Here is a 277002-nt window from a genome sequence, read left to right as displayed (position 1 = left end):
TGGGCCGGCACCGCGGCTCACTAGGCTAATCCTCCGCCTTGCGGCGCTGGCACACCGGGTTCTAGTCCCAGTTGGGGCACTGGATTCTGTCCTGGTTGCCCCTCTTCCAGGCCAGCTCTCTGCTGTGGCCAGGGAATGCAGTGGAGGATGGCCCAAGTACTTGGGCCCTGCACCCCATGGGAGACCAGGAGAAGCACCTGGCTTCTGCCATCGGATCAGCGCAGTGTGCCGGCTGCAGCGCGGTGGCCATTGGAGGGTGAACCAACGGCAAAGGAAGACCTTTCTCTCTGTCTCTCTCTCTCACTGTCCACTCTGCCTGTCAAAAAAAAAAAAAAAAATTAAGTAATTAGAAAAATAGACTCAAATTTTCTTTTAAAAAAAAAATATTTATTTATTTATTTGAAAGGCAGAGTTACAGAGAGGGAGAGACAGAGAAATCTTCTATCTGCTGGTTCACTCCCTAAATGGCTGTAACAGTCAGAGCTAAGCTGATCTAAAGTCAGGAGCCAGGAGTTTTCTTCCAGGTCTCCTATGTGAGTGCAGGGGCCCAATACTTGGTCCATCTTCTGCCGCTTTCCCAGGCCATAAGCAGAGAGCTGGGTTAGAAGAGGAGCAGCCAGGACATGAACCAGCACCCATATAGGATGCCTGCGCCATAGACAGAGGCTCAGCCTGCTATGCCACAGCATCAGCCCCAAAACTAATAAATTTAGAGTAAGGAAAATACAGAATTGATGAATCATTTAGAATCCAGTGCTTAAAAAAAAAAAAAAAAAAAAAAAGGCATGTAGAAGAAACGAAACTTTGGAAATCTAATCGAGAAGGGGCTCTTGTCCTGTGGTGCCAGCATCCCATATGAGCACCAGTTTGGCTTCTGGCTGTTCCACTTCCGATCCAGCTCCCTGCTAACGTGCATGGGAAGGCAGTGGAAGATGGCCCGAGTGTTTGGGCCCTGCACCCATGTGATGGAGTTCATATTCTTTACAGATAGAATAGGTTTTTAAATGGTAAACATAGCTAGCAACTGGAAAACCACTGCCATCAGTAAGAGAATAGTCATTTAGCCAGATACAAACGTGCACAAAACCTTGAAGGTTTGCCATGTGTTGGCAAGTAACTGTTGAGAAAAATGCTATGGGGTGCTGATGCTGTGACATAGTGGGTAAGGCCGCTGCCTGCAGTGCCAGCATCCCATATGGGTGCTATTTCGAGTCTCGGCTGCTCCAGTTCTGATCCAGCTCTTTGCTATGGCCTGGGAAGGAGCTCCTGGCTCCTGGCTTTGGATCGGCACAGCTCCAGCCTTGCGGCCAACTGGGGAGTGAACCAGCGGATGGAGGACCTCTTTGCCTCTCTGCCTCTCCTTCTCTCTCTAATTATGACTTTCAAGTAAATATTTTATTTTTTAAATTTATTTGAGAGAGTAATAGACAGTGAGAGAGACAGAGAGAAAGATCTTCCTTCCGTTGGTTCACCCCCCAAATGGCCACTACGGCCGGCACTGCGCCAATCCGAAGCCAAGAGCCAGGTGCTTCCTCCTGGTCTCCCATGCAGGTGCAAGGCCCAAGCACTTAGGCCATCCTCCACTGCCTTCCCGGGCCACAGCAGAGAGCTGGACCGGAAGAGGAGCAACCTGGACTAGAACCCGGCGTCCATATGGGATGCCGACGCCGCAGGCGGAGGATTAACCAAGTGAGCCACGGTGCCAGCCCTAAGTAAATAAATCTTAAAAAAAGAAAAGAAAAGAAAAGAAAAGAAAAATGCCATGGAAACATTCATCCACTCACACAGAAATGCCTGCACTCGGTGTAAGCCAGGATAATGGAAACCGTAGGCTAACGGAACCAGTGGGTGTGTCTCTGCTCCCTTTTGAGTCTGAAGCCAGTTGAGGGGATTTAGGAGGAGAGAGCAGGAGAAAAGCAGGCGGACAGACACGGGCAGACCAGACCATCACCTGGATGAGTGGTGAAGTCTGCAGAGGACCCATTTGTCCTGTTCCTCCTTGAACTTGGCAGATTTGACCCTCACCATAGCAGTGCTGGGGGGTGTGGGCCACCTGTGTAAAACGTGTCCCATGTGCCTGTGGGGAGGGGACGGGTCACAGCCACTCGTACCCAGTCAAATATCACCTCTCCCTGGGGCTCAGAGAGGGAGGTGAGACCTAAGGCACCCCTGCAATGGGAGGAGTTACTTTTTCTTAAAACTTCCTCCCTTGGCTGTCTGTACTGACAGCCCATAACCTTTGAAGGCCTTGGGGGCGTGGCTCCCCGCCAGGGCAGGGGCTCAGCTGTCAGTCAGCCCCCGCCCCCCTTCACTGCCCACACACTTCCTGTGGTGGGTCCTTCCAGCACACCTGGAGAGCAGAGCAGGTTCTCCCCACAGGCTCTCCTGGAATCAAAGTAGAACAATATTGCAGTTAACTCCCCAGCGACTCTGCACCCAAGTGAAAATTCACTCACATTTTCCAGCCCAAATCATGTTTCTTTTTCTTCTTTAAAAAAAAAAAAAGATTTATTTTTATTTGAAAGGAGAGAGAGGGAGAGACAGACAGACAGAAGAGATCTTCCATCTGCTACTTCACTCCACAAATGGCTGCGATAGCTGAGGCTGGGCCAAGTTGAAACCAGGAGCCTGGGACTCCATCCGGGTCTCCTACATGGATGGCAAGGGCCCAAGTAATTGGGCCATCTTCCGCTACTTTCCCAGACATATTAGCAGGGAGCTGGATTGGAAATGTAGCAGCTGGGATTTGAACTGTTGCCCATATGGGATTCAGGCATCATAGGCAAAGGCTTAACCCTGCTGTACCACAGTGCTGGCCCCTTCTTCATTTTCTTCAGAGAAGTTAATAAAGATTGAGAACAGGAACCCTCTTTGTCTCGCTGAGTGCTGTACTCAGCATTGACAAGTTTGTGATGCATAGTAAACATTCAGTAATTTAATGATCATTCTGGGATGATGCAATATGTATAGCAAAAAATTTATTTTCCTGATTTTATGGATTACAGATTAATAAGAAAAATGTAATAGTAAAAAATAAACAAGGAAAAAACAGGTGACAAAGTTGGGTAGAAAATAGTAAGAAATTTAGCTAACCAGTAAACATGCACAATAGCTTTGTCTTATTAAGGAAAGACTGGGGCTGGCACTATGGCGTAATGGGTAAAGCTTCTGCCTGCTATGCCGGCATCCCATATGGACACCAGTTCGAAACCTGGCTGCTCCACTTCTGGTCCAGCTCTCTGCTGTGGCCTAGGAAAGCAGTGGATGATGGCCCAAATCCTTGGGCCCTGCACCCACATGGGAGACCGGGAAGAAGCTCCTGGCTCTTGGCTTCAGATTGGTGCAGCTCCGGCTATTGTGGCCAATTGGGGAATGAACCAGTGGATGGAAGACCTCTCTCTCCTCTCTCTGCCTCTCCTCTCTCTCTGTGTAACTCTGACTTTCAAATAAATAAATAAATCTTAAAAACAGACAAAAAAAAGGAGAAACTAAGTGAGGGTCAGTGTTGTCTGTGATGTAGCAGATTAAGCCACCACCTGCGATGCCTGCATTCCATATGAACACTGGTTCGAGTCCATCCCTGGGGACTCTGGGCCCTGTCACCCACTTGGGAGACACGGATGGAGTTTCAGGCTCCTGGCCCAGCTCAGGCTCTTTTGGCCATTTAGGGAGTGAACCCACAGATGAAGATCTCCTTCTGTCCCTCCCTTTTTCTCTGTAACTCTGGCTTTCAAACAAACAAACACATAAATAAAAGGACAAACTAAGTGTCTCAATTAAAATGTAAATTGAAACAAAGCATTTTTTTTAAAGATTTTTTAAAAAAAATATTTATTTGAAAGGCAGAGTTACAGAGAGGCCGAGTGAGGAGAGAGAGAGAGAGAGGGAGAGAGGGAGGGAGGGAGGGAGGGAGAGAGAGGTCTTCACCTGCTGTTTTACTCCCAGATGGTTGCAATGGCCAGAGCTGTGCCAATCTGAAGCCAGGAGCCAGGAGCTTCCTCCGGGTCTCCCACATGGGTGCAGGGGCCAAGCACTTGGGCCATCTTCTACTGCTTTCCTAGGCCATAGCAGAAAGCTGGATTGAAAGTATAGCAGCCAAGACTTAAACTGATACCCATATGGGATGCCGGCACTGCAGGCAGTGGCATAACCCACGATACCACAGTGCCTGCGCCACAAAACATTTTAAATCTCTCAGATTGACAGGGATATTAACCACCAGTGTTGGTAAGGAAGCATACATTGGCACAGCCTTTATGAAGAATGATTTGTTGCTTATCAAAAACTTGAAACTGTATTTTTGGAAGTCATCCTTCAAGAACAGTTTAATCCTGACTGTGCTCAAGTGCCTATACAGACAGGTTCAGTGGGAGTATTCTGTCATGTCAAGGGGCAGGGGACAGTGCTATGGTGTAGGGGATAAAGCTGCCACCTGCAGTGCTGGCATACCATATGGGCACTGGTTCGAGTCCTGGCTACTCCATTTCCAATTCAGCTCTCTGCTGTGGCCTGGGAAAGCAGTGGAAGATGGCTCAAGTCCTTGGTCCCTGTCTCTACATGGGAGACCCAGAAAAAGCTCCAGGATCCTGGCTTTGGATTGGTGCAGCTCCAGCTCTTGCAACCATTTGGGAGGTGAACCAGTGAATGGAAGACCTCTCTCTGTCTCTCTGTCTCTCTCTACCTTCCTCTGTAACTTCACCTTTCAAATAAATAAATAAATCTTAAAAACACAACAACAAAAAACACCTGAGAACCACCTGAATGCCTACTGGTGGCATATTGGATAAGTGCATTATGAGTAATTGATGTAGCAGGATAATACAGAGTTTTTTGAAGAAAAACGTGAACTGACGTGGAAAGACATTGGTGGTTAACTCTATAGCAAGCAAGTGAGGTGTGGGGCAGCAGGTGTTAGAGGATGAATTGTGTCTCCCACAAGATACCTTGAAGCCCAGAGCCCTGTGAATGTGACTTTATTTTGGAATTAAGGCCTTTGCAGGTGTAATGAAGTTAAGAGGAGGTCAGTAAGGTGAGTAGCTAGCCCACGTGGCAGGTGGTGCCTAACAGGGGAGGAGCAGAGGGACTCAGAGGTTATGATGCCACTTTGGACACCACATCGGTATCTCAGTGCCTGGGTTCAGGCCCCAGCTCCTCATCTGATTCTGTGCTTCCTGGGACACAGCAGGTGATCGCTCAGGTACTTGGATCTCTACCACTTGCTGGGGAGATCCGACTTGAGTTCCCAGCTCCTGGCTTCTGCCTGGCCCAGCACCATCTGTTGCAGGCATTTGGGGAGTGAATCAGCAGATGGAAGATCTCTCTCACACAGAGACAGAACACCAGGGGGGATGGCCTTGTGATGACAGGCAGAGATGTGGGTGATGGAGCTGCAAGCCAAAAAATGCCAAGGCTTGCCTGCAGCCCCAGGAGCTGGGAAAAAGGCACGGAACAGAGGCTCCTTCAGCCCACAACACTTGCATTCACACTGCTGGCCTCCAGAGCTCTGAGAGAACACATTTCTGCTGGTTGAAGCCACCAGTTGTGGTCATTAGTTACGACAGCGCTCGGACACGAAAGGAGCAGGCGGACACGAATGGAGCAGGTGTGGCATTATCCCAGAGGACTTTCAGACTGCACCTGCCACTCTGCATGGCCAAGAGCTGCTTCAGTCCATTCCTGCCCTGCTGGGGGACAGCCTGGGGGGAGATGTTCATGTGTGTTTCGCCTTCCTCGCTGCCCTGGCCAGTCTTGTGTCCCTTCCCTTCCTCGTCCTTTGCATTCTGAGCACCCATCCTGAATGACTTGGTGTTCTCCAACCGTGCCTTGTCTTTGTGCTTCTGGCTTGTCCTGTGCACCAAGCCCTGTTCCTTCATAAAACCTTGTGTTGAAGACACCCCTTCCTGCAGGATTCTTCCTTCACCCCGGTCCTCACGTCTTGGGTTGGCACCCACGCTGGCTGGGTGATAATGCTGTAAAGCCCAGTGATGTGGACAGGCCAGAGAGCCTGTGGCGAGGAGGCCCGAGAGTTGAACCCTGCATTTTCCCTGGCTGGGCCTTAGTTTCCCCGTCTGCATAATGGAGACGGCAGCAGCCCAATCACGGGGTGGGTGTCAGCGTTAATAGGACAGAGTGGTTCAAGTGCTTGGCGCGGAGCCGGGCTCCAGCGTAAGCGGCCAGTAGGTGTTAGCTATTACTGTAATTACATGTTTACCCGTCTCACTCCCCCACTAAACGGAGATCCTTAAAGGCAGTAATTGTGTGTTTTTCTGTCTCCATTCCCACTGTCTTAGAGCGGACTTGGCACATGGGAGGCTCTAAATAAATGTTTGTGGAATTAATAATGATAATTAATGTAATTGCCTTCCAGGATCCCATCTTGGGCCTTGACCCTCTGCTAGTTCCACATCATGTAGGCTTCCTGTGGCCAAATCCCTGGGCTCCATAAAACCACCGTGAGGCAGCTCCCACTTCCTGAGCAGTGCTTGTCCTCAGAGAGCCTAGAATCTAGTGGGGAGGGCAGGATTGTCAGCCCTAGAAGTGTTAAACAATAGCACTGGGTTTGAATCCCCACTGGAGGGGAAAGTGGGGGTTCACAGTTCCTGTAGCACATTGCTATTTCACTTTTTCTTTGTTTTCCAAATTGGTTTGAGAAAGCTGCTTTTTGTTTGGTTTTTACATACTTAGCTTCATCTGCTGGAGAGATTTTCCATCTTCTGGTTCACTCGCCAAATGCCCACAGCAGCCGAGGCTGGGCCAAGCTGAAGCCAGGAACTTGGAGCTCCATCCAGGACTCCCATGTGGGTGCAGGGGCCACTACCTGCTGTCCCTCGGGGTGCAGGATGCATTAGCAGGAAGCTGGAGGAGGAGCAGAGATGCCAGGGCCTGAGCTGGCACTCTGGTCCAGGGTGTTGGCACCCAGAGCCCTGGCTTCCCCTGCGCACGATGCTCACTTTTCCCAGTCTTTTTTTTTTTTTTTTCCGACAGGCAGATTTAGACAGTGAGAGAGAGAGACAGAGAGAAAGGTCTTCCTTTTCCATTGGGTCACCCCCAAAGTGGCCGCTACGGCCGGCGTGTTGCAGCCTGCGTGCTGCGCTGATCCGAAGGCAGGAGCCAGGTGCTTTTCCTGGTCTCCCATGGGGTGCAGGGCCCAAGCACTTGGGCCATCCTCCACTGCACTCCCTGGCCACAGCAGAGAGCTGGCCTGGAAGAGGGGCAACCGGGACAGAATCCGGCGCCCCGCCCGGGACTAGAACCCGGTGTGCCGGCGCCGCAAGGCGGAGGATTAGCCTAGTGAGCCGTGGCGCCGGCCAGCCTCTCCCAGTCTTAATACTGAAAGTCAGATCTGGAGGCTTCATCAGGTTCAGGTTTTTGTCTTCTTCACATGTATGTGCCTTCGTAGACCCTGACATCAGGTTGTCTCCAAAATTAGCAGGCATCAGTAATCAGCGCTGGAGCCATTATTTCATTAAGGGTTTGTAGAATGCTGCTGTCCACTTATTAGCTGGAAACTTCTGTAAAGACACCCCTCCCCCACTAACTGTTCCATTACCCTGAGCTGTAGCTGCTTTAGAAAGGGAAACCAAGTGCTTGTTTCTTTGCTGGTTTTCAAAATAATCAGTTGGTTTTTAGCATTCTGTAGAGGTGACCGGTAAGCAGCTTGCTTTTTTATTTTTTTAAAGCATCATTGTGAGCTCATAGATTTTAAAAACTTTTAGGGGCCCCTCAAAAACTGTGTGTGGGCAGGGGGAGTGGAGCGGGTTAAGCCTTTGCGTGGGACATCTGTGTTTCGTATCAGAGTGCCTGGTTTGAGTCCGGACGACTCTGTGCGTCCCATGCTGCTTCATACTGATGTGGGAGGTTGTGGATGATGGCCGAGTGCTTGGGTTCCTGTTACCCACGTGGGAGACCTGGATGGCGTTCGTGGCTTCTGGCTTTGGCCTGGCCTAGCTGTTGTCGGCACTTGTAGGGGGAACTGGTATGGGACGTGGACTTCTTGGAAGCTATTTGAATTGCTGTAACATACACCTATGCCTCCAAAATTTTAAAATCTATACAGTTTTCTCTTTTTTTTAAGATTTATTTATTTATTTGAAAGCCGGAGTTACACAGAGAGGAGAGGCAGAGAGAGCGAAGTCTTCCATCTGCTGGCTCACTCCCCAACTGGCCACAACGGCTGGAGCTGCACTGATCTAAAGCCAGGAGCTTCCTCTGGGTCTCTCATGTGGGTGTAGGGGCCCAAGGACTTGGGCCATCTTCTACTGCTTTCCCAGGCCATAGCTGAGAGCTGGATGGAAAGAGGAGCAACCGGGGCTCAAACCGGCGCCCATATGGGATGCCGGCACTTCAGGTTAGGGCATTAACACGCTGCGCCACAGCGCCGGCCCCAACAGTTTTCTTTTTTCTTTCTTTTTTTTTCTTTTTTTTTTTTTTAATTTTTTTTTGACAGGCAGAGTGGACAGTGAGAGAGAGAGAGAGAGAGAAAGGTCTTCCTTTTGCCGTTGGTTCACCCTCCAATGGCCGCCGCCGCCGGCGTGCTGCGGCCGGCGCACCGCGCTGATCCGATGCCAGGAGCCAGGAGCCAGGTGCTTTTCCTGGTCTCCCATGGGGTGCAGGGCCCAAGCACCTGGGCCATCCTCCACTGCACTCCCTGGCCACAGCAGAGAGCTGGCCTGGAAGAGGGGCAACCGGGACAGAATCCGGCGCCCCGACCGGGACTAGAACCTGGTGTGCCGGCGCCGCTAGGCGGAGGATTAGCCTAGTGAGCCGCGGCGCCGGCCCAACAGTTTTCTTTTATAACATGCGTTTTCGTGAACTTCCTGAAGACCTCTTGGAGTCGATGCACTTACCTTTCATATGCTTCCTTTGGGCAGTGAGAGCCTGTGCTGGCCCCAAACCTTCTGGTGAGACCCTGCTAGCCTTTGCTTGTTTTCTTACCTGACATTGAAGCTCCATGATTCTCTTGCAGGGTTCCTACCTACAGTCAGCTACTGCTCCACAGAAACAGTAAACAATTTAAAAATACATATTGCTCGCTGAGGATAGTAGCTCTGGAGAAAAAATAATAACAAAAAATATGTATTTATTTGAAAGGCATAGTGACAGAGGGAGAAAGAGACCTATCTGTTTCCTGCTGGTTCACTCCCCTAATGTCTGCAGTAGCTGAAGCTAGGCCAGGCTGAAGCCAGGAGCCAGGACCTCCATCCCCGTTTCCCACTTGGGTGGCGGGGACCCGGTTATTTTGGCCATCATTCACTGCCTTCCCAGGCATATTAGCAGGGAGCTGGGTTGGAAGTGGCGTGCCTGGAACTGAACCGGCACCTTGATTAGGGATGCAGATATCGCTCATGGTGGTTACCCTGCTGGGCGCCAGCAAACTCAGGGCACAGTCTTTAGGATATCGGAGCAATATTATGAAACCACTTTTCAGAAGAGAATTACTATCATTTACACACCAGCGAAGGAGGAGGACTGTGGATCTTGGCCTTCATTTGAGGGACAGAAGGGCTCGTTCTGATGTGCGCGTCATAGATAACCAGCGCGGCTTAGATGACCAGCGCATTGGTGAGCTTTCGTGTATGTATGTTGCAAGCTCTTTGTTGTTTTGACCATGAATTTGAATGTTAACCGTCTTCGGATTAATCTGCGACTCGAATTACTGAGGCAGCCACCCCTCTTCCGTCATTTGCTGCAAATGAGTCTCCCAGTTTGTCATTTGCTGTTGCTAGTTGTTTGCAACTCCTGTTTTCTGTCCTCAGCATTTTCCCTCCTGGGGCCCAGCTTGCCAGGCCTCTCTTAGCAGTGTGTGTGTGTGTGTGTGTGTGTGTGTGGCGGGGGGGGGGCTCACGGGATCCGAAGTGAGGTGCTGTGGCTCTCTCCACATGATTCTGCGTGTGTGAGCGTCGCCGGGCCCTCTGCCCCGACCTGCAGTCTCTGTTCCTTTAGGCCTGACCCCTGCCTCATTCCAGCAGGATCTGGACCCATCTTCACCCGGACAGGCTTGCCATGGTTTGTGTGCATTTTGACCGAGAGAGAGACTGAGCGCCTGCTAATCCACACCTCCGTAGAACACCGGAGTTGGGGGGGTTGGGCAGAGAGGGAGGTGGATCATCGGAGGTTCCTGGGGCACTCAGCAGTTACCCTTTTAACTACAGAGCTTTGTGAACCTGGGCCCTGCTGGGCAGCAGAGGGCCAGAGCTAAAGACCTCGGGGTCTGTCCGGTGAGCACTCCTGCACCCAGGTGGCAGAGGCTGGGTGAGCGTGGCTGTGGGTGTGGCTGCACAGGGCCTGTGTGAGAGGTGTGACAGCCAAGGCGTGATGCTGGCTGGGAGGCCCTGGTTATAGAATGCAGTTCCTTAAGGAAAAAATCCTGAACGAAATAATGAGGGTAAATAAAGGCGCTGGTCCCAGATTCACTCTGGTGCCTTTCTCTGGGCCAGGCACCGTTCCAGACGTGCTACCTGCATTAACCTGTGAGTCCACGTTTCCGCACAGGCCTGTGAGGCTGATGACTGTTATTAGCACCATTTCACAGGTACAAAAACTCAGGTGCCAAAAGGGGAAACAAGTTGCCCAAGGTTATTATACTCTTTGGTAAGTGAGAGAATGGAATTTGGGTGTAGGCAGTTTGAGTCCAGTCTCTGAGCCCTGGATCCTGTCCCCACCCTTCCCGCACACCACATGCTGTGGCCCTAAGGGTGTGCAGCTCTTTAAGTCTCCCAGGAGGTGCAGAGGCCCTGCGGGATACATGACAGGTGCTACCAGCCTGTCTTTTTTTTTTTTTTTTTTTTTTAAATTAATATTGAGAGGCAGAGATACAAAAGGGGTAAGAGAGAGAGAGAGAGACCTTCCTTTGCTGCTTTACCCCCCAAATAATTGTAACAGCCAGGGCTGGATTAGGCTGAAGCTAGAGCCAGAAACTCCATCCGGGCCTCCCACGTGGTTGGCAGGAACCAAAGTACTCAGACCAGCATCTGCTGCCTCCCTGGCCTGTTAGCAGGGAGCTGGATCAGAAGCGGGGAGTAGTTTGGGCTTGAACCAATATGGGATGTGGGCATCCCAAACAGTGGCTTAACCCGCTGTGCCAGATGCCTGTCCCTGCTGGCCTGAGAGGTCTACACCCCAGGACGGGACAGTGCTCAGAGCTGAGTCTAGGATGCAGATCTGAGCGTGGCGGCCAAGCCAGAGTCTGGAGGGCGCCCAGACCTCGGGGTCTGGTGAACACAGGGGTGTTCATCTGGACTTTTCTGGACACAGTCATGTCCTGGTGTTGGCTCCCCAAGACAGGAGCCAGGGTGTGGGCCAACCCCGCGGGTCGCAGCGTCCGAGGCTGGGCCTGGCTTTTCTGGAAGCCGAGTGCCTTGTCCTTGCTTTTGCAGCAGCAGACTGAGTTCCCAGAGCAGCAGCGGCAAGAGTGCCGTGTCAGGGCTTCTGGAAAGGTGGAGTGGAAGTTGCGCTGTTGCCTTCTCGCTCCTGGCCTAATGGCTCGGGCCATTTTTAGATGTCAGGAAGTATAACAATATGGCCCATTTCTCTCGGTGAATAATGGATGAAGCCAGAGAAGGTGCAGTACTCTTCCTGGTGAATTATTTACCAGGAGCCTCTCACTTGAGGGCGTTCCATTATAAGTGCTCCGAATCTGGTGTAGACGGTGGACCCTCCCCTCTCCTCCCACCTCAGCTGCTCTCCCACCCAGTGACGCACGCCCTGACCCTGTGGCCGTGGACTGAGTCTGGAGGGTGAGGGGTGGGGAGCCGCAGGACAGACCTCCGAGTGAGTGGCCGTCAGTGGGGTGGGGAGGGGAGCCTGTGGGTGCACCTGTGTCTCTGTCTCTAGGACTCTGGTGTGTGTGTTTGTTTCTCTGCCTGTTGATACCCCCGCCCCCCGGCAGGGTCTAGGTCCCACTGTCTCTCTCTCAGCGTCTCTCTGCCCCCTCTCCTCCGCCCGTTCTCCCTGTCGTCGTCTGTCTGTCGCTCGGTCCGTGCAACCCTGCAGCTCCTTGTGAGACACGTGGGGACGGCCAGTTCCAGCTGTAAGTGAAGCCAGATCTCCGTGCCTCCCAGACCCTGCCTTAGAGATGGACGGAGCAGGCACGAAGTAAGCTTCGGGTCTTTGTCACTGTTTTGGCTGTTCAGTCCCGCGATTGCGTCAGCCGGTCAGGAGGGCTTTCTTCCCCAGCTGTCTGTGTGTGCCTCATGTTTTGTAATGTTTGCCCCCGGAGTAGATTAGCCCCAGGCTGGAGGCACCTGGAAATGAGCTGCACATTCAGTGTTGCTTTCAGAAATAACTTACAAGGCACTGCTTCTGACCCTGTTTCATTAGTTGTCTTTTTTTTTTTCTTCATCTGTTATGGATTTGGAGATTGAAAAACTTTTCTTGCTATCTTTAGCCAGAATGCTTTTTCTAAATAGCTGACTTTTCCAAAAGAATGGCTCTTTTGTGGCTGTTTTCTTGAGAAATAAAGGAACAAATCACTAGTAATGCAGTTAAGAGAGTCAATAAAAGAATGAAATCTGTCTTTGTCTCATGAGAAAGTGTATATTTTAAGCAGTAAAATGAGGTTTGTCCAAGGAGCCCAGGGACTGTCTGGGGAGCGTGGATGGTTTGCCTCTAATCCAGCCGCTGGCCTGCCTTCCCCTTCCGTCACTGTGCACCTACCCCAGGGCCCGACGCCTGTCTCCCTGCTGCCAGGCTGGCTGTGCAGGCCGGGGCTGGGCTCTGTTACCTCCCCGGAGTACTCGAGCGATGAGCATGGCTGCAGCTGGTGCCCACTACCAATACCTTCCCCTTCTCTCCTGTGCATCGTGATGGGCAGCGGGGAGCCGTGTCCCAGCTGCCGTGGCATCAGGGGTCCCAGCTAAGGGAGGGCTGATGGCAGGGCTAGGTCTGTCTGCTGACAGCCACAGTGGGCACTGCACAGTCCTGTCTCCCACACGCCTCTCCCATCCTGGAGCTGGGGGTCCGGGAACGTATGCACTTTCGCCTCCTCCAGCCAGTGACCCTCCCAGGCACCCTTCCACCTCCTCCCTTAGTCTGGATTCCTCTCCTTGTGTTCTGGGTTAGACCTAAAAGCTGGCCTTAGAGACCTGGATGGAGCAGCCCTTTCTGAGACCCGTCCCTAGAGAGAAGGGTCAGTTTGCAGAAGCAGTTGTTGGTGGACAGGTGGAGATTCTGCTCTGGCAGGAGGAGGGGCCTTGGAGAGACGTCGGTGGCCATGGCCTGGGAGGACGGCCCGGCTGCCAGGGGGTGCCCGGGCCTCCTGCACATGTGTTCCGTGTCCCCGCGTGTGCAGCAAATGTTGCCCGCCGCCGCAGGCGAGGGGCTCGTGCCTTCCACATCACGACATAGCAGAGTGATTTCCTCACATTCCCCGCTCTTGGCTGCTCCGGGAAGTGGTTTGCACAGCACTTCTAAATATAAAAGCGTGGGGCAGGCTGTGTGTCTCCTACCCCTCCTGCTACCCAGCCCAAGGCCAGCCTCTCCTTTTGTGCTGGGGTGGGGTGCGGGAAGAACAGGAGAAGCTGGGGTGTGTGTGGGAGTGTGTGTGTGTGTGTGTGTGTGTGTGAGAGAGAGAGAGAGAGAGAGAGAGAGAGAGAGGGTTTGTGTCAGTGTGTATGGGTGTTGTGTGTGTGTGTGCAACTCTGTGAGTGTATCAGTGTATACGAGTGTGAGTGTGTTTATATGTGTGTAAGAGTGTAGGTGGGGGCTGGCGCTGTGGCGCAGTAGGTTAAAGCTCCAGCCTGCAGTGCTGGCATCTTATATGGGTGCTGGTTTGAGTCCTGGCTGCTCCTCTTCCAACCCAGCTCTCTGCTATGGCCTGGGAAAGCAGTGAAAGATGGCCCAAGTCCTTGGGCCCCTGCACCTGTGTGGGAGACCAGGAAGAAGCTCCTGGCTTCAGATAAGCTCAACTCCAGTCATTGTGGCCATTTGGGGAGTCGCTGTCTGTGACCCCACTTCTCAAATAAATTAATAAAATCTTTTTTTAAACAAGAGTGTAGGTGTATGTGAAGGTTTGTGTCTGTGTGAGTATGTATATGCACAACTGTTGTGTGGGTGTGTGAGTATAGGTGGGTGTGAGGGGTTGTGTCTGGGTGTGGGTGAGAGTGTATGTGTGGAGGAGGGGTGGCACCAGGCTCAAGGATTCCCAGAGAGTGGAGGAAGTGTGGTGCTAGGGGCCCCCGGAGAGGAGGGTACAGACTTGGAGACTGCTTTTCAAACTGGACAGCTTGGTCCAAGCCACTTATTTCCTTAAAAAAAAAAGAATTCCCTTGCTGCCCACCCTACTGCCCAACAGTCCGTTCGTCTTTCTGGAGGATACAGGCAAAGACCGTGGGGGAGGCTCTTCAAAGCACAAAGAAGCCGGGCAGGCGGAGCTACAGTGTGAGACCACGCCCCTGGGTGAAACAGTAAGCAGGATCTCAGAGCATGCACCAGCAGAGGGATGGACGTTACACCCAGTGGAATGGCTGCGGGGAGAATGGGACAGAGGGCATCAGTAAGTGTCCTGCAAGTGGACACGTGGGTGGAATGCAGACTGAGGAGCCCACAGATCCCGGGCGGCCCCTGCCGCTGCCATCTGCTGACATGTTCTTCACTCTGCTTTCCCTCTCTGTAAACTGAGGCCTCTGACCACAAAATACAGCAGTTTCTTCTTTTTTTAAGCAAATATATGTAAAATTTTTATTTATTTATTCGGAAGTCACAGTTATAGAGAGAGAGGGACAGTTAGAGGGAGAGAGAGGTCTTCCATCCCCTGGTTCACTCCCCAGATGGCTGCAGTAGCTGGGGCTGGACCAGGCTGAAGTTAGGAGCCTGGAACTCCATCTGGGTCTCCCATGTTGGGGGGCAGGGACCCAAGTACTTGTGCCACCTCTGCTGCCTTCCCAGGCGTGTTGAGCAGGGAGCTGGGTCGCAGTGGAGCAGCTGAGACTTGAACTGGCACTCTGATAAGGGATGCCGGTGTTAACCCACTGTGCACAACACCAACCCCAGTGGTTTCCCCCTTATCTGCAAAGGATTGGTTCCAAGACCACTAAACCATGCCTGGAACTGTAGATAGTACTGAACCTGAGGAGAGTGGTTTTTCCTGTGTGTACATATCCATCATAAACTTTTAAAAAGATTTATTTGTTTATTTGAAAGAGAGGGAGAGATGGGGAGGAGAGAGATCTTCCATCTGCTGGTTCACTCCCCAATTGGCTGCAACAGCCGGAGCTGGGCCGATCTGAAGCCAGGAGCTAGGAGCTTCCTCTGGGTCTCCCACCTGGGTGCGGGGGCCCAAGCACTTGGGTCATCTTCCACTGCTTTCCTAGGCCATTTGCAGGGAGCTGGATCAAAAGTGGAGCAGCCAGGACTCAAACTGGCGCCCATATGGGATGCCAGCACTACAGGCCAGGGCTTTAACTCGCTATGCCACAGTGCCGGCCCCTGTATGCCTTTAAGTATGGTGGCTCCTGAGCACAACTTTACTCCCTTTAAATTCAGTTATGTTGTCCCATGTGGCTAGTGGCTCTCCTATTAGACAGAGCAGGTCTAAGGGGTATTTTATTTGCATGTTGGTTTTCGTTTGAGAGGAGGAGAGACAGAGTGAGCTCCCATCTGCTGGTTCATTCCCCCAAATGCCCACAACAGCCGAGGCTGGGCCAAGGCCAGGGCTGGGAGCCAGGGCTTCAGTGGCAGGGACCCAGCCACTTGGAGCCATCGTCCCTGTTTTCCAGGGTGTACATTAGCAGGACGCCACGCTCAGGAGTGGATCCGGGGTTGGCTGCAGGCGTCTTAACCGCTACACTAAATGCCTGCCGCGAGGGACAGTTTCACTTCATTTAAAGCCTGGGATGGTTTTCCTCATTGAGTGGAGTCCGGGCCACCCCCACCCCACTCCCTACCCCCAGGAGTTCAGTGTTGCTGGGGCCAGGCCTGGTCAAGGTCAGGGAGTCCCAGTCTGCCTGCCACAGAGCGCCAGGCTGAGCTGTGGGGCGTGGTGGTCAGGTGTGTAGCTGTGCCCATCTGCTGGGTTGGAGCCTCCCAGGAGGGAGACAGGGAGAGGAAGAGAGAGTTCGCAGGTGGGGCTCACGGAGTTTCCTGGGCCTGTCTTCAGCCTAAGGCTTGGTCCAGGTGGTGGTGCCCGGCCTGTCATGTTGTTTGTCCCCTGCCCTGTAGGAGAGACCGCAGGGCACTCCGGGCTCCACCCTGGCGCTGTCCCGAGTCCCTCCCTGGTCCCTGAGAGCTAGGGAGCACACCTGGGAGTGCCTGCAGCAGCTCCTGTGTCATCTTGAGTGATGAGGGCTGAACTCTTTCTCTCTCTCTTTTTTTTTTAATTAAAGAAGCTTGTTTAAAATATTTAGTTTTTTATTTGAAAGGCAGAGTTTACGTAGAAAAAGGGAGAGACCGAGAGAGAAAGCGAGAGAAAGAGCAAGCTTTTCCATCTGCTGGTTCACTCTAAGTGGCCACAGTGGCCAGGACTGGGCTGGGCTGAAGTCAGGAACCAGGAACTCCATACTGATCTCCCAGGTAGATGGCCAGGGCCCAGACACTTGGGCCATCTTCCGCTGCTTTCCCAGGTGCATTGCAGGGAGCTGGATTGGAAGTGGAGCAGCCGGGACTCCCAACTGATACCTGTATGGGATGCTGGTATCACAAGTGGCTGCTTAACCTGCTGGGTCGCTGTGGCCACTGAGGTCTTTCTGGGGCTGGGCCTGAGGCTCGTCTCCCAGGCTCGCACCCGTCAGCTGACAGGGGTGTTCTTTCTGCAGGCCCCACCCTCAGTGGCATCTCTGGCCAGCAGCTGGCTGCTGCATCTCTCCCTCTGTCTCTTCTGGCAGAGGATGGACACGTCCCCAGGCGGGGAGGACACCGTGGTTCCACTGGCAACTCTCTTCCAACTCCTGCCTGGCACTCGCCCTTGGAAGGGATTGCCTTAGTCCCAGGACATTTCCACCCAGCGTCCATCTTTCCCTGGAATTTGTGTCTTGTTTGTTTTTTAAGCTTCCTGAAAAACAGGTAGACTTCTGTGTATCTGCACGTAACCTGTGCATCATTTGAGTAACAGAGGGGTCTGCAGGCTGAGAGAGTCTCTGACATTGGTTGCCGGGCTGCCCACTTCCAGGTGAGAGGAAAGTTAAGTTGGATGAGGTTTTGGGTCAGATGGACGCTCGTGCGCCTCTGTTCCCCGACACGTGCTGGCGAGAAAGTGTCACTTTGGCACAACTCACCTGTCTGTGCCTTGAACTTGCCGTGCAGCTCAGGGGATAAGGCCCAGAGTCACAGCAGAGGCAGGAGTTGCGGGCGCTAAAGGCAGGGAGCTTTCGGCGCAAACCTGTACCGAGGCCGCGGGGGCACTCAGAGACAGAGGTGGGTCTGGGGAGACCGCGTGGGCCTGAGCCGTGGAGCGGGAGCAGTTTCAGAGCCAAGCTGTGTGCCTGTTTGCAGCCCCCACACACCTACCATGCATAGGGGCACTTTTTTTTTTTTTTTTTTTTTTTTTTTTTTTTTTAAAGATCTTATTTATTTGAAAGGCAGAGCGAGAGCTTCCATCTGCTGGTTCCCTCCCCAAATGGCTGCAATGGCCCAAGGCTGGGCTGGGCCAAAGCCAGCATCCAGGAATTCCATGCAGGTCTCCCACATGGGTCCAGGGGCCCAGAGACTCGGGCCATCTTCCGCTGCTTTCCCAGGTGCATTAGCAGGGAGCTGGGTCAGAAGTGGAGTGGCGGGGGCTGGAACCAGTGCTTACGTGGGATGCCCCCGTCAAGTGACGCTTCACCAGCTGCACTATAGCACTGGCACAAGGGACACCCACTCCTGCCCTGCCCTGGCCCTGCCTCTGGAGGCCGTGCAGGAGCTGTGGGGAGTGAGCCCTTTGTTCTGTAACTCACTGCTGCCGATGCAGTGTTGGCTCTCGGGGACCGGCCGCATATAGGCTCTCATGTCTCTGACTTTCCAGACGTAAAGCTGCGTGGGTGGGGCGGGGATTGGCCCACACCCCCTGCTTGCCAGTGGCTCTGTGAGGCCCAGAACCCCGGTCTCCCTTCCCCACGTCCTTCCCACCTGCTTCACTTGGGTGCCACATGATGTGGACCATGAGGCCCCTGCCCCCATGGTGGGCCCTGCAGAGTCCAGTTGTGGCTTTGGCCTGAGGTGGAGGCGCTGGCCTGTTCCTTTGCTTCTCCCCCCAGTCCCTGGTGATCTCATGTTTCTCTAATCCGGATGTGGGAAGCTCTCCAGATGTGCCGGTTAAATCCCAGGACAGGGAAACTCAGCAGGGCCCTGGCTCTGCTCCCTCCTGCCCTGTATCATTGGCAGAGGGCTCCTGTGTGTGAACCGGGCCCTTTGTAGACCCTTTGAGGACCAGGGTGGGCGTGGCTCTTGGATAGTGACCTCTGAACCCTCACATGCCCAGCTCACCATCAGACAGCCTGGGGTGCTGGTGGTCTGTGCATTGCAGAGCCCTGGGCTCGCAGCTACCCAGCAGCGTTTTGTGTTTCTGCTGACCTGGGTGGACTGGGAGGTGACTGGGCTTGCTGTTCATGCAAATGCCTTGTTCCTGTAGCCACTGGGCTTCGTGCCTTTGAAGCTACAGGTGTGAGCAGCTGCGGGCTGCCGTGGGGGATGTGGGGGCTCGAGAGCAGCGGGACGTGTGCCCGCTGAAGGCCAAGGATCTGCAGGGCCGGTGTTGTCCCCTGGGGAAGGAGGATGGGGCAGGCCGGGGGAGACTCCGGTTCCTCTCCCATGGTGGTCTTTTGAGTTTGCCGAAGGCACAGACTTGTGCACAGGGCTAACCTCCTAAGAGCTGGGGAGCTCGGTGGCTGCCGTCGACCCAGGAGCACCTGTGGTTCTCAGGGGTGGGCTGCTGTCCCTGGTGCTGTGATCTCTCCTCTGGGGGTTTGTGTGTGGTCCAGCAAGAGTCACCTAGGATTCAGGATGTTCCCCCAACCAGAGACCTGCACCCTGGAACCAGGGATTGAGTCCTCAGTAAGTCCTGGTGTGGGGTGAATTGGCTTCGGGCCGAGGAGAGGTCACATGACCCCCGCAGCACCATGCAAAATTCCCATCTTTCTGGGGGGCCTTTGGGCTGGCAGTGGCAGGCTCCTCCCCTGCTCCAGAGGCGCCTGTGCCGAGGATGGAGGGAGAAGTCGATAGAATCAGCCAGTTGTTTCGGGCAGGTTCCAGGCCTGTGCAGGTCCTGGGGGTGTTTTTCCTAGAACAAAGGGACCAGCCCCTGGGAGCTCACTGAGCGGACGTGGCCCAAATGACTTAGAACTGGAATACTTAGGGAAAACTTCCTGCTGCTGTCCACAACAATCGTGTTTATACCTGTGTATGTGTGCGTGCGCACACACACACACACACACACATACATGCGTGCATATGCACACATGGTTGGCTGGGCCTGGGGCCCAGAGAACAGGAGGGTGGGCACCAGATCAGGCGCGGGCAGGGCTCGGGGATGGGAGCTGGGCTGCTGCCCACGCAGCCCTCTCTCTAGGGGCTGGCGCTGGAGGCAGTCAGGGAGAGGGTCTGGGTATAGACGGCTGTTAGGGCGCCGCCGAGGAAATGGCTTGGAAGACCTCCTGACTGGGTTCTTGCAGCTCTGGCCTTGCTGGGGTTGCCCTGGTGTGGGAAGAGGGCCCTGCCCACTTATCGTTGCCGAGGGGCTTCATCGGGAAGCAGACCCTCTGTGAGCTCCTGGCTCCTGTCCAGGACCCACAGCCTGGCTGGTAGGGCTGGCGTCCCCATTTCACAGCCAGGAGAAGGCTGCAGCGGCCATGCTAAGGCAGCATCGCTCCCGAACGTTAGCACAGTTCCCGCGCCAAGAGCTACTCGTGGAGAGGATACGTGCTTGGGGATGGGGACCATGTGATGGGCAGCACATGAGAGAGGGACTAGTGTGCCTTCCCCACGTGACGGCCCTGGGCCCGGAAAGGGGGCCCCTAAGGAAATGCCGCCCCAGCCCCCCAAAGCCTTCCTCCTGCTGTGTCGCTGCTGCCCGCTGTTTCGTGCCCGTCAAGAGCCCCTCCCTCCTCTCCAGTGTCTGGCAGAGCTGCAGGGACTCCCCAGTGTGCCCGCGCCTCCTGCCTGACTCCCGCAAAGCGCGACAGCCCAGTGGCGGCTCCTCCCGGCCGCCGTGCCCAGGGCCCCAGCGAGCATCCTCAGAGCGGCTTCTGAGCCCGTGTGGGTGCCAGGCTCCCCGGGGGCGCAGCCTCACGGCCGGGGCTGGGAACTTGGAAAAGGCCTTTCCAGACATCTCAAGTCTGCCCCAGCCAAGCACTAACCAGGACCTGCTGTGAGCCGACGTCAGGACAGAGGCCCCCGCGGGGCTGGCTTTGATGTTCCCCAGGCCCTGTCGTGGGGGCACAGGGGGCTCTGAGTGGCAGTCTGGGAATGCAGCGTCTTTCACCACAGCTATGAAGCGGCCCAGCCCCCCCCGCGCCAGGAGCGGGTGCTGGAGCCTGGGGCTGGGCTGGGGTCCTTTCCCGCCGCCCCAAGGTATGCTGGCTCTTCCCCCAGCTTGGATTTGGATTGGACCACCTGGGGCAGGTGGTCTGCAGCCCAGGACCCCTCTCCCTCCATCCCACCCACCACCTGCTAATCCTCTTCAGACCTCTCCTTGCTGCCCGGGGCTGGGAGGAGTCCTGGACCTTGGCCACGCTGGAGCTTCTGAACGTTTGTAGAATTTGAGTCCCTGAGCAACAAGAGACAACATCCCGCCGGTCTCGGCTGCCTTTTACTGCCGGGGAGCATTGCATGCGGCGCTTCACCCATCAGCCACCTCTGCAACGCCTGCCAGCCCGTGAGCGGGCCCAGGAAGCTGAGGCCAACAGTCTGCGTTCGTGCCCGAGGCCAGACACCCCTGGGTGTGAGATCAGGATTTGAGCCCGACCTTTGTGATTCCAAACCCTCAACTGCTCCTCTCTGTGGGCGAGACTCCTGGCTCCCTCCCCCAGGGCTGCAGAGGCTGACCTGGGAAACGGGGTGGGAGGGGGGTTTGCCCACATTTTGAGGGCAGGCAATCTGTCTTTGGCCTTGACGAGCGTCCTGGACTTGGCTGTTGAGGGTCCCAGGGTTCTGGGGAGTCACAGGTGCAGGTCTGCTGGTCTGTGCCGTGAGCCTTGTGGGGAAGCGTGCCACACGCTGGTCCCGCCCCACACCCGCCTGCTCAGCCGTGTTCCCTGGGTGCCTTTGTGTGCCTGGCGTTGTCTCTCCTTCACTGCCTGGCTGTGGGCAGTGTGACTGCCCGCTGTCAGGTCAGATGCTTCCAGGTGTGGGGAGCAGCCCGGACTGGACTGAGTTACTGGAATTAAGACTTATTCTATGCATCTGCTCTCCCACAATATGGCGCTGGGAGAGAAGTAAACAGCTTCTGCACAGCTGCCTCCAGTTCAACCAATAAACTGTAGGACTTGCTCCTGATTGGAGAGCAACGTACTCGGCGTGTGGGCAGCCGAGTTAGGATTGGCAGAGGAGGACTATAAAGGAGGAGAGAGACGGCATGCACCAGGAACATCTAAGGGGAACATCTAAGGGGACCACCTGTGCAGCCCCCCGAGAAAGCCGGCCGGCGGTGTGCCGCTCCCCTGCGGAAGTGGGGAATGTGGCCAGGGGGAACTGCCCTTCCACGGAGGTGGAAGGGACAGTAGCCAACCCGGGAAGAACCAGCAGCAAACCCGGGGAGGGCCGAGCAGACGAAAGAACAGCGCAGGGTCCTGTGTCGTTCCCCCACGAAGACGGGGAGCGACATAATGGTGCCGTGACTCGGATATGAAGCCTAGGCAGGGTCCTGTGTTGCTCCTCCACGAAGAGGGGGAGCGACACCAGGGCTGTTTCTGGGTCCCTGGGTGGGGCTGGGAGTCGGCTCCTCTGGGCTCTGCTCCTGAACTTGGGCAGGTCCCTTCATACCTGTGGGGGCAGGGCCACGCCCCTTGGAACCCTTGGCAGAGTGTCTGGGTGTGTTTGGATCGTCATGTGCCCAGTGCTGCTTTGGTGGCCGCAGCTCAGCGAAGTGGGGAGTCGGCCTGCCCAGAGAACCATCAGTGCCCCTTGCAGAAGTAATGCCAGGAAGTTCCCTGTGTTTTAACTTTTATTTATTTTCACTATCTTTGAAAGGCAGAGAGAGTGATTGATTGATTGATTGATTTTCTCCCCTATCTTCTGTTTCACTTCCCAGTTAACCGCAACACCCAGGACTGGGCCGGACTGGGGCCACTTTCCCTCCATTCCACCCACCTGTTCTAGGAAGAACCCAAAACTCAATCCAAGTCTCCCACATGGGTAGCAGGGACCCAAGTATTAGGGCCATGGTGTGCTGCCTCCCAGTGCGCACATTAGCAGGAAGGTGGACAGGAAGTGGAGTTAACCAGGACTTGAGCCAGGCATTATGGTGTGGGATGCGAGTGTCCTAAGTGTCATGTTAACTCTGCACCAAACACCTGACCCTTGGACTGTTCCATGTTGGGAGACAGATCAACGCTGGGGCGGCCGCTCGTGTGGGTCCAGGCCTAGGGGACCCAAGACTTGTCTTGCCCTTGACTTCATGAGAAGACCAAGCCTAGTGCCCTAAAGATACATACCCCGGGCCGGCACTGTGGCGCAACAGGTAAAAACCTGCCGCCTGCAGCGCCCGCATCCTATATGGGCACTGGTTTGAAACCTGGCTGCTCTACTTCAGATCCTGCTGTCTGCTATGGCCTGAGAAAGCAGTGGAAGATGGTCCAAGTACTTGGGCCCCTGCACCTGCATGGGAGACCTGGATGAAGCTCCTTGGCTCCTTGGATGAAGCAAACCCTAGGCTGGAGCCTGGACAGGGGCTCTTTGGGCTGAAATCAGTCTCGGTGGTTTGGAAGGGGACAGGGAGGACCCGTTAGCCTCTCCTCGCTGCTCTGGCCCAGCCCACTTGGTCACAGGCAGAGCCTGCTTCTTCAGTCCCAGGTGGCATATTTCTTCTTCTGGGCGGGGAGAGTGTCCCTTTCCACGTTCAAGGCCAAGTGGCTCCAGGCCTCTCTCTGCAAGGTGCCTACATGGGCGGGAAACAAAGCCCAGTGTGTTACTCCCGCTGCCGCTGTAACCCTGCCACCCACCTGCCTGGCCCCACCCTCCGCCTCCCTAACCCATCTGCTCATCAGCACTGGCTTCTCACTCCCCTTGCTTCCCACTCGCTGTAGGCACACCTGTGCTTGCAGGTCCCCCTGGTCTGTTGAGTGTTCCCCTGGCCCAGCCAGGGGTGCAGGAAAAAACCGGGAACTACTTGGTTCACCTCTCGCCTTAGCAGAGAACAGTTGGCCTTGACCATGGATGGGTTCTTTGGACTTGGGGGTGGCCCTGGCATGTCTGTGGCCACAGCGTAGCTATGTAGAGAGTGTTGGCTTCCCCAGGGATGGAGTGGAGCCTAACCCTGGGCTGCACAGCGTCTGAGCTGCAGCTGCCTCTGTTACTGGCACCCTAGGGGTTGTCTTTCCGGGATGTTCTTTGGGTCCTGGACAGTGGGGAGGGTTGCCTGCTAGTTCCCTGATCCCTGGCCTGGCATCCAGGTCCAGGCTCTGTTCTTGGGGAGCCTCCTTGTACAGCCCACTGCCATGCTGCCCTGGGGGCTCCCCTCCCCCTCTGCGCCCACACCCTCCCTCTGGCATTTATGTGACCATAGCCCTGTCTTGGATAAATGTCCTTTGTGCCCCGAAGACTTGAGGCCCCTGAGGTGAGGGCTCAGCAGCTTTGTATCCAACAGAACACTTCATGCCATTGAGAACTTTTTCCATGGACTCTTATCAATGGCTGCATTGTGATCCTTCACACCTGCACTTACTGGATGCCTGCTGTGTACGCAGGCTCTTTCCTCCTCCTGTGCTTGGGATTTTGGCTTCTGTTAGGACAGGAGCTGCAGCCCCTCCTGACCCTGCCTCTTCTGCGTCTCCACTGCAGGTGCCCAGGCAGCCATCGTCTTCATCAAGGAGCCATCCTCCCAAGATGCACTGCAGGGACGCCGGGCACTGCTGCGCTGTGAGGTCGAGGCTCCGGCCCCAGTGCACGTGTACTGGCTGCTCAATGGGGCGCCCGTCCAGGACACCGAGCGGCGTTTCGTCCAGGACACCGAGCGGCGCTTCCCCCAGGTCAGCAGCCTGAGTTTCACTGCTGTGGACCGGCTGCAGGACTCCGGCGCCTTCCAGTGCGTGGCTCGTGATAATGTCACCGGCGAGGAAGCCCGCAGCGCCAACGCCTCCTTCAACATCAAATGTGAGAGCTGCTCCCTCCGCACCCTCCGCCGCTGACCCCTGGGGTCCCCTCCTTGGCCTCGGCTTCTCCCAGGTCCAGTCAACGGAGGCAGGCAGGGCGCGGTGGCTGCCAGCTCTTCTGCTTCCATGGATAAACGCAAGTTGGAAAGCCTTGCGTTTTCCAAAATTTGTTTCCCCTTTGAGTCTCGGGCCCATTTCTCTGCTGGATGTTTTTCTCAGGGGGAGGGACAGTGAGGGCCTTGACCACCTATCAGGCTTGATCCTCCAGGGCCCGGGGCCCGCGCCTGGGGTCTGGTTCCTGCAGCCCCCAGCCGCTGATTCAAGAGCACCCCTGTGTCTCTTGGGCCCCAAGCCTCAAGGTTCCACAATTTCCCATGTGTCCTCCTTGCCTTTTGCCTCCCCCCGCCCTGGCTCCACCCCTCACTGTACCTGCGGCCTCTCCTGCAGGGATCGAGGGGGGCCCTGTGGTCCTGAAGCAGCCGGCCTCTGAGGCCGAGATCCAGCCACAGACCCAGGTCACACTCCGCTGTCACGTCGATGGGCACCCTCGGTAAGGAGCCAGGCGGGTGGGGATGGAGAGGGTTCTTTGAGACAGCTGGAGAAATCTGCCCAGATCCTAGGCTGCTTTGTTCTGTAAACACCCCCGCCCACAAACGCTGGTGACCTGGCACCGGCCCAGCCCACAGCAAATGTGGGGTGATCCCCCGCTTCTGTGAGCTGAGCATTCTAGAATTGCAGTCCCATCTGCCCTGAATTGTTCTGTGCCCTTATGCAAGTCATTCCCTGTCCTCAAGCCTCAGTTTCTCCATTTGTAAATGGGTCTAACTCTGACCCTTGATTCTGTATCCTCTCCTGGCCACCGAGGACTCCCTGCCCCCTGGTGCTGACCTCCTCCCCCACGCAGGCCCACCTACCAGTGGTTCCGAGACGGGACGCCTCTCTCTGACGGTCAGAGCAACCACACGGTCAGCAGCAAGGAGCGGAACTTGACCCTCCGGCCGGCCACTCCTGAGCACAGCGGCGTCTACTCCTGCTGCGCCCACAATGCCTTTGGCCAGGCCTGCAGCAGCCAGAACTTCACCTTGAATATTGCAGGTGAACCTGGGGAGGGGATGGAGGAGGTGAGACAGGGCTGGGAGGGGCGTGACCACCCTGCCTGCTCACCACGCACCACGCTTCCCTGTGCCCCAGATGAGAGCTTTGCTAGGGTGGTGCTGGCACCCCAGGACCTGGTGGTGGCGAGGAACGAGGAGGCCATGTTCCATTGCCAGTTCTCAGCCCAGCCGGCCCCGAGCCTGCAGTGGGTCTTTGAGGATGACACTCCCATCTCTAACCGCAGTCGGTAAGCATCTGGCTGGGGGCCATCCAGGACTGTGGTACACAGGTTGTGTACTGTGCTCAACAGTGTAGAATTATGCATGCAGTGCCTCACATTTCCACCAGATGGCAGTAGACTGTTTCCCTGTTCCAAAGTGAGGCCAACAAAGGGAAGCGTCTCCTGGAAGGGCATCTTTTTCCAATTTGCACAAAGCTTAGTGTGTGAGCTGGGGGTGGCTGTGCTGCTCTCCCCACTTCCCTCTGCCCCATGAGGCTTCGGAGAAAGGGGAGGGGATATCCAGGGAAGAGAGGGACACGGGGGGCCTAGGTGGGCACCATCTGGATTGTTCCAGGGTAGCGAAGACGCCTTACACACACACACACACACACACACACACAGCTTTTGGAGGAAGCTGGGAGAGTCCAGCCCCGCTCTAGGGCCAGGTCTCCTAGCTTAGGCCCTAGGAGAGCAGCGAGCACCTTCCCCACGCCAGGCACGACCATAGCCCTTTAGCGTGTGGTGCCCTGGTCTCGGGCTTGGCTCACCCCTGGCCTTCACCTTGCTGTGGCCAATGGGCTCTGACCCCTGGAGCTGGGTGCCTGATCCGTGGGGAGGTGGCCAGGTTGCACACTGTGGCCCACTGCACTGCTGTCTGCCCCATACCACTAAGGCTGAGTCTCTCGTTGGAACACACAGCTGCACAGGAACAAGTCACACAAGCAAGAGCACATGCATCCTCACTCACGTGCACACACACACAGCACGTGCACCAGCTTCCTTCTCGCTGCTGCATTCCCGGCTAGTCCCTTCCCAGCTCCAGCCTTTGCAGGAAAGGGTTCCCGGGCACTCCCCGGAAGGGGGTCTGCAGGCCGCCCCTTTCCAAACAGCACTCTGTCCCGTCCACAGCCCCCAGCACCTCCGCAGAGCCACGGTGTTTGCCAACGGGTCTCTGCTGCTGACCCAGGTCCGGCCTCGCAACGCAGGGGTCTACCGCTGTATTGGCCAGGGCCAGAGGGGCCCACCTGTCATCCTGAAGGCCACGCTGCACCTGGCTGGTGGGTCCCCGGGTCTGGAGTGGGGTGAGGGGGTTGCCTTCGATGTTGGTGCACAGAGATTTAGGCTCCAGTTCCATGCACAGGGCAGGGGGAGGAAGCGGGGAGGGTTTGGTGCGCGGGAGGGCTTGGGCTGGCTGGGGGAGGATACCACGTTCCCTGAGGCCACAGCGGTCAGCCAGCTCCCCCCCTCACCCCCAGAGATTGAAGACATGCCGCCCTTCGAGCCCCGGGTGTTCACGGCCGGCAGCGAGGAGCGTGTGGCCTGCCCGCCCCCCCATGGTCTGCCGGAGCCCAGTGTGTGGTGGGAGCAGGCGGGGGTCCGGCTGCCCACCCACGGCAGGGTCTACCAGAAGGGCCACGAGCTGGTGTTCGCGGATACTGCCGAGAGCGACTCCGGCGTCTACACCTGCCATGCAGCCAACCTGGCTGGTCAGCGGCGACAGGATGTCAACATCACCGTGGCGAGTGAGCACCTCCGACCTGCGGGCTGAGGGGAGATGGGGGGGACCGCAATCCTGAGTGGTCTTGGCCTCTGGTTGTGACAGACAGAGGCTTTCCTGGTGCTGGCCTGGGGCCCGCGGGCGGGGGGCCCGGTCATCTGCGGGGAGGCACTGTTGGAGTAGCCGGTGGCAGCCAGGCCCAGGGTCGGGAAGGGGGTCAGGCCCTGTGGCAAAGCGGTGCCTGGGCTGCAGAGGACTGAGCACTGGACCTGGGTCCCACTGTATGCCCAGCCCCTGGAGTGACCGTGGGCGGCACGTCAGCTCCCTGGCCAGGGCCCACGCGTACCCTACAAGGTGCTTGCAGGAACCAAGTGAAATCCACGTTTGCTTTTTGGGGCGGAATGGTAGGCGTGTTACTTATGGAAAAGGGGGGTTGGAAAAGCAAAGCGATGACCTGCTACACCACAGCGCCGGCCCCTGCCTTTCAAATAAATAAACCTCAAGGACAAAAAGAAGGAGAGCAGTAGAGTGTGCATGGTTTCAGGTGAGAGTAGAGCCATGAAGAGTAAACTAGAGTAAACGGCAGAGGGAGGTGGGGGCAGCCTCTGCTGCAGGGGTGCTCACGTGAAGCGGGGGTCCAGCCCTGCAACAGGCCCTGAGACAGAAGGAGGCTTGCATGTTGGAGGGACGCAGTAGCCACGTGGCTTGTGGCTTGAGTAAGGGTGCGAGTAGAGCATGGGTTGTAGGGGCCTTGTGGGAACACAGCAAGGACCCCGGCGTATAATCGCATGTGTCTGTTGTCTCTTGTTGCATAAAAGCCATTCCCAGACGTACTCCTGTGAGACGGCAGCTGTTGATCTGCTCATGGTGCCGTGAGCAGGGTTCCAGTGGGACAGCCCATTAGCTCTGTGTGGTGTTTGCAGTTGGCAGGCAGCTGGCTGGTCCCTCATGGCCTCACTGGCATGTCTGACCACGGGCAGGGACTGTTGACCACGGGGCCTTGGTTCTCCATGTGGCTGATGAACTTGCAAGGCTGAAGTTAGCACGGGGGAGGCCAGGGGTTTTGAGAATCAGCCGTTCTTCTGGACTGGATGGGATCTGCATGCGGCTGAAATAAAGCGGGGATCTGAGGACAGCCTTGGCTCGGTATGGTGTGTGGAGTCCCGCAGGCCAGCATTTGAAGTCCTCTCCCTGTCATGCCTTCATCAGTCACCACTGGCTGTGCCATGGGCATAGGCGTGCCCACCTGCAGGTGTACTGTGACTACATTCAGGCCTTCGCTGGGCAGGACTGCTGTGGGTCTTCCCCGGTTCTGAACTCAACGAGGGGGCGTTCGAGTCCCTCGGGCTGGAGACATAATCAGTCTCCCCGGTTTTTCCAGCGGTGCCCACGTGGCTGGAGAAGCCCCAGGACAGCCAGCTGGAGGAGGGCAGGCCGGGCTATCTGCATTGCCTGACCCAGGCCACACCCAAGCCCACGGTCGTCTGGTACCGGAACCAGATGCTCATCTCCGAGGTGAGATGGGGCAGGGGATGGCTGGCAGTGGCGGGTGGGTGGGCCTGCCCCTGCCGGATTCCCTCCCTGCTGCCCCCTTTCCCCTGTAGCCACCCCCCTCCCGAGAGAAGCCGTAGTAGGGGGTGGCCTGAGGCTCTGACGTCACTTGTGGTGGCCTCTTGTGAGCTGCAGGACTCCCGGTTTGAGGTCTCCAAGAATGGGACCCTGCGCATCAACAGCGTGGAGGTCTATGACGGCACGTGGTACCGCTGTGTGAGCAGCACCCCAGCCGGCAGCATCGAGGCCCAGGCCCGCGTGCAAGTGCTGGGTGAGCCTGCATGGGTGGGGTGCGCCCCTGGCCTGGGTGGGCAGTGGCGCAAAGGGGGAGGAGCAGCGGGCCCAGCTCCGTCCAGCCTCTTTAGCAGCCGCCATTCTTCCTCTGCCGACACAGAGAAGCTCAAGTTCACACCACCACCACAGCCACAGCAGTGCATGGAGTTTGACAAGGAAGCCACGGTGCCCTGCTCGGCCACTGGCCGGGAGAAGCCTACTATTAAGTGGATACGGGCAGGTGGGTGCTACCTGGGCCTGGGGTGAGGCCAGGCACGTGTGGTGCCAACCAAGTGCCTGGCACCAGCTGGGAATGGTGGCAATACACGGGAAGATGGAGCCGACTGATAGGAAAAGAAGGGCTGGGCAGGTCAGGGGTCAGAGGTCAGCTGACAGCACTGGACAGCTCAGGCCCCAGTGACCGCGCTGATCTAGGGTGTTGTCCAGGGCTCCTTCACCCTTTTCACCATCTGAGAGCCTTCAGAAGTCTGGGGAACATCTGGCCCGATACAAAGCCAAGAGCCAGGAGCTGCTTCTGGGTCTGCACGTGGGGGCAGGGGCCAAGCACTTGGGCCATCTGCTGCTGCTTTCCCAGGCCATCTAAAGGAGCTGCATCAGAAGTGGAGCAGCCAAGACCCATATGGGATGCTGGCACTGCAGGCGGCGGCTTTACCCACTCCGCCACAGCGCCGGCCCTGTGTGTGTTCTTTTTTAACATAGCAGTTTCACTGTACAGAGTTTTCTTTCACTTATTAAACTTACACGAGATAGACACACGTATTATAGAAACAGAAAATGCAGATAACCGTATGTAGTCTTACGTCCGTTTTAATCTAATGCCATCAAGCGCTTCCCCTGGTGTTAGACATTCTGCATAAACACTGACTGGGTTTGATGATTGCAATAATATTCCAATGATTGGATTCACTGTAATTTATTAAAATATTTCCTAACGGTTGGAGATTAGGGTTATTAGCTATTCCTGCACTTTTATTGCTGTAATAACATCTTTAAGCCAGAGGGTTTTTTTTTTCTCCTTTTTTTGGATTTAGGTTTATTTCCTCTGGGAAACATTCCCAGAAATGGAATAATTATGTATAAGAGGGCATGGGCATTTTTATAGCCATTGACATGATTTGCCACGTTGTTTATTTTAGAAGGGCTGCACTGATCTTTAGCCCCACCAGCAGTGAGAGGGAGAAGGTAGGGTTGTAGGTGCTGCGGAGGTGGGTCCTCTGCTTGGGTCTGGGGGGAAGGGGGCTCCACGTGGATCTGAAGTCTGGGACGGCGGCAGAGAGCAGCCATGAGTTCTGGGGTGAGGAGCGGAGAACAAGGCCATCTTGGGGCCCCGTTGGAAGGCCACTCAGCAGATGAAATGTCACGTAGGGCAGTAGGAGGGGGCGAGACTGAAGATGGGGAGATGGGGTAAATAATGGGGTGGCGGGGAGGGGAAGCGCTCAGCATGGTCTCAGGAATCGGGCTTTGCTGGCCAGTGAGCCGGCAGGAGTGGCCCAGGACACTGCCAGTTTCCAGGGAGACTCTGCTCCGTGGCCTGATCCCTCTTCATTGCCCCTGCAGATGGGAGCAGCCTCCCAGAGTGGGTGACAGACAACGCGGGGACCCTGCACTTCGCCCGCGTGACCCGCGATGACGCTGGCAACTACACTTGCATTGCCTCCAACGGGCCGCAGGGCCAGATCCGTGCGCACGTGCAACTCACAGTGGCAGGTGCGAGTGTGGCGGGGCCCGGGGGGGTGGGGTGGGGGTGGGGGCACGGCCTGGACCCTGCCAGCCCCCATCGCTCACCTCTTGCTCGTCTTCTTCCCGCCCAGTCTTCATCACCTTCAAGGTCGAGCCAGAACGGACGACTGTGTACCAAGGCCACACAGCCCTTCTGCGGTGCGAGGCCCAGGGAGACCCCAAACCACTCATCCAGTGGAAAGGCAAAGACCGCATCCTGGACCCCTCCAAGCTGGGACCCAGGTGAGCCCCCTCCCCCGGCCCGCGCCTGCCGCAGCCCTGGCTCCGGGAGGCGGCCAGGTGGGCAGTGCCGCGGCTTCTCTCCGGGCAGGATGCACATCTTCCAAAACGGCTCCCTGGTGATCCACGACGTGGCCCCCGAGGACTCGGGCCGCTACACCTGCATCGCAGGCAACAGCTGCAACATCAAGCACACGGAGGCCCCCCTCTACGTCGTGGGTATGCCCTGCACCGAGGTGGGCTGGGAGGCTTCTTTCTCGGCCTGCTCTCCTGGGCCCCTCCATTTGTGTGGTGGGGCAGGTGTTCCGCTCTGCCCCCCATGTCACTGCAGTCTTAGATTCCTTGGCGGAGCTGGGCTGGCCGTTAATAACACCCCACGTGGGTGTCTGTGTATTGGGGGGGGGCTTCTCTTCCTGAAGTGCTTCCTCCTGCAGCAGCCACACAGTGGGTGGGTCCCTGGGGGTGGGGAGATCAGGCAGGGATGCAGCAGGACGAGGCCCCAGGGAGGAGGACCTGTGGGTTAAAGGCCCTGGCCTGGGCCTCCCCTCGGCACTGCGCCCCGGGAGGGTCCCTCTCCCCAGCCTGTCTGTGCATCCGTCTGCACGGGGCTGACTCCTGGGAACCCTCTGCCGCGCTGAGTTGCCGGCCATGACTGGGCTTTTGACCCATAAGTCCGCACCTGCTGCTGGCTCTACAGCAAGGCCAAGGCTCTACGAGAGCTTGTTGGGTGGGCGTTGTTGGTGACCCCACCCCAGACTTGAGGCACTTGAGGGAGGAGGGACATGCCCTGGTCAGACACGTCTGTGTGTCTCTCAGACAAGCCAACGCCAGAGGAGTCCGAGGGCCCCGGCAGCCCCCCGCCCTACAAGATGATCCAGACCATCGGGCTGTCGGTGGGCGCAGCTGTGGCCTACATCATTGCCGTGCTAGGCCTCATGTTTTACTGCAAGAAGCGCTGCAAAGCTAAGCGGCTGCAGAAGCAGCCCGATGGCGAGGAGCCAGAGATGGAGTGCCTCAACGGTGAGTCCCAGAGCCAGCAAGCCAGCGAGCTAGCGGGCGGGTGAGCAGGGCGGGAGGCGTGGCGGCGGCGGGTGCTGAGCGCCCTCCTGCGGCCACGGCGGGGACAGCCGCAGCGCTGCGGGCCACGGGAGGCCCCACCCCTCGCGGGAAGCCGAGAGTTGGCCGATTCCCAGCGCCTGGCCCAAGACTTCCTCGCCAGAGCCTCTTGGAGCAGTTGCCTTTGTTTCCCTGCCTACCCTCCCCGAGGAAGGGGGGACTAGACCACAGATCGAGTAGTGTAACCACCCGTGCATCTGTCCCACGTGGGCTCTCCCCCGTGAGTCTGGGCTTCCCCAAGGGCAGTCTGCCCTGTCTCTACTCCCCACCTGCCCCGAGCAGAGCTCTACCGGGCAGTGCTAGGTTTCCCGCATTCCCCTTGGTGCTCTGGGAAGTCTCCCTCCTCGTCACTTTCATTGTGTGTCTTTGGAGCGCTGTGCACCTGGGGCGCTCCTAGAAGGCAGGCACCCCCTGTAGAAGTGGTGGGGGGTGGGGGATTTGGGGTAGACCCCTGCAGCTTATCCCATCTCAGAGGCAGTGATCCGCTGCACCACCAAGTGGTCACACGGCAAAGGGTGACCTGGCCCTTCCCTGCCCCCAGCTCATCGCTGAGACTGGCCCTGAAGTGAGGTCCCCGTGGAGGCCAGTGTGTCCGTCCCTCACCCCGTGCCCCTTCTTCCCAGGTGGGCCTTTGCAGAACGGGCAGCCCTCAGCAGAGATCCAGGAGGAAGTAGCCCTGAGCAGCCTGGGCTCAGGCCCAGCGGCCACCAACAGGCACCACAGCATGAGTGACAAGATGCACTTCCCGAGGGCCAGCCTGCAGCCCATCACCACGCTAGGTGCGTTGTCCTGAGCCCCACTGCCCTGCTGGGTGACAGGCCGCCGGCTCGGGCTTGAGGCTGGGTTACGGGCACGGGGCTCGGAAGGGCCTGACCCTTTGGCTGCTAGCGATGGACGGGGACAGAGGCAGGGACCCCGTCTGGTGCCCCCAGTGCCCCCTGCAGATTTGGTGTACTACCTGCGGGGTAGCCTCTGAATGTTTTCTTTGACTCCTTCTTTTGTTTAAACTTCGTTCAAGAGGAAAAGTGGGGTGGGTTAGGGGTCTGTGCTAAATTTTTAACTAGCATACGTTGAAACGTGAACTATTAGGACCTGTTGATCCCGAACCCCCAAAATGCTCATGTGGACCACGTGAGAGCTGGAGAAGTGCCCTCTGTTTTTGTAACCCCTGCGTTGTTACCATTGGAGACTCTGAAGCCTGGGGGGGGTGAGGGGGGGTGAGGGGGGGTGAGGGGGGGGTGCAAAGGGGGTCCCGGGCAGCAGCGGGGCCCAGCCCGCCTGTGCCCTGTGTCTGCAGGGAAGAGTGAGTTTGGGGAGGTGTTCCTGGCAAAGGCTCAGGGCCTCGAGGAAGGTGTGGCGGAGACCCTGGTGCTCGTGAAGAGCCTGCAGAGCAAGGACGAGCAGCAGCAGCTGGACTTCCGCCGCGAGTTGGAGATGTTCGGGAAGCTGAACCACGCCAACGTGGTGCGGCTGCTGGGGCTGTGCCGGGAGGCCGAGCCCCATTACATGCTGCTGGAGTACGTGGACCTGGTACGCTGTCGGCAGGAGCCCTGGGGTGTCCCCGTGCAGGGTGGGAGCTGGCGGGTGGGTCCCACAGACACCTCCCCTGTTGCCGTCTGGAGGTGCTCCGCTTGCTGGGCCCCCAGACTTCAGACGTCTGCACCCACGTCTGCTGCGTGTGTCCGGGGTGCTCCCTGTGTTCTGCTGGAGCTTCTTGCTCTGCACGCAGCCTGCAAGCCCGCGGGGCCGTCTCCCCTCACTCTGGTTCTGCAAGACCCTGCTGGGGCTGAGGCTTGGGAGCCGGCAGCCGGGCTCTCACCTGACCGAGGGGCTTGGCTTTTCCCACAGGGAGACCTCAAACAGTTTCTGAGGATTTCCAAGAGCAAGGATGAGAAATTGAAGTCCCAGCCGCTGAGCACCAAGCAGAAGGTGAGCACGGGTTGGGAAGGAAGAAGGGGCAGCCGTGGTCACAGAGGCACCTGGGGGCCGGGCCCTCGGTGAGTCTCTTCCATGTGTTAGCTTCCTGTTTTAATTGTTTACTTGCCTGTTTCCACCTAATTGAGAGAGAGCGAGAGAGAGCGAGAGCTGCTGCTCTACTCCCCAGATGCCCGCAACAGTCAGGGCTGGGCCACGCTGAAGCCAGGAGCAGGGAACTCCATCCAAGGCTCGCGCATGGGTGGCAGCACCGAGCACCTGAGCCATCCTCTGCTGCCTTCCAGGATGGGTTAACAGGAAGCCTGACGGGAGGCGGGGACAACCAGGACCGGAATTGGCACTCTGACATGGGATGCCATCCCTGATGTGTTATTTAATTACCTCATTAGCTCCCGGAATTAAGTGTGAACTGTACCCCATTTTGTGGGGTACAAATGAAGAAATTGAGGCCGAGCGAGGTTAGGTGACTTGCCCGCAGGTCTCGTCGTGTGACAGTGGCTTTGCACTGCTGTGGCGGCAGCTTCTCATGGATGAGCTACTCAGGCCCTCCCTCTGGGGCAGGAGCCCCCACGCAAGCAGCAGGACCCCCTGCTTGCTTGTGGTGAGCGTGAGCTGGAGAAGCAGCGAGCAGTGCGCGTCCAGGGGCCTGCTGGGCTGGGCTGGGCGGGACCTGAGCCTCTTCCCCTTGGGCCCCTGCCGCCCTGGGGGGCAGGGCTGAGCTAGAGTGTGGCACGAGGGCCGCAGAGGTGCGGAGAGGCAGCGAGAGATGCTAAGGGACAAAGTCGTCTGCTTTCAAGGACAGGAAGCGGCTAAGTGACAAGGAGGCGGCGGTGTTGAGAGAGCAGTGTGGAGGAGGTGGGTTTTGCTGGCTTGGACAGGGACGTGGGCCGATAGGAAGTCCCTTGCCCCTGTCCTGTGACCTGAGGGCCTTGTCTGACCGATGGTTGTCACCACCTTTGCCGCACACCTCTCCTGTGCTTGTCTGCCATGAGGTCTTTGGTGCGGCGGGCTAGCGGCCGTAGGTTGGGTTCCACGCTCTCCACTGACGATTTTCTGCGTTAGATGGGGGATTGCTTTTAAAGATTCCTTCCTTCCTTTTTTATTTGAAAGGGAGAGAGAGAGAGGGAGGTCTTCCATCTGCTCTTCACTCCCCAGATGGCCACAACAGCCAGCACTGAGCCAGACAAATACCAGGAACTTCATCTGGGTCTCCCACATGGGTGCAGGGACCCAGGGACTTGGGCCATCTTCTACTGCTTTCCCAGGCCATTAGCAGGGAGCTGGATCAGAAGTGGAGCAGCTGGGACTCAAACCAGTGGCTGTATGGGATGTTGGTGTCACAGGTGGTGGCTTTACCCACTGTGCCACAGCACCAGCCCTGAAGTCTGGAAGGTTTTTTTTTTTTTTTTTTTTTTTTTGAACAGGTAGAGTTATAGACAGAGAGAGAGAGACAGAGAGAAAGGTCTTCCTTCTGTTGGTTCACCCCCTAAATGGCTGCTACAGCTGGAACTGCGCCAATCCAAAGCCAGGAGCCAGGAGCCTCCTCCTGGTCTCCCGTGCGGGTGCAGGGGCCCAAGTACTTGGGCCAAACTCCACTGCCTTCCCGGACCACAGCAGAGAGCTGGACTGGAAGAGGAGCAACCGGGACTAGAACCAGCGCCCATATGGGATGCCAGTGCAGAGGATTAACCTAGTGAGCCACGATGCCGGCCCCTGGAGTTTTTTAAATAAGTTTTCCAGCTATTTTAAGTTTATTTATTTTTTATTTATTTGGAAAGCAGAAAGAGAAATACTGTGCATCCACTGGTTCACTCCTTAGATACCTGCAACAGCCAGGATTGGTCCAGGCTGACTCCAGGAACTCCAGCTGGGCTTCCCTCAGGGGAAAGGACCCCAGTGTTTGAGCCATCACCTGCATGTCCTGGAGTGCATTAGCAGGAAGCAGAGGTGGGAGCCCACCCCAGGCACTCTGATGTGGGGGACAGGCATCCCGGCGGCAGTGTGTTCTGCTGCACCTTTTAAGGTCAGGGAGGGAGCAAAGGGACATGGAGTGCCCATCTGCTGGTTCGCTCCCAGATGCCTGTGGCTCCCAGGGTTGGGGAGGGGAGGAGGATAGAGCTGGGAGGGGGGAACTCAATCCAGGTCTCCCACAAGACTAGTAAGGACCCAACTACTTGAGCCCTCCCCACCACCTCCCAGGGTCTGCAGGAAGCTGGAGTGGGGCCAGGCACTCCACTGTGGGACACAAATGTCTGTACTGGCCCCTCTGACAGCGTTTCTTGGTTAGGATTCCCGATGGGAGGTGTTTTACTCTGGACTCAGCGGGGGTCCACGTACACACACACACACACACACACACACCTAAAATTAAACTTTGATGATCCTGTGTTTATGTACTTAACTTTTCCTGCTCTATTTTTTTTCTTTTTAAACTCACTAAATTAGATTTGAGACCCATATTGGTCTTTTTTTTTTTTTTTTTTTTTTTTTTTGACAGGTAGAGTGGACAGTGAGAGAGAGACAGAGAGAAAGGTCTTCCTTTGCTGTTGGTTCACCCTCCAATGGCCGCCGCGGCCGGCGCACCGCGCCGATCCGATGGCAGGAGCCAGGTACTTCTCCTGGTCTCCCATGGGGTGCAGGGCCCAAGCACTTGGGCCATCCTCCTACACTCCCGGGCCACAGCAGAGAGCTGGCCTGGAAGAGGGGCAACCGGGACAGAATCCGGCGCCCCGACCGGGACTAGAACCCGGTGTGCCGGCGCCGCAAGGTGGAGGATTAGCCTAGTGAGCCGCGGCGCCGGCCATGGGTCTTTTAAAAAAAGTTTTAATTTACTTGTTTAATTTAATTGAAAGGCAGAGAGAGAGGATGAGAGAGATCGATCCCTTCCGCTGGTTCACTTCTCAGATGCTACAGCATCAGAGGCTGGGTTAGGCTGAAGCCAGGAGCCAGGGACTCAGTCCAGGGACTCCACCTACTTGAGCCATCACTGCTGCCTCCCAGGGCTGTCATTAGCGGGAAGCTGGAAGCAGGAGCGGAGGCAACCTCAAAAGCTCTCTGACACGGGACGCAGGCCTCTCCAGTGCTGCACCGGACACCCCGGCCCTGTGTGAATCCTGCTGAACAGTTTGTAGAACGTTGCTTTTGGGTATTCCATAGAGATGAAGCTCCTTGGGAAAGGTGCTAAGACTTGTCGATAACTTCCTCGTGCTATGGTGTCGTGAGCTGTGTTGTCCCTTTATAGTCCTAGGGCTTGAGAAAACGGAAGGAGGAACAGTTTCCTTTGTAAAGGGAGGTGGCGTGTTGGGGCCGCTCCCCGGCCAGCTGGAGTTGGAATGAGGGTGCACCCTTGGTGGAGCGGGCAGAGGATTTCGGGAAGCAGTGGGCTGGTGCTAGAGGTGAGAGGCGGGAGCCCTGGGTGTTGGCAGTTGCTGGAGGTCTGTTAGAGTGGCCGACAAGATGATGTCATAGCCCTGTGACCTTTGACCTCTCTGCGGGTCACCTCTGAGCTGATGACAGCAAGGAGGACCGGGGCCTCAGTAGTGTCACAGGGGTTAGCCAGGACTTGGGCAGGCCCTTGGGGCGGAGAGGGATGGGTCAGCCGGTCTGCACCAGAGGACAGATCTTTAACAGAATTTGGAAAAGGAATCTAGTGGCCTTCCCGCCGCGTCTTGCCCAGCAGTGAGGAAGCGCTCGCTTGGCCTGGGTCTCACAGGGTTCCCTTTCACTGTCCTCACTTAGGCAGTATTTCCAGGAATGCTGCTCTCGGGAGAGAGAACACGTTAGTGCCCATGCCAAGGCCGGCCTCCTGTGTTTCCTTGACCAGGAGTAGGTTCTGCATGCAAGCCAGATCAGAGAGCAGGCTGCAGGGAGTCCCAGCCCTACCGGGTCACACCATCAAAGCTGCTGCCTGCCACTCACAGACGCTGCCCTGGGGTTTTGAAGCCTGGAGTAGAGTCAGCTCTGTTCATGGTGATCACTTCAAGGGACACCAGCGGCGCTTGGGGCATTCTGAGGATGGCAGCCCAGGGGTTGTTAAGAGTGGCCTCACTTTTCTGCGAGGAGACCCAGTGTGCACCTGTACCCAGCGGGGCCCAATGATCCTGGCAGCTTCACCCATCCGACTTCTTTTTTTTTTTTTTTTAAATAATTTATTTATTTGAAAGAGTTAGAGAGAGAGGTAGAGAGGTAGAGTCAGAGAGAGAGAGAAAGAGAGGTCTTGCATCCACTGGTTCACTCCCCAAATGACCGCAATGGCCAGAGCTGAGCTGATCAGAAGCCAAGAGCCAGAGCTTCTTCCAGGTCTCCACGCAGGTGTAGGGGCCCAAGCACTTGGGCCATCTTCCACTGCTTTCCCAGGCCATCACAGAGAGCTGGATCAGAAGTGGAGCAGCCGGGACTAGAACTGGCGCCCATCTGGGATGCCGGCACTGCAGGTGGAGGATTAACCCGCTGCGCCACTCGCTGGCCCCACTGCCCAGTTACTTTTCTCTCCGCAGTGGTTATTCTCTATGCGCCCAGCCCTGTGCTCTCGCTTTACTGAGTGCTTGCCAGTCCAGTCCTCGAGCACCCACCGCCGCCGTCCCGTTTGCAGGGAAGGGAACTTGCACGCTCTGCTGTGAGGCTTCCGAGCGGCCTCGCCGGCAGCAGGGCAACCCCACCAAGGGGTGTGTTGGGGGTGGTCCTGTTAACCCCTATCCTGGGCTACTCGGACAGGCTGCCTTCTCTCTGCAGGTGGCCTTGTGCACCCAGGTGGCCCTGGGCATGGAGCACTTGTCCAACAACCGCTTTGTGCACAAGGACTTGGCCGCTCGCAACTGCCTGGTCAGCGTCCAAAGACAGGTGAAGGTGTCGGCCCTGGGTCTCAGCAAGGATGTGTACAACAGGTAGGAGCGCACGGGGCTGGGGGTAGGGCCTGGGGGTGGGCACATGCAGTTTGGGGGTGTATGGGAAAGAGGTTAGGACATACTTGGTCCAGCACTGCAGAGCCCAGGAGGGAGTCGAGCCTTCTAGTCCTTTGTCCCAGGCAGGGAGCCGCAGGCCTTGACGGCTGCAAACTTTCCCTAGGGCTCAGAAGCCACCAACGTTTTCTTTTTAACAGCGAGGCAGATTTCACAGCAACAGAACTTAGCTGTTTGTGTGGTTTCTTCTGCAACTCCTTGCATTCGGTGATTATTGTTTTAAAAACTAAGACTGCGCTCAGTGCCTGCCCACGCAGTGGACACGTCCCCCTGAGGCCCGGCTCCGGGTCACCCCAGGTCGTCTGACTGCTGCTTTAGTCATGATACTTTGTCATTAGTAGAGCTCTTTCCATTAAACAGGTTCCCATTTATCAGCTGTTTAAAGCCAGTGTGGAAAGTATGCATGATTATTAATTTTCTGTTAATGTTTAGGCAGAGTTTGCTTCTTAACAGGATTAAACATTTTTTTAATTTATTTTTTATTTGAATGGCAGAGCAACAGAGAGTGAGGGAGGGATCTTCCTTCCATCTGCTGATTCACTCCCCAGTGCCCTATAACATCCAGGAACGGGCCAGGCCCGAGTTAAGAGCCTGGAACTCACTGCGTGTCTCCCCCAGGGGTGGCAGGGACCCTAGTACTCAAGCCATCACCTGCTGACTCTCAGGGTGTGCATTAGCAGGAAGCTGCATTGGAAGCAGAGCCCAGACTTGAACCCTGATATGGGATGCGGGCATCCCGAGATCCCGAGTGGTAACTTAACCACTGTGCAAATGCCCACCCACCCCTCTTTTTTTTTTTTTTTTTTTTTTTTGACAGGCAGAGTGGACAGTGAGAGAGAGACAGAGAGAAAGGTCTTCCTTTGCCATTGGTTCACCCTCCAATGGCCGCCGCGGCCAGCGCACCGCGCTGATCCGAAGCCAGGAGCCAGGTGCTTCTCCTGGTCTCCCATGGGGTGCAGGGCCCAAGTACCTGGGCCATCCTCCACTGCCTTCCCTGGCCACAGCAGAGAGCTGGCCTGGAAGAGGGGCAACCAGGACAGAATCCGGCGCCCCGACCGGGACTAGAACCCGGTGTGCCGGTGCCGCAAGGCGGAGGATTAGCCTAGTGAGCCGCGGCACCGGCCACCCACCCCCTTAATGGAATTTTTAAGCCATCAAACCCACATGGCTGCCTCCAGGTGTCATCCAGTGTTAGCCCTGTGCCCTACATACAAGCAGCCAAGTGCTCTGAATGCCTCGGTGTGGGAAGGCCGGGCCCCGGGCTGTGTGCACCACGCGCCGCCATCCCTTGGTGGCTTCTCTCTTGCAGTGAGTACTGCCACTTCCGCCAGGCCTGGGTGCCACTGCGCTGGATGTCCCCCGAGGCCATCCTGGAGGGTGACTTCTCCACCAAGTCTGACGTCTGGGCCTTCGGCGTGCTTATGTGGGAGGTCTTCACCCATGGAGAAATGCCCCATGGTGGGCAGGCAGATGATGAAGTGCTGGCAGGTAGGCAGCTGCCTTCCCAAGGGGTCATTCCAGACTGGTTCTGTCTCAGGGCTGATGCTTTGTCACTCCTCAGCCGCCACTGCTCAAGCCCTTTGAATAGTGAGCTGTTTTCATACTGGTTGGAAAATAACCCTGCCCTCCAGCACCCACGGCCTGCACTTGGATGCCCCCCACTTTAGCTCCCACAAGGACCTTTGCTGCATGGACCCCACCCCGCCAGCCAGAGGGAGCCAATGCCAGGAGGGTCAGCCCTTTGGGTTGCAAGATCCTCATCACAAGCTTGCTGAGCCAGCGCCTGCCACCCCTGCCCCAGTGTCGCCCTCACGCGGCTGCTTGCGCCACCTGCAGGCACAGGTTGTCGAGTGTCTTGACTGCACCTCCCTTCTTCCCACAGACTTGCAGGCCGGGAAGGCTCGGCTCCCGCAGCCGGAAGGCTGCCCAACCAAGCTCTACCGGCTGATGCAGCGCTGCTGGGCGCCCAGCCCCAAGGACCGGCCTTCTTTCAGCGAGATCGCCAATGCCCTGGGAGACAGCTCCGCCGACGGCAAGCCGTGAGCAGGGAGCCCGGCAGGCTGTGTCTTGGCGCGGCCTGGGCAGGGGGGTCGCTTCTGGAGGGGAGCCTTCAGCATGGTGGGCCTGGCCCCGTCCTCTTCGGCGCCGGGGCACCCACCCTGGCGCTGCAGGCATTGCGGCATCGGGGCTGGGCCGTGGGCTTTCCTCTTCCTCACCTCCAGCCCCCTGTGGAGGTAGATTTAGCCCCAGGCTGGGTGACCAGGGCCTTGGGCTGGGCAGCCTTCTCTGCCACCCTCCCCCCCCCCACCGGGGACAGTGTGGGTGCCTCAGGTAACCCTGGTTTCTGGCCTGCAGGCTTCTCCCCTTGACCAGGTCCAGCTCTGCCACTCACCTGACAACTTTGCCTGGGGGGTCAGGGGCGGGGGGCAGCGGGATGGCTGGGGACGAGCTGGGGACAAGCTGGGTTTGGGGGGGGATTCCTTCATGTACTCGAGTCCCAGACTAGTTCTGGGCACACAGGGCATGGGCCCCTCGTGGGTTCTAGGCCAGGACGCTGGAGGACCCAGCCAGTGAGTCCTTCCCGCCGTGGGCTTGTGCACGCTGACCCAGCCCCATGCCTCCCCCAGCCCTTCTCTCCTTTCCTCATCCTAAGTGCCTGGCAGATGAAGGAGTTTTCAGGAGCTTTTGACACTATATAACCCGCCCTTTTTGTATGCACCACGGGCGACTTTTGTATGTAATTGCAGCGTGGGGTGTGGGTGGGCATGGGAGGCAGGGGTGGGCCCTGGAGGAGACGGGGAGGGTGGCCAGCTCTGCCTCCCACTTTTGTTATTGTTGTTGTTTGTTTGTTTGTTTGTTTTTTGTTTTTTTTTTTTTTTTTTACACTCGCTGCTCTCAATAAAGAAGCCTTTTTTACAACCTGTTTCTGAGACTGATTCCCTGCTGTGGCCCAAAACCACGGTCCTGCTTCCTTCCCTGGTCCTGGCGTCTGTGCCTGCATGGAGACCCGTGGAGCTCAGACAGGGCTCACGGGCCAATCAATCCTGGCCCTTGGCTCCAGCTCGCAGCTCGGTTGAGACTGAGGGCTCATAGGTGGCGGGATCGCATCTGTCCACCTGGTCTGTGTTGCTGACTGCTGGCTGGCCTCTTCCTCGCCCGGGCTGGAGGAGTTTGAGACAGGCTCAGGTTTCTGAGCCCCTGTCAGATTCTAGGAGCTGGCAGGTGTTTGTCAGTTAAGACGTTGGTTAGGACTCTTGCATCTCACATCGAGTGCCTGGGTTCCAGTCCTGGCTCTGCTCTGGATTCCAGCTTCCTGCTGATGGGTACTCTTGCAGGGGCAGCGGATGATGGCTCAAGTAGTTGGGTCCCTGCCACCCGTGTGGGAGACCTGGGCTGAACTCCCTGCTCCTGGCTGTGTTCCCCAACCCGAGGCCGCTGTGGGCATTGGGGAAGTGAACTAGCAGATGGGACCTTGCTCTCTCTCTCTCTCTCTTTCTTTCACATAAACAAATACATAAACATTTAAGAAGACCCTAGCAGGGAGCTGAAGGAGGTAGAACAGTGGTGGTGGCTTCATGCCTCATGGCTGCAGGCCCTTTAGGCTTCAAATGATTTGATTCCAGCCTGTTCCTCACCTAGACCACAAGAAGTGAGTTCAGCAGTGTTCTGCCTGTTCCTCCCCAAACTTCTCAGTAATGAAGCTAACAGCTAATAGCTTCTGCAGACTAGCTCTGTTGTAAGCATGTTGCTAAGCTCTTAGTATGCATCATCTAACTTGATCTCCGTGGTTCCAGTGGTCCCTCCCCCACCCCGCTCACCGCCCTTACCCACAGCTCCACTGCCCAAGGTTTCAATTACTGATGGCCAGCCATGGTTCAAAAACATTAAGTCGGAAATTCCAGAAATAAACAGTTCATGTTTTAAATTACTTTTATTGCAGTCTGTTATAATTGTTATATTTTGTCATGTTGGTGGTGGTCTCTTACTTTGGCTAATTTATAAATTAAACTTTATCATAGGTGTATGTATTTTGGAAAAAGCTTAGTATATATGAGGCTGGAGCTTGGTGCTTTTCACAGTTTCAGGAATACACAGAATGCCCTAGAACAAGTCCCCCATGCATAAGGGGCAATGGTGGTCTTGGGTTACATATTACTTAGCTATTGCATGTTGGGATGGCATGCAATCCCTTACAACAAACATTTTGCTCAGGGATCTTCAGGTTCAGCAAGGTTTGGCTGATCTTGGCTAGACTTAAGCTGAGTTCAGCTGGGCTTGGCTTCAGGCTGTGGGTCTGGTGTGTGGACACCCAGACCGTGTTGTTCTGTAGTGGCAGAAGCACAAGTGGTCCCGCCAAACCATATGAGCACATTCTAAAAAAATCAATTAAGAATGTTTATTTTTTTGAGAGACAGAGATCTCTCATCTGTTAGTTCATTCTCCAGATGCCTGCAATAGCTGGGGCAGGGCCAGGCCGGGCCAGAAGCTAGGAATTTAATCCAAGTCTCTCATGTGAGTTGTAAGAACCCAGTTACTTGGGGCCGACACTGTGGCTCACTTGGTTAATCCTCCGCCTGCCGTGCCAACATCCCATATGGGCTCTGGGTTCTAGTCCCAGTTGCTCCTCTTCCAATCCAGCTCTCTGCTGTGGCCAGGGAAGGCAGTGGAGGATGGCCCAAGTACTTGGGCCCCTGCACCCACATGGGAGACCGGGAGGAGGCACCTGGTTCCTGGCTTTGGATCAGCGCAGTGCACCAGCCATGGCGGCCATTTGGGGGGTGAACCAGCAGAAGAAAGACCTTTGTCTCTTTCTCTCACTAACTTTATCTGTAAAAAAAAAAAAAAAAAAAAAAAAAAAAAAAAAAAACAGTTACTTGAGCCACCCCAGCTGTCTCCCAGGGTCTGCGTTAGTAGGAAGCTGGAGCTAGCTATTGAAGCTGCGGCACTCCAATATGGGATGCGGCATCTTCCTCGCGAGGTCAAATGCTCACCCAAGCGTGTTTAAAACCACAAGTTTGGGGCAGGTGCTTAGTGCAGTACTGAAGATGTTGCTCAGGACACCCCCGTGCCTGGATCTCTGCTCCCAGTGCCAGCCTCCTGTAATGCACACCCTGGGGCAACAGGTAATGGCTCAGGTGGATGGGTGACCCAGGCTGAGTTCTGAGCTCCTGGCTTCCTTCAGCCTGGCCCAACCCTGGCTGCTGTGGGCATTTTCTGTCTGTTTCTCTCTGCCTTTCAAGTTATGTGTATTTCACTATATATTTCAAATACACACACACACACACACACAAGTCCACAAGTCCATTAACATTTTATTGGTCAAAGCAGTCACATGGCAAGACCCAGCATTAACACCAATAGGAGGCACTGCAGAGCCACATGGCAAATATGTGGATGTATGGTTTGTCCCTCTGCATCCACGAGTTACTGGTTTTAGGACAGTCCCCTCATGGACACCAAAGTCCACGGGTGCTCAAGTCTCTTACATAAAAGAACAGTAGTGTTTGCAGATAACCTGTGCACATCCTCCTGTTTGCAGGCATCTCACCATATCTGTGGATTCTGCATCTGTGGATTTAACCAATGGCAAATTGAATACACATGGGAAACATAGTATACCTGTATTGAACACTTAAGACTTTATCATTGTTTTCTAAACAATAGAGTATTAGAACTATTCACATAGCCTTGACATTGCAATAGGTCTCTCTCTTTTTGACAGGCAGAGTGGACAGTGAGAGAGAGACAGAGAGAAAGGTCTTCCTTTGCTGTTGGTTCACCCTCCAATGGCTGCCGCTGGCCGGTGCACCATGCTGATCTGAAGCCAGGAGCCAGGTGCTTCTCCTGGTCTCCCATGGGGTGCATGGCCCAAGCACTTGGGCCATCCTCCACTGCACTCCCTGGCCACAGCAGAGAACTGGCCTGGAAGAGGGGCAACCGGGCAGAATACGGTGCCCCGACCTGGACTAGAACCCAGTGTGCCAGCGCTGCAAGGCGGAGGATTAGCCTAGTGAGCCGCGGCGCCGGCCCTGCAGTAGGTCTTAAAAAGCAATCTTGAGGCTGGCGCCGCGGCTCACTAGGCTAATCCTCCGCCTGCAGCGCCGGCACCCCAGGTTCTAGTCCCGGTTGGGGTGCCGGTTCTGTCCCGGTTGCTCCTCTTCCAGTCCAGCTCTCTGCTGTGGCCAGGGAGTACAATGGAGGATGGCCCAAGTCTTTGGGCCCTGTACCCTCATGGGAGACCAGGAGGAAGCACCTGGCTCCTGGCTTCAGATCGGAGTAGCGCGCCGGCTGTAGCAGCCACTTGGGAGGTGAACCAACGGAAAAAGGAAGACCTTTGTCTCTGTCTCTGTCTCTCACTGTCTAACTCCGCCTGTCCAAAAAAAAAAAAAAACACAAAACAAAAAAACAAAACCTTGAGATAATTCGAAGTATACAGGAGGACTGTGCACAGGCTACATGCGAATACTGCTCTGTTTTGTATAAGACCCTTGAGCATTCCTGGATTTTGGTGTCTTTGGGGGTGGGGGAAGCTGTTGTGGAGCCAGTTCCGCACAGAAACCGGGGGACGGCTGTGCTTCGCAACACAGGAAGGCGAATGATGACGGAAAGGAGGAGGGGTGACTGTTCTCTAAACACTGGGACCACTCATGGAAGTAGAGAAGCTGGATGGAGGAAGAGCTTTCCTGGAACAACATCTGATTTTTACGTATCTAAAGGTCCACGCACAACACCTCTGTGAGCCAGGTTTTTTTTTTTTTTTTTTTTTTTTTTTTTTTTTTTTTTTCCCTGTTCTCATCAACACTCTAAGGCCTCTAGGCCTGCAGTACTCCAACATGGAGTGGGTTTAAGTCTCTCCCTGCCTCCCCGTGTAGGCAAAGTGCTGTGAGGATGAAGCCATCCCAGGCAGGCAGAGGAACTGCAGACGCCCAGGGCTTGACTGAAGCTGGAGACACGGCAGCCTATTTGAGGGGAAGCTGGGAGCTGCCTCTTCCCAGACCCCCTCCTTGTGGATGTGGGGGAGAGCGGTGGTCCTCTGGGGTACCCCTGCTGAGAGCCGGGGGCCCTGTGTGTGTAAACTAGGGCAGGAATGAGACCCCAGGGCTGTGATGGTGCTGCTCAGACGAAGTAGAGCCCCCAGCACCGTTCATAGCTCCTGAAACCCTGCTGGAATCTATTTATTTATTTGACCTGTTTTTCCTCTTGAGCTAATACATTCCATATGTTTTAACTACCTGTTGTGTAAATTAGGAAAAGAGGGGGAAAAGAAACCCTCTTTAAGTTGTGGAGCTGGTGTTTGGTGCAAAGATGCCTCCTGGGATGCCTGTGTATCAGAGTCCTGGTTCTGCTGCTACCTCCAGCTTCCTGGTGATGTGCACGCTGGGAGACAACAGGTGATGGCTCAAGTACTCAGTTCGTGCCACCCACGTGGGAGACCCAGACCGAGTTGTAGGCTCCTGGCTTTGACCTGGCCCGGCCTCAGCTGTGGCAGACATTAGGAGAGTGAACCAGCACGTGAAAGATTTTGTCTGCTTCTGTCTTAAATAAAATGAAAAATAACTTTTAAAAAACTGATTGGGAAGTGGGGAGGAGAAGGGCTCTTAATCCCCATATTTAGGAGTTTGATGGAGAAGCCAGTATTAAATGCGTGTATTTAAAAAAGCAGGTGGGAGCCGGCGCCGCGGCTCACTAGGCTAATCCTCCGCCTAGCGGCGCCGGCACACCAGGTTCTAGTCCCGGTTGGGGCGCCGGATTCTGTCCCGGTTGCCCCTCTTCCAGGCCAGCTCTCTGCTGTGGCCAGGGAGTGCAGTGGAGGATGGCCCAAGTGCTTGGGCCCTGCACCCCATGGGAGACCAGGAAAAGCACCTGGCTCCTGGCTCCTGCCATTGGATCAGCGCGGTGCGCCGGCCGCAGCGCGCTGGCCGCGGCGGCCATTGGAGGGTGAACCAACGGCAAAGGAAGACCTTTCTCTCTGTCTCTCTCTCTCACTGTCCACTCTGCCTGTCAAAAAATAAAATTAAAAAAAAAAAAAAGCAGGTGGGAAGGGACAGCGTTGGGTTCCAGTGGGTTAAGTTCCTGCTTGAGATGCTGACAGCTCATATTGGAGTGCTGCTTGGAGTCCCTGCTGCTTTGCTTCTGATCCAGCTCCCTGCTAATGTGCCTGGGAAGGCAGGGGAAGATGGCCCACATACTTGGGCCCCTGCTACCGGAGTGAGGAGACCGGGATGATTTTCATTTTATTTGAAAGGAAGAGGGACAGAAGGAGAGAGAGGGAGGTCTTGGGTCTGCTGGTTCACTCCCCAAAAGCCAGGAGTCCTGAACTCCCATCTGGGTCTCCCTTGTATATGGCAGGAACCCAAGGACCTGAGTCATCACTTGCTGTCCGCCAGGGTGTGCGTTAGCAGGAAGCTGGGAAGTGTACCAGTAGCTAGGACTCAACCAGGCACTGGTACGGGCTGTGAGGCTCCCAGGGGGTGACTGAACCAATATGCCACATATCTGCCCCAATTTTTTTTTTTTTTATTTTAAATGCTGGTTGCAGTACACTAATGTCACTACCACTACCCCTGATGGCTCACAACTGTTTTTATTGAATTTTCACAAAGGATTTTTAAGGCAGGAGTCACCAGGATGTTTATGCCTGGGAAGAGGTGACTTACCCCAGGTTGCTCTTAACTCTTCCCTGACCACTTCCTCTGCTCTTGGGTCTTTTTCTCATGGAACCTGTGTTAAGAATCTCGTGGTCTGAGGAGTATGGAGTTTGGAGAGATCGACATCCCTTGTTTCACAGGGCTAGCAAGAGGCAGATTGCAGATTGGACTAACTTCTGTAACAGCGAAGTCCAACCTGATTTCACTGCATTGAGGCAAGGACCCGGACTCAGACCCTTAGCTTGGGCCTCATACCACCCCATCTCTTCACCTTTTCAATCCCCTACCTCCTTGGGCTCCCCGAGCCGACTTGCTTGAACTCAAGCAAGAGCGTGCTTGGCTTAAACTTTCTGCCCCCCACGCTTTCTCCCGCGCCGCCCGCGCCGCCCGCGCCGTGGGCCATCCCCTCCCCCAGCCCAGCGTGCAGCTGGAAGTCTTCACCGCTCTCCATCTCTCCTCCCTGCCCCCATCGGGGACGAGGAGGCCGGCTGTCCGTCTCCCCCGCCTTCTCCAGATGTAAGTACGTCTACCAAAGACCCCCTAAGTGCAGAGGATGATGAATGAGGACCGGGGGCCGGCCTGGTGGGAAAGCGCTGTCCCCTTGAAATGCGAGGGAAAGGGAAGGGGGTTGGGGGCTGGGCTGGAACCCGGAGCGGCTGGACGCGATGTCCAAAACACCTCGGATCCAAGCCCCCGCTGCTCGGCCAGTGACTTTTCCTCCCTCACGAAGGCGTGAGGAAACGCTCCCGTCTCTGTCGTTGCAATCTGGACTGTGATTTCTTCATTTACAGCAAACCCCCCAGTCCACTCGGGGGCTCCCTCAAGTTTGCTTTCAGCTCCCTCTCCGCGGCGCTCCGGTCCTCTGCCAGGCAGCCCCTCCGCAGGTCCCTCCCAATTCTCCACCATTCTCCGGTTGGGGGGTTAGGGGGCGGAGTCTTGCCTCGCGTCCTGTTCCTTTAAGAGGCGTCGGCTCCTCCCCTTTCGGAATCGCGGTCTGACGCGGGATGACAGCAGCGAGTTCGGTATGTCTATGCAAATAAGCGCCTCCTGCGGGCCAATGGGGAGCGGAGGTGCCGGAACCGCGGACCAATAGGGCGGGGGCGCTGGGGCTCACCATATAAGGAGCGGCCTCGCCATAAAAGGAAACATTGTATCTCTTTATATGGGGGGAAGGGTCGGGGGATCCCTCCGCCGCCAGCGCGTGGTCCCGGCCCCCTCCACCCGCCGTCTCGGCCGCGGCCAGCAGCCCCTGCCCCCCGGGGGACGCTGACGGCCGCTGAGCGCGCCGCCCTAGCATACGGACAGGGGGCGCTGCGCGCGGCCTGGGGCAACCCGGGCCACAGGGGCAGGAAAGTGAGGGCCCAGGTCGGCCCGGGCGTGCAGGGGCCCCGGGTTCGCAGCGGCGGCCGCGGCAGGGATAGCGGCACCAGCAGCAGCAGCAGCAGGAGTGCCGGGTTTCGCCGGGAAGCCGATGGCGGCGGCGGCGGCGGCTCCGATCCCTCGTTGACTGTCCGTCCGCCCTCCTGCATTGAGCGCCATGTTACCGAGCCAAGCTGGGGCCGCGGCGGCTCTGGGCCGGGGCTCGGCCCTGGGGGGCAGCCTGAACCGGACCGCGACGGGGCGGCCGGGCGGAGGAGGCGGCGGCGGCGGGACTCGCGGGGCTAACGGGGGCCGGGTCCCCGGGAACGGCGCGGGGCTCGGGTCGGGCCGCCTGGAGCGGGAGGCTGCAGCGGCGGCGGCGACGACCCCGGCGCCCACCGCGGGGGCCCTCTACAGCGGCAGCGAGGGCGACTCGGAGTCGGGCGAGGAGGAGGAGCTGGGCGCGGAGCGGCGCGGCCTGAAGCGGAGCCTGAGCGAGATGGAGATGGTGGTCGGTGGGCCCGAAGCGTCGGCGGCCGCCGCCGGGGGCTACGGACCCGTGAGCGGCGCGGTGAGCGGGGCCAAGCCCGGCAAGAAGACCCGGGGCCGCGTGAAGATCAAGATGGAGTTCATCGACAACAAGCTGCGGCGCTACACGACCTTCAGCAAGAGGAAGACGGGCATCATGAAGAAGGTACGGAGCCGGCAGGCTGCCGGCCGCGGGGAGCCCCGAGGGGTGGGGACGCGCAGGGGGAGCCCTCAGGGAGGCAGCGCCGAGGCGGAGGTGAGAGGCGGCGAGTCTGCAGGAGGTGTGTGGGAGGGGAGGGCGCGAGGGGAGGGGCTGTCGGGGAAAAGTGGGGAGAGGGGAGATGCGCCGACGTCCGGAATTGAGGGAAAGGGCGCCGAGGTGGGAGTGACCGGCGCGAGAGAGGAAGAGGCCCTGGCCGAGTGAAGGGGCCGAGGAGCGGCGGCCCGCGTGTTGGGTGATGAGGCGCGGGAGCCTGTACGGGTCCGGTGCACCCTGGGGTTCCATGGAGGGCGCCAGGAAAGCGGGGAGCAGAAGAGCAGGTATGGAGGTGAGCAGGCTGGAGCCTGCGTGGGACGGCGGTGGGCACCACTGGAATGGTGCTAGCCGGGACGACAGGCGAGCGGAGGGACCAGGTAGGGGAGCGAGGCCGGAGGCTGGCTGCCCGCTGCCCTGTGCCTTGCACTGCATCCACAGGCAGGACTGGCCGCAGACCTGCCTGTCCTGGGGGACCAGTGGGGTTCCCAGCCTTCAGGAGAATCTGTGCGTGGAGTTTTGGGGGGGGGGGAATCTGAGAGGTTTGCACAGGGACCTAGAAATTTGCCAGTTACCCAGTGAAAAGTGGTGAGGAAAGGCGTCATTTTGGGGGGGTTGTGAAAGATATGGGAATGGATAGAAGCAGAGGAACTGGGAAAGAAAAAAAAAAAAACACTAGAACCTTGGGAACAGTGACTGGTGTTTTTGTCTGTCCCATATGGAAATCCAAACTGCTCCTAAGGTGGGTTGTGCAACTTTGTTGGGATGGTTGATAGCATCCCTGGGGGTCCCTTTCCTGGGCTCATGGCAAGGTATTTGTTGCTAATACAGCTCCCACCTGCCATCACCTTACATACTCTCATATTGGTGTCCCTTGTCACTTGATCATCAGTGGGGAGGCTGTGGGGAGGTGGTTCATGAAGGGAAACCCCCCTGCCTCCCTCCCTCCCATCCTTCTTCCTTCCCAAGTCAAAGAAAAGAGTAGCACAGTATGCTTGGGTAGAAAGAGAAGTTAGGGCATGGCAACAGGTTAAGGCCTCTGTGGTTCCTGGGCAGAGCTATGGGCAGTCTTAGGTGAGTGCTTATCACGGATGTCAGGTGTGCAGTCCAGTCTGGTAGGGGTCTCTCCTGCTCCCTGTGACTGTGGGGAAGGGGTGGGGGGTCTGTGAAGCTCCAGGCACCAGGCAGTGTTGGGGGGAGGCTGACTGCCTCTCCCCCTACCCCCTGCCGTGTCCCCTGAGGTTATATATTCCATCACTGGCGAGATGTGACTGTTTGCTGGGGGTGTCTGTGGGTCACTGGGGCTGCTCCTCAAAGGAAGAGGACCTGAGTCCTCTTGCTGCTTCAAGCTCACTTTCAGATATCATGATAGGACCCCCCCACACACACACTGCCAGTCACTCAAACAAAAGGTCGTTATGGGAGTGGGAAGTTGCGCTCACTGAGTAGTTTTCCCCTCTCCTACTTCCCAAGGAAGGTAGAAATCAACAGTTTTGCTGACCTGCCCATCTCCCTCCCCATCCCCCAGGCTTATGAGCTGTCCACGCTGACAGGGACACAGGTGCTGTTGCTGGTGGCCAGTGAGACAGGCCATGTGTATACCTTTGCCACCCGCAAACTGCAGCCCATGATCACCAGTGAGACCGGCAAGGCGCTGATTCAGACCTGCCTCAACTCGCCAGACTCGCCACCCCGCTCAGATCCCACCACGGACCAGAGAATGAGTGCCACTGGCTTTGAAGAGACAGATCTCACCTACCAGGTGTCGGAGTCTGACAGCAGTGGGGAGACCAAGGTGTGTTTGGATCGCCTGTGCGAGGGGAAGGAAGGGTAAGGGGGTCCCACTCCCTCCCCAGTCCAGGACTAGCGCACAGGGGCCCACCGCTGTGCAGAGGAATGGGTTAGTACCCCTCGTTCTAGGAGACAGGTGTCCATCCTCGCTTTCCTGACAGGAGGCCGGCCCCCTAGATAAGCGGGCGGCCTCCGTGCCCATATAAGGCCGGCTCGGGCTCCACGCCGGCCTCCCGCCCTCAGCCCGCCTGCCTGGCAGGGCCTTTGCATTCCTCCCGCCAGCTGTCTCCCCGCTGGGGGCGGGGGTGTAGTTTAGCCCAGCCCTCCTGGCAGGCTGGGTCGCTAGGGAGTAGGAAGGGAGCCCTCCGGGTCCCAGGGTCCTGGGAAGCCGGCCGGCTGGCTGACTAGGCTGGGGGACTACCTTGCTAGTCCCTTCAGGATTCGGCCAGGGCAGTCAGGGAGTGCATTTGCTTGCTGCTGGGGGTGCCGGCCCTGGTTACGCCTCCCCCTTCCTTTTCCCGGTAAGGAGAGGGGGCGGGGCTTCCTCCCTTGCTGTCTGGGGAGCTCCTCCTTCTGGGTGGCCCTTAACTAACTGACTAATGGGAGGAAGCGGCAGTGTTTGCCTTAGCAACGCCTCGGCCAATCAGAGGCTTTGAGCCCAGCTGCTTCGCAAACATCCCGCGCTGACCCACCCCCAGCTTTTGAGCCCCCTGATTGACTCAGTTCTCATGTGGGCTTGGTGGCTTGGTTCTCGGCTCATGTCTTCTTCCTTCCCCTTCTAAGAACAAAGCCTTCCTGAGGGGGGAGTGGACATCCTGGGCTCCCCACCTCTCTTCGTCTATATCACGCCCGTAATCATTTTCAAACCAGTCAAGCAGTAGGGCTCAGCAATTCAGGAAATTTTGCTGGGTAAGTTCCATTGGTAGTTTAAATCATGAGTGTTTGGCTAAGCCCCCAAGGTCTCCCCCAGAATTCTCAGTCCCCATGTCACATGCCTGGCAAATCAGAGCTGGAGGAACCCTTTTAAAGAGTGCAGAGTTGTCCAGGCCCCCTCATGTTTATACAAGAGGAAAACAGGCTTATAAAAAGAAAGCAGTGGTCTCAGGACCACACAGATGGTCAGTGCCGGAGCTGGGTGGGAATGGATGCTGAGTGTCCTGGCCGCTCAGCCAGTGTGAGAACCACTCCATCCGGGCAGAGAGCTCAGAGAATTACGATCATGAGAACAACAGGTACTTATTTTGGTCTCGTTATGTGCCAGGGACTGTTCCGTGTGTGCACTAGGTATGTTAACTAGTTTAATCTCCACAGCAACCTATGGGGTAGGTATTACCTTCCTTTTAGAGTTAGGAAACTCCCTAAGCAGCAGGGAGATGGTGGAGCGGGGATTGAACCCAAGCACTTTTGGTTTCAGTCTGGGCTCTCAGTCCATGCAGAACTTCTGCAGGGGCGGGGTCTGGCAGAGGCTCACGGCTCCATCTTTACTCTGGGTATAGGACACACTGAAGCCGGTGTTCACGGTCACCAACCTGCCGGGCACCACCTCCACCATCCAAACAGCACCCAGCACCTCTACCACCATGCAAGTCAGCAGCGGCCCCTCCTTCCCCATCACCAACTACCTGGCACCAGTGTCTGCTAGCGTCAGCCCCAGTGCTGTCAGCAGTGCCAACGGGACTGTGCTGAAGAGCACGGGCAGCGGCCCTGTCTCCTCTGGGGGCCTTATGCAGCTGCCCACTAGCTTCACCCTCATGCCTGGTGAGTCACAGAGAGAGATTTGTCCTCCCTGGGGTAAATGGAGCATGCTAAGAGCAGGTTCAGGGCTGGCACCGGGAGAACCTCTTTTCCTGTATCAGAAAAAAGGATGAACAGGGGGCCCGAGTCCAAGAGAAGCCTCTGTGACCTGTTGCAGCTATGCTCCTGCCCACCGCGACCCCTGCTGTCCCATCAGCTGAGTACACTCTGGCCTCATCAGGCTAGCCCAGCCCTGGTCATCCACTGCCAGGGGGATGGTAGACATTCCCCCGCTTGCCTACTGTGACTGTAGGGCAGGCCATGTCCTTAATGGGTCAATACCAACCAAAGAAGGTAAAGGCAAGGCCAGGGGTGGGAGGAGTAGGGTAGGGCAAGAGCATAGCATGGAGCCCCTGGAGAGGAGATTCCTCTTGGACTCCTGGGAAAGAAAGCAATGGGAATCGGGGACTAGTGTGCCAGATCCTAGGACTGGGGTGTTTGGGGGTACTTGGTGCAGGTGGCGACTGGGTGGGACAGAGCACACAAGTAAGATTCTGTGTCTCGTAGGTGGGGCAGTGGCCCAGCAGGTCCCAGTGCAGGCCATTCAGGTGCACCAGGCCCCACAGCAAGCGTCTCCCTCTCGCGACAGCAGCACAGACCTCACGCAGACCTCCTCCAGCGGGACAGGTATAGCTCACAACCCCATCACCCTCCCCGCCCTGCCTGCCCCCTGTGAGGCGTAGCAGTAGCTGCCCAGCAGTATCCTGTCAGCGAATGCCTTAGCAGCTGAAACTGAGGCTTTGAGCCCGAGTGTTGTGGGGAAAGTCAGGTGAGGATGGCTGGGGCTGTGGATTGCAGGAGGAAATTAGAGACGGTTGAAGCTGCCTCCTCCTCCTCATTCAGATGAGGGCCTGGTGGCCTAGAAAGGAGAAGTTACTTGTCTAAAGACACAACATTTGTTTAATCGCAAGGAAGGACTTGGGCAGCAGGTGTCTGCCTGTAGGAGGGGCCGAGGGGTTTGAGCAGCCATGAAATCCCCCTCTGGTGTCTAGTCGCTTCAGAAACGGAGACACTCTCCAGGTTATTAAGTTCTTGTTGTTTACAACTTTGTTGCACAAAGAGTGCTCTGTGGACCCTGAGTACCACCACTGCCGGGGCACTTCTTGGACAGGCAGAATCTTAAGCTTCACCCCAAGGCTACTGACTCAGAATCCGCATTTTAACAAGACTCCCAGGTAACTGGATGCCCGTTAGCACTTGAGACGTGCTGCTTTAAAATTTGTGAGCTGCACTTTTAGGAAGAGGGAAGAGGAAGAGAACCAATAAAAAATGGATCCACAGAGTTCCCTAAGACGCCCCATACTTCCTGACAGTAGCTTGGTCATAAGAATACTCTTTGTTGCTGTTGTAAACGTTTCTTTTCAAAAACTTTTTAAAAGTTTATTTCCATTTTTTAGTTGAAAGGTAGAGAGATAGGAAAACTGAGACACAGAGAGATCTGCTGTCTGCAGGTTCAGCTTCCAAATGCCCACAATAGCCGGGGCTTTGTCAAGACCCAGGTCTCCCATGTGGGTGGCAGAGACCCAAGTACTTGAGTTATTATCTGCTACCGCCCAGGATATGCACTGGCAGGAAACTGGGTTGGAAGCGGAGCTGGAACTCAAACCCAGGCGCTCAGCTATGGGATGTAGGCATCTCAAGCAGCGTACTAACTGCTGTGTCAGATGCTTGCCCCGGTCATTGTAATCTGTGTTTTTCCTAAGACCTCAGGTCTTAGAGAATCCAGCAGATAGGCAAATAATGTGATGCAGGAGGATACAATTAAAGGCTGGCGCTGTTGCATTCAAGAAAGAATTGGCTTTTCTTAGTTGATGGAATGGAGAAAAGGAGCGGTCTGGGAGCAGGCAGGAGGACTCTGGAGGCCTGGAATCCCTGGGGTGGGCTGGGGGCAGTCAGTCGAGGAGCGGGCCCTGACGTGTGTCTGTGTTTGCCAGTGACGTTGCCCGCCACCATCATGACACCGTCTGTCCCCACAACCGTGGGCGGCCACATGATGTATCCTAGCCCCCACGCAGTGATGTACGCCCCCACCTCGGGCCTGGCTGACGGCAGCCTCACCGTGCTCAATGCCTTCTCCCAGGCACCATCCACCATGCAGGTGTCCCACAGCCAGGTCCAAGAGCAAGGTGAGTAGAGGCGCAGGGTGAGGCAGGAGGATCATTTCCTCCCTTATACTCCACACCACCCCCTTCTTCCCCTCCCTGCCACTGAGATGCACCCACTCACACACACAGACGTGCACACTCGGATGCTCACACATGTCCTGTGTAAACCATGCTAACTCGGGTGCTCACGCATGTCCTGTGCAAACTACACACACACACGGGTGCTCACGTATATCCTGTGCAAACCACACACACACTCATGTACACACATACATGCACACTCGGGTGCTCACATGTGTCCTGTGCAAACCACACACACACATGCTCACACACACACACACTCAGGTGCTCACACATGTCCTATGCAAATCACACATGTGCATGCACACACACATTTGGTGCTCACGCATGTCCTGTGCAAACCACACACACATGGACACACACACACATACTAGGGTGCTCACGTGTGTCTTGTGCAAACCACACAGACACATGCACACTTGGATGCTCATGGATGCAAACCACACACATGCACACTCGAGTACTCATGCATGTCCTGCAAACCACACATACTCACACACACACACATTTGGGTTCTCACATGTGTCCTGTGCAAGCCATACACATACACACACACATATACATACACTCAGGTGCTCACGAGTGTTCTGTGCAAGCCATAGACACACAGGTGCGCATGCACACACACACACACACACATTGTCCCATCCTTGTCTGTCCACTGGGACACTCACAGCCATACATACCCTGGGACGCACTGGGTCACTCACCCCGGGCAGCTCAGTCTCAGGCTCAGCACCTGTCGTGACTCCTCCAGTATCTGGAGATTCCTTGTGAGCACGCAGTCTGAATGTCCCCTGTGGTTGTCCCATGCAGGTGGTGTGCCCCAGGTGTTCCTGACAGCACCCTCTGGGACAGTGCAGATCCCTGTCTCTGCAGTTCAGCTTCACCAGGTAGGCGGGGGCGCCTCTCTTCTATCCCAGACAACTATTTCATGTCCCCTGGGGGGAGGGGGCAGCGGGGAGGCGGGTGGTTAGCACCTAGGCAAAGCCAGAACCCTTGGGCTGGGACCCCATTTGTTTCTGTCTGGTCAGGCTAAGCAGGGAGAAAGAAGCCTGCGCTGGCTGGTCGGGGCCCTGCCCCCCGGCCTCACACCCCTGTTCCCTCCAGATGGCTGTGATAGGGCAGCAGGCCGGGAGCAGCAGCAACCTCACCGAGCTACAGGTGGTCAACCTGGACGCCACCCACAGCACCAAGAGTGAATGATCCGCCCTGCCGCCCTGGACAGCTGGCCGAGGGACGGCACCACTTATTTATTGTTGCCTTTTCACGTTTTCTTTACACACACGTTGACGGGCCGCGGGAGGGAGGCGGGGAGGAGGCGCGGGCAGCCACAGGACTACGCCCTCTCGCTCCAGCCAAAGAAATGGGCCTGCCTGCCCTCCCCCCCGCCCCGTCCCCCCTCACCCACTCCTCCTCCGGCGCCGCCTCCCGTGTCTGGGGACAGGACGGTGGAGCTGTCCTCCCTCGGCGGTTTCTCCCTCGCCAGCTTGGCTCGGTGTTTGCCATGAGTATTAGCTTCCCCGACGGGACGGGGCCCCACTCCCTGCTCGCAGGCCTTCTGTGGGACTGGGCACCGTGTCTTCCCCGGAGGGCACAGTCGGGGCCCTCTCTCCAGCCTCTCTGCTGACCCCAGGTCAGCGCCGTGTCTGCCACAGGCTGGGTGAAACCCTGCTGCCGCCCCTCAGGGAGCCAGCTGGGGAGACGGGGTGGGGGGCATCTTCCTTCCCGCGTGCGGCCCTCTGCCCCTTGGGATCCTGAGTAGCTGGGCCCACGCACAGGGCAGGATCCTGGGGCCACCTGCCCTACCTGGCCGCTGCCCGTGGATCTCCAGGGCTCCTCCCCTCTCCTCCAGCTGCTTTACTTAAAGTTGATTTTGAACTTTTTATTTGAGGAGACGAAGTGAAAACAAATCTATAAATATATATTTTTAAAATATTTAACTTTTTTTTATGGCGTTTTTCTCGTCCCCCCTCCTTGCCCAAACTCCCCTTCCCTGGGGAGCCCTGGGGCTCCCCAGAACTGGCTGGGCCCCTGGGGACAGAGCCACCCCATGAGCTTGGGGTCTGCCAGTGTTGGGGGGGAGATGCTGGGACTGCCCGGCCCTGGGTTGTTTCCAGGAGAAAGCCGGGGAGGGGCCTTCAGGCCATGCCCCAACGGGGTGGGGAGGGTCACCCACAGCTCTGGGCCTCTTTTTGCCCTTGAGGGCTGTTGCTAGGGAGAGGGAAGAGGGAGACCAAATGTGGGGGTGTGGGTGGGAGGGCGTCAGGCAGAGGCAACTGACTTCATTTGTGCCACACGCATGGGCATTGCAGCCTTGTGCTCCCCCAGGCCTGCAGCTGCCTGGGGCCCAAGTTGCAGTGAGCAGGGTGGGGTCTGGGAGGGGGTGAGAGGCAGGAATGGGGGTCAGGAGAAGTGGGAGCAGCTCTGGGGCTGAGAGCAGCGATAGGGGAGCCAGGAACCGGCAGCTCTCCCAGGGAGTGAGCAGCTACTGTAACTTTTTTAAATTAAGACAAAAAAAAAAAAGCCTTGAAGAAAATGACTTTATTTTTCTAAGTGTAACCTCAGTATTTATGTAATTTGTACAGGGGCCATGCCCCACCCCCCTCTGCCCCCTTTGGGGTGGACCTTAAGGGTGGGCCAGCATAGGGGGAGGGTCCTTTACCCTGTGTCAGAGCCTACCTTCACCACCTGTATCCGAAAGGAAGCTTTTTTCAGACAGGGCAGCAGCTGGGGTGCTGTTCTGGAGCCCCAGGACTGCCTTCAGTAGGAACAAGCCTGCTTCTGTGATTGGGTGAAGGGCTGGGGGAAGATTTTGCGCACAGCCTCGTTGTCAAGGGGATGATTTGCCAATGTGTCGGAGAGCCCCCTAAACCCCTAAACCCCCATTGCTGTCTTGCCCTAATTTGGGGTGCCAAGATGGAAGTCACCTCTCTGGGCTTTCTCCTGGAGATAGCTGGGGCTAATGGGTGGCTTTCTTGGCCGGGGCATGGCAAATCAGGGGCCAGAGAGCTGGGGGAGCTTGGGACTCAGGTCTGTAACTGCCCAGCCCCTTTGCTCTGCTCTTGTTTCACTCCACCGCCACTCACTCACTCCCCACTCCCCCGCCCCGGGGAGGAGAGGCCATGAATGAATTCTTCCTCTCCTTCCCACAAAAGACAGACCCAGTGAGTGAACCAGGCAAAGTGCTTATAATGTGTGTCGTGTGAGCGTGGCCTTGGGAGAACATGCGTGTGTCGGGATGAGGTGGCATTTATACGTGCAACGACCCTTGGTGTGTCCCTTCCTCGGTGGCTCTGGGGTATGTGTGTGTGCGTGCCTGAGTGGATGTGTGTGTGTGTGTGTGTACGTGGGGTGTGTATGTCAGTGGTTTCTACTTCCCCTGGGATGCTGACCCAGGAATAGTGGACGTGGTCACAGTCCTATGTACAGAGCTTTCTTTTGTATTAAAAAAAATACTCTTTCAATAAATGTATCATTTTTGTGCACAGACTGTGGGGTCTTTGGCTGTTTTTCTAAATATGGAGGGAGGGAGGGTAGGGAAGCAAACCCCAACACATTACTGCTACTGGGTGCCTTGGGCTGTTGTGATTGAATGCAAGGAACACTTTGAGGGGCTGGAGGGCTTTCTTCCCACGCTTGGCTTTGCTACGTGCTTAGGTTAGCGGAGCGATTATAACGAATAGGAAAAGTGTCAACAACTAACCTAAAGCATGCCTGAAGGGGCTGGGAAACTCGGGGACCCGCGCCCCACTACAGTCTTGGGGCTGGAGGGCGGGTCGCTCAGGTTTCAGAGTGGAATCTGCGATGGGAGATGGAGGGTCAGGAAAGACATCAGGGACACTTGACAGCTATCTGCAGAGAGAACGAGGAGACCCGATCCCCGGGCTGTGCCCACGCTTTCCACGCAGCCGCCCGCGGCCAGCACGCATGCTCCGCTCGCGCGCCGTTCCGCCGCGCTGGGCGTGGGCCGCCGGGGGACCCGTAGCTGCCCGGCCGCGCGTGCGCTCGCGGCGTGACCCGGAAGGGAGCGGCTGAGGAGGCGGGGCCAGCGCGGCGGGACTGGCTGCTGGGTCCCAGCGAGGGCCGAGCCGGGCGGTGGGAGGTGAGAGGAGAGTTCTGCGCGGACGCGGTCCCTCTCCCGATCCCTCCCCGGTCCCTTAGCCACTCTCCGTGGAGCTGAGGAAAGGAACTGGGCTTTGCCCTCTGAGATTCGCTGGGTCCTGTCAGCCTCCTCGGGCCGCACCTCCCCATCCTCACCTGCCCTCCAGACCCTTTCCCTGGTCCGGTCGGGTCCGTACCGGCCTCCTGCACTGCCTAGCTGGTCTGCAGGCTTGGGCTCCAGGTCTAGACCCCCTTCCCCGCCCCCCTATAGGCCTATAGAATCATTTGACTTCGCCTTCGCTAGTCACGTGCCTGTTGCCACATCCCTGGTTACCTCTCAGCGGAGGGGGCCCCTGCCCCCATGAGGTCCACATCCTTCGTTTCTCCTCCCCCTCACTTAGTAAGTTGAGAGTCACGTTAGGACTGGAGTCTGTACTGTAGCGCCTCACCCCCTGCCTTCAGCCCCATGACCCTAGATCGTTACCATACATAAAGCGTAGGTAGAGGTGGGACCTAGTCTTTTTCTTCTGTAATTTTACCCAGTTCCTGGGCCTCTCCCCTTTTTACAAGGCTGTCACCGTTTTCCCCATCTGGTCATCTGCCCCTCCATCCCAGTCCCTTTTCATCCGTGTTTTCCAAGTCTGCTGTGGCCCACCTCTTTATCCGCATGTTCCCTGGCGTGTGCGCTGCGTGCTTGCCCCCACCTGGTCCCGTGTTTCTGCACATCCTGGCTCCGGCCCCACTGTCCTTCCTGTTCACCCACGTCACCCTTCCAAGCTAGATCTGTGCTCCTCAGCTACCAGGCTCTGCTGTGCAGACCGTCCTGCTCGACTTCCGCTCTGGGTATTGTTACTTACCTGCATTCTCCTTCTCTTTGAGATCTCAGTGTGTTCAGATGCTCACATGTATCCCATCCTGTTTGTCATCTTCCTGGCCCCTGAATTCCTTCGTAAAGCCTGTCTGTCACAGCCCACCCCGTGTTCCAGGAGTCTGCCTCCCTCTCTGTGGTCTTCCCTAGTCCCACACGGCATTATCTTTCTCCTGTTGTATCCTAGGAGGTCACGATGGTGGGGGAACGATGTGCTGAGGACCTCATGGTGCCCTTGGGGCCCCGGCTGCAGGCGTATCCCGAAGAACTCATTCGACAGCGGCCCGGGCATGATGGGCACCCTGAATACCTGATCCGCTGGAATGTCCTCAGGCGTGGGGAGGTGGGCAGAGTGGGTGTGGAGGAAGGCAAGGCGGAGCACATCCTCATGTGGCTGTCAGCTCCTGAGGTCTACGCCAGCTGTCCCAGGCTGTTAGGTGAGCAGGCACGAGCCAAGGGACCCCAGAACGAACCAGCAGGGGGTTCAGGAAGCTTTCCCCGAGATCCAGGAGGCCTGGACGAAGTGGCAATGGGAGAGATGGAGGCTGACGTGAGGGCGCTGGTACGCAGGGCTGCCAGGCAGCTGGCAGAAGGCGGGACCTCAAACCTGCCAGCTGCCGTGCTGCACACCATCCACGTGCTCAGTGCCTATGCCAGCATCGGGCCCCTCACCAAGGTCTTCAGGGAGACGGGAGCCCTGGACCTGCTCATGCACATGTTGTGCAACCCCGAGCCTCAGATCCGGCGGAGCGCGGGCAAGATGCTGCAGGCTCTGGCAGCCCACGATGCCGGTAAGAGACAGTGTTGGAAAGAATGGGGCCACGTGGCATAGGAACAGAAAGAACAGTGGTTTCCCAACTCTGTAAGAACACGTAGCTCTTGGTTAATACCAATTCAGTGCAAAGGAAAAGTAGTACATTAACAGTGTATCATTTCAGGTACTTAAACAGGATAAAATCATTAATACCTGGTTCATGGATCCATTTTTTTTAAATTTCTCAATCCATGTTATTTTTTAAAATTTATTTCAAGATTAATTTATTTACTTAAAAGGTAGAGTTACAAAGAGGAAGAGGCAGAGGCAGAGAGAAAGATCTTCCATCCTCTGGTTCACTCCCCTAATGGCCGTGATGGCTAGAGATGGGACAGTCCAAAGCCAGGAGCTTCTTCTGGGTCTCCCACACGGGTGCAGGGGCCCAAGGACTTGGGTCATCTTCCACGGCTTTCCCAGGCACCTTTCCCAGGGAGCTGGATCAGAAGTGGAGCAGCTGGGACTTGAACTGATGCCCATATGGGATCCTGGCACTGCAGGAGGCAGCTTAACCTGCTACGCCACATCACTGGCTCCTCATGTGTTCATTCTTAGTGCAATCGCAGAGAAAAGAATGGGGTAGATTTTCATTTTTTTAAAAAATTATTTATTTTGAAAGTCAAGAGTTAGAGAAAGAGAAAGAGAGATACTCCATCTGCCGGTTCACACCCCAGATGGCTGCAATGGCCAGCTCTGGGCCAGGCTGAAGCCAGGAGCCAGGATCTTCGTCCAGATTTTCTATGTGTGTGACAAGGCCCTAAACACCTGGGCCATCTTCTGCTGCTTTTCCCAGGTGATTAACAGGGAGCTGGATCTGAAGTGAGGCAGCCAGGTCATAAACTGGCACACTTGTGGGATTCTGGCCTTGTAGGTGGCAGCTTTACCCGCCGTGCCACAAAGCTGGCTCAGGATGTACATTTTTAAAACTGTGAGTTGCGATTGATTAGTTGGTTGTGAAACCCATTTGATGGGTTACAACCAACATTTTTTTTCTTAAAAAAAAAAAAAAAACAACAAAATATCAGTGTACAGGACTTGGTAAGTTTTGTAGCCTGAAATATGTTTCAGTTCTAGATGCATTTGTTTATGCAGAGCTACATGTAAAATGTATCCCTTGCTGTGGGTCTCCTCACAGAGAAGTTGGAAAGCCTCTAGGGAGGGGGATAAAAAGTCTAGGCAAGGCAGGGAGAAAGGGTTTGGGATGGAGAAGGTGCAGATTGGTTGTGGGTTACAGGGAGCCGGGCTCACGTCCTTCTGTCACTGAGCCAGCAAGATGGCATCGAGCAGCACATGGATTTTGACAGCCGCTACACTTTGCTGGAGCTGTTTGCAGAGACCACGTCCTCTGAAGAGCACTGCATGGCCTTCGAGGGCATTCACCTGCCTCAGGTACTCTGCTGGCTGTAGGGGTGCTGAGCACAAAGCCTAAGACGTTATTTCTGAAAAGCTGGTCCAGGCCTGGGCATCAGCCCCAGAGCCCCGGAGAGCTAGTTAAAATGAAGGTCCATGCCCCGTCCCTGACTACTCTATTCAGAATTTTTGAAATTAGAACCCAGGAATCTGTGGTTTATATGTTTCTCACACAAATAGAAGTTTGAGGACTGCAGGCCTATTTCTCTAGAGGAGGGGAAGTGGGAGAGGCTGAAGCCAGGGGGAAGTGAACCTATGCCAAGGATTGTGTCCTGCAGATCCCAGGGAAGCTGCTCTTCTCGCTGGTGAAACGCTACCTTTGTGTCACCTCCCTGCTGGACCAGCTGAACAGTAGTCCAGACCCAGGAGCCGCAGACCAAAGCTCCCTGTGCCCTATGAGGCAGAAAAGCCGGGGACAGCGGGAGCTGGAATTCAGTATGGCTGTGGGCAGCCTCATTTCAGAGCTGGTGCGGAGCATGGGCTGGGCCCGGAACCTCAGTGAACAGGGCACGTTGCCACCCCGGCCGACGCGGTCCATTTTTCAGCCCTGCATTTCAGGGCCTCCCCTGTTACTCCCCACCATCGTCACCACCCCCAGAAGGCAAGAGCAGGCCTTCCGCCAGCGCTCTGAATTCTCTAGCCGCAGTGGCTATGGTGAGTACGTACAGCAGATGCTGCAGCCGGGGATGCGTGTGCGGATGCTGGATGACTATGAGGAGATCAGTGCCGGCGACAAGGGCGAGTTCCGGCAGAGCAACAATGGCGTGCCCCCTGTGCAGGTGGGTGTGTGACGCTTGTGGGTGGGACACTGCTGGAGGTCTGTTCTGGGTGGGGCACAGCCGGAGCTTCCATGAAAGAGGCTCTAGAAGGCCACTCGGGAAAAACCCGAGGGGAATTGGAGTGGTAAAAGAGGGTCAGGAGTTGAGAGGGTGCCCTTGGAGGGTGAGGTCCTGGAGAGGCTACCCCAGGAGCAGACTGATGTATGGAGATGCCCCCCTCGCCAGTGGATAAGGGTGGGAACCGAGGCCCCCCACCCCCCTGCCAGTGGAGAAGGTTGGGAATGGAGGCTCCTACCCCCCCACCAGTGGAGAAGGGTAGGAGCGAAGGCCTGAAGGTTAGGCAAAGAGGCAGGGCCTGTGTGTCAGAAGGCATGGGAGCCTTTTGCTCTGTGGAGATTTTTCCAAGCCTAGTGAGGTGTTTATCTGAGAGTGTGCCCCAGATCTGGGCCTGGGCATGTCCTCTCGAGACTTCATAGTCCGGGGCTCAGAGCACTGAGCCCTCCGTATTCTTTCCTCTCTTCCTCCCTCATGCCAGGTCTTCTGGCAGTCAACAGGCCGCACCTACTGGGTGCACTGGCACATGCTGGAGATCCTGGGCCCTGAGGAAGCCACTGGGGATTCAGCCTCAGCTGTGGAGAAGGGGACAGGAGCCACCCTCTTGGACACAGGTGAGCCTAAGGGACAAGGATAGCATTTGTCTGCACAGAGGAGGAATGGCTGGGCTGAAGCCACTTGTGAGCAGGAGCTGCCCCAGAGGTTCGTAAGTCAACTGTGTTCCTACTCCTGTGCCTGTGGCCTCAGCCTTTCCTGCCTGGGACTGGAAGCCTGTGGATGGGCTCTACTCCCTGCCGTACCTCCAGCCTGAGCCCCAGCAGAGTGAGGAGTTGGGGTACCTGACCCAGGCTGAGTGGTGGGAGCTGCTCTTCTTCATCAAGAAGTTGGACTTAAGCGAGCAGCAGCCAATTTTCCAGAATATTCAGGAGAAACTGGAGAAGGTATTACAGTCCCGAGGCTACATTTGGTGGCGGGGAGGGTGTAGTTGTGAGCTAGAGGTGGGACTCTCTAAAGGGAGTTCTGACTGTGGGATCACCCTGAGGGGAGGCTGGAGCTAGAGCTTGGAGAGTATGAGGGCTCTGTTGGGGAGAGAGGCAAACCTGTGAGGGTGTCGGGTGTAGAAGGTGGGGGCACTCAGCGGGTGGCCACCCTTCCCATCACTGCTTGTCCCTGAAATGCATCCCCCTTCTGTCGGCAGACTCTGGGTGAAAAGGCCCTGGGTGACATCTCTGTGCCTATAGAGATGGCTGAGGGTCTGCTGCGCATCCTCAGTCATCGGTTTGAGGGCAACACCCTCAGTGACTTGCTCAACTCCCAAATCTACACCAAGTATGGGCTCCTACCTGATGAACTGAGCAGCTCCTCGTCTTCACGGAGTCACTCCTGTACCCCAGATCCAGAAGAGGAGCCCAAGCTGGAGGCCAGCGTCTCCCAGGAAGAGGCCAAGCCCCCCCAAGCAAAGGCTGCGCTCCCTAAGGCAGAGGCAGAGCCTTCCCAGGCAAAGGCTGGACCCCCCGAGGCACAGAGTGATTCCCAGCTGTTTAACCAGCTTCTGGTGACCGAGGGCATGGTTCTGCCGCCCGAGGTGAAGGAGGAGGCCAGTGGTGAGTCGGGTTCTGAGAAGGGAGGGCGAAGATGTTGGAACAAGTCCTGGGTGGGCTCAGTAGCCGGAGTACATAGGGTAGGGGGAAAGCCGTGGAGTCAGGTCACTTTTACAGGGAAAAATGCCTTTGAACCATGGTCTGTCTGCCCTCTGACCTTGATTGTGTCTCTTAGCCTTCACTCCTTTTCTTTGGTATCTCTGGAAAAGGAGGGTCCGTTTTCCAGGGTAACTCCATCTTCTCCGATGAGCTCCTTCACTCAGAATTGGAAAGGTTCCAGATGCAAGCCACAGTAATGGATAATGTATTTAAATGTTGGTGGCATGACTGGGCTTGACCTTTAAAGACTTGCAGCTTGGAGGTGCCACAGTTCTTTCAGCCACTGCCTTCTCCCCACCGATTGCAGAAATGGCTCGAGCCTTGCGGGGGCCTGGTCCGCGCAGCTCCCTGGATCAGCATGTGGTAGCGGTCGTGGCCACTGTGCAGATATCCAGTCTGGACACAAACCTGCAGCTCTCAGGGCTCTCAGCCCTCTCCCAGGCTGTGGAGGAGGCCACTGAGCAAGACCACCCCCTGGTTCGTCCTGACCGATCGCTGAGGTTAGCATGTGCAGAGGAGGGGGTAGGGGTGGAGCTGTCTGCAGTGAGTATGGTTGTAGGCGGGAAGGAGCTATGAGGTCCAGAATCAGAGAGGCTGGGGGAAAGGAGGGGTGGGCCCCAGGCAGCCGGGCAGGAGAGCGGGATGTTGTGATGGCTGATGTTCTTAGAGTATGCCTGTGGTGCCAGGCAGTGTGCTGGGATTTCACATGCGTTCTCATCAGTCTGCCCATCATTGGAGCACGCACTGAGTATTGTTATCCCATTTTATGGATGAGAAAATGGAGCCTAGAGAATTCAAGTAACTCGCTGAGAGTTGTACAGATGGCAAATCCAAGATTCAGTCCAACATCCTTTTGGCTCTAGAGCTTGAGATTTTTCTTTCTTTTTCCTTCATGCGTTCTTTCCTTTTATTTTTCAGTTTTCTTTTCTGCTACTTAATTACACAAATAATATGCAAATACATTCTTGTTTTTAAAAGCTCTGAGGAATCTAAAAGAATATTATAGAATGGAAAGCCAAAGTCCCCTTTTGGCACTGTCATCACTGGTGTATCCTTCAGGTCTTCTGTGGATTTGCATTTGTAACTGTGTGTTTGGAAATGGAGCATTTTCCGAGTTTGTATTTTAATAAAAGTAATCACAGTCTACATATCCCGACAGCTGGGTTTTGCCTCACTATGTCTCAGAAGTCTTCCCATGTTAGTCCATGTGGGCTGCCTCCTCATTTGTATTGTTGCACAGAACTGTGGTAAGGTGCAAGTGCAGTGTTCTGATGGATCTGTTTTCCCTTACCTCTGCCAACACTGAGGATTTCCATATTTCTAATCCAAAAATTTCAAGTTGTCAGTAACTACTTTCTTAGTTCTAGTGAAGTTGGGCATTTTTGCCTGCATTTGTTCTATTTCTCCTATAAAAACTCTGTTTCAGTCCATTGCCTACTTTTAAAATTGGGTATGCCTTTTTCCTTGTGGATTTGTAGGGTAAATATTAATTCTGTATTATTTATGTTTCAGATATTTTGCTTGCCTTTGAGAAATCATATCAGCTTTATTTTTTATGATTATAAAATAACTCCTGCTTACTTTAAACAAAATCAGGAAGTTTTAGAGATAAAAATAAAGTGATAGCCCTTTATGCAATCACCGTTAACATCCTTACTTCATATCTACAGTCTGTAGTCATACATGTTACCATGTCTGTTAATTAGTTTGTAATAAATCATGGCTACAGAAGAAGATATGTATTTAAAGTATGCCAAGTTCCCACTGTAGTCTTCATGTGGCTTCTGAGAAAAGGCAGGTAAAAACAGCTTTTCCGGTGCCTTTTACCTTCTTTCCCAGAAGTCCCTCATCCATGTTCTCCCCTCCGTGGTTCCCAGGCCACCCCTCAGGCTGCCTCCAAATCTTTCTTTGGCTCTCATGGCCCCACTGTGACTGAGGGGCTCTGGACGCGCATCTTCTTTTTCCTTCTCATCACCTTTTCCTCTGGGCCTTTCTTCAGCTCATGTTGCTCGTCTTTCAATTTTGTTCACAGTGTCTTTTGTTGAACTGAAGTTTTAGGTATTTAGGTTGCTACATTTTTCAGCTTTTTTCATGGCTTCTAAGACTTTTGTGTCCTCTATTTTTTTAGGGTTTATTTATTTATTTATTTATTTTTACTTGACAGGTAGAGTTATAGACAGTGAGAGAGAGAGACAGAGAGACAGGTCTTCCTTCCGTTGGTTCACTCCCCACATGGCCACTATGGCCAGCGCTGTGCTGATCTGAAGCCAGGAGCCAGGTGCCTCTTCCTGGTCTCCCATGCGGTGCAGGGGCCCAAGCACTTGGGCCATCCTCCACTGCCCTCCCAGGCCACAGCAGAGAGCTGGACTGGAAGAGGAGCAGCCAGGACTAGAACCAGCGCCCATATGGGATGCCGGTGCCGCAGGCGGAAGATTAACCAAGTGAGCCACGGCGCCGGCCTAAGGTTTGTTTGTTTGTTTGTTTGTTTGTTTATTTATTTATTTATTTATTTATTTATATTGAGAGGCAGAGTTACAGAGACAGAGCTCTTCCACCCGCTGGTTGACTCCCCAAATGGCCACAATAGCTGGAGCTGGGCTGATCTGAAGCCAGGAGCCAGGAGCTTCTTCTGGGTCTCCCACATGGGTGCAGGGGCCCAAGGACTGAGCCATCTTCCACTGCTCTCCCAGGCCATAAGCAGTGGGAAAGAGGAGCAGCCGGGACTTGAACCAGCGCTCATAGAGGATGCCAGCACTGCAAGGGGAGGCTTAACCTGCTATGCCACAGCACTGGCCCCTTTTGTGTCCTATTAAGAAGGTCTGTCCCATTGAAAGATTATAAAAATACTTCCCTATATTTTCTAAAAATATCTGTGATCTTTGCTTTTTAACATTCATCTTAAAATCCCTTTGCAATTTGTTTGTATAAGTAGTATAAAGCGGATCTCCAACTTTAGTTTTTTTCAAGTGAATAACAAGGTGACTTCACATCACATTTCTTAAAATTTTAATTGATTTTATTTTATTTGAAAGGCAGAAAAGGGCCAGCGCTTGTGGCATAGTGGGTAAAGCCACTGCCTGCAGTGCCAGCATCCCATATGGGCTGGTTCAAGTCCCGGCTGCTCCACTTCTGATCCAGCTTTCTGCTGTGGCCTGGGAAAGCAGTGGAAGATGGCCCAAGTGCTTGGACCCCTGCACCCATGTGGGAGACCCGGAAGAAGCTCCTGGCTCCTGGCTTCGGATCGGCACAGCTCCAGCCATTGCAGCCAACTGGGGGGTGGAACCAGGGAATGGAAGACCTCTCTCTCTCTCTGCCTCTCCTTCTCTCTCTGTGTAACTCTGATTTTCAAATAAATAAGTAAATAAATACTTAAAAAAAAAAAAAGGGTGAGAAAGAGACTGACAGATGGAGAGAGATCATCCATCTGCTGGTGGACTCCCCAAATGCCCACAACAACTGGGGCTGGGCCAGGCTGAACCAGGAGCCTGAAACTCTACCCAAGTCTCCCATGTGGGTGGCAGGGATCCAAGGACTTGGACCATCCCATGCTTTCTCCCAGGAAGCTGGGAATCAGGAGTGGAGCTGAGAGTTGAACCCATGCACACTGATACAGGCATCCCAAGAAATGTTTTAACCACTGTGCCAAACACCCCAACATCAGATTTTATAATTTTTTAAAAGATATTATTGGCCGGCACCGCGGCTCAATAGGCTAATCCTCTGCCTTGTGGCACCGGCATACCAGGTTCTAGTCCCGGTCGGGGCGCCGGATTCTGTCCCAGTTGCCCCTGTTTCAGGCCAGCTCTCTGCTGTGGCCAGGGAGTGCAGTGGAGGATGGCCCAAGTGCTTGGGCCCTGCACCCCATGGGAGACCAGGAGAAGCACCTGGCTCCTGCCTTCGGATCAGCGTGGTGCGCCAGCCGTGGCGGCCATTGGAGGGTGAACCAACAGCAAAGAAGACCTTTCTCTCTGTCTCTCTCTCACTGTCCACTCTGCCTGTCAAAAAAAAAAAGATTTTATTTATTTATTTGACAGGTAGAGTTATAGACAATGAGAGAGACAGACAGAAAGGTCTTCCTTCCATTGGTTCACTCCCCAAATGGCCGCAATGGCTGGAGCTGCGCCCATCCAAAGCCAGGAGCCAGGAGCTTCCTCCAGGTCTCCCATGCAGGTGCAGGGGCCCAAGCACTTGGGCCATCTTCTGCTGCTTTCCCAGGCCATAGCAGAGAACTGGATCGGAAGAGGAGCAGCCGGGACTAGAACCAGTGCCCATATGGGATGCCGGCACCATAGGTGGAGGATTAACCCAGTGTGCCACGGTGCTGGCCCCCAGATTTTATAATTTAAAAAAAAGTTATTTATTTATTTGAAAGGCAAGAGTGACAGAGTGGGGGAGAGGTCAATCTTCCACGTGCTGATTCATTTTCCACATGTCTGCAACAGCTGGGACTGGCCCAGGCTGAAACCAGGAGCCAGGAACTCCTATCTAGGCCTCCCATGTGGGTGGTAGGAACCCAAGTACATGAGCTGTTACCTGCTGCCTCATAGGCACAGTAGCAGGAAGCTGGTTTGGAAGCAGAGGCAGGACTGGATCCCAGGTACCTTGCCATGGGATGCAGATGTTTCAAGCGGTGACTTAACCCATTGTGCCATAACCCCTGCCGCCTGCCAGGAGCCAGGAGCTTCTTATGGGAGGGTCTCCCATGCATGTGCAGGGGCCCAAGGACTTGGGCCATCTTCTACTGCTTTTCTAGGTGATAGCAGAGAGCTTGATTGGAAGTGGAGCAGCTGGGACTTGAACCGGCTCCCATATGGGATGGTGGTGCTGCAGCGCTGGCCCCGATACCACGTTTTAATTGATACATGTTTTTTTCCATCAGTGGCTGAGGTGCTGGCCATCTCTTTCCTGCTGTCTGTTTGGCTATCCTGCATCAATTCCAGTGTTTTGATTTGCATATGTTTATATTTGTATTTTACATGTTTGTAGTTGTATCTGGATGACTGTAGACAAATCCACCATTATTTTTTTCCAAATGTTTCTTAACTGTTCTTGCATATTTTCTCTTCCTGTGTCTGAATCTTCCTGTTGTGGCTTTTAAAAACTTTTTAGGCACTTTGATTAGAATTACATTGAATTTGTGATTTATTTGAAAAGATGAGCCAGGATTTGTGACCATTTTGCTTTTCTGCCCACCTCATAAAGTCAGGATCCAGCACCAGTTAGATTGTAGAGGGAAGGGGATTCAGAAGAAGACTGAGGCAAACAGGTTGGGGGCAGGGGGTAGGCTGGGTCTTGTGGGTGGGATTGGGCAGGAGTCAGCTGGAGTCAAGGCTGGGAAGTTAGGCAAGACTCCTTCGGATGAGGAGCCCCATGTCTCTTCTCTCCGCAGAGAGAAGCTCGTGAAGACCCTAGTGGAGTTGTTAACCAACCAGGTGGGAGAGAAGATGGTGGTGGTGCTGGCCCTGCGCCTCCTCTACCTGCTCATGACCAAGCACGAGTGGCGCCCGCTCTTTGCCAGGGAGGGTGGCATCTATGCTGTGCTGGTTTGCATGCAAGAATATAAGACTTCTGTTTTGGTGCAGCAGGCGGGGCTGGCGGTGAGTGCACAGGACCTGGTGGGAGAGGGCTGGGCAAGAGAGGCAGATTGGGGGATTGCTGGGGATGTACTGTGGAGATTTAGGCCAGTGTGTAGACGTTGGCATGGGGAGGTACCGGTGGATTCAAGAGTGCAGTCAGCGTGGTCTTGGAGATTGTGCACATGTTTGGGGAAAGGAGAAGAGAATTTTTGTGAATGATGCCCAGGTTAAAATGGGGCAACCGGGGACATGAAGTGTCTGTCTGCTCAGTGGAGAATGTTGTAGGAGGTATGAAGAGAAGGTAGGGAGTTGAATTTTTGGGTATATTGACTGTCCCACATCTTTTAGTTTTAGTTAGGTGTCCAGTTAAAGATGAAGTCTCTAGATAGGACAATTAAACTAAAAGTGGTTTTATATATATATAAATTTTTAGTTAATTATTTGAGAGGTAGAGTTACAGACAGAGGGAGAGACAGAAAGGTCTTCCATCTGCTGGTTTACTCCCAAAATGGCCACAATAGCTGGAGCTGCGCCCATCTGAAACCAGGAGCAAGGGACTTCCTCCAGGTCTCCCGCACAGGTGCAGGGGCCCAAACATTTGGGCCATTTTCTGCTGCTTTCCCAGGCTATAGCAGAGAGCTGCATTGAAAGAGGAGCAGCCAGGACAGGAACTGGCATCCATATTGAATGCCAGCGCCACAGGTGGAGGCTTAGACTTCTATGCCACAGTGTTGGTCCCTGAAGGTAGTTTTTTGCTCTTTTATCTGAGTGGTACCCTTAGACAGAAGCAACTCCTTCACCAGATTGGGTAAAACAAAGCCAGCACTCCCATTGCCCTGCCACCTTGCCCAGAGATAGGGAAGGAAGGCTCTTGGCCAGGGGAGCTTACAGAAGAATTGGCGTTCTAACTCTTGCAGACTGAAGTGCTGGCTGGTGGGGTGGTGAGTGATGAGGGCAGAGGACTGCTGTCTAGCCTGAGGTTCCAAAGGGAGACAGGTTGGGCTCAGCTGGAGCAGTTTTGAGAATGGATTGCAGCAGTATAATGGCAGTCGGAGGGAGAGAAGCACCTGTCCTCTTAACAGCAGGTGATCCTGGGAGAGGCTGGGAGGCTCTTTCCTTTATGGGGCCAACTAGGTTCTGTTCCTTCCGAGAATAGCCACGTGTTCACAGTCTAGGCTGTGTGCACTCAAAGAACTCCCCGATCCTCTCAATTATCTAACCAAAATACAGTATTGTACTCACAAATTTAAATTCTTGCCCTGCAGTAAAATTCCATCATACTGTGTATACTTTCAGGTCTACAAAATTCAGCTAATTGAGACAGGCTGGGGTAGCTAAGGAAAGAAAGCTTCCTTAGGTAGCAATTGCTTAGAGGGTCCAGTCCTGGCCAGGGTAATTGTCTTGAGACTCATTCCTGGCTCAGCGTATCCCTAACAGTTTCCTCTGGAGTCAGCCCTGTCATCAGGAGAGACATTCTCCACTCTTGTGGTATAGTGTTTATTTTAACTTGGTTTTTCCCGATAGGACCAGCAAGTGAGTTTCCATATTACAAATATATATATTTATAATTCTGACCAGTCTGCCTTGTTGAGAAAGGTTGATGCTAGCTAAGGCCAGGGCACATAGGCTTGGGAGTGTTGGGATCCAGTGGTAACAGAAGCTTGGGATTAGACAAGAGATTGCCTGGGGAGGGAGCACAGAGTGAGAAGAGAAAGGGAACAGGAACTTCAGTGTGCGAGTACCAGGTGGAGGAGGAGAGACGGAGGAGGAGAGCCAGGAGGATAAGAAGTCCTAGAACTCAGGGGAAAGAAGTTTTAGGAAGGAAGGCGGGGTCGAGAGAGATGGGAACTTTAAGGAAAGCCTCAGAAGATACCTAGGTGCCATGAAAGGGCTTCATCCTGGGGGGAAGACACTGGAGGGAGGGGCTTGGTGCTGAGCACATGGGGCGGAGAGAAAGAGCAGGGGGATTTCACTATCCAGCCTTAGATTTTGTTGTTTGCTTTGTTTTCTTCCTCCTATCCATAACCCTCCCCACCTCCCTAGCATTTGCTGTTATCAGTAACTTTTCCATTTCCGTCTCCTGCTCTACCTATGGGCAAACAGTTCAGCAGCCCCAAAATTTGATGTCTAGAATGATGGCCCTGACCCTCTTCTTCTTTGTGAAGGCTCTGCTCACTCCTAACTCTGCTTCCACACCCCCCTCGCAGGCACTGAAGATGCTGGCTATTGCCAGCTCCTCGGAGGGCCCTGCTTTCATGACTGGCCGTGATCCTGTCCAGCCTTTGTTTGATGCCCAGATGACCAGAGAGATCTTCGCCAGCATCGACTCAGCCACACGCCCAGGCTCTGAGAGCCTGCTCCTCACTGTCCCTGCAGCGGTGGTCCTGATGCTGAACACAGAGGGGTCAGGGCACTCCCCTCCAAACTCCACATTCCTGCCGAGTCCCAGACCCCCGCTGCTGCTCTGCGGAGGCTCACGTGCGCCTCAGAAATTCTCGTGTTGTCACCCCTAGATTAAACATTGATGGCCTGCTCTGACTTTCACTGGAAGAGAGGCCAAGTGGTTGGGGGCAGAGAAATCCCACCGAAAGGGAAGAGAGACCCTGACCCTCTTTCATGGGGTTGGAAGGGGGGGCCAGAGGCCAGGGGGGCCAGATGTGCTGGCTCAGAGGGACCACAAGAGCTTCCCCAATTGCAGGACCCCTGCACTGGCTTCCCTGCTTCCAGTGCATTCACTCTCTGTTAATTTCTTCCTGGGTCGCCTCCCTCCTCCCAGGTGCTCCTCTGCAGTGAGAAATGGCCTGCTGCTGCTCAACCTGCTTTTGTGCAACCACCACACTCTGGGACACCAGATTATAACCCAGGAACTGAGAGACACTTTGTTTAGGCTCTCAGGGATAGCACCGGGGACAGAGCCCATGCCTACCACACGCACCATCCTCATGATGCTTCTCAATCGCTACTCAGAGCCGCCGTGCCGTCCTGAGCACACAGGTACCATCGTGCAGTGGGCGGGTCAGCTGGGGAACCCTACAGTGGCAGCCCGGGGCCAGGAAGGATATGGTGTACGGACCAGCCCCTTCCTGGAAAGACAAGAGGCAAATTCAGGACATGGGTCAAGGTTTTGGTGCTTAAATTAGGCTTATGTAGAACTTCCTGACCCAGGGAAGAAGGAGGTTCTGGCATAGGGGCAAGAAAATTGCCTTCTAAATGGCCTTAAGCATAACATTGGCATAGGCTAGGTTTGGAATAGTTTTATTGGACAAAAGAAAGTTGGTTGAAATGACATCCAGGGAGACCCTCTTGAGAGGAATTGCAATTTATGGTACAGAAAGTTTGTGGCTACAAATGTGAAATACTGATATCATGGGGAAGAAGCCCCTTTGGGTTTAAAAAGCAAGTGACAACCCAGAAGTGTGGAGGGACATCACAGTCAACAATGCGTCTTAGTTCCTCTCAGAAGCCATGCTAATATATTGCATATGGATATAATCATAATAGTTAATATTTATTATAATAGCTAATATTTGGTACAGCTAATGTTTGATTTTATGTAATATAAAAGATAATCTACGACTGTATGAGATTTAAAAATATCTTGTGTGTAATTGACAATGTTTGCTACTAGATTTTTTTCTAAGTTGTGGTTAGGTATATATTTGAGGCCCGAAAAAATCCTTTAAAGTGTGGTAAAAACTACAGGCATCCTCAGACTGGGAGGAAAATTCGGGGGTGGTTTTCTAGACCTTCCCATTTTTCAGTTTGAGCAACTTGTAAGTCTCCTCTTCGTACACGTTTTCCCCCTCCGGTGTTTCTGGGCTGCAGCACTGGAGACCCCCAGCACCCAGAGCCAGGAAGGGTCCCCTGAGCTGCGGATTCAATCCCTGGTTGGGGGCCCATCTGCAGAGCTACTCCTGGACTTGGAGCACGTGCTGTGCCATGAGGGCAGCCCAGGGGATGCCGTGAGACCCCTCCTCAGGCGCCTCCAGCGGGAGACCCAGCCCTTCCTCCTGTTGCTGCGGACACTGGATGCCCCTGGGCCCAACAAATCTCTGCTGCTGACTGTGCTGAGGTGCGGGCCAGAAGGCGTCTGTGCGCCGGGGTGGAGGGAAGCTGGCAGGATGCTGAGACTTCACTGGCTCTGTCCCTCCTCCAGGGCCATGGCCCGACTGCTGGATTTCCCCGAGGCAATGCTCCTCCCCTGGCACGAGGTTTTGGAGCCCTGCCTCAACTGCCTGAGTAGCTCCGGCAGTGACTCTGAGGTACCAGAGCCCTGGCAAGGGGTTGGAGGGGGAGACAGCGTCTGGGTCACCAGCTGCCTTGGGAGGCTCTGGGGGGTTGCACCCCAGCCTTTGTGAATGGGTCTGGGGCACTGGCGTGGGGGTTGGAAGAGGAAGGCTAATGTCCTCTAATAGTTTCTGGAACAGGAGTCTTTGTGTTATAAACCTTTTAGCTGCACCTGGATTTTATAATCTGGGTTTGGAAGAAGCCTTCAGTCACCAAACCATTCTTTGCTGTCCACCCTTCAGGGTTAGTGTGTTGTGGAGGGAGGCTCAGGAACCACGGTTGGCTCTTCAGCTATAACTTGGCCCTGGCAGGAAGAAACCTGGGGAGCTGTGCCTGACCTTTGCATCTGCCAACTCACTCTGGGGTCCCAGCACCCCAAAACATCCTGCCTTTGGTACCCTACTTTCCGTGGGCTTTCAAGTTTCCCCCAAATCCTGGCCAGCTCATTTCCCTTACTGAGCCAGCCGTCAGCCCTTCTGTACCCTGCCTTTAGTTTCCCATAAATTAATCTGTGTGGCTCTGGGTTCAGGTTGTTCAGGAGCTGATTTGCTTCCTGCATCACCTGGCCTTGATGCATAAGGACTACGCGGTGGTGCTCTGCTGCCTGGGAGCCAAAGAGGTCCTCTCCAAAGTCCTGGACAAGCACTCGGCTCAGCTGCTGCTGGGCTGTGAGTTGCGGGACCTGGTGGCGGAGTGCGAGAAGCATGCCCAGCTCTATAGCAACCTCACCTCCAGCATCCTGGCTGGCTGCATTCAGGTGAGGGACCAAAGGCACAGAGCGGAGAGGCCGTAAGCCGCAGGGTAGGGGACCAGCACTTGGTTTGTTTCCCTCGTTGGGATCACTGTTTGGTACAGTTGACCGCAACTCTGGGGCACTTGTTCCCTAACCTGTACTCCATAGGGACCTTCTAGAATTTGAGGAGAAGGGAATTAGTGTTCCGTCACACCTTGACTTTTTCTCTATACCTGTTTCTGTATATTTTTTCATGTTCCTCCCTCACTAATGCAGATGGTGCTGGGCCAGATTGAAGACCACAGACGAACCCACCAACCCATCAACATCCCCTTCTTTGACGTGTTCCTCAGGCATCTCTGCCAGGGTTAGTGCCCTCCTGGCTCCCCCTGCACCTGCTCTTCCCTTCCCTTCCGGCTCCCTGGTCCCTTTCCTTTTTTCTCTCTCAACTCACTGGGCTGTGCCCTCCCCTCTTCCCTGCTTGTCCCCAGGCTCCAGTGTGGAAGTAAAAGAGGACAAGTGCTGGGAGAAGATAGAGGTGTCCTCCAACCCGCACCGGGCCAGCAAGCTGACGGACCGCAACCCCAAGACCTATTGGGAGTCCAACGGCAGCACCGGCTCCCACTTCATCACCTTGCACATGCACCGAGGAGTTCTTATCAGGTGTGAACACACCCGTGTGCATGCATATGCACATACACACACACACACACACGAATGTTCAGATAGCTGCGATACGTATCTCCAGAGCACCCACCTGCACAGCCCCACCCATAACCCCCATGCCTGAGGGACACACTCAAACCCATTTTGTGCATGAACACATAGGCACATGGGCACGCTTTGCTGTGTCTTACATAGAATAGATGTCTTTAGTCTCTGGAGCTGGTGACCTGTATCCCAGTAGGTGCAAACCACCCTGTGCTTAAACTGGCATTTGTTTAATGCCAGGCATTTGTACCTGGAGAAACAAGGACAATGAATTACGGAACCTTTGTTTAGGGAGCTTGCAGTGTAGATGGGGAGCCGGGCTAGAAGATCAGAGCACAGAGTAGGAAAGGCATCACGGCTGACCTGTGCCCTGGATCCTGAGGCCAGTGAGGGGTAAGAGAAGGAGGAGTTGACTGAGCAGTGTTCTCTAGATAGAGGCGACAATGAATACTCCAGACAGATGGCATAGGCACAAAATGGAAGAAACAATGCTTACTGGATGGAGGAGGGCTAAATAATTGTGTGTGGCTGGGAGGAAGGGGGTGTGTGTCAGTGTGGCAGGAGGGGAGGCCATAAGAGTAGGCAGAGGCATGTCACAGAGGGTTTTCTTTCTTTTTTTATTTTTTTTAGATGGATATTTATTTGAAAGGCAGAGTGACAGAGAGACAGGCAGAGGGAACTCTTCTATCCACTGGTTCACTCCCCAAATGGCCACAATGGCCGGAGCTGGACCAATCCGAAGCCAGGATCCTGGAGTTTCTTCTGGGTCTTCCACATGGGTGCCAGGGCCCAAATACTTGAGACATCTTAGGATACTCTCCCAGGCCATAGCAGAGAGCTGGATCAGAAGTAGAGAGCCTTGGAATTGGACCGGCACCCATATAGGATGCTGGTACTGCAGGTGGTGGCTTTACCCACTACGCCACAGTGCCAGCCCCTCACAGTTTTATGAGCTAAGTTCGAACTTGATTCCAAGATGGGAAGAGACAGACTGGGTTTTTATTTAGAAAGCTCACTGTGGCAGGAAGGAGAGTTGGGAGGGGTATGCGGTGGTCTGGTTGGGAAATGCTCAGTGTGGTTAGGTAGGCGCAGCAATGGGGATGCAGGCACAGGAAGACACTGGGAGGAGCCTGCCGGACTTGGATAGGTAAGGGCAGCTGTGGGAGGGGCCAGTCCACAGTGACGGCATTCCACACTGAGTACGGGGTAGATGGCTGTCAGTTTTATTGCCTAAGAGAGAGAAATAGCAAAGGGTGCAGGGGGGTTTGTGTAGACAGGTGATCATTCCACTTGGGCCTGTTAACTTTGAGTTGCCTGTGGGACGAACATGATATGAAATATCTGTTTCGTACTTAATATGAGAGTGCAGGAGCCTGGCCTGGGGTAGAACTGTGGACTTGGGGTCACTTGAGTATTAATTTCCGGTTGAAGCTGTTTAGATGAAGTCATATGAGGGGAATCTAAAGGGAACAGCAGAGGGTCTGGGGAAGGCAGATGTGTCTGTAGCCTGTGAATTAGGACCAGGTTCCTGGTATGACTGACTGCCCTCTCCTCTCTCAGGCAGCTGACTCTGCTGGTGGCCAGTGAGGACTCCAGTTACATGCCAGCCCGGGTGGTGGTGTTTGGGGGCGACAGTGCCAGCTGTATCAGCACTGAACTCAACACAGTGAGGACCCATGTGCCCCTCCCCTTCCCCTTCCTTATGTTTGCCCAGGGCCTGTGGGAAGGACCCAGGCCCTGGGGAGTGGTAACCTCCCTTCCTCCTGTGAAGGCACCACCTCACCTGCTAAGTGGCGAGAGTGGAGCCCCTAGCTCCCTGGGCTCGGTGCAGGGAGAGTGAAGGGCACACACCGTCCCCAGGTGACAGCTGTCCGCAGTCCTTCCTGCCTACTCCTGGAGGTGACAGCTCACTCTCCCTCCTCCTCTTGCCCTGCCAGGTGAATGTGATCCCCTCTGCCAGTCGAGTGATCCTCCTGGAAAACTTGACCCGCTTCTGGCCCATCATCCAGATCCGCATCAAGCGCTGCCAACAGGTGTGGCACGGGAAGAGGCTTGGGGCTGTGGATCAGGAAGTGGCTCAGGGTCTCCAGAGTGGCTATGCTCTCTAGTGTTTGGAGGCCAGGGCTTTAGCCACGGTTCCTTCCTAGTCTGCTTGGGAGGTGGCCCAGGAACGAGTTGAGTTACTGAGTTATGGGGATGTCCTGAGCAGTTCTAAGAAACTTGGGACACGAGGCTTGGCTTTTGTGGTGCTTTGTGGCCAAGATGCCAGATAAGTTTGTGCATGTTACAGGGTGGTATCGACACCCGGGTTCGGGGTGTGGAGGTCCTGGGCCCCAAGCCTACGTTTTGGCCCCTGTTCCGGGAGCAGCTGTGTCGCCGTACGTGTCTCTTCTACACAATCCGGGCACAAGCCTGGAGCAGGGACATAGCAGAGGACCGAAAGCGCCTCCTCCAGCTCTGTCCCAGGTGGGTGGGGCCAGAGGAGGAAGATGGTCAGGGGGAACAGAACAGTATAAGACCTGGGTAGAGGCAGGTTGGCCCCTGTAGGAGTGTGAAGGGGAAAGCTCAGCCAGGACACGAGGGGAAAACTGAACACAGGTGGGAAGTGTGTGCTGGGAGGGGTGCGCTGGGGAAAAGGGCTGAGCATGGGAGATTGGGGCTGACTGCTCCTGAGCCGAGGAGGCCTCGGGGAAGTCTGTGCCTTTGATCCTGACCATACACCATTTGTTCTCAGACTGAACAGGGTTTTGCGCCATGAGCAGAATTTTGCTGATCGTTTCCTCCCTGATGATGAGGCTGCCCAAGCACTGGGCAAGACCTGCTGGGAGGCCCTGGTCAGCCCCCTGGTGCAGAACATCACCTCCCCCGGTAACCACCCCCCAGCTGGTCCCACTAACTGGTGCCTTCTAGTTATCCCCAGGGATCACCTGAGTTCATTCTCTTGGTTCCCGTCTTTATCCCTGAAGGCCTGTCACCTCAGTGTTCCTTTGTCTTTTCCACCCCAGGGACTGCTCCCTGAGACTGGTATTTGAGTCTCCCCACCCCCATCACCCTGTTACCATATCCCCAGACTCCAGCTGCAGCAAACCTCGGTGAGGGGCGGGCTAGGGCCTTTCTGTGTGCTCCTTCACCCTCCTCCCTGGGCTGGCTGTTCCTCCTTCCCGTGGAGACCTGTTCCCTACCTGTCTTCTTGCAGATGCAGAAGGTGTCAGCTCCCTGGGGTGGCTGCTGGGTCAGTACTTGGAGCAGAGAGAGCGCTCTCGGATCCCCCTGAGCCCAGCAGCATCCTTTGCTTCTCGAGTTCGGCGCCTTTGCCACTTGCTGGTGCACGTGGAGCCACCTCCTGGGTCTTCCCCTGAGCCATCTGCTCGGCCCTGTAAGTCCCAGCCACAGCCTGTTGAGCTGAGGGCCCAGGGCTGGGGTGGGGAACCTTTTCTCTGCCAAATGCTATTCGGCTATTTATGACATCATTCACGGGCCAAACTGATCAACTTCAAAAATTAGCCTGCTATAGATTTATTGAATTTTGAGTCCCTCCTGCGGTTGCCTTGGCAGGGCCAGACCACATGATTGCACAGGCCGGACACTCCGCACTGGAGGCAGTGGTGGCATCTGGCATCCTTTTCCTGGAGGATGCTCTTACTGCTCTGCTGTGGGCCTTTCCAGGGGCTTAGTACTCACAGCTCCTGGCTGCAGTCAGAGACTGAGATGAAGCCTCTTCCTCTGCCCTGTGTCTCCGCAGTCAGCAAGAGCAGTAAGGGTCGGGCCCGGAGCCCTGCCCCTTCAGCCATCCTCCCAAGCAGCAGCCTGAAGAACATAGCCCAGTGCTGGCTGAGCGTGGTGCAGGAGCAGGTGGGCTTCTGCAAGCTGAAGCAGTGCTGGCAGGGTGGCTGGCGGCGGGGCGTGGGGTTGGGGGGGGTGAGGGTGGCGCTGCTCCTTTTCTATGTCTTGCCCTTTCTCCTCAGGTCAGCAGATTCCTGGCTGCAGCCTGGAGAGCCCCCGACTTCGTGCCTCGTTACTGTAAACTCTATGAGCACTTGCAGAGAGCAGGCTCAGAACTGTTTGGGTCGCGGGCAGCCTTCACGCTGGCTCTGCGCAACGGCTTCTCTGGCGCCCTGCTGCAGCAGTCCTTCCTCACTGCTGCTCACGTGAGTCCCGCCAGCCTCCCAGCGCATGGGGCTGAAAGCTCGTGTTCTGTGCTCATCTCTCTCTGCTCTCCCCTTTCACCCCCTTCCACTCCCCATTCCCTCATTCGTCGTTTGCCCAGAGCCCTTTCCATTGCCCCCAGATGAGTGAGCAGTTTGCCAGGCACATTGACCAGCAGATCCAGGGTGGCCTGCTCGGTGGAGCCCCTGGAGTGGAAAAGCTGGGGCAACTTCAGCGGCACTTGGAACCCATCATGGTCCTTTCTGGGCTGGAGCTGGCCACTACCTTTGAGCACTTCTACCAGTGAGTCCAGCTTGAGAGGGAAGGGGCGGGAGGCCTAGGCTTCAGAGGGAGGCAAGGCTGGAGTTTGAGGAGGGAGATGAGGGAGTAGGCAGTGGGGAGGAGAGGTTAGGATGTGGAGGTGGTCCTGTACTGGTGGGAAGGGAGTGGGAAAGAGAAAGTGAGGTAGGGCATATGACAGGCTAGGCTGCAACAGAGGGACCTGCATTCAGAAGCGGGAGGCTGGGCCTGGGCCACGCTGGCACTCACCCTGAGACTGGGCTCGGGCTGTGTGTGCTGCAGACACTACATGGCAGACCGTCTCCTGAGCTTGGGCTCCAGCTGGCTGGAGGGGGCCGTGCTGGAGCAGATTGGCCTCTGCTTTCCCAACCGCCTCCCCCAGCTAATGTTGCAGAGCCTGACCACCTCTGAGGAGCTGCAGCGCCAGTTCCACCTCTTCCAGCTCCGGCAGCTTGATAAGCTGCTCTTGGAGCAGGAAGGTGAGGAGGAACAGGGCCTGGAAAAAGAGGAGGTAAGAGCAAAGGGAGAGAGTGGGAGAATAGGAGAGCAAGAGAAGACCGGACCCAAGAAGGGAGCCCTTGGCCCTTGAAACCGTTCTTGTTCTTCAGGAGGAAGAGGAGACTGAGAGAGAACTAGTTACTGAAGACCCAAGCCCACCAGCTTCTGTACTGGTGCTGTCACCACGCTGCTGGCCGGTTTCCCCGCTCTGCTATCTGAACCATCCCAGAAAGTGCTTTCCGGCAGAATTCTGTGACGCGCTTGACCGCTTCTCCAGTTTCTACAGCCAGAGTGAGGATCTAGGGAGAGGGAGTCAAAGACTAGGATGAGCTGTGGGGTGGCAGGAGAGGAGATGGAGAGGACCTCTGGGTAGGAGTGTGTGGTCTCTAGGGAAAGCAGTCTCCTGGAGGAGGATGGAAAGTGTGCCCTCACGACTTCCTTCCACTTCTATACATTTGTCTTCTTTTCTTTTTCTGACTTCAAGTTGCATGCTTACTTAATTTTCAGTCTTTTGAGACTTTTTTCCAAATAAAATATTTAAGGCTATTCATTTCCCTGTGAATACTGGTTTAGCTGGAACCTGTGCAGTTTTTAAGATATTTTTTGTCAGAGTGTAACTAGTATTTAGTGAATTGTGCCCATCTTGATTATAAGATGTAATGATTTATTATACTCGTATACACTCACCCATCCACCTCCCAGATCAAGACGCAGCATGTTCTCAGCACCCCCAAGGCCTTATCCCTCCTGGACCTTTCCCAGTCAGTATCTTCTTCCTAGAGTAACCATTGTTCTTCCCTTTATCACCATATTTTTTGTGTGTGTGTATTTGAACATCACATAATTGAATGTACTTTGCTGTGTCTGATTTCTTTCACATGAGTGTCTGTGGGGGTTACCCATGCTGTCAGTTGTATCATTTATTTGTTCTTTTGGGTTACTGAATCACATTCCATGTGTGAATATCCTTTCTGTTGTCTATGGATGTTTGGACTGTTCCATAAGTTTTTATAATGTAATATTTTTACTGCTTAATTGTAAGAATTTTCCAATTTCCATTTTTATTTCTTGTCTGATCTTTTAGTATTCATGAGTATATTTTTTAAATTCTCAAATATTTCTTTGTTTACCTATCTTTTTCTTTAGATTTCTACCTTTATTCCATTGTGGCCAAAGAACATGGTTTCTATGATTTTGAAGCTTTGCAATTTATTGAGAATTCCTTTGTGGCCTAGTAGGTGGTCAAATTTTGTATTCCGCCGGCGCCGCGGCTCAATAGGCTAATCCTCTGCCTTGCGGCGCCAGCACACCGGGTTCTAGTCCCGGTCGGGGCGCCGGATTCTGTCCCGGTTGCCCCTCTTCCAGGCCAGCCCTCTGCTGTGGCCAGGGAGTGCAGTGGAGGATGGCCCAGGTGCTTGGGCCCTGCACCCCATGGGAGACCAGGAAAAGCACCTGGCTCCTGGCTCCTGCCATCGGATCAGCGCGGTGCGCCGGCCGCAGCACGCTGGCCGCGGCGGCCATTGGAGGGTGAACCAACGGCAAAGGAAGACCTTTCTCTCTGTCTCTCTCTCTCACTGTCCACTCTGCCTGTCAAAAAAAAAAAAAAAAAAAATTTTGTATTCCATGTGTGATAAGGAAGAATATGTATTCTTTAGCTGCTGTATGTTCTTGACCTTATTAATTGTACAAGTATTATTCACATCTTTTGTAATCATACTAACTTTAAAAAAGGATTTATTTATTTTGAAAGGCTAGATGACAGCAAGAACATGAAAGAGATCTTCCATCCGCTGGTTCACTCCCCAAATGGCTATAACAGCCATATGTGGACCAGGTTGAAGCCAGGAGCCAAGAACTCCATCTTGGTCTCTAATGTGGGTGGCCTCTTCTGCCTTCCAAGGCACATAATCAGGAATCTGGATCAGAAATGGAAAAGCCAGGACTCATACCATTATTCCTGTATGGGATGCTGGCATCAGAAGCAGTGATTTAACTTGTTGTACCACGACACTGCCCCACTAATTTTTGTAAATGTTAAAAAGAAAGGTCTTTTAAAATTTGTTTCTAAAAACAGTTTATTATTTATTTTAAAGGAAGAGCGAGAAAGGTAGAAAAATATAGAAATATACAGAAAGACATCTCCCATTTGCTGGTTCACTCCCCAATTGCCTGCAACAGCTGGTAATGCATCCAGCCAAAGCCAGGAGCTGAGAACTCAGTATGTGTCTCTCACATGGGTGGCAAGAACCTACCATTTTAACCTCACTACTTCCCAAGATGTACATTAACAGCAAACTAGAATGGAGAGTGGAGTCAGGTCTTGAACCCACCACTGTGATAGGGGATGTGGACATCCCAAATGGCATTTTTTTAAAAAGATTTTATTTATTTATTTGAGAGGTGGAGTTACAGATAGAGGGGAAGACAGAGAGAAAGGTCTTCCATCCACTGGTTCACTCCCTAAATGGCTGCAACGGCCAGAACTGGGCCCATCCGAAGCCAGGAGCCATGAGCTTCTTCCAGGTCTCCCAAGTGGGTGCAGGAGCCCAAGGACTTGGGCCATCTTCTACTGTTTTCCCAAGCCATAGCAGAGAGCTGGATTAGAAAAGGAGCAGCTGGGACACAAACTGGTGCCCATATGGGATACTGGCACCACAGGCGGAGGCTTACCCACTATGCTACAGCGCCACGCCCACCCAATGGCATCCTAACCCCTACACCAAATGCTTGCTCCATAGAGGTCTTAAAAATTTTTTTTCTTAATCATTTATTTGAGATATAGAGAGACACAGAGCTCTCCCATCTGCTGGATTACCCCTAAATGCTTGCGAGGGGGCAGGGCCTGGGCTAAAGCCAGGAGCCAGGTACTCCATCCAGATCTCACGCAGGTGAGCCACCATTGCTGCTTCCCAGGGTCTGCATTGCCAGGAAGCTGGAGTCAGGAGGCAGAGCTGGGAATCAAATCAGCCACTCCAAAGTAGGATAAAAGCTGTTTAACCACCGGACAAAAAGTCTGCCTCAAAATTACTAATTTTTTTGTTTACTTGATCTATTGAGAGAGGTGTGTGAAAATGTATCATTATGATGATTATTTTAAAAAATTTCTAATGTCAGTTTTGCTCTATTTGCATGTGTATATATTCACATATACATACATATGTGTAAAGTTTATTAGATACAGTTTTTAAAAGATTTATTTGAAAGGCAGAATGACAGAGAAAGAGACTAAGAGAGAGCTTCCATCCTCTGATTCACTCCTCAAATGGCTACAATGGCCATATCTGGGCCAGGCCAAAGCCAGGAGCCAGGAACTCCACGGGGTCTCCCATATGGGTGGCAGGGGCCCAATCTTCCACTGCTTTCCCAAGCACATTAACAGAGAGCTGGATCAGAAGCAGATTAGCAAGAACTTGAACCAGTGCTTCTGACTTCAGCTTGGCTCAGCCCTGGTTGTTGCAGCCATTTGGGGAGTGAACCAGCAGATGGACAATCTCTCTCTGTCTCTCCCTCTCCCTCTGTAGCTCTGCCTTTCAAATAAATAAAAAATAAATCCTTTTTAAAAAGTAAATTTAAAATGATTTTTTAAAGTCACATGCGACTAATGGCTGCTATAATGAACTTCACAGGTTTAGTCTTCATAGGAATTTAAAACCTTATTATGAAGTGACTTTCTAATAAGGCCTTTTTTCTTAAAGTCTGTTTTCTCTGATATTAATAGTATACTAGCTTTCTTTGATTAGTATATTTTTAATATTTCTACCCTCTGCCTTTTAAAAAAATATTTGTTTGTTTATTTGAAAGTAAGAGCAACAGAGAAAGTGAGGCACAGAAATAGATCTTCCATCTGCTGCTTCACTCCCCAAATGGGCACACCAGCTGGGTCTGGTTCAGACCAAAGCCAGGAGCCAGGAACTCCATCCAGGTCTCCCATGTGGGTGGCAGGGGCCCAAGCACTTGGGCCATCTGCTGCTTTCCCAGACCATTATCAGGGAGCTGGATCAGAAGTGGAGTGGGGGCCGGCACTGTGGCACAGTGGGTTGAAGCCCTGGCCTGCAGGGCCAGCATCCCATATGGGCACCAGTTTGAGTCTTGACTGCTCCACTTCCGATCCAACTCTCTGCTATGGCCTGGGAAAGCAGTAGAAGATGGCCCAAGTCCTTGGGCCCCTGCACCAGCGTGGGAGACCTGGAAGAAGCTCCTGGCTCCTGGCTTTGGATCAGCTCAGCTCTGGCTGTTGTGGTTATTTAGGGAGTGAACCAGCAAATAGAAGACCTCTCCCCCAACCTCTCTGGCTCTATCTCTCTCTGTAACTGTCTTTCAAATAAAGAAAATAGATCTAAAAAAAAAAAAAAAAAAAAGGTGGAGCAGCTGGGTCTTTAACTGGGACCCATACGGGATGCCGGCATTGCAGGTGGTAGCTTGACCTGTTACACCACAGTGCCAGCCCCTGAATGATTTTTTAAAATTGGCTTTTTTGTCTCTAACAGCTTTAAAAGTTACACGTTCTGTTTCTATGGCCAAATGCCCTTACATATTTAACTTCTGAGCTTGAGGGTTTTTTTTTTTTTTATATTTATTTATTTAGTTATTTGAAAGAGTTACAGAGAGGCAGAGATAGAGATAGATAGAAAGAGAGAGAGAGAGTGTCTTCTATGTTTTCCATCCAATGGTTCACTCCCCAGATGGCCGCAGTGGCTGGAATTGGATGCATCCAAAGCCAGGAGCCAGGAGCCTGGAGCTTCTTCTGGGTCTCCCACACAGGTGCGGGTGCAGGTGCCCAAGTACTTGGACCATCTTCCACTAGTTTCCCAGACCTTAGCAGAGAGCTGAATCAGAAGTGGAGCAGCCGGGACTCAAACTGGTGCCCATATGGGATGCTAGCTCTGCAGGCAGCGGCTTTACCCACTACGCCATAGCACCTGCCCCTGGGCTTGAGTTCTCAATATCACTTCCCTCCTTTCTGAACAATAAAGGGACATTAAAAAACCTCAATTGCAGCTCTAACTGCTATCTGGCTTCCTATTGTTGTTCAGTACTTTAGAAGTTTTTTTAACCTCCAGCTTAGTCATTATTCCTGTTTCCAGTTTATGTTTGCCCTCATACCAGTTGCTTTAGTCACCATTCCTATTGCATCTTGGTCCTTCTGAGTTCAGATTTCTTCTTCTTAAAGTATATCTGTTGGAAGTTTCTTCATTGAAAGCATATTGGTAGAAAACCTTACCAGTGTTTATATACTGGAATGAATTATTTTTAACTTCATGTAAGGGTGCAACAGCTGCCTACGACCCTGACATCCCCTATCAGAGCACCAGTTCGAGTCCAGCATTCCTGCTAATGTGCCTGGGAAGGCAGTGGACAGTGACCCAAGTTCCTGGGTTCCTGCCATCATGTGGGAAAACAGAATGGAATCCTTGGCTTCTGGCTGCTTCCTAGCCCAGACTTCACTGTTGTAGCTGTTTGCGGAATGAACCAGTATATGAAAGATACCTCTCTTTGTCTCTTCCATTCTCTCTGTCACTCTGCCAAATAAATAAATAAATATTATGGTAGATTTCAAATATATATAAGCAAACTCCGTCAACTCCTGACCAATCTTTTTTTTTTTGACAGGCAGAGTGGACAGTGAGAGAGACAGAGAGAAAGGTCTTCCTTTGCCGTTGGTTCACCCTCCAATGGCCACCGTGGCCGGCGCGCTGCGGCCGGTGCACTGCGCTGATCCGATGGCAGGAGCCAGGTGCTTCTCCTGGTCTCCCATGGGGTGCAGGGCCCAAGCACTTGGGCCATCCTCCACTGCACTCCCTGGCCACAGCAGAGAGCTGGCCTGGAAGAGGGGCAACCGGAACGGAATCTGGCGCCCTGACCGGGACTAGAACCCGGTGTGCCGGCACCGCAAGGCGGAGGATTAGCCTAGTGAGCCATGGCGCCGGCTCCTGACCAATCTTATTTCATATATATTCCCACCTGCTTTTCCCCAGGCCTAAATTTAATAGATAAAGATTCTCTTTTACCGTTGGTTCACCCTTCAATGGCCGCCGCGGCCGGCGCACTGCGCTGATCCGATGGCAGGAGCCAGGAGCCAGGTGCTTTTCCTGGTCTCCCATGGGGTGCAGGGCCCAAGCACCTGGGCCATCCTCCACTGCACTCCCTGGCCACAGCAGAGGGCTGGCCTGGAAGAGGGGCAACCGGGACAGAATCCGGCGCCCCGACCGGGACTAGAACCCAGTGTGCCGGCGCTGCAAGGCGGAGGATTAGCCTAGTGAGCCGCGGCGCCGGCAAGATTCTCTTTTAAAAATAAGGACATCATCATTATGAAACCTTTACAAGTTAATTTCTCTCTATCTCTCTCTCTCTCTCTCTTTTTTTTTTTTTTTTTTTTTTGTTAAAGATTTATTTATTTGAAAGGCAGAGTTACAGAGAGGCAGAGGCAGAGAGAAAGGTCTTTCATCCACTGGTTCATTCCCTAAATGGCCATAACGGCTGGAGCTGGGCCAATATGAAGCCAGGAGCCAGGAGCTTCCTCCAGGTCTCCCACGTGGGTGCAGCGGCCCAAGCACTTGGGCTATCTTCTGCTGTTTTCCCAGGCCATAGCAGAGAGCTGGATCGGAAGTGGAGTAGCCGGGTCTTGAACCAGATATGTGGTGGCTTTACCTGCTATGCCACTGTGCTGGCCCCAAATTAATAATTTCTTCTATCAACTATGCAGTCAGTGTTCATGTTTACCTGACTCTCTTGAGGGTTTTCTGATTGTTTAATGAGAATCCAGATGAGGCTCACACACCGTATTTGGTTATCTCTTTTGGTCCCTGCCTTCCATTTTTTTCTACTTTGCAATTATTTGTGGAGGAAGCTGGGTTGTCAAGAAGAGTTGTCCACAGGTTGGATTTAGCTGAGTGCATCCATGTGGTGTTCTCTGGCCTGTTCCTCTCTCCCCTTTATTTCCTGAAAACAGATAATTACATGTAGAGGTTGATTCAGCTTTGGGTTTGAGTTCTGTGTGGGATTGTGACTTCCAGGAGGCATGTAATGGCCAGCTGTCTCTCTGTAATTTGGAGTCAGCCAGCTCATGGAAGGTTCTCTCTCTGTCTCTATGTGTGTGTGTGTGTGTCTCACTCTGCCTTTCATATAAATAAATCTTTAAAAAATTTTATGTATTTCCATCATGTATCACTGGTATTGGTTTTGGGATGCTCACATTGTCCTGTCTTTGGCCAGAGAGCGCCCCTCAGATTGGCTTTGAGCATTTTTGGTTCTCCTCCCTTTGATAACTTCCTCGCTTTCTACTCCGTGAGCACATGTCCCATGTTCACCTTGCCTGAGCTGTGACATAGGGAGGAGAAAGAGACCCGGGCTAGTAGGACTTTTAGGAGCATGGACTCCATCAGGGTGAGACATAGGTCTCCTCTCTGTGTTTCTCTGAAGGAGCCTGCTGGGAGCAGGGCTAGGCACAGACTGGGGTTCTAGATATGAAGGGAGGCAGGCACAGACAAGAGTGGGGTCTGGAAGCTGGGCACGGTACCTCTGTCTATAAATGCCAGGCCTTCTTCCCTACAGGGACTAGTACAAGCAAAGCTCAACACCTCAGCCCTGACCCCAGCCTTCCTGGTAGACTCTTTGTCTCCATTCTTCTCCTCAACACTTCCCTAGGTCAGAGCCACCCAGTCTTGGACGTGGGACCACATCGGCGACTGCAGTGGACATGGCTGGGCCGGGCTGAGCTGCAGTTTGGGGACCAGACCCTGCACGTGTCCACTGTGCAGATGTGGCTGCTGCTGAATTTCAATCACGTGGAGGTGCCTCAGCTTCTTAGCCTCCGTCTGCTTCCACCCGCCTGTCATTGCTCTGCTCCGTCCTTTCCTTTCCCTTGACTCCTGACGAGCCCCAGGTCTCCTCACCAGGAGGTGTCAGTAGAGACCTTGCTGAGGAACTCTGACCTCTCCCCGGAGCTGCTGCTCCAGGCGCTTCTGCCCCTCACCTCTGAGGATGGCCCTTTGATCTTGCATGAAGGTCAGGATTTTCCACAGCGAGGTAGGTCAGTGGGGGCTGGGGTGAGCCTCTGCTAGGGTGGAGGGACTTCCTGGGGGTAGTGTCGCAGACAATGGGAATGGGTCCTCTTAGTCCCCATGCATCTGTTCCTCCCCCTCCTCGGGTACCTGACTGGGAGTGGGTTCCAGGTGTACTGCAGCTTCGTGAGCCCAGGTCCCGGTCCAGTGGGGAGGCCCTGTGGCTGATACCTCCTCAGACGTACCTGAATGTAGAGAAGGACGAGGGTCGAACCCTGGAACAGAAGAGGAACCTGTTGAGCTGTCTTCTTGTCCGTATCCTCAAAGCCCATGGGGAAAAAGGACTCCACATTGATCAGCTGGTTTGTCTGGTAGGCGGTCGGGCAGGGAGAGGAGCCATGAAATTGGGGGAAGAACAGAGAGAGCTACGCTTGACATTGGGGGTTGAGGCTGGATATCATCCTCAGTGGGAGACCTCTGTTGGATGACACTGGGATTCTATTCCTCCCAGGGTCGTTAGAGGTTGAGAGGCAAGACATGGGTGTTTGCCATGTGCCAGGCCCTATTCTGGGGGCCCGATTGCCTGATTAAATCATTTAATCCTCACAACAATCCTGAGATAAGTATTATTGTATTTGACTGATGTGGAAAGTGAGGCCTGAGAAAGTAACGTGTCTACCACAGTCACACAGCTATGAAGTGGCAGAGCTGGGTCCTGTACCCAGGCGAGCTGTCCCCCTTGGTAAGGTGGCCTGCTGTTTCTCTCCTCCCGTCCAGGTACTGGAGGCCTGGAAGAAGGGTCCAAATCCCCCTGGAAGCCTGGGCCGGGCTGTTGCTGGGGGTGTGGCCTGTAGCAGTACGGATGTCCTTTCTTGCATCCTGCACCTCCTGGGCCAGGGTTACGTGGAACGACGTGATGACCGTCCTCAGATCCTGATGTATGCGAGCCCAGAGCCCACAGGACCCTGCCGAGGTCAGGCAGACGTCCCCTTCTGTGGCAGCCAGAGCACTGAGACCTCCAAGCCTAGGTAGCCACCCCCACCTGCCACTTGCAGTGGGATTTTTATAGTGCCAAAGCCAGATTTGCCTGTAGAAGAGAACCCACTCTCTTTGTCTAGTCACATCCTCCCTAACCCTGTTGTCTCCCTGACTTTCTCTCCCAGCACTACTACCCCCTTCTTTGCCAATCGGAAGGCTTGGAGCCCTGACCCTCCCAGAGCAAGGGAGTAGATATCCAGCCTGCACGATCACATGGCCTGGTCCTGCCAAGGCTGCCACAGGCAGGACTCGAAATCCAATACATCTGTAGCAGGCTCATTTTTAAGTTGGTTATTTTGTATGGCCCATGAATGATGTAATAAATATCCAAATGACCCTTGGCAGAAAAAGGTTCCACACCCCTATGAGCCCGGTCTTAAGCAAGAGACCCAGATACTTAGACTCCTTTAGAGATGTCTCATTCTCAGCAGCTGCAAAGCACTCTGCAAATACATGCTGAGTGCTGCCTGTGCTCTCTGCTCGGTGACATGCAGACTTCCCCGAAGCTGGCTCCACCAGCACAGGAATTTGCCATAGGCTTTCCCCTGGGCAGCACCCCTAAAGCCTTCACCATGGTCGTGGCCGCTTCACCAGTGCAGCTGGGGCACTGCTTTTCCTGCGTGCTGTTTGCAGTGCGTGTAAACCAAGTTCTCTAGAGCAGCCTTTCTCCAACCTGAACATGCACGCGCATCGGCTGGGGATCGTGGTGGAGTGCAGGTCCTGACTCAGCAGGGCTCGCTGGGAAACCTGTGCCACAGAGCTACAGGCTACACTTGGAGTAGTAAGGCAATTGGTAAATGGTTGTTAGTTCGGTGCTGCTCATGTTTTTGGTGGAACTACAGTGAGATGTCCCTTCCAGGATAGCTCCCCTAGTGTCCTGATCCCTGTCCGCTAGAAGCCCCCAGTTATTGCAACAGCCAGCCTCACCTTCATGTTTACAAATGTTTCTGTGGTGTTTACCCTCAGGCTGGTAAGGCAGCTGTGAGCAACCAGTGAGGGGCAGGGGCGGGGGGCAAGTGGGATTCATTTAGTGGTTTCAGCAGGGCAAGGTGGTAACTGCTGTCTTTTCTCTTCCCCCAAGCCCCGAAGCTGTGGCTGCTCTGGCATCTCTGCAGCTGCCCACAGGCCGTACCATGAGCCCCCAGGAGGTAGAAGGGTTGATGGAGCAGATGGTGCGGCAGGTGCAGGAGACGCTGAACTTAGAGCCAGATGTGGCACAGCACCTGCTGGCTCATTCCCACTGGGGCGCCGAACAGCTGCTGCAGAGCTACAGTGATGACCCTGAGCCGCTGCTGCTGGCGGCGGGGCTCTGTATACCCCAGGCCCAAGCTGCCTCTACGCGTCCTGACCACTGCCCTGTCTGCGTGAGCCCCCTGGAGCCTGAGGACGACTTGCCCTCTCTCTGCTGCATGCATTACTGCTGTAAGGTGAGGCCCCCCCAGCTCCCCTCCTGCTGCAGGCTCTCCACCCTAATGCAGTCCCTTGGGAACTTAGGTTCTCACAGAGCACTGCCACTCCTAGCCTGGGAAATGTCAGACAAGTCACAGTGCCTCTTGAAGTAGTCTTGTCATCTGTTAGTGGTACCACCTGCCTTGGCACTTCGATGGGTGAATGCTAGGGTCCAGTGAAATACATCAGTGGTTGTCAGACTCTGCTGCAGGTTCTTGTCACTGGGAGCTTTCAAACCCTGCTGGGGGCCAGCACTGTGGGGAAGTGGGTTAAGTCGGTCGCCACTTGCAGCACTAGCATCCCATGTCAGAATGCTGGTTGGAGTCCTGGCTGCTCCACTTCCAATCCAACTCCCTGCTGATGTACCTGGCAAGGCAGCAGAGGATGGCCCAAGTGCTTGGGTCTTTGTCCCCATAGGGGAGACCCAGATGGAGTTCTGGGCTCCTGGCTTCAGTGTGGCCCAGTCCCAGCTGTTGTGGTCATTTGGGGAGTGAACTAGTAGATGGAAGATCTCAGTCTCCCTCTTTCTGTAAGTCTGCCTTTGACCTAAATAAATATTATTTAAAAGATTTATTTATTTATTTTTATTTAAAAGGCAGAGTTAGGCAGTGGGGGAGAGAGAGAGAGCACTTCCATCCACTGGTTCACTCCCCAAATGGCTGTAATGGCTGGATCTGGGCTAATCAGAAGCCAGGAACCAGGAGCTTCCTCCGGGTCTCCCACATGGGTTCAGGGGCCCAAGCACTTGGGCCATCTTCCACTGCTTTCCCAGGCTCATTCGCAGGGAGTTGAGTTGGAAGTAGAGCAGGCAGGACTAAAACCAGTGCGCATATGGGATACTGGCACTGCAGATGGTGGCTTAACCCACTACGCCACAGCACCAGCCCCTTGATATACATAAATCTTTCAGAGAAAATAATGGAGGTCCTGATAGTCAGACTGTACCCCAGACCAATTAAATCATAGTCCGCAGCTGAAACCCAGGCTTCTGGGATTTTAAAAACTCCTCAGGTGATTGCAAAATCAACAAAATATGATATATGTCTAAAATTATGTTAAGGCACTTTGTAAATGAGAAAGTCGTATTAAACTCCTGACCTTTTCAGCATCCGAGAACACTTTCACTGCTTTTATCCTAGACTCTCATTTAATACAAAAATAGAAAGAAATGACATAGGCCAGGAGATATGGAAGGCAGAGGGAATTGTAGGAAGCTGGGCTTGTGGCCATGAAGTAGACCCAGAAGTTGTAGATGAGGGATGAGTTGTCTTCAGAGGTAGGGAGAGGGGCTGGGATGCAGAGAGGCCACACTACAGAGTCTGCCATTCCAGCCTCTCAGCTTTTTAGGACTGGTGCCCCAACCCATCACCAGCTTAACCGGAGGTGCACCCGCGGTGTCGTGGTTCTAGCTGCCTCTCCCCACAGCACCTTCCCAGCGGTGGGCGTCTGAGGCACGTGAACCTGCCTGTGTGTGTGTGTGTGTGCGTGCGTGTGTGAAATCCTGTTCTCACCTTTGGCTCTGCTTCTAGTTACTCCCACTTAACTGCCATGCTCCTTTCTTCCAAGGTTCTTAATTATTTCCTTTACACTTTGACTTTTCATTCAACTAATATTTGTCATGGACCTGCTATGAGCACTGTACTGGATGCTATTTGAGGGACTGAAAAAATCCAAGCACGGAATGACCTGGGAGCCACTAATAGTGGCAGCTGATATTTCCAGGGGGCTCACTGTGGAATGGGCATTGTGGCGTCTACGTGCATTATTTTCCTAATTCTCCTAATAGTGCTGTGAGCTCAGTGTTTTTATCATCCCCATTTTACAGATGACAGATAGAGAAACTTGCAGGGGAAGTAGTTTGCTCAAGGTCAGGATTTGGATTTTGGCAGCCTCACCTCACCTCAGCCCCACCCCATATGCTTTGACGACAAGGGCAGGGAAGAAGACACGATTGGGTGACATCATAGGAAGTAGCTCAGGTTGGAAGAGGGGATGATGGGCTTGTCCCTTCCATTGGGGAGGTCAGGGAAGGCCTGTCTGGGGAGGTGGCTAGGGGAGAGGGGTGCAGAGGAGTCGAGTTTGGTGCCTAACGCTAGTGCCGGGAAGGGAGTAGGTACAGGAGGTGAAAGGGGCCAGGTTGGTTGAATTTCTTTTTAAAGATTTATTTATTTTTATTTGAAAGGCAGAGTTACAGAGAAAGGTCTTCCATCTGCTGCTTCACTCCCCAGATGGCTGCAATGGCTGGAGCTGCACCGATCTGAAGCCAGGAGCCAGGAGCTTCTTCCAGGTTTCCCATGTGGGCACAGGGGCCCAAGGACTTGGGTCATCTTTCACTGCTTTCCCAGGCCATAATAGAGAGCTGGATTGGAAGTGAAGCAGCTGGGACTGGAATCGGTGCCCTTGTGGGATGCCGGCACTGCAGGCGGTGGCTTTACCCACTATGCACAGCACCGTGGATTTTACTTTATTAGAAGCCATGGTGAGTTTTAAGCAGGGGAATGATAGGGTCTCATTTACATTTTTTGAAAAAGATGACTTTGGCTGTTGTGTGTAGAAAAAGTTTGGGGGGAACAAGAATAGAAGCAGACTGTGGTATGAACTAGGGCAGTGGTGACAAGGGAGGTGAAGATACACTCAGAGGTAGAGCTAACAGGGCCTGCCCTGTGGCATAGCACGTTAAAGCCCTGGCCTGCAGCGCCGGGATCCCATCTGGGCACCAATTTGAGTCTCAGCTGCTCCACTTCCGATCCGGCTCCCTGCTAACGTGCCTAGAAAAGCAGCAGAGGATGTCTCAAGTCTTTGGGCCCCTGCACCTGTGTGGGAGACCGGAAGAAGCTCCAGGTTCCTGGCTTCAGATTGGCTCAGCTCTGGTCGTTGCGGCCAATTGGGGAGTGAACCAGTAGATGGAAGACCTTTCTCTCTCTCTCTCTCTCTCTCTCTCTGTAACTCTACTTTTCAAATGAATAAAATAAATCTTTAAAAAAATATGAAATTTAAAAATTGAAAAAAAAAAAAAAAAGAGGCAGAGCTGACAAGTTGTGGTGGGTTAGCTGTGGGGGCTCCAGACCAGAAAGCTGAGGATGAGTCCTGTGTTTTTGACCTGAGCTGCTGGGGGGATGGAATGTGTCCTTTTTCACAGAGTTGGAAATACTGAGACTACTGGATCGGCAGTGGAGAGCCAAGTGGAGTTTAAGCTGCTTGTTGGACACCTGTATGGGACTCACAGGGAGGCAGTGGTTTTTTGAATTTGGGATGAGGTGGAGAGGCCTGGCTGGCATCACTTAGGGAAAGAGAAGCAGGCGCAGGCACTGATTCTGGGACACCTCACCCTGTAAAGACGTAGACAGGGAGGCTGAAAATGTGAACGAGGGAAACAAGCTCCTTGCACAAGTCACAGCCAAAGAGGAGCCTGTGAATAAGTCACAGATGGGGCCACAGGCAGCAGTGCAGAGCTGGGCTGTCCGGGCTGGGGGCATTTGGAGAAGTATGAGTCTACAGAGGGCAGGCGGCAGCCCTGCGTTCCACCTGGCCTGGACAGGCAACAGCGGAAGCCAGGAGCAGCCACCAGCAGCAGGAGGGGCTCCTAGGGGAGGGGGGTAGCTGAGTTACCTGGATTCCGTCCGTCAGCGCCGTGAGGGCCTCTGCAGCACCTGGATTTTGCATTCACCTCCCCAGTTTGTGTTGCTCTCGGCTGGCTTGGGTACTTTCCCAAAGCATCTGTCTGCAGCTCCTGGTCTGTGCGGCCTCCTGGGGGCATGGCCCAGCCTTTTGGAGAGCTCAGCCACGGTATTTTAGGAGGCTCAGGCTGCTGACCCGGCATACCCCAAATGGCCTGCTGGGGGAGAGATGGGAGAGGAGGGCCATTTGTCAGGACAGGCTCTTGCAGCAGCACAGGGGTAATGGCCTGATTTGGGGTGGGGCAGAGATGGGGGAGCGGCAGAGCGTTAAGAACACGTGGAGGTTTTGATGCTGGTGACACGGTGGTGAGTCTGGTTTGTGGGGAGCTGGGTCTGTGCAGATGGGAGCCTCAGGGCAGAGACGCTGGGGAAGAGCCGGCTGTGGGGAGAGGCCAGCACCACGCCCTCAGGCCTCCTTGCTCTCTGACCGCTCTGCTGCTCCCACAACTTTTGTAGAACTTGAAACCTTGTTCTTCTTGAGTCTCCCGCCATGGCCATCCCAACAGTAATTATAATTAGGCTCACACCACAGCCTACACACCCTCAAAGGCAAACCCATGGAAACTGGAAGGTTTGGAGTCAGTTCTGAGGTTGATCTAGAAGCAGGCCTGTCTCTGGCCTTCCGCATGGCCTGGGAGGAGGCAGGGAGGAGTGGGGGTGCTAGGTCAGCGACCAGGACCCCCGCTGCTGTGCTGCTCCCACGCTGTCTCCTAAACACCTCCCCCTGCCTCCCACCCAGTCCTGCTGGAGTGAGTATCTGACGACTCGGATCGAGCAGAACCTCGTGCTGAATTGCACCTGCCCCATTGCTGACTGCCCTGCCCAGCCCACTGGAGCCTTCATTCGTGCCATTGTCTCCACGCCGGAAGTCATCTCCAAGGTATCCCCTCTCATCTGAGAGGCTCCAATGCAGAGGCAAGGGGACAGGCCTCAGGGAATGGCTGAGCTGCAGGGGCTGGGGTCTGGAGGTGTGTCATCTCGGGGGTGGCAGCCTCACCTCGTGGTACTTCTGGCCCCACAGTACGAGAAGGCACTCCTGCGTGGCTACGTGGAGAGCTGCTCCAACTTGACCTGGTGCACCAACCCCCAGGGCTGTGACCGCATCCTGTGCCGCCAGGGCCTGGGCTGTGGGACCACCTGCTCCAAGTGCGGCTGGGCCTCCTGCTTCAACTGTAGCTTCCCTGAGGTGGGCGCCCCTAGACCCTACCCTGAGCAAGAGTCATACTCCTTCCCTGCTCCGTGCTGCTGCTGTCCCACCCCTGCCCCTCGCTGTTCCCCTTCCTCCCTCCAGATGTGACCTGTGTATCTGCTCGCTCCCTCTCTACCTGTACCCCAGCAGTGCCGCCCTCAGAAGGGCTCGGCCGTGTCCTCACCACCCCCTCCCGCTCTAGGCACACTATCCTGCCAGCTGTGGCCACATGTCTCAGTGGGTCGACGATGGCGGCTACTATGATGGCATGAGCACAGAGGCCCAGAGCAAGCACCTGGCGAAGCTCATCTCCAAGCGCTGTCCCAGCTGCCAGGCTCCCATCGAGAAGAATGAAGGGTGCCTGCAGTAAGAAGGGGGGGCTGCATGGGCGGGGGTGGGAGGCCTGGCAGGGAGCAGGGGCAGAGGGGTTGTCACAAGCTCAGCAAAGGAGGCACTTCCCACCCCTCACCTGGCCCGCACCACAGTGACTGAGGAAGGATTCAAAACTCAGCAGGGCTTGGAAAAGACAGCAGGCTGTGGAGCAGGGGCAGAGGCCCAAGGCCCAGGGCCCCGGGCCCCGTCGGTAGTGGTGCCCCTCCTGACCGGCCAGCTTCCTCCACAGCATGACCTGTGCCAAATGCAACCATGGATTCTGCTGGCGTTGCCTCAAGGCCTGGAAGCCAACTCACAAAGACTATTACAACTGCTCTGCCATGGTAAGGGGCTGCACTCCGGAGGAGAGAGGGCTCGTTCCAGGGTTGCAGAACAGCAGTTGGGGCCAAGGTTCAGTGGAGGGGGAGGCCAGGGCCACGTGGACCTGCCAGGTGCTGGGAATTCCGTACTGAGAGCTCTGCCTGCAGGTGCCTTCCACTCCCACAGAGGTCGCCACAGAAAGGCTGGGGGTGGCACCCGGGCAGTGTGGGGCAGAACAAGGAGTCTAGCGTCAGAGCCTGGTTTGCTTGTGAATAGCTTCGGGCTGATCAGTTCACTTCTTTGAGCCCCAACATCCTCACCTGTAAAGGGGTTCATAATACGACACTTAGGAGTTTTAAGTGAAAACAGTCTGAGTGACATGTGGGAAGGCCTCCATGAGCGGTGGCTGATCTGAGTAACTCCCTGCTGGCCAATGAAGCACTCAGTCACCCTGTCCACCTGGCCTTCCCAGGTGAGCAAAGCAGCCCGTCAGGAGAAGCGGTTTCAGGACTACAACGAGCGGTGCACTTTCCATCACCAGGCCCGGGTGAGCAGGGAGGAAGTGGCTGGTGCGCGGGGGAGGGGCCGGCACGGCGCTGGCACTGAACGCCTTCCTCTGCACAGGAGTTTGCAGTGAACCTGCGGAACCAGGTGTCTGCCATCCACGAGGTGCCCCCGCCCAGATCCTTCACCTTCCTCCACGATGCCTGCCGGGGGCTTGAGCAGGCACGAAAGGTGGTTGTAGGGGCTGGGGGGGAGCATTAGTTAGGGAGGTGCCAAGGGGGTCTGGGGGGCTTGGCTGCTTTCCTCCAGCTGGCCTGGTTGGAGGAGATGGGGAGGAGGCAGGGAGAGCTGACTGGGGCTCCCCTAGGTGCTGGCCTACGCCTGCGTGTACAGTTTCTACAGCCAGGACACGGAGTACATGGACGTGGTGGAGCAGCAGACTGAGAACCTGGAGCTGCACACCAACGCCCTGCAGATCCTCCTGGGTGAGCGGGTCCCCACCCAGGCATCCTCGCTGTGCCGCCTCTTCCCATGGTGCCAAGCGGCCCACCCCAGCCCGCACCCCCCCCCACCTGCTGCATAGCCTTCTCACCCCCAGCCATTGACGCTCAGGTCTATAGTTGATGTGGTAAAGGGCTGGGGCACACGTGCTCACCCCACGTGTCGTGGGGTCCTGCTCCACGGGCGTGAGTGTCTAGAGCCCTCCTGCCACTCAGCAGGTGCCCAGTAGGTGTTTGTTGAAGGAAAGCATGGGTGAGAGTGAGAGAAGGGAGGGAGCCCCCTGCCTGCCCCCCTGCAGAGGAGACCCTGCTGCGGTGCCAAGACCTGGCCTCCTCCCTGCGCCTCCTGCGGGCCGAGTGCCTCAGCACGGGCATGGAGCTGCTGCGGCGCATCCAGGAGAGGCTGCTGGCCATCCTGCAGCACTCCGCCCAGGTATGCCCGCCCGCCCCCCACCTCTGCCCTGCACAGCCCTGGCCCAGGCCAGTCCGCGACTAGCAAGTGGCTGCTGGGGGACCTGGGTTCATGTCTCAGCTGGATGCTGCCAGGTCCCGGCCCTCCCTGTCCTGGGCTTTCTCACAAATAAAGGGGCTGGGGCAGGAACCCGTCAGAATCACTCAGGCTGCTTGCAGGCTGCACCTCCTGTGTGTGCACTCACAGTCCCAGGAGGGGTGAGGTTGTGGTTACTGATGGGAGGGGCCAACGGGATCGTTTCCAGCCCTGACTCACTGATGTGGGGTCCAAACTGTGACTCCTGCCTTAGGCTACTTACTACAGCAAGATGTAGACATGCTACAGGCCCCTGGGCATGGGCCGGCACGCGCACAGCCGTGTCCTTATCCCTGGACACCGCCGTGATTTAAATTATGCAAGGGGGTGGCCTGGGAGGTGAGCAGAGGGGAGAGCATTGTGAGCAGGAGCCCAGCCCTCGGGAAACAGCAGTTGAAGGAATGACAGGCACAGAGGCCTGGCTGCCCACACCTGCGACTCCTTGGCAGGATTTCCAGGTTGGCCTCCAGAGTCCATCAGGAGAGGCCCGGGAGGCTAAAGGATCCAACGTGCCCAGCAACCCGTGAGTAGGGCGCCAGGCCAGCGATGGGTGGCGGGTGATGCCAGGCTTCCCTGGGCCTGAGTGTGCTGGCTTGCCCAGGCCCCAGGGCTCCTTGGGGCTGCAGGGGGAAGAGGAGGATGAGGAGGAAGATGAGGAGGACGACGTGCCCGAGTGGCAGCAGGACGAGTTTGACGAGGAACTGGACAATGACAGCTTCTCCTATGACGAGGAGTCTGAGAACCTGGACCGAGACACTTTCTTCTTTGGTGATGAAGAAGATGATGATGAGGCCTATGACTGAGGGGGCGGGACGCAGGAAACACCTGGAGCCGCCCCAGCGTCACCAGGCTGAGGGGACAAGTTCACCCGGTCCCGGTGTCGTGGGGGAGGGAGTCCCAGTGTTGGCAGCATCTTCTTCTGTAGCTGGAATAAACTTCTCCCTACACCCTGGAGGCTGGCTGGACACCCCCGCCTCACCTCCTTCCTCTCCTTAGACTCCCAGACACTTCTCCGCACAGAAGGCCCAGAGCAGATCCCACACTGATACAGGGAAGTGAAGGTTTGTGGGGTGCAGGGCCAGGTACAGGCCCGGCCCAGCTCCAGAGGGGGCAGCAAGGAGAGCTGCAGGCCCCACACCGGCTTCCTCCTCGCTCTTTCAGTGTTCCGGGGCGGGCGGGCGGGGCGGGGCAGGGCAGGGCTGGGTAGGGCTGGGTTTGAGGGCATCAGGAGGGGTCTTCTTCCTGGGGTCTGCAGACCTCTTACGGGACTTTGCATCAGCCAGTTAAGTGGGGTGGGCCTGTCCGCCCCCCCCCCCCCCCATGCAGGTGTAAAGTTAGAATGTCAGCCCTGTTTTCAGCTGCTTGGGGCTAAGAGGAATGGGAGGAGAGCAGCGTCTGGGAGCAGGAGACTTTAATCAGGCGCCATTAAGTCAGGTGGCTGGGTCAGCGGCGGCAGCTGCCTGCTCGAAGTACCGGTCCAGTACGGCTTCCAGCTCTCCCTCTTCGTAGTCCCACACCTGGAACTGCGAGCCGTCGGCTGCTCCGCGGATCATGGCTGAAAGCACTGGAAGGGGAGGAGGAGCTGGAGCTGCCTTCCCTCCCCGGCCCCACTGGGGGCCCGCCGCGCACTCAGCCCTCGGAAGAAGGAGCCGAGGGCCGGGGCCCCAGAAAGCCTGAGTGGTGGGGCGGCCATCCAGGCTTCCGATGCTCACCTCGGCCTGACTGTGGGCGGAACAGGCACAGGATTCGCTTATTGAGGGCCACAGCCCGGCCCAGCTCGTAGCCTACGCCCAAGGATGGCTGTGTCACTTCTGCCACCACCACTGGGAAGAAAGATGAGACCAAGGCTCAATGTGTGGGCACCTGGGGCTTGTGGGAAAGAGGATGGGGCTGTGGTGAGGAGGGAGCCTAGGAGCCTTTCTAGGGGTCAAGGCCAGAGGAGTTGGCATGGAGGGAGCAACTCACCGTCTGCCTGCTGCAGCCAGGCCAAGTCCCGCTCGTGGATGAGCCTGTCGCCCCCAGCAGCCTCTTCCCCTGTGGCAAGGGAAAGCTGGTCAGGGGCCCGCCCCACCCCGGTTCTCCGGGCTCAGCAACCCTCCTGTGCTCTGCTCAGGGAGGGAGGAGGCTTCCGCTAAGTGACCTCCAAGGACCTGGGCAGCCCAAGATCGCGGCAAGAGCAGTGAGAAATGGTGGCCAGGAGGCACAGTCAGCCTGGCACACGGTGGGATGTGGGTGCACAGCAAGGACCAGCTCACTCCAGGGCGATTAGGAAGAGCGCGGGGCCACTTGACCAAAGGTAGGGGGGCATGCTGGGGTCAGTGCATGGGGTCGCAGCCTCCAGCTTGATGGAATGTTCTCCAGGACACTGAGGCACCCAGCTCCCTGCATCAGAGCAGAGCGACTGCAGAGCTAGTTACGAAGACAGATTTGGGGGCCTGCGCTGTGGTGTAGTGGGTTATTGCCCTGGCCGAAGCGCCGGCATCCCATATGGGCACTTCTGATCCAGCTCTCTGCTATGGCCTGGGAAAGCAGTAGAAGATGCCCCAAGTCCTTGGGCCCCTGCACCCACATGGAAGACCCGGAAGAAGCTCCTGGCTCCTGGCTTCAGATCAGCTCAACTCCTGCCATTGCGGCCAATTGGGGAGTGAACCAGTGGATGGAAGACCTCTCTCTCTGTAACTCTGACTTTCAAATAAATAAATAAATCTTAAAAAAATAGATTTGAAGGCCTTAATCCAGATTATCAGAATCTGCATTTTAAACAAGTTTCCTCAGATGATATATTTCTTTTTAAAGGCAGAGAGAGAGCTTTGATCTACTGGTTCATTCCTCAAATGGCTGAAATGGGCCAGCGCCATGGCTCAGCAGGTTAAGCCACTGCCTGCAGTGCTGGCATCCCATAAGAGTGCTGGTTTGCATCCCAGCTTCTCCACTTCCAATCCAGCATTCCTGCTAATGTGCCTGGGAAGGTAGCAGAGGATGGCCCAAGTGCTCGGGTCCCTACACCCACAGAGACCTGGATGAAGCTCCTGGGCCTTGGCCTGCCCAGCCTTGGCTGTTGCTGCCATTTGGGGATTGAACCAGTGGATGGAAGATCTCTCCCCCCACCCCTGTAATCTATTGAAAAATAAGAAAACAAACCATAACTGAAACAGCCAGGAGCCAGAGCTCCATTTAGGTCTCCCACGTGGGTGGCAGGGGCCCAAGTACTTGGGCCATCTGCTGCTGCTGTCCCAGGCCATTAGCAGGGAGCTGGATGGGAAGTGGAGCAGTTGGACTCAATCCAAAACTCACAGGATATGCCACTGTTGTGGGCGGTAGCCTAGCCCCCTGTGCCACAACCCAAGCCCCTCAAATGGCACCTGAGTTGCGCACACTCAGTTCCAACCTGACAGGCAGGGGTGCATCTACTGCAAACTAGAGACCCTTAGGCTTCAAAGTTCTGCCCCTCCCCGACCCCCCTGGGCAATTCTGTGGTTTTTGTCTTTTTAACAAAGTCACCCAGAATTGCATTAGGTCCCACAAATCGTGCACACACTCTTGGTAGGGCAACACAGGAACCACTTAAGGTTTTCTGAGAGGAGGTACAAGAGTCCTAGGCACAACTGTCACAACAGAAGGGTCGGGGAGAGACCAACGAATCCAAGCCAAACTTTACAGAGACGCAGCAGCCGGGAGCAGAATACAGGAGCCGCCTGAGCAGAGCTCGTGAGAGTGCTGGTGGCCAGAAGCGGGCTGCCAGGTCAGAGAAGGCTGACGTCTTCACAGAAAGGCTCAGCTCCGCGCGGGGTGACGTGGGAACCGAGCGCCAGGTAGACGCTGCCCGCGCCTCCGTCCTTCTGCTCCTCCCCGCTGACGCCCCGGCAGGGGCTGCAGAGTTCGCTAAGATGGCAGCGAGGGAGGGCCTGAAGAGCTGAATGCTGAGTTTGGGCAGGGGCGCTGGAGAGAGCACCCGGGCAGGAGGGCGGGCTCCGGGCCGTGGGCGTGCACCGGTCCCAGGGAGAACCGGAACCGAACCCGACCCGACCCTCCCCGCCGCCCGCGCCCCGCGGCCTCACCGCGCGCGCCCAGTTCGGCGGCCGCCACGTGCTCGGTGAGCACCACCCCGAAGCGCCGCAGCCGCGACACGATCCGCCCGTACAGCGCGCGGTCGTCGCGCCCGCCGCGGATGCTCCCGCAGAAGTACAGGGCTCGGCGCCCCGGCTCGCCCGGCCCCACGGGTTCCCCGCGCTCCCGCGTCCCGGCCGCCGCCATCGCCGCCGCCGCCGCCAGCCTCCGCGCGCCAGGGGGCGCCAGCCGCGGCCACGTGACCCGGCCCGGCTCGGGAGCGCCCCTCCCCGGGAAACGGGGACGGCGAGCTGGGGGAGGCCAGGCGGGAACCGACCCCTCCCAGACCTGGCTCGCGGGTGACTCGCCCAGGCGGGACTCGGGGTCTGCCCCCGCCCCCCTTAGGTGAGGACCAAAACCCTGGACCTACTCTGGCCGCTTGCACTTCTCTTGCACCCCGTATCTGCTCCGTCGCTTCGCCTTTCTAGATTATTTCCCTAATCGCACGCGCACTGCCAGGATCCTGGGCCAAGCCTCCCGCCGGGCAGTCCGAGGGAGCCGTGGTCCAGTTGTGGCATCCCGGCCCTGCGCTCCGAGCCCACCCCCGCGGCCCGTCAGGATCTGCTCCCCCCACTGCACTTTCCTTTCTGCAGACTTCGCTCAACCGTGCTGGCCATGCCCTGGCCCCTTGGTCGCCCAGGTGGCCTCCCGCTCCCTCCTCTCCTTCCTGTCAGCCCCCTCCCACATACCCTCCCACCACCACCCAGCCCTGCCCTTGCTTCTCCCCTTCTCACATCCATCCCATAGAATTTGCTAATGGTGTTGTGTCCTTTTACAAGGAGTAGAATGCAGTTTCCCAGGGGAGTAGAGATTGCTGCTATTTGTGTTCGCTGCTGTATTTCCAGCTTCTAGGACTGTGCCTGCCGCATTGGAAACCTCTGTCAGCTATTGGTTGGCTGAATGAGTGGACTTCCAGCACTTTGTAACCTGCTGGGCCCTCTGCTAAGTCGGTGGATAGAAGCACTCTCTCCCTGGTGGTCAAGCTGACTGCCCCCATCTTAGCGACAGTCACACAGGGGTGTGGCCAAAAATCCAGAGTGGAACAAGAGGCTGTGCGCTGGAGAGAAGGTCACGAGAGCCCAGGCCCACGCCCCAGTGGCGGCTGCATCAGGGGGGTCCCCTGCGTCCTTCTGGAAGGAACTGTGAGAACACGGTGTGGGCTCACAGGAAAGCGTAGCAGTTTTATTTAGGGCTGTCTCAAGGCGCAGATTCCAGGCTAGTCCCGCCCGCTGCTGGGCCCTGGACCAGGGAGGCAAACCTGAGCACAGGGCTGTGCCCTGGTGCTGCCCCCTCCCAGGTGGGCACTCACACCCAGGCTCTTGCTGCCACTGGACTGGCTTGGTGAGCAGCCTCCTCCCCCAAGCTTCCAGTCCTCTCTCCCGGCTCTAGGCGCAGAACACACTTGCCCACACACACACATGCATGTCTCAGCACGATGTACATATCAAGGTCCGGTCCCCATTGTCAGCTGGAGAAGAGGCAGGACCAGCCACAGCCCGGCCCCCAGACCACCCAGCTCCCTGCTGAGGGCCTGCTGTTGGGGCTGGGGGCAGGGCTGGGGGTGGGGGGAGAAGTACCCCTCCAGGTGGCTGGAAGGAAAATGGCGTCCTCCTTGGGTTACAAACAAGCTCTGTGACCTTGATGATCCCTTAGTCCCTCCAAGCCTCAGTCTGCCCGTTGTTCAGCAGCAAGGATGGTCACCTGGTCTGCGTGTGCCACGCACAGGGAAGCTTGTCACAAGACATGAAGCGCTCGGAGAATTGTCAGGGCAGTCAAACTCCTCCATGTGCCTCTACTGTGGTAGACAGGTGTCACCACCCACAGAAAGCCAGCAGCAAGAAGGAGCCCTCATGGGAACTGCGGGCTCCTGGAGGCCACGATGTCCTGTGGATGAGTGATGCACCACCTGAGGGGGGATACTGCACGTGGCGGGGGGGGGATAGGGCGGACGTTAAAACTGCTCCAAAACGATAGGCTGGGGGCCGGCGCGGTGGTCCAGCAGCTGAAGCGGAATCCCGGCTGCTCTGCTTCTGATGCAGCTCCCTAGTACTGCTTCTGGGAAAACAGCGGAGGATGGCCCAAGTGCTTGGGTCACTGCCACTTACATGGGAGACCCAGATGGAGCTCCTGGCTCCGGCCTGGCCCAGACTTGGCTGTTGTAGCCATTTGGGGAGTGAACAGTGGATGGAAGGTCTCTCTCTCTCTCTCTCTCTCTCTGTCTTTTTGTCACTTTACCTTTTGAATAAAGAAATAAATCTTGGACCAGTGTTGTGGTACAGTGAGTTAAAGCCACAGCCTGCAGTGCTGGCATCCCATGTGGACACCAGTTTGAGTCTTGGCTATTCCGCTTCCAATCTAGCCCCCCACTGATGTACCTGGGAAGGCAGTGGAAGATGGCCCAGGTGCTTGGGCCCCTGCACCCATGTGGGAGACCTGGAGGAGGCTCTTGGCTTCAGCCTGACCCAGCCCAGTCAGTTTGGCCATTTGGGGAGTAGGCCAGTGGATGCAAAATTTATTCCCTCTCACTCTCTCTCGTTGTAACTCTGCCTTTCAAATGCACAAATAAATCTTTTTTTAAAAGGGAATCTTTAAAAATTTTCTTACAAAAACAAAGTTATACAAAGGTAAGTTATTGCTTGATTCAACCACAACAAACTTTTTTTTTTTTAATTCCAGAGGCAGGGAGAGAGCACGTATGTCCCATTTGCAGGCTCACTCCCCAAACACCTGGAATGGCCAGCGCTGCTCTGCGCTGGGGCCAGGGGCAGGGGCTCCGTCCAGGTCTCCCTCGTGGGGGGCAGGGACCCAGCTATCTAAGCCTTCACTGCTGCCGCCCCATGTCTGCACTTGCAGGAAGCTGGAACCAGAGCCAGGCCGGGTATCAGCCCAGGCACCCTCATGTGGGATGTGGAGTCTTAATTTAAAGGCCAAATGTCCACTCTCCAAAATTGTCTTCATTCTGGAAAATGTCAGACTTGTACCCGAACAGAGAACTGTATGATCCCATCTGAGTGAGAGATTTAGAAAAGAGGCGGAAAGCAGGTTGGAGACCGCGGAGGGCTAGGACGGGGCGGGAGCCGGGGCTCCGTGCTGAGCCCCCCGTGAACCTTTGGGGGCGATGGAAAAGCTCCAGACGAGCACCGCAGTGGTTGTCGCACAACTCTGCATTTATTTTTTAAAAAATCTTAAATTGTGCGCCTGTAGCTGGTGGAGTTTATTGGCATATAAATTATAGCTCAACAGCTTTATTGAGGTATAATTTACATACCAATAAGATATATAAAGACCTGCATAGATGGAACGTGTGTGCTTTGATGAATTTGGATCCTGTGAACACCTGTAGTGCCGTAACCACAGTTAAAGTCACAAACCAAGTCCTTCCAAAGTTTCCTTGTGTCCCTTCATTGTTTTATTTTGTTTTCATGGTGAAAACACTTGAAGTCCACTCGCTTCAATTTTGAAGTGCACAATATCGTTTTGCTAGCTAATGGCACTCTATTGCACAGCACAGCTCCAGAACTTTTTTTTTTTTTTTTTTTAAGATTTATTTTATCTATTTGAAAGGCAGGGTATAGAGAGAGGTAGAGACAGAGAGAGGTCTTCCATCTGCTGGTTCACTCCCCAAATAGCTGCAACAGCCAGAGCTGAGCCAGTCTGAAACCAGAAGCCAGGAGCTTCTTCCCGGTCTCCCACACAGGTGCAGGAGCCCAAGAACTTGAGCCATCCTCCACTGCTTTCCCAGGCACGTTAGCAGAGAGCTGGATCAGAAGTGGAGCAGCCAGGACCCATATGGTATGCCAGCACTGCAGGCTAGGGGTTTAACCCACTGTGCCACAGCCACAGCACCAGCCCCTAGAACTTTAAAAATATATATATTTATTTGTTTATTTTAAAGGTGGAGTTACAGAAAGAGGTGAGGAGGGGGGAGAAAGAGATATCTTCTATCTGCTGGTTAACCCCCAAAATGGCTGCAATGGCTGGGGCAGGCTGGAGCCAGGAACCTGGATCTCCATTAGGTCTCCCACATGGGTGGCAGGAGCCCAAGCACTTGGGCCATCTTCTGTTGCTTTCCCAGGCCATTATCAGAGAGCTGGATCAGAAGTGGAGCAGCCAGGGCTGGGACCAGAGCCCATATGGGATGCTGGTATCAGGAAGCTTAACCCGCTGCACCACAACTCCAGTTCTAGGACTGCTTATCAACATAAGCGATCCTTTCTATCAGTTACACAATCCCCCACTGCCTCCACGCTCCGGCCCCTGGCAACTACTACTGTATTTTCTGCTTCTAGGAATCTGACTGTTATAAATATCTGACATATGCTGATTTCATTTCACGCACTACTTGTGCTTCTGTGATTAGCTTATTTCATTTAGTGCAATGTCCTCCAAGTTCATCCTGTTGTACACTTCCTGCTTTCAAAATACAATGTGGGGCCAGCGCTGTGGCCAGCTCTCTGCTATGGCCTGGGGAAGCCGTGGAAGATGGTCCAAGTCCTTGGACCCCTGCACCCGTGTGGGAGACCTGGAAGAAGCTCCTGGCTCCAGGCTTCTGATCGGTACAGCTCCGGCTGTTGTGGCCATCTAAGGAGTGAACTAGTGGATGGAAGACCTCTCTCTCTGCCTCTCTGTAACACTGCCTTTCAAATAAATACATCTTAAAAAATACAATGCAAATTAGAATAATTAAAATTATATATTGAGTAATTAAAATAGTGTGGTACTGGCATAAAGACAGACCTGTGGCCCAATGGGACAGAACAGAGTCCAGAAATAAGCCTGTGCATGTGCAGCCAACTGATTTTTGACAGAGGTGCTAAGAATACGCAGTAGGGAGACCTCCCATTCATTGGTTCACTCCCCAAATGTGTTTGTTGCAAATGGTGGTGGGAAGATTGGCTAGCTGCAGGGACAATAAGGAGAATGGAGCCCTACCTTCCACCATGCCTCAGAGTCGACTCAGACTAAATGTGAGACCTGACCCCATAAAGCTCATGGAAGGAAACACAGGAGAAAGCTCCTTAACATTGGTCTTGGCAATGACTTTTGACATGACAACAAAAGCAGATACAAGTAGGATAGCATCCAACTAACAAAGCCCTGCCCAGCAAAGGAAGAAGTCAGCAGGGTGGTGGAAAACAACATGCGAAATGGGAGCAAATACTTGCAAAGCAAGCATCCGACAAGGGATTAATATCCCAAATACACAAATGACTCAACAGAAAAAAAATCAAGCAACCTGATTAATAAAAGGGCAAAGTAATCAAACAGATTTCCCAAAATGGTGATATAAAGGGCCAACAGGTATATGAAAAGATGCTCAATATCAGTATCAGAAAATGCAAATCAAAACTGCGCTGAAATACCTCCTACCTGTTATGATGGGTATTATCAAAAATGGAAAAAGTTAAGTGTTAGTAAGAATGTGGAGAAGGTGGAACCCTGTACAACATTGGTGGGAATGTAAAATCAGGTAGCAGCTATGGAAAAAGAGTACAGAGGTTCCTCTGAAAATTGAAAACAGAACTACTATATGATCCATCAACCCTACTTCTGGGGTACATCTCCAAAAGAATGGAAATTGGGATCCTGAAGAGATACCTGCATGATTCACAATAGCCAAGATATGGAAACCACCCAAATATCGACAGGTGAATAAAAGTGATGACAGAGGCTGATGCTGTGGCATAGTGGGTAAAGCCACTGCCTGCAGTGCCGACATCCCATATGGGCGCTGGTTCGAGTCCTGGTTGCTCCACTTCTGATCCAGCTCTCTGCTGTGGCCTGGGAAAGCAGTAGAAGATGGCCCGGGTCCTTGGGCCCCTGCACCTGCGTGGGAGACTCGGACTGAGTTCCAGGCTTTTAGCTTCAGCCCTAGCCCATGGCTGTTTTGGTTATTTGGGGAGTGAATCAATGGATGGAAGCTCTCTCTGTCTCTCTCTCAAATAATTAATTAAAATTCTTACAAACAAAAATAATATGAGTTTCAATAATTCTTGATTATGACCAATCTTGTTTCATCTGGACTTATACTCCTTTTCTTCATTATACTATTTTAATGCAAATCCCAGATCATGCTGTTTCATTAGTACTTTAAAATGTGTATCTAAAAGATAAGGGTTTTTTTTAAAGACTCAATATTGATATCATATTTTCATTTTTAAAAGGATTTATTGGGGGCCGGTACTGAGGCTTAGTGGGTAAAGCCACTGCCTGCAGTGCTGGCATCCCTTATGGGTGCCGGTTTGAGTCCCAGCTGCTCCTCTTCCAGGCCAGCTCTCTGCTGTAGCCCAGGAAGGCAGTGGAGGATGGCCCAAGTGCTTGGATCCCTGCACCCGCATGGGAGACCAGGAGAAGCACCTGGCTCCTGGCTTCAGATCGGTGTAGTTCCAGCTGTTGCAGCCAACTGGAGAGTGAACCAGCTGATGGACAACCTCTCTCTCTCTTTCTACCTCTGCCTCTGCCTCTCTGTAACTCTGCCTTTCAAATGAATAAATAAATCTTTTAAAAAAGAAAAGATTTATTGACTTTAAAGTCAGAGTTACAGAGAGAAGAGGAAAGACAGAGAGAGAAATCTTCCATTTGCTGGTTCACTCCCGAAACGGCCACAATGACCAGGGCTGGGCCAGGCCAAACCCAGGAGCCTGGTGCTTCATCTGGGTCTCTCACAGGGGTGCAGGGGCCCAAACGTTTGGGCCATCTTCTGCTGCTTTTCCAGACCATGGACAGGGAGCTGGATCAGAATTGGAGCAGCCAGGACAAGAGCCAGTGCCCATATGAGATGCCAGTGTCTCAGGTGGTGGCTTTACCTGCTATGCCACAGTGCTGGCCCCACAATTAAGAAGTTTAACAATGTTTTCTTAATATCACCAAATATTCCATCATTGTTCAAATTTCCTATTGTTTTGGGACTGGGTTTATCGTGCATTGTGGGACACCTGTGTCCCTGACCCTGGCTTCCTGCTAACGTAGACCGTGGGAAGCAGCAGTGGTAAACCAAGCAATGGGGTTCCTGCCAGCCAGGACTGCATTCCCTACCCTTGGCCCCAACTCCAGCCCTGCTGTACCCAGTCATTGTGGGTATTGGGGGGATGAACCAGTGCATGGGAGCTGCTCTCTCTCTCTCTGCCTCCCAAATAAATAAATAAATGAATGAATTTTTTTTAATTTTAAAAAAAGTTTATTTGGGGGCTGCTGCTGTGGTGTAGCGAGTTAAGCCACCATCTGCAGTGTCAGCATCCCATATGGACACCTTTGAGTCCCGGCTGCTCCACTTCTGATCCAGCTCCCGGCTAATGTGCCTGAGAAAGTAGTGGAGGATGGCCCAAGTGCTTGGGCCCCTGCACCCATGTGGGAGACCTGGAAGAAGCTCTTGGCTCCTCGATTTGAGCTGGCCCTGCCCTGTACATTGTGGCCATTTAGGGAGTGAACCAAAAGATGGAAGATTATCTCTCTTTCTCTCTCCGTCTCACTCTTTCTCTCCCTCTCCCTCTCTCCTTCTCTCCCTCTCTCCCCTTCTCTGTGTCACTCTGCCTTTAAAATACACAAAATGAATCTTTTCCCAAAAAAGTTTATTTATTTTTACTTGAAAGAAAGAGAGATTTCTTCCTTCCTTCCTTCCTTCCTTCCTTTCTTATTTTTGACAGGCAGGGTGGACAGTGAGAGAGAGAGAGACAGAGAGAAAGGTCTTCCTTTTGTCGTTGATTCACCCCCCAAGTGGCTGCTATGGCTGGCGCGTTGCGGCCGGCGCACTGCGCTGATCCGAAGCCAGGAGCCAGGAGCCAAGTGCTTCCTCCTGGTCTCCCATGCGGGTGCAGGGCCCAAGCACCTGGGCCATCCTCCACTGCACTCCCGGGCCACAGCAGAGAGCTGGCCTGGAAGAGGGGCAACGGGGACAGAATCCGGCACCCCAACTGGGACTAGAACCCCGGGTACCGGCGCCGCAGGCGGAGGATTAGCCTAGTGAGCCACGGAGCCGGCTGAGAGAGAGATCTTTCATCATTTGTTCACTTCCCAAATGGCTGCAACAGCCAGGACTGGGCCAGGCTGAAGTCAGAATCCAGGAACTCCTTCCAGGTCTCCAACATGGTTGGAGGGACCCAGTGTGTGGGTTAGGAGGAAGCTGAATTGGGAGCAGCGCCAGGACTCACACCCAGGCACTCTGATGTGGGATGTAGGCATCCCAAATAGTGACTTAACCCACTATGTCACATCACCAGCCCAGTAAGTAAATATTTTTTAAAAAGATTTATTTATTTATTTCTTTGAAAGTCAGAGTTGCACAGAGAGAAAATGAGAGGCAGAGAGAAGTCTTCCACCCACTGGTTCACCCCCAAAATGGCCGCAACAGCTGGAGCTGTACCAATCCAAAGCCAGGAGCCAGGAGCCTCTTCTGGGTCTCCCACAAGGGTGCAGGGTCCCAAGGACTTGGGCCATCTTCTACTGCTTTCCCAGGCCATAGCAGAGAGCTGGATCGGAAGTGGAGCAGTCAGGACTTGAACCGGTGCCCATATGGGATGCCGGCACTGCAGTCGGTGGCTTTACCTGCTACACCACAGCGCCAGCCCCAGTAAATAAATATTTTTAAAAAATGTTTCCTTGGGGCTGGTGTTGTGGTGCAGTGGGTTAAGTCACCAGTTGCTATACCAGCAGTCCCGTATCAGAGTGATAATTCTAGTTCTGGCTGCTCTGCCTCTGATCTGGCTTCCAGCTCATGCACCTGGGAAGGCAGCAGAAGATAGCTCAAGCCCTCGGGTTCCTGCCTCCTGGCTTCGTCCTGACCCACACCTGGCTATCGCAGTCGTTTGGGGAGTGAACCAACAGACATAAGATTCTCCCTCTCTCTCCTTCTCCCTCTCTCTCTCCTTCTCCCTCTCTCTCTCCTTTTCCCTCTCTCTCTCCTCCCTCTCTCTCTCCTTCTCCCTTTTTCTCTCCCTCTCTCTCTCCTTCTCCCCCCCTCTCCCTCTCTCTCCTTCTCCCTCTCTCTCTCCTTCTCCCTCTCTCTCTCCTTCTCCCTCTCTCTCTCCTTCTCCCTGTTTCTCAATCTGCCTTTCAAATGAATAAATAAATCCTTTTTTTAAAATTGGGGCCAGAGTCATGGTGTAGGATGTTTTATGTTGCTGCCTGTGACGCCAGCACGGCATATGGGCTCCAGTTCATGTCCTGACTGCTCCACTTCTGATCCAGCTCCCTGCTAATGCACCTGGGAAAGCAGTGGAGGATGGCCCAAGTGCTTAGGTTCCGTCACTCACATGGGAGACCTAGAAGAAGCTCCTGGCTCCTGGCTCCTGGCTTCTACCTGGCTCAGCCCTGGCTGATGTGGCCATTTGGGGAATGAACCAACGGATTCTGATCTCTCCCTCTCTCTCTAACTCTGCCTTTCAAATAAATAAATAAATCTTAAAAAAAATTTTTTTTTTTTACTTTCTGGGGGCAGGCATTTTGTTGACACCACTTGTGGATGCCCACATACTGTAGCAGAGTGCCTGGGTTCAAGTCCCGGCTCTGCTTCTGATCCCAGCTTCCTACCAACTGCACCTTGGGAGGTAGCAGCAACACTTGAGTCCCTGCCGCCCACATGGGAGACTCAGACTGGCTGCTGGGCTCCTGGCTTCCCACTGGCCCAGCCCTGGCTTTTGCAGGCATTTGGGAAGTGAACCAGTGGATGGAAGATTTCTGTCTTTGTCTCTTTCTGTCTCTCTGCCTTGCAAATAAATAAAAATTTCCTATAATCTTGCAAATGTTATACATATTTGTTTATAATTTATTTGACTAAAGTCGGGATCCACATAAAATCCACTTATTGTGTTTGGTTGGCATGTCTTTTGCATCTATTTTTAAACATGCACATTTTCCCTGCATATCCTATATCTTTCTCTTCTCTCTCTCCCCTTAAAGTTCCTGCAGTCTGGGGTTTATTGATTATGTCCCTGCGGCATCTCCTAACGTGTTCCTCTGTTGTCCTTATTTCCACTGAGTTGGGTCTGGATCTAAGGCTTGGTCAGAGTCACATTCAACCCGAGACAGGGTTACTTCACAGGTGGGCTGTGCACTTCCAGTGCGAAGCACAAAGGCTGGACGTCTCTTTTACTGATGTTCGAGTTCCAGATCTGCTCACTCACTCATTCAGGGGACATGTCAATGAAAGTATTTTCCTTTTTAAAAAGCTTGATTTATTTATTTGAAAAGCAGAGAGAGAGAGAGAGAGAGAGAGAGAGAGATCTTCCATCTGCTGGTTCCCTCTCCAAGTGGCCACAGCAGCCAGGGCTGGACCAAGCTGAAACCAGGAGCCAGGAGCTCCACCTGGGTCTCCAACATGGGTGGCAGGGGCCCAAGCACTCGGGCCATCCTCTGCTGCTTTCCCAGACCCAATAGCGGGAGCTGGCTCAGAAGTGAGGCAGCCTAGACCAGACGATCTTCCAACATGGGATGCTGGCACTACAGACAGTAACTTAACCCACTGCACCACAGTGCTGGCCTCAGTAAAAGTATTTCCATTGTAAAATAAAAACCCAGCTACAGAAACCACCTAAAATAAATGATTACTCTAATATAAACACTCTAGTAACCATCACCCTCACGTTTCTGTGTGCCCCCTCCCAATCACAGCCCCTTACTCCCTCTAAAAGCAGCCACTACCTCTGCTTTTACAGTAAAGAAAAAAAAAGACATAAATAAACTTTCTTGTATTTCTTTACAGTTTTATCACTCAAATGTGCCTCCCTGGACATTATAGTTTAACTTTACTTATTTTAAAATATTTATGTATTCTGAGAAAGGTAGAGAGAGAGAGAGAGAGAGAGATCTTCTATCTGCTGGTTCACTCCCCAGATGGCTGCAACAGCCAGAGCTGGGCCAGGTTGAAGGCAGGACCCAGGAGTTCCTTCCGTGTCTCCCACACGGGTGACAGGGACCCAAGCCCTTGGACCATCTTCTGCTGCTTTTCCCAGGCCACCAGCAGGGAGCCAGATTGGCAGTGGAGCAGCCAGGACAGGAACTGGCACCCACATGTGATGATGGCACCGCAGATGGCAGCTTTACCCACTACGCCATAATGCTGGCCCTGAGCTTGCTCATTGTTACACATCTTCAAAGTGTCATCTAATCTGTAAGGGGGAGGTAGATTTATTAAGGCATTTATTCTGGCCGGCGCCACGGCTCAATAGGCTAATCCTCCACCTAGCAGCGCTGGCACACCGGGTTCTAGTCCCGGTCGGGGCGCCGGATTCTTTCCCGGTTGCCCCTCTTCCAGGCCAGCTCTCTGCTGTGGTCAGGGAGTGCAGTGGAGGATGGCCCAAATGCTTGGGCCCTGCACCCCACGGGAGACCAGGAGAAGTACCTGGCTCCTGGCTTCAGATCAGCGCACCTCTGGCCGTAGTGGCCATTTGGGGGGTGAACCAACGGAAGGAAGACCTTTCTCTCTGTCTCTCTCACTCACTGTCTATAACTCTGCCTGTCAAAAAAAAAAAAAAAAAAAAAAAAAAAAAAAAGAAAGGAGAGCTCAGATTAGTGCCACGGGGCAGAGTGATTCCAGGAGGGCAGAAATTAGGCATTGGGAGCCCCTGACCCCTGACAGTTCCTCCTCAAACTCGTGCCCTTGAACAGGGTCCAAGGTCAGACTCACCCTCCCTTGCTGGACAACTAGCGCCCAGTGGAGGAGATGGCCCGGTACTGTCTGGACGCTGGACATGTGGCAGCGTAGGGCAGCAACCCTGAAAGACCGAAGACGCAGGTGAGCGTCGTGGGGACCCCGGGGAAGCTAAGGCAGTGGTTTGCAGGGGAGAGCGCCAGAGCTGTTGAGGGTGTTCTCCTTGAGGGGGCGGCTGGGGACTGGCCAGCATCTGCAGAGGAGGAGCCACGGCAGCAGGATGAGAGGATGAGCAGCCTCCGAGCTGCCCCGGGCTGGGGGCTGTGCCTTGGAGGGGAGGGAGGAGAGATGGGAGGGGGAGGGGTGGGCATCAGTCCTAGGCCAGAGGCTGCTCTGGCCTCATCCAACAAAACGTGAAAAGCCTCGGAAGGCTCAAACTTTAAGTAAAAAATTAACCCAGTCGAGAGCAAAGTTCAGGCACATCCAGGACTCAACCAGGTAAAGCTCCTGATTTTTGACATTGGATAAGAAGTTACGAGGTATGGAAGAAAGGCAGGAAAATATGACCAGTGGTCAGAAGAAAGATCAGTCGCAATAGATCCAAAAATTATCCAGATAATAAGATTTGTAGACAAGCACATTAAGGGATCTTTTTTAAAAATTTATTGTTATTTATTTATTTACTTGAAAGGCAAAGCAATAGAGAGGAAGAAAGGCTAGAGAGAGAGAGAGATCTTCCGTCTGCTGGTTCAGTCACATCATAACAGCTGGGGTTGATCCAGGCTGAAGCCAGGAGCTGGGAACTCCGTCTGGGTCTCCCATGTGGGTGCGGGGGCCCAAGCTCTTGGGCCATCTTCTGCTGCTTTCCCAGGCCCATCAGCAGGGAGGTGGATCAGAAGTGAAGCTGCGGGGCTGGTGCTGTGGCGTAACGGGTGGAGATGCCACCTGCAATGCCCTTACAGGAGCTGGTTCAAGACCAGGCTGCTGGACTGGCTCTGTGGAGTAGCAGGTGAGGCCACTGCCTGAAGTGTTAGTAGGTTTGAGTCCTGGCTGCTCCACTTCTGATCCAGCTCTCTGCTAAAGCCTGGGAAAGCAGTAGAAGAAGGCCCAAGTTCTTGGGCCCCTGCACCCACATGAGAGACCCGGAAGAAGCTCCTGGCTCCTGGCTTTGGATCGGCCCAGCTCCAACCATTGTGGCCAATTGGAGAGTGAACCAATGGAAGGAAGATCTTTCTCTCTTTCTCCCTCTCACTGTCTTTAATTCTACCTCTCAAATAAATAAATATTTTTAAAAATTTCATGGAAAATGGCATTGAAAGGTAAGAGTATTTTGGTTCAAAAGCTTGAAATCTATGCATACAGGAGGTTTCCAGAAGTTCAAAAAAATGCATATTATTGAAAAGCTAAAAAAAAAAAAAAAAAGGCCGGCACCGCGGCTCACTAGGCTAATCCTCCGCCTTTCGGTGCCAGCACACCAGGTTCTAGTCCTGGTTGGGGTGCCAGATTCTGTCCCGGTTGCCCCTCTTCCAGGCCAGCTCTCTGCTGTGGCCAGGGAGTGCAGTGGAGGATGGCCCAAGTGCTTGGGCCCTGCACCCCATGGGAGACCAGGAGAAGTACCTGGCTCCTGCCTTCGGATCAGCGCGGTGCGCCGGCCACAGCGCACCGGCCGCGGTGGCCATTGGAGGGTGAACCAACAGCAAAGGAAGACCTTTCTCTCTGTCTCTCTCTCTCTCACTGTCCACTCTGCCTGTCCAAAAAAAAAAAAAAAAAAAAAAAAAAAAAGCTATGCATGCACTTCAATGTTTTGCCACAAAATAAAGTTATAATTTAATCTAATTTTCCACAGGCTTTAAAAAGTACCCTCATAGGTATAAAGTTAGAACAGCGTTTGGCAGACATAAATAGCTGTTGCTGTTATTATCGAAGGTGCCCAGGGTGGGTTTGTTGAAGGCCAGAGGGACGAGAGGGGGGGAGGAGGGAGGGAACTGAGAGAGGCAGAGAGCAGAGTATGTTCAGAGAATATTGAGTAGTCCCATCTGTTGGAGGGGAGTAATGGCCTTATGCACACATGTTGGGGAGAGTTTTTAATGTCACAGTAAAGAGTGTGCGTCTTATTTGGTAAGCAGTAAGAAACAAAGACAGAGTTTGTCAACAGACGGAAGAAAGGGCCAAAGAAAGAAAGGTTAAGCTGGGAAGAAAGGCACAGCTGTGCTGAGGTGAGGACTAGGGAAGAGGAGCAGGTCCAAGCCCGGGGTGGTTGCAGCAGAGGTGAGTGATGGGGAGTGTGTGTGTGTGGGGGGGGGATGGGAACAGGATGGGTACGGGTTAGAGGGAAAACAGTGGGAGATGACCCACATGAACACGTGGAGGATGGAGTGGGGAGTCAGGGAGGCTGGTGGGGTTAGGCCAGGGATGCTAGGGACACGCCCTCAGTGGGGAGATAAAAGGTGACGAACAGGTGAAGATTTTGGGACAGGTAAGGAGTGATGGAGCGCTGAATGGCAGAGACCAGTGAGGGGGCCCCGAGAGTCGGAGGAGAGCTATCAGAGAAAGTCCTCGGGCTGGAGGAGTAGAGAGAGGGGCAGGGTCGAACGTGATGTCAGAGAAAGGGCGGTGATGTCAGAGACAGGGCGGTGGAGCGGTGATGTCAGGGCTGGTGCTGATGCTGGCGGCGCAGTGCATTGTGGGCAGCTCCCCGCTCTGCCGCCGCCGCCGCCGCCGCCCGAAGAGGATCGGGGCCGGGCCGGGCCGGGCCGGGATGGTCCCGGTCGGGAGGCCGCCACCGCCGCCGCCGCCGCCGGAGGGAGCGGGCCGCCCCGTGCCGCGCTGAGCCGCCCCCGCGCCCGCCCCGCCCCGGCCCCGGGGGATGCGCCGCCCCGAGCCGCTGCCTCCGCCGCCGCAGCCGCAGCCGCAGCGGGCACAGAGCAGGTGAGGCGGGGCGGGGCCGGGCGGGCCGGGCCGGGGTCGGGGAGGGGGCACCTTCCGAGGGCTCCTCGGGCCGCTCACGCGGCTCGGCTGCCCTCCTCGCTGCTGTCGCCGGCAGAGACGGTCGCCGGCCTGCACAGCCTGGGCCGCAGCCGGAGGCCTAGGGCCGCTCCCTGCCCCCCGCTCACTTCACCGCGCTCTCCAGCCGGTCCTCGGGGGATTTCGCTCCTCGCTCCTCGCTGGCGTGTTCTCTCCCTTGGCCTCACCCCTGGCTGTCCTGTCGCCCTGGCCAGACCATTCAGCCGGCTCGCTTCCGATCCTCTCTCCCTCCCCCTGTGCCTGCATTCCTCCACTAGGCTCCTTACCTCACCGTGGAGCCCAGGAGCCCATGCACCGCCCTGGCACTTCCTCACCTGTCATTATCACTTACTGTCTCAAGGATTCCCAACTCCCGGCTCTGATCCATCACCCCTCTTCCCTCCCACTCCCCTCTGCCCCTTGCCACACTCCTTTCCACCTGTTCCCAGTACCTCTCACTGGTCTCCCTTACCTCTCCTTACCTGGGCTCCCAGATTCCCACACACACACACACACACACACACACACGGCACACACCTTGCACAGGTACTCATCCTTACGTTGTCATACCACGATGAGCCCCCAGTTGCTAGCTATGCAGCCCCCGCTGTCCGGCACACATCCACGCACATGTACACACACGCACACACATCAGTGGCCCTGCACGCACGCTCGTGAAAGTGATGAATGGGAACCTCCTCCACATGCCCTCCCCCTGGCTGTGAACCCAGGGGCCTGAGGGGGTTGTTACGGGGCAGCCAGGGCTCTCCTTGTGTGCGCGGTCCTCTGAGGCAGACGGGGGAGGACAGGGAGAGGTAGGTCTCCCTCTCCCCTCGTGCCTGTTCCTTTGAGGTTTACTCATCTCAGCACTGAAGCAGGACACACATTTTCCTCATTGGCGCACAGAGTGTACCATCCCAGGCCTGGGTGGCCCCGCAGAGGTCACCCTGTCTAACTCTTCAGACCCCTCCCCACCAGGGTGATGGTTTCTTCTGGCCAGGGCCTGTCTCCAACGCCCTGGTTCCGGAACCTCCATCCCCACCTCTCCCTTCTTCCTGCCCTCCCAATCCCTGTGGCTGTCCCCTACCATGCTTCTTCAGCAGGAGGAGGGAAGGGCCCGAGTCACTGAAGTTGTGTGACTTGGAAGACACGGCTCAGCTTAGTCATTGTAAGAAAGAGAAGCAGTGTCTCTCCCTGGTGAGATCTCTCACGCATGGCCCCCTGGCACACCAGAACCTTCACACCCCTCGCTGCCCCTGGCTCAGAAGGTCTCCACACAGGAGCCCTGGGAAAGGAGCCCATCCCAAGGAAAGACAGGTGTAGCTTGTTCCCGCCCCATCCATGGATGGCTTTAGTCACTTTGCTCCTCTCCTGCCTCCCTCCCCTCCCCTGCCTCCCTCCCCTCCCCAAGCCCCGGTCCCAAGTCACTTCTGGCTGTGACCCACCAGGGTCGCTGTGCATGTCAAAAATGTTGGGGGAAAGATCCTGGTTCCCAAGCCTGTCTCAGGTTGGCAGAGAGCTCGGAGAGTCATTCCCTCTTGCCTCTGCCCCCCACACGTGCACATCTCAGACCCAGGCACAAAGACACACACTCACCCAGGGAGGCGCAGGCAGAGGTACGCACACTTGCTTTGCCCTGTGTAACAAGTGCCTGGTTTTCCCAACCCTCACAGCTGGGACACTCTCCCTGGTAGCCAACTTCTACCCCTCCTAAGGCAACCAGAGCTGTGCACCCTGTGGGCTCCTGAGCAGACCCGGAGAGGTATGGCCCGAGGCTGTGTCGCCCCGTGTCCACCCTGACCTGAAGCTCCCTGCCTTCTACTGGGCTGCTCCCACTTTCCTGCTCTTGACAGCGCAGCCTGCTTCGGTGGTCATCCAGAATCCGTGTCTTCAGCCCATCACCTTGGGCTCACCCCACTGTGCTTCCTCACTCCCCAAGCTCACGGCTGGCTCGCCCCTCCTCCCTCAGCACGGTCCTGGGGGCTGAGGTGTAGCCTCTCACTTTCTCCCTTGCTCGATGGCCAGGCCACTCCGCTGCAGGTTTCCCCAGGATCAGCCGCTGGTTCCTTTTCTCAGCACCTCTGAAGCGCAGCTCCACGGACATTTCTTGGCAAAGGCAAGGTGTGGAGCCACGGGCCCCAGCTCATTCAGACTGGTCCCTACAGGCCCAGGCCTCCTACACTGAGGCGAGGTCCCTGTGCCAGGATGCCCTCTTGGTCTGCGAGTTCTCCCCACATTAGCTGGCACGTGTCTCTTTGGCAAATGCCATCCCCGCAGCCTGGGCATCCACTGTTCCCCTGTCCTCTTCATCAACATGTGTGCCTTGCTGCCGATTTCACATCTCCGGTTTGTGTCTCTCCTGCACTGACCTCCAGCGGGGTGTTCCCACAGTAGTCCCCAGAGCATGGGCCCAGAGAGGATGCAGGACAGGAGAGTGGCACCCCAGGCCTCCAGGTCCCCACTCATGGTCCCTCTCCACCTCCCTCCAGGTAGATGGCCCCCCCAGGGCAGGCCCTGCGGACACCCCTCCGTCCTGCCTGCGGATGCAGTGCCTAGCGGCTGTTCTTAAGGACGAAACCAACATGAGTGGGGGAGGGGAGCAGGCCGACATTCTGCCGGCCAACTACGTGGTCAAGGATCGCTGGAAGGTGGTGAGTGAGTGACCCGGCGGGGAGGGGTGGGGGAGGGGAGGAGGCTACCTGGAGACCTCAGAGCGGTGCCCCTCAGCGACCCCGCCTAGGAGGGAGGTGCACTGAACTCCTTCTCATAGCGCTCATAGGTCATTATTTTTGCCTGCACGTGTGGACCATCGCCCTCTCTCCAACTCCGCCCTCTCGTTTCGTCTCCCTGCTAGGTCGCGTTGGTCCGGCCCAGCCTGGAACAACTCCTGGTTGGATGTCTGGGCAGGAGCTGCAGAGCCCCAGTGGGGAGGAGGGCGGGTGGGGGAGGGGGCGGTTTCTCCGCCGGACCTTGGAGAAGGGCAGGGAATGAGCGTGTGTCCCTCCGCTTCCGCAGAGGACGCGAAGGCTTGCGTTTGGGGAAAGAGGCCCTGCAGGCGGCTCCCACCGCAGCCGCGCTCCATCTTCTGCGCGCACCCTCCTCCCCTCACTGGTTCCTGCGGCAGGTGCACCACGCCGAGACTCCATCTCCCAGCGTGCCCTGCTCCTCCAGCCCAGGACTTCGGGCTGCTCAGCCTGCCGGGAGCTGTAGTCCGCCTCCTCGGGGAGGGGAGGGGGTTTGGCCCTGGCAGGGAGGGGGAGCGTGAGGGTCTGGGGAACGGCTGCGTCTGACGAGCAGGATCTGCTCTGTCAGCGCCCCCCTCCCTTTCTCTTCGTCGCCTAAGGGCGCTCCGGTGTCCTCTTATCAGTACGGGGGCAGGACGATGTGGGGCGGCAGCGTGGGGAGAAGCAGAGCGTGAGCCTGCGGGGAGCCCAGAGGGCGGGAGGGAGAACGGCAGAGACCGGGTCTACACTGTGCGTGCGTGCGTGCGTGTGTGTCCGTGTGTGTGGTGTGTGGTGGCGCCTGCGCGCTCCCGCGTGCTGGGGCGAGGGGGTGGGGTGGAGTGGTGCGGGGATGGGGGAGGGTGGGGCTTGGGTGCAGGCGGGTCTCCATGGCAACTGCCTCCGGGCCGCGCAGGTCCCCTAGAGGTACAGGGAGAGAGGCAGAGGTGGTGGCGCTTTCAGATGGGCTGGGGGGCCGGCAGCGGATCGGGATGGAGAGGAGGACACTCAGAGGGGAGCAGCTGTGCGTGTGCCGGAGGGAGACTTCCTGAGAGGCAGAGTCCAGGGGCGAGGAGCTGGGGGAGGAGCCAGGGCAGTGATAAAAGAAGAAGGGTCTGGCACAGGGAGGAGAGTTCCCCCAAGCCCTCCCCACCACCACCACCGTCGGCTCTGGGAACGAGGGCTTGGATGCTGAAAGATTGGAAGCAGAATGACATTTGCACAGGAAAAGTGAGAAAAAAGTGTTCACACACACACTGAGTTTAGGCTAGAACTTTCTTGTGCTTTCTGAGGGAGGGAGTGGGAGATGCGCGGGGGAGAAATGGCCAGTAGGCGCTGTTGGGGGGCAGGTGTGCAGCCTCTGCCAGGCCCTACCTGCTCCTTACCCACACCCCCCCCCCAGGGCAGCCAGAGAGGACTGGACACCAGACGCCTTCCTTCAGCCTGTGCCCAGGGAGGTGTGGGGCTTGGGAACCAAGAACAGCTGCCCAGAGGCCTGTGGCTGGCAGAAAGTGAGGCTGTGGCACTAGGTCGGGTATTTAAAAATTCTCAGGATGAGAACAGGAAACAAGACTCACACAAAGTCCGCATTTGGCTTGAGCAGTCGCTGTTGCCAGGTGTGGCATCTCAACAACGTAAGGGGGAAACACCGCATCACCCCGTTCACAGGTGTGGAGACGGCGCAGGGGTGAGGTGACTTGCCCAGTTCCCATGGTTGGGAGGTGCACCAGGTCTGTCTGAGGGTCAGCACAGTCGCCAAGAGTCACCCCCTCCGAGAACCTGGATCATAGGGCAGAAGGAATCCTTGTGCGACCAACTCTGCACTTCCCAGGAGCTTTTGCTTTCGTAGAAACACGGAGCTTAAGCAGCTCGCCCCAGGGCATCCACGCTGGGCCCAGAGTCCAGGGCTGCTGCTTCCCATGCTGTTCTGGGGTGGTGATGTCCCCTCCAGCTTCGAGAAGTCCTTCAGCAGGGCTTGGGGTCATGAAAGAACTTAGGAGAGGGGAGGAATGGGGGCTGGGCAGGGAGATGGAGAGACCATTCCTGTTCCTGGGCTCTGGGCTGCATTGCATCTCGGCTTTCATGGGCCCCCTCCTCCATAATAAAAGACTGAAGGCTGTGGTTTGCAAGTTTTTCTCTTTGACCTAAAAGTTCATTTTTTTCCTTTCTGATTTTCTTAAGCTCTCATTGAGTTGTATTTCATAATTTTTATTTTCTATCTTTATATTTCTAAAAATATATTATTTGAAGGACAGAGAGAGAATTAGAGATCTTCCATTTACTGGTACACTTCCCAAATGCTTGCAACAGCTGGGGCTGGTCCAGGCCAAAGGCCAGAGCTAAGAACTCCACCTGAGTCTCTCCACGTAGGTGGCAGAGATCCAAGCATTTGAGCTGTCACCGGGGTGCGCACCAGCAGGAAGCCGGAATCAGAAGCAGAGCCAGGACTCCAAACCAGGCATTCTGATGTGGGATGCAGGTGTCTTAACTGCTACACCAAACACCTGCTCTGTTTCCTTCTCATTTTAAAAGAAATTAAAACATTACATGAACCCTGAAAGTTGGCCCTGGCAGTAGCATGCAGGCAGGAGAGGTGTTGGTGGAATGGATGGGTGCAGACACCCAGCTCCTACCTGGGGGAGGTTCTCTGTTGGGGGAGGAGGAGGTGATGGCAAGGAGGGGACTAGGGCCGAAGAATTGGGCTCTGGGAATGAAGATGGCAGAGACACACCCTCAGGCACCTGGGGAGCTGGGAGTAACTGTCACAAATGCCTCCCTGGGTCCCAGCATTTTGGAGCCTGGCAGATCTGAGCTTGGATCTCAGCACTCACACTTTTAATGCCAGTGTGGTCCAAGGCTCCTCTTACATTGTGGATGCTGTGGCCGTCTGGGCTCTGTGTGCGATTGCCTGGGTTTAAAGGAAATGGCTTTTCTGTTTCACTGGCAGCGTGAGCTGGAGCTACATACTGCACCCGGGGCCTCTTTGTTCACTCTGGGGAAATGAAGGCTCACCCGAGCTTCCTCTCCTGAGCTGTGCGGAGCCTGGGGCTTAGCTGAGATGACCTCTGAGAAGCCCAGCAGCCCCTGTTCCCGCCCCCCTGTCCCCTTCTGTGTGATTACACACTGCAGATTTGCAGGAACCCAGAAGCTCTGGGCATCCACCGAGATTCTGAGCTTCCGTCCCTCACCCCCAGGACATTGCCTGTGGTCCGAGTGCGTCCCCTCCTGGTTTCTCCCTGTCGCCCCCCTTCCTGGGCGCAGGAACCTCGTGCTGCCACCAGCTTTCTGCTTCCCTTCCTTCCCCTCTCTTTCTGGAGAGGCTTCGGCTGTAGCCTGTGCGAAACTCCAGTCCCCCAGCTCCATGCGGGGTTTCAACCACGGTTAAACGACTGTTGGGTCAAGTGCTGCGTAGATGTGAAGGGGAGGGCTCAGAAATGCAGGAGGCGCGGGCCCCGAGTTCATCTGGGCCCCGAGTTCATCTGGGCCCCGAGTTCATCTGGGCCCCGAGTTCGTCTGCTGCTGCAGGGTCCAGGCCCCTGGGCAACAGGCAGGGCTCAGGGAGATTTGCAGAGGCAGGCAGCCCTGAAAGCAGCTCCTGAGAGGTGGGATCGAGCCGTCCTCTTTCTTTTTTTAATTTATTTTTTTAAAGATTTATGTTATGTATTTGAGAGGCCGAGTTACAGAGAGAGGGAGAGACAGAGAGAGAGGTCTTCTATCCGCTGGTTCACTCCCCAGATGTCCAAAATGGCTAGAGCTGCACCAATCCGAAGCCAAGAGCCCAGAGCTTCTTCTGGGTCTCCCATGGGTTGCAGGGGCCCAAGGACTTGGGCCATCTTCTACTGCTTTCCCAGGGCATAGCAGAGAGCTGGATGGGAAGAGGAGCAACCGGGACTTGAACTGGTGCAGCGCTGGCCCCTCTTTTCTTAAGATTTATTTCTTATTTATTTGAAAAGCAGGGAGAAAAGGAGGAACAGGAGGGAGGGAGGGAAAGAGAGAGAGAGATATCTTCCATCTGCTGATTACTCCCCAAATGGCCTCAAAGGCCAGGGCTGGGCCAGACCAAAGCCAGGAGCCAGGAGCCAGGAGCTTCTTCTGGGTCACCCATATGCTCAAGCACTTGAGCCATCTTCCACCACTTTCCCAGGCGCCTTAGCAGGGAGCTGGATCGGAAGTGGAGCAGCCGGGACGTGAATGGGCCTCATTTGGGATGCCAGCACTGCAGGCAGAGGCTTTACCCCCTATGCCACAATGCTGGCCCCTGTCCTCTTTATGAAACCAAACAAGTCCCCGCTTACAACTCAGCACCACCTCCCTGCCCCTCTGACGGAGCCAGGAGCCCCCTCACCCTCTGGGTTGCAAAGACTTTTAATCCCTGGCCATAACTCAGCTTTGCGCCTCCTGTGCAGTCGAGGGCTCCTCCACACCTCTCTCCCTGCCTGTTCCCACAGGCTGAGGGTGCCTGCGTTCAGATCGCTGCGCCAGTCTTCCCCAAAGCTCCTTCCCAGCACCGGGCCCCAAAGTAGGAGAGGCTCAGCCTGACTTCAGGCATCTGACCAGGGACCTAGACAGCCACGTGAGCCTCAGCAGTGGGCGTGAGCTGGGACGCCCACTGCTCGGCCCCCTTTCCAGAACAGTCTCTCCCCCTGCTGACACCCCTCAGGACAAAGCAGCCCCCAGATGCGCTGGTTGCCCTGGGGGTCAGCCCGCCCTGAGGCTGGGAGGCCCTGGAAATGGTTTTCCTTCTGGATGGAGGTGGCTCAGTGTAGCCATGGGGTGGGACGAGTGCGTGTGTTGTCGTTCGAGAAAAGAAAATGCCTGGGACAGTCCATTAGCTCTTCAGAATCTGGCACCGGGTCATCCCCATGTCTGCCTGGAGTCGCGGGTCTCTGCTCCTTCCCTGCCACTCGCTCTGAAATCTTCCCGTGCGCATGTGTGTGCGTGCAGGTGGTTGAACACCCATGGGCTGAGCTGTGGGTCTCAGGGCACTGATAGGGTGGGGGCAAGGAAAGGACCCCTGCAGTCCTCCCCGTCAGGGCCTCCATTCCTTGTCCAGGAAGGAAGAGCCCCAGCAGGCTGGTAGGAGGAGCTGTCCAGCCGCATCTCTGAGCAGCCCCTCTCCTCTATCTCTGCAGCTGAAAAAGATCGGGGGCGGGGGCTTTGGCGAAATCTACGAGGCCATGGACCTGCTGACCAGGGAGAACGTGGCCCTCAAGGTGGAGTCTGCCCAGCAGCCCAAACAGGTCCTCAAGATGGAGGTGGCTGTGCTCAAAAAGCTGCAAGGTGCGGGCCTGGGCTAGGGCAAGGAGGGGTGGGGGAGAGGCTGGAGCCGGGGCTAGGAGGGCTGATGAGAGATGGAGCCGGGGGAGGAGGTGATAGAGCCAGGTGCTGCGGGGGGCGGGTCGTGGGGAATGAGGGAGCCAGAGTTTGACAGATATGATGGGGCCAAGGGCAGGAGGAGGTGATGGGCCAGGCACCTGCGGGCCAGGACTGGGGCCCCAGGAATCAAGGCTCCCCAGGAGCCCATGTTGGGGTTGGTTTGCGAGACCCCTCTCTGTACCCCTCAGGGAAGGACCACGTGTGCAGGTTCATTGGCTGTGGCAGGAACGAGAAGTTTAACTACGTAGTGATGCAGCTTCAGGTGAGCCCCCTGAGCCACACTCTCCGCCCTCTCCCCCAGGAGTATGGGCTGTGACTGGGGAGGGGTGTAGGGAAGGGAGACTGCGGTTCCCGGGACGCGTGGAGCGTGGGCACAACCGTTTGGGGACGAGGCTGGGCAGAGCATCACGGTGGAGGAGGCTAGGATGGCAGCCGAGGCTGGACTGTGCCCCCCGCCCCAGGGCCGGAACCTGGCCGACCTGCGCCGCAGCCAGCCGAGAGGCACCTTCACCCTGAGCACCACGCTGCGGCTGGGCAAGCAGATCCTGGAGTCCATCGAGGCCATCCACTCCGTGGGCTTCCTGCACCGGGACATCAAGCCGGTGAGCCTTGCTTCCTCTCTTCCTCTCCCCGCAGCGGTTGCGAGCGTCCAGCCCCTCTCTGGGAGCCACGCCTCCTCCTCGCCCCGCCTCCAGGGAGCGCACGCCCCTGCTGCTCGCCCTGCCTCTGTTCTCTTCTCTTCTGCACCCCTCACCTCTGACCCCAGTAGCCCTTGACCCTCGCAGGGGAAGGGCTTGGGGAAGGGATGGACAGGTTGAGGGAAAGAGGCGGAGGGCCAGGGCTTGGCAGGGAGCTCCAAGGAGCTGAGTTTGCGGCCTTTTGGATCTTGGTGCTGGGAGAAAAAGTTCCCACTTACAGAGATAAGAGCTGAAGGCCAGAAAGGTTAGCAGAGTGGCGGGAACAGGGCAGATCTGCCGCCTTGGAGCACACCAGACCCCGCTGGCCCTCTGGGGAGGGTCTGGGTTCAGGCCCTGGCTGGCTCATCATTCCCTTGCTGTGCAGTCTCTCAGAGTCCTTCCCGCCTTTGCCCTCTGCTTTCCTAACGCTGAAGTGAGAGAGCTGCAGAGACAGAACCTGTCGCGTCCGTGTGGGTGTGGGTGTGGGTGTGGGTGTGGGTGTGGGTGTGGGTGTGGTGTCTTCCTGTGTGTGAGGCTCTCCTCGAGGTGGGAGCCCCCGGGGTTCACGGCTGCTGTCTCCACAGTCGAACTTTGCCATGGGCAGGCTGCCCTCCACCTACAGGAAGTGCTACATGCTGGACTTCGGGCTGGCCCGGCAGTACACCAACACCACGGGGGACGTCCGGCCCGTGAGTGCCACCACACCCCGGAGACCCCGAGTCCCCACCGCCTCCCCTCCCTTGGACTCCTGACTCTAGCGTCCATACTCAGCTCGGCCCCTCCTCCCTCAGCCTGGGCTCTGGGTGGGGTAGGAGTTGGGGGGTGCCTTAGCCACAGCCAGCGGGCTCCATGCCAGAGGCAGGTATGGGACGGGGGGGTGGGGGAGTCAGAGCGTGGGTCTTGGGTCTGCTCCTGGGCAGATCATCCTGAGAGTCGAGGCAGGGTCAAGGCAGGCAGAGCTGGGCTTGGCAGTGGCCAAGGAGGAGGGGTGAGGCTCCTGACGACGCTCTCTCCTCTGCAGCCTCGGAATGTGGCGGGGTTTCGGGGGACTGTGCGCTATGCCTCAGTCAACGCACACAAGAACCGGGTGAGTGGCAGGCCTGGGCTGAGATGTGTGGGGGCTGCGTGGATGAGGTCAGGGTGGCACATGCTGCAGCGGAGGGCGTACATGGGCAGCTGGGGTCAAGGAGGGGAGAGACCGGGGCAGGGGCTGGAACCTGCCAGCTGGGTTGGAAGAAGGCGCCGCCTCTGGGGTCTTCAACTCGACTCTTCCTTTTCTCTTGGGTCCTTGTCCTTTCTGTTGTCACTGTGGGGTGAGAAACAGTAGACACACAGGATCCCAAGTGTGCTGGAGGGTGAGGGGCGGCGCTGTGGCACCCCCAGGGAGACCCCAGCTCTGTCTGGAGGGGCCTCCCTGACACGTGACCCTGGGAGATAGGCAGCCCCCCATGCCCAGGGAAGGACCTGAGAGCGTGGCTGACTCCCTGCCTGCCCCCAGGAGATGGGCCGCCACGACGACCTGTGGTCCCTCTTCTACATGCTGGTGGAGTTCGCAGTGGGCCAGCTGCCCTGGCGGAAGATCAAGGACAAGGTGAGCCCCGCCCGGCCGGTGTGTGTGTGTGTGTGTGTGGGTGGGTGGCTGGGGGGACATAAAGGCAGCTGGGCTCCGTCTCCCTCACCCTCCTGCCTGCAGGAGCAGGTGGGGATGATCAAGGAGAAGTACGAGCACCGGATGCTGCTCAAGCACATGCCCTCCGAGTTCCACCTCTTCCTTGACCACATCGCCAGCCTGGACTACTTCACCAAGCCCGACTACCAGGTGCCAGCCGCCGCCCCCGCCGCCCCCGTCGCCCCTGCTCCCCGGACACCGCTGTGAGCCCGCGGCCTGCGGCTGTGCCCACTCGTGCCCCAGGCCCCAGGGCCCTGCTGCCTGGCCCTGAGCATCTCCCCCTGGTCCTCTCACAGCTCTGTGCTCGTGTCAACAGTGGTCACAGCTGAACCTCAACAAGAGCCGGCCCTGTGCTCAGAGGTTTCCATGCATTAACTCATCGAAGCCTCCGAGGACCCTGAGCATTCCTTCCCTTGACACTGTAGCGCTTGACAAAGCCAAGGGCTTTCCAGTACTTTACCCCAAAACCCTGCAGGAGGCGCAAGGGGGTGGTGGTGGTGACTGTTCCCATTTCATAGATGAGGAAAATGAAGTTCCATATCCTGGCTGGGAGCAGGGGTGGGTCTGGGTGCAGTCTTGTGTCACTGGACAGAGGGGACACAGTCTGATACATGGGGCATTAGGTGACTTCCTTGGTGTTGGCCATCACAGAGTGTAGCTATGCAAGCCTGCCTGGCGTGGCCCACTGCATGCCTAGGCTGCAGCGTATGAGTATGGGACAGACTGTCACTCCTGGTTGGTTCAGGCACAGGGAGAATGATGTGATCACAAGGTGTGGTCAGCACCAGCCGTCGAGGCTGCTGTCGGGCAGGGAGCGCTTCTGTCTTTTTTGTTAAGCAGGAGTGGGCTGTAAATAATGAGGGGAGTGTGGTATATCAACTGCATGAGCCGGGAACCTCGGCACTTCCGGGCGCCGCTGGGCGCTCTGTGCGGTGCATAACCGCATTGCTGTGCTTGCACACGGTGGGGAGGTTCCTTTACACCAGCTTAACACCAACCTGGGAGTGACATGCCTGGCTGTGCTGGGGCGGCTTCGACATCACGAGGTGATCGGAATGATGCAGCCCCATTAGAATCTTAGGGGACCACAGCTGAACGTCTGTGCAGCCTGTCGCGGACCAAAACCAAGTCCAGTTCTCTTTCTTTTTTTTTTTCCTTCTATTTTTAAAGATTTATTTTATTTATTTGAAAGGCACAGTTACAGGGAGAAAGAGGGAGAGACCGAGAGAGAAAGAGATGTTCCATCCGCTGGTTCACTCCCCAGATGGCCACAATGGCTGGAGTTGGGCAAGGCTGAAGCCAGGAGCAAGGAGCTTATCTGGGTCTCCCATGTGAGCACAGAGGCCCAAGCACTTGGGCCATCTTCTGCTGCTTTCCCAGGTGCATTAATAGAGAGCTGGATTGGAAGTGGAGCAGCTGGGACTCGAACCAGTCCCCCAGTGGGATGCCGGCATTGCAGGTGGTGGCTTTATCTGCTACGCCACAGTGTCGGCCCTCACTACTCTTTCAAAGGCACCATCACTGCATCCCAGGGACCCACTATGTGCCAGGCATGGGGAGCACACAGTAGGCACCCAGTTAAATGGATTCTGTCAGCAGAAAACCTACTGTGCATGCTGGAGAGGGCCAAGCTGGAAGTGGCCTGGTCTGGGGGCCTTCGGGGGATCAGCAGCTGCTTAGCACCCCCTGTACTCAGACCCCTCATTGCTGGCAGAGGTGGCCCCTGCTCCGGGCTCGGCCCCATGGGCTCCCTGAGGCCCGTGCTGGGCTGTGTGCAGGCTGCTAGGGACACAGGGTTGGCAGGTAGGCGTGTGAGAGGCTCACAGCAGTGCCTGTGCCCAGTGACCAGTGGGGAGAAGGGGAGACACGTGGGCGGCACGGGGAGGCCCCTGCAGAGGAGGCAGCCTGTGCAGAGCAGGGCCCCACGCTGGGGGTGTGGGGGACTCCCCGCGGTTCAGGCAGCTGATGCTCCCGCCCAGATGGTGGCAGGCAGGGTAATCAGGGGACACATCTCAGAGGGTTGTGTCCCGCCCCTCCCCCCTGCAATCCAGGATGATCATTTGCATGCTGATTTGCATACCATGTGCATGTTTTCATTTCAAATCAATGTGCCCTTCTCCTTCCAATGCCCCCTCTAGACTCCTCCCTTCCTAGAAAGCCCTCTCTTGCCCCTGTCATCCCCGCCACTCCTCCTTCCTCCTGGCTAGCCCCGGGGTCACCTCTCTGTGCTCCCACAACCCCGCCCCCTGCAGTTGATCATGTCGGTGTTCGAGAACAGCATGAAGGAGCGGGGCATCGCTGAGAACGAGGCCTTTGACTGGGAGAAGGCAGGCACCGACGCCCTCCTCTCCACAAGCACCTCCACCCCGCCCCAGCAGAACACCCGGCAGACGGCCGCCATGTTTGGGTGAGTCAGGGGGGTGGGGGGAGGTGGACAGCCGGTGGCCCCTGCCTGGAGTTGTCACCGTCTCTTCCTGGACACACCACGCTTCTCTCCTACTCTCAGTGCTCAACAGTGGCGTTCTGGAACTTGGGACAACACTGCCATGTGCACCCTCAGTCTGAGCACACAGGAGGCATCCTCATTTGGAGGAGTTTTCTTTCTTTTTTTAAAAGATTTTATTTATTTGAGAGGCAGAGTTATATACAGTGAGAGGGAGAGACAGAGAGAGAGGTCTTCCATCGGCTAGTTCACTCCCCAAATGGCCACAATGCTGGAACTGAGCCGATCTGAAGCCAGGAGCCAGGAGCTTCTTCCAGGTCTCTCACGTGGGTGCAGGGGCCCAAGGACTTGGGCCATCTTCTACTGCTTTCTCAGGCCACAGCAGAGAGCTGGATTGGAAGAGGAGCAGCTGGGACTAGAAGCGGCACCCATATGGGATGCCGGTGCCACAGGCCAGGGCTTTAACCCGCAGCATCACAGCGCCAGCCCCAGGAGTTTTTGATCCTAGGGAATCCTAAGTGACGGTATCACCCGAGCCCACGGTTGATCTGGCGCTAGTCACTTATGTACAGGAATGGAATGGGCATGTCTTGAGGCTCTGCCCTCGAAATGCTCTCTGCACATGGTAATCGATGGGTCAGCAATTGCAAAACCACATGATGGCACAGAGATGGAAGTGGCTCAGGGAGGGGCTGGAATGAGAGAAGTTGCCCACCCCCAACACCAGGAGCCAGCCAAGCAGAGAAGTGGGCGGGGGCTCCAGGACACTTTTTCTTTAAGAGTTATTTATTTGAAAGGCAGAGTTAGAGATGCAGAGGCAGAGAGAGAGAGAGAGAGAGAGAGAGAGAGAGGGCTTCCATCTGCTGGTTCACTCCACAAATGGCCTCAATGGCCTGAGCTGGGCCAATCTGAAGTCAGGAGCCATGAGCTTCTTCCAGGTCTCATGCGGGTGCAGGGGCCCAAGGACTTGGGCCATCTTCTACTGCTTTCCCAGGTGCATTAGCGGAGAACTGGATTGGAAGTAGAGCAGCTGGGAGTTGAGCCGGCACCCATATGGGACGCCAGCACTGCAGGTGGTGGCTTTACCCACTACACCACAGCGCTGGCCCCAGAACACATTTTTTTAAAATGTTTATTTGAAAGGCCGAGTGACAGAGGGTGAGGGAGAGACAGAGGAACAGAGAGGGGGAGATCTTCCATCCATGGTTCACTCCCAGATGCCTCAACAGTTGTTCCAGGCTGAAGCCAGGAGCCCGGAACTCCATCCTGGTCTCTGCCTCCTGTGTGCAGGTGCCCAAGCACTGGAGCCAACCTCCACTGCCTCCCCAGGCGCATTAGGAGGGAGCTGGATCAGAAGTAGAGCAGCTGGGACTTGAACCTGCACTGGTAGGGGATGCTGGTGCTGCAGGCGGTGGCTTAGCCTGGTGCGCCACAGCGCCGGCCCCTCCAGTGCACAGTTAGCAGGGAGATCCCACACTTCATTGTGCCGGCAATGCTCAGGAAATGCCAAAATAGCCCCTTCTAGATCCACCCCTGGGCCTGAGGGAAGCCAGGCAGTGGATGCCAATGGAAATCTGGCAGGAATTTGAAAACCAGTAGCATTTCCTATCTAAATAGAGCTGGGTGGGTGCTCGGCCCAGCAGCCACCTCTTCTCACAGCTGGGGGGTGGTCTGGCTTCAGAGGCTTTGATGGACCCAGGGACACCCCCACCCCTGCCAGGGTCACCTTGGTGCCTACTCCTGTGGGTGGTCCCCAGGCCCGTGCTGGCAGGAGGAGAGAACACCTCTGCCAGCCTGGCTCACGCCCCCGCCTGGCCTCTCCAGGGTGGTCAACGTGACGCCAGTGCCTGGAGACCTGCTGCGGGAGAACACGGAGGATGTGCTGCAGGGCGAGCACCTGAGTGACCAGGAGAACGCACCCCCGATCCTGCCGGGGAGGGCCCCTGAGGGGCTGGGCCCCAGCCCCCACCTTGTCCCCCACCCCGGGGGTCCTGAGGCTGAAGTCTGGGAGGAGACAGATGTCAACCGGAACAAACTCCGGATCAACATCGGCAAAGTAACCGCGGCCGGGGAGAAGACCCCCCCGCCCCCCGCCCTCCCCCTCATCCTCGGTCCTCCGGCCCCACCCACTTCTCCGAGGTGCTGGCTCCTTGCCGTCCGCCTACCTGCCCTGCCTGTGTTTCGGGTCCCCTCCAGCACCCTGGCTTTGCCCTATGCTCAGATCACGCTTGTCCCCGTGTCCCCCCACCCTCCTCTGCCATGTGGGCTCCAGCTCATGGGGCTCCCCTCTTCCGCAGACCCCCTGTGTGGAGGAGGAGCAGAGCCGAGGTGTGGGGGTCCCCAGCTCCCCGGTGCGTGCCCCCCCAGAATCCCCGACAACCCCAGTCCGCTCCCTGCGCTACCGGAGAGTCAACAGCCCCGAGTCAGAGCGACTGTCTACGGCGGATGGCAGGGCGGAGCTACACGAGAGAAGGTAGTTTCTTGGGCCAGGGTGGGACCAGAGACCCTGTGGTCCCTTCTGCCTTCACATGGCCGGTCTGAAGGAAAGGCCAGGTGGGAGGCGAAGGTGGGGGGAGAGGGTGGTGCTTGGCCTAGGGCCAGCCTCGGTTGGAGCCCCCAGATCAAGCCGGGAATGGTCGGGACTGAGGGGCAAGTGGGAGGAGAGGGGCTCCTGGGTCCGTGAAGCCACAACGGAGCAGGAGTCAGGCCTCTGTGGCTCCCACAGGGGTTGCCCTGGCATTGGGGAGAGGACACATCTCCCTGGTAGCAGGCCCCGCCCTCCGCACACCCTGCCTCGGGACTGGGACCACCCCAGGTGAGGAGCTCTGGAAGTTCAAGGTGATGACGAATGAGGTGTCCTGTATCATGTCAGTGCTCTGGAGCCAAAAGGAGAGAGGGGGTAGTCCCTGCCGGGCACAGCTCAGTCTCTTGGGAGACAGATAGGGAAACTGACCTAAGGGGAGGGGCCCAGTGAGTCCTGGGGGAGGCTGCATTACCCCCAGGCAGGACAGGCAAAGCTCCCTGCAGCAGGTGGCATCCGCCGCTGGGTGGAGGGACGTGTGTTGGGGGACGGCCGGTGTGCAGACAGCAGCACATGAGGTGGCACAGAGATGTGGCAGTGTAGGCTATTGGGGGAAAGCGAGTGAGTGGGTGATGGGTCTGCGAAGGTGAGAAGAAAACCCAGCCCAAGCCTTCGGTGCCAGACCAAGGAACACATCTGTGCTTGGGCTGAGGAGCCGCTAGAGTTTGTTAGCTGGTGCCAACGCAGCCCATCCCCGGGGAGAGAGCCCTGCCAGGAAGCCCTGCCAGGAGGGTGGCAATACAAGTGGCTGGAGAGACAGCTGCAAACCCCAGGACTCCTAAGGCAGCTGGAGGGAGCCGCTGACCAGGGTGAGCACGGGAGGAGTGAGGACAGAGTTGGTTTAAGGAAGACCAGACTCCGTGGTCGGCCCCAGGGCACAGGGCCTGGAGTTAAGGCTCTGCGTGTTTGTTTTCTGGGAAACCAGTAAACTTCCAGGAGCATTTGTAGAGTGAATGAGAGGGAAGGAAGTCCTCCCAGGAAATGAGGTTGGAGGGTGACAGCCAGGCCCATGGAGGAGGTGCCCTGGTCAGGAGGCTGCGGGAGGGACCCTCCACCTGCCACCAGCGCTGAGCACCGCCTGGGGCTGGCCTTGCAGGTCGCGGATGGATCTGCCCGGCTCGCCCTCGCGCCAGGCCTGCTCCTCGCAGCCGGCCCAGATGCTGTCGGTGGACACGGGCCACGCCGACCGGCAGGCCAGCGGCCGCGTGGACGTGTCGGCCTCCGTGGAGCAGGAAGCTCTGAGCAACGCCTTCCGTTCAGTGCCGCTGGCTGAGGAGGAGGACTTCGACAGCAAGGAGTGGGTCATCATTGACAAGGAGACCGAGCTGAAGGACTTCCCGCCGGGCGCCGAGCCCAGCACGTCCGGCACCACGGACGAGGAGCCCGAGGAGCTGCGGCCCCTGCCGGAGGAGGGCGAGGAGCGGCGGCGGCCAGGGACAGAGTCCGCCGGCCGGCCCCGGGGACGCGGCGTGCAGACGCTGGCCGAGGAGGACCTGCGGCACGTGCCGCCCCAGCCCCCGCCGCCCCAGCTGAGCCAGGCCGAAGGCCGGTCGGAGACCTCACAGCCCCCCACGCCCGGCAGCCCTTCCCACTCGCCCCTGCACTCGGGACCCCGCCCTCGCCGGAGAGAGTCGGACCCCACAGGCCCTCAGAGACAGGTAAGCGTGGGCTCGCACCCCACTCCCCATCCCAGACACCCAGAGTCCTGGCAAGTAGCCTGGAGCGCCTCGTGCGTGCCCACGTGCCGGTGGTGGACAGGCTGGGGGATCCAAGCCACGCCCAGGGGGAGGCCACGCCTCCTGAGGAAGTGCCCTCCAAGGGCGGAGCTGAGCCTTGCGTTGTGAGCTGTGCAGCCAGGTGACAAAACAGGAGGCAGGCCGCCAGCGCCAGGGGGACCGGGTGTGCAAGGGCTCAGAGTGGCAGGCCGAAAGAGGGCTTGAGGCAGCCCATGGGGAAGGTCCCAGGGCCCCATCACCGAGGGCCTTGAGGCCATGCTGAGGGCTTGGGGCTTGTTTCTGAAGGCTTGGTGACTTAAACAGGGCTGCGGCATGATGACACTAGTACTTTTGAATGGTCCCTTGGGCTGCCTTGTGGGAAATGGAGTGCCCTAGAAGCAGGCGGCGGCTTAGGCCAGGGAGGGGCCTGTGGACACGGGACAAGAGGTGTCGGGGAGAGGCTGGGAGGGCTGTGCAGCAGTTGGGGTGAGGACGGGGGGTGTCACTGCTGCCCACGCTCTGGTAGGGCAGTGACACCGTCCTGAGCGGCTCCGAAGGGAACGTTCATTCTGATTTGCAAACCAGGACCTCAGGGGACCTGGTGGAGACCCGCAAGGAGCCTCCAAGGCTCACAAGAGAGCCCTTGGCTGGACATGCGAATCCAGGGGCTCTGGAAACCATGGGACTGGGCAGTGTCGTGGAGAAAGGCTGCAGGGTGAGGAGGCCCCAGAGGAGGGCGGAAGCTGGGAGCCGGCGGAGACATCAGGGAAGCAGAGGGCTGGACTGGAAGTGGTTCTGAGCATCAGGGCTGGCTCTATGGAGGGCGGGAGCTCTGAGAGCCGGGGGGGGGGGGGCTGCGAGTGGGCACAGGGATGGCGTGGGGCCAGTTGGGCTGCAGTGGCATGCGTTCACGTGGGGGCCCTGGGGACGAGGCTGCAAGGGCGGGAGGGGCCCCGAGGGTGGCTGGGTCTCACACATCTGGCTGAGGGGCTGGGACACAGCTCCTGATGTTTCGGTTACTTTCCTCTGACAAGAACAGGCAGAGAGCCACGGGCACAGCTGGGCGTCTCTCCGTGGGGTGGAGGCCAACCTTTGACCTGGGAAGTGGATGTTCACTCTTGCACCATGTGCTCAATGGGACCCACGATCCCTCAAAGGGGCTGGGGAGGGCCTCAGGGGTGACGTGGGAAGGGGCTCAGGGCTGTGCCGCATTCCTCCTGGTGGGGCACCCAGGAGGTGCCCAGGCGCAGGGCTGGAGGGTGGCGGTGCTGCTGGCTCGGACCAGCAGGCCGGCCTGGGAGACCACGCTGGCCTGGGCAGGAGGGTATCGAGGCCCCGTCCTGCCAGAAGTCCTCCAGAGGGGACTGCTAGGCTGTGGCCCCGGCGAGCGTACACCTTGACTTTGTCCTGACACTAGAAATTGGAGGGCTCAAAACGTGGAGGCTCCAAAGCCTCTCCAGTGAGGTCCTCACTGACCGGAACTGGTGGCTCAGCCCTGGGAGTGGGGCGCTGGCCAGACTGCGCTGTAACCTGGTCGCTGCTCCCACTGCCATGGGCACCCGAGAAGCAGGAGGAGGCGCAGTGTCTGTGTGGGCGCCTCGCGTTCCTCTCCTCCGTTCACTGCACCGGAGTGCAGAGGCCTAGGTTCCGGACCTGGCTCTGCCCGCCCTTTCCGGTGACGGGGCTGAGAGGGCGGGATCTGAGCTGTGCCTGGGGTTTTCCTTGTGGTTCCTCCCTGTGTCCCACAACTGTCCTCACTGGGGAATTCTGCTGCGGAGCGAGGCTGGGGGAGGTGCGGGCGGGGACAGGCACGCCTCAGCCTCCACGGACTCAGGTGCTGCCAGGAACGTGCACCGGGCAGGTGAATTTCATGTGCCTGGGGCCTCCGCTCCCCCGTAGGCGACAGCGAGGCCATCAGTATCTGACGGCTGTGTACATTGCAGGAGCTCTGGCGTGGGTACAGTTGTACCCATGTGCGCGGACGAGGCACCTGCATACAGGTGCACCGTCACTGCGTCCATCTGGTGTGCAGTGGGAGTGCACGTGTGCAGGGAACCACAGAAGCCTAGGACGCTCACTCTGGAAGAGTGATAACGAGAGAGTTATAATCCTAATGGCAGCAGTCTCAGAGCTAGCCCTTCCGGCCTTTGGCCCATACCACTTTCCTAAGCACGCTCATATTCTCTGTGTGTGTTCCTCACAGCACTGTGATCCCCAGGCAGTCCTGATGTAGAAGGTGAAGAACAAAGACTCAGAGAGGCTCAGTTTCCAGCCCAGGGAGCCCAGCTGGCTGCTTAGTGGTAGAGCCGGGACTTGAACCCAGGCAGCTGGTTCCAGGGTCTGGAACTCTCAGTCCAAGGCCTGTGTGTTTACCAGGAGAAGATGGCTTGTGCAGGGTCAGTGGGAGCCGGGAGCTCATGCAGATGCCCCGGCATACCTGCTGGCTGGCCTGTGTCAGCAGGGATGACCCTGGGCGTGTCGGCATGCGTGCGCCGTGCAGGGGAACATGTGGGGCGTGCCGCGTTCCGCTGGGCGTTTCAAGACAGCAGCTGAAGCAGAGCCCTTCCTTCCTCAAGGGCAGGGGAGAAGGAGGGCGAGGTGGACTGGCATATTTCCCCCTGCCTTTTTTGGGACTGGCCCGAAGGCAGAACCAAGAGCAGCCTGGGTGGAGGTGGGAGCTCCGAGACCCGGCTGCGCACTGCATTCTGTTTGTGGGATTGATGGGAAGGCTGGAAGGGCATCCCCTCGCTTCCCTTTTGCGAGGAATCCCTCCCAGACCTGGCTCAGTCTGCTCCGTGTCTGATGTGTGAACTTCCTTGCGGCGGCAGTCATTAAACGCAGGCACCTGCCATTCTGTCACCTCCACCTCGGGGAGCAGGCCTGGCGTTTGAGCATCTGTTCTTGCATGTGCATGGTGTGACACTTCAAAGTGTCTCCCCTACACACAGCTGCTTTCTTCTCCAGGGGACCTAAGGTGCAAATTAGAAGTGGCTGAGAAAGCCGGGGCAGAGGGGTGGGCAGGCGAGGGCGTGCCGTTCGGGGGAGGGCTGTTGGCCATCCTGCGCAGGTGTCCCTGGCTGACAGCACAGCAGGTCAGCAGTCCCTGGGCCACAGCCATTGGCCTGGCTGCCACCGGACCATCTCCCTGCCACGTGCTGGACAGCGTGCTAGGGGCTGGGGACAAAGATGACTAAGGCTTCATTCACAGTCCCGCCTGTCCAGCCAAGACGGCTGCAGCGGGGAGACAAGGCTGTGGTACTGGCTGTCTGCTCTAGGCCAGCTGGGAGCTGGGAGCCCACGGGGGGAGCAGGGGTGGGCTTGAGGACAAGGGGGTGACCGCAAGTGGCGCCTGCCCGCCTGAAGGGGTTTAGTGCCAGCCTGGAGTCGCCCCCGGCTGCTGACCAGACTCTGGCTGAGGCATCAAACTCTGGCCTCCCACGTGTGCTGTGAGCCGGGGCTCTGGGCAGCTCTGGATGCCTCTGTCTCTCCAGGCGGCCCCAGACCCCTGGCCCTCGGTGCAGAGCAGACTGCTAGGCATGCTTCTAGACTTGGCCAAAACCAAGTGGAAAGGGAAAGCAAGGTGGGAATGTTAGAAGGTCAGAACGTTCTCTCCCCGCACTCCCCTGGAGGCCCTGTGCCCAGTCCTTTGTGCCCGCCGTGTGACATCAGCACGAAACGCTGGAGCTGAGCATCCCAGGTCCCTCCGGAGCTGGTCCCGTCGGTCCTCACTGCCACACTATGCACCTGGCCCCTGACCCAGAGGTCAGCATGCAGAAGGTCTCGTGACACCCAGCCCTGCCATAGGAGAGCCACTTTGGATAAGTGACTTAGTCCCACCCTCCCCCTTTTGGAAGAGTAATGCACAGGCTGCTAAAACAGCTCACAGCAGCGCAGCGTTGCCTCTCCCCCGCAGGCACTGTCCCCAGCGCTCTTCGCCTCCTGGCACTGCAATGTCATGACCCCATTTTACAGAACAAAAGACCGAGGCAGGGAGGCAGGCACTTGAGTTCTCCAGGCAGCAAGTGGTGGAGCTGGGATTCAAGCAAGAGTCAGGCTCCAGAGTCTGACCGTGGTCACCGAGACCCTGACACTTCTTGTGATGGGGCGGCTGCCATGGCCAGAGTATGCAGGGAGTGTCCGGCGGCCTCAAGAGGAGCCTGGTGCCTACCTGGAGAGACAGGCGGCACCCAGCTGCCCACACTTGGCGACTGTGCGGTGGCAGAGTCGCCTTCCTGGGGTGGGGGCGGGTGTCCTGTAGCCCAGAGTGAGCCTGAGGTGGGAGTAAGCCGGGAAGGCTTCCCTGAGGAGGTGAGTGGCCAAGGTCTCCTCAAGGAGACCACGGTGTGAGAAGTGCCCAGGAGGAGGAGGAGGAGGGGGAGGGGCGCCGCAGCGGCGCCCAGGGTCCGTGGCAGGACCTCGGCGGGACGCTGGCGCCGCAGGGGCTGTGCGCGGTGGGTGGCCCCCGAGACGGAGCTGTCCAGTCTGTGCCTGACGCCTCTTTTCCCTCCACTCTCTTGGTCTCTTTCAGTTGGAGGAGGACAGACTCTCGGGGCACTCCCTCCCGCGGTACAGCCCCCTGCGACGACTGGCGTCCTCCGTGTTCTCCTCCTCCACGCTGGAGACGGAGCATTACCCACACCCCGGCGGCGGCGGCTCCTCCGGTTCCCTCATTCAGCGCAGCCGCTCGGCCGAGAGCAGCCCGGTGCGCGCGCCCCACCGGCGCCACGCGCCCCTGGCCGCCGGCAACCACAGACTCGTGCCCTCGGTGCTCCGCATCTCGCGGTCCCAGCTGCAGCAGGTGTGGGCGCGCTTCACCCACAAGACCTAGGCGGGGCCGCCCCCCCTCCTGGAGGGGGCAGGGCGGGGGGGCGGGCAGCAGGCAAGAGACCACGGGGTCCTTCCCAGGACGCAATAACTGCACACTCACACCCCGCCCGCCCCCGTCACGCAATACAGGCCCCCGCCCGCCCCCGCACGTCGGCCCAAGGTACTGTAACCCCCGCCCGCCCCACCGCAGCCCTTTGCTAGGTGCCGGCCCAATGGTGCAAGGAGGGCTGGGCTGGTGGTGCACTTCTGGGGATGCTGGGCTGCAGCCCCCCGCCCCCCACCCCACCGTGTCCAGAATCCAGAGGAAGCCGCCATGCCGGCGTAGGGGCGAGGAGGCGCAGTGGGTGGGGCGCGCTGGCATGGGGTTGGTTCTGCTGGATCTGTGGGCTCTGGGCCTGGCAGGGCCCCATCCACCCTGGAGGGGCGGCCCTTGGTGTGCATGGGTGTAACTGGTGCGAGCCAGGGCATGTGGCCTCGTGCACTGGCTGGAGGCCTGGCCAGTGGTGGAGTGTCTGTCCTCGGTGTGTGTGTGTGTGTATGTGTGTGGGGGGTGTGGGTGTGCGCATGCGTGAGCCTCCTTCAGGCTGTCATGGTGGGGGAGGGAGAGGGGACAGAGTCCCTCCCATATCTTACCCTAGGAGGTCTGGGGCTCAACCCCAAGATCATGGGCCATCACCCACTGAGCCGAGGGCGGGTGGAGGTGCCCGGCCCCTGGCCCCCAGAGCAGGCGGTGAGGGACCCAGTCTGGAAGCAGTGGCGGAGAGAGTGGTTGTTAAGGATGGGGCAGGCCCTACAGTCTCCGACCTAGGCGGCCACCCCTGCCCTCGCAGGGTGCTCAGCCCAGCCAGCAGGCCCCCAGGGGCAGCAGTGGAGCCAGAGCAGAGAGCAGGCAAGTCAGCCAGGGTGCTGGCGCCGGGGGAGGGGCCGCACACCAGATTCCTGCTCACTCTCAGCTCCCAGCTTGTCACCATGGGGACCTGCCCATGCCAGCTAGCACTTCCGCTCCCTGTGGGGAGGAGGGCAGTGGTGAAGGGGGTGCCAGAAAAGGCAGTGCCTCTATAAGGAAGGAAGGAGGGATGAAGATTTGCAGAGCATTTGGTTCAGTGAGAATGTGTCTCTCTGTCTCGGGTGCTTGAGTGCATGGACTGGTGCCCATGACAGGGCTACCATGGATGGATGGATACTCAGGTTGTGCACTGCACAATTTCAGAGTGCCATTTGTGTAAGACCCCGCTGTGACCGGTGCCTACTGAAGCACAGTGCTACAGCCCTGTGCATGTGTGTGTACGTATGTGTGTGTGTGTGCGTGTGTGTTAGAGAGCCAGGAACAAGTGTGTGCAGTCCTTGGTAGTTTCTTGTGTATCTGCCCTCACCCGGCTCCTCCCTCCTCTGCTTCCTTCCAGTTCCAGCTCCTGTCAACTCCCCAGGTGTCCCGGGCTAGAGCAGAGGGCTCCAGGTCCCTGTCCCAGCATGGGGGTGCTGTAAGGGTCTGGGTGGGGCCCAGGAGCCAGACTCTCCTGGCGGGTGGCTCTCACCGTGGGCCTGCTTGTCCGCACAAGCTGCTCCCCATGCCACACCGCTTCTTTGTGCAAAAGCTTTTTCCTTTTTCTTTTGAGGATGCCTGGACCAAAAGTTTCTTCTCCAAGGCAGACTCCTATGCTAACGCTTGTGTCCCACCCCGATTGCTCACTTTCCATGCTCCCCAAACACAAGCCTCCATGGCTCTCCGGGCTGCCTCGCATCCACCACACCCTGCCCAGGCAGAAGGCAGAAGAACGGTCCGAGTGGACCCTTCCAGTAGGGACGGGAAACAAAGCACACGGGAGAGGGAGTGGGGGCGGACAGTGGCCCCGCTCCTCTCCGCCCGGCACTGCCCCCTCTCCCCTCTGGCCCCCTCCCAGTGCTCCCCAGGTAGAGGCGGTGCCCTGGCCACACCTGCTCCTGTGAGCCATGGGGGCAGAGCCCCTCCCATCTGAGGTTAGACGAGACCAAGCCCTCCATTGTCCCGCACTCTCTTCCAGAGGGTTCGCTCCCTGAGCCTGAGCACAGGGCCATCTGTGGTGTCAGATCCCAAAGTGCCTTGTGACTTGTCCAGGTGGTGGCGCTGGGGTCAGCCTTGTAGGACACACAAGTCGCCAAGCCTTCTGAAGGGGCCCGGCAGTGGCACCCAAGGGACAGGGCGTGACCTGCAGTACCTGTGGGCCGCACCCTTTTGCACATCCTCTGCGCTGGAGGAGAGCGCGTTCTGTAAGCCATAAAGCGCTGAGCTAATGGGAGGCGGCCTTGGAAGCATCAGTATGCCTTTAGGGTGGCTCTGGCTTTTGGGGCCACGTGTGTGGGTCGAGTTCCTGTGGCTCTGTCCCCCAGGCTAGAGAGGGATGGTATCAGAAGGATTTCCCCAAAGATGGGGCCAGAATCTTGCAAGGAGCATCACCCTGTGTGGAGACGGTGCACAGCCCCCTGCCTCCCCAAGGCCAGCCCCACCAAGAGCCTGCACCTCTTGTTGCATTTTGAAAACCGTTTTTTGTGCTTTACCGCCACAGTTTGCACGTGGTGGCGGCTTGCAGTGATTCACTTTTTGTTTTATTTCACAGACACTGGTACATAGTGCCTCTTACGTGCCAGGCCGTGATCCATGCACTTTACACCTATTAACTCATTTCAGCCTCACGACGGCCTGTGAGGGAAAGCCCAGTATTACGTGCATTAACCGACTAATCAGAATATGTCACTTAGAAATACTGCCGTGCCATGGCGGCCGCTGGGAGCCCCGTGGGTCGGTTGAAATGACTACTCTGTCTCTGCAGACGAGCAACCTCTCACCGCACGTAGCCCACGCAGCCCATGACAGCTCCAGGGTTAGGTGGGTGGAGCGAGGGTTAGAGGAAGAAAGCAGGTGCTGGAACCCGTGACTGTGGTGGTGCTGGGGGGGGGGGGTGTTCCGGGGGTCAGGCTCACCCACACAGGGCAGATAGCGAAATCGCTGAGCACCTGCCGGTGTCACCAACTCACACATCAACAGGAGCCAAGCGGCTTCGGGGACCTGGCAGGTTGGGGACTGTGGCCAACAGGGGAATTTCACCCCCATCCTCAGCTCCATTGATGGTTGCCACTATCTTCCAGTTTTTATGCAAAATCTCCTAATTTTTAATTTTGGCATCTAATTAAAAATTTTTTTAAAGAAAGATTACCATGTGAGCCAAACAAAACCAGTTTGCAGGCAGAGGTGACCCAAACTCATTTTGCGAGCTCTGTGAGCCTGAGGCCCCTCCACAACCCACTCTGCCCAGGGCTGTAGCTCTCCAAGGGGGGCAGTGTCTCAACCCAGGTGGGCTTCTTCGAAGAGGCAGCTCTCAGCCAGCGGGAATGGGTGGTATGTGCTCTCTGTGTGTGTGCGTATGTGTGTGTGTGCGTGTGCATGCCTGCGTGAACTCTTGCATGGTGAGTGGGGTCCTCCTGGTAGCTAGGAGAGGCTTCGTCCTGAGACCCCCCGGGGTGGTGAAAATGGCTCTGTTATTCTCTGTAACTAACTGGTAGACTTCCCACTTACACCCAAGGCAGCTTGGGTCACAGCAATAGCCACTCGGCACTCTCATCCGGGCCACTGATATCCTGAACCTGAGCGTCTCCCTTTGCGGTTAGCAATTTTGTGGGGGGGTGCGGGGGGGGGGGTGAGATCGCACTGCCCAGTGGGTGGGAGGGTCGTGGCAGCTCCGAGCCACGCTGCCTGTCTCCTCTGCCTTGCCCAGGTGCTGTGTGCTCAGGCAGTGGTGGTGGGTGGCAGAAAGAGCCATGTCGGCGGATCTCATGAAGTGTGTGTGGGGTGGGGAGGGGGCTCTGATTCGCACTGACCGTTAGAGGCGCCTCCAGCTGTGGGGACACAGCAAGCACTGTATCCTCTGCGGCCCTTGGATTAGTTGGTACCTGGAGAGGGAAGGGGAGACCTCTGAGCACGGCCTGAACACCCACCGCACCCCCCAACTCCATGCGGGAGTGGGACACTCCCTTGCCAAAGGGCAGGAACCAGCCCCACTCCAGTAGTCCCGTAGTCCGTCTTGGCGCACTAACCGCAGTCTTCTCCCCAAGGGAGAGGCCCGGCCTGAGGGCCACACCCCCTAGATAGCCCCAAACCCCTACCCCCTACCACTGCCCAGTGCGGTCCGCAGCCAGTAGGCTCCTGAGCCTGACGCCGCCTTTGCTGCGTCCGCGACTTGGCCCGCCACTGGGCTCCCACCCACCGGCCCTCACACGCACGCACACCTCATCCGCTCTCCGGACAGCCAGCGGGGCAGCCCGCGGCCCCTCGCAGGTGTACAACTCTAGCGGGCCCCCTGCCGCCACCTCCAGCGCCCCCACGAATGTACGTACGTCCCGTCCATGTAAGGAGCTGCTCGGCGGCGCAGGCGCCTGCTGCTAGAGGACCCAGCCCGGGTCGCCCCCGCCTCCCCGCTTCGCGCTCCCTTTCGTTTGCTTTCCCGCCTGCGGGCTCCGGCCTCGCAGTCGCTGGCCCCCTGGACGGGGTCCCTGGCCCCCGGGTGGGGGGCGGGACCTGCAGTGCTTCCAGGGCCAGGGTGCGGATGGGGCCGCGGGGTGGGGCAGCCGGCGGACGCTCCAGGCTCGCAGGCCCCACTCCAGTACCCTGGTTCCTGTTACCTCGCCGCCCACGGGGCTGCCCCCCCCCATAATTGGCCTTGCAATTGGATGCCAAAGAGCCCAGAGCGGAGGGGGAGCGAGGCTTTGAGCCCGGGTCTCAGAGCCACCCAACACCCCCTTTTAGCCCGCGCCCGTCTGCGTCCCCGTCCCGCTCCATCACTAAGGGCCCTGGGGGTCCCCAAACATGCCCTTACTCCCAACTCTCTCCTCCCACCCCCACCCCCGAAAATAAAACTCAGGGACCAACATCTGCTTCCTTTGCACTTGCTCCGTCGACCTCTGCCCCCCACTGGGAGGGGTTTCCGCGGCGGGGGTGGGGGGCTGGGCTCCGGGCCCTCAGAGTCGGCAGTATTGAACGAGGAGAGGGGCTGGCCCCTGCCCCTCGAACGCGGCCCGGCTGAGCCCCTCCCTCCAGAGACCCTGGTGTTTTCTCCCTAACCGAAGTGGGGGAGCGCTAGGGAGGGGAAGGGGGACCCTCCCGGTGTATTCCTGAGCCGCCCCTGCCGCCGTGGACCCCCGCGCCCCTTTTGTACTGCAATAATACTGTATCATATGCTTGCACTATCCCCCGACCCCGCCAGCCTCAGCATGCACGGAAAACTCAAAACCACACACAGGAAGATGGGACGCTTTTCGTTTCTTCCTCTCTCTCTCTCTCTCTGTCTCTCTCTTTCTCCGGGGTGCGTCCTCCTTAGTGTACATAGCGGCGATGGGGGCCCCGGGATGGGTAGAAGAGCATGCACTGAGCCCCCCGCCCCTAGACTGCGAGTACTGTACAAATCCAACACTTGAAACCGACACGCACACGCGCGGCGCCGCCACGGGGGTGGGACACGGACACGCACCCGCGCGCACACGGCCGCGCTCGGGCAGGGGCGGGGCGCCCCGCCGTCACGCGTCGCTGTGCCAGGGATCTTGTGCCTTTTTAAGTCCCTGTATGTTAATGCAGACAATCCGGAGAGCTTGTGTACTACCAAATCCTGATTAAAGACGCCTTCCAGGAATGCGTGCCTCTGCCTGCTTTCTTTCACCCTCCCCAACCCGAGCTGCGCTGCGTGGTGGCCTGGCTGGACGGAGGGCAGGGGCCAGCCTGCTGCTGACTCCGGGCTGGAGGGGAGTGGCATTTCAGGTGAACAGATCAGCTCCGCCAGACCCCAGGAGGTTTGGGCCTGCTTGGACTTTGTGGGGGAAGACCTCCAAGTGTGCACTGGGGTCTCTGGGACCCAATTCCAGATTGCCTGTGACGGGGAGTGGAGAGTTAGGGGTGGGGGATCTCTTTCTATGGAGTCAGGCTCTGGAAGCCGGAGTTTGAGAGGGGAGGAAAGCCCAGGTTACAGGCTGTGAGCCAACTCCTGGGCTGTGCAGGGCCCAGGGATGCATAGCGGGGTGAAGGCAGAGGAAGAGTGAGTGGCAGGTGAAGAAGGAAGGAATTGTAGCAACGTCTCAGTCAGCAGAAAGGGGGAAGGGAGGGCTTTGTGTGCCCCCGGCCCACCACACAGGCTCTGCCAAAGTGGGAGGACTTTTCCCTTCGGGCCTAAAGGAAGTATAGGGGAAAAGAAGGGCAGGCGGTCAACCCCTACCCAACCCCACGCAGGGGCGGTTAGAAGACCTGCTCCCCGCCATCTGAGCCCTGCCCTGGGGCTTGCGGCCGTGGATAGTCAGGAACACTGGGATTCTGGGGTGACGTGTGAGGGCTGCGAGGACCCAGGGCAGCAGCAGGCAGTGCCCTCCCCGGTGTGGGCTGAGAAGCAGAGATGTGTGAGCCTGGAGACCAGGCAGACCAAGACAGGTAACGGCGCGGGCAAGTGCGCTGGGGGCAGAAGCGCTGATGGAGGCTCCAGTCCACAGCCCCACAGCCCGCGTAGGTAGTGAGTGAGCACGTGGCTGGGGGTGAGGCCGGGGACGAGTGCACCAGGCAGTTTCTGAGGGAAGGGGAGGGGGAGGAGGAGGAGGAGGGGCACTGCTGGGGAGGCACAGAGCTCCTGCCCGCCCGTGAGGGAGGGGCAGTGCCAGGCCCCACCCTCCAGCTTTTGTCTCTCAGCCTCCCTCTCCGACCTTGGGACTGTGGGTGGCTGCGCAGTGCCCTGTGTCTAGGCTTGGCCAGGGTCCAGACAAGAGTTGGTGTGTGTACCCTGTGTGGGCACCCGGGCTGCGGACATGGAGCAACCTGGTCCCAAGGCTGAGAGCCCAGTGTTGGTAGCAGCGGGGGACAGTCAGAGTCTGCTCTGTCCCCTCCCTTCACTTCTGCCTCTGGCCTGGGCTCAGTGGAGGGGGAGGGGTGGGGGTGGGCACAGCGCTGGGCACTCTGCTCCCCCTGTGCTGCAGCCCTTTTGCTTCTGCCTTTTGCACACTCCCGTTTAAATCCCTGGGGCTATCGCCCTCCGCTTTGTCTTTATAATGAGGGAGCTTTAAAGCGGCCAGGTTTCTGGGAGCTGGGAGATGAGAGCCAGGGCTCTGCCCTTTCAAGAAGCACCCCAGCTGCTGCTGGGAACATAAAAGGTGCGCACGGTTGGGAGCTTGACCAGGCCACCGCAGCCCCCTGCTGGCACCCGGTGAGCCTCAGAGGTGGCGCTGGGCCACGGTGTACTCTCAGACCTCGGAGGGAAGCATGCAGGGCTACTGACGACTGATCCAATGGGTGGGTGGGTGGACGACCCACTGGGCAGCCACTGGGCAGCCAAGAGACGCAGGGTAAGGCTCAGGCTGCGGTCTGAAGCGGGGGGAACTCCTCCCCCTTGCCTCTCCTGGACTCAGACCCAGGTGGGAGGGGGCAGAGGGACTTTGAAAGCCCAGCCTGCCAAGGCTGGTGTGGGGGTCGCAGTGCCCCTGAGGACAGAGCCCTCCCGAAGGGTCTGAGGTTGCCCACAAGGGAACACAGCATGGGGGGCTGGTGAGGAAACCGGGCAGCCCAGGGCCAGGGGCCAAGGCTGTGCCTCTCCCCAGGCCTTGCTTCTCATTCTGTTCTCACGACTAGGAGCTCAGCTCCCATTCTCTCTCTCTCTGGGCGCTAGGGGTGGAGGGCTTTGAGACGGCGGGGGAGAGGGTCCCATCATCCACAGCGGGCACTGTGGGACAGGGATCTAGGGTCTGGCTGGTTCTGGCAGGAATGCTCAAGGTGTGGGGAGGCAGACAGGGGAGCCAGGTAGAGGTTCTCCAGAGGGAAGGTGACCTGGTGCTGTCAGAGGCAGTCCTGCCCCGTGAGAGATGTGCCCCGTGCTGGGGAGGTGAGTGCTGAGGTGGACAGGAGAGGTGCCCTCTGTCTGCACCTGCTCCCTGGTCCCCACTCACCCAGGGCTCACAGTTCTTTCTCTGCCCAGCCACTGTCTCCAGCCTTTAGCCTTAGTAGCTGGACTCGGCAAGGCCTGGTACACACTTTGGCCCTGCCTAGAGTCTGCTACAGGCAGGAGCAGATGAACCTCAATGAATGGACGGCATAGGAAAAGGGGACGCCCACCTGGATGCAGAGGGACAGAGGTCTAAGGAATTCCCTGCACGGTTCCAACAGGGCAGCTGGGATCCGCCGAGGGCCTGCCTGCCTGCCTCATGGCCATCCCCACCAGGTCCTCCCCTGGGCTCTGATGAGCTAGTCTTGCCTTGCCCTGGCCAGCCTGAGTCCGTGGAGCCCCTCCCTGTCCCCTACCCTGTGGCCCCCTGGAGTGGCATCCAGGCTTTTCTGTGGTTTGGGTGGATGGGTGGGGAGGTGGCGGCCGATGATCTGCAAGCCAGGGTGAGCAAGCAGGGAGTAGGAGGTGAGGGTGGCGGGAGCCACGTGCAGGCCCCTCCTCGCTCACTCGTGATCCTGGCCTCGGTGGGGCATGCCTGGCTCCACTGCACTCCCTCAGAGACAAGGACCTGTCCGTCTGGTTCAGCACTCTCCAAATTCCTAGCCAATCACATTGTAGCCAGGATAACAGCGTGCAAGGACTACTTCTTGCTTGAGTGAGTGAAAGAACAAAAGACAAGCGAATGAAAAAGCACTCTAGGGGTTCTGTTCACAGAAGAGAGAACCAGGTGGAGAAGCAGAATTTGGCAAAGAGCAGCTTGTCTTGCAGGAAGCGTAGGAATTTATCATGTGAGCAGTGGGGATGAGGGAGACCCCAGGCAGCCCTGGCCAACAGTGAGATCCGTGATAAATGTGGGAACCGCTTAGTAGCCCTGGAATGCTTGGTGGAGAGCATGGGCGAGGGTGGAGGTTCCAGGGTGTCCCCAAAGGCTAACAAAGTGCTAGACACGGTTGGCCCCATCCCGCCGAGGCACGTGGTCCCCTCCGCCCGATGGGCCATGCATTGTGGGTGCCTAGGGGTGTTTGTGGATCGAATAGGGCAGAGCCGGAGAAGGGACCAAGACGGTGAAGGGGATTCAGCACCTGAGGCCCTGGTCAGGTGGTCCGGCCAGGTGAAGGAGGCTAAGGGAGGAGGTGACAGGAGGGGAGGGGGTGTCGGGAAAAGCAAGAATGGGTGTGGCCATCGCATTGTCAAGGAGGAAGGCTTAAAGTTAAGTAATGCGTGTGGGGCTGGACAGCTTCCTGGCTGGCAGGTGGCCGCTGGGCAGGAAGGAAGGGTGTTGGAGTTGCAGGGGCCCAGCCTGCACATCCAGAGGATGCAGGACAGCCCTACCATGGTGCCTTGGGAGGTGCCAGCAAGGGCGGGCCACCTGTGGGCCAGCCCACCGCAGGACACTGGCCACCCCTCTCTCGGCCAACCTCGATGGGGGCCGCGCGGGCTCCCAGTTTCCGTGTCCTGCTCTTGGCTGACTCTGGGCTCAGGATACACACGGTGAGGGGAGGAGAAGCTTAACGGGAGAGAGCAGGGAGACAGAGAAGCCTCCCGAGTCCTGGCCTGGGACCTTGGGGTGGCCACCGTGGTGCATCAGGGGTTGTCTGAACACTAGGCCCGAGGCACTCCGGAGCCGTGTGGGCTCCCAGCTGTGGGAGTGGCGGGGGTCTTCTCAGGCCCCAGAGCGTGGGTGGTCTCAGCGGTCCCTGTGTGTGTGCCCTTGCAGGTGTTCGTGGCGTCCGCGTTCGAGGTGAACGGCCTCCCCCGAGCTGTGCCTCTGAGCCTGCCCTACCAGGATTTCAAGAGAGACCTCTCCGACTACCGAGAACGGGCACGGTTGCTCAACAGGGTCCGGAGGGTGGGCTTCTCGCACATGCTGCTCACCGCCCCCCAGGTCCCGCTGGCCCCTGTTCAGCCTCAGGCCAATGGGGAGGAGGAAGAGGAAGAGGAGGAGGAGGAGGAAGAGGAAGAAGAGGAAGAAGAGGAGGAGGAGGAGGAAGAGGAAGAGGAGGAGGAGGAGGAAGAGGAGGAGGAAGAGGAAGAGGAGGAGGAAGAGGCGGTGGGCCTGGGGGAGGAGCTGGGGCCGCGCAGTGGCTCCAGCAGCGAAGGCAGCGAGAGGAGCACGGACCGCAGCCAGGAGGGTGCCCCGTCCACGCTGCTGGCCGACGATCAGAGGGAGTCCAGAGGCCGGGCCTCCATGGCTGACGGGGACCTGGAGCCAGAGGAGGGCTCCAAAACGCTGGTGCTTGTCTCCCCTGGTGACTTGAAGAAGTCGCCCGTCACAGCCGAGCTGGCCCCGGACCCTGACCTGGGCACCCTGGCTGCCCTCACGCCTCAGCACGAGCGGCCCCTGCCCACCGGCAGCCAGCTGGACGTGTCTGAGCCGGGCACTCTGTCCTCTGTCCTCAAGTCTGAGGCCAAGCCCCCTGGGCCCGGGGCAGGGCCTGGGGCTGGGACGGTGACTGTAGGGGCAGGGGGTGTGGCAGTCACCTCCTCACCCTTCACCAAAGTCGAGAGGACTTTCGTACACATTGCAGAGAAAACCCACCTCAACGTCATGTGCTCTGGCGGACAGAGCTCTCGGCCCGAGGAGTTCAGCGCTGGGGGGGAGCTGGGTGTGGAGGTGCCTGCGGGTGGGGGCGCTCTGGAGGAGGGGCCCCCAGTGCCCCTGGAGAATGGCATCGCCGGGCCAGGGCTGCACGGGGCCGAGGTGCAGAGCTGCCTCCTGTCTGGCCCCCCTGGGGAAACCCGCTCAGAGGTGGCCACAGACTCACTGCCCAACGGCCCGGCCCCTGTCGAAGGGCCAGCTCCCGTGTCCCCGCTGGAGCCAGGCCCGGAGAGAGTGGCCACCGTCTCTCCCAGCCGCCACGCCGTGCCGGGCCCTCGCCCCAGGAGCCGAATCCCTGTCCTGCTGTCTGAAGAGGACACGGGCTCGGAGCCCTCGGGCTCGCTGTCGGCCAAAGAGCGGTGGAGCAAGAGGGCCCGGCCGCAGCAGGACCTGGCGCGGCTGGTGATGGAGAAGAGGCAGGGCCACCTGCTGCTGCGGCTGGCCTCGGGGGCCTCGTCCTCCTCCAGCGAGGAGCAGCGCCGTGCCTCCGAGACGCTCTCGGGTACGGGCTCCGAGGAGGACACGCCGGCCTCGGAGCCCACTGCCGCCCTGCCCAGGAAGGCCGGGCGGGCAGCTGCCACCCGGAGCCGGATTCCCCGCCCCATCAACATCCGCATGCCCGTGCCCGCCACAGCCCAGCAGACCCCCAGCAGACCCCACAGCGCGGCCCCAGCGTCTGACACAGCCATCACCAGCAGGTGAGAAACCATGGCCGCCCCCAGGGTGGGCAGGGGTGACCAGAGGCTTCCACCAGACCACAAGGCCCAACTCTGCTCTCTCCCACGTGACTCAGGTCCTAGTCCTGTCACTGGGCTCCAGGGGCTGCTACCATTAGCATGTGGGGGCTGGGGGTGGGGAGAGGGCACTGGGGACACCAGGCTTGCGGAAGTGGGGTCCCCACATGGCCTCTGGGATGCCATGAGTCCTCCCAAGCCAAAGCATAAAATCCTCAAAGCAAGCCTGGAACAGGCTCGTCCAGCCTCTTCAGCCTGGGAGAGGGCTGCCCCAGGAGGTCCTGCCTTGGGGGTGGGGCACCAGGCCTCAGTTTACCCATCTGTGCCCCGTCTCCTTTGTCCCGGCCGCTCTGAGGGTGGGGGGGCTTGAGGCCCAGGTCCCAGGGGGATTCTGAAGATGTCTGTCCTTTGTGTTTCTCTGGCCTCTTTTTTCCTCCTGCTTCCCGCCCCCCGCACCCCCCCCCCCCCCGCCTCAAGCAGGCTCCAGCTGCAGAAGCCCCCAGGGTCGACCGCTACTGCTGACATCCGCCCCAAACAGCACCCCGCCAGCGGCGGCGGCCGCAGCCCCGGCCCAGGAAGAGCCCAGGCCGGCGCCAGGCCCTCAGCTCCCCGCAGCCCCGGCCTTCCCGCCTCCGCCCCGCGCCACCCCAGCGCGTCCCCTCGGAGCCAGTCCCTGTCCCGCAAAGAGAGCCCTTCCCCCTCGCACCAGGCCCGGCCCGGGGTCGCCCCGACCCGGGGCATCCTGCAGGCCCGAGCCCAGCCTGACAGCACCCCCTCCCCGGGGGGCCCCAAGAAGGGACCCAGAGGGAAACTGCAGACTCAGCGCGCAACAACCAAAGGCCGGGCGGGGGTGGCGGAGGGCCGGGCCGGGGCCAGATAATGACGCCCGCGACCCTCGGCGGCCCCCTCGCCCCGGTCCCCACCCGCAGCCGGCCACACTGGAAGCGCTCCCAGCACAGCCTTACGCGCCCAACGTGCGCCACCCGCGGCCCCCGCTTCCCGCCCGCTCCGCGAGGACGCGCGCGCGCGCAGCCGCGCCGTGGGGAGGGGCCGCCTCCCGGCCTCGCCGCGCCCTCCGCCCCTCCGGCCGCCCCTCGGGCCGGGTAGGCTCAGCCGGCTCCCTCCGTCCCGCCCCGGGGAAGGCTCACTTCGCACCGCGGACGCCGCTGCACCCACCAGGCCTCGCTGCTCTCCACGCCCCCCACTTTCCCGGGACCTCTGCTTACACCCGCCGCGGCACCTTAGCCCCACCCCACCCCCCGCACCCTCTTCCAGCCAAAGCCCCCTCTTCCCAGAAAAGCAGCTTCCAACCGCGGAAGCAGAGGCTCCAACTCTGGGTCCCCGCGGTCCCTGGTGGTGGTGGTGGGGCTCTCTGGGGAGGTGGGGCCGGGGCCACGGGCCTACTCAGGTGTCAGGGGGCAGCTCTGACCTGCCCCGCAGCCAGCTCCATCCTCGGCACGCGGTGGGAGGTCGTGGGCAGGTGATTATTGAGGGAAGGGTGGTAGGGGGAGAGAGCGTGCTTCCTTGCACCAGGAGCTGGGGCCTCGGGCTGCCTTCCTGCGCAGTGGGGAGTTGGACCAGGTCTTTCAGAAAGGTTTCACTCCCGCCCTTGGTCCCCAGATCTAGTGCGCAGGGCCCTTCACCATCAGGAAGTCCTTCCTGCCATCTAACCTCGATCCTGCGCACGCAGTTTCAGCCCAGTTCTCTCTCGCCTGAGTTCAGTGCGGGTGGGGAGTGGCTGGTTGTCATTCTCTCTGCGGTGGCCCTTTGAAGAGTCTGGGACTGGGTTCTGCCTGGGTCCTCCCCTCGGTCCTGTCCCGTGGTGGGCACACGGAGCAGGAGCAGACAGACCGACCAACAGCAGATTGTGTGCAGTGTGATGGTGCCCAGCCCAAGCCCCCGGCCCCTCTTGCCCTAACCCCAGCCCATGCGGCTGTGCAGCCCCGTGAGTGGATGTGGTGCCTCCGCTCGGGTCCTGGCTCCCGTAGAGCGCACTGCACCTCATCAGAGGCCCCAACTGCCGACATCTGGGGCAAGCGGCGCACTGGCTGCAGAAGGGACAGCCGGCCCTGTCTCAGTGGGACAGGCCTCCTCCACCCTCAGCCTCTGGCCCCTGTGTCCTTTCCTGAGCCACAGAGAGCAGCCACGACACCCAGAGGAAGAGGAGGACAGGTCCCCGCTTGCCACCCAGAGGATGCCTGCAGAGACGAGCCGGGGAACAGGCTGGTGGTGCCGGCTGCGCCCCTCACGGAGATCAGCAGGCTTGGGCAGCTGCGGAGCAGCTCAGGGGCCCGGCCCACGCTGACGCGGAACACTCAGGAAACCTCTCTGGCCACAGCCCTCCTTGTCAACCCGAGGCCCTCCCAAGGCCCGCTACTGCCCTCTGGGTCCAGCAGAGGGGGCAGAGGGGGACCACTCGTCTCCCCTGGAGCTCCTCTGAATGACAATCAGCTCATGCCAGGCGGGGACCAGGCATGGCCCCTGGCGCCCAGGCCCTGGGCCTGCTCCTTGCCACCAACCGAACCGTGAATGTAGGGCCGCCAGCCTCATCTCTGCCCCAGGACCTACAACGGCCGGGGTTGCAGCTGGGAGGAAGAGGAGGGTCTGAGAGAGCTCCCGACCCACCTCCCCTCCAGCCTCACCCAGCACCGGAGCTGGCAGAGATGCAAAACCCAGTCTGTCCTTGGGATTCCGGAACTCCCCAGGGTCTCCCAACCGACCTCAGGCCTCTGAGTCATTGAATGTCACCAGGGAGGGGAGGGGAGAGGGGCAGGGGTACAGTGTGTGTTGGGCGAAGCGGCTAAGGGGGCAGACTCTGCTCCTCTCCCCAGGATGACCCAGGGCAGAGGACACATCCCTCCCAGCGCCACCTCCAGCTGCAACCTTGTCCTCCTCGTGCACCTCCAGGTCCTGAGCCCCTCCTCTCTGAGTGGCACCCCCACGTGCGCGCGCGCACACACACACACACACACACACACACACGCCTCGTGTACTGCCCAGCTCTCCCCCATCACACCGCCTATGTCACTGGCTCAGACGCAGGGGCCGCGCACCCCCACCAAGCCTCCCTTGCCCCAGCTCCACCATGCACGAAGGGGGTGCTGGAGAGGAGCTGTGTCCCCCACCCCCGGCAAGGGGCTCCCCCTTCCCAGCTCTTCGCAGCGGGGGTGGGGGTGGGGTGGGGGGCTGGCTTGCTCAGTCTTCTCAGCTCCGGGGACCAGCGGGGGAGGGGGCGGGGGAAGCCACTGCAGAATGTTTACATGCCAAACAGAATGTAACAGCCCTCCCCCAACCCGCCCAGTCACTGCATGGCCTCTGCCCATCCCGCGCCTGTCCACCCCCACCCCCACCCCTGGAAGCCGCCTTCGTGATTAGATCGGGTCTTGGAAGGGAAGTAGCCATCACATCATTAAAAGCCTGTGGACCTTCCTCCCTGCCGGCCTGGACTCTTCTTCCTTTGGAGGGGCGGGGCAGAGAAGGGCTGCGGTGGGCAGGAGAGGAGAGACGGACACAGGTGACTTGCTGAGGGTGACACAGGTGGAGGAGGACTGCCCTGTGTTGAGTCCTCTGATGGCTGCACTCTCAGCCCCGCCAGGGGGCCGCTGGGAGGGAGGCGTAGTTTTGCCTTGGTATGCATTTTCCATGATCTTTTTTGAAAATTCCACATATATACAACTTCACAATTTTTGTGCCAAAATGGACATTTTAAAATTCCATTTCTGCACATACTTTTTAAAAAATGTACTTAGTTATTTATTTGAAAGGCAGAGAGACACATTGTTCCATCCACTGGTTTACTCCCCGAGTGCCAAATGCTACAGCCAGGGTTGGGCCAGGCCACAGCCAGGAGCCCAGAACTCATTCCGGGTCTCCCACAAAGGGGCGGCTGGGACCCAGGTACTTGAGCCGTCACCTGCTGCCTCCCAGAGTGCACATGAGTAGGAAGCAGGATCGGAAGCAGAGCGGCGACTCCAACCCAGGCATGTGGTCCACACATCCCCTCCTTCCCTGCGAACTTTCTGAAGTGTCCTTGTGTGTGTGTGAATCTGAGCCCAAGGGTTTGGCTAGGAGACCGTGGACCTACAGAGCTAACAGCTCAGATCTACACATGCAGGAGTTCAGAAAGCATCTGAATGCCCACCACCTAGAGCCGGTGCGGGGAGCCTGGCCCGCCACCCCTGGGGTGAGACTGACAGGAAGGAGGTGGCTGCCTGTATGGGCTTGTGGGCTGCTCTGCAGGTGCGAAGCTCCAGGCACAGCTCTGTGTGGGAAGGCGGGCTTGTCTGAGTCAGCTCTGGGTCTGGCCCCTGCAGGAGGGGGTGGGGAGGTGCTGGCTGACCAGGAGGCCTTGGTGTGCTGCGGTGCTGTCTGTTCCTTTTGCATTTTGAACTCCAGGATCACTAGGAGTGAATCCTTCACTTGGTCAATACATAAACAATTTCTGCTCAGGCCAGGCCCTGGGCCACCCTGGGAGCGGGGTTGGAAAGTCCAGACTCCGAAGTCCTGCTCTCCTGCCGAGAAGGCCACTCTGACATGTCCTCCTGGAGTGCCCTCCCCCCCACCCGGCGCACCAGCCTTTGATGTGGCCCCCGTATGCACTCACCTTCCCTCTAACTGAAAGCTGGACACCCTGGTAGTAAAAAGACAAATTCTGGGGCCAGCGCTGTTGCATAGTAGGCTAAGCATCCCATATGGAGGCCGGTTCGAGTCCCGGCTGCTCCTCTTTGATCCAGCTCTCTGCTATGGCTTGGAAAGCAGTGGAAGATGGCCCAAGTCCTTGGGCCCCTTCACTTGCATGGGAGACCTGGAAGAAGCTGCTGGCTCCTGCCTTCGGATTGGCACAGCTCCAGCTGTTGTGGCCATCTGGGGAGTGAACCAATGGAAGGAAGACCTTTCTCTCTGTCTCTCCCTCTCACTGTCTGTAACTCAACCTCTCAAATAAATAAATAAAATCTTAAAAAAAAAAAAAAGGCAAATGTTGAAAGTACATGAAATAAGGCCGGCGCCGCGGCTCAATAGGCTAATCCTCCACCTAGTAGCGCCGGCACACTGGGTTCTAGTCCCGGTCAGGGCGCTGGATTCTGTCCCGGTTGCTCCTCTTCCAGGCCAGCTCTCTGCTGTGGCCAGGGAAGGCAGTGGAGGATGGCCCAAGTGCTTGGGCCCTGCACCCCATGGGAGACCAGGAGAAGCACCTGGCTCCTGCCTTCGGATCAGCGCGGTGCGTCGGCTGCAGCGCATTGGCCGCGGCGGCCATTGGAGGGTGAACCAACAGCAAAGGAAGACCTTTCTCTCTGTCTCTCTCTCACTGTCCACTCTGCCTGTAAAAAAAAAAAAAAAAAAAAAAAAAAAAAAAAAAAAAAAAAAAAAAGAAAGAAAGAAAGAAAGAAAGAAAGAAAAAAAAAAGAAGAAAAAAAAAAAAAAGAAAGTACATGAAATAAGGCCAGCGCCGCGGCTCAATAGGCTAATCCTCCTCCTGCGGCGCCAGCACAGCAGGTTCTAGTCCTGGTTGGGGCGCCGGATTCTGTCCCGGTTGCTCCTCTTCCAGTCCAGCTCTCTGCTGTGGCCCGGGAGTGCAGTGGAGGATGGCCCAGGTGCTTGGGCCCTGCACCTGCATGGGAGACCAGGAGAAGCACCTGGCTCCTGGCTTCAGATCTGTGTGGTGCGCTGGCCGCAGAGGCCACTGGGGGGGTGAACCAACAGAAAAAGGAAGACTTTTGTCTCTCTCTCACTGTCCATTCTGCCTGTCAAAATAATAATAATAATAATAATAGCTATGGGGCCTGCGCTGTGGCGTAGTAGGTTAAGTCTCCACTTGCGGCACACCATCCCATATGGGCACTAGTTTGAGTCCCAGCTGCCCCTCTTCCTATCCAGCTCCCTGATATGGCCTGAGAAAGCAGTAGAAGACGGCCCAAGTGTGTGGGCTCCTGAACCTGCAAGGGAGACCTGGAAGAAGCTCCTGGCTTTGGATCAGTCCAGCTCTAGCCGTTGAGGCCATCTGGGGAGTGAACCAGTGGATAGAAGATCTTTCTCTCTCTGTTACTGCCTCTCAAATAAATAAATAAATAAATATTTAAAAACTTTTTTTCCTCATCTTCCAAAACTACCAATTAGCAGGCACCCTGATTTCCCCCAACCCCGAGGCAATCACTAATCTACTTTCCTTTATTTTTTTAAAAAAAGATTTATTTACTGATTTGAAAGACAATGAAGAGAGAGAGAGAGAGAGAGAGAGAGATCTTCTATCTACTGGTTCACTCCAAAAACAGCAGCAACAGCTGGGGATGGGCCAGGCTAAAGCCAGGACTCCATCCGGGTCTCCCACGTGGGTGCATCAGCAGGGAGCAGGATCAGAGGCAGAGCAGCCTAGACTTGCACAGGTGCTCCTGTAGAGGGCGCCAGCGTCACAGGCGGCAGCTTGGCTCACTGGGACTCAGCTCTGGCCCCACGCATGTGCTGTCTATAGATCCCTTTGCCCCATTTCCTGTAGGTGAAATCATGTAGCTTGTGGTCCTTGTGTGACTGCCTTCTTTACCTTGGCACAGTGTTTTCAAGGCACTTCCGTATCGTGGCCCTGATCGCAACTTCCTTCCTTTCTGTTGCAGTGTAATATTCTATTAACAGCACGGATAGAGCGCATTTCCTTCATCTGTCCACCAGCTGAGGAAGTCTGTCTGCTCCCAGTCCAGGCCATTACGGACGGTGCTGCTGGGAGGATTCCTGTGCAAGTTTTTGTCTGGATGTTAGTTTTCATTGCTCTTGGAGCTATCCCAGGAGTGGGCTTATTGCAACATATGGCAGAAATGGGTAACCTTTTTTTAAAAAAAAAGATTTATTCATCTATTTGAAAATCAGAGCTACAGAGAGAGAGAGAGTCATCTTTCATCTATTGGTTCACTTCACAGATGGCCACAATAGCCAGAGCTGCACAGATCCAAAACCAAGAGCCAGGAGCTTCTTTTGGGTCTCCCATGTGGGTACAGGGGCCCAAGCACTTGGGCCATCTTACACTGCTTTCCCAGGCCACAGCAGAGAACTGGATGGGAAGTTGAGCAGCCGGGACTCGAACCAGAGGCCATATGGGATGTGACACTGCAGGAGGCTGCTTTACCCGCTATGCCACAGCACCAGCCCCAAGAGTAACATTTTGAGAAATCACCAAATGTTTCCAGGATGACTACTCTGTTTTCCAGGCCCACCAGTGGGGGAGGAGCCTCGTGCTCCATTTCATGGCACGCAGTACACCATGGCGGGAATGCCCCATGATCTGCTTAACCAGTTCCACACTGGTTTTTCAGTAGACTTTTTCAACTTGTCCTGACCATAAATAATGCCAAAATGAACACCCTGGCTGCAGCCTTTCCTTAATTCTGCAAATCTGATTATAGGAAACGTCTCCAGAATCGATGAAATTTTATTTTATTTTTAAAGTTTAACCCATTCCTTTGAGAGGCAGAGTTACAGAGAGAGGGAGAGAGAGAGAAAGAGAGAGCGAGAAAGAGACTTTCCATATGCTGCTTCACTCCCCGGTGGCCAGGCTGAAGCCAATAACCAAGAACTCCATTCGGGTCTCCCACACAGGTGTCAGGGCCCAGGACTTGGGCCACCTCCTGCTGCTTTCCAGGGTCATGATCAGGGAGCTGGATCAGAAGTGGAGCAGCCAGGACGCTAACTGGCGTTCACATGGGATGCCAGCCCCATAGGCAGCAGCTTGACCCGCTACACACAATGCTGGCCGGCCCCATCTATCTATTTATATCTATATGTATAGATATAAATACAGATATACATATAGATAAGATCTGTTGTATTTATTTGAAGGCAGAGTGGCAGAGAGAAAGGGAGAGCCCCTCCATCTGCCAGTTTACTCCCCAAAAGGCCACAGTGGCTGGGACTGACTGAGCTAAAGTCAACAGTTGGAACTCCACCCAGGTCTCCACTGGGCAGGGCGGGAACCCGACCATTTGTGGTCTGCCAGCATCTACACAGCAGGGAGCTGGATCAGAAGTGGAGCAGCTGGGGCTCGAACAGCTGGGACTCATATGGGCTGCCAGTGTTGCAGGTGGAGGCTCAACCTGCTGCGCTACAGCGCCGGCCTCTCTGTTACGCTTCTGACAAGGGGGCCGTGAATGAAACTGAGTGAGAGGAACGGAGTGAGCAAAGCGAACTGGCTGGCCGCAGGCATTGCGACTTCTATAAGACGGGACCTTGGCAGCCCCCACTCTTCGTAGGGGTCCTCTCAGGAGCTCCTGGGAAGAGCGGGCGGGGGCAGGTGGGATTTGTGTATGACAAGAGCCCCTGGGTAGAGCAGGGGTACAGTGAGTCTGGGTACAGGCTGCCCAGTGCGATTCCAGGGCATCAGCTGCAGGCATTGGCTAGGGAGAGCAGGAGGCCTCGTGTTCAGTGGGAAGAACCCTTCACCTGGTTAGAGTCCGGCCCTCAGACTTGGGGCCAGGCTGTGGCCATGGCTGCAGACAAGCAGAGCTGACCTAATGCCTAACAGGGCAAAAGGCATCCAGGGAGAGCTGGCATCACGCCCCAGGGACCTTTCTTCTTAGGGACCCCAGGAGCTTTGCTGACCAGGGGATTATGGGTTCACCTACATACCCAGCTGCCCTATCGTGGTGGTCCAGGGCTCCCCCACTTGGTCTGAGTACCAATCAGTAAGAGCTGCAGGAGTCAGTGACCTCTGAACAGGGGGAAGCCCCTCCCCCAGGCACTGAGCCAGACAGGCTATCCAGGGAGAGCTGGGCGGCTGGGCTGGGGAGGGCCTGCCCCCAGGGGGTTGGATTCTGGCTGCAGACTCTCCACTCACCTGTCCATCTGCTTGCACTTCCAGAGTCCAGGGGTCCACGTGGTGAGCAGGGTGAGCAGTGCTGGCCGCTGCAGCAGGAGCCCGCGCCAGGCACGGTTTGGTGGGTGGGCAGCATGGGCTTTGAGGAGCTGCTGGAGCAGGTGGGCGGCTTCGGGCCCTTCCAGCTGCGGAATCTAGCCCTGCTGGCCCTGCCCCGCATTCTGCTGCCCCTGCACTTCCTCCTGCCCGTCTTCCTGGCTGCTGTGCCTGCCCACCGCTGCGCCCTGCCTGGCACACCTGCCAACCTCAGCTTCCAGGATGCGTGGCTGGAGGCCTATCTGCCCCGGGAGGCTGACGGCACGTTCAGCTCCTGCCTCCGCTTCACCCACCCCCAGGCTGTCCCCAACATCACCCTGGGGAGAGAGGGACGCAGCCCTGGGGATCTGCAGGGCAACCGCTCCAGCATGCCCTGCACGCAGGGCTGGGAGTATGACCGCTCGGAGTTCTCCTCCACCATTGCAACCGAGGTACTTGAGCTCCGCGGGTGAGGGACGTCTGTGGGGGCGGGGCCTACACTGCCTTGGGTGGTCTCCATCTGTCACCTCTAAGGGCCTCAGCTCACCCACGTGTAGATGGCGTGCGTGAATATAAAGCACCAGGCCCTTACACAGGCTCTTCTTCCCGTTACTTGGGAAGTGGCTCCCAGGGAGCTGGAGCCAAGAATTCCGAAGGGCGCCTCTCCGGGGGGAAGCGGTGGTGGAGAAACAACCGAGGCCTCTCTTCCTCTCTCCTGGCCCCAGGCCTGCGGTTTACATAATCCTCGTGGGGGTGGGGGGCGCGGCGGGACTCCTGTGGTCACAGTCAAGGCCGTCCACTGGAAGAGGCTGAGGCTGCAGGACCAAGGAGGGGCAAAATCTCACACCCCTCAAGCCAAGGCAAAGATTGGGGGATTTACTGCCAGACAAGGAGATTGCGGAATGGTACAGTCTGTGTAGAAGGCCCCAGAGACTGGAGAGGAGGGGCTGGGGGTGGCTGGAGAGAAGCAGGTGCCCATGGGAGCCCCTTCCCGCCTGTCCTTGCAGTGGGACCTCGTGTGCGAGCAGAAAGATCTGAGCAGAGCTGCATCCACCTTCTTCTTTGTTGGCGTGCTGGTGGGGGCTGTGGCCTTTGGATACCTGTCTGACAGGTGGAGTGAGGTGTGGGGCCAATCAGGGAGCAGGCTTGGGGGATCCTCTCCCATCGGGCTGGTGAACCGGCCTGGTCTGCCCCGGGGCTTTGGAACCTCCACTTCACAGGGAGCTGAGCTGAGTTGAGCTCTTTGCAGGTTTGGGCGGCGGCGCCTGCTGCTGGTGGCCTATGTGAGTGCCCTGGTGCTGGGCCTGGCCTCCGCAGCCTCCGTCAGCTATGTCATGTTCGCCATCACGCGCACGCTCACTGGCTCAGCCCTGGCTGGCTTCACCATCATCGTGATGCCCCTGGGTGAGGCAGGCAAGGGGCAGGCAGGGCGGGGAGGCCTGGAGGGAGGCACTGGTCAGGGTGAGACTGAGCCCATCTGTCCCTCACTACCTGTCTTCCTGTCTCTGACCCCGGCCCTGGGCACAGAGCTGGAGTGGCTGGATGTGGAGCACCGCATTGTGGCAGGCGTCCTTAGCAGCACCTTCTGGACGGGAGGCGTGATGCTGCTGGCACTGGTCGGGTACCTGATCCGGGACTGGCGATGGCTTCTGCTGGCTGTCACCCTGCCTTTAGCCCCAGGCATTCTCAGCCTCTGGTGAGGGCTGGGGGGGGAGGTGGGCAGTGGGGGACACAAAAAGGCAAGGAGAGAATTCACCAGAGGCTGGGATTCAGAGACACAGGCGGAGGGAAGAAGGGAAAGAGATACAGAGTCGGTGGCCAAGAGGGGGAAAAAGGTAGAGAAACAGAGAGAGATGCGACAGATGATGGAGAGACCAGCAGGGAAAAGAACAGACAAAAGATGGCATGGGCCACTGAAAACCAGAGAACAAGGCGTGGACTCCCTGGGGGGCAGCAGGTGATGGCCCAAGCACTCAGGTCCCTGCCACCCACGTGGGAGTCTTGGACTGAGTTCCTGCAGCTTGGCCCAGCCTGGGCCACTGGAGGCTTCTGGGAAGTGAACTAGTGGATAGGAGCTTTCTGTCTGTCTGCTTCTGTCTGTTTCTCCTCCGCCTTTCAAACAAATACAAACTAAAGAGAAAAAAACCACAGAGAACAAGATAGAAAGAGATGCAGAGACAGAGACAGAACTGAACGGTAGATCCAGAGGGAGAGGGGTAGCCGCGTGCAGCAGGAGAGGCCAGTCAGTGGGAGACTGGAGACACAGACCGAGCCACGCACTGGCTGAAGCTGGCCACCTGCAGGGGGTGGGAGGCCTGACTGGCTGACTGGCTGGGTGTTTCATTGCCTCTCAAACCCGAACTCATTTGGATGGCCTCTCTGGCTACGGCAGTCAGTCCCTCTGTCATTCTGCGCCCTCCTGCCGCCCATCTGCAGAGAGGCCTGGGGCTGGTGCTGGGAGCTGAGGTCTCCAGGGCGTGGCCAACTCAGCTGAGGAGTGAGGGGACTCTCGGGTGGTGGGGTGCTTGGACCTGGGCAAGGGGGTGTGGGAGGATGCGGCTTTAGATGAGTATGGCCTGGGGAGGGGATGGCGCTGGGGGCTGAGGGGACTGCTGGCACGGACTCTCCAGCCGAAAGCCTGTCCCGTAGGTGGGTGCCGGAGTCTGCGCGCTGGCTTCTGACCCAGGGCCGAGTGGAGGAGGCTCAGCGGTACCTGCTCCGCTGTGCCAGGCTCAACGGCCGGCCCGTGCCTCAGGACGGTCTGAGCAGAGAGGTGAGGGAGGACGGGCGCGCGTGTGTGCATGTGCGTGTGTGGCGCGGTTGAAGGAGCTTTGTCCAGCACCACTTCCTCTTTGGGCCCACCATAGGTGGCAGGAAAAGCTCCCCTCTTCCGGTGCCCCCCCCACCTGGCTCTGGTGGGCCACACCTTTCATTCAGGGCCACCCTTCTCCACTGCTAGCACAAGAGGCAAGGAACAGAGAGACAGGGCACAGTCTGTCCGGCTGGGACCACGGAGCCCACTCTGATGTCACAACCCCATGCCCTCCCCCCACCAGGCCCTGAGCGAAGTGGCGGCTGGGGAACGGGTGGTCCGCAGACCCTCATACTTGGACCTGTTCCGCACGCCCAGGCTCAGGCACATCTCCCTGTGCTGCATGGTGGTGTGGTAAGGAGGGCGGGCCTGGGGCTGGCGGCCTGGGGGTGATGGCGGGGAGGGGCAGACTCCAAGAGGGTGCTGAGCGAGGAGGGAGGAGGGCGAGGGACGAATGTGACGGTGGGTGGAGGGCAGGAGGACCTTTGGCTGGGAGAGGCCAGAGAATGGAGCCATACCCTTTGTCAAGGCTGCTGCGAGGGTCCGGGTAGGAGCGTTGTGGCCACTGGTGCGCATGTGGCAGACCCAACAGGGGATTGCGGTGGTGGGGCGGGGGTCCTCCCTCTGATAGGCCAGGTCTTCCTGGGAAGAGGACGCAGAGGGGCGGGAAGGAGGGCTTCCTGGTGGCACCGCGACGCCTTTCAGGTTTGGCGTGAACTTCTCCTATTACGGCCAGAGTCTGGCTGTGTCGGGGCTGGGGCTGAACGTGTATCAGACGCAGCTGCTGTTCGGGGCGGTGGAGCTGCCCTCCAAGCTCCTGGTCTACCTGTCAGTGCGCCACGCCGGACGCCGCCTCACGCAGGCCGGGACGCTGCTGGGCGCGGCCCTGGCCCTGGGCATCAGACTGCTGGTGGCCTCCGGTGAGCTCGGCCCCAAGGCCCCGCCCACCCCGGGAGCCCGGCCCCGGAACACGCCCCCTCCCGGAGACCACGCCCTTGCCAGGGGAGCTTCGGTCTCGGCCGCTGAGTTCGGGCCATTCCGGGGACCCCGCCTCCGATCCAGGGGGTGGGGGGCTCCTGGCTCTCGCTCAAGGCCCTCCCACTTCCCCGAACCCCTTTTCCTCCAGAGAGGAGCTCCTGGAGCACCGCCCTAGCGGTGATGGGCAAGGGTTTCTCTGAAGCCGCTTTCACTACCGCCTACCTGTTCACTTCGGAGTTGTACCCCACGGTGCTCAGGTGAGGGGGCTGGGTCTCGAGGCGACCGACCTTGGGGGTGGGGCTTGCTAATCACGTGTCCAAAGCAGCAACGGTGCGCGTACACACCGCTTCCCTCCCGTAATTACACCATGCTGCAGAGAGAATGAGGGTCTGCTGTTTACCCACAGGTAAGAGAAGGTGGGGCATTTTATCTCTGCTGAGTGACCCTGAGCCTAGTGGGACGACCTCTCTGGGCCCTCTTTGGAAGGAAATAGTCCCAAGATGCCCGGTCCTGCCCACCGCATCCTGCCCACCGCATCCCAGTGACCACCAGCCTTGGCGGGGGGTGGGGTGGGGTGGGGTGGGGGTGTCAGCTACTGGTGGGTGGGGGGTGGCACCTGCTGCGTTGCTGGTTATGTTTCCAAGGACTCGAGTCTCCGCCAACAGCACGGGAGGGCCGGCAGCAGCTGCTGGCCCTCTCCCTTCCACATTACCCTTTCCCCAGCTCCTTTCTTTCAGTGGCACTGATGGGTACTGCGTCAGAACGCGGGCCCCAGACTCTGGTGGCTGCTGGGAGTGGGTGGGAAGACGGATTGAAGACAGCCTTAGCTCCCTCTGCTGTCTGGGGAGGAGAAGCCTCCAGGTAGGTACGCACCCCAACTGCCTCCCTCGTCCTCTCTCTGAACAGACAGACAGGAATGGGGCTGACTGCGCTGGTGGGCCGGCTGGGGGGCTCTCTGGCCCCACTGGCAGCCTTGCTGGATGGAGTGTGGCTGTCACTGCCCAAGCTGGCGTACGGGGGCATAGCCCTGCTGGCTGCCTGCACCGCCCTCCTGCTGCCAGAGACCAGGCGGGCACAGCTGCCGGAGACCATCCAGGATGTGGAGAGAAAAAGGTGTGTGCACAGGACTGTGTGTGTGTGAGCACACGCGTGTGGGTGCAGGTGCCCGGCTGCCTGGCACATTTAGGGTTCAGAGAAGACGACTCATCTGCCCTCGTGTACTTGGTGCACGTATGTGAGTGTGCAGGAGGGTGTCAGGTGCGTGCATACGTGTGCAAGGGCACAGATGCCCAAGGTGCAGGAAGTGGTGTATGTGCACACACTCAGCAAGCATGTGTGTGAGTCACTTATGCAAGAACAAGCGTTGGCATTCTAGAAGCTGGGGAGAGCCCTGGGCCAGGCCTGATGGGCAAGCTGGGGTGGCGGGTTCAAGGGCTAAACCCCACCGCTGCTCGTGACGCCTTCCTCCCTGGTGCCCTGTCCAGTCTTCAGGAGGAAGAGATGGCCATGAAGCAGGTGCAGACCTGAGTGGGACTGGGGACAGCCCCGCGCAGCAGCTCAGCAGCAGGGGCAGGAGAGCAGCGGGCAGGCCCTGTGACCAGCCATGGGCATCGAACCCTCTGCCACTGGTGCCTTCTCCCAGTGCTCATCCAGCCTTGACCATTTCGCCTCCAGCACAAGGCAACATCTGAGAGCTCCTGGGTGTCCCTTGTGTGGCTGGGGGCCAGATTCTGGAAATAAAGGCAGCCCCGGATTGGCGCAACAGGGAGGAGCTTTGGGACAGGCCCTGGGTGGGAAGCCATTGAACAAATGCCCCGGGCTCCGAGTCCATCTTTGCCAGTGATGTGCTGTGTGACCTTGGGAAGGTGGCTTGCCCTCTCTGGGATTCCTGTAGTTCATCTCCCAAATGGACAAGAAGGTCTCTTTGCAGACCTTCCCGCAGGGTCTGCTGTCAGGCCCACACGAGAAGCTGAACAGGGCGCTTCTGGAGATGGTAAAGCAGGGGCTGTACTGTGATGACTTCTGGGAACCAGTGGGGCCGCCGGACGTGCTGTCCACTGGGTGGTGCTAGGGGCTGCCCACTGCGAGGGCTGGGGGACCAGGAGAAGAGAATCCTCTGTCCCCATGATTGGCCCCGCCGACTCCCAGGCAGGCAGTGCGCCCCCAACCGCTGGGCCCTAAGAAGACGCGAAGGCGTGGGAGCCGACACTTTATTGCAGAAGACAGAGAGGCTGAGGCTCAAGAAAACATAGTTTGATGAGTACCTTGAAGCTCCAGAATTCACTGAGAAAGGAACTGGGAGGGCCAGGAGGCCACCCTCCACGATGGGGTGGCTTGTGTCCCCTGCCTAGCTAGGAACAGGAAAGGGAAGAATTGGCAGAGAAAGTCCGGACTCCCTGGTCTATCTCGGAGTGCAGCCCACACCCAGGCCTGCGGGGTCTGTCTTCCCCCAGCACTGGGGCACTGGAGAGCTCTGCAGCTCCCGCGGGACCACCAAGGGGCCGGGGGAAGGCCGAGGCAGGGCGAGGGTCTCATTCGGATTTTACGTCCACAGGGTCATAGACGTAGCAGCCCACATCGCCGATGTTCACGCCTGAGGGAGAGAGCCCTGTCACCAAGGGCCTGGGGCCCAGGGGCATTGAGCACCGAGGGGAATCGGGAGGGGCCTGGGGCGTGTCTGACCACCCAGGAAGTTGTCCACGCGTCCCCACGGAGGACTACACATGCCCAGTGTCTGGGGCGGGGCTGCTCACCTTTGGGGCCAAACAGGTAGCCGTAGCAGGGGATGTGGCAGTAGGGGACGCCGTCGTGCTAGGACACGGAGAGAAAGAGAGCTGTCTGGGCCTGGCCGTCTCTCCAGCTGCAGCCCGCCACCTCCCGGCACAGCCACCCACCCCTGCCCTGCTCACCTCGGCGTGACTCCCGGCCGTCAGGGTCTTCCGGCAGCGCTGGCACCGCAGGCAGGGTCGGTGCCAATTTCTGCCCAAAGACATCACCTTCTCAGCTGGCGGTGGAGGGAAGCGGTGCTTCTGTTCCAGGGGCAGGGCAGGGAGACCAGCCCGCCGGGCATAGCCTCCCCTCCCCCAGGCTGTCCATTGTCACTTACCAAAATAGACGGGCTCCCCACAGCCAGGGCACAGTGAAGTCTCCCCCGTGAACGTCTTCATGTGGGGAGGGCCTTTAAGGAGAAGAGGCCTTGGCTGGGGCTGTGGTGGGGGTCAGCACCTAAGCAGGGCCCGCCTGCCGCACACACTTGGCTGCACCCGGCACCGGCCTCTTTCTACAGCCCTGCTCCACTCATGGCCTCCCACCCAGCCAAGCCTGCCTTCCTTGGGCCCCCGCCTCCTGTTCCATCTCTACTGGTGCTAGGGACCACCTGCGTCCTTCTCATTCTCCCAGGGGCTCAGGTGCCCACCGGTCCAACCCTACCAGCAACTCAATCCTCAGGAAACCTGAGCTGATATAGGAGCTGGCCAGGGCAGGGGTGTCAGGTGTTGGGAAGTATGGTGTCACTGCCCACTCCAAGGGGCCGGAGAGAGAAGCTGAGGGACGTGAGGGGCTGGCCCCATCCCGATGACCCCTCCCCTGCAAGTCATTCCTTCCATGGCCCTGGCCTGGGAGAGGCCTAACTTGTAGCCCCACGTTGCCTCTCGCTGGCTGTGTGACTGCACAGGGCCACTTGTCCTTGCTGTGCCTCAGTTTCCTCACCTGCAAAATGGGGGTGACAGTGCCACCTGTCTAACTTACCTCTTAGCCCGGCAGCTGACATGGGGGTGATGTTAGAACAAGAAGGGCTGGGGGTACAGAAGAGTTTTCCAGGAATAAAGTTGTAGGACCACGCAGCAGAGGGCTGGGGCAGAAAACTGCCACCTGGCCCCACCCCCGCTGCAGCCCAGGGAAGGGGAAGAGGGGGAGGAGGAGGAGGAGGAGGAGGAGCAGCAGCAGCAGCTGAGGCACAGCCTCTCTTACTTTTCTTGCCTTGCGGGAGGCCTGTCCTTGGCCTGGGGGGGCTGAAGCTGCTGGGGCTGAGGGGTGTGGCGCTGACAGGGGTGGGAGCGGGCGGGTTGTAGAGGTACGAGCCCACACCACCAATGTTCACCCCTGCAGAGAGAACAGGGAAGGCAGGCTTGAGCTCGCCCCTGCCAGCCCACCTGGAGGGTTCTGCTGCCCCGGCCCCCTCCCCCCTTCCCGGCTGGTACTCACCCCTGGGTCCGAAGAGAGCCCCGTAGCATGGCTTGTGACAGTATGGCCTCCCATTGTGCTGGGCACATGCAGAAGAAAGCAGGTGGCTCAGAGCCTTCCCCAAGGCAGGCTGCCAAGTGTCCACCCGCCGGCTGGGCTGGCATGCCGGAACTGCCTCGGTGGTCCCGGGAAGAAGGGCGAGGACGGCCAGGAGGCTGTGCTGCTCCCCCCTCTCCCTCCCCCATGCCAGGGGGCCACTGCACTACTCAGGCTCCCCAGATCCCACCAGCTGGGTGGCGGTGGACTTGCTGCTGAGGGTTGCCTTGCGGCAAGCCCCCAAGGCAGAAATTCCAGGATCTGGTGACACACACGACTGTGTCCCCTGGCCAGGCCTCACCTCTGCATGCCCGCCAGGGGACAGGACGCTGTGGCAGCGCTCACATTTCAGGCAGAAGCGGTGCCAGTTCTTGCCCAGGGAGCTCACCTTCTCAGCTGTAGGGAACAAGGTGGGACCAGTCCGTGAGGAGTCTGTTCTGGCTGGGGGCTCCCTCTTCCCCTTCCCAGCCCTCTGGGGGACCCAGATCAGCCTGTTCTGCTCCCTGGAGACAACTAAGGGTTGTCTGCAACTGAGGCTGCATCCCACCCCCGTGCCATGCGGCCCCCAGAGCTCTGGGAAGCGAGGACAGGACCTGAGTGGGAGCAGGTAGGGGTGCGGGGACCACGTCCCACTACAGGCAGAAAGGGGTGTGTGGGGTCACCTCGCAAGGCCAGCCCTCTCGTCCCCAGGGAACCTGGCGGCAGGCTCGCCCCATCTTCCCACCTCCTCAGCTCATTCCTCACCGAAGAACACAGGTTGCTGGCAACGCGGGCAGGTCCAGCTCATGGTTCCGCTCGGGGCGGCCCGTGCGGCACACAGCAGGTACCACGGCGGGGCTCCGTTCCGCCGGTCCCGCTGGTTCCACCCAGCGCTCACCTCAGAGTCCCACTGGGCTGACTCGGCGGCTCCAAGGCGCTCATTGGCCGCCGGACTCTGAGAACCCTGCCCACCCCGGGGAGAGGGTGCGGGGCACGTAGGCGACTCCACAGCTACTTCACAGAACTCTGAAGCCTGGCGACCCCTGGGGAGGAGCCAGGGTCCTGCAGCCGAGTGGCCGGGGAGCGACGCAGGCGCCGGGGTGGGTGGCACTGGTTTCTGGGTTGGTGCGGACAGAGCAGGCGCTCACCGTGCGGACGGCCTTTGGAATGGTTTGATTCCATCTCGGTCTAGCTAGGTAGCGGCTGAGAGCAGCGGATTCTGGAACCTGTCTCTCTGCTACTGACTCTCGGGCTCCAGGCGAATTTTCCTTTTTTGCTTCCTGCACCGAGGCCTTTTTATTTGTATGTATTACATCCCTGGGGGGTGGGGGGATCCCGGGGTTTTCCCTCTCGTGTTGTGTTTTCATCCGGCTTCTTCGTGGCCCAGGACGCCCGCTGTGGTTGTCGATACAATGGAACTGAACTGACAGGATGGGGGCAGATTATTCTGCCACTTTTCTAGATCTTTCGGTTGCACATCAAGCCGATCACCCCACACTTGTTTACCGTACCAGCTCTGTGATCACTGATGATTTCAACTTCGCCAAGGTCTCTACACTGCCTCATTACAGTTAGAAACCTGACAAGGACTTAGCAGCAGGTGTAACAGGAACCTGACATTTGTCTCTCTTTTCTGCACTGTTGATGTGTGTGAGAGCGCCAGCCAGGACACTCACGGGCACCATGCCGGCAGAGGGAGGAGATGTCGAAGGTGGACAGAGGAAGGGAGGGACAAGAGCCTGGAGCTACGGCACTGCTTCCGTTCTCTGAGGTGTACGGCTGCTGTCATGAAGCCAGTCACTACCTCACAGGACTGCTAGGAGAATTAGATGAGCTGACACATGTGCAGTGCCCACACAGCACCTGGTACATCAGTGCTGTAAAAGCGATGGCTGTCACTCTGGTGGGCCCCTCAGTGACCTCAAGACTCTCAGTTTAGAAGCTCCAGAACAGCCTGGGGACAATGGTTTGCACCTAAAGTTATAATACTTATTAAATTTGAAAGTGTAATTTAATACCAATCATGTTTCTATTTTAAAGATTTTTTTTTTAATTTTTAAATTTCTACTTGAGATATAGTGAGAGCACGCTCCCCAAATGCCTGCAACGGCTAGCGCTGGAATAGGCTGAAGCTGGGAGCAGAAGGCCGTGCAGGTCCCACGTGGGTGGCAGGAGCCCAGTGACTTGAGCCACCACCACTTCCTCTGGGGGTCTGCATTAACAGGGTTGGAGCTATGGTCAGGAGTGAAGCCAGGTATTAAATCCAGTCATTATGTTAACCAGCATTTTAAACACTAGGCCAAATGTCTGCCCCCAAGATATTAAAATATTTGTTAAAGGTAGTACACAATGCTGCAGAGGACATGTCAAGAAATTAAACCCACAGAATGAGAGAAAATACAGGAAAGTCATAACCATAGACCTGCTAAGGATCTAGTAACCGGAACACATAACTTGGAGCAGGTGTTTTGGCACAGTGCTCAAGCTGTGGCTCAGGGCACCTCCATCCCATGTTGGAGTGCCTGGCTCCTCTGCTTCTGGTCCAGGCTCTTGCTAATGTCCATTCTGGGATGCAGCAAGTGATTGGGTCCTGCCACCCACATGTGAGACCAAGGCCTGGCCCAGCCCTGGGTGTTGCAGGTATTTGGGGAGTGAACCAGCAGACTGAAGATCTTAGTCTTTCGAATAAAATAAAAACAAAAATTTTTAAAAGGATGGAAGCTAACAATTTCTCTTAAAAAAAAAAGACATGAAAACATATGTCCATACAAAAATGTATGCATGTGGGGGCTGGCTTCATGGTGCAGTGGGTTAAACCATAGCCTGCAATGCCAGCATCCCAAGTTCCTGCTCCTCTGCTTCCGATCCAGATACCTGCTAATGCGCCTGGGAAGGCAGTAGATGATGGCTGAAGTAACTGGGTCCCTGCCACCTATGTGGGAGACCTGGATGGAGGTCTAGTTTCCTGGCATCAGACTGGACCAGCCCCAGTTGTTGCAGACATCTGAGGAGTGAACCAGCAAGCTCTCTCTCTCTTACTCTGCCTGTCAAATAGATAAATCTTTTTTTATTTTTTTAATGAGGGGTGGGATGGGTGTTGTTAAGCCATTGCCTGGTGTGCCCACATCCCATATTAGAGTACCTAGGATCCAGTCCTGCCTCTGCTTCTGATTTAGCTTCCTGCTAATGTGCCTGGGAGGCAGCAGTGATGGCTCAAGTACTTGAGTCTGGGAGACCCTTCCATGCTCCAGCCCTGGCTGTTGCAGGCATTGGAAGAGTGAATCAATGGATAGACCGCTCTCTCCCTTTCTCTGCCTTTCAAATAAATAAAAATGAATAAATATTAAAACAACAAAAAAGTGAACTCCTATCCAGTATTAGGAACACAATCCAGGTCTTCTGTGTGGTGTCAGAACCAATTACTTGAGCCATCACCACTGCCTCCCAGGGTCTGCATTGGTGGGAACCTGGAATCAGGAGCCAGACCTGGGACTTAAACCTAAGCACTCCAACATGGGCTGTGTTAAATGCCTGCTCCCAAGATCATTAGTTTTAGAACTTTTTCTCAAAGGGATTTTAATCTTTTTAAAAAAGATTTATATTTATTTGAAAGGCAGAGAGAAGGGGGAGACAGAGAAAGAGATCTCCATCCTCTGGTTCACTGTTCAAATGGCCACAATAGCCACTGCTGAGCCAGGATGAACTCAGGAGCCAGGAACTCCATCTGGGTCTTCCAGGTGGGTGGCAGGGGCCCAAGCACTTGGCCCAGCTTCTGCTGCCTTCCCAGGTGCATTAGCAGGGAGCTGCATGGGAAGCAGAGCAGTTGGGGATGTATTGCAGGCGGTCCCTAGGCCTCTCACACCACAATGCCAGCCCTTAGGAAGGCTGATTTCACCTTCCCAGTGCCTATCCCCCTCAGAACTTCCAGGCACACCAAGTAACCCTTTCCCAAGGATCCCTAGTGCCTTCTGCTCTGGGTCACTTTGTACTTTCCTCATCCCACTAGGCAGGTCTTCTATCCCCCAGCATCCAGCAGAGTACAGCACAAATAAACAAATCCAATTGCAGGCACAACAAATCACAACATTCTACTTTTCTTCCTTGCCTGGTTTCCTTTATTCTGGTGCTATGAAAGAGCCTTTGTGATGAATGCTGACAGAGAAAATGAGCACTTCTTGGAGGAATGCATTTGCATTTACTGATGGGGGCTCTTTTAAAGAAAAGCTGGCATGACTAAAGCCTCTGATAATTTAACAAAATACCACACAAATGGAGAAGACTAGCTGAGTGAGGTGTAATTGTCAAGGCGTAATTTGTTTCCTCTCCCGTAGGAAGCAGTCGCTGTCTCAGAAAGAGGACTCTTCCCTTGGTGCCCCCTGTACACTGGCCTTCACAGACCTGTCACAGTGTCTAATCAACAGTCAACAGTGTGCTCGTTTACTTGTTTGACTTTCTCCCACGGACAGGGTTGGACCTGTCTAACCCTGTGTATCTCTAGCACCGATTGCAGTCAGCGAATCAGTAAACGACAGCTCCTACTGTTATTCAAGTCTCCCACCAACACTTTTGACTTCATGTTGTCAAGCTGTGCTATGAGGTACATATGCTGAGATTGTTACTTGATTGATGAATTTATCTCTTAATTATTGTCAGGAAGGCTGAAGATACAAGCTTTCCAACTCTAGGTGAGTGAATGGCAGTGGGAAAATGACTTCAAGCCCCATGAGGGCTCTCACATGGAAGAGGCAGGAAGGGCACGAGGCCCTGTCCAGACCCCTGGAGAGAGGTCACAGGGAAGCAGATTTGGATTCAGTTCAAGAAAGAACCTTCTAACATACAGAGACCAAACATGGAGTGGCCACTTAAGACAGCAGTGAACTTTCTGTCCCTAGATATGCTATCAGCAATGCTGGAACAGACCACTGATTCTCAGTGTTACAGAAGGGATGCAAGCGTTGTATGCAGACGGGATTTTAGAGTCTCTTCACAGTACGCGATTCTGTGACTCCATTCCCAAAGAGGAGTTTGAAACTTGTGTTAGGGAGAGAGCATTGTTAAAACAGCACAGCTACCAGCGATGGAGTGACAGTCATGGCACTGTATCTGTTCTGATACAACAATCTGATAAGGGGTAGAAATGTTACATCACCAACTGTACAGAAAAGCAGCTTGGAACGTTTAAGAAGCTTGCTCAACATCATACAGATCCAAGCTGTTAGGAAACTGGTGCAGTTTTAGCCAGGTGGCCGCATGGCCCAGCTACCTGAGCCAGGCTCCACCCCCATCCTAATGGGATTCGCTGCTCCTGCTTCCCTGCCTGCCCTCCAGCAGAGTTTTAAAAGGGCCTGTTCCTGAACACGTGCTCTCTTGGTCCTTCCCTCTTGGTTCTTTTCTCTTGGCTCCTCTCCTCCTATCGTCTCTCTGCTCTATCTTCTCTCCTCGCTAGCTCCTCTCCTCTGGCTCTCTCTCTTATACTCTTTCTCTCTCTTTTTCCTTCGCCGCCCCTTCACTCCGGTCTGTTGGGTGTTCCCCAATAAACCCTTTCCCTTACTCCGGTGTCCAGTGTGTTTTGCGACGGCTAACATTAATATATAACATTGGTGCTGTGACTCGGATAGCCTTACGCTGGGGATCCAGCGTCCCCCAGTGACTTTGCTCTCCCTTTGGGGACCTCTGAACTGCTCTGGGGTCCTGGATTTCTGCCGGTCGCAAAGCACACCCCCGGAACTCCTCCCACACCACTGAACGCTCTGCGATCTCCATCCACACATTGGCCTTCCAAATTCTGAGGTAAGACGCGGAACGAAAATTCCTCAGGGTGCCTGCTATCTGAGTGGTGGTCTAGTATACTCGCCTGACTCTCGTAAAGGTCGCAGCACTGGACTCTAGCCACCACTCCTACTTCTCCTACTTAAGGCCTTTAGCCTCTACGGACACTGTGTCCAGGCAACAGTGGGTGCAAGTGACGACTCCATCTCTGTTCCCCTTTTTACAGGCTAGGCCCTGGGCTCCAGTGGGTGCTTGGGTGACGACCCCGCCTTCTGCTCCCATATTCTCTCGTTAGTCAGATAGCCGGGATGCAAGGACACTTGCAATCTACGGATCTGACTCTACAGGTCGCAATGGGAACTTTTCTCTAACTGCGTTCCGTCTGATGGTCCCTCTCAAATTGACCCCAGCCTCAAAAAGCGGCCCCTCCATGGTGGCGCATTTGGCTCTGAGGGATCGGAAGTCGGAGTAGTTTGACCCTGATAACATCTTTATCATTTCCATGAGTGTTCGGGAAAATGGAAGGAGATTCCATACGTTCAAGCCTTTTCCTATCTTCGAACTAAACCTTCCCTGTGTACTTCTTGCTCTCCTGCTCAAGTCCTTCTGGTCTCCAAGACTTGCACTAGGGGTCAGAGGCCTGAGCAGAAAACCTCGTTTTCTACCTCTAACCTTGGTACTGCCTCTACCACAACCTCCTTTGATCCTGCAGATGAACCTCCCCCTTATTGCTCCAATCTACAGGCACTGGCTCAGCCGCCTCCTGAGGCCTCAGCTGCTGAAGGTCCAGCGCCATTATCCCCCACGCAGCAGCTGCGTCCTCACCTTCCCCTCCTTTCGAATTCCAGGGGGCGGTGTCAACCTCTTCTGTCCTATCTGAAGCCCCTTGCTCATCTATTCCTCAAAGCCATTCTCTTTTTCCTTTGCTGCCCCTTCACTCCGGTCTGTTGGGTGTTCCCCAATAAACCCTTTCCCTTATTCCAGTGTTCAGTGTGTTTTGCGACGGCTAACATTAATATATAACACAAGCATTCTTACTCATATGGATGCTGGTTTGAGTCCCAGCTGCTCCACTTCCAATCCAGCTCCCTGATATTGTGCCTAGGAAAGCAGTAGAAGATGGCCCAAGTCCTTTGGCCCCTGCACCCATATGGGAGATTCAGAGGAAGCTCCTGGCTCCTGACCTCAGATTGGCCCAGCTCCAGCCGTTACGGCCATTTGGGGAGTGAACCAGAGGATAGAAGACCTCTCTCTCTCTACCTTTCAAATATATATATATATTTTTATATATTTATATATATATAAATATATAAATATATATTTATATATATATAAATTTTATATATAAATATATATTTATATATATATTTTAAAGGCTGTCTCTTTTCTGAGAATCCACTTCCCCAATATCTTGACCTTATCAGTTCCTGCCTAACCCCAGGTCCCCTCATTTACTCCATACCAGGCTACTGGCCCCAGGCACTTTCTCCTATAGCATCATCCTCTGCTGATGGGCAGAAGGGACACAATCTGTGACAGCTTTCTTTTCCCTGAGTGCTGATCCAAATGAGAGGGAAAAAAACAGAGGCCCACGCATCACCTTTCTCATTGATAAAGTCTGGGCTGTAGATTAGTGAGACAATCAAACAGGTCTTCCTGCCCATCTCCCCTACCACAGTCTAGACTTTGTTTTTTTGTTGTTGTTGTTGTTTTTTTTTTTTTTTTTTTTTTTAAGATGTGTTTATTTACTTGAGTGGTAGAGTTACAGAGAGAGAGAGAGAGGTCTTCCATCTGCTGGTTCACTCCCCAAATGGCTGCAACAGCTCCCAAGCCAAGAGCCAGGAGCTTCTTCCGGGTCTCCCACGTGGGTGCAGGGGCCCAAGGACTTGGGTCATCTTCCACTGCTTCCCCAGACACATTAGCAGGGAGCTGGATCAGAAGTGGAGCAGCCAGAACTTGAACTGGTGCCCATGTGGGATGCCAGTGCCATAGGCGGGTGTTTAACCTACTACACCACAGCGCTGGCCTGTCTGCCTATTTGATCTGTGAGCTCCTTGAGGGAAGGAACCAGGGTGACCTTGCCAGTTACTGTGTATATTTCTAGTGCCTTCCTTGCTCAATCTCTAGCACATACTGCTCAACAAATGCTTGTTGGTGAATCAATGTTATATGTTAGACACAAATCCCCTTCACAGGTACGGAGATGAGTGCTGGTGGGAATAAACCAGGACTGACTGACAGAGCTCAAGAGCTGCTAGTAATGAAAGCCCTGGAGAAGGGAAAGTTCAGCTGCCTAAGGTCTCAGAAGTTTTTTTTTTTTTTTAATGATTTATTTATTTGAAACACCGAGTGGAGGGGTGGGGGTGAGGCAGGGAGGAGAGAGAGAGATACAGATATCTTCCATCTCTTTGTTCACTCCCCAAATGTCTGCAACAGCTGGGGGCTAGGCCAGGCAGAAGCCAGGAGCCAGAAACTCCACCCACATGGGTGGCAGTGTTAGGTAGGAAATCAGATATGAGCTTATGTGTGTGACATAAAGGCCTAAAGAGAAGACGTCCATGTCCAACATATGCATCTGCATCTCAAAGTCATCCTGATAATGTTTCAGGGGCAGCCGGGTACTCTTATCCTGCCCTGCCCCCTTCTACCAGGTGGAGGACCCCGCCCCTTCTGCCTGACAAATCTTCCACAACCTCCCAAATGCAGCCCAGTATCTGCATTTCAAACACCCTGCTGGGGATCCTGATTCTCCAGGGGGTCCTGCTCACCCTTCCTCTGAACCCAGGATGGCGCCAGCTAGGCTTCCTCCTGTCTGATACCTTCAAGGGAAAACTCAGATAGGAGCTTCCTAATATTTACCTCCATAAAATCCTTTGTTTCAGGAGGAGATGTGTGAAGACAAAGACCCATCTCCTTAAACACCCCCACACACACCTCAACCGGACTGCGCGCTCAGCCCTCTGCCTCTCTGCTGAGCCAGCCGCCCACCCGCCTGGTCTGGCCAGGTGTAATCTCTCCACTCAACCATGTAACCTCGCTCCTTCCCCCCGCCTGAGCGACTGCACTCTCTCTCAGGTCCTGTCTGGAGAGGTGCCCATCCGTTCTTTCGGATGTCCCTACCTTAATAAACTTTGCTACTTTTTACTTTCCACTACTCTGTCTCACGCCTGAATTCTTTCTTGCGCGAAGACAAGAACCCTCCATTCTTCGGTAACAGCACGAACCCAAGTACTTAGGCCGTTATTTCCTACCTCCTAGGTTCACTGACAGGAAGCTCGATCTGAAGTATGAAGCAGCAGTGACTGGGAACCTTCACTCTGATATGGGATGTGGGTATCTTAAGCAGTGGCTTTACCTGCTGTGTCATAATGCCTGTTTTTTGAAAATTTTTATTTATTGATTGTACTTATTTATAAGGCTAGGGGTGGGGACAAAGAGGGAATGAATCTCTCATCTTGTGTTCACTCCCTAAATGATAATAGCTGAGGCCAAGCCTGGCCAATGCCAGGAGCCAGGAACTCAATCCAGGTCTTCCACACTGGTGGCAGGAACCCAACCACTTGAGCCATCACCTGGCTGCCTCCCAGGGTACACACTAGCAGGAAACTGAAATCAGGAGCAGAGCCAGGAGTCAAAGGCAAGCACTCAGATGTGGGATGTAGGCACTCCTAGTGGTGTCTTGGCCTACCTCATTTTCTTCATTAATATTTTTATTTTTTTAAATTATTTTTTTGACAGGCAGAGTTAGACAGTGAGAGAGAGAGAGAGAAAGGTCTTCCTTTGCTGTTGGTTCACCCTCCAATGGCCGCCGCGGCCGGCGCACCGCGCTGATCCGATGGCAGGAGCCAGGTGCTTCTCCTGGTCTCCCATGCAGGTGCAGGGCCCAAGCACTTGGGCCATCCTCCACTGCACTCCCTGGCCACAGCAGAGAGCTGGCCTGGAAGAGGGGCAACCGGAACAGAATCCGGTGCCCCGACCAGGACTAGAACCCGGTGTGCCGGCGCCGCAAGGCGGAGAATTAGCCTAGTGAGCCGCGGCACCGGCCTATTAATTTCATTTTAAAAGATTTATCTGCTTATCTGAAAGGCAGAGTTAGAGGCAGAGGGACAGGGAGATTTGCAGTTTGCTGGCACTCCCCAAATGGCTGCAACAGCAGAAGCCGGGAACTCCAGCTAGGTCTCCCACATGGGTGGCATGCACCCGAGTAATTTGGCCATCTTCCACTGCTTTCATTGGTGCATTAGCTGGATTAGAAGTGGAGCAGCCAGGACTCAGACTGGCATTCACGGGATGCCTGCATTGCAGGTCTCAGCTTAACTCATTGCACCACAAGGCTGGAACTGGGCCCCACCCCATTTTCTTTTTAGTTTGAGAAGCAGAGAGACAGAGACTGTTTTCTGGTTCACTTCCCAAATGTCCACCAAAGCTAGGGTTAGGCTAGGGCCAAAGCTGGGAGCTGGGAACTCAATTTGGCTCTCCCTGGAGGGTGGCAGGAACCCAATTACTTGAGAGCCATCAGCCATCAGTCTGCACCACTGTCAGCACTAGCAGGAAGCTAGAGTTAGGAGACAGAGCTGGGACTCACCCAGATACTCCAATGTAGGACATGGATCACTTACCTGCTAGGCTAAATGCCTACCCCAGGAGATTCTTTTCCTCCCTCCCCCCCCCCCTTTTTAATATTTACTTTATTTATTTGAAAGACATAGTCACAGAGAGAGGTAGAGACAGAGAGAGAGGTCTTCCATCCTCTGGTTCACTCCCCAGATGGCCGCAATGGCTGGAGCTGCGCCGATCCAAAGCCAGGAGCCAGGAGCTTCTTCTGGGTCTCCCACATGGGTGCAGGGGCCCAAGCACTTGGGCCATCTTCCACTGCTTTCCCAGGCCATAGCAGAGAGCTGGATTGGGAGAGGAGCACCCGGGACTAGAACCGGCGCCCAAATAGGATGCCGGCACTTAAGGCCAGGGCTTTAACACACTGAGCTACAGCGCCGGCCCCAGGAGACTGTTTAACATACATGAGGATCAACATTTATGAAGCAAAACACAGAGTATGGTTTAAACTGATTCTGCGGCCGGCGCCGCGGCTCACTAGGCTAATCCTCCGCCTAGCGGCGCCGGCACACCGGGTTCTAGTCCCGGTCGGGGCGCCGGATTCTGTCCCGGTTGCCCCTCTTCCAGGCCAGCCCTCTGCTGTGGCCCGGGAGTGCAGTGGAGGATGGCCCAGGTGCTTGGGCCCTGCACCCCATGGGAGACCAGGAAAAGCACCTGGCTCCTGGCTCCTGCCATCGGATCAGCGCAGTGCGCCGGCCGCAGCGCGCCGGCCGCGGCGGCCATTGGAGGGTGAACCAACGGCAAAGGAAGACCTTTCTCTCTGTCTCTCTCTCTCACTGTCCACTCTGCCTGTCAAAAAAAAAATAAATAAATAAAATAAAATAAAAAAAATAAACTGATTCTGATTTTAAATACTAAAAAGAGAAATGAAACTTGGCTTTGGCAGCAAACCATTCCCATTAATTAGAAGTCATTCACAAGAACCAATTAAGCTTAATTAGCATGTAGCACAAGTATGGCTATCATTTAATATGTGGCAAATGAGAAAAGTGTGAAAGTGTTATATGAACTATAAAGAAGCACTTTGTAACCAGGGAGTTTGACTACAACTATAAACTCCACCCATTTATGTCTTTATAGACTTGCTCAAGCACACGGTCATGGCTTGTGTCTTTTATAGCATTATCCAGAATGCTTTCCTAGATGGCTTTTTTTTTTTAAAGAGAAATCATTTGGTTCTAGTAAGTTGAGGAAAAATCAGTCTTATTTCTTTATAGTTGTGTGTTTTTTTTTTATTTTTTATTTATTTTTATTTATTTATTTTTTTTTGACAGGCAGAGTGGACAGTGAGAGAGAGAGACAGAGAGAAAGGTCTTCCTTTTGCCGTTGGTTCACCCTACAATGACCGTCACGGCCGGCGCATCGCGCTGATCCGATGGCAGGAGCCAGGAGCCAGGTGCTTTTCCTGGTCTCCCATGGGGTGCAGGGCCCAAGCACCTGGGCCATCCTCCACTGCGCTCCCTGGCCACAGCAGAGAGCTGGCCTGGAAGAGGGGCAACTGGGACAGAATCCGGAGCCCCGACCGGGACTAGAACCCGGTGTGCCGGCGCCGCAAGGCGGAGGATTAGCCTAGTGAGCCGCGGCACCGGCCTATAGTTGTGTTTTTAAAGATCTTTATTACCCTCAACTTTTGTGCTTTCTCACTGTATCTTCTGCATAATCTGTACAATAGGAAGCTTCACTTTCTGTAGTTTATATCACTTAAATAGAGCAGAGGGAGGTAGATGTTTGGGAGAGTGTGCTCTCTGCCTTTCAAATAAAATAAATATTTTTTAAAAAATTAAAGAAATACATACAAAGCAGAAGATGAATGAATCTTCTCTCTTAAAAAGATATCAATCCCCTACCGATGGAGAATCGCTGCTCTATAGTCACACAGCATTCATGGCTCTTGCAAGTCTGTTTTTTTCCTCCTTGTTTTCCAGAATCATCTTGCTATTATCTGAACCTGTTGCGAGCACTCTATATAGCTACTTATGGCTACATGCTTGGGACTGAGTGGGCTACATCTCGTGATTCAGTGGCATCTGCTGGATTAATTCAGAATCAAGACTGCCATGTCTGTCTTGAATCTATGCTTGTGAAGAAATCAATAACAGCTTTAAAGTATGATTTTTCTATGCAAAGACATATTTGGTTTCTCAAATATCATTTGGAAATGTATATTTCATCTGAGAGTATGTAAAAATAACCACCTCCAAATAATTTACAGCATGACAACTTATGCATATACTGGAAACTGAGGTGAGCAGGAAAGGAGAGGAACTTGGTGGGAATGCTCCTTATAAAGAGTTAAAATTGTATATGTGCGGGTGTAAAAAGTTAAGCTTAAGCTTACAGGTTTAAACCTTCCTGGTGCAGCTGTAAAAATAAAACAGAGTGAAGTAGCACCTTGACAGGAGGGACTCCATTTTGGAGCACTTGAGACTCCATTCTGGGAAAGCACCCCCCCACCGTGAGACTCTGGTCTGAAACTATGATCTCAAATAGTCGGACAATAGCAGTGCACTACATCACCCTTGGCAATGCACAAAAACCCCCTGCATGATTGCTCAAGCTTAAAAGTAGAAAGGTTGCACCTGGGTTACCTGGGCTAATAATGAAGATGTGATTTGTCTATGTCTTAAGATCATAATTGCTATTGTAAGATTTTAGCAACCACTTAGCAACCGTGTATTCTCTCTCCCCTCCCGATTTTGCGGTTTTTGCCTTTATAAACCCTATGCTGTAGTTTCTCGCTGCTCCTCTGTCCTTGTATGTTCAGAGGGCCCCAACATGTTGGATCAATAAATTTAACCCTTTGCTGGTTGCATGAGAGAAAGGTCTCTTGGAGTCGTTCCTTGGGCGGTGGGCTTTTTCGGACCCTAACACTTAGAGTTGGCATAAAGTACTAGAAACTTCCTTATCTTTACACCTCTGAGAGGTAAGTTTTTATAATATACAAGAATAGCCCTTCCAGGTCATGAATCTATGTTAACAGTCTTGTATTAGTTAGCTTTTCATTACTTTAACTAAAATATCCAAGAGAAACTTCTTGGGAAGGAAAAGGCATACTTCTGCTTAAAGTCTGCAGGGTCCCAGTTCAGGATCAGGCATCTGTGGGAGAAAGGCCACGGTGGAGTGCGTAGGGAGGAGTGATCACATGGTGAGCCAGGAAGAAGAGAGGTGCAAAGCCAAAGTCAGCTTAAATAATCAACCTTCTCATGGGAATACCTTCTGAGGACAAGCCTCCAATAATCCAAAGAACTCCCACCAGGCTCACCTCTTATAGGCCACCCTAAACTCATCAAACATTAGCATAAGACTTCCAACATTCACATGAGTTTGGGGAGCCACTTCCTGTTCAGTCCATAACAAGGCTAAAACAGTTTAATCTTATGAATTTAGAAATGCAAATGCTTGGCCAGGCGCCATGGCTCACTAGACTAATCCTCCGCCTGCGGCCCTGGCACCCTGGGTTCTAGTCTCAGTTGGGGCGCCGGATTCTGTGCCGGCTATTCCTCTTCCAGTCCATCTCTCTGCTGTGGCCCAGAGGATGGCCCCAGTGCTTGGGCCCTGCACCTGCATGGGAGACCAGGAGGAAGCACCTGGCTCCCAGCTTCGGATCAGTGCGGTGCGCCGGTCATAGCAGCCATTTGTGGGGTGAACCAATGGAAAAAGAAAGACCTTTCTGTCTCTCCCTCTCTCACTGTCTAACTCTGCCTGTCAAAGAAAAAAAGAAAAAAAATGCAAATGCTTACCTTGCCATAGAAGAGTCTTAATTTCCTCTGTGAAACTCAGGGTCACAGAGTCAGGAGTCAAGTTCTAGTCTCTTCTCAACTCCAAAATAATTAGACCTTTTCTCTTCTCTTTTCTTGAGCTTTTGGAACAGGAAGGCTATAAGGTCCTCATTTGCTATCTCTAACCTCCTACCACACACCCTTAAAAGCAGTAGCATCTCAATGAGTACAAGAACGTGAACACTTGGGGCCTGGCATTGTGGCACAGTGGGTTAAATCACTGCTTGTGACATTGCATCCCATATTAGTTTCAGTCCTGGCTGCACTGCTTCTAATGCAACTCCCTGCTAATGTGTCTGAGAAAACCTCAGAAGACTTCAAATATCTGGGCCTCTGTCATCCATGTGGGAGACCCAGATGGCGTTCCAGGCTCCTGGCTTCTACCTGGTCCAGTCCCAGCTGCTGCAGCCATCTGGGAATTGAACCAGCAGATGGAGGATCTTTCACTGTGGTCTCTCCCTGTCTGTCACCCTGCCTTTCAAATAAATAAATAAATAAATATATTTTTTTGACAGGCAGAGTGGACAGTGAGAGAAAGAGACAGAGAGAAAGGTCTTCCTTTTTCCGTTGGTTCACCCCACAATGGCCGCTGCGGCTGGCGCACCGTGCCAATCCAAAGCCAGGAGTCAGGTGCCTCTCCTGGTCTCTCATGCAGGTGCAGGGCCCAAGGACTTGGGCCACCCTCCACTGCACTTCCAGGCCACAGCAGAGAGCTGGACTGGAAGAGGAGCAACCGGGACAGAATCCGGCACCCCGACCAGGACTAGAACCCGGAGTGCTGGCGCCACAGGTGGAGGATTAGCCTATTGAGCCGTGGCGCTGGCCATAAATACATCTTTAAAAAAAAAACACACATCTCGATAAAATGTCACAAAACAAAGTCTACAGAGAAGACACTGAATCTTTGCAGCTTTAGAGTGAACTTTCTACTTTGAAGGATTTCCTCTGGAAAACATCATTTCTCTCTATTCTATATTAATTGAACTCAGTCTCCATGGTTCAGTAGGGTCACCTTTCCTTCCCATTAGAAGCTCAAATCCTGGGCCTGGTCTGAGTATTTCATCTACTAGCACATAGTAATTATTCAGTAATAGAAATGTGGCCCAAATCAGACTAACAGGCATCTTCCCTGAGACTTTCTAGTATGATAAGGAAAGATCCACTCATTTTCTAGAAGGCAACCTTTAAGAACCATGGCAGCTTTAGACTGCAGGAGCTATTTTTCTCCTGAGGGAAAATACCTTCAAAAATGAAGCCAAGCAAAGTTAGAAGACAGAGCATTTCTGATCTTCTGGATCTAGGTCTGCCTCAGTTTCCCAGTTACCAAGCTGTACATTAGCCCATCACTGATTTTTGTTAAGCTTGTTTAAGTTAGGTTTGTGGTACAACCAAAAGGGTTCTAATTAATATAACATGTACTTAAAAAAAAAGATTTCTTTATTCATTTGAAAGGCAGAGTTACAGAGAGGCAGAGGCAGAGGCAGAGGCAGAGGCAGAGAGAGAGAGAGAGAGAGAGAGGTCTTCCATTCACTGGTTCACTCACCAGATGGCTGCAATGGCTGGAGCTAGGCCAATCCAAAGCCAGGAGCCAGGAGCTTCTTCCAGGTCTCCCACACAGGTGCAGAGGCCCATGGACTTGGGCCATCTTCTACTGTTTTTCCAGGCCATAGCAGAGAGCTGGATCGGAAGTGGAGCAGCTGGGACTCAAACAGGTGCCCACATGGGATGCTGGTGTTAGAGGCTAGGGGCTTTGACCTGCTGTGCCACAGCACCAGCCCCAATAAATAAACCTTAAACAATTTTTACAAAGCAAGATCTCAAATCAACAGCCTAAATTTACACCTTGAGGAAAGAGAAAAAGAAGTACAAACCGAACCAAAAGCTAGCAGGAGGAAATAGTAAAGACTAGATCAGAGACAAATAAAATAGAGAACAGAAAAATAGAACCAAATGTCAAGATTTGAAACCTTTAGATAGACTAAGAAAAAGAGAGAACATGAAAATAAAACTGAAATCAGAAATGAAAGTGAGGATATTTCACTAGTAGTGGAAGATGTCCCAAGTCCTTGGGCTCCTGCACCCTTGCGGGAGACTCAGATGGAGCTCCTGACTTCAACAAAGTTGCAAAGTAAGTGGTAGCCCCGAATGAAGCTCATGAAATAGAAAATAGAAAAACAGAATCAATGACCAATACTTGAAAGCTTTAGACAGACTAATAAAAAGAGACTAAGAAAAAGAGAGAACGTGTAAAAACTAAAATCAGAAATGAAAGTGATTATTATTATTACTACTAACCTTTCAGAAATACCAAGGATTATAAAAGACTATAATTTGAAAACCTATGAAGCTCCTGTTTGACTTCAGCAAAGTTGCAAAGTACAAGATTCATAAACAAAAATCAGTTGTTTCTATATGCCTGCAATAAATAATCTCAAAGAAAATTAAGAAAACAATTCAAGGGGCTGGTGCTGTGGTATAGTGGACTAAGCCTCTGCCTGTGGTGCTGTTGTCCCACATGAGCGCCGGTTCAAGTCCGAGCTGCTCCTCTTCTGATCCAGCTCTCTGCTATGGCCTGGGAAAGCAGTTGAAAATAGCCCGTGTGCTTGGGTCCCTGCACCCGCCATGGGAGACCTGGAGGAGGCTCCTGGCTCCTGGCTTCGGATCGGATCAGTTCAGCTCCGCTGTTGCAGCCATTTGGGGAGTGAACCAGCAGATGGAGGACCTTTCTCTTTTGTCTCTTTCTCTCTCTCTGTAACTTTACCTCTCAAATAATTAATAAAATCCTAAAAAAAAAAACTAATTCAAATTATAATGGCATAAAAAGAATAAAAAGTCTAGAATTAAATTTAATGAAAGAGGTGAAAGACATATGTACTACCAAATAAGTCATCAAAGAAGATCTAATCAAATGGAAAGGCATCTTATAGTCATGGATATGAATAATATTAATATGGCAATATTATTCAAGCTAATCTACAGACTCAGTGCAATCTGTCAAAAATTTCAAGGGGCCGGCGCCGCGGCTCACTAGGCTAATCCTCCGCCTAGCGGCGCCGGCACACCGGGTTCTAGTCCCGGTCGGGGCTCCGGATTCTGTCCCGGTTGCCCCTCTTCCAGGCCAGCTCTCTGCTGTGGCCCGGGAGTGCAGTGGAGGATGGCCCAGGTGCTTGGGCCCTGCACCCCATGGGAGACCAGGAAAAGCACCTGGCTCCTGGCTCCTGCCATCGGATCAGCGCGGTGCGCTGGCCGCAGCGCGCCGGCCGTGGCGGCCATTGGAGGGTGAACCAACGGCAAAAAGGAAGACCTTTCTCTCTGTCTCTCTCTCTCACTGTCCACTCTGCCTGTCAAAAAAAAAAAAAAAAAATTCAAGGTATTTTTGCAGAAATGGAAAAGGCAATCCTGAAATCGTATGAAATCTCAATGGGTCGCAAACAGCCAAAAACATCTTGAACAACAAAGTTGGACTCATACTTCTGAATTTCAAAACTTACTACAAAGCTACAGTGATTAAAACAGCATGGTAAGAGTGGTACCAGCACCCCATGTAGGAGTAATAATTCCAGTCCTAGCTGCTCTGCTTCCAATCCAGCTCTCTGCTAATGAGCCTGGGAAGGCAGCAGAAGATGGCCCAAAGTGCTTGGGCCCCCACCAACTATGTGGGAGACCTGGATGTAGTTCCAGGCTCCTGAATCCAGCCTGGCACTTCCCTGGCCATTACAATAATTGGGATGAACTAGCACATAGAAGGCCTTTGTCTCTCCTATCACTCTGCCTTTCAAATGCAATAATTTTTTTTTTAAATGGAATGTCCAGAAATAAACCCCATATATCTGTGGCCAATTGATTTTGAAAAGGGTACCAAGATCATTAAGTGGGGAAAAGCAGCTTCTTCAATAAATGATGCTGGGACAACTAGATTTCTACATGCAAAAGAAAGAAGCCGAGGGGCTGGCACTGTGGCATAGCAGGTAAAGCTGCTACCTGCAGTGCTGCTGGCATTCCATATGGGCACCAGTTTGAGTCCTGGCTGCTCCACTTACAATGCAGCTCTCTGCTATGGCCTGGGAAAGCAGTAGAGTATGGCCCAAGTGCTTGGGCCCCTGCACACACATGGGAAGACACGGAAGAAGCTCCTGGCTCCTGGCTTTGAATCAGCCCAGCTCCAGCCATTGTGACCATTTGGGGAGTGAACCAGCGGATGGAAGACCTCTGTCTCTCTCTCTCTCTGCCACTGCCTCTCTGTAACTGTGCCTTTCAAATTAATAAATAAATATTATTTTTTAAAAAAAGAAAGCTGGAATAATACCTCATACCATATATAAAAATTAACTCAAAATAAATCAATGACCTAAATATAAGAGCTTCTTAGAACTATAAAACTCACAGAAGAAAAGATAGAAGTAAATCTTCATGATCTTGGATTTGGCAATGGATTCTTAGATTTATGATACTAAAACCATGAGTGATATGTGAAAAAATGGATAAATTAGACTTTATCAAAATTGAAAACATTTTGTGTATCAAAGAATATTATGAAGAAAGTAGATGGGGCACAGTGGGTTAAGTATCCACTTGCAAAGCTGGCATCCTGTATTGGAGTGCCAGTTTGAGTCCATACTGCTCTGCTTCTGATCTAGTTCCCTGAAGATGTGCCTGGGAAAAGCAGTAGAAGGTGGCCCAACTACCTGGGCTCCTGCAACCAGGTGAGAGACCTGCATGGAGTTTTATGCTATTGGTTTCAGCCTCACCCAGCCCTGACCATTGTGGTCATTTGAGGAGTGACCTGTATATGGAAGATGGATTTCTTTTTCTCTCTCTCTCTCCTTCCTCCTCTCTATCACTCTTTCAAATAAACAAATAAGGGGCCAGCTCTGTGGCACAGCGGGTTAACACCCTGGCCTGAAGCGCTGGCATCCCATATGGGTACCTGTTCAAGTCCCAGCTGCTCCACTTCCGATCCAGCTCTCTGCTGTGGCCTGGGAAAGCAGTAAAAGATGGCCCAAGTGCTTGGGCCCCTGCACCCACATGGGAGACCCAGATAAAGACCCTGGCTCCTGGCTTCGGATTCATACAACTCCAGCTGTTTCAGCCATTTGGGGAATCAGCAGATGGAAGAGCTAGCTCTCTCTCTCTCTGTAATTCTGCCTTTCAAATAAATTAAAAACATTTTTTAAAAAGAAATTGAGTAGACATTCCTCCAAAGAAGATACATAAGTAGCCAATAAGCACATGAAAAGATGTTTAATATCATGGGTATTAGAAAAATGGAAATCAAAACCACAATGAGATATGAAGATAACTCTAATATGTTAAGAAAGGAAAATAAGAAGTGTTATGTAGAAAATCAAACCATTATACATAGCTGGTAGGATTGTAAAATGATTTAGGTGGGGTAGAAAACTGTGTGTGACAGTTTCTCAAAATTGAAACATGAATAACCCTATGACCCAGCAATTCCATTACTAGGTATATACCAAAACAATAGAAAAGAGGTACTCAGACAATACTTACACTTGAATGGGTATAACAGCACTATTTTTTAAAAAAATTTATTTATTTGAAATTCAGAGTTACACAGAGAGAGAAGGAGTGGCAGAGAGAGAAAGAGGTCTTCCATTTGATGGTTCACTCCCCAACTGGCTGCAATGGCAGAAGCTGCGCCAATCGGAAGCCAGAAGCCAGGATCCTCTTCCCACATGAGTGCAGGGGCCTAAAGACTCGGGCTATCTTCTACTTTCCCAAGCCATAGCAGAGCTGGATCAGAAGTGGAGCAGCCGGGTCTCAAACCAGTGCCTATATGGGATGCTGGCACTGCAAGTGGTGGCTTAATCCACTACACCACAGTGCTGGCCCCAATATTTTTTTTAAAGACTTATTTACTTAAAGGCAGAGTTACAGAGACAGGAAGAGACAGAGATATCTTCCATCTGCTGGCTTGCTTCCCAGATGGTTGCAATGGCCAGAGATGGCCAGCTTGAATCCAGGAGCCTGGAGCTTATTCCAGGTCTCCCATGTGGGTGCAGGTGTATAAGCACTTGGGCCATCCTCTGCTGCTTATCCAGGCACATTCACAGGGAGCTGGGTCAGAAGTGGAGGGGGGCGGCTGGTGCTGTGGCGCAGTAGGTTAATCCTCCGCCTGCAGCGCCAGCATCCCATATGGGTGCCAGTTCTAGTCCTGGCTGCTCCTCTTCCAATCCAGCTCTCTGCTATGGCCTGAGAAAGCAGTAGAAGACGGCCCAAGTCCTTGGGCCCCTGCACCTGCATGGGAGACCAGGAAGAAGCACCTGGCTCCTGGCTTCAGATTGGCGCAGCTCCGGTCGTTGCAGCCATTTGAAGAGTGAACCATGGGAAGGAAGACCTCTATCTCTGTCTCTCCCTCTCACTGTCTATAATTCTACCTCTCAAATAAATAAATTAAAATCTTAAAAAAAATAAAAGAAGTGGAGGAGGGGCTGGTGCTGTGGTGTAGTAGGTCAAGCTTCACCTGTGGCGCTGGCATCCCATATGAGTGCTGGTTTGTGTCCAAGCTGCTCCTCTTACGATCCAGCTCTCTGCTAATAGAGAGCCAGGACTTGAACTGATGCCCATAAGGGATGCCGGCATCAGAGGCAGTGGCTTTACCTGCTATGCCACAACATGTGCCTCCATAGAAGCACTATTTACAATAGCCAGATGGTGGAAACAACTCAAATGCCCATTAACAAATGGATAAGTATGTTTTATATGTAAAATGAAATATTGTTCTGCCATAATAAAGAATTAATATCGATAAGTGCTACATGGATGAACCTCAAAAGCATTATGTTAAGTAAAAAATACATTGACACAAAAGGTCACAAACTATATAATTTTGTTTAAATGAAATATCTGGAAGGACAGAAAGCAGACTAGTGAGTCCAAGGGATTATAGGAGGTGGGAACTGGGACTAAAAGCTTAAGGGAAAACAGTTCTGTTTTGGAGTGATGGAAATTTTATGGTGAATTTCATCTCAATTTTTTTAAAGTACCTGATGTAGTAGTCAGAATAATGGTCACATTTTGGGAAAGTAGTGACTGTAATAGATCATAAGAGGGAGTTTAGGAGTGTTGGTCATATTCTATTTTTGGATTTAGATACTGGTTACCCACATGTGTTTACTTTATAAAAATAGCTGAGCACATCAAATTTATGATGTGTTTTTTTCATATGAACATTATAGTTTAATATAAAGGTTTATTTTTAAAAGGCTAAACAGTTATCATATGACCCAGTTCTATTCCTATGTATACACCCAAGACGACTTAAAACACATGTCCATGCAAATATTTATATGCATATATGTATTTTACATATTTATATATACACATACACACATAAACTTATACACATGGATATACACATACATATGTACACACATTTATATACACATATGTATGTGTATATAAATATTCATAGCAGCATTGCTCACAATACCCCTAAAGTGGAAATAACCCAAGCATTATCGAGTAATGAATAAACGAAACATGATACACCCACACAATGGTATATTATTTAGCCATAAAATACAATGAAGTAGTGGTACATGATATACTATACAGATGAACCTTGAGAACATTATGCTAAGTGAAAGAAGTCAGACACAAAAGATCACGTACTGTATGACTTCACTTACATGAAATACTCGGACCAGACTAGTACAGTGATTAAGACAGAAAGTAGATTGGTAACTGACAGTGGCTTGGGAGCAGGAATGTCTGCTAATAGGCATGTGGGTTCTGGGGGTGTGGTGGGGGAGTGATGGAAATGTTTTAGAATTAGATAGTGGTGGTGACTGTATAAGATATTAAAACTACAAAATTGCACACTTTAAAATGGAAAATTTTGTTATGTAAAATTTAATGTTATATAATACTTCAATTAAAAAGTAGACCTTAAATATATCATTCATAACATACGTGAACTCTAGCACATCAAATCTAAAAAGCTCAAAGGAAAAGCAATTATTCAAAAGAAAAAAGTTCCATTTCCCCGTCCATTCCCTTGATCAGTACACCTTAGACGTGGAATTCAGACACCACTGGCAGGGTCTAGCAGCAAAACTGGAGGTAGGACTGTGAATCACAGATTGGAACGAAAGCTTGTGACCAACATTTCTGATTGTCCCTGAGCAGAGGAATGTGACAGTTGATGAGAAACAGATCTTTGGCTGAGCAATGGAGAGAAAGTGGTGGTGACAAAGTGTTGGCAGCCCTGGCACTAGGCTGCTTTCCATTGCTTCATCCACAGGGTCATGTCTTAGGAATGAGTGGTTCTTAACTGATATGATCACAGCAGCGGGAGGCGCTGAGGCACTTTCACCCTTTACTTACTTCATATTCTGATGGCTTTGGTTACACACATGTTTTTTTCAGTATTTGTACTAACACAACTATCCCCCCCCCAAATTACGAAAGCCATAGATTTATTTGGGAAGTAAACTAGATATCCATGCCTCTAACATTCGAGAGAAATTTTGTTCCAGGAACAAAACTAAACTAATATTTTTCTAGGTGAATGTAGAACGGGGGCAACTCAGATTTAAATTAATCTGAATTTGAAGGACTTAAAGGTCAGCTAAGTTTTACTAGGTGTGGTTCTCATTCCCATTGTGTTCCTCAGCCCACAGTACAGAAGTACTTACTGGCATTTTAGGTGGACAGAGAGCCAAGAGTTTGCTTCATATTTTGAAATGGTGCTTGTTCCTTTCTGTGTGCCAGATGTTTCAATATGTGTAGTAGAGGTAGTAAAATGAAAACTAGTACACAGCTGTCCTTAACACTCATATCTCAGTATTCTTCAAACACCCCATTGGTGACTGTTCTCCCTCCCCCTCCCCCTGCCACACACACGTTCCTTGAATCTCCTTTGCTTACTCAAAAACCACTCCACTAATGACACACCCACTTTCACTTTTTTTTTTTTGACAGGCAGAGTGGATAGTGAGAGAGAGACAGAGAGAAAAATCTTCCTTTTGCTGTTGGTTCACCCTCCAATGGCCGCCACGGCCGGCGCACCGCACTGATCCGAAGGTAGGAGCCAGGTACTTATCCTGGTCTCCCATGGGGTGCAGGGCCCAAGCACCTGGGCCATCCTCCTCTGCCTTCCCGGGCCACAGCAGAGAGCTGGCCTGGAAGAGGGGCAACCGGGACAGAATCCGGCGCCCCCACCTTGATTCTTGTATGCACCAGTAAGGAAAGGCTAGAACTGAGATAGCACATGTTTTCCTTGTTGAGGACACTGGGTTTCAGGGGGCAGACCTGAAGTCCACAGCTTTAATACAAGTATCATAGCACAAAATGAGACATGGAAATTTAAGAGATAATTTATTCAATGCTAAATAAGGCAAGGGTTGGCAGGTCTAAAACACACACTTTCTATTTTCATTGTTATCTTGTTCCTCCTCTACTGGTACAAAGATGCAGATATGCAAATACACATATATACATTTATTATGTATATACACTCCATACACAATACAGATAAACACACACACATATATTTTCACTCACCTAATCTGGCAGCTAAAGTAACAGGGCATTCTTCATAATCCATTCCTGTCACAGCAGCCATACCTACCTTCCAAAAGTCAGACCCTAGAGGTGCTCGTCTCCACGGTCTCTGTGACTTCTATCCCTGCCTCCCTGGAACAGAGGTGTCTGCTGTAGTCTTTCCTTACAGAAATCTGAAGAATTCTGGAATTGTCCTGGAAAGGAAGACAGGTGGGTGAGTCAGTAACAATGTGACACAACCATTCTTAGTAGGTAGGCTTCAGAAAGGCCAGAGGGAACTTTAGTAGGGACACAGTATCAGAGAGAAGATGAAAGAAAACACCAGCTCAGTATGGTGAATTTTATTTGCTATCTTTCTCCACGTCCTCTATCTTTTGTTCTACTATTACGTAACTGTCCCTATTTTCATCCTCCTCACTGCCTTCCTTTAAACAGACTAATTTCCCCATTTTCTAGAAAAACCCTCTTGCCACAAATAGAAGGAATTAAAGCCGGTAAAGCACTCAGTCACTACATCGTGAAACACATTGTCTTCTGTCCTTTGCATGCAGAAAAGACTTCGCGATATTTTTTGTATACCTCAACTAAAGCTTTGATTTATATAATGTCCAAGTGCTGTTACAGCCTTAACGGATATGCACAACCGGCTCAACAGAGGCAGGGGCAAGAGCAGGGGGACAGGGAGAGAGGGAGAAAGAATGGAAAGGATTCTTGAAGAAAGCTTGTTGTACAGCATTGATGGGAGAAGAGAAATCTAGGAAGTTTGGAGGGGAAAACAGCAAGAGGAGTGATGACAGGGATACACTGAGTAGGAAAGACACAACTTAAACACTTTTTTTGATACATAAAAGTATACAAAAGGAAAAAAAAAAACACCGTGACCTTAATTCCACGGCACCAGATAAGGATGTTTTATGTGTGCATATGTACATGTTTTATATGTGTATAAATATTTTAGTTTTGAGTACATTTTCATGGTCAGAATGTTGAAACAAAGGGAGGATAAAAAATGTGGAAGCACCGCTCTTCCAAAGATAATGTTGGTTAATTTTTGTTTTCTTCCATATATAAAATCAAGAGCTTGATTTAGTTTTGATCAGATAGATGTGGGCTACAGTGATGATTTACTCCTTCAACTAAACCAGAGATCTGGAGTCTGACTTTATCACGCTTATAAAATCTAGCTAGGAAAAAGAAGACGATCTGAAAATTAGAGCTCCCAAAACTTTTTTGCAAATTTTATTGTTTCTCTTCTAGAACTGCAGGGGCAGTGTGTACCCCTCCTGGACTGGCACCACCATTTCAGAATGCTTGCTGCAATGAAGGGAGCTGCTCGCAGCCCTGATGTATACTCACTACTGTAGACAGTGCTTTGTGGAGATCCAGAAAAGTAGCAAAGAACAATTAGCTTCTGGAGCGCTAAGCACCCAGTAAACACAGTCAGTAACTTATGATTTTCACCCACTTAAAAGCTGCTAAGCATTATCAACCATTAATAAAACAGCCACTATTACCATATTGATTCAACAATTTTTATTAAGCACCCTCTATGTGCTAGCCAACTGTGTACTATAAATACAATGATGAAAAACCAAAGTAAGCAAAGACAGACTTCCTGCTCCAGAGAGCTTATATAATATTATACTTGGGGAAGATACATTAATCAAAGAAACACATAAACATAAAATTACAACCACATTAAGAGCTACAACACATACTTATGAATGTTTTCCTAAGTGTATATGGGTTGAGAGCAAATCCGGATAGTGGTGATTACTTTAAGAGATTTTTGTTATAAGTTGAACTGCTTGATCAATGAATATTGTTACCATGTACATAATTTAGTTTAAAACTGCACAAATATTATTGCAAAGTTAAACTCTTAATAAATAAAAAATGTACTCACAATCCCAAACTACTTCCATTTGTCAATGTTCTCACATAAGCAGCTATTAATGAAGACTTAGCCTAGGTTCTCATCTTGGGCTTGGTAAGTAAGGTTTGCTAAGGTGAGGATAACTTTCAGGAACATGTAATTTAAAAAACAATACTTTATTTAATTCTATTACAGGATATCTCTTTACTGTTTCTCCACTTTAAAAAAGAAGGTGTAATTGGGGGCCAGCGCTGGCACAGCAGGTAAGGCTGCTGCCTGCAGTGCCAGCATCCCATATAGGCACTGGTTTGAGTCCCAGGTGCTCCATTTCCAGTCCAGCTCTCTACTAATGTGCCTGGGAAAACAGCAGAGGATGGCCCAAGTGCTTGGGCCCATGAACCTATATGGGAGACCCAGAAGAAACTCTTGGCTCCTAGCTTCCGTCTGGCCCTGCCCTGGCCATTGCTGCCATTTGGGGAGTGAACAGCAGATGGACAATCTTTTTTTAAGATTTATTCATTTATTTATTTGAAAGTCAGTTACACAGAGAGAAGGAGAGGCAGAGAGAGAGAAGTCTTCCATCAGCTGGTTCACTCCCCAACTGGCAGCAATGGCTGGAGCTGCACCAATCCGAAGCCAGGAGCTTCTTCCGGGTCTTCCACACAGGTGCAGGGGCACAAGGACTTGGGCCATCTTCTACAGCTTTCCCAGGCCATAGCAGAGAGCTGGATCGGAAGTGGAGCAGCCAGGTCTTGAACCAGCACCCACATGGGATGACAGCACTGCAGGTGGCAGCTTTAACTTGCTATGCTACAGTGCTGGCCCCCTCTCTGTGTTTCTACCTCTCTGTAATTCTGCCTTTCAAATAAATTTAAAAATAAATCTTAAAAAAAAAAAAGATTTTGGTGTCCTAATTAGATGCCTATGTCCTGTATATCCATCCTCTATTCCACTTCTGATTCTTCCTCAGTCCTTGAACTTGGCAATGATAGTTTTCATCAAGCTGATACCAAAACATTAGGTAACTTTTTTTTTTTTTTTTAAGAAGAAGGGACAATGGAGGAAGTGGGAATATTTTGCTATATTACTCAGCAGTCTTAGCAGAAATATTGAGTGAGTGTTCTGTAAATAGAATAGCTGTGAACAGGAGAAAGATGGCTTATAAAATATGAGGCCTCTCTTCACAAAGCCAAGTGGCATTTTAGGGCATTACTTGCAAAACTTAGGAAAATGAGGTGCTTGCCCCAATTAAAACACAATTGCCGACATTAGTTCTCATAGTTGAGGGTAGCCAATAAAAACTGTACCCTGTAGTCAGAAATCTGGAACATGGTTATAAAATATTATGTCACATGTGAAGATCAGGGCCCATTTCTTGCATGTGTCTATCTTCTAAGTTAAAAATTTACTCAATACTGCAAACAGTAAATACCAGGTTAGAGTTCTCCTTTTCCTTTCACAGGGCTTTTCTGAACCGGCTCCAAAGCTAGATCCCACTGATCAACAGGAAAAGACTAGAAACACTTCCTGCTCAGACTATAGAATCCTAAAAGCTCTCCCTCTGCTGGCTCAATGCAGATATGAAGAATGCCATTCCTTCAACTCTTAGAAATGATTATTGTAGAAAAGGAAAAAAAAAAAAAACAGATTGGTAGATACCTTTGGTGTAAATTCTAAAGTTATCCAGACAGCACACCAGTAGTTGTTACCAAGGCTTAGACTAAAGTAACCCAGCCCGTTACTGGAACTAGTTTTGTCCTTTCTGGATTTTGCCTCCCTCCCTACCCCTCTTCAAACGATCTCCTTTTAACCTGGAGGAGATTCTGACTCTAAGAACAAGTGAGGTTAGGACTGTCAACTGGATATAATTAACCCTCCACCTATTCCCTGCCCCCCATGAGAAAACCCAATGTGTCTCTCCAAAGGGATGGAAATTACCAAGTGAACAGGCATGAAAATCAGTACACACTGGCATCTTGAGTTATAATATTCCTTGGATTCCTGTAAAATGACCTCCTGGAACAGGAAGGAGTTCTCTGGGTAAACAAGTATCTCTGAAGCTCACCTTGTTCTAGATCCTCTATGGGCACCTTTTGAGTCAGTCTACGGTTTCCAGACCAGAAAGAGCATTGAATAAAAAAAATTTCTGGTTCATTAAGTCTAAAAACTTTTAAAATTTTTAAGTTTTTAGAATTGCTTCAATTGAGAGTTTGGCTAAAACTCATTTCTTGAAGAAGTTATAATTAAGCTACAATTATGAATCTAGGGAATTTCCTCTTGGGGAAAAAATATGCTGATTTTCAAGTTTAAACCTAAAAAGCAGGCCTAGAAAGACCTGGTACATATTTGGTGCTGAGATGGGAACAATGAACTTTATCTTAAATAAGGAAACAAACCAAACATCCCTGTGACCCAGTGAAGTAACTTGTCCAAAATCAAAGCAAGGTAAATGGTTGAGGCATATTCAAGGATCTTAGCTCTCCCAAATCTGTGTGTTCTCTACAACATGAAGGAGAGACCAGGATGACTTCTAATTTGTCCTTAATCAAAGTTCTAGAAAAATTAAATAGCCTCCCAAACAAGTTAGGAATTCTGTGGCTTTGTACACAATTGGAAAAAGGGAAGAAATAATTCTTAGGGGGAAAAAAGGTTAGAAATTTTGCATTGTCTTTGAGGAGTGGGTGGGGAATAGGAATCCGAAGCCTCTGTTGAGCCACGTTACAAACTGCAGACAACAGAGATGTCAAAGGGAAACTGGGACAGAGATCAGACAATCTTGAGGACTGAGCTCCTTGTCTCCCAAGAGCTCCTCAGCAGGGCCTTGACCCAGAAGAGCCTACGGAAAGCCAACACAAAGGTATACAAACACATTCACAGTAGGAAGCTGCTTACACCAAACCACCATTCCTCACTCCAGGCAGTACTGGGGCAGACTATGCAACATTCAGGCATGAGAGGCGGCTCTTGAGAAGTTGGGGAAGAGTGAATGGAGGTGGGGATAGACAACATGACAGCAGGAATTCATTGTTCTAGTTTTCCTTGTAGTTCAAAATGTGTATAGTTTCAAAACAAAAATCCAGAAACTTGAGATTAATGCATTTATTCCAAATAATTAACACATTAAAAATAAAGTTAAACTTTTCCAAGCCAACTTATAAATTCTTTAATTTTTTTAACAAAATGTACAACCCAAAACATCACACTATTGTGGAAAGTACTTGGGAAAAGCAGAGGTAGAGGAAGGGATACACATGGGTTTGTAGAACAGAAAATGAGTCCAAAATCCCAAGACAAGTTTCAGATCTTCTACCTCTTCACAACAAATAGCTGCTAAACAATTTAATACAAAGTGTCACTGGACCACAGGACAATGAACAAAGGCCACTTCAAAAATAAAAGTGACCCCAAAAGCACATCTGCTCCTGGCACTGGGCTGTAAATAAGTCTTACCGATTTGTTGTCTTCTAAAAGTGAGCCTGCCAGATTCTCTTCCATGTTTATTGAGGTCATTTCCCAATAGGTTTGTGGGTTAGCAGGAGCATTTCAAGTAAAGGCAACAGAGTAAGGGAATGCAGGAGTTGACATGCCAATAAAGGAAGTAAACAGTAAACAAAAGAGCTACTCACTCTGCATTTCAAACAATGTTAAGGCAGGCTCATCCAAATGGAAGCCTAAGAGATGAACAATTCTTCCGTCATCAGAAGTTTTCCATTTCAGCAAGCTTTCTGGTGATTCTCCCAGAGATCCATAAGCAGCCCAGAAAATTGGGTAGGAATATAACACAGCAATTGGCAAAGTCAGCTGTCTCCCTCCTCCCCCACATACCAGAAATGGCAGCATCAAAGCCAAAATACAATCAAAGCACACTGTGTGGTGAGCCAGATAGACATCTGATTTTAATGGCAAAGTAAGAGAAGATAAATTGACCAAAAACAAAACAAAACAAAACAAAAAACAAAAAATACATTTTTACAGATATGTATAGAAGTTATGATTAATTTGTCTGGCGTTTTAAGGGGAAAGGAGGTAAATTTTTTAGCTTCCACGAACATTTACTGTAAGATGTTGACTGCATTTCTTGGTGTAGGTTCCAGGTAAGATTGCCAACTAGTCTTGGGTCATCTGGGAATTATTATACACAAGTAGCTCTGGGTATATACTCTTAGTCATGAGTATTGGATTTTGTGTAGTCCTGGATGACATCAACTGAAGCTTGTTGCTCAGGCATTTCCTGAGGGATCATATTGCCTCCAATGACCTGCTCCCTTGGAGGTGACCTTGAAGCTGGGATTTTTACCAAATTTGAAGAGTTGTTATTGTCCTCATCTACTTGAGGAACTATTACCTCTGTGATGGATGCATTCAGAATTTCTAGCTGCAGTGGTCCCATCTCCAGAGAACTACACTTAGGAAGGTCACCTGGTTCAGACAGGGGAGAACACAATTTCTCTTTTTGAACTCCTGATGTCCGCGTGACAAAGTCAACAAGGTCTGGAAGGCAAGGAGATGGCCCAAGGCCTGCAGGATTAATTGTTTCTGATTCTAATCTGAGTGACTCCTGTTTTTCTAATTGGGAAGCTTCTTCTACTTCCTCAGGCATCATTCCTCCTGCTAATAGGTCAAGGGCCTGGTGCGTTCCCTCTAGGCTTCCAAAGCCTCGATCAACGTTTTCCATAGGAAGTCCAGTTTTCAACATGTTAGAAGTAATCCTCCCACTTCTGAGATCAGATGAAGTTTGTTCACCCTCTGTCTCAAAGTTAAGCACCAGGGTTTTGGGAGACTCTACTGGAAACCCAGAAAAAGATGGAACTTGTTTAAACTCAGTGGGAGTAGAGGATTTACACCCTACAGGTGACACAGAATTTTCTTCACACACTTTCTGAGATAAGGCAGTTGGGGATCTACAAACTGGGTCTATTCGCGTATTGCAAATATCAACACATATATCCCCCATTTTCCCCAGAGCAGCAAGCTCCTCTACCTTTAAGTCTGTAGCTTTGAAGTCATCTAAGGCTTTGTTTTCTATTGTCACTGTTAATTCTGGACGGACTTCTCGTAGCTCCCCAGCTTCCACTTTCGGTTTTTCTGGATCCACCCAGCTCTCGGGCCTCGTTTTGCTCTCATCCCAAACAGCCAGCTCATAGATCATTTTACCTTGAAGGTCTTTTGATCTTTTTCTCTTGAGTTTGAGGCTTCTGTACCTGGAAGTTCTGGAAGCTGATTCTGGAGTTGAATTTTCTAGCCATTCCTCACTACCTGCTGAAAACCCTTGCTCCTGTGGACTATCTGTTAAACACACATCTAATCTGGCTGAGGACTGAAGCAGTACTTCTGGAGCTGAAATTTTCACAGTTATATCTTGTGAGTTCTGGGTTAAAGTCCTAGCTTCTGATGGAAATGAGTCTGTTTTTGCCTTTGTGGAAGAGAGAGTCTGTGCATTTAATTCCATCACTACTTTACTTGGGGTTTCACTTCCTGTCATCAATTTCTTGGACTGCTCAACCTCTTTGTCAATCATTAACAGTTTGGGCTGTTCCACTTCTCCCTTCCACATATATCTGTCCCCATGGTTCAAATGACAGTCTTCTAAGCTGTGAGGCCCAAGGTTGATATCTTTTCCCTCTTCAACTGCTACTTTTCCTTTTAGTTCAGTGTTCGTCCCCACCTCACTTTCTCCACAATCTTTAGTTTGGTCAAGGTCTTGGCTTTCCTTATCTTGGTTACCAGATTCTATGAGGTGGATTTCTACCAACTTCTGAGATTCCTTGGTATGACATTGTGTATCTGACTGTTGAGGAGCTGTTTCTATTCCAGGTGGCCTTGGCTCTCCCAGGTCAAGCTCAGGTTTCCTCTCTGGAGGTACACTCTTATTAGTGTCACTCTGGAAGGAGCTAGAAGTCCACTTTGCCAAAGTCTCTGGCTTTGGGGTAATAGTTTCACAAGGTCTGCTTTGGCACAACCTTGTCAGAGGTTGTAGAAAGCCATAGCTGCTGCCTCTGGTTTTTGGGTCCACATGCTTTATAGCTGACCACTTCCCTAGGGACATCAGAGTTTTTGCAATGGGCTTTTCAGGGTTGCTGACTACAGGAGCAATGACCAAACCTTTATGTTGACGCAACTCCTCCTGGGCTGTAGAAGTAGAAGAAGTATCTGAATTTTCAGTTCTAGAGAGGTTGCTATTTTCCCCATTGGCCAATGGACCACCACTCAGCTTAGTTTCAGGTGCTCCCTTTCCACCACTACTGTAAAATATATCATACAAATCCTTAGCATTGGCTGTGGCTAGGCATGAATTTCGCTTCTCCAATTTTTTGGCTTGTTCACTGAACACACTTGAAAGTGGTGGTGGAGGACGGACTAACACAGAGAATAGGGTCTGATCCCGGTCACTTTCACTCACCCCAGGAGCTGTCTCATCAGAAGGAATGGCAGCTGGCTGTGCTGAGGCCATGATGGCTACAGGCAACACTGGGTTCAAAATGTTAGGACCCAGGAAGCCAGGACTGAGAGTTTGAGATACAACTGGGTTTGATTTTACTGGAGCCAAGATAGTATTTGCTTGAGCAGGAGATGGAGCAGCTGGATGAGGTATAACTGGGGGTGGTGGGGGTGGAGGTGGGGGTGGGGGTGGAGGAGGAGGAGGTAGCATTTGCTCAGGTATATGGGATAGCTCATTCTTTTCAGCCACCACTGTTTTTTCCTCTGGAGATCCTTTTAGAACCACCTCTTCCCCTCCGAATGCTTTGGAGATGATGTCTGGTGGCAACAGGAGATCAGCTGAAGATTCTTTAACCACTGGCAGAGGTTTGGCAGTAGTTCCAGAGGATTTGATGGACAGAAAGGTGTTAAGAGGAGCAGGCTTGCTCACTGTGATTGAACCTGACTTGCGGAGTACTGTCGATGGGATAGGAAGGTTGGGTCGAATTTTAGTCTGCGTTGAAGTTGTCACAACAGGCATCCAAGGGCTGCTGTGTGCTACAACAGTTTTCCCAGACAGCTTGATTTTGATGGGCTTTGCTTTCCCAGTTTCAGCTCTGTTATCTTCTTTTTCCTTACTGCTTTCCCCTATCTCTTCCTTAGGGATACAAGAAGCTACCACTGAACTTTTTTCTTCCTCTTTTTCTGTCTTCTTCCAGCTGAATTTCCCAAATGAAGAGGATGTTGGTGATTCTTTCTTTACCTCTTCTTTTAACTGGAGTTTGATGCTAGTGTTCTTATTCTCAGCTTTTTCAGGAGAGCTTCCACCCTCAGAGAGTTGGTCCTCCAATTCCTCAGAAACCTTGTCATCCTCCTTTACTTCTTTCGTAACTTTTACCTTTTTTTCTTTCTTCTCCTCCTTTGGTTTCTCACTAAGTTTACGCTTAAGCTCACTCTGACGTCGTCGTTCTGTCTCTAGGACCACAGCCAAGCCAGCTTGGCGGTCCAGATTCCGCCGTTCTTCATACAATGGGTTTTCTTCCACATATTTCTGGGAAGAGAAAAGATAAAGGCTTAACAATTGGCCAGAATATAAGAGAGAAAATTTGGCCCCACCACTGTTTAGAATTCACTCAGTAGAAATCCCCAGAGTAATCTTCCTCAAGGATAAATAGTTTGACCAGCTCAGCATCTCTCAGTAGGATTAAAGAGAGTTTCCTAATGGTTACATGGAATTGGAAGTGTCAATGACTTTCCCTGGCTCTTTAGTTGTTTGTCAAAGCCTCAAGAATTACTGCAGAAACTGGGAAATCCACAACTACTACAAAGACCAACCTTATATTTCTCATTGTGTTGGAGACCTTTCACGTGTTGTTCTCCAGAAATTGGGTCCCCCAAAAATTCCTCACAGAGCTGGCAGTAAAACCCAGTGATGGGAATCAGAAACTCAGAGCCTGAAAAAAGCAGAAGAAAGTTAAAGAAATAAGTCTTTTCACGCAGGATGACAGCAACCAAAGGAAATACTACTACCCCTGTGCAGTAAAATGGTGAGGGTACAGATGACCTACCCACTCGGGAATCAGAAATAGCATTTAGATGAATACCAATGGCATAATCTTCCCAAGCTAAAACTTGAACTCTAGACCTCTATTCCTTCTGTCTCTTGGGAACACTAACCTGTTAATTCAGAAGTTCCCTTTGCCAGACCTATTCCAGTTGCTGATTTTCCTCAAAAATCTAACTAGCACTAGCATCTTAGATCCATTACCATATATATGTAGATCTTTCATGTTGGTATTAATTACTTAGGAATCTACCTTTAATAGAGATAAAGTATACAGTGGCAACATTTACTATGAAATTAAGAATTTGTAAACTTTAAAGAAACTTTCTGCTTTTCAACTTACACTTTAATATTTTTATTTTTTTATTTTACTTTATTTATTTATTTATTTTTGACAGGCAGAGTGGACAGTGAGAGAGAGAGAGACAGAGAGAAAGGTCTTCCTTTGCCGTTGGTTCACTCTCCAATGGCCGCCGTGGCCGGCGCACCCGCGCTGATCCGATGGCAGGAGCCAGGAGCCAGGTGCTTTTCCTGGTCTCCCATGGGGTGCAGGGCCCAAGCACTTGGGCCATCCTCCACTGCACTCCCTGGCCACAGCAGAGAGCTGGCCTGGAAGAGGGGCAACCGGGACAGAATCCGGCGCCCCAACCGGGACTAGAACCCGGTGTGCCGGCGCCGCAAGGTGGAGGATTAGCCTAGTGAGCCACGGCGCTGGCCAACTTACACTTTAGTAACAATGACAAGATACTGTATAGTTTTTAGTTGAAAAGGCAGTTAAATTATTTACTATCCTTTTTAACATAGATTTCAAATAAGATTTTTATAGATAAGCCAATAATAAATACACTTATTTTTCTGATTTTAAGTGGGATGTATGTATTTGATATTTGTTGGAATTTTAGCCATATGAGCAGACCATTCTCTTACAGATCTCTCCATCTCTTCAAGACCTAATCTGCCATTCTGTATACAGAAAGTATTCTTATGCTTTCTAAAAAGAATGACTATGTCTCATGTTATGCTGCTTCCTAGAACCTTATTCAGGGATACCTCTTCCCCAATTGGATTTAAGGAAACACTAGGCAGGGAGGGAACATACCTTTTGCAGGAACAGTTATCTTGTCAATGCGCTTTACAGCATCTTGCTTGGCCTCACTCTGGGTCTTGGAAGCCCAAGGTCTGTTGTAGGGATCCAGTGTCTATTTGCAAGAGGCAGAGGTGCTCACACAACAGCACTAATAACTCAATGACCCACTTTTCTCTCTTTTCTTCCCCCAAACATATGACAAGGGACCAGAATCCCCCAGCTACCCATCCCCAACCACCCCCTCTGCCAACAGCTTAAATGGAAATCACCTGTGGAAAAGGTAAACATATGTTAGACCAAGTACTAGAAATGGGTAAAATGAAACAAAAAATCAGGTACTCAAGGAATCAAAAGAGGCAGAAGCCTCACTTACACTTGTCATGGTGTTTAGTTACAGGCAGGTCCCCTAGACTGAGCCCTGGGGATGGTGTCTCCTTTGTTGGTATCTCCTGGCTCTTCAGATTGGGGCTCCTGCCCATGAGAATGTTTCATTTTCCAGTTTTGTAATGCAGATGCAGGTAGAGAAGTTTGTGGGGAATGAGGGTAAGAGTGGAAATAACAGATGGCAGGACACCTACCTGTGCGTGCTTCTTATTGTGCATATGGGTGAAGAAGTCAAACATAGTCCCACAGATGGTGTTGCAGTCTTTGCACCAGTGATTGCCAGCATCATAATACTCGTAAGTAGCAGTGGGCTGATCAGATTGCTTAGCAGCTGGTTGAGGGCTTTCAACAGACCCTGGGCTTCTAGTCTGGGACTTCTCATTGTTTACCTTTGATTCCTAGAGGGGAAAAACTGGTACTTAAAAGGAATTCAAGGCAGTTTGTATATGTCTTCTCTCAAAAGGCAAGAGGCCATAACAGTAAGAATATGGCATCATGACCACATTCTCAGTGCCTAAAGCTGTACAAACTTGGGGGGAACACCCAGAGAAACTTGTCTCAAGGCTCAAACAGAATTCATCAGACTCCACAGTGTATCATACAATGGAGAGTAAATCATAACAGCAATATAGTTACTTGCATATCCTAAAATATCTCTGGAAGAATACCCAAGATTATGGAAACACTGGCTGCCTCTGGGTAAGGGAACTAGAGAACAAGGATAGGTAGAAGTCTTTTCACTGAATACCCTTTGGAAGAACTTGCATATATTACCTACATAACTAAATATAGTTAAATTTTAAAATCATAAGGACAACCAGGGAGAGAAGAAAAAACAAGATGGAAAAGATAACTGATAGGTTAAGCAAAGCAAATGTGGAAAACAGATAGTCAATGTCATGGTTCAGTGGGTTAAGTTGCCTCTTGTGATGCCCACATCCCATATATGTATGTCAGTTCAAGTACTAGCTGCTTTGCTTCCAATTCAGCGCCCTGCTAATGCTCCTGGGAAGGTGGCCAAAGATGGCTCAAGTTCAAGGGCCCTTACCACTCATGTGGGAGACCTGGATGGAGTTCCAGGATTCTGGCTTTGGCCTAGCCCAGCTCTGGTCATTATAGCCATTTGGGAAGTGAAGCAGTGGATGGAAGATCTCTCTCCCTCTGTCACTCTGCTTTTCAGAGAAATAAAATAAATCCTTTTAAAAAATGCAGGAGACAGTGAACTCACTAATCACATGTATCCTGATAAGGAAAACTGAAGAGTATGGCTTGTGTTGTGCATAGACAAAGTGGACTGTCATCTATAGAGAACTAGAAAATCTGGGTAAAACATTACTATTGAAATGTTACCAATCGTGGGGCCAGAACTGTGGCACAGCAAGTTAATGCCCTGGCCTGAAGCACTGGTGTCCCATATGGGTGCTGGTTCAGACCCGGCTGCTCTACTTCCAATCCAGATCTCTATGGCCTGGGAAAGCAGTAGAATATGGCCAAAGTCCTTGGGCCCCTGCACCCACGTGGGAGACCTGGAAAAAGCTACTAGCTCCTGGCTTCAGATCAGCGTAGCTCTGGCCATTGCGGCCAATTGTGGAGTGAACCATCAGATGGAAGACCATTCTCTCTTTCTGCCTCTCCTCTCTCTCTGTGCAACTCTGACTTTCAAATAAATAAATAAATCATAAAAAATAAAATAAATAAATTAGAAACTTCTTTAAAAATAAAAAAAAGTCACCAATGGAATTTATAACTGAATTTGTCCTCTTTTAAAACATAAACTTCCCAACATGACAATAATTTTAATACTTTAATAGGAGTTAATTTATCACCAAGCTAGAAACAAGGTACTCGTGAAGAATTTGGCCTAATGTTGCGGAATAAGGCACAGAAAAAAGATAATTTTGCAGCACAAAGAGAATAAGTATGGGGTCAGCACAATGGCATAGTGGGTAAAGCTGCTGCCTGTAGTGCTGGCATCCCATATGGGCGACAGTTCAAGTCCTGGCTGCTCCACTTCAGATCCAGCTCTCTGTTATGGCGTGGGGAAGCAGAAGATGGTCCAAGTGCTTGGGCCCCTGCACCGTGTGGAGGAAGCTCCTGGCTCCTGGCTTTGGATTGGCACAGTTCTGACCACTGGAGCCAATTGGGGAGTGAACCAGCAGATGGAAGACCTCTTTGTCTCTCTCTCTCTCTTGACTTTCAAATAAATAAATAAATCTTTTTTTTAATATTTATTTATTTATTTGAAGGAGTTACAGAGAGGCAGAGGCAGAGAAAGAGAGAAAGAGGTCTTCCATCTGCTAGTTCACTCCCCAAGTGGTCACAATGGCTGGAGCTGTGAAGATCCAAAGCCAGGAGCCAGGAGCTTCTTCAGGGTCTCCCACAAGGGTGCAGGGGCCCAAGGACTTGGGCCATCTTCCACTGCTTTCCCAGGCCATAGCAGAGAGTTGGATCAGAAGTAGAGCAGCCAGCCGGCACCGCGGCTCACTAGGCTAATCCTCCGCCTAGCGGCGCCGGCACACCGGGTTCTAGTCCCGGGCGGGGCGCCGGATTCTGTCCCGGTTGCCCCTCTTCCAGGCCAGCTCTCTGCTGTGGCCCGGGAGTGCAGTGGAGGATGGCCCAGGTGCTTGGGCCCTGCACCCCATGGGAGACCAGGAAAAGCACCTGGCTCCTGGCTCCTGCCATCGGATCAGCGCGGAGCGCCCGCTGGCCACGGCTGCCATTGGAGGGTGAACCAACGGCAAAGGAAGACCTTTCTCTCTGTCTCTCTCTCTCACTGTCCACTCTGCCTGTCAAAAAAAAAAAAAAAAAAAAAAGAGAGAGAGAGAGAGAGAGTAAGTATGAATGGGGTTGTACAGTAGGTGAGCAAATTAGGCATCTGGAATATTAGATGATGATGATAAGAAAACAGGACAAAAGGAAGCAATTAGGAATTCAAAGATGCTCATTCCCTATCTGAGACCTATGGAAGAGTTACTAAAGAACTCACACTCAGAGCCGGCATTGTGGCATAGCAGATTAAGCTGCTGCCTGCAATGCTGGCATCCCATATGGGCAGCGGTTCAAGTCCCAGCTGCTCTATTTCTGATTCAGCTCCCTGCTAATGTGTCTGGGAAAGCAACAGAGGATGGCCCAAGTGCTTGGGCCCCTACCACCTATGTGGGAGACTTGGAAGAAGCTCCTGGCTCTTGCCTGGCCCATCCCTGGCCATTGCAGACATTTGGGGAGTGAACCAAACGATGGAAGGTATCTTGATCCCTAACTCTAACTCTTTCAAATAAATAAAATAAACTTAAAAAAATAAATTAATACAATCTCACACTCAACAGGCAGGAGATGGGAGAGTTCATATAATGCTAGTTGGAGTATTTACTGATACCACCCTCTGGAAGATAATCCAGGAATACATATTACAAATCTCAAAATTCTGTATACCCTTTGATCCTATGGAAATTATTTTGTCAAACAACAGGTGATTTGAATGGTTAAAAACATACTCATATAACAAAATATAAGGTCATTAAAAATTATATGGGGGGGTGGTGGTGCTGTGGCATAGTAGGCAATGCCTCCACCTGCAGTGCTGGCATTCCATATGGGCGCTGGTTCAAGTCCCAGCTGCTCCATTTCTGATCTAGCTCTCTGCTATGGCCTGGGAAAGCAGCAGAAGATGGCCCAAGTCCTTGGGTCTGGCACCCACATAGGAAACCCAGAGGAAGCTCCTGGTTTTGGATTGGTGCAGCTACAGCCATTGCAGCCATCTGGGGAGTGAATTAGTGGATGGAAGACCCTTCTCTCTCTCTGCCTCTCTGTAACTCTGCCTTTCAATAAATAAATAAATCTTTAAAAAAAAAAAAAAGAGAAAAAAACCCTCTAGTCAAAAGCTGAGCCAGCGCTCATTTAAAAAAAAAAATCATATGAGAAAGGGCCACTGCAGTGTTGTAGTGGGTTAAGCATCTGTCTGCAGTGCTGGCATCCCATATGGGCACCAGTTTGAGTCCCAGCTGTTCCACTTTTTTTATTTTTATTTTTGACAGGCAGAGTTAGAGAGAGAGAGACAGAGAGAAAGGTCTTCTTTCTGTTGGTTCACCCCCCAAATGGTTGCTACGGCCAGCGCGCTGCGCCAATCCAAAGCCAGGAGCCAGGTGCTTCCTCCTGGTCTCCCATGCGGCTGCAGGGCCCAAACACTTGGGCCATCCTCCACTGCCTTCCTGGGCCACAGCAGAGGTCAGCCCAGCTCCAACCAATGCAGCCATTATTTGGGGGAGTGAATCAGCAGATAGAAGATATCTCTCTCTCTGGTAAATAATAAATAAGTCTTTTTAAAAAATGGTATCAGGAGCCTGCACTGTGATGTAGTGGGTAAAGCTGCTGCCTGTGGCACCAGCATTCCCTATCGGCACCAATTCAAGTCCCTACTCTATACCCCTTATCCTATTCTTTTAGGCATTTGTCGTTACTTAACACACTCTTGTTTGTTAACTGTGTATCTTATTTTAAAGTACTTTAAAAAAAGATTTATTTATTTGAAAGGAGAGTTACAGAGAGGCAGAGGCAGGAGAGAGAGAGAGAGAGAGAGAGAGATACACACACACACACACACACACATATATACATATACATATATATATATGTCTTTTATCCACTGGTCCACTCCTCAGATGGCCCCAGCAGCTGGAGCTGTGCCGATATGAAGTCAGAAGCTTCTTTCAGGTCTCCCACATGGGTGCCAGGACCCAGGGACTTGGGCCATCTTCTACTGCTTTCCCACGCCATAGCAGAGAGCTGGATCAGAAGCAGAGCAGCTGGAACTCAAACCAGCACCCACGTGGGATGCCAGCACCGCAGGTGGCGGCTTCCCCTGCTATGCCACAGCACTGGCCCCATCTGTCCATCTTATTTTATGAAACTATGGACCTAGTCTACATTATTCCCTGCTATACTTCTTATATTTAGGTATTAAAAAACTGTAATTTTGGAGTGGGATTTAGCCTAGAGATTAAAATTAGGATACCAATGTCCCATATTGGAGCATCTGAACTTGACACCTGGCTCTGGCTCTTGATTCCAGCTTTCTGCTAGTGCAGACTTTGGCAGTAATGGCTTAAGTAATTGAGTTCCTGTCATAGTCATGTAAGACTTGGATTGATTTCCTGGCTCCTAGCTTTCACGGAGTAAACCAGAAGATGGAATCTCTCTCTCTTATATCTGTGACTCTGCCTCTCATATAAACACATTTTCAGAAAATACAGGGGCTGGTGCTGTGGCATAGTGGGTAAAGCTGCTGCCTGCAGTGCCAGCATCCCATATGGGCGCTGGTTGGAGTCCTGGCTGATCCACTTCCAATCCAGCTCTCTGCTGTGGCATGGGAAAGCAGTAGAAGATGGCACAAGTCCCTGGGCCCCTGAATCCATGTGGGGGACCTGGCTCTTGGCTTTGGATTGGTGCAGCTCTGACAATTGCAGCCATCTGGGAAGTGAACCAACAGATGGAAGACCTCTCTGTCTCTCTGCTTCTGCTTTTCCATAACTGTGCCTTTCAAATAAATAAATTTTTAAAAAACAAAAAAAAAAAAAAAAAAAAGAGGAAAGAAAACATGGTGGGAATTTAGTTTAGTGGCTAGGACACAGGTTAAAATGCTCATGCCTGGGGCCGGCGCAGCGGCTCACTTGGTTAATCCTCTACCTGCGGCATCAGCATCCCAAATGGGTGCCGAGTTCTAGTCTTCGTTTCTCCTCTTCCAGTCCAGCTCTCTGCTGGGGCCCAGGAGTGCAGTGGAGGATGGCCCAAGTGCTTGGGCCCCTGTACCCACATGGGAGACCAGGAAAAAGCACCTGGCTCTTGGCTTCGGATTGGCACAGTGCCGGCCATGGTGGCCATTTGGGGGGTGAACCAACGGAAGGAAAACCTTTCTCTCTGTCTCTCTCTAATTCTACCTGTCAAAATAATTAAAAAAAAAAAAAAAAGATATTCATGCCCACATGAAGGTGTGTGGGTTTGACACCATAAGCTAGCTCCTGAGTCAGGTTTCCTGACACTATAGACTCTGGGAGGCAGTAGTGACAGCTTAAGTAATTGGGCTCCTGCCACCCATGTGGCAGACCTGGATTGAGTTCTTAGCTCCTAGCTTTGGCCTGATTGTCCTGGCTGTTGCAGATAATCTGCAGAATAAATCAGTAGATGGGAGCTCTCTATGTTTGTCTGACTCTCAAATAAATAATAATTAAAAAACAAATTAAAAAAAAAAAAACTACCATCCCACTTGGTTGAGAAAGAGAACCCCACTCCCAGATAGGAGAGAAATCAGAACCTTATTGGTAGATAATGCAGAATTACCTTCTCTCTCACTCCCCAACATTAACTAAGCATCTTCCCTATATTACAAATACTAGATGCCATTGAGAAACACAAAGATAAACAAGTGATATTCTTGTGTCCTGAAGTATCTCTCATTTAGTGAAAGAGACAAATCAGAAAAGTATTTAAATAATACAGAATAAAAGAAACAAATATATGATGGGAGTGCTAAAGAAAGGCTAAATCTGAGTAAAATTCTGACAACTCTTTATAGAGGAGGTGGTATTAAAGTTGAGCCTTATGGATGAGTGGAGCTGGGAGAAAGAATATTCTATAGGAATAATTATTCTAGAAAGACAGATTCCAGATAATCTAAGAGGATTAATAATGTAAAACTAGAAAGGTATAATAGCATATTATATATCTGAAAAACTGAGCATCTTGAGGTAGTAGGAGGGTAAGCTATTGTATAAATTTTTTAAAAAAAGATTTATTTATTTGAAAGGCAGGGTGTCAGAGAGGAGGATAAAGGGAGAGAATAAAGGAGAGGGTGAAGGAGGAGAGAGGAAAGAGACAGCAATAGAGTGAGAGAGACTGAGAGAGAGAGAGAAAGGGAGAGAGAAAGGGAGAGAGATCGAGATCTTCCATTTGGTTCACTCCCCAAATGGACACAACAATGGGCCAAGCCAAAGTCAGGGGCCAGGAACTCCATTCCTGGTCTTCTATGTGGGTGGCAGGACCCTGTATAATATTTCTTAAGTGTTACTAATTACCATGTGCTAGGTACTGAGCTATGTATTGGATGCTATACTGGAAAATGAGACAGTACAGCCCCTAATCCTTGAACTTTAAAATCTAATTGGGGGAACACATGTAATGATATAATTGCCAACTGTTAAAACTGCTAAAGAAAATGACAAGGTACTGTGAGAGTGTATACCAGGCAAATTTAAGTCTAAGAAACCAGGGAAGAGAAACAGGATAAGGAAAGTTAGGCTTTCATGGTAAAGAAAAGGGAAAAAAACATGCAAAGGCATTAGGATGATATATTTGAGGGAAAAAAATTAGAGTAAGCAAGGGGGAAATGGACATGAAAGAAGGCTGAAGAGGTAGGGAAGGAAGAAGTACAATGATCACTGGCTGTTATGTGCAGAAAGAATTAAGAATGTAGCAGGGGACAGGCATTTTTGCCTAGTGGTTAAGACTTAACTCTGGGGGCCGGTGCTGTGGCGTAGCAGGTAAAGCTGCCACCTGCACTGCTGGCATCCCATATGGGCACCAATTTGAGTGTCAGCTGCCCAACTTCCGATCTAGTACTCTGCTGTGGCCTGGGAAAGCAGTAGAACATGGCCCAAGTCCTTAGGCCCCTGCACCCGTGTGGGAGACCTAGAGGAAGCTCCTGGCTCCTAGCTTTGCATCGGCCCAGCTCTGCCTGTTGCAGCCATTTGAGGAGTGAACCAGCAGATGAAAGACCTCCCCCACCACCCTCTCTCTCTGCCTCTGCCTCTCCGTAGCTCTGTATCTCAAATCAATCAATACATCTTTAAAAAAAAAAAATTAACTCTGATTAGGAAGCCTGCGCCCCATATTGGAATACCTGGATTCAATTTCTGGCTCCACTTCTGATTTAAGCTTTCTCCTGCTGTGAACACCAGGAGGCAGCAGTTGATGGCTCAGGCAGCTGGGTCTACTACTGGGAGGCTTGGACTGAGTTCCCAGTTTGGAGCTTTGGCCTAGTCCAGCTCTAGCCATTGTGGGCAATTGGGGATTGAACAGGAAGATGGGAGCTCTTTTTCTCTCTCCCTCTCCAGTAAATTAAAAAAAATATATATATGTGTGTGTGTGTGTGTGTGTGTGTGTGTGTGTGTGTGTATGTAAAGAATGTAGCGGAACTAACAAGGATCGAAAGTATTGAAATGACTTGGCCTTTTAAAGGCAACTGAGGAGCTAGCATGACACAGTGGGTTAGGCTTCCACTTAGATGACAACATCCCTTATGAACACTGGCTTGAGTCCCAGCTGCTCTACTTCCAATCTAGCTCCCTGCCAGTGAGCCTGAGAAAGCAGTGGAAGATGACACAGGTGCTTGGGGCCCTGCTACCCACTTAGGAGACACAGACAGAATTCCAGGCTCCTGGCTTTGAACTACTCCAGCCCTGGCTGTTGCAGCCATTTGGAGAGCGAACCAATGGATGGAAGATCAATCTTCCTCTCTCCCCCTTTGTCACTCTACCTTTCAAATAAATAAAATAAATCTCAAAAAAAAAAAAAAAAAGGCAAAAGAGATGGTAAGGTGGATGAAATTGAGATTTACTTTGGAGGAAATGATGATAGAATCCATAACTGATTAGGCATGTAGCAGTTAGGGAAAGGGAAACACCTAGGTTGTTAGTATGGAAACTGTTGGGGGCTGGTGCTGTAGCACAGTGGGTTAAAGCCCTGGCCTGCAGTGCCGGCATCCCATATGGGCGCTGGTTCAAGTCCCAGCTGCTCTACTTCCAATCTAGCTCCCTGTTAACATGTCTATGAAAGCAGAAGAGAACAGCCCAATTCCTTGGGCCCCTACATGTGGGAGACCTGGAAGAAGCTCCTATCTCCTGGCTCTGGATTGGCCCAGCTCTGGCCGTTGAGACTACCCAGGAGTGAATCAGTGGATGAAAGACCTCTCTCTCTGTCTCGACCTTTCTCTGTAACTCTGCCTTTCAAATAAATAAAATAAATCTTTAAAAAAAGAAAACTGTTGGTCAGTGGTGACATTCACTGATAATGAGTAACACTAGAGAAAGAAAAAGTTGGAGAAAGATTGAAAACAATCACTTTGAAATATGCCGAACTTGAGGTGCCCACAAGATAGTGAAATGGAAAAGCTGTTAGATACTCAGAAGAATCACTTGAGTCAGAATTTAAAATGAAGTTGTCACATAGTATTTCAGCCCAGAACTGGATGAAAATAGCCTTCACAGAAAGAACAGAATTCTGGAGAACTGGGCTAGGACTGAACACTGAGAAACTCAAATATTTAAAGATCATATATGAGAGGATTGACACAGAAGACTCAGCAGCAGCAGCAACCAGTACACTAGTACAGCAGCCAGGGTACTAGAAGGAAAAGAAGTGCATAGAAACCAAGAGAAGAAAGCATTTGTAACCTAAACATGAACATAGTTGCTGAATATGAGCTCCCAAAATGGTATGGGAAAGTTGTGAAAAGAAAATAGGCCAAACTAGAGTGGATCAAGGAGCAAATGTTAGAACATGAACATGGAAAGCCCTGACCATTGAGGATTTTAGATTCCACTTTGTGGGCAACAATAAAGTACTAAAATTCTGAAAGAGAGTACCATGATCTGATCTATGGAAAAAAAAAAAAAAAAAAAACTAACAAGAGTAGGTAGTTAAGAAAATGGTTAGAAAGCTTCTGTAGCAGGCCGGCGCCGCGGCTCACTAGGCTAATCCTCCGCCTAGCGGCGCCGGCACACCGGGTTCTAGTCCCGGTCAGGGCGCCGGATTCTGTCCCAGTTGCCCCTCTTCCAGGCCAGCTCTCTGCTGTGGCCAGGGAGTGCAGTGGAGGATGGCCCAGGTGCTTGGGCCCTGCACCCCATGGGAGACCAGGAAAAGCACCTGGCTCCTGGCTCCTGCCATCGGATCAGCGCGGTGCGCCGACCGCGGCAGCCATTGGAGGGTGAACCAACAGCAAAAAGGAAGACCTTTCTCTCTGTCTCTCTCTCTCACTGTCCACTCTGCCTGTCAAAAAAAAAAAAAAAAAAAAAAAGAAAGAAAGCTTCTGTAGGTGGAGGAAGAGGGCAGAAATTAAAAATGGAAAAGTTGAGCTGTTACCTTGTTGTTGGAGTAAGAGTTTGAGGATGACACCTTTTCTGGGCTCTTAGATTTTTCTGCTTTCCCAGGCTTCTCTGAAGTCTCTTTACTGTCATTTGAAGACTTCTGAGATTTTTCCAAGATGTTAATTCCTAAGATCTGAGCCACTTTGTCCAGCTCAGATTGCTTCTTTTCTGCCTCTTCTGCCTCTTGCCGCAGCTCTGCAATGTCCTTCATGATGTTATCCTGAAGCCGACTCACCTCCACCAGAAGTGGGTCTTTGTGGCCATCTTTTTCCCTTCGTTTCTTACGAAGCATTTCCCCTGGATAGCCAAATTTCAACAACAAAAAGAAACACAGACAAAATAAGTCAGGACAAGTCACTTTTCACTTGAAAGTGTAATCTGTCAGAGAGTTGTGGTTACCGTATCTATTCCCACTTTCCTTCCACATGGGCTGATTCAGCTGAAGATTCCATTAAGGCAAGTGTTGGATGATGACATTATCTTTTGTGGAAGGTAACTGGCTAAGGACCTATAGACAGAAAGGTCTATAAGTTTGTGTGCATGTGTCCTCTAAAAATGTTTGTAAGTACTATAACTATGAATCCAACAAATATCTTCTCTCCAGAGAGACAAAGAAGGATTCAGAGGGTAAAAAAAGAAAAACATTCAGGGGCGGCACTGTGGTTTAGCAGGTAAAGCTGCCACCTCCAACACTGGCAAACCATGTAGACACAGTTTGAGTCCCAGCAGCTCCATTTCCGATCTAGCTCCCTGTTAATAGCCTGGGAAAAGCAGCAGAAGATGGCCCAAGTGCCTGGGTCCCTGCACCCACGTGGGAGACCTGGAAAAAGCTCCTGGATCCTAGCTTCAGCCTGGCCCAGCCCCGGCTATTGCAGCTATCTGAAGAGTGAACCAGCGGATGGAAGATATTCTCTCTCATTCTCTCTCTCTCTCTCTCTCCCTCGCCTCCTCTCCTCCCCCCTCCCTCCCTCTGTTAACTCTGCCAAATAAGTAAATAAATCTTAAAAAAAATATTCAGTCACCTATTTGACTTTACCTGATTTAAGCATACCCTATCAACTTTCCACTGAGTTTTAGGTTTTGCCTCATGTTGGCCTAATGTTATCTCCTGTTCCAAACTGCAGGTCCCCATGGATTCATTCTCACAGGATAAGTAAGTTTCTCATCCCTAAATAGTCCAGATCTAGAATGAAGCAATTATATCTTCTCCTTCTTTGTTTTTTTTTTTTTTTTAAATTTATTTATTTGAAAGGCAGAGTTACAGAAATGCAGAGGCAGAGAGAGAGATTTTCCATTCACTGGTTCACTTTACAAATGTCCGCAACAGCCAGAGATGGGCCGATCTGAAGCCAGGAGCCATAAGTTTCTTCCAGGTCTCCCACAGGAGGGCAGGGGCCCAAGGACTTGGGCCATCTCCCTGCTTTCCCAGGCACATTAGCAGGGAGCTGGATTGGAAGTGGAGCAGCCGGAACTCAAACTGGTGCCCATATGGGATGCCGGCACTGAAGGCAGCAGCTTTACCTCCTATGCCACAGCGCTGGCTCCTCTTTGTTCTTTTATACTACCATTAGCTACTGTACATAGTTTTGTTATGTTCTTTCCTCATGTGTATGTGAATTCCCAGAAGTATAAAGAGATGGAATAAAAAGGCATCATGAAACATCTTTTTGGATTCAAAAGAAAGGATGAGAACATATCAAAAGGAAACAGCAGTCAACTCAAAGGGGCTCCCACTGGCCAAATATGGGATAATTGGAGCATGAAAATCAGTAATAATAAGAGATTAGAATTTACTGAATAAAGAATCCATTAATTCACACTGATACAAACGAATAAATGGGAGTAAGACTATGAAGTACCTCTCTGTGATAGAAAGCCAATTATAAAAGTAGAGGGAATGATGAAATTAAAAATCACTATTTGATGACCATATATCAGTTATTACTGATTCAGGCAAGAGTCATCAGTGGATGCTAAAATTACAATATGGAAGTTTGAAGAGTAACTAAATATTTACGTGGTCTCAAGGTAGCAGACACTTACTAATTAAAAAGTATAAAATAGAGAAAGCATCGTGGCATAGTGGGCTAAACCTCCGCCTGTGGCACCCGAATCCCATATGGGTGCTGGTTCAAGTCCTAGCTGCTCCTTTTCCAATCCAGCTCTCTGCTAAGGCCTGGGAAAGCAGTAGAAGATGGCCCAAGTGCTTGGGCCCCTGTGCCAGCATGAGAGACCTGGAGGAGGCTCCTGGCTCTTGGCTCCAGATCAGCTCAGCTTTGGCTGCTACAGCCATCTGGTGAGTGAACTAGAGGATGAAAGACCTTTCTCTTTCTCTCCCTCTCTCTGTCTGTAACTCTACCTCTCAAATAAATAAATAAAATCTTTTAACAACAACAACAACAAAAGGATAAAATAGTAACTTTACGGTAGAGAAATCTAGATGATACCACCTTAATCCAATCATGATCACCGTTAACATCACAGTAATGAGCCAAATCAACACCTTGGAAGAACTCAGCATCACTTTTGTGATGTTCTGCCAAAAGTTATATTAATTTTAATCTAATGAAAGTATCAGACAAACCACAATTAAGACATTCTACAAAATGTGTGGCCTCTTCTAAAATGTTCATTTTATAAAATACAAAGACTCATAAACTATTACAGATTAAAGAAGATAAAAGAGCATGACAACTGAATATGAATAATCATTTTTTTTGCTATAAAGGACATAGCTCTGCAAACTGGTAAAATATGAATAATATGACAGACTACATAATAGTATTATATTGTACATTTTATGCTATGGTTATGTACAAGAAATCTTTATTGTTGGGAAATACAGACTTAAGCATTTAGGAATAAAGGAACTTCGTATCTACAACTACCTGTCAAAGAATTCAGGAAAAATTATATACACACACAAGGAGAAATGTAAGAATCAAGCAAATGTAGCAAAATGTTTATAGAAGAGCACCTTAGAATTCTTTGCACTATTATTTTAACTTTTCTATAAGTTTAATACTGTCAAAAAAATTGTAAAGTAACTGAACACCTATCTGAGAGAACCTAAAACTTTTCATCTGGGTCTCCTACTCAGGTTACTACAAAAAGGCAGTCATGCAAAGGAGTTGTCTGATACCTTGTTGTTTATGAAGCCGCTCCAACTCAGTCCTGAGATAATACATTTTCTTCTGGCGGGCTTCCCGGTCACTCTTTAGTTTTTCCCTCTCTTCAATAACCTACAAAGTATAAAATGGGAAAGAGTCCTGCAGCCTCTGACATCCTCCCTTTTCTACTGCTCTTTTCAAGAAGCCCTCATGCTAGACATTATCTAAACCTAAGGATCAAATGCAGGGGGCTGGCGCTGTGGCATACTGGGTAAAGTCGCCACCTGCAGTGCCGGCATCCCATATGGGCACCAGTTTCAGTCCCGGTTGCTCCACTTCCAATCCAGCTCTCTGCTGTGGCCTGGGAAAGCAGTAGAAGGTGGCCCAAGTCCTTGGGCCCCTGCACCCATGTGGGAGACCTGGAGGAAGCTCCTGGCTCCTAGCTTCAGATCGGTGCAGCTCCGGCCATTGTGGCCAATTGGGGAGTGAACCAGCAGATGGAAGACCTGTCTTCTCTGCCTCTCCTCTCTCTGTGTAACTCTGACTTTCAAATAAATAAGTAAATCTTTAAAAAAAAAAAATCAAATGCCTGTAGAGTAAGGAGCTTCCTGATAGTCAAATTAGTATTTCATTCTAACCTAAGTCCCAGAATAGAATTATCCAGTGTAGTTCTACACTGTCCATAAAGTATTGCTTTTATGGAAGAACATCCTAAAGCCACTAACAGGAACTATTTAATAAAGGTCTGAGCCCAGAGGGAACCCTGGAGAAGGAAACTAGTAGGTGTTAGGGGTGAGGGACACTATTAGTTGCATTGCATTCAACTCTCACAATATTTTCTCTATTCTACCACACAAAACTGAAGATACGCAAGATTAGGTAACAAGTTACACAATAAAAGTGGATTTGAAATCCAGGTATATCTTCTCTAAAGCTCAAGGCCTACGGTATCACTACACCTAATGGAAAAAAGCAAATATGCCTTATCTATACTAAATCAGTGAGAAAAAGCTATGTATTTTCAGCCCTGACTCAAGTCCCAGGATCTTAAAGAGAAAGTGCTCAGTTCTCAAAAACTTTATTAAACCTATTCCCCCTTTTCCCAAAAGGCTTCAATAAAACTTAAGACTGAAGTTCAGAGTATCTGACTACAACAGAAAATTTTTGTCTTTTTTTTTTTTTTTTTTTTTTTGACAGGCAGAGTGGAGAGAGAGAGAGAGAGATCTTCCTTTTGCCATTGGTTCACCCTCCAATGGCCGCCATGGCTGGCGCGCTGTGGCCTGCACACTGCGCTGATCCGAAGGCAGGAGCCAGATGCTTCTCCTGGTCTCTCATGGGGTGCAGGGCCCAAGCACCTGGGCCATCCTCCACTGCCTTCTCTGGCCACAGCAGAGAGCTGGCCTGGAAGAGGGGCAACCAGGAAAGAATCTGGCGCCCTGACCGGGACTAGAACCCGGTGTGCCGGCACCGTTAGGTAGAGGATTAGCCTATTGAGCCGCAGCGCCGGCCAATTTTTGTCTTTTCAAGGATTAAACTTTGTACTGGGAAAAAAACCAAAATGGCCCTCCAATTTTTCCTTTTTGTTTTCTCAGGTATTATTTTAAGAGGAAACCAAATTTATACACCTTATATTTTTATGTTCCTAAACCGAGTTATTAGCTATTAACAGTACATATTAATTTTTCCACTCAAAATTTTTCTCTGTATTCTTCATCCCTACATAACTTTCACTTCCTACTCTAATACATCTAGAATTATTACATCTTTATCCAAGTTATTGCTCCCTTCCCATAGTCTGGAAACCCAGTGAACTTCGACAATATAAAAATTGCTTTCAGGGCCAGCGCTGTGGTGCAGCAGGTTAACGCCCTGGCCTGAAGCACCAGAATCCCATATGGGCGCCGGTTCTAGTCCCGGCTGCTCCATTTCCAATCCAGCTCTCTGCTATGGCCTAGGAAAGCAATGGAAGATGGCCCAAGTCCTTGGGCCCCTGCACCTGCATGGGAGACCCGGAAGAAGCTCCAAGCTCCTGGCTTCGGATCGGCACAGCTCTGGCCACTGTGCCATCTGGGGAGTGAACCAGTGGATGGAAGACCTCTCTCTCTCTCTCTCTCTGCCTCACCTCTCTCTAACTCTTTCAAATAAATAAATCTTAAAAAAAAAAAAAGGGCCGGCGCCGCGGCTCACTAGGCTAATCCTCCGCCTAGCGGCGCCGGCACACCGGGTTCTAGTCCCGGTCGGGGCGCCGGATTCTGTCCCGGTTGCCCCTCTTCCAGGCCAGCTCTCTGCTGTGGCCAGGGAGTGCAGTGGAGGATGGCCCAGGTGCTTGGGCCCTGCACCCCATGGGAGACCAGGAAAAGCACCTGGCTCCTGGCTCCTGCCATCGGATCAGCGCGGTGCGCCGGCCGCAGCGCGCCGGCCGCGGCGGCCATTGGAGGGTGAACCAACGGCAAAGGAAGACCTTTCTCTCTGTCTCTCTCTCTCACTGTCCACTCTGCCTGTCAAAAATAAAAAAAATAAAAAAAAAATAAAAAAAAAAAAACTGCTTTCTCAGGGCTGGCACTGTGGTGTAGTGGGTAAAGCCTCCACCTGCAGTGCCAGCACCCCATATGGGCACCAGTTTGAGTCCTAATTGCTCCACTTCTGATCCAGCTCTCTGCTATGGCCTGGGCAAGCAGTAGAAGATGGCCCAAGTCCTTGGGCCCCTGCATCTGGTGGGAGATCCGGAAGAAGCTCCTGGCTCCTGACTTTGGATTGGCACAGCTCCAGCCTTTGTGGCCATCTGGGGAGTGAACTAGTGGTTGGAAGACCTCTCTCTCTGCCTTTGCCTCTCTGTAACTCTACCTTCTGAATAAATTATACATAAATCTTAAAAATAAATAAATAAAAGTGCTTTTTCAAATTAAAAAAAGGTCATAAAAGTCTGTTATTAGGGATGGTGCTATGGCATAGTAGGTTAATCATCTGCCTGTAGTACCAGCATCCCATATGGGCGTTGGTTCTAGTCCCTGCTGCTCCGCTTTCAATCCAGCTCTCTGCTATGGCCTGGGAAAACAGAAGATGATGGACTCAGTGCTTGGGCCCCTGCACCTGCATGGGAGACCGGGAGGAAGCTCCTGGCTCCTGATCAGTACAGTTCCGGCCATTGCAGCTTTTTGGGGAGTGAACCAGTGGAAGGAAGACCTTTCTCTCTGTCTCTCCCTCTGTCTGCAACTGTATGTCTTAAATAAATAAAATCTTTTTATTAAAAATTTATTTATTTGAAAGGCAAAATTATAGATAGGCAGAGGCAGAAAGAAAGAAAGAGAGAAAGAGAAAAAGAGAGAGAGAAAGTGTCTGTCTTCCATCCACTGGTTCACTTCCCAGATGGCCACAACAGCCAGAGCTGCACTGATCTGAAGCCAGGAGCTTCTTCAAGGTCTCCCATGTGGGTGCAGGGGCCCAAGGACTTGGGCCATTTTCTACTGCTTTCCCAGGCTACAGCAGAGTAGTGGATCAGAAGTGGAACAGCCAGGTCTTGAACCGGCACCAATGAAATGCTGGCACTCAGGCATCTACCCACTATGCCACAGTGCCAGCCCCAATAAAATCTTAAAAAAAAAAAAAAAAAAAAAAAAGTCTGTTATTACTCCTGGACTCTAAGATAAACCAGAATAGGCTTATTTTCTGGTTTGTTTTAATTATTAGCTTTCAACATCCATAATCACTACAGAACGATCCACAATTCACTGGGATAAAACAGATTTATTGATTCTCCTTCACCCAACTCAATTTTTGTTTTCTATCCTCTATAGAAGTCATTTGAAAACTTCAAATCTTCTAGTTCCTACCTAGAGTGGTCTAAGACAATTAATATAGAGAAATAAACCTTAATAATGTAGGGAGGGCATGAGCATTTGGGGAAGTGGCCAAGATGCCACCTGCATCCCATTTTGGAGAGCCTGGGTTTAAGCCTCAGCTCTGCTCTTTATTCCAGCTTCCTGTTATCGCACACCTTAGAAGGCAATAGGTGGCTGAGTCCTTGGCACCCATGTGGGAGATCTGGATTGAGTCCTGGCTCCCAGCCTTCACCTGGCCCAACTGTCTATTATGGGCATTTGGATAGTAAACCAGTGGTTGGGAGCTCTCTCTCTCCACCTCTCAAATAAATTAAAAATATTTAAAAGCCTGGTAATCACAGTGGGACATAGGGTCAGACTTTCTTTTAGCTGTAGTGGCAGAACATGCAAGAACAGAGGAGCTATACACAGTACTCAGGGTGATGACAGCAAACTTGAAAGGGTGAAAAGTGACAGGGCCTTATAAATTTTCAATCCCCTCTAAAAGATAAATATAAATTTATGTTAAAATAGACACAGAATGTCCAAAGCAAATATTTACCTTCTGCTTCTGGGATGCACGGTTTTTCTCATCAGAGATCTTCTCTGGATTATATCTTATGAGTGAAGGGATGGACATCTGGACAGGCACTTGGGCAACAGGAATTGAGCCTAGCACTGACTCCTCTTGTTTGGGTTCGTGAGGAGTCACAGTGGGGATCACACGGAGATTGGGACGACTACGAGTAGCTTGTTTGGTTACTGGCATTATCCTGTGTGGTTCAGATAGAGGGTGGTTTGATGGTTGGGAGGTGGGGTACATGGGCCATCTTGAGGCTGCATATGCCATATAGTGCCTATAGGCATCAAAGGAAGTAGGGGGAATGGCAGGTCCCTGGTAGTTTGAAGGTATCCGGGCTGCAGCAAACTGAGAGGCCCTTGGCATATGAAACTGAGATAAAGAAGCAGAATGTGGAAGTCTAATTGGGGTAGATGGGGCTGATGGCAACAAGCACCTGACTGTAACAGATGACTGAAACCCACTGCCAACCATGTCTGGTCTTGAAATATGACCCACTGGATGGTCAGATTTTAGGAATGGAGGGCTATTTTGTGTGAGCAGGTAAGGATCCACAGGGGAGGCTGGGTGCGGATGGGACACCTCTGGAGAGTGCGTATTGCTATGGTGTGCCTCCCTACTCTCCAGTCTGTGGGGATCTGAGGAACGGCGGTCAGATGAGAAGTGCTGGTCAACTGAGGAACGGCGGTCAGCTGAAGAGCGTGATGATGGTTTTTTGCCATGAAGTCGTTCCTGGGTACGCGCAGCCAGTTTACTGATCTCTGCCACACCAATGTCTAGCCCTATGGTCTTCAGTAAGTCATGAATCTTGGCATATTCTGGATTAGTCTCTTCTAGAGATTCTAGCTTTATGGTTGGAGCTGAAGAGGGTAGGGAGCTTGCCTTCTGCCTCATAATTTCACTCTCAGAGCCCCCAAGGGGCTTTGGTGGGGACTCTGACTTTAAATCCTCTTCTTCATCGCCATAGAGAAATTTCTCCTCATCCTCAATGTCAGGGAAGCTACGTCGCCTTTTTTCTTGTGTACTGGTAGAATCAGCTAACATGCTCAGAATGCGGGAAAAACCACTACCATCCTGGCTGGCTCTCTCATGGGGCAGCAAAAAGTCTGTGTGTCGTTCAGGTCCCTCAGCCTTCAAATCCAATTTCTCCTTGCGGCATAAAAAACTTCCAAAATTTTCTCTGTGAGGACTGCTGTCTTTGGGCATCCCAGAAAGGGTACCCCATTGGTAGAGGTTGCCATGAGGTTCTTTCAAGGCAGTCTCTGCCATAGTTCCCTTGTTCTCAATCTCTGAGGCAAAAGCAGCAATAGCACCACTCAGTGGAAGAGATGGGTGTGAAGAGTAGAGAGGGTGATCCTGGCTGGAGCTGGTAGTGCTGGAAAAATTCTCAAGCTGCAAAGACAAACAACTAATTTAGCTCCTACACAGAATTTCAGAACACAAGGAAAAACTGTTTTTCCTGAATTAATACAGGATATATATATATATATATATCAGTCTAGATATAAGGGAGAAGACTATCGTTAGCCAGGTTCAAGATTTCTGCACATCTCTCTGCTGTACCAAGGAGAAACCAGAAGTGAGGCAGATTGGATAGAATCCTCACCTTTGCTCATTTACCATAGTCTTCATCAAGGAATTTGAATAAAACATGATTTTAGAGATCCCTGGCTTGTTTTCTTTTCTATGGGTCCCCACAAAAAAAGCATAAAAATGGAGCTGCTTTACAATGGGGACAGAAACTGTGGACTCCTAATTCACCAGCTCCTCCTGACTTCTCTAGGGACCTTTTTCTGAAGCTTTAAGCTCCTAAGAGGATGGCTAAAAACTAGTGGACCTGCCTGGTCACCTTTTCATACAAAGGAAAAAATATCAAGACCCAGAATGGTGAGGTGATCTGTCTAAAACCCACACAGCAAGTTGGTAGCAGAGGTGGGTCGGAAATCAGAAGCATCTGATTTCTGGTTTAATGTCCTGCAATTCATATACTTTGTCTTCTTTCTAAAAACAGATGAGAAAATTCAGGTCAACTCCTACCCTTGCCCTTCACACTTCATTTCTAAGAAACCCATATTCAAAGATTCCTTTCAGGGCTATCCAAAATTTAATGAAAAAAGAACAGATACTCTTTGAAACATTTGCCTAAAAAACCTAATATATGGCAAGAGAAGAGCTCTACTGACACATTATGAGGCCTATAGTTTTGTTTGGGGAGCCTTAGAAGATATATTTCACTGACATAACAATGTTGGTCCAGTATTTATTACAAAGATAACATTAGGGACACAGCTCCAAGAAAAGTAACCAGGCTTTAAGATATCAAAGGGACTAGCAAGAGACTCTAGAAGAAATTCAACAGAGACCTGCATAGAAGGCTCCACGTCTACCTCAATCCGCTTCTTCAGAATGGATTTCTTGGGCATCACAGATACTTCCTCAGGCCGATGCAAAGAATACCCTGGCTCTGCTGCCGTCAGGACACCTGACAATCCAGGGATGGAACAACCAGTGTCGCCGCCATCCACTCCCACCAGTTCCTGACTCAAGCTCCTACTCCGTTCCTCCTCTTCCTCTCGTTTTCGCCTGGCAAGGTCCAGCTCTCGAAACTCGGGGTCTAGAAACCTAGGACTTGGGCTTCGTCTCCGTTGTCGATAGTTCCGAGTCCCTGATGTAAAACTTGGGTGCTCCCCTCCCACGCTGTGTATCTTCTCAGTGTCATCATAACGGGGCCTTTTGGCCTCCCGGTTCCTTTCCTCAGATCGTACAGAGTACGAGCCTTTGAGTTTGTCTCTGTTCCGTTCTGTACCCCGCAAGAGCTCATCATGACAACTGATATGGGGACTATAATCAGATCGATGCAGGAAAGTTTCTCTCGTTCGGTAGTCATCAAGTTGTTCCAAGAAGGGACTGAGAGGTCTCTCTTCCCGGGAAATGTATCGCTCAAGACCACGAGAGCATTGGGAGCTTCTAGTGAAGACAGAATCATCAGTCAGGTCATCCCTGAGGAAAGAGAAAGTACCAGTAAATAGAACGGACTTGGAAAAAGCAAGATTAGACAAGGATGAGAAACACATTTGGAAATGGATTATAGACTGCTTAGAGAAAAAGACAATAACCATAAAGTACAAGAATAGATCTATGTCTAATTTGTGGCACTTTTCCTATCTCTTTCCCCAGGGACATAGCAGCTTTATTAGCCTCTAATCAAGGGGTGATATGAGGATACTTCAAAAAGTTCATGGAAATGGAATTGAAAGAAAAGCCTGTTTTGGTGGAAAAAAATTTTGAAATCCACGCACAGAGTAGTCCTGGAAAAGATCAATGGAAACTGCTTAGTATGAAAAAAATTATGTAGATTTGAAAAAAAAAAAAACTGCATCCAAATAATTACTTTTGTTTTCATTTTCCACAAAATTTTAAAAAGATTTCATTTATTTATTTGAGAGGTACGAGCTACAGACAGAGAGAGGAGAGGCAGAGAGAAAGGTCTTCCATCTGCTGGTGCATTCCCCAAATGGCAGCAATGGCCAGAGCTGAGCTGATCTGAAGCCGGGAGCCAGGAGCTTCTTCTGGATCTCTCATGTGCACAGGTGGCAGGGGCCCAAGCACTTGGGCTATCTTCCACTGCTTTTCCAGGCCATAGTAGAGAGCTGGACCAGAAGAAGAGCAGCCAGGACTCGAACTGGTGCCCATATGGGATGCCAGCGCCGTACGCAGAGGCTTAGCCCACTACACCACAGTGATGGCCACCAATTTTTTTTAATGATTTATTTTATTTATTTGAAAGGCACTGTTTGTTTAGAGATAAAGAGGGAGAGACAGAGATCTCCCACTTGCTGGTTCACTCTCCAAATGGCTACAACGGCCAGGGCTAGGCTAGCCAGGAGCCAGGAGCCTCCTCTGGGTCTCTCACCGGGGAGCAGGGGCCCAAGGACTTGGGCCATCTCCCTGCTTTCCCAAGCACATTAGCAGGGAGTTGAACTGGAATTGGAGCAGCTGGGACTCAAACAGGAACCTGGATGGGATGCCACAAAGCCAACCCCCTCTTCAAGGTTTTTGAAATACCCTTTCATTTCTTTTAAGATTTATTTTTTATTTCTTTGAAATGCAGAGAGAGAGAGAGAGAGAGAGAGAGGGACAGAGAGATATCTTCCATCCACTGGTTCACTCCTCAAATGGCCGCAACATCTGGGGCTGGGCAGGGCCAAAGCTAGGAGCTCAAAGTTTCTTCCAGGTTTCCTACATGGGTGCAGGGGCCTAAGGACTTGGGCCATCATCTGGTGCCTTCCCAGGCACATTAACAGGGAGCTGAGGATGCCAGCATCGCAGACAGAGGCTTAACATACTATGCCACAACACAGACCCAAAGTATCAGTTTTTTAATTTTTATTTTTTTATTATTTTAAAAATTTGTTTGACAGGTAGATTTATAGACAGTGAGAGAGAGAGAAAGGTCTTCCTTCCGTTGGTTCACTCCCCAAATGGCTGCCACGGCCGGAGCTGTGCCAATCCGAAGCCAGGAGCCAGGTGCTTCTTGCTGGTCTCCCATGCGGGTGCAGGGGCCCAAGCACCTGGGCCATCCTCCACTGCCCTACTGGGCCACAGCAGAGAGCTAGACTGGAAGAGGAGCAACCGGTACTAGAACCCGGTGCCCATATGGGATGCCGGTGCCGCAGGTGGAGGATTAACCAAGTGAGCCACGTCACTGGCCCAAAGTACTCTTTTACTACCAATATACCTAGACAGAACTCTTAAGCTAATTTCTTCGACTAAATTTTGTGGATGCAGAGTATCATGCCAGGGTTTAGGAGATGTGAAAACACCACCAAAAGACTAGAGTCATAGGTTACCTAACACCATACTAGATAATACTAGCTCCTAAAAATATGCTCTGGGGGCCTGCAGTGCTGGCATTCCACATGGGCGCTGGTTCGAGACCTGGCTGCTCTATTTCTGACCTAATTCTCTGCTATAGCCAGGGAAAGCAGTAGAAGATGGCCCAAGTCCTTGGGCCCCTGCACCCACGTGGGAGACCAGAAAGAAGCTCCTGGCTCCTGGCTCCTGGCTTCAGATTGGTGCAGCTCCAGCTGTTGCGGCCAACTGGGGATTGAACCATCGGATGGAAGACCTCTCTCTGTCTCTCTCTCTGCCTCTCCTTCTCTCTCTGCATAACTGTGTAACTCTGACTTTCAGATAAATAAGTAAATCTTTAAAAGAAAAAATGTGGTCTGGACCTATAGCATCAGCATTAACTGGGAATTTGCTAGAAATACAGATTCTCGGGCTCTATCTCAGGCCTAATGAACCAGAATCCATATTTAGCAAGATTTTCAGGTGATCTGTATGCACTTAAACCTTTAAGAAACATCAGTTCAATTTTTTTTAAGATTTACTTATTTTATTTGAAAGGCAGATTTATAAAGAGGCAGAGGTAGAAAGATAGAGAGAGAGAGAGAGGTCTACTATCTGCTGGATCACTCCCCAGATGGCCGCAATGGCCAGGGCTGATCCGGATCCGAAGCCAGGAGCCAGGGGCGTCCTCTGGGTCTCCCACGCTGGTGCAGGGCCATCTTCCACTGCTTTCCCAGGTCATAGCAGAGAGCTAGATTGAAGTGGAGCAGCTGGGACACAAACTGGTGCTCACATGGGATTGCCGGCACTGTAGGCGGCCACTTTACTTACTATGCCACAGCACTGGCCCCAGATTAATGGCTTTTAAGATGTTCCACAGAAATTCCAAATAGTTTAAGAAGGGGCCAAGTATTGTGGTGAAGCAGGTAAAGCTGCTGCCACCTGTGATGCCAGAATCTCATATTGGTGTCAGTTCAAGATCCAGCTGCTCTACTTCCAATCCAGCTCCCTGCCAATGTGCCTGGGAAAGCAGCAAAAGATGGCCCACATGCTCAGGCCCCTGTACCCATGTGGGAGACCTAGAAAAAGCTCCTGACTCCTGGCTTTGACATGGCCCAGCTCCATCTGTTGCAGTCATTTGGAGAGTGAATCAGTGGATGGAAGATATCTGCCTCCCTCTCTCTCTCTCCCTCCCCCCCCCTTTCATTGTGTAACTCTGATTTCAAATAAATAAATAAATCTTAAAAAAAAAAAAGTGTAAAAAGCTACCTAATGGAGAAGGTGCTAGGAAAGCAGAACCAGCAGGGCTCTGGCCTATTACCTCACTTAACTCATACTGGTCTCAATTTTCTGTCTATATACTAAAGTTCTGTATAATACTTAGCTGAAAAAAGGGGGTGTCATTGTAGGAAAATTCTTTTAACTACTGATCTATCTAATTAGCACGATTTTCTCATAAGTTTTAGAAGATACTCCAATGCTTTGTTTTGCTGGCTCACATATTAACAACCACAAAACTCCCTTATTGGCCTGTTTTGTCACACTCTCTCCTTCCTTGTCTGGAAACCCACAAGCACATGCTAATCTTGTGCCCAGGAAAGCAAGTGTTTTGGCTCACTGTACCTTCTAATTTCATGGAAGTACCAAAGTCTCAAATTTTGTGGTGTGAAGAAAAATACAAGATGGGAAAGCTGTTCTTTTAGCTCAGAGTTCTATACCACATATAACACAAAATCTTCTTGGGCACTATGGACACAGAACTTCTATGATCTAAAAAGAAATTTTCTAACTTAAATCACAGATAGAAATAATAAATAAATAAATAAATACTTTAAGCATGTAACTTTTGGGCAAACTGAATAAAAGTGTTTCCAACTACTCACATTCCAGAGTAAATTATTGGTGTCTTTTATACTTTTTGGTAGCCACTTTTTGGTTTTTTGTGTATTTCTAAAAATGACTTTTCTTCCCCCCCCCCCCCTTTTTTTTTTTTTTTTGACAGAGTGGATAGTGAGAGAGAGAGAGACAGAGAGAAAGGTCTTCCTTTTTGCCGTTGGTCCACCCTCCAATGGCCGCCATGGTGATCCGAGGCCAGGAGCCAAGTGCTTCTCCTGGTCTCCCATGGAGTGCAGGCCCCAAGGACTTGGGCCATCCTCCACTGCACTCCCAGGCCATAGCAGAGAGCTGGCCTGGAAGAGGGGCAACCGGGACAGAATCCGGCACCCTGACTGGGACTACAACTTGGTGTGCCGGCGCCGCAGGCGGAGGATTAGCCTATTGAGCCGCGGTGCCGGCTTTTCTTCCTTTTTTAATAGTTGTTTATCTCGGGCTAGCACTGTGGTGCAGCAGGTAAAGCCACTGCCTGCAGTGGCATCCCATGTGGGCGCCAGTTCAAGTCTCAGCTGCTCTACTTCTGATCCAGCTTCCTGCTAATATGCCTGGGAAAGCAGTGGAGGATGGTCCAAGTCCTTGGTACCCTGCACCCACGTGGCAGACCCAGAGGAAGCTCCTGGATCCTGGCTTTGGATCAGCTCAGCTCTGGCCATTCTGGCTATTTGGGGAGTGAACCAGTGGATAGAAGACCTCTCTTTCTGTCTCTACCTCTCTCTGTAACTCAAATAAATAAAATAAAAAAATTTTAAAAATATTTATCTCGAGCCGGCTCCGCGGCTCACTAGGCTAATCCTCCGCCTTGTGGCACCGGCACACCGGGTTCTAGTCCCGGTCAGGGCACCAGATTCTGTCCCGGTTGCCCCTCTTCCAGGCCAGCTCTCTGCTGTGGCCAGGGAGTGCAGTGGAGGATGGCCCAAGTGCTTGGGCCCTGCACCCCATGGGAGACCAGGGTAAGTACCTGACTCCTGCCATTGGATCAGCACGGTGCGCCAGCCGCAGCGCGCCGGCCGCGGCGGCCACTGGAGGGTGAACCAACGGCAAAGGAAGACCTTTCTCTCTGTCTCTCTCTCTCACTGTCCACTCTGCCTGTCAAAAAAAAAAATTATCTCTAAGACACTACCAGAATATCAAAAAGTTGCCTTTTATTATTTACCAGTCCTGTCTTTGTTCAAGTTGTAAAACTGGGCAACAGCTATAAATATTTTTATTTTTATTTATTTATTTTTATTTTTTGACAGGCAGAGTGCATAGTGAGAGAGAGAGAGAGAGAGAGAAAGGTCTTCCTTTTGCCGTTGGTTCACCCTCCAATGGCCGCCGCGGCTGGCGCACCGCGCTGTTCCGAAGGCAGGAGCCAGGTGCTTCTCCTGGTCTCCCAAGGGGTGCAGGGCCCAAGCACTTGGGCCATCCTCCACTGCACTCCCTGGCCACAGCAGAGAGCTGGCCTGGAAGAGGGGCAACCGGGAAAGAATCCGGCACCCCAACCAGGACTAGAACCCAGTGTGCCGGTGCCACAAGGCGGAGGATTAGCCTAGTGAGCCGAGGCTCCAGCCAACAACAGCTATAAATAACTACATGAGGGTATCAGGAATAAACTTTACCACCTCCTCTACAAAGAATGCCACCTGTGAGAATCCAGAATCTGGGGAATTTTGAGATGGCAATATAATATTAAATGGATAGAAATGAGAAAGAACCAAGGATGATCTCTACAGTCAGACATAACTAGAGTAGAAATTTTACTCTGTAGGTCTGTCAACAATGAACACACTATATTTAAGAAAGAATATCATAGGCCGGCGCCGCGGCTCACTAGGCTAATCCTCCGCCTAGCGGCGCCGGCACACCGGGTTCTAGTCCCGGTCGGGGCGCCGGATTCTGTCCCGGTTGCCCCTCTTCCAGGCCAGCCCTCTGCTGTGGCCAGGGAGTGCAGTGGAGGATGGCCCAGGTGCTTGGGCCCTGCACCCCATGGGAGACCAGGAAAAAGCACCTGGCTCCTGGCTCCTGCCATCGGATCAGCGCGGTGCGCCGGCCGCAGCGCGCCGACCGCGGCGGCCATTGGAGGGTGAACCAACGGCAAAGGAAGACCTTTCTCTCTGTCTCTCTCTCTCACTGTCCACTCTGCCTGTCAAAAAAAAAAAAAAAGAAAAAAAAAAAAAAGAAAGAATATCATGACTTGAGACACTCCACTGCTAAAATGCCATCTACTACACAGAAAAGGTCAAGTCCTGCTCATATTAGTTTAGGGGAAAAACATAGGCTACATGGATAGCGGCAAGTTCATCCATGCTCCCATGTTCAGCTCACCTCTAGCCTAATATCTACTCACCTCTAAATATAAAGAAGCTAAATATGAGAAGGGTCTCAGAAAGCCTATGTACAGACTTAGAATCTCCGTCAAAATGAGGCACAAAACAATGAACAAGGCATAAAATAGTTAAAAAAAAAAAAAAAGAGCAACCATGTAAATACAGGCAGAAATCACATTGGTTATTCTGTCCTCCTTTCTCAGGATTCCCAAAAGATAAGAAAGAGGACTGGCTGCAGAAAGAATGAGCCCCCCACATCTCTTATAGCTCGGAATACTTTGGTGAGACACACTCTCTGAAAGCCTTGGTTAAGTCCAAGTGTTTTCTAAAATAAGATCTATTCAAAAAAACTGATCAGTAGCTGGCATTGTGGCACAGTGGGGTTAAGCTGCTGCCTTCAATGCCTACATCCAATATGAGCATCAGCTCAAGTCTCAGCTGCTGTACTTCTGATCCAGCTTCCTGCTAACGTGCCTGAGAAAGCAGCAAAAGATGTTCCAGGTAACCGATCCTCTGCCATCCATGTGGGAGACCTGGATGAAGTTCCAGGCTCCTAGCTTTGACCTGGCTTAGCCTGAGCCATTGTGGCCATTTGGAGAGTAAACGACGGGGCTGGCACTGTAGCCTAGTGGTAATGCTGCCGCCTGCAGTGCCGACATCCTATATGTGCGCTGGTTCAAGTCTTCGTTGCTCCACTGCCGATCCGCTCTCTGCTATGGCCTGGGAAAGCAGTAGAAGATGGCCAAAGTCCTTGGGCCCCTGCAGCTGCGTGGGAACCCTGGAAAAAGCTCCTGGCTCCTGGCTTCAGATCAGCGCAGCTCCGGTCATTGCAGCTACTGGGGAGTGTACTAGAAGATGGAAGACCTATCTCTCTCTGTGTAACTCTTTCTTTTTTTTTTTTTTTTTTTTTTGGACAGGCAGAGTGCATAGTGAGAGAGAGAGACAGAGAGAAAGATCTTCCTTTTGCCGTTGGTTCACCCTCAATGGCCACCACGGCTGGCACGCTGCGGCCTGCGCACCGTGCTGATCCTAAGGCAGGAGCCAGGTGCTTCTCCTGGTCTCCCATGGGGTGCAGGGCCCAAGCACTTGGCCATCCTCCACTGCACTCCCGGGCCACAGCAGAGAGCTGGCCTGGAAGAGGAGCAACCAGGAAAGAATCCAGCACCCCAACCAGGACTAGAACCTGGTGTGCCGGTACCGCTAGGTGGAGGATTAACCTATTGAGCCGCGGTGCCGGCCAAATAAATCTTTTTTTTTTTTTTTTTAAAGAATTCCATGAATGGAGCATTTAATGTGTAAAGTACTCTGCAGAAAAGAAGAAACTGACCTCATATGCACAAGATTTTAGAATCCAAATGTTCTAGAATTTTTCAACCTGTTCATACTCTCTTTTACAACAAGTTATTGTCCTACTCATAGGGCTGCTAAGGTGAGGATACTAACAGCCCTGGCAACTTGCCTATCACTCCAATCTGATATAAAACAAAAGATTCAATAAAAGAAAAGAAAAAAAATTAGAGTCTCAAGAAAAAATAAACATCTACATACAAAGGATAGAATGGCCTATTTTCATTAGGTGGAGATTAGACTCGCTGTCAGGAAACATTGTGAGTGTGCCAATGGGCCTGTGGCCTGGTTTTAGGGGATAGTAATTATACAGAAACCATATTAAAAAGAAAAGAACCCAATGTGTAGGGAACAAAAGTATAACGAAAGAAGGGCTTTGTACCTTCATTCAGAACTTTAATCTCACCTTCTCTACAGTAAACCTATCTCTCAGAAATATCTGACTCTGGAAGGAAGACTATTGCCCCAAAATCTTTAAGAGAAAAATTTAGTTTTTGTAATTTAAAAAGATAAATGGTCATCTGAAACACACATGCACACCACAGTTTATATAAAAGGAAGGTGATACCTTATGTTACCAAGAGGAAATACTGAAGTTACTTCAAAACCTCATACAGGAAGGAAGAGAATCATACCACGCACCAACTACCCAGACAGCCTACTCAATCATTTCCCAAAATAGAAACAGTTGGAAGGGCAAGGGCTGTTGCCTCAGTTAAGTAATATGGTCACATACACTCTCTTCAGGAGCTTCAGTGTTATATGTCCTGCCTTGCTTCCCTACACCCATAGCTGCTGGAGCTTTGAAGTAAACATGGAAGCACTGGTCCTCAGACTTCCCGCCCAGCTATCTCCTACTTGCCTGCCTGTGCTCTGTGTACCTCTGAAAGATAGTCTCCGTTTGAAAATATATTACCTTCACTTACTGTTGTGTTAACCATTTGTGAAAATTTCCAATGTGTTGGACAGAGACCATAACAGACTCAGAAAGAGTGCTTTCTTGCACTTTCATCCTTACTTTTTGACTTTTCTGAGGTAAAAAATACCTAACATGATTACTTACTTCCCATATAAAGTTCCTAGCACCTGAGGTCTTTATTTTGACACCCCAGGAGTATGTCCTTCTTCAGGACTCTGTAGTTGTAAGGTAATAACTGTACTTAAGCATTTTTAAAGATCTCTAATTTGGGGCCAGCACTGTGCTGAGCAGTGCCAGCATCCCATATGGGTATCAGTTCAAGTGCTGGCTTCTCCATTTCCCATACAGCTTCCTACTAATGTGCCTGGGAAAACAGCAAAAGATGGTCCAAGCACTTGAGCTCCTACACTCACATGGGAGACCTAGAAGCTCCTGGCTCCAGACTGGCCCAGCTCTGGCCATCATGGCCATTTGGGGAGTGAACCAGCGGATGGAAGATCTCGCTCCCACCACCCTTCTCTGTAATTCTTTCAAATAAATAAATAAATCTTTAAAAAATTATGAAAAAAATCTGTACTAATGCTTTATCTATTTAATATACATACATGTATTAGACATGAATTTATTTAAACCCTTTCTGAATCTGTTTCACCCTGCACAAGCTAAAATATATATACATAAGGGACCTGTTGGTATTTTCAGTATTTTATAATCTACACCACCTCAACTGTTTTTGATTTGTGAGAACTCTGATTATATCTTTATCATCTTCATTCTAGATTAAAAAAAAAAAAAAAAGTCTTTTTGGTTTAACAGAGAGAAGAACAGATCTTCCATCTGCTGGCTCGCTCCCCAGATGGCTGCAACAGCCAAGGTTGGGGGCCAGGCTGAAGCCAGGAGCTTCTTCTGGGTCCCCCATGTGGGTACAGGGGTCCAAACACTTGGACCATCTTCTGCTGATTTCCTAGGCATATTAGCAGCCATTGTGGCCATTTGGAGAGTGAACCAGCAGATGGAAGACTTCTCTCTCTCTGCCTCTGTCTCTCTGTAATTCTGCCTTTCAAATAAGTAAATAAATCTTAAAAAAATTAGCAAGATTTTTTTTTAAAAGTGCAGCAACTGAGACTCAAACTGGCACCCATAGCATGCTGGCACTGCAGGCAGCAGCTTAACCATCTACACCACAGTGCCAGTTCCAAAGTCATTTTCATTTATTTATTTTTTTGAACAGAAGAATGACAGAGAGACAGAGATCTTCTATCTGCTGTTCACTCTCTGATATGCCCACAACAGCCAGGGCTAATCTGAGCCAAGCCAGAGCCACAAGCCAGAAATTCCATTCAGGTCTCTCATGTGGGTGGCAGGAACTCAAGCACGTTGGCAATCATTTGCTGCCTCCTAGGCATATTAGCCGGAAGCTGAATCATAAACAGAGGTGAGGGCTGGCACCTTGGTGTAGTGGGCTAAGGCCTCCTCCTGTGGCTCCAGCATCCCATATGGGAGCCAGTTTGAGTCCCAGCAGCTCCTCTTCAGATCCAGCTCTCTGCTGTGGCTGGGGAAAGCAATAGAAGATGGCCCAAGTGCTTGGGCCCCTGCACCCACATGGGAGACCCAGAAGCTCCTGGCTTCAGACTGGCCCAGCTCTGGCTGCTGCAGACATTTGGAGAATGAACTAGTGGATCGAAGACCTCTCTGTCTCTCCCTTTGTCTGTAATTCTACCTCTCAAAATAAATAAAACATTTTTAAAAAAGCAGCTCCATCCTGATCTTCCTAAGCAGTGACTTCACTCTCTGTACCACAACATCTGGCCCAAGATGACCTTTTTAAAGTCTTTTCTTCTATACAATTCATTCAGAAAGTCTCCCCACTCAGTCTTTTCCAATGTTACATTTTCTGTTAGACAAATGGACATGGGGATTAACTTCAGCGCTGGCACTAGCCTTTCAAACACATTATTCAGAAAACAGCAACACTTCTGCCTTCAAGGGTAGTACTAGCATAGTATACCCTGTTTTAGCTGCAGCCTACCTCTCCATGTCCTCCAGGTTATCCACTGGTGACCCCAACCGATCACTAAGCCGTCGCCGTTCAGGGGTGCTAACACAGAAGTGGTCATTGCCAACAGTGATCCTTAAGCTCTGTTCCAAAGAAGAGTCAGAACGCAGACCAGGAGAGCGTCTCTGTAAGATGAAAGTTCATATGGTAATCGATACAGTCAAGACACCTCTATACCCAAAAACATGCCTCAAAAACATGCCTCTCTTTAGTCAGAGTCATGGTCCAACAAGAAGAAGAAGAGAAATGGCTGTAAGATACTACTCCAAGAATAAAGCACTTTAAAAAAAAAAAAAAAACTGTCTTTTCTTAGCCATAAAAGCCCCAATCTCTGATTCTCCCAAACAGTGATCTCTCATATTTAATGGGTGTGGGAACACAGAACTGAATAAAGTCTCCTGCTCCCAGAGCCTAAACATTTCTAGTGAAAAAGACAAGCCCACAACAGGTTTTTTTTTTTTTTTTAAAGTACTTTTACCAGTGATAGGTGCTATAAAGTCATTAAAACGTAATAGCATGAGAGAGACAGGAGAGTTACTTCAGATAGAACAGAGAAGGCCTTCCTTCAGCCTTCAGCCTGAGACCTGGATGGTGAGATCTGATCTTGCCAAAACCAGGTAGAAAGAGGTTTCAGGCGAAGGGAAGAACTGCCTCTGTACTGAACTTGGCATGTTTGAGTAACAGCAGTATGTGTGTACACAGCAAAATGATAAGACAGGCAGAAACCATGGTTGGGAAAACATGAAGTTTTTCTTAGTGTAGTAAGAGCTACAGGAGAGTTTTAAGAGGGAGAATGACGCGATCTGACTGCTTTTCTTTCAGGTGCTCGTATTGTTCACTCCCGCACCTCCTTTATGTCTGTTTTCAAAGGTCACCTTCCTGGAAGGCCTTCCCTGGCTATCCTATCAAAAATTTTAACTCCCAGGGCCAGCACGGTGGCACATCAGGTTAAGCCCCTACCTATAATGTCAGTATCCCAAACAAGTGCCAGTTAGAGTACTGGCTGTTCCATTTCTGATCCAGCTCCCTACTAATGCACATGAGAAAGCAGCAGAAGATGGCCCAAGAGCCTGGGCCCCAGCCTTCCACATGGAAGACCAGGATGGAGTTCCAGGGTCCTGGTTTGGGCCTGGCTCAACCCCAGCCATTGCAGCCATTTAGGGAGTAAACTACCAGATGGAAAATCTCTCTCTGTAATTCTGCCTTTCAAATAAATAAACTTTTTTTTTTTTTTTAAGCAAACCAAGAGGGGGACTCCAAGAGGAAGACTTAAGAAAACTGTGATGGTGGAGTCTGTATAATGGATCTTCAAAAAAACATTTTTAACTGCTTTCTCCATTCTTTTCTCTCACTCAATCACATTTATCATAGCCTTTCTAACACCTCCATCTTATTAACTCTCTTCACCAGAAGGAAAAACTCTACAAGAAGTTTTTGGTCTGACTAGTTCTTTGGTGTATTGTGACATCCAAGAACAGAACCCACTGGATGCTCAAGAATATTTGTGAAATACATAAAATGAAAGCTTAAATAATTATTTAGACTTCTGCACACAGAATAAACTGGAGGGTGGCAAGAGTGAATTATAAAGGAGCCAAATGCAACAATCCAGGCAAGAGGGAATAGGGTTTAGGACCTAAGTGAAGACAACAGGACTGCTTTGGGGGTGCAATGTGGACGAAGAGCTAGCAGGTTAGACAGATAAGGTTAATCTGACAGATGACATATGGGAAGGGAGATGATGACTGTTTTTACTTAATGGAAGATGCCATTTGCTGAAACACAGAAGACTGAAGCAAATTTGTGCACTGGAGAAAAGGAGACTGTGGAAACAAATATTCTGTTCTCCTTGCTTCCGCTGCAGTTAAGTGACTGACACGCTCAACCTTAACCGTGATAATTCAACTTGGTTACATGTTAGAGCCACAGGAGAAAAGAGAAACTTTGTCACTGACGTCAAAAGAAAAAAAAATGATGAACTGAAAACAAAAACCACTTTCAAAACACCAGACCGTGCCCAGAGGTTCCGCTAGAGCCGTGTAGTGAGAGGTCGACCTTATGCCTCAACTCAACTTCCTAATCTCAGGCGCCGCTGCTCGGGCAGTGAAACCTAACGGTGCAAATCACGGGCTCCGGGATCGAGGCAGATGCGAGCTGAAGCACACACGGCTCCACTTGTCCCAAGATACGCAAGCCTCCCTGGGGTGGGTGTGGGGGTTCCTCGGCCGCCCCAGGCCTCCAAAGGTGGCCAGAGTGTACAGGGTGAAGCCGAACTCCTGGCGGTTAGCTCAACGAGTGGTGGTGGCCAGCCCCAGGGCTGTGGTTATGCACACTTCATTCCGGAGAGGCGGCACCGCTTTAGATCAGCTAACCGTTCACACCGCCGGCGTCCGGCCCGGCTCGGCCACCCAGCCGGACCTGCAGCTGCTCCCGCTAATAAGCTCCAGCGGGGGCACGCATCGCGGAACCTTGAGACGTCAACTCTCCCTAACAACCCCCGCGCCCCCGTCCTGGCAAACTTTTCCACACCTCACCCCGAGTCCTGAGGCTCGGAGCGCTCCCTCCCGACCCGGCGGTCCCCAGTCCGTTATAGTGGAAACGACGCTCCCGGGCGGACAGCAGCCTGCCGGCTCCGGCTAGCCCAGGGGGCCGAGGCGAGGTTTCCATTCAAGACCCCGGCCTGGAGGCCGCGGGGCGTTGCTGGAAGCGGGAACTCCGGCCGAAAGGGCTAGGGATGGAGGGAGTCCCGGGCGAGGGTGGGATTACCCGGCTGCCGCTGTCGCCTGGATGGTCTCCGCGGCCGTCCCGGGCGAAGTCGGCGCGGGACTCCCCTCGGCTGCTGCCTCGGAAGCCGGACGAGCCCGGCGGGAAGAGTCGTCGGCTCCGCGGCGGGGACGGGGAGCCGCGACGGGCCCGCGGCGGGGACGGGGAGCAGCGACGACCCCGCGGCGGGGACGGCGAGGCCCGGCGGCCGCGGGGCGGGGACGGGGAGCTGCGGCGACCCCGCGGCGGAGATGGCGAGGCCCGGCGGCTGCGGGGCCCTGAGGGCGAGCGGGGCCGGCGAGTCGGGGTCCGCAACGAGGAGGCGGAGGAGCAGGAGGGCGGTGGCGGCGAAGTGCGGCGGACGGGGCCTGAGGAAGAGCCGGAGCTGCGGCTGCTGCGAGGGCCGCCGCCGCCGCCGTCTTTAGGCCGGTGTGAGGAGACTGAGGAGCGGGCGCCGCTGCGGTACATGGCTCCGGCAGCAGCGGCCACGGCGGCAGCTCCGACCCGCGGGCGCCCTGGACGCGGGCCCCGAGCGCGCCGCCGCAGCTGCAGCCGCTGCCGCCACGGCCGCCGCGCGCCGCCCCCAGGGCAGCACCCTCCTCTCGGCCCGCGCCGGCCCTCGGGCCCGGCCAAGCGCGCCTCCGCAGCCGGCGGTTTGAGGGCGCGAGCACGCGTCCGACACACCCCTCCCGCCCTCAGGGCCTCCCAGCTCCTCTACTCTGGGAGCGGCCACAGGAGGCAGGAGAAGCGGGGCGGAGCGCAGGAGCTGGCGCGAGCCGGGGCGAGGGGAAGGGAGGGGAGGAGAGGGGAGAGGAGGGAGGGAGGAGAAGGGAAGCGCGCGCCCTGCGCTGCACACGCTCCGCCCCCAGCCCCGCAAGATGGCCGCCGCCGAACCACCCACTAGCCCTCCCCCGGCGGCCACGTGACCCCGGGGCCGCGCGCGCAGTGGGCGGGGCGGAAGAAAGGGCTCCGCCGGAGAGGAGCCCGTTCGTCCCGGGATGCCCGAGGCCACTGGACGCCGCTGTCTTCGGGACGGGCGTCTCCGCTCTTTCCCCTCAAGGCTGTTCGTTTGTGAGAGGGAAGTGAATGGTTACATGAGAGGAGGACTTAAATGACTCCCAGAGTGGCGGCCATTATGCAGCTCGGCAAAGGAGCCCACAGAAATCATGGTCCCCCGGGAACGGCCGACCGCCCGCAGTTTCCTGTCCAGTATCCTGAAATTAAAAGAAAAGCGCGGGTTGGAGGGAGGCGGAACCCGAAACAGACATCAGTAGGTTTTCCGAGAGATCTGTCAACCACGCATTCTGGAGCCCACGCGGGGATAGACAGGCCTGGGAGCTTGTCGTGAGAGATTCAGAAATGCTCTCTCCTCCCCGGACCTGTGACCGGAATGTTTCTGGATACAGGTGTCCGGTCTCTGCATCCTAAATGCAAAAGCCAGAAAACGGAAAGGCAACACACAAAAGAAATACTGTGGTCAGAGCATGAAAATAATGTTGACTCTAATGTTTCTGTCTACCAACTAGAAATAACGAGAAAATGGTATTTAATAAAAGCAAAGGCAGAACACAGGAAAATTTAATTATAAAATTTATATTGTCTAGTTCTTGCATAAAATTCAAAATATTTTCAATTTTACACGTTGTAGCACATGCTTACATCATAGTTGGGTAAAATGTTTTACTAGCTGATTTTTTTTTACACTTGGCGTATTTCACTCTTTATATGATCTTTATGCAATTTAAAAACCCATAAAAATTATTTTAATGAAAAAATACTAAAAGTCTTCCAGAGGTATACATATGCTCTGTCTTTATTAGCCTATATATGGGTTTTGGTTATCCATACTTTTGATGGCATCTAAGTAAATATGAAGAAAATGTGAGTTAGGGTGTATAGATACTTGGAATGAAGACATTTTAATCAGGGTTCATTATACTCTGTGTCAACTTTTCCTCCTCGATTTTGCCATACTGAGTTCGTATTTTTATCAAGGGAGCTATGGTCTATGATCCTCCTGGTCTGTGAGCCGAATTCTCTCCTACTTCCCCTTCCCAGCCGCCCTCTCGGTGGTTTCTGTCCTGTCTTTGGTGTAAGCTCTCACAGATCCCTTCACTTCTCAAGCAGCTTTCAGTCGCACAAGCAGTCTTACTGGATTTGCGAGAATGTCTAGTCCAGGGTCACAATGGAAACGTTATTCAAGCTGAAGGTTCTCCCCTCCCCTAGCTTCAGACTTGAAGCCTGCTTGTAAGGAAGGGAGGCGTGGAGGGCGGCTCCACATCCCTGCCTTTTCCCCTCGGAGTTTACTCTTCCTCTCCTACCGACCAGCCGCTAGTGCCCCACCCCACCCCCAGCCTAAGCGAGAGAGGGCACTAGAGGGAAGGCGCCCAGACTTCCTGGTTGGTGCAGGTCGCTGTTGTCGTCTAAAACTGGTTCCCTACGGACATGGAAGATTCACGTATGTTAGCACTTTGTGGGCTTCTTGAGGACTCTCTTGCTAGGACCAAGGCAATGTCTTTTCTCTAGCTGTCTGTCTGTAATTCCCCTCCCTCGAGTTGATATCCTGGAGGCACATGCCATCCAGCAGTCACTGGAGGTGTGGGGAGGCCGCCGGGTCTGGGCATCTAACATGGGATAATTAAATTTAAATATTTTTAAAAATTCTATGAGGGAAGGCAAGAGAAGTGAGAGAGAGAGAGAGAAAGCGAGCGAGTATGTGTGTGCTCTAGGTCCCATCCGCTAGTTCACTTCCCAAATGCCGTCAATGGGCCACACCAAAGCCAGGATCTAGGAACTCAATTCAGGTAGCAGGAACCTAGTTCTGGAGTCCCCACTGCTGCCTCCCAGGGAAGGGAAGAAGCTGGAATCAGGAGCCAGGTACTTCAGCATGGGACTGAGGGTCTTAACTGATGACTTAACTGCTAGGCCAAATACCCCCTCAGAATCCCTTTTGAGTAACTCCAAGTTGGTTGCCTTCTTGGTACTCTGGGGCTCACTGATTAACTGAATCATTGCCCTGCTGGCAGAGGGAGTCCAGGTGGCTCCGCATGCAACCCGCTGTACTTGCCACCCCAGCACAGCTGGGCTTGCCTGTGGACTTCCCTCCCGTGCATCAGTCCCTGTGGACCTCCCAACCAGGAGAGACAAGCCAGGCATTCTGACAGGTCCTAGTGGAGGACTGGATCTCACCTGACTTTTGGCCAAGAGCTCTCACTCTCTGGGGAAAATACAGGCCCCTTAGGCAACTCTTCAACATAACCCTCATTCTTCTATGTAGAATGAAGGTGGATGATTAGTAATGGCGGCAGACTAGTTCATAATCTCTTTAAATATTTATTTGTTTGAAAGTCAGAGTTACACAGAGAAGGAGAGGCAGAGACAGAGAGAGGTCTTCCATCCACTGGTTCACTCCCCAGTTGGACACAGTGGCCAGAGCTGCACTGACCCGAAGCCAGGAGCCAGGAGTTTGTTCCTGGTCTCTCACGTGGGTGCAAGTGCCCAAGGACTTGGGCCATCTTCTATTGTTTTCCCAGGCCATAGCAGAAAGCTGAATCAGAAGTGGAGCATCCAGGACTCAAACTGGCATCCATGTGGGATGTCAGCACTGCAGGCAGCGGCTTTACCCGCTATGCCACAGCGCTGGTCCCTAGTTCATAATCTCTTACTCCCTCCCTTGAAGATGGAGAAGAGAAGTACCTGGCATTGATTGTGCTATTTTCTGCCTTAGAGGTCTTTGCTGAGTCTCCAAAGACAATAGAAAGAATCTGATGAGCATCTTGTCACAACTGTTATCTGTCACCACTTCACAGATTTCTTATTAGACATCTGATGAAAATGGTGACATGGATTAAGGCTTTCTCTCTCACATACACAGACACATACCTGTAGTAGACATATAGCTATGACAAGTAAAACCTGAAAAGAGAAAAAGAAGCAAATGGTATCCCTGAAGATTCTTATGTTGAAGTTTTAATTCTGAATGTTATGGTATTTGGAGATGGGGTCTTTAGGGGTGTTTAGGGTTGGATGGGGCCCTCATGGTGGGATTAATGCTCTTATAAGAAGAGAAAGAGACACCAGAGCTTGTCTTTGTCATGTGAGAACATAGTGAGGAGGCGGCAACCTATGAGCCAGGAAGAGATCCGTTACCAGGAACTTCATGGCTGGTACCTTGATCTTGGTCTTTGCAGCCTCGAGAACTAGGAGAAATAATGGCTGCTAATTAAGCCATGTATGGTATTATGTTACAGTAGCTCAAGTAGACTAGTCCTCTCTAAAGTGAGGTACAGGGGCTGGTGCTGTGGTATAGTGAATTAAGCCTCTGCCTGCGGCGCCAGCAACCCATATGAGCACCTGTTCGAGTCCTGGCTGCTCCACTTCCCATCCAGCATCCCTGCTGAGGGACTAGGAAAACAGTAGAAGATGGCCCAAGTGCTTGGGCCCCTGCACCTCCCATGGGAGACCTGGAGGAAGCTCCTGGCTTGAGATGGGCCCACCTCTGGCCATTGTGACCATTTGGGGAGTGAACTGGTAGATGGAAGACCTCTCTCTGTGTCTCTCCCTCTCTCTCTCTCTGTCTCTCCCTCTCTCTCTCTCTGTAACTCAGCCTCTCAAATAAATAAATAAATCTTTAAAAAATAAAATGCAGACCACCTGCACTTTGAGATGCGTCTAGAAGCAAGGGTGATGATAGAGGTTTGACCTCTTTGAGGTAATGGAGCTGTAAGCACCTCTCAGGAGAATAGAGGACCTGGGCCATGTTTTTAGATTGAAACCAAGGATGCTCAGGTCCTTGTGTACAAGTGGAGAGAACCACTACCCATTTCTGCTTGGGGCTATAGCTTTATGGGTACCTATGTGCCAAGTGAGTGGGCAGATAAAAACATTGCGTCTTCAGACAAGAACTGAGCCCCAGCCCTCCTCTGCCCTGGTTGAGACACTGATAGGCAAATACACTGTTATTATGAATATTCTTATATACCAATGATAACCAATTAGAAAACATGATCAACTCTATTGATGCATCTTTTTAGTCCCTATCCCTCACCGAAGTGACAGTAAAGAATTTTATTGCTCTTTTTTTAAAGATTTATTCATTTATTTGAAAGTCAGATTTACAGAGAGAGGAGGTTCACTCCCCAATTGATGGCAACAGCTGAAGCTGTGCTGATCCGAAGCCAGGAGCCAGGAGCTTCTTCTGGGTCTCCAATGCAGATGCAGGGGCCCAAGGACTTGGGCCATCTTCTACTGCTTTCCCAGGGCATAGCAGAGAGCTGGATCAGAAGTGGAGCAGCCAGGACTCGAACCTGTGCCCATATGGGATGCCAGCACTGCAGGCGGCGGCTTTACCTGCTTCACCACAGCTCCAGCCCCTATTGGTTTTTTAAGGTGTAAACTCATACGTGTAACCCGGTAGTGTAAGGGAGGTAATTCCCTGGAGGATGGAATTTGAATCAGTGAGAAACAAGAGCCATGGAATCATTTTTCCTCATTTCTTCTCCTGTCCCACTTCTAGTGTAGTCTTGAGATGCACTTCTGTGATTGAGGAGAAGCTCCCAGATTGAACAGTTTAACTTAATTGTGTGCAAGTCAATGGAACATTCTCATTTTTCTGCCCTGCTTCACCCTTCTTGTTCCTCATACCTGCTCTCTGGATGTCCTCATAATAATATCATGCTCTGTTTTCTGGGGAATTCAGGCTAACAGACTAACAAGGAAATGACTGATATATTAGGCATCATTAAAATTAAGAATTATCAAGACACCATTAGGAGAATGGAATAGGAAAAGGTATATACCATACAAAAAACAGGTTCATATGAGGGTGGGCATTTGACTAGTGGTTAAGGTGCCAGTTGGGATGCCTGTATCTGCTAAGACGGTGCCTAGTTTTGATACCCACCTCGGCTCCTGACCCCTAGTGCAGCTTCTGCAAAGGTATTGGTGATGGGTCAGACGATTGGGTCCCTGCCACCCACGTGGGAGACCTGGATTGAGTTCCCAGCTGATGTTTTGGTCTGTTGACCCAGCCCTTGCTATTGGGGGAGTGAACTAGCAGAGGGACATGCTCTTTCTCTATGCCTATCTGCCTCTCTCTCTCTCAAATAAATGAATCTTAAACTATTTTAAAATATTTATTTGAGAAGGAAAGAGAGAGAGTGAGGTCTTTCGTCCTGCTGGTTCACTCCCCAAATAGACACAACAGCCAGGAGCCAGGAACTCCATTCTGGTCTCCCATGTGAGTGGTAAGGACTCATGTACTTGGACCATCATCAGTGGTCCTCCCACGTGCATTAAGAGGAAGCTGAATCAGTAGGGAAGTAGCCAGGACTCAAACCAGCACTCTGATATGAGATGGAGGTGGGCCAGGCGTGACTTAACCCACTAAGCCACAAGGCCTGGCCCATTAATTTTTTTTAAAGGACAATATCACAATATATGAACTATAGCTATAAAACACTAATAAGACAGGTTTTCCAATAGAAATATGAACAAGATAATTAAATGCTCAGAAACAGAAATTTGAATAACTAATGAGTATATGAAAACTCACACATAATCATGATTAAACCATAATCAGGGACAGCCGATTGGCCCAGCAGTAAGGACATCCACATATTGGAGTGCCTGGGTTCAAGTACTGCCTTTGCTCCCTATTCCAGCTTCCTGCCAAAGCACATACTGGGAGACAGCAGTGATGGCCCAAGTACTCGAGGACCTGCTTCCCATGAGAGAGACCTGGATAAAGTTCCAGGCTCCTGGCTTCAGCCTTGACTGTTGTGGGTTGTTGGGGAGTGAACCAGTACTTGTGAGATCTCTTTCTGTCTTTCTGACTCTCCCTTTCTCTCTCTCCCTTTCAACTACATAAAAATAAATAAACATTGAAGAGAAAAGTCATAATGAGCTATCACTTCACTGTTATCAACATGTCAGAAATGCCAGATGTTGCTGAGGACGTGGACCAAGGGACCTTGTGGGACTCTGCATGTGGGAGTGTCAATCAGTATAGCCACTTTGGGAAACAGTCTGGCATGTCTACTAAAGTTGAAAAGGACTACACAATTCTATTGCTAGGCCTGTACCTTATAGAAATGTGTGTGCAAGTGTAGCAGGAGATATGTGCCAGAATGTTCACAGCCCTTTATTTATAGCAAGCAAATATTAAAAACTGTCTACACAACAGCATATTACACAGCTTTGAAAATTAACAGGTCGGCACCGCGGCTCACTAGGCTAATCCTCCGCCTGCAGTGCCGGCACCCCAGGGTTCTAGTCCCGGTTGAGGCACCGGATTCTGTCCCAGTTGCTCCTCTTCCAGTCCAGCTCTCTGCTGTGGCCTGGGAAGGCAGTGGAGGATGGCCCAGGTCCTTGGGCCCTGCACCCACTTGGGAGACCAGGAGGAAGCACCTGGCTCCTGGCTTCGGATTGGTGCAGCGCGCTGGCTGCAATGCGCGCCATAGCGGCCACTTTGGGGGTGCACCAACGGAAGGAAGACCTTTCTCTGTCTCTCTCTTACTAACTCTGCCTGTCCAAAAAAAAGAAAGAAAGAAAGAAAGAAAAAGAAAAAGAAAATTTACAAACTGCGGTGCTCAACAACATAAAAGAATCCGAAAAACATAAAATTGAGTCAAAGAAAATAGACACTAAACAAGACATATTGTGTGATTCCATGAATAGAACATTTTTAAATTGTCAAAACTAAATCACACAATGTTGCTTCCAAAACTCCCCATTCCTTTTATGAACGTGGGTGATTGCTTTTCCACCAAGATGAACTTTTTAATAATTCAAAAAGCTGCACATTTATATTTTATGTACTTTTAGGTATATGTGTAATTTTTGTAATAAGAAAGGTTAAAGAAAGAGAGATTACAAAACTATATCCTAAGAAATTCAAAGTTTAAATAGTAGTGTTTGTTTGCTAGCAAGCAATTTATGCTTCTAAATGTGGAAGTCAGACTCTGAGATGGTCCCCAGTGATCTCTGTCTCCCACTGTTCACACTCTGGTATGGTCCCTCCCATATCGTTCCAAGGTGAGTCTGTGTGACTAATAGGATACAACAGATGTGATGATAGATCACTTCAAAAATTAGGTTATCAGAGCCACCATGGCTTCTAGTTCTTTAAACTGTATTTACTTATTTGAAAGGCAGAGATATGGGGAGACAGAGAGAGAGCCAGAGACACATCTCTCATTCACCGGGTCACTCCCCAAATGCCTGCATGGAGATGGTTGGGTGCTCCAGGCCGCCTTTCCCCATGTTCCGCTCTCTGCATTTTTTTATCTGCTGACCGTCAGCTCAAGCCTAAGGAACACTGAAATAAATAAAGTTGAAGATTTTTTCCAATTTTGGTACAATTCAGGTTTTCTATCTTGGTTTTCAGAAATTAAAATTTACCAAAAAATACTTTTATCACTATTATCAGCACTTCTGTTTCTGTTTTCTATTAATAATAAAATATCAAGAATAATTTTTAAATATTCAAATAACTGGGAGTGGGCCTTAGCCTAGTGGTTAAGCCACTAAGACACCTGCGTCATAAGGGCAGGTGTTGTGGCACAACGAGTTAAGCTGTCACTTGGGACTCCTGCATCCCGGATCAGAGTGCTGGCTTAAGTCCTAGGTACTGCACTTCTGATCCAACTTCCTGTTAATGTGCATTCTGAAAGACAGCAGATGATAGCTCAAGTATTTGGGCCCCTATCACCCATGTGGAACACCCAGATGGAGTTTCTGGCTCCTGGCTTTGGCCTGGCCCAGACCTGGGGGTTGTGGCCATTTGAGGAGTGAACCAATGAATGGAAGATCTCTATTTCTCTTACTCTCTCTCTTGCTCTGCCTTCAAGTAGATGAAAATAAATATGTATATATTTTTAAGATTTATTTTATTTATTTGAAAGGCAGAGTTATAGAGAGAGGGAGAGAGAGAGATCTTCCATCTGCTGGTTCCCTCCCCAAATGGCCGCAACACCCAGGGCTAGATCAAGCTGAAGCCAGGAGCCAGGAGCCAGGAGCCAGGAATTCAGTCTAGGTTTCTCATCTGGTTGCAGGGGCCCAAAGACCTGGGCCATCTTCCACTGCTTTCCCAGGTGCATTACTGGGAAGCTGCATTGGAAGTGGAGCAACCAGGGCTCAAACTGGCTCCCATAGGGGATGCCAGCACTGCAGGCATCAGTTTAACACATTTCGCCACAATGCTGGCCCCAGTAAATATTTTTTAAAGGCACCTGTGCTTGCATTCAGTTCCTGGATCTGGCTCCTGATTCCAGCTTCCCACTCATGCAGTCTTTGGGAAGTAGCAGTGGTGGCTCTGGTAATTAGGTTCTTACCACCCACTTGGGAAACCTGGATTGACCAGGCTTCAGCCTGGTCATTGTTGTGGGCATTTAGGGAGTGTTGGAAACTTTTTCTCCCTGTCTGTCTCTCTCTATATATATTTCTGCCTCAAATTAAAAAATGTTTTTCAAAAAAAGCCCCTGCATAAAAACGGTAATAAGACAAAGGAAGTTTGTGCTGTTACGGCTGAATGACTGCCACTGTGCAAAGCAAGACAAACTGAATCATATAAGCAACAACACATTAGACTTGGAAGACTGGTGGATTGGATTTAAATTTATACGCCATCGTTTAATAGCCAGGTAACCTTAGATGAGTTTCTTAAAACCTAGGTATATTTTTTTCAAGGTTTATTTATTTATTTGAGAGGTAGAGTAACAGACAGTGAGAGGGGAAAAGCAGAGAGAAAGGTCTTCTGCTAGTTCACTCCCCAAACGGCATCAATGGCCAGAGCTGCACCAATCCGAAGCCAGGAGCGAGGAGCTTCTTCCAGATCACCCACAGGGGTGGGTACAGGGGCCCAAGTGCTTAAGCCATCCTCCACTGCTTTCCCAGACCATAGCAGAGAGCTGGATCAGAAGTGGAACAGCCGGGACTAGAACGAGCGCCCACATGGGATGCTTGCACTTCAGACCAAGGCTTTAACCTGCTGTGCCACAGCACCAGCCCCAAAACCTAGATTTGTAAAATGAGACCAAAAAAATAATTATGAAGCCAAAAGAGAGACAATAAATACACAGAAAAGGACTAAGTTACAAAAAAGAAAAGGAAAGAAAAAAGAAAAAGAAAAGAAAATCCCACCTCTGTGAAATGTCAAGTATTAGCAGTGGACAGCAGCCACTACAGTAGAGGAAGCCGTGTGGCCATGGGCACGGGTGGAATAGGAGGACATCTGACACATCCAGGATGAGTGGTGGATGGGGAATGGAATTGATCCTGATCACTGACTCTTGGTCAACTTTCTTAAAAGAAAAATACAGCTAAGGTTTAACAGTTTCTGCAATACAAACTTGTGATTTATGCTTGCGTTATATGTGGAAATCAAGCTTGTTTTAAAGACATAAGGTTCAGTATTTTTGAACATGAGTCATCTGGGATATAAGAGCAGCAAGTTAACTATATAACTGTTAAACAATTTTCAGCTTTTCTCAGTTATATTGTGGGATGTACTCAAGCAGTAAGCGTATTTAGGTCAAAACAGTTGAATTATGTTAACTTTTTTAAAAAGATTTATGTATTTATGTGAGAGGCAGAGTTACAAACAGAGAGAGGGAAGGACAGAGAGAGAGAGGTCTTCTATCCACTGATTCACTCCCCAAATGGCCGCAATGGTTGGAGCTGTGCCGATCTGTAGCCAGGAGCCAGGAGCTTCTTCTGGGTCTCCCACGCGAATGCAGGGGCCCAAGGACTTGGGCCATCTTCCACTGCTTTCCCAAGTGCTTTAGCAGGGAACTGGATCAGAAGTGGAGGAGCTGGGACTGGAACCAGCACCCATATGGGTGCCACAGGCAGAGGCTTAACCTAAGACAGCGATAGCCCCTAAATGTCACTCTTACAATACATTACATCAAATACTGGGTGCATGTTAAGAGGCATACTTTTTTTTTTTTTTTTTTGACAGGCAGAGTGGACAGTGAGAGAGAGAGACAGAGAGAGAAAGGTCTTCCTTTGCCGTTGGTTCACCCTCCAATGGCCGCCGCTGCAGCCGGCGCACCGCGCTGATCCGATGGCAGGAGCCAGGAGCCAGGTGCTTTTTCTGGTCTCCCATGGGGTGCAGGGCCCAAGCACCTGGGCCATCCTCCACTGCACTCCCGGGCCATAGCAGAGAGCTGGCCTGGAAGAGGGGCAACCGGGACAGAATCCGGCGCCCCGACCGGGACTAGAACCCAGTGTGCCGACGCCGCAAGGTGGAGGATTAGCCTATTGAGCCACGGCGCTGGCCCCAAGGCATACTTTTTTTTTGTAAAACTCAATATAGGAGCTGTGTCTACAATTAAAAGTGAAACATTTGGCTTTTTTTTTTTTTTTTTTTTTTTTGACAGGCAGAGTTAGACAGTGAGAGAGAGAGAGAGAAAAAAAGGTCTTCCTTCCGTTGGTTCACCCCCCAAATGGCCGCCACGGCCGGCACGCTGCGCCAATCCGAAGCCAGGAGCCAGGTGCTTCCTCCTGGTCTCCCATGAGGGTGCAGGGGCCCAAGCACTTGGGCCATCCTCCACTGCCCTTCCAGGCCACAGCAGAGAGCTGGACTGGAAGAGGAGCAACTGGGACTGAACCGGCGCCCATTGGGATGCCGGCGCCGCAGGCAGAGGATTAACCAAGTGAGCCATGGTGCTGGCCCAAAGACTATTTCTTAAAAGATTTTTATTTATTTGTTTGAGTGAGGGGCAGAGTTACAGAAAGAGAGGAAGAGACAGAGATAAAGGTCTTCTATCTGCTGGTTCACTCTCTAAATGTCAACAATCGGAGCTGAGCCTATCTGAAACAGAGCCAGAAGCTTCTTCTGGGTCTCCTGTCAGGTGCAGGAGCCCAAGGACTTGGGCTACCTTCTTATTGCTTTCCCAGACCATGAGCAGGGAGCTGGATCTGGAGAGGAGCAGCTGGGACACCAGTTGGCTGCCATATAGGATGCCGGCGCCACAGGTGGAGGCTTAGCCTACTACACCACAGCACCAAGACACAATGCTAATACTTTAGCATTTTGGTCTTGGTGTTGGTATGAAATTCTGACACCTTTTTTTAAATCTTTCATTGTATTATGATTTCCTTTTAGGTGTATTGTGCTAAGTGAAACTTGTCAAATCAATCTTTCTTTTAAAAACCAAAAAAAAAAAAAAGTTATTGTTGGCATGCCTCACCTCATCAATCACAGCCTGCCCTGTATTACCCTAACTTGAGGATATGCCTTACTCCTGCCCCTCTAGCACCCAGGTTACAAACAGGGTCAGGCTGTTGTTGTTGTTTTTTAAAAATGTTATTTATTTATTTATTTGAGAGGTAGAGTTATAGTGAGAGGAAGAGACAGAGAGAAAAGTCTTCCTTCCGTTAGTTCATTCCCCAAATGGCCACAACAGCCGGAGCTGTGCCGATCTGAAGCCAGGAGCTTCTCCTTGGTCTCCCGTGTGAGTGTAGGAGCCCAAGCACTTGGACCATCTTCTGCTTTCCCAGGCCATAGCAGAGAGCTGGATCGGAAGAGGAGCAGCTGGGACTAGAACCGACACCCCATATGGGTTGCCAGTGCTGCAGGTGGAGGATTAATCTACTGCACCATGGCGCCGGCCCCAGGTTGTTTTCATTTCTGGCTTTGACTGTGACTGATATGTCTTTTTTTTTTTTTTTTTTTTGACAGGTAGAGTTATAGACAGTGAGAGAGACAGAGAGAAAGGTCTTCCTTCTGTTGGTTCACCCCCCAAATGGCCGCCACGGCCGGCATGCTGCACCGATCCGAAGCCAGGAGCCAGGTGCTTCCTCCTGGTCTCCCATGCAGGTGCAGGGCCCAAATGATCTCTTGGACCGTGAGTCACATATTTTCCCTGAGACATACGCAATTTTTTCCAGCAAAATTTTGTTGGAGGTTTCTGTGATTATGAAATGAATGATGAATATGTGGAGGTTTTATTTACTGTATTAGAAATATAAAGACCTGCAGCAGATTTAAATTCCAACCGGTTATAAATTTTTAAAGAATTGTGAACTTATCAAAATGCTCATGAATCAGGATTTCATTACTGTATGGTTGGGTGGATGAGGCTATCCATGGTACCATTTCTTCTTTGGATTCTCAGTCATGGTTTCACTGTGCAAGAACTCTGTAACATTATCAAATTCAATAAAAAGCACATACATGAAAAAAAAAAAAGATTGTGTGACATCCACACAAATAGACCAAGCAATACAATAGAGAGCCCAGAAGGAAATCCATGCTTGACATAGGACAAAGGTGGCACTGTAGGGTGCTGGGGCATTAAAAACATTTTCAATAAATGCTGTTAACTGAATATATAAACAAGGGGAAAACCAATAAATCTTATCACATATCATACATAAAAATTAACTCCATATTTATAATAGGTCTACATGTGAGTTTTACATTAGAAAACAAACAAATCAGGGCTGGCTGGCTGGCTCTGTGGTATAGCAGGTAAAGCTGCTGCCTATAGTGCCAGCATTCCTATATGGGCACTGGTTCTAGTCCTAGCTGCTCCACTTCCGATCCAGCTCTCTGCTATGGCCTGGGAAAGCAGTGGAAGATGGTGGAATTGCTGGGGCCCCTGAACCTGTGTGGGAGACCCAGAAGAAGCTCCTGGCTCCTGGCTCCTGACTCCTAGCTCCTGGCTCCTGGCTTCAGATCGGCGCAGCTCCAGCCATTGCGGCCACTTGGGGAGTGAACCAACAGAAGGAAGACCTTTCTCTCTGTTTCTCCCTCTCATTGTCTGTAACTCTATCTCTTAAATAAATAAAACCTTTAAAAAAATGGGTCTGCAGTAAGTACTTATCAATAGATTGATCTCAAGTAAATGACCCACATAACAAACAGCCTTTTATTTATATTTGCTTATTGCAAAGTAAAAACTTTTAATTTTTCTGAATAAAAGTGTTTAGCAAATGTTATAGCAATTTTTTGCAAGTTTTCTGATATGGGGCCACTGCCACAGCATAGCAGCTTGGTGCTGGCATCCCATATGGGCCCAGGTTTGAGTTCCAGCTGCTCTTCTTCTGATCCAGCTCCCTGTTAATGTGCCTGGGAAAGCAGTGGAGAATGGCCTAAGTGCCTGCGCCCATGTGGGAGACTCAGAAGAAGCTCCTGGCTACTGGCTTCAGCCTGGTCCAGCCCTGGCTGTTGCAGCTATCTGGGGAGTGAACCAGGGATGGAAGACCTCTCTCTCTCTTTAATTCTACCTTTCAAATAAATAAAATAAATCTTAAAAAAATAAGTTTGTTTAGCCGGCGCCGCGGCTCACTAGGCTAATCCTCCGCCTTGCGGCGCCGGCACACCGGGTTCTAGTCCCAATCCGGGCGCTGGATTCTTTCCCGGTTGCCCCTCTTCCAGGCCAGCTCTCTGCTGTGGCCCGGGAGTGCAGTGGAGGATGGCCCAAGTGCTTGGGCCCTGCACCCCATGGGAGACCAGGAAAAGCACCTGGCTCCTGCCTTCGGATCAGCGCCGCGTGCCGGCCGCAGTGCACCGGCCGCGGCGGCCATTGGAGGGTGAACCAACGGCAAAAAAGGAAGACCTTTCTCCCTGTCTCTCTCACTGTCCACTCTGCCTGTCAAAAAAAAAAAAAAAAAAGTTTGTTTAAAAGAAAAGTTTTCTGATATACTTATCAAATTGTTATTTTTCTCTTGTGAAATATACATACAGAAAGATACAGAAAGTTCATATGTACAGGTTAGTAAATGATTACAAGGGGAGGTTCATGCATTTACACCCAGATGAAGGGACGGCCAGCACCAGGAGCCCAGCACCAAGCTCTCCCTTGTCACAAGCTCATCCTTTCTCCCTGAGTTGGCACCGTCTTGAATTTTGATAATTACATTCTTTATTTACTACCCATGTCTGTACTCCTAAACAATAAGATTTTGCTTTGTTTGATTTCTGAACTCTTTCCTATCTTTTTAAGTTGAAACATGTTGGGGCTGGCGCTGTGGTGCAGTGGGTTAACGCCCTGGCCTGCAGCGCCGGCATCCCATATGGGTGCTGGTTCAAGACCTGGCTGCTCCTCTTCCGATCCAGCTCTCTGCTATGGCCTGAAAAAGCAGTAGAAGATGGCCCAAGTGCTTGTGCCCCTGTGCCCACATGGGAGACCTGCAAGAAGCTCCTGGCTCCTGGCTTTGGATCAACTCAGCTCCAGCCATTGCGGCCAATTGAGGAGTGAACCAGCGGATGGAAGACCTCTCTCTCTCTCTCTTTCTCTCTCTGCCTCTCCTTCTCTCTCTGGGTGTAACTCTGACTTTCAAATAAATAATAAATAAGTCTTAAAAAAAAAAAAAAAAAAGAAAGAAAGAAAAATGCCAAACCGGGGCCAGCGCTGTGGTGTAGCAGGTAAAGCTGCCACCTGCAGTGCCAGCATCCCATATGGGCGCTGGTTCTAGGTCCGACTGATCTAGCTCTCTGCTATGCCCTGGGAAAGTAGTAGAAGATGGCCCAAGTCCTTGGGCCCCTGCACTCACGTGGGAGACCTGGAAGAAGCTCCTGGTTCCTGGCTTCGGATTGGCACAGCTCTGCCTGTTGCGGCCAATTGGGGAGTGAACCAGAGGATGGAAGACCTCTCTCTGCCTCTCCTTCTCTCTGTGTGTAACTCTGATTTTCAAATAAATAAATAAATCTTAAAAAAAGAAAAATGCCAGAACTACAGAAAAGTAGCAAAATTGTACTATGAAGCTTTACATGGTCCTCACTGTTTCCCAATTACAGCTAATGTGGTGTGGTTTTTTTTTTTTTTTTTTTTGGATAGGCAGAGTGGACAGTGAGAGAGAAACAGAGAGAAACAGCTAATGTTTTACCACGTTTTCCTTGTGAATCAGTAGGTGGGCATGCATCCATGTTTTATTTACTAAACCATTTCAAAGTGAAAGGTAAACACTGGTTTTGAACTTCATGTGGACAGACTAGTACTGTGGATACGATTTGTGTCTTCTCATTTTCATTGTTATACATTGTGTCACCTTGATCCATGCTGTTACAAGAGCTGTAATTTATTCATTTTACATACATTACTGTGCCTTACTCCATGTGCTTACTTCATCTCCTTGGGGCCAGCGCTGTGGCGCAGTGGGTCCTGGCCTGAAGCACCGGCATCCCATATGGGCACTGGTTCAAGTCCCGGCTGCTCCACTTCCGATCCAGCTCTCTGCTATGGCCTGGGAAAGCAGTAGAAGATGGCCCAAGTGCTTGGGCCCCTACACCACGTGGGAGACCCGGAAGAAACTCCTGGCTTCTGATTGGTGCAGCTCTGGCCATTGTGGCCAACTGGGGAGTGAACCATCAGCTGGAAGACCTCTCTCTCTCTGCTTCCCCTCTCTCCGTGTAACTCCAACTTTCAAATAAAACAAATAAATCTTTAACAACAACAAAAAAAATTCATCTCCCTCATCTCCCTTCCCCTGACTGTGGCTTCCAGGCTGTTGCCAGGCATTGCAGTGAAGGCTCAGCCTACTACGCCACAGTGCCGCTCCCCCAAGTCTATCTTTTTTTTTTTGACAGGCAGAGTGGACAGTGTGAGAGAGAGACAGAGAGAAAGGTCTTCCTTTTTGCCGTTGGTTCACCCTCCAATGGCCGCCGCTGCAGCCGGCGCACCGCGCTGATCCGATGGCAGGAGCCAGGATCCAGGTGCTTTTCCTGGTCTCCCATGGGGTGCAGGGCCCAAGCACCTGGGCCATCCTCCACTGCACTCCCTGGCCATAGCAGAGAGCTGGCCTGGAAGAGGGGCAACCGGGACAGAATCCGGCGCCCTGACCGGGACTAGAACCCGGTGTGCCGGCGCCGCAAGGCGGAGGATTAGCCTATTGAGCCACGGCGCCGGCTCCAAGTCTATCTTTTCAACGCCTCTGAATTCTTGGTTTATTTAAAAACGTTAAAACAGTTTATGGGAAAAATGGGCCTGAAGGGTTTTAGTCTTGCAATAATAAAAATATTTTCCTATAAAATTTGCAATAAAAAGTTTTATTCTGTGGTTTAAATGAATCTCAATTTAAGGCTACAAATGTAAAGATCCTTGAGCCCATGTAAGCACCTGGCTATCTAGCCTGTTTTCTTTTTTTGTTTGTTTGTTTGTTTGTTTGACAGAGTGGAAGTGAGAGAGAGAGACAGAGAGAAAGGTCTTCCTTTTGCCGTTGGTTCACCCTCCAATGGCTGCCACGGCTGGCGCGCTGTGGCCGGCGCACTGCGCTGATCTGAAGCCAGGAGCCAGGTGCTTCTCCTGGTCTCCCATGGGGTGCAGGGCCCAAGCACCTGGGCCATCCTCCACTGCACTCCCTGGCCACAGCAGAGGGCTGGCCTGGAAGAGGGGCAACCGGGACAGAATCCGGCGCCCCGACCGGGACTAGAACCCGGTGTGCCGGCGCCGCAGGCAGAGGATTACCCTACTGAGCCGCGGTGCCAGCAATTAACACCCTTATTTATGATGTCAGTGATCATCCAAGGCTCTTGCCCTGTGACCATAGACTCTATGGAAGCCTTCTGTGACCGATGTATTTGGACACAGCCATAAACAAAGTGGAAGTTCTCCCCTCCCTTCAGAGAAGAGTACATCCTTCTTTGATGACCCTTTCTTTCCACTGAAGTCTCATGGGGATCCTCTGTGTAGGATATTTTTGCCACAGAGCCTTGGCTTTCCATGCCTGAAATACTCTCACAGGCCTTTCAGGCAGAGCAGGAAGCCTCAAGGGTTACATAGTTTTAAAAGGTACAAATTGTAGATCTTTTTGTTTTTGTTGAATGGTTTAAGAGTAGCCACATGCTCCTGAGTATTTTAGAAGGGATTTCCCAAAATAAGGGCTCCCTAACTCCAATACAACACACATCAGCACTGATACATAACTACCCTTTAACTTAGGAGTCTCCAGCTATCCAGTGTGGCAGACATTGTTAGTTCCTGCCACATACCATTGTTCTCTTTATAAGATGAATTGTGTCCCCTCACAAAGATATTTTGGAGTACTAATCCATAGCACTTCAAATGTGAGCCTATTTGGAGTTAGGAACACACTATGTACCACTGGATTGTTCACTTTAAGATGGCTAACTTTGGGTCCAGTTAAACCAACTGCGACACTGGCATCCCATATGGGCGCCAGTTTGAGTCCCAGCTGCTCCACTTCTGATCCAGCTCCCTGCTAATGCACCTAGGAAAGTGTAGAGGAAATATGGCCACAACCATAGACAAAGAAAGAAAAGAGAACCACCCCTCCCCCTGCTCCAACACAAACCTTGGAAAGTGGCTGCTCGCAGTTAACTAGTGAAACAGCTGCCCACTGTTACCTTGTCTAGGGAGGGGAGATATCCTAAGTTCTGCTTCTGTAACTCCGGTCATAAGTCTGTCCTAATAAATCTGCCCCTGGTATCTCTTTTACAAACATACTGGACCCACCAACCATTGGAAGTGTGGTCCTAAATCACGTAGGCTGCAATTTAAACCCACCAATGCTGTAACACCTAAGGTATGATGCTGATGAACCTATAAGTATTGCAAGAAACTTGGGATTGTTGCTTAGTTCTCAGGAAATGATTCCAGCTGAATCCGCTGGCGTTAATAAACTGCTTGGATCCTCTACTGTCTTTGGTGCCTGTTTGAACAAAGGGAGTTTTCCCACCCCAGGTTTCTGTAACAAAAGCAGCAGAAGGTGGCATAGGCACTTAAGTCCCTGCTACTCGCATGAGAGACCTGGATAAAGCTCTTAGCTGCCAGCATCAGCCTGACCCAGCCCTGACTGTTGCATCCATTTGGGAAGTGAAAACTTACAGATGGAAGTTTTCTCTCTTTCTCTCTGTGTCTCCCTCTCTCTCTAACTCTGCCTTTCAAATAAATAAATACATCTTTTAAAATAAATGAAACAGTTAACTTGTAAAAAATTAATTATTTATTTGAAAGGAGAATTACAGAGAGAGAGATCTTCCATCTGTTGGCTTACTCCCAAATAGCAGCAAGCCAGGGCTAGGCTAGGCTGAAGCCAGGAGCCTGGAACTCCACCCAGGTCTCCTACATGGGTAGCAGAGGTCCAAGCACTGGGGCCATCTTCTGCTGCTTTTCCAGGCACATTAGCAGGTAGCTGGATCTGAAGTGGAACAGCCAGGACTCGAACTGGTACTTGAACTGGTGTTGCATAGTGAGTTAAGCCTCTGCCTGCGGCACCACTATCTATGGGCGCCGGTCACGTCCCAGCTGCTCCACTTCTGGTCCAGCTCTCTGCTTTGGCCTGGGAAAGCAGTAGAGGATGGCTCAAGTGCTTGGGCCCCTGCACCCACTCAATGTGGGAGATCTGGAGGAAGCTCCTGCTTCCTGGCTTTGGAATGGCCCAGTTCTGGCCGTTGTGGCCATTTGAAGAGGGAACCAACAGATGGAAGAGCTCTCTCCCTCTCTCTGACTGTAAATCTGCCTCTCAAATAAATAATCTTAAACAGAACCATGGGTGCCCCATCCCATACCAGAGTGCCAGGTATGAATGAATCCCAGAGGCAGATGTAGCTTGTGTTTCCTTTACGCCAATGGTAGTTGTCATGTGTGCTAGATTTGAGAGATTAGTAACATACCTCAACTTGATCATCTTTAAAGAGCCTATGGTCAAGTTAGGACCAAGACATAGTAGCTTGAGAAGTTAAAATATAACGTTCTGTACATGATGGGCCATATTTTAGAGTGGTCTTCCCAGTGATTCATCCTTCTATGGGACCTGCCTTCTGGCGATTTCCAGCCACGTCTGTGCTCCGAGACACCACACCCTGGTTATAGCTGACTGAAGCTTGGGTGGGCATCTGATTCAAGGCTGAGCCAACCTGCTTGAATTGGCTTGGTCTCTCCTGGAAGTTCGAAAATTTGCATCAAGAGACGATTGCATTAGTAGCAGTTAGTGTGTGCTACAGGAAATCAGTTGAGATTTTAGAAGTTACCGTGATTCCTATTTTTTTTAATCAAATGATTGATTGATTGGTTCAAAAGGCAGCATGACACAATAAGAGAGGAGAGAGAGGACCTTTCAACTGCTGGTCCAGTCCCCCAATGGCTACTGCTTATACAAGATGTTGGCACAGCAGTTAGGGGCCTAACCACTGCACTGCAGCAAAAACTCATTTAAGTTGTCCTTTTCTTTTTTTTTTTTTTTTTTTTTTTTGATAGGCAGAGTGGACAGTGAGAGAGAGAGACAGAGAGAAAGGTCTTCCTTCCGTTGGTTCACCCCCAAATGGCTGCTATGGCTGGCGCACTGCGCTGATCCGAAGCCAGGAGCCAGGTGCTTCTCCTGGTCTCCCATGTGGGTACATGGCCCAAGCACTTGGGCCATCCTCCACTGCCTTCCCGGGCCACAGCAGAGAGCTGGACTGGAAGAGGAGCAACTGGGACAGAACCGGCGCCCCGTCTGGGACTAGAACCCGGGGTGCCGGCATTGCAGGCGGAGGATTAGCCTAGTGAGCTGCGGCGCTGGCCGGTCCTTTTCTTCTTAACACCTGGTCAGTTAACTTTACTTGGATTTCATTAGATAATCTAATGATCTGTACCAGTCAAGTTTTCTGAAGAAACAGAACCAACTCTGAGTGTGTGCGTGTGTGTGTGTGTGTGTGTTCAAGACCAAAGATTTTGAAGAGCTGTGTCAGGTGATCAAGGAGGCTTGGCAAGTCCATCATCTGCAGGGCAGGCCAACAGGCTGCGGGCCCCCCAGGAGGAGCTGCGATTTGAGTCCAGAGGTCTTCTGGCTGAATTGCTTCTTGGTTGGGAGCGGTCAGTCTTCATTCAGGCCCGCATTGGAAGAGGCCCGCACACATTATGGTAGGTAATCTGCTCTCTTCAGAGTCTACCAAGGTTGTGAGGGGTCAGATGGGGTAATAGGCAGTCAGGGTGGTCCACGTGGCAATTCAGGGTATAGAGTTCTTGCTTCCCCACCAAAGTTCTCCTTAGCAAGGTCAGAGTGCCTGCCTGCCCAATCCTTGGGAGCTTCCAGTTTTATCATGAGAATAGTAAGGGAGTGGTGACCCCACCCTCTGAGCCCCCAGGTATCCCACCCCTGTGAGAGCTCCTTTGTCTTATCTTGAGCAAGCTCGACAGGATGAAGGATTGCTGAAGGGTTTTGTCCCCGCCTTGAAACTGAACTTCAGCTTTTTTTTTTTTTTTTCCAAATTGTGCTGAAAAACTGCCAAGTAGTCCAAAAACAGACCACTTCCCGTTTTTTCCTCTCTTGGGAGCCCCCCTCCATGTTACTCTGGTGGAGGTCTTTGACCCTAATAAATTTAAGTCTCTCTGCTTGTCTGCTTGCAAATTCTGCTTCCATCCGAGACAAAGAACCGAGGTCATAGTAATTTCTCTGCTGTCATTTTTCTGTAACAATTTCAATGTAAATCTCATTCAAAAACCGCTTTCCGTGGAACATCTGGAATAGCATTTTATCAAGCATATGGGCACTGTGGCCCAAACAAGTTGATTCATAAACTTAATTATCACATTTTCTTTTTCTTCTTCAAGGTTTATTTGTAAATAATTTTTTGTAAATATTTGTTTATTTGAAAGACAGAGTTACAGAGGGGGAGGGAGACAGACAAATCTTCCATCTGCTGATTCACTCCCCAGACGGCCGCAATGGCTGGAGCTGGGCTGGGCTAAAGCCAGGAGCCAGGAGCTTCTTCCAGGTCTCCCACGTGAGTACAGGGGCCCAAATGAAGTAGGCAGGCATATAGGTTAAAATCGCTTTGGTTTCTGAGCTGGAAGACCACGCCTTCACCACTCCCCTATGTGACCTCACGCCCTACCTGATATCTTCGCCACGCCCCTGTGTGACCTCATGCCCCTACCTGGCCACACCTGGGTGCCCACCAGCCAATCAGGTTAATTAACCACTCTCCTTTGGAAGTGGGTTAAAAGCCTGGGAAACAGCGTGTCCGCCTTTCTTCTTTGCCCTGGCCTCTATCTAGGAGGGGCCTGGCTGTAGCCCTGCGCCCCCAGGGCCTGTGGCCTTCGGGCCACCCGCCCTAGGCTTCCTGGCCTAGATGCTTCTCCATGTGGCTGGTTCCTGGTACTCGGTATGAACCCAGATTTACCCCTCTCTTAAAGCTCTCTCTCTCCTATGATTTCTTTCACTGAATAAAAGCTTAAAATGTACCATGCTGCCAGCGCTGTGGCTCACTAGGCTAATCCTCCGCCTTGCGGCGCCGGCACACCGGGTTCTAGTCCCGGTCGGGGCGCCGGATTCTGTCCCGGTTGCCCCTCTTCCAGGCCAGCTCTCTGCTGTGGCCCGGGAGTGCAGTGGAGGATGGCCCAAGTGCTTGGGCCCTGCACCCCATGGGAGACCAGGAGAAGCACCTGGCTTCTGCCATCGGATCAGTGCGGTGCGCTGGCCGCGGCGGCCATTGGAGGGTGAACCAGCGGCAAAGGAAGACCTTTCTGTCTCTCTCTCTCAATGTCCACTCTGCCTGTCAAAAAAAAAAAAAAAAAAAAAATGTACCATGCTGCCTCTTTATTTATGCCGGTATTCAGAATTTTTTTTTTTTTTTTTGACAGGCAGAGTGGACAGTGAGAGAGAGAGACAGAGAGAAAGGTCTTCCTTTGCCGCTGGTTCACCCTCCAATGGCCGCCGCGGCCGGCGCGCTGCAGCCGGCGCACCGCGCTGATCCGATGGCAGGAGCCAGGTACTTATCCTGGTCTCCCATGGGGTGCAGGGCCCAAGGACTTGGGCCATCCTCCACTGCACTCCCGGGCCACAGCAGAGAGCTGGCCTGGAAGAGGGGTAACCGGGACAGAATCCGGTGCCCCAACCGGGACTAGAACCCAGTGTGCCGGCGCCGCTAGGTGGATTAGCCTAGTGAGCTGCGGCGCAGGCTAGAATTCTTCTCCAAATATTAGGCAAGAACCTTCTCGGGCTTATTAATATTGGAAATTTATTAATAAACATATGGTGATATATGGCACCCCAAATTCCAGTAACATGTGGCATCCCAGATGGCACTTCTGGGGAACTCCAAGGGGCCACATTTTTGTGTAGATTTTAGGGGGTCACTCCCAGTATCACAAGCACTTGGGCCACTTTTCACAGCTTTTCCCAAGCCATTACCAGGAAGCTGTATTGGAATGGAGCAGCTGGGACTCCAACCGGCACCATATAGGATGCCCGTGTTGTTAGGAAAATGGTGCAGTCTTATCTATGGCACAATCTACAGCCTGACGACATCTTAGGCTCTAACCCCCACCGCCACTGAAGGAAGCCAGGTGGCCACGTGGCCCAACCACCGGTGTCAAGCTCCACCCTCATCCTGCCCGCCCTCCGGCAGAGTTTTAAAAGGACCTGTTCCAGGCTGGCGCCGTGGCTCACTAGGCTAATCCTCTGCCTTGTGGCGCTGGCACACCGGGTTCTAGTCCCGGTCTGGGCACCGAATTCTGTCCCGGTTGCCTCTCTTCCAGGCCAGCTCTCTGCTGTGGCCCGGGAAGGCAGTGGAGGATGGCCCAAGTGCTTGGGCCCTGCACCCCATGGGAGACCAGGAAAAGTACCTGGCTCCTGCCATCGGATCAGCGCAGTGCGCCGGCCGCGGCAGCCATTGGAGGGTGAACCAACGGCAAAGGAAGACCTTTCTCTCTGTCTCTCTCTCTCTCTCACTGTCCACTCTGCCTGTCAAAAAAAAAAAAAAAAAAAAAAAAAGGGACCTATTCCTGAACACATGGCACCCCTCTCTCCCCTCTGCTTGCTCGTTCACTCTCTTGCTCCCCTCTCTCTCTTGCTCCTTCCTCGCCCCTTCCCTCCAGTCTGCTGGGTTTTCTCCAATAAACCCTTTCCCTTACTCCGGTGTCTGGTGTATTTTGTGGCGGCTTTAGACGTGTCACAGGCGAGGGCTTTAGCTAAAATGCCACAATACCCGCCCCATCCACAACACTCTCCAACATTCCAATGTCAGTTGTTTGCTCTCCTCGCCCTCTCCACCCAGCCTGTCAGGCTTCCCTCACCTGACAATAAACCGTTTCCCTTACTCCGGTGTTTGGTGTGTTTTGTGGCCATTTTATTTATTTATTTATTTATTTTATTTTATTTTATTTTTTTTTTTTTGTGTGACAGGCAGAGTGGATAGTGAGAGAGAGAGACAGAGAGAAAGGTCTTCCTTTGCCGTTGGTTCACCCTCCAATGGCCGCCGCGGAGGCGCGCTGCGGCCGGCGCACCGCGCTGATCCGGTGGCAGGAGCCAGGAGCCAGGTGCTTTTCCTGGTCTCTCATGGGGTGCAGGGCCCAAGCACTTGGGCCATCCTCCACTGCACTCCCTGGCCACAGCAGAGAGCTGGCCTGGAAGAGGGGCAACCGGGACTAGAACCCGGTGTGCCGCCGCTAGGCGGAGGATTAGCCTAGTGAGCTGTGGCGCCGGCCTGTGGCCATTTTATTAACACAGCTCAAGTCATGCATGTCCTGAAGTGGTAACTCATCAGTGCAATTGCTGTGGACGGGGGTCCTGTGTGTGGAGACCTCTGAGGACTGGGGTGGCCAAAGAAGCCTACACTCCTCTGACTTGAGGAAAGGTTACACTGTGAGGTTCTTGGTGATTCCCGGGGCAGTCACTGGCCAGTCTGGCTTGAACGCTGGGCTTTGAGAACCGAGCAGGCGAAGAGTCCCTTGGGAAGGCAGCTTGGCGTCAGCCTGCTGAGAACCTGTGGGTGAGAAGTCTGGTGTCTTCTGTGTCATTAGTGGGGAAGCCTTTGGAGGTTTTTGCATGGAATGAGGTAATCTATCCTTTCTGTGTTTTAAAAAGACATTGATAGTCGTAAACAGAGAGGAAAGGGTAAGACAGGCTGAGTTTTTAACCGCGAGCAAGACAGAGGGACTCCAGCTAATGTCAGCAAAAACAAAGTGATTGAAAGTAAATTGCCGGCGCCGCGGCTCACTAGACTAATCCACCTAGCGGCACCGGCACACCGGGTTCTAGTCCCGGTTGGGGTGCCGGATTCTGTCCCGGTTGCCCCTCTTCCAGGCCAGCTCTCTGCTGTGGCCAGGGAGTGCAGTGGAGGATGGCCCAAGTGCTTGGGCCCTGCACCCCATGGGAGACCAGGAGAAACACCTGGCACCTCCTTTCGGATAGGCGCGGTACACTGGCCGCGGCGGCCATTGGAGGGTGAACCAATGGCAAAAGGAAGACCTTTCTCTCTCTCTCTCTCTCTCTCACTGTCCACTCTGCCTGTCAAAAAAAAAGGAAGGAAGGAAGGAAGGAAGGAAGGAAGAAAGGAAGAAAGGAAGAAAGAAAGAAAGAAAATTGTGGGGCCGGCACCTTGGCTCACTGGTTAATCCTCTGCCTGCGGTGCCTGCATCCCATATGGGCGCTGGTTCTAGTCCCGGTTGCTCCTCTTCCAGGCCAGCTCTGCTGTGGCCCAGGAAGGCAGTAGAGGATGGCCCAAGTCCTTGGGCTCCTGCACCGGCATGGGAGACCAGGAAGAAGCACCTGGTTCCTGGCTTCGAATCAGCACAGCTCCGGCCATAGCTGCCATGCTCCTGGCTTCAGCCTTGTCCAGCCTCGTCTGTTGCTGCCATTTGGAAAGTGAGCCAGCAGGCGGGAGATCTCTCTGTCTGCATCTCTCTCTCTGTAAACTCTGCTTGCAGATAAATGAAAAATAAATAATAAAAAAGAAAGTAAATTGTGCAGTTCATAGCATTGATAGGAAATCTGAAGAACACAGCTCAGAAAGTCCTTCTTGCAGTCTCTTATCCACTAGGGATCGTCAAGCACTTTATTAAAAATGTCTATGATGGGGGCTGGCACTGTGGGGTAGCGGATAAAGCCGCTGCCTGAAGTGCCAGCATCCCATATGGGTGCCAGTTCGAGTCCTGGCTGCTCCACTTCCAGTCCAGCTCTCTGCTGTGGCCTGTGAGAGCAATAGAAGATGGCCCAAGTCCTTGGGCCCCCGCCACCCACATGGGAGACCCAGAAGAAGCTCCTGGCTTTTGGCTTTGGATTAGCACAGCTCCAGCCATTAGGACCATCTGGGGAGTGAACAGCAGATGGAAGACCCCTCTCTCTCTCTCTCTCTCTCTCTCTCTTTGCCTCTCCTTCTCTCTCTATGTAACTCTGACTTTCAAATAAATCTTTTTAAAAAAAATGTGTATGATGAAAAAACTATGTATGGATTTCTAAAATTTTTCACCAAAATAAACTAAAAAATTATTTTGTATGAATTTAAAATTATTTTTAAATTATTTATTTGAGAGGCAGAAGGAGAGAGAGAGAGGTACAGGAAAGAGAGGCAGACTCCCCACATGCCTACAGAAGCTGGCCAGGGCTGGGCTGAGGCAGGAGCCAAGAGCTAGGAATACACTCCTGGTCTCCCAGATGGAAGGCAAGAACCCAATTACTTGAGCTGTCATTGCTGCCTCCCCGGATCCGCATCCCAGGGGGGGAAGCTGGAGTCAGGAGCCAGAGCCAGGAACCAAGCCCAGGTCCTCTGAGCAGGGCACAGGTGTCTCCACCACTAAGCTAAACACCCACTCCCTGTGTCCACAAGCTTTATGAAATACATCTTCCAATACTGAGCCCTCCGAAACAAAATTCTCCCATCCAACATACATTTGATAGCCCTCAAATGAAGGCCACTCCTTGCCTCCCTCAAGGCAGACAGACGTCAACAACCAAGTTCAGCGACTCTCAATGCCCATGCCTAGTTCTTCCCAGTCTTATCGCAATATTTTTGTAGACTGGCTCTTGAACTTATCAATCAGCAACACACCATTTATTTTTAAAGTGAGAAAGAGAAAAAATAATTAGTCTAGATGTAGTAACATGGTCAGAAAAAATTAATCGAAGAAGGAAAGTCGGGAAGTGGCTATGGTTGTCATTCCCACAAAGGATCCCACGGCTATGGGTATGGTGACCTCTGCCCGCTCTACTCCAAGTTCTCTGCCTTTTGGCAGGACTTGGTCAGTGCTTTCCACCCAGTGTGTGACCCAAACCTCAACTGCAGCTGTCTGTTTTTTCTTTCTAATGCTAGCATATCAGCATATCACAGCTGTAAATGAATCTTCCCATGTTTCCACCAGAGTCAACAGGTCATAGGGCGAATCGCATCAGGACATAATGCTGGAAGAAGTAACAGTGCAGTAAAAGAAGGGGTGGGGGCACAGGAAGCCACTTGTCTATACAGCATTGTTCCAACCTCACTTCGTGTTAGGGGGTCTTCAAAAAATTCTTAGAACATACATATTTTTCTAAGATTTATTTAAAAGGCGGAGTGACAGAGAGAGAGGAGGAAAGACAAAGAGAGAAAGAGATCATCCATTCACTAGTTCACCCCCTAACTGGCTGCAATGACTGGGACTGGGCTAGACCAGGCCAAAGCCAGCAGCCTGAAGCTCCATCCAGGTTCCCCAACGTAGGCGGCAGTAGCACAAGTACTTGGGCCATCTGCTGCTGCCTGCCCAGGCACATTAGCAGAAAACTGGATCAGAAGCTGAATAGCTGCGACTTGAATCAGTGCTCTGATAGGGGATTCCAATGTCACAAGCAGCAGCTTACCCCGCCCCAGAAAATGTATATTAAGAAAAAACTAGGGAGGGGCTGACACTGTGGCCTAGGGGGTAAAGCCACCACCTGCAGTGCCAGTGTCCCATAGGGGCACCAGTCTGAGACCTGGCTGCTCCACTTCTGATCCAGCTCTCAGCTATGGCATGGAAAAACAGTGGAGGATGGCCCAAGTCCTTCAGTCCCTGCACCCACAGGGGAGGCCTAGAGGAAGCTCCTGGTTCCTGGCTTTGAATCGGCCTAGCTCCAGCCATTGCAACCATTTGGGGAATGAACCAGAGGGTGGAAGATTCTCTCTCTCTCTCTCTCTCTCTCTCTCTCTGCATCTCTGTAACTCTGCCTTCCAAGTAAATAAATAATTTTTAAAAAATCATCCTTTCTAGTAGATGTACTGCTATTCTATATTTTCTTGTATTCTGTATTTGTATATTTGGCACCCATTAACCACAGGGCCAAACTATTGGCCAAAGTTGTTTACATCTTCCCTGGTGTCTTTTGATGTCTTGGTGAAGTTCTATCTATTAAAATTGCTATTTTAAGATCATGGCAAAGAAAATAGTTTGAGAGAAAAGTTTTCAGTGTGAAAAGCCAGAAACCTGGCACCAGTGTTGGGCATAGCAGTTGGTAGGACACTGCTTGGGATGCCCTGGGTTCCAGTCCTGCCTTCATTTTCAATCCAGCTGCCTGCTATTGTGCCTTCCAGGAGACAGCAGATGATGGCTCAAGTTCTTGAGTCCCTGCCTCTCACGTGGGAGACTTGGATTGAGTTCTGGGATCCTGGCTTCAACCTGAAGGCATTTGGGAAGTGAACCAACAAGGAAATCTCTGTTATGTCTCCCTGCCTTTCAAATAAATCAAATCAAAATTAAAATTTAAAAAAGATGGGGCTTTACTCGCTGTGGCATAGTGGGTAAAGCCACTGCATGCACTGCCGGGATCCCATATGGGCGCCGGTTCAAGTCCCAGCTGCTTAACTTCCTATCTAGCTCTCTGCTACGGCCTGGGAAAGCAGTAGAAGATGGCCCAAGTGCTTGGGCCCCTGCACCTATGTGGGAAACCTGGAAGAAGCTCCTAGCTCCTGTCTTCAGATCGGTGCAGCTCTGACTGTTGCAGCCAATTGGGGAGTGAACCAGTGGAAGGAAGACCTTTCTCTCTGTCTCTTTGCCTCTCCTTCTCTCTCTGTGTAACTGACTTTCAGATAAATAAATAAATATTTTGGCTGGCACTGCGGCTCACTAGGCTAATCCTCAGCCTGCAGCACCAGCACACCGGGTTCTACTCCCAGTTGGGGCGTCAGATTCTGTCCCGGTTGCTCCTCTTCCAGTCCAGCTCTCTGCTGTGGCCCGGGAGTGCAGTGGGGGATGGCCCAAGTACTTGGGCCCTGCACCCACATGGGAGACCAGGAGGAAGCACCTGGCTCCTGGTTTCGGATTGGCACAGGGCGCCGGCTGTCGCGGCCATTTGGGGGGTGAACCAACGGAAGGAAGACCTTTCTCTCTGTCTCTCTCTATCACTGTCTAACTCTGCCTGTCAATAAATAAATAAATATTTTTAAAAAATTTTAAAAAGAGAGGGGCCAGCATCCGGCATCATAGCATAGTAGGTTAACTACTGCCTGTGATGCCGGCATCCCATATGGGTGCCAGGTTGAGTCCTGGCTGCTCCACTTTTAATCCAGCTCTCAGCTATGGCCTAGGAAAGCAACAAAGGATAGCACAAGTTCTGGGCCTGTGCACCCACATGGGAGACCCAGAAGAAGCTCCTAGCTCCTTGCTTCAGCCTGGCCCATCCCTGCCTGGCCATTACAGCGATTTGGAGAGTGAACCAGCAAGTGGAAGATCTCTCTATCTCTCTCTCTCTTTCTCTGTAACTACGCCTTTCAAATAAATAAAATAACTCTTAAAAAATTTTAAAAAGAGGTGTGTCCCCACTCACCAGGAGCATGCATTTCCTTTTCACACTCCCCGAAGCCACATTAGAGAGAAGCAAGGAGAGGAAGAGCCTGGAGGCTGGACACAAGGAGTAGAGAGTCTGTTAGGCAGGCAGCTTCCTCACCACTAATGAGGTTGTAACGATTTCATCAGTTATGGAAAACAAACTACCTTTTTACTTGGTGCATGTATCATGGAATTTTGTAACCACACAATTACAATGCAAATAATCTCTATGCTTTCTCGCCGCTAGAGGGAGCATCTTTCACAATTATTCCCATTCATAGGTATTCCAAATGAGATCAGACTCAATGTCTTTGTAAGAATTAAAAATCTTGAGGCTGCCATCCCATATGGGCGCTGGTTTGAGTCCCGGCTGCTCCACTTTTGATCCAGCTCTGTGCTATGGCCTGGGAAAGCAGTAGAAGATGGCCCAAGTGCTTGGGCCTCTGAACCTGCATGGGAGACCTGGAAAAAGCTTCTGGCTCCTTGCTTCAGATCAGCCCAGCTCCGCTGTTGTGGCCATCTGGGGAGTGAACCAATGGATGGAAGATCTCTCTCTCTCTCTCTCTCTCTCTCTCTCTCTGTAACTCTGCCTTTCAAATATATAAATAAATATTAAAAAAAAAAAAGAATTCAAAATCTAGAGGCTGGCACTGTGGCTAAATGGTTAGGCATCCATCTGTGGTGCTGGCATCCCATATGGGTGCTGGTTCAAGTCCTGGTTGCAATCCAGTTCCTTGCTAATGGCCTGGGGAAGGTAGTGGAAGATAGGTCAAGTGCTTGGGCCCCTGTACCCACATGGAAGACCCAAAGGAAGCTCTTGGATCCTGGCTTGGGTCTGGCCCAACCCAGGTCATTGCAACTATTTGGGGAATGAACCAGTGGATGGATGGAAGATTTCTCTCTGTCTCTCTCCTCCTCTCTGTATCTTTGCCTTTCAAATAAATAAGTCTTTAAAAAAAGAATTAAAAATCTAAAAGGGGGCCGGCACTGTGGCTTAGGAGGTTAAGCCACCGCCTGCAGTTCTTGGCTCCTGCCTTCAGACTGGCCCAACTCCTGCCTTTGTGGCCATTTGAGAAGTGAACCAGTGATGGAAGATCCCTTTCTCTCTGCCTCTCCTTTCTGTGTATTACTATGCCTTTCAAGGGAATAAGTAAATTTTTAAAAACAAAATAGGGGGCTGGCACTGTGGCACAGCAGGTTAAAGCCCTGGTTTGAAGCGCTGGCATCCCATATGGGCGCTGGTTCTAGTCCCAGCTGTTCCACTTCCATTCCGGCTCTCTGCTATGGCCTGGGAAAGCAGTAGAAGATGGCCCAAGTCCTTGGGCCCCTGCACCTGTGTGGGAGACCCGGAAGAGGCTCCTGGTTCCTGGCTTTGGATTGGCTCAGCTCCCACCATTGTGGCCACGTGGGAGTGAACCAGCAGATGGAAGACCTTTCTCTCTGTCTCTACCTCTCTCTCTAACTCTTTCAAATAAAAATAAATAAATAAATCTTTAAAAAACACAACACAACAAAAATCTACGCATTACGTGTATTTATGTTTTCTGTTATGCCAGTCATCCTTCCCTGATGTGAGACGGCAGTACTGTACATATACTTGGAGTATCTATACCATTTAGGAATACAGAAATACCAGCGGGCACATTATCATTAGGGCAATAAACGAATAAATGAGCAGGAACGTGTGTTCAGCCCAGCAGTTAAGATGCTGCTAGGGACACCTTCATCCCCTGTTGCACTGCCTAAGTTCAAGTCCCAGGAGTTCTCCGGGTTCCAGCTTCCTGCTGCTGCACACCCTCGAAGATGGCCCGTGACGGCTCAGGTACTTGGGTCCCTGCCTCCCGCGTGGAAAACCCAGGTTGAACTCCAAGCCCGACCCAGCTGTGGTTGTTGTGGCTATTTGGGGAGTGAATAGTGGATGGAAGATCTTTTGTCTGTCTCTCTGTCACTCTGCCTTTCAAATAAATTAATTAAATGAATATTTAAAAAAGAGAAGCGATTAGAGTGATAGGCTTATTTTAAAGTGATTTTTAAAAGATTTTATTTATTTGAGAGGTAGAGTTACTGAGAGAGGGAGAGACAGAGAAAGATCTTCCATCCTCTGGTTCACTCCCCACATGGCTTCAACGGCCAGAGAAGAGCCATCCAGAAGCCAGGAGCCAGGAGCTTCTTCCAGGCCTCCCACATGGTGCAGGGGCCCACGCACTTGGGCCATCTTCCACTGCTTTCCCAGTTCACAGCAGAGAGCTGGATGGGAAGAGGAGCAGCTGAGACACAAACTGGCACCCGTATGGGATGCTGGAGCCCCAGGCAGAGGCTTAGTCCACTATGCCATGGCACCGGTCCCTAAAATAATTTTTCAGAGCAAGAGAGTTTAAATTTTTGTTATTATTTATTTTCTTTTCCTTGAAAGGTAGAGAGACAAAAACAGAGAGAGACCTTCCATCAGCTAGTATGAGTGTCTCTCCAAAACAGTGGAAGAAGTTAGACACAAGAATCCAAGCTGTACAGTTCTATTTATATGAAATTCTGGAAAAGAAAGGCATCAGACAGAGTGATAGCAGATCCACAGTTGCGTGGAACTGGGGTTAGAAAGAGAGAGCGACCACAAAGGGTTCCGAGGGAACATTTTAGAGAAATGCAGATATTCTATGCATTGATGTGGTGAAAGGTACCTGGATGCATACATTTGTTAAAATTCATTGAACTGGGACCAGTGCTGTGGCGTAGTGGTTAAAGCCACCGCCTGCAGTGCTGGCATCCCATGTGGGCACCGATTTGAGTCCCAGCTGCTCACTTCTGATTCAGCTCTCTGCTATGGCCTGGGAAAGCAGTGGTAGATGGCCCAAACACTTGGGCCCCTGCACCCACATGGGAGACCTGGAAGAAGTGCCTGGCTCCTGGCTCTGGATCAGTGCAGCTCTTGTTGCGGCCATTTGGGGAGTGAACCAGTGGATGGAAGACCTTTCTCTCTGTCTCTTCCTCTCACTGTTGTAACTCTACCTCTCAAATAAATAAATAAATATTTAAAAATATTTATTAAAAAAGCTAACCAATAAGAAACGGAAGACATTAAAAGATGCTGAAGAAATTTTAACTTCTGGGGCTGGCGCTGTGGCATAGTGGGTAAAGCTGCCACCTGCAGTGCTAGCATCCCATATGGGCGCTGGTTGGAGTCCCGGCTGCTCTACTTCCCATCCAGCTCTCTGCTATGGCCTGGGAAAGAAGTGTAAGATGGCCCAAGGCCTTGGGCCCCTGCACCTACATGGGAGACCTGGAAGAAACTCCTGGCTTGGCCGGTGCCGTGGCTCAATAAGCTAATCCTCTGCCTGCGGTGCCAGCACACCGGGTTCTAGTCGGGGCACCAGATTCTGTCCCGGTTGCTCCTCTTCCAGTCCAGCTCTCTGCTGTGGCCCGGGAAGGCAGTGGAGGATGGCCTAAGTCCTTGGGGCCTGCACCCCATGGGAGACCAGGAGGAAGCACCTGGCTCCTGGCTTCGGATCAGCACGGTGTGCTGGCCACAGCGGCCATTGGGGAGTGAACCAATGGAAAAAGGAAGACCTTTCTCTCTGTCTCTCTCTCTCACTGTCCACTCTGCCTGCCAAAAATAAATAAATAAATAAATAAATAAATAAAGCTCCTGGCTCTTGGCTTCAGATCGGCACAGCTCTGGCCATTGTGGCCATCTAGGGTGTGAATCAGCGGATGGAAGACCTCTCTCTCTCTCTCTCTCTCTCTCTTTGTCTCTGCCTCTGTCTCTCTGTGGCTCTGCCCTTCAAATAAATAAATAAATCTTTGGGAAAAAAAAAAAAGAACGTTAACTTCTGAGGCCGTCTGCCACTGCTTGCGACACTAGTATCCCATATCAGAGTGCCAGTTCAAGTTCTGGATGTCCTATTACTGCTCCTGGGAAGGTAGCAGAAGATGGCACAAGTACTTGAGCCCCTGCCATCTACATGGGAGACCTGGATAGAGTTCCAGACTTCCGGCTTCCACCTGGCCCAGCTCTGGCTCTTGTGGCCATTTGGGGAGTAAAGCAGCAGATGGAAGATCTCCCTCCCTCCCTTTCTCTCTCTCCCCCTCTCTCCATTATTCTGCTTTTCAAATAAATAAATAAATACATCTTTTAAAAAATCATTTGAAAGGCAGAGTTACAGAGAGAAAGGGAGAGACAGGAGAGAGAGAGATCTTCCATCCACTGGTTCACTTGCCAAATGGCAGCAACAGCTGGGGCTGTGACAGGCCAAGGGGTCCAAGCATTTAGGCCACCTCCCGCTGCTTTCCTGGGCCATAGCAGAGAGCTGGATCAGAAGTAGAGCAGCCAGGACTAGAACCGGCACCCATATGGGATGCCAGCACTGCAGGTAGCAGCTTTATCTGCTATGCCACGGCGCCGGCCCCAGCCTAATCTAACTGTGCCATGAGTGAAGAGGTGATGACATTGGATGGTGTTTTTGTGATGATCAAGAAAAGCAAACATCTTTAGAATATTTGAGACAGCTTCCTTCAAATTTTTACACTTATTTTCTCCATAATTCCCTATGGTTGGTTTGCACTTCCACAGACAACTGCAATTGCTCTCTCTCTCTTTTTTTTTTTTTTTTTTTTTGACAGGCAGAGTGGGCAGTGAGAGAGAGAGACAGAGAGAAAGGTCTTCCTTTTGCCATTGGTTCACCCTCCAATGGCCACCATGGCTGGCGTGCTGCGGCCGGCACACCGCGCTGATCCGAAGGCAGGAGCCAGGTACTTCTCCTGGTCTCCCATGGGGTGCAGGGCCCAAGCACTTGGGCCATCCTCCACTGCACTCCCTGGCCACAGCAGAGAGCTGGCCTGGAAGAGGGGCAACCGGAAAAGAATCTGGCGCCCCGACCGGGACTGGAACCCGGTGTGCCGGCGCCGCTAGGTGGAGGATTACCCTAGTGAGCCGCGGCGCCGGCCGCAATTGCGCTTAGTGAGGCCACAGAGCACCCCTTTCAATCCAAATACAAAGAGTATGTCTGGAGCAGGTGTGTAACACAGTGGTTAAGATGCTGCTGAGAGCACTGGGCTTCAAGTCCTGGTTCCACATGGGATTCCAGCTTCCTGCTAATGTGCACTCTGGGAAGCGACAGGGCGTGATTCAAGTAGGTGGGTCCCTCCACCCACATGGGAGTCTTGGATTGGGATCCTGGCCCCTGGCTTTGGCCTGGCCTAGACAGGTTGTTGGAGGCATCTGGGGAGTGAGCCAGTGAATGGAAGATCCCTCTCTCTCTCTCTTTTAAACAAAGACCACTTTCACTCTCCCCAGAACTCCCCTAAGTGCTTGGCATCACACCTTCCCTTCCTCAACTGCTCCTCCCAACGTCTTCAAGGCTCTTTCTCACTGCCTGGCCCACTCCTTGATCCCTTGGCTAACCATCCTCCTTCCTTGGTCGAGTGTACACGGACATTGCTTTCTCGACCAGAGGTGATGGAGACTGCTCAGCATCTGAGAGTTGCCACCTTATGAATCTCATCTGACGCAGAGCCCACGTTTCACCATTGAAGCTACGAGCACCAGGGATGTGCTTTCCCAGCCTCCGTCACAGCCAGATGCCGGCACTGGCTTAGGCTCGGCCAGCCAGATGCAGCTATCCTAGATTTGACTCTGGGGTTGCTGATGAAAACGGGCAGAATCGATGGAGGAGTGCTCCTGGTGTCAGTGATTCCAGTTTCCATGGCAACCGTGGGAACCCTGCCTTGATGGTGTCAGTGATGTGAGAATGCAGCATCTAATGGGCAGCACGGCCATCACCAAACCCTATTTGTGGAGTGTTTAGCCCATGGTGACAGCTGTTTAGGCTCTGAGCCTGCTAACCCAGATTTCCTAGTGCTTCTGCGAGCTCCTCAATAACTTATTCAGAATCTTTTTCTATCGCTTGCAGCTGAGAACTCTGATAAATATAGCATTGCAGCAAGCTGCTCCCTGTTCTCTTTCTCTACACTACCTAAAATTACAGCAGTTCTGTGTTTTCTTAACTTCTATCACATTATTAAAGAATTCATGCAACTTGAGGCTGGTGCTGTGGCACAGTGGGTTAATCTTTTGCCTGTATGCCAGCATCCCATATAGGCACTGGCCTGAGTCCCAGCTGCTCCACTTCTGATCCAGCTCTCTGCTAAGGCCTGGGAAAGCAGCAGAAGATGGCCCAAGTCCTTGGGTCCCTGTGCCTATGTGGGAGACCTGGAAGAAGCTCCTGGCTTCAGATCAGCCTAGCTCCAGCCTTTGTGGCTATCTGGGGAGTGAACCAGTGGATGGAAGACCTCTCTCTCTCTCTCTCTCTCTCTCTCTCTCTCTCTAACTCTGCCTCTCAAATAAATAAATAAATAAATCTTTAAAAATATTAAAAAAGGAAGTAGAACTGAATTCAAATCCTTGCTGAGCCACTTGCCAGCTTTGGCATTCTGAGCAAGTTACTTAACTTCATTGAGCCTCCTCTCACCTGTAGGAATGGAGATGATAAAACCTACATTGTTAGATTGTTATTAACGTTAAATAAGACATCAATGGTCATCTCAAAATATGCAGAAAAGGCATTCAGTTAAATTCAACATCTCTTCATGATAGAAACCCTCAAAAATTAGGTACAGAAGGAATGTACTTCAAGACAATAAAGGCTGTATGTGACAAACCACAGCCTACATCACACTGAATGGGCAAAATCTGAAATTACTCAAAGATCGGGAACAGGACAATGATGTTCACTTTTACCACGGTTGTTCAATGCAATGTTGGAAATCTTAGCCAAAGATGCAGCAGTCCCGAGGTCCTGCATAGCCTTGACCTCAGAGTCTGGCCACATCACTGTGTAAGAGAGCAGGGTCCCGGCCTCCACAGGTGCTGGTCCCTGGCAGATGGCCCTTTCCCCCTCTTATCCTGAAAGAATCTCTTCCCAGCTGTAGAAACTCTCATTCTCCCCCCCCCACCCCACCCCCGGCTCCCCACATACTCTTCCATTCAAGGTGATGTTTACACACATGGATTCTCCCAATTCCCAAGCCAACCTGGTCTCAGCAAGCCACATCGTTATCTGGAGGCAGAGAGCAGTAGCAGGGTCGTAGGCGCCCAGACATCTCTGCCACTGGGAATTCTGCTCCGGGAAAGCCTGTCTCTGCATAGCTCAGTGACTTGAGCGGCTCAATGTTTGTTGTCCATGGCAACCACGTTTCCCGACTCTGTTGAGTAAATATTCGCTTACTGGCCACAAGGAGGCGCTAACAGGATGGGGAATAACCTTCAAAGGAAGACCAGAACGTCTGAGCAGCCGAGAAGCTCTGTTCGATACTACATAAAAAATATGCCGTGCAGTTGCACCGGGTCCTCACTCAGTCTTTTATCAGATGCCCATGTGATCATATACTGGTCATTTAACCTTGCTGAGAATGATCGCTTCATCGGCAAAATGGGTACAATAATAAGAAATGAGCCGGCACCTATCCCAGGATGCTTGCTAATATCTCACATCCATGATCTCATTTAATCCTCCCACCAACTCCATGAAAGAGATTATGTTATAAGCCACATTTACAGAGGAGCAAACAATTTGTCTAGATCATACAGGTAAGGAACGGGCCGGGACAAGATTCAAATGCTTGTCTCCAAAGCCTGGTTGGCTAGCCACCGTGTGCTAGACCCATTTTACAGGCTGGTTCTAAAGATTCGAGATATTGTGTGAAAAAGCCAGGATAGTGCAAGTAGTTAATGGGCGGCCAGTCAAGTCCACATGGTGTTGTTACTCATGAGTGATGCCTGTAGCTGCTGCTGTGGGCTCACTCAGTTCCCCACTCCAGAGCTGCTGGGAGCAGAAAAGCCTTTTGTGGGTTGACCCAGTTTTCCCTATTAATGAGCTCATTCATTCATTCATTCAACAAATAACTTATTGAGTATTTACCATGAGTTAGGCACTGTTCTAAGTGCTAGGGAGATGGAAATGAGCAAAAGTAATAAAATCTTTGATTTTATAGGATGCATAGCCTAGTGGAGGCAGGACAGATAATAAACAAAAAGCACATAGATAATATCTCAAGTAGCAATCTGCATTTGGAATTAAATTAGGCAAGGGAATAGAGAGTGATAGATGTAGGTATTTTTCCATTTGTATAGGATGGTGAGGGAAGACCTCTCTGATAAAATGAAGTGCAGACAGTGAACCAGAGACATGTGTGACTGGCAGAGAGGGAGAAACGTGCTGGCATGGGTGAAAGGCAGTGGGAAGCTTCGAGAATGAGCAAAGGAGGAAGAAAGGGAGGTAGTTTCTCGGCCGAGTCCGTAGAAGCAGAGCCTGGGGGAGGGACTCAAGTGTAGGCTGTCTTTGAGGGTTTGCTGCCAGGAAGAAAGGAGCGAGGGCAGGAGGGAGAACGGGCACGGCGAGGAGGTGGTCTTCAGCTGGCTCCTGTAAGAACACTGGAGCACGCATCGCTCGTCAAGCTGGTTCTTCCTTGAAGGAGAAATGTTCTTGACCTAATTTAGTCATCAGTCACTATCCAACGACAGGGTTTTCTAGGGGTAGCGGGGCTCTAGGCTTATTTATTTGAGAGGCTGAGTAACAGAGAGAGGGAGATACCTGGCCGGAGTGGATCCAATCTGAAGCCAGGAGCCAGGAGCTTCTTCCTGGTCTCCCACATGGGTCTGCAGGGGCCCAAACACTTGGGCCATGTTCCACTGCCTTCCCAGGCCATTAGCAGAGAGCTGGATCGGAAGTGGAGCAGCCGAGACACAAACCAGTGCCCATATGAGATGCCGGTGCTGCAGGTGGAGGCTTACCCTGCTACGCCACAGAGTTGGCCCCCCTAAAAGATATTTCAACTTCAGCTCCATTCTCTTTCTCACAGAGGAGAAGCCAGCTGCCATGTGGTGAGGATGCCCAGCGGCCCTCAGAGCAAAGCCTGCATGGTAAGGAACTGAGAACTATTTCCGGCAGTCAGCACTGGTTTTCCAGGCACGAGAGAGGGCTTGTTGGAAGGCAGGCATGCCTGCAGGCGGCCACAGCCCCAGCCAACAGCTTGGACGTCACTCCTGGAGAGAATCTCACTTACAACTACATGGCTAAGCCATTTTTGGATTCCTGACCCTTAGGAACTATGACAACCGTCTTTTTGTTTGGAGCTATGAAATGTGGGGGTAAAGATTTATACAGCATAGATAACCACTACAATTACCAATGGTGAAATAAGGTCTAAAGAGTGACCCTCTGATTGAACACCATGAAGGCTTGAAAGGAGCACTTCTGGCAAAGTGTGTTTGCAAAAGCCTTGTTATTCAGAGAGAATGAGCAAAGAGAAAATGGGGACAGAAAACGCTGGCAATTCTTTCAATATGCTTTTCTGTATAGAAAAGCAGAGAATCGGGAGGGTAGCTCTAGAGAAAAGGGTGTTAAGAATGCTTTTCCCTCTTGGTTTAGGTTTTTTTTTTTTTTTTTTTAATTTATTTATGTATTTGAAAGGCAGAGTTACAGAGAAGCCAAGCAGAGGCAGAGAGAGAGAGAGAGAGAGAGGTCTTCCAGCCGATGGCTCACTATCCAGATGGCTGTAACAGCCAGAGCTGATCTGGATCTGAAGCCAGGAACCAGGAGCATTCTCAAAGTGGAAGAAGACAAACTTGCAACTTTGGACCAGTTAGAGTCTTGGCTGCTCCACTTCCGACCCAGCTCTCTCCTGTGGCCTGGGAAAGCAGTGGAGGATAGCCCTGGGTCCTTAGGCCTCTGCACTCACATGGGAAGACCCAGAGGAAGCTCCTGACTGCTGGCTTTGGATTGGCCCAGCTCTGGCTGTTGCAGCCAGTTGGGGAATGAACCAGTGGATAGAAGACATCTCTCTCGCTCTTTGCCTCTCCTTCTCTCTGTGTGTAACTCTGACTTTCAAGTGAATAAATAAATCTTAAAAAAAGAAACCTGGAAAATTAAAAAAATAAAAGAAGCAATGATGTGACTGTTTCTAGGAAACTGGGTGAAACTAATAGGTCAAATGATATTGGATAGAGAAATTGTTGTTTTCACCTTTCCTCCTCTATATCCTGGGAAAACTTAAATGAATTGGTTATCTGTGACCATCAGAAACAATCTTAGTATGACTTTTTTTGCCAGCATCAGACCAAACATGAGGACACTAGGGGTGGGCTCCAGCTTGGGGGTGGGATGCTGGTTGGGGCACCCAGACCCCATAGCAGAGTACCAGGATTCAGTAAACTTCTTGATGTCCTGACTCCAGCTCTCTGTGAATGCAGCTCCAGGAGGCAGTGATGATGGCTCGGGTAGTTGGGTTCCTGCCCTCTCTATGAGATACCTGGGTTGACTTCCTATCTTGCAGCTTCTACAGGGGCCAGTTCTGGACAGTGCATGCATTTGCAGAGGGAACCAACAGTTGAGAGCATGCATGCCATCTCTCTTTCTCTACTTCTCAGATGAATAAATAAAAATTAGAAAAAATAAGAACACTGAGGTGTTATGAAAACTAGGGCACCATATCCTTTTTTTTTTTTTTTTTTTTTGAAATTTATTTATTTGAGATGTAGAGCTATGGACAGTGAGAGGAGAGGCAGAGAGAAAGGTCTTCCATTTGCTAGTTCACTCCCCTGGTGGCCACAACGGCAGGAGCTGAGCCGATTCGAAGCCAGGAGCCAGGAGCTCCTTCTGGGTCTCCCACACGGGTGCAGGGGTCCAAGGACTTGGGCCACCTTCTACTGCTTTCCCAGGCCATAGCAGAGACCTGGATGGGAAGAGGAGCAGCCGGGATATGAACCGGTGCCCATATCGGAAGCCGTGCTACAGGCAGTGGCTTTACCCACTACACCATAGTGCTGGCCCAACCATATCTTTCTTTCTTTCTTTTTTTTTTTTATTTTTTGACAGGCAGAGTGGACAGTGAGAGAGACAGAGAGAA

General features: G+C 52.8%; 8 protein-coding genes across 53 annotated transcripts in view; 5 read left to right on the top strand and 3 right to left on the bottom strand.

The window, feature by feature from the left end:
- The window catches only part of PTK7 (protein tyrosine kinase 7 (inactive)), a 61882-nt gene extending 20122 nt beyond the window's left edge, over positions 1 to 41760 (top strand). Inside the window, exons 2-20 of the mRNA XM_017345138.4 lie at positions 23905 to 24216; positions 24663 to 24765; positions 25120 to 25310; positions 25407 to 25557; positions 26440 to 26588; positions 26787 to 27053; positions 28410 to 28543; positions 28715 to 28850; positions 28974 to 29093; positions 30431 to 30580; positions 30685 to 30835; positions 30924 to 31051; positions 31649 to 31852; positions 32572 to 32727; positions 33246 to 33478; positions 33797 to 33877; positions 38615 to 38766; positions 40151 to 40329; positions 40724 to 41760. Of these exons, the coding sequence (XP_017200627.3) occupies positions 23905 to 24216; positions 24663 to 24765; positions 25120 to 25310; positions 25407 to 25557; positions 26440 to 26588; positions 26787 to 27053; positions 28410 to 28543; positions 28715 to 28850; positions 28974 to 29093; positions 30431 to 30580; positions 30685 to 30835; positions 30924 to 31051; positions 31649 to 31852; positions 32572 to 32727; positions 33246 to 33478; positions 33797 to 33877; positions 38615 to 38766; positions 40151 to 40329; positions 40724 to 40884 (3158 nt within the window). The 3' untranslated portion in view covers positions 40885 to 41760. The remainder of the gene's footprint in view (positions 1 to 23904; positions 24217 to 24662; positions 24766 to 25119; positions 25311 to 25406; positions 25558 to 26439; positions 26589 to 26786; positions 27054 to 28409; positions 28544 to 28714; positions 28851 to 28973; positions 29094 to 30430; positions 30581 to 30684; positions 30836 to 30923; positions 31052 to 31648; positions 31853 to 32571; positions 32728 to 33245; positions 33479 to 33796; positions 33878 to 38614; positions 38767 to 40150; positions 40330 to 40723) is intronic.
- A 6894-nt stretch (positions 41761 to 48654) lies between these two features.
- On the top strand, positions 48655 to 57338 carry SRF (serum response factor). The gene is made up of 7 exons (XM_051854730.3): positions 48655 to 49542; positions 51158 to 51424; positions 52917 to 53178; positions 53722 to 53841; positions 55149 to 55340; positions 56217 to 56293; positions 56511 to 57338. The coding sequence occupies exons 1-7, from the start codon at positions 49027 to 49029 to the stop codon at positions 56604 to 56606; spliced, it is 1530 nt and encodes a 509-aa protein (XP_051710690.1). The 5' UTR covers positions 48655 to 49026; the 3' UTR covers positions 56607 to 57338.
- A 2043-nt stretch (positions 57339 to 59381) lies between these two features.
- CUL9 (cullin 9) lies at positions 59382 to 99926 on the top strand. Of its 22 annotated transcripts, none has more exons than XM_017345139.4 (41): positions 59382 to 59505; positions 60560 to 61163; positions 62418 to 62572; positions 62872 to 63372; positions 63908 to 64040; positions 64174 to 64367; positions 64625 to 65030; positions 65434 to 65626; positions 70516 to 70723; positions 72910 to 73106; positions 73479 to 73696; positions 74528 to 74774; positions 74859 to 74964; positions 75519 to 75746; positions 75999 to 76089; positions 76214 to 76385; positions 77994 to 78099; positions 78371 to 78466; positions 78724 to 78899; positions 79168 to 79301; positions 79630 to 79809; positions 80176 to 80285; positions 80399 to 80581; positions 80722 to 80882; positions 81162 to 81390; positions 81488 to 81668; positions 89022 to 89167; positions 89273 to 89402; positions 89549 to 89748; positions 90155 to 90405; positions 91497 to 91842; positions 96281 to 96421; positions 96563 to 96727; positions 96933 to 97096; positions 97353 to 97446; positions 97896 to 97970; positions 98048 to 98158; positions 98295 to 98412; positions 98727 to 98860; positions 99424 to 99497; positions 99576 to 99926. In XM_017345139.4, exons 2-41 carry the CDS (start codon positions 60569 to 60571, stop codon positions 99775 to 99777), a joined length of 7551 nt encoding a protein of 2516 aa, XP_017200628.3. In that variant the 5' UTR covers positions 59382 to 59505; positions 60560 to 60568; the 3' UTR covers positions 99778 to 99926. The 22 variants fall into 22 exon arrangements, 9 of the variants coding, with proteins under 9 accessions (XP_017200628.3, XP_051710681.2, XP_051710680.2 ...); XR_016234589.1 differs by lacking the exon at positions 59382 to 59505 and adding an exon at positions 59781 to 59904 and having other exon boundaries at positions 98644 to 98860; XM_051854721.3 differs by lacking the exon at positions 59382 to 59505 and adding an exon at positions 59781 to 59904 and having other exon boundaries at positions 74609 to 74774.
- A 442-nt stretch (positions 99927 to 100368) lies between these two features.
- On the bottom strand, positions 100369 to 103273 carry DNPH1 (2'-deoxynucleoside 5'-phosphate N-hydrolase 1). The gene is made up of 4 exons (XM_002714688.6): positions 103033 to 103273; positions 100940 to 101008; positions 100687 to 100797; positions 100369 to 100538 (listed from the first exon to the last, which is right to left on the bottom strand). Exons 1-4 carry the CDS (start codon positions 103226 to 103228, stop codon positions 100405 to 100407), a joined length of 510 nt encoding a protein of 169 aa, XP_002714734.1. The 5' UTR covers positions 103229 to 103273; the 3' UTR covers positions 100369 to 100404.
- Positions 103274 to 117331: 14058 nt separating this feature from the next.
- On the top strand, positions 117332 to 154370 carry TTBK1 (tau tubulin kinase 1). Of its 4 annotated transcripts, none has more exons than XM_089333924.1 (16): positions 117332 to 117593; positions 120158 to 120319; positions 125521 to 125668; positions 125953 to 126026; positions 126226 to 126366; positions 127026 to 127130; positions 127463 to 127528; positions 127940 to 128032; positions 128135 to 128260; positions 130363 to 130517; positions 132378 to 132609; positions 132851 to 133026; positions 134231 to 134792; positions 139378 to 139647; positions 149331 to 150910; positions 151427 to 154370. In XM_089333924.1, exons 2-16 carry the CDS (start codon positions 120212 to 120214, stop codon positions 151824 to 151826), a joined length of 4236 nt encoding a protein of 1411 aa, XP_089190050.1. In that variant the 5' UTR covers positions 117332 to 117593; positions 120158 to 120211; the 3' UTR covers positions 151827 to 154370. The 4 variants fall into 4 exon arrangements, with proteins under 4 accessions (XP_089190050.1, XP_051710674.3, XP_089190049.1 ...); XM_051854714.3 differs by lacking the exon at positions 139378 to 139647 and adding an exon at positions 119694 to 119789; XM_089333923.1 differs by lacking the exon at positions 139378 to 139647 and having other exon boundaries at positions 120162 to 120319.
- Positions 154371 to 159782: 5412 nt separating this feature from the next.
- On the top strand, positions 159783 to 178653 carry SLC22A7 (solute carrier family 22 member 7). Of its 5 annotated transcripts, XM_089332333.1 has the most exons (11): positions 159807 to 159861; positions 160136 to 160267; positions 160823 to 160926; positions 161065 to 161219; positions 161343 to 161511; positions 162465 to 162588; positions 162872 to 162981; positions 163333 to 163547; positions 163754 to 163862; positions 164512 to 164718; positions 176514 to 178651. In XM_089332333.1, the coding sequence occupies exons 2-11, from the start codon at positions 160205 to 160207 to the stop codon at positions 176800 to 176802; spliced, it is 1545 nt and encodes a 514-aa protein (XP_089188459.1). In that variant the 5' UTR covers positions 159807 to 159861; positions 160136 to 160204; the 3' UTR covers positions 176803 to 178651.
- On the bottom strand, positions 165802 to 174846 carry CRIP3 (cysteine rich protein 3). Of its 7 annotated transcripts, XM_051854713.3 has the most exons (9): positions 168628 to 174837; positions 168185 to 168279; positions 167809 to 167866; positions 167575 to 167706; positions 167353 to 167399; positions 166712 to 166783; positions 166515 to 166609; positions 166359 to 166416; positions 165802 to 166198 (listed from the first exon to the last, which is right to left on the bottom strand). In XM_051854713.3, exons 3-9 carry the CDS (start codon positions 167835 to 167837, stop codon positions 166137 to 166139), a joined length of 495 nt encoding a protein of 164 aa, XP_051710673.1. In that variant the 5' UTR covers positions 167838 to 167866; positions 168185 to 168279; positions 168628 to 174837; the 3' UTR covers positions 165802 to 166136. The 7 variants fall into 7 exon arrangements, 5 of the variants coding, with proteins under 5 accessions (XP_051710673.1, XP_002714475.4, XP_089190048.1 ...); XR_016234587.1 differs by lacking the exon at positions 167353 to 167399 and having other exon boundaries at positions 166515 to 166584; positions 168628 to 174844; XM_002714429.6 differs by lacking the exon at positions 167353 to 167399 and having other exon boundaries at positions 168628 to 174833.
- On the bottom strand, positions 168185 to 273231 carry ZNF318 (zinc finger protein 318). Of its 12 annotated transcripts, none has more exons than XM_089333914.1 (10): positions 273130 to 273231; positions 233870 to 234021; positions 222888 to 223524; positions 220507 to 221916; positions 216159 to 216258; positions 213012 to 213313; positions 203075 to 203278; positions 202509 to 202608; positions 201181 to 201299; positions 196513 to 200896 (listed from the first exon to the last, which is right to left on the bottom strand). In XM_089333914.1, exons 2-10 carry the CDS (start codon positions 233875 to 233877, stop codon positions 197591 to 197593), a joined length of 6186 nt encoding a protein of 2061 aa, XP_089190040.1. In that variant the 5' UTR covers positions 233878 to 234021; positions 273130 to 273231; the 3' UTR covers positions 196513 to 197590. The 12 variants fall into 12 exon arrangements, 8 of the variants coding, with proteins under 8 accessions (XP_089190044.1, XP_051710671.2, XP_089190040.1 ...); XM_017345140.4 differs by lacking the exon at positions 273130 to 273231 and adding an exon at positions 236663 to 237278 and having other exon boundaries at positions 222912 to 223524; XM_008262941.5 differs by lacking the exon at positions 273130 to 273231 and adding an exon at positions 236663 to 237129.
- Between the last annotated feature and the right edge of the window lie 3771 nt (positions 273232 to 277002).

The sequence above is a fragment of the Oryctolagus cuniculus genome, chromosome 5 (genome assembly GCF_051225735.1).
Source record: "Oryctolagus cuniculus isolate XC-2025 breed Fujian yellow rabbit chromosome 5, ASM5122573v1, whole genome shotgun sequence".
NCBI lineage: Eukaryota > Metazoa > Chordata > Mammalia > Lagomorpha > Leporidae > Oryctolagus > Oryctolagus cuniculus.
This window is presented reverse-complemented; position numbering and strand designations above follow the sequence as displayed.

Bases quoted from the DNA above. Each gene is read 5' to 3' on its own strand.
- DNPH1 (XM_002714688.6), bottom strand. From the start codon at position 103,228: ATGGCGGCGGCCGGGACGCGGGAGCGCGGGGAACCCGTGGGGCCGGGC. The intron at 101,009-103,032 runs GTGAGGCCGCGG...CCCTTGCCACAG, and splicing joins CGCCGAACTGGGCGCGCGCG to GGGAAGAGGCTGCTGGGGGC. The intron at 100,798-100,939 runs GTGAGTTGCTCC...CTTTCTTCCCAG, and splicing joins CTGGCTGCAGCAGGCAGACG to TGGTGGTGGCAGAAGTGACA.
- CUL9 (XM_051854720.3), top strand. From the start codon at position 59,866: ATGAGGTCCACATCCTTCGTTTCTCCTCCCCCTCACTTA. The intron at 62,573-62,871 runs GTACTCTGCTGG...TGTGTCCTGCAG, and splicing joins AGGGCATTCACCTGCCTCAG to ATCCCAGGGAAGCTGCTCTT. The intron at 75,747-75,998 runs GTGAGGGACCAA...TCACTAATGCAG, and splicing joins TCCTGGCTGGCTGCATTCAG to ATGGTGCTGGGCCAGATTGA.
- CRIP3 (XM_002714429.6), bottom strand. From the start codon at position 168,670: ATGAGCTGGACCTGCCCGCGTTGCCAGCAACCTGTGTTCTTCG. The intron at 168,280-168,627 runs GTGAGGAATGAG...TGTTCCCTACAG, and splicing joins CCAGCAACCTGTGTTCTTCG to CTGAGAAGGTGAGCTCCCTG. The intron at 167,867-168,184 runs GTGAGGCCTGGC...GCATGTGCCCAG, and splicing joins CCCCTGGCGGGCATGCAGAG to CACAATGGGAGGCCATACTG.
- SRF (XM_051854730.3), top strand. From the start codon at position 49,027: ATGTTACCGAGCCAAGCTGGGGCCGCGGCGGCTCTGGGCCGGGGCTCG. The intron at 53,842-55,148 runs GTATAGCTCACA...TGTGTTTGCCAG, and splicing joins GACCTCCTCCAGCGGGACAG to TGACGTTGCCCGCCACCATC. The intron at 56,294-56,510 runs GTAGGCGGGGGC...TGTTCCCTCCAG, and splicing joins CTGCAGTTCAGCTTCACCAG to ATGGCTGTGATAGGGCAGCA.
- TTBK1 (XM_089333924.1), top strand. From the start codon at position 120,212: ATGCAGTGCCTAGCGGCTGTTCTTAAGGACGAAACCAACATGAGTGGG. The intron at 127,529-127,939 runs GTGAGTGGCAGG...GCCTGCCCCCAG, and splicing joins TCAACGCACACAAGAACCGG to GAGATGGGCCGCCACGACGA. The intron at 133,027-134,230 runs GTAGTTTCTTGG...CTGGCCTTGCAG, and splicing joins GCGGAGCTACACGAGAGAAG to GTCGCGGATGGATCTGCCCG.
- ZNF318 (XM_008262941.5), bottom strand. From the start codon at position 237,127: ATGTACCGCAGCGGCGCCCGCTCCTCAGTCTCCTCACACCGGCCTAAA. The intron at 234,022-236,662 runs GTAATCCCACCC...TTCATCTTACAG, and splicing joins CAGGCGACAGCGGCAGCCGG to AGACGCTCTCCTGGTCTGCG. The intron at 200,897-201,180 runs GTTGGTCTTTGT...TTCTCTTCCCAG, and splicing joins AACACAATGAGAAATATAAG to AAATATGTGGAAGAAAACCC.
- SLC22A7 (XM_070073275.2), top strand. From the start codon at position 159,875: ATGGGCTTTGAGGAGCTGCTGGAGCAGGTGGGCGGCTTCGGGCCCTTC. The intron at 161,512-162,464 runs GTGAGGGCTGGG...CCTGTCCCGTAG, and splicing joins CCAGGCATTCTCAGCCTCTG to GTGGGTGCCGGAGTCTGCGC. The intron at 162,589-162,871 runs GTGAGGGAGGAC...TCCCCCCACCAG, and splicing joins AGGACGGTCTGAGCAGAGAG to GCCCTGAGCGAAGTGGCGGC.